A 288,358-nucleotide genomic window follows, 5' to 3' on the forward strand; every position below is an offset into this window, starting at 1 on the left:
AGCAAAGGAAAATGCACTGCTATTACCACAGAACCGCATGAACAGTTAGCACTGTAGTTGTGCTTGTTGACTGTTGCAGTTATGAAACAGCTTATGGTTTGCTAAATCTTGGGCAAAATGAACTTTATCTCCAAGCTCCAGGGTCTTGGCATGGATGTATTTTTGACAGGGTTCCCTTTGGTCTGAATGCATAGTATGCCCACGTTTGTGTGGGCATACTATCACCTAAACAGATGCTCTAGAGCGTATATCACAGTGATCGTTACATTCTGTTCTGGGCTATATTGAGACAAGAATTTTGGGACCAATGTTACTGCACATATGGGGGTCTCCTAAAACATGTATATGGTATTTTGGCAGAATTAGGAAGAGTTACGCTGCAAATCAGTGTTGCTTGACAGTAAGAGAAGGCGGGTGAGGGATTGAGAAGTATTTAGTACTTGCAAAAAGGCAATGTCTCTAAAAATGAAAACTATAAACTGTTCTGTCACAAAGTTGTGCTTGATTACAAAGTTTTCAGTAAAGGTGGGCAATAGTGTTGTAGTACTCAACCATTTTTTATGGTCTAGGTCTCCTCTTGGACTCACAGTTGGACTCGCTTCGTGTCGGTCTCGAGGTCTGACACTCGAGTGAGATCATTTTTCATTACGGTCACTGCCGTCCGTAATGGACTTGCACATGCACTCGCACACAAGGCTGCAGTGCATTCATATCCAAACTCAAGGTTCATTTATAGTCCAGCGATGCATAGTAACTTTTTAGCTGGGGTGCGTGTAAGCGACACTGCCAGCAAGCCGGGGAGCTGTTCGATGGTTGACTGTCATGTGGGTGGCACATCAGTGCTGGTTTAGAGCTAGAGTGTAATCCAGCCTTTCTCCTACAGCAGGGGTGTCAAACCCAAATTGTCAGAGGGTCAAAATTAAAAACTGATTAAGTCGCAGGATAAACTGAATATTTATTGAAAAATGTCAACAACATCTGCATGTTTTTTTAGAAGGGGTGGATTAAATTTGAGCGAGGCGACAGGTAGCAGATGCTAATGAGTGTCAACAGAAGTGCTGGAGGCCGGCGCTAACACATTTGCAAACATTCTAGGATTTGTAGTATTAGAGGTGCGTGTGCTATAATAGTGCGGTGTCCGGCTGACCAGCTCTAATACATATTTGATATGATCTTGCGAGCCAGATGTTTTTATATCCTTGATAAAAGTGCGCAAATCCATTCGGATTTGTCACATTCTGCATTTGGTAAATGTGGAGATTCAAACAACTTCATGGCTGCCAACAATGTTGAAGTCCTATTGCATAACAATTCGGAAAAAAGGAACTGAAAGAAAGCATCGATTACATGGTTGAAAGTAGTAATTACATGGATGTTTTTTCTTCCTTAAAAGCAGCGAAACCTTATGAAGATTTTTTGTCTGTCTATGCATGGCTTTTTAAGCAATATGAGGTATGTCCGCCACTACAGTAACAGTGTTTTTTTTACGAGATTAATCCCAATTACAATTACACAGTATGTGTATTGAACTAGGATTAAACCTGGAACTAAACCTGGAATAGACCATGACTAACCCAGGACTAAAACGGGACCAAACCAAGTCTAGATTAGGACTCAAATCGGGTCCTAATGCACGATGAGAAATTAAGGTTAAAGGTTCTATACCCTTTATCTCCTATCTTTTTAAACAATATATTATATATTAAACAATGCAGTATTTTCTGGAAGTCTAAAGTAGAGACTGAATTCAAAGTCATTTTTCTTACTTCTGACATTGGAGAAGTACACCATTAGTCAGGAGCCCATCCAGAACGATGCTCATGTTTTACGGTCTGTAGCACAGTACTCCATGTCACCTTCTTTCCCCAGACCTGACCTCTCACATTGATGTATGAGGTTTCAACTCAGCAGAAATGTTACAGTCATGTTATGGAGCATCGCGGAATCACTTTAACATGACTGATGGATTTTAGACTGTGCTCAACTTTATTATCAATAAGCAATTTGGCAGTTCCATAAGGTCATCTCACACTATGACATAGAGAACGTACAAAACAAAGCAGGTGGAGCAATGTATTAATGTGCAAGTAGCATCCGATGGCACTGTAACAATAACGACTAGTGCTTAAAAATGTGACCATAACTTTTTAATGGTCCAGGTCTCATCTCGGACTCAACTGCAGTTAGAGCTTGAGACCGATACAAGACAAGTCCGACATTTGATGTAACACATTTGCCAGACTAACTTTTTGGCTAAAGTGTGCGTACTCGACCCTGCAAGCTTTGTAACCGGATGTCAGGTTTGTCGGGGACCTGTCTGATTGGCCGTCACGTGGGTGGCACATCATCTTACAGTTTAAATCAGAATCATAGTTGCGAGCACGGACAGTATAAAAAAGTGGACTAAGGGAGTGTGACGTCACCCATAGCATTCAGCCCCGGTCAAATGAAGCTCATCGAGGCCAGAGCCGATAAATGGGCGAATTTGGAGCCGAGTTCCATATTTGGAATTTCAACCGCAAGAATCATAGCACCAAAGAGCCGATCTAGAGTCAGGCTGTTGAAGGTAACACCCTTCCTGCCTGCACCTCTGGTTTAGCAGGGAAGTGGATACTTAGCAATGCTGTCAAAACCTGATGCTAACACTAGCGGGAGTGACCTTGGGGAAAGAAGGCGCCTAATTTGTCATATACGAACATTTTAAGACCAAAATCACAAGGCCGATGGCAGCAGTTACGGAGAGCGGGCTAACGGGCTTTTCAATACAAGTGAATTGGACCCAGAGTTGATGGAGCTGAAAACATGCCCATACTCACTTCCTATTTGGAACGAAGCGGCTAGCAGGTTAGCTATGTCCATGTGTATATATACAGTCTATGGTTGCGCATCATGATTAATACATTCAATGTTTTCACAAATGGCTAGGCTGCAGTGGCCAATGCAATGTAAAGATGACATGTGAGTGACATGACGCTCATTAGAATGTGAAAATATGTCAATAACATTCAAACTAAAGGCGCGATTGGCACAAAGTTAATAAATTCAAAAGGTAGCAGCTTAGGTAGATTTTAATGAAAATAATTATTTGAGCTCCTTTAGCTTAAAACGGCTGAAAAGTTTACCGAGTAACGCTTTTCATTAATACAACTTTTTCAACAATAGATACGCTACTCTTGAGTAGGCTGTTCAATTGGTATAAGTATTTAGTTCACTCACCAATTAGTTTTAGCATTTTTGTTTGAGAATTGATAAAGTTGTGAGTGTTTTTGTTCATCTCTGCCAGACTTGAAGCACAGCCAGAGCAGGAAGTTGAGAGCCAGGCTATGGCTTGAGGCTCGGACATTTTTCTTACAGCACAGAGGTGCGAAAATAACACAGTGGAGGCGGTATCATTCAGTTGAGACTGGATTTGAGACTTGGGTTACAGAAGCACCTTGTGACCCATGTCTGTAAAAAGCACTATAAATAAACTTATACTTAGTTACTGTTGTGTTCAAGGGATGTTTTATGCAGTATTCAAACTCTTTTCGACACTCGGCCTGAGGGTTTCTTGACTTCATAGTGCCCTCGACACACCTGCACCTGCCTCTACCACAATGCAGAGAATGCCATTTGGGCATTTTAACAGCACCAGAAGTCCTGAGTCATTAGCCATCCCAACTACTTGAAAACTCTCCACGTTCTCCTACAAAGTGCTCGAACACCTGTCTAATGCTGGGCTTGCAAAGCAAAGTATCGATCCATGGGGCCCCAGTTGAAATTGTCTCATTTTTAATTTTGCCCACGCAGCCTCCTCCACAGAAGCCAGAACTAACACAAATGTGTAAACATAAAAAGCCTGACAGCTCGTTTCATCTCTGATGCATGTGCCTCTAAAAGCACAACGCAGTAAGTCCGCAGTGAACTCCCTAATGAGCACTACCACAGATGTCGGCGCGTACACAGGGAATTAATTGAGAATGATTGGGCAGGTAACTGATGGTATCAAGGGTGACTTTCTGCTGAGAGGGTGTATGCAGTACACACATATACTCTGAAGTGGCCTTAAATATTAAAGAGGCGGTATTATAATGTTTCCGCATACCTAAACAGGTCTTAGATGTCATCCATGTATGTTTCAGTAATTTAACGATCTCTCCTTAGCCATATTTGAACCCTTGTTGTGGTTAGCTGTCAGATTCTGTCCAATGTTCCGCTCACAAGTCTACATCACCTATGCTCCCACACGCCCATTCACCATAAATATACAAAAATGATTAAAAACTGTACACAACAACTTCACAAATCTGATGCGATATGCGCTAGTTTCATTAGCGGGATGCACACTGTTGTGATAGCGCTCTGAAGGGGGAGTTACTTAGTGCAGAGAGCAAAGAGAAGGGAGACTCAAAGCATCAAAAAAGAAAGTGTCATGATGCACGCATTTTCTGCCTCCTGTGTTGCCTCCCTGTGTGCTTTCCCCCTCCCTCACCTGCCTGAACCTGGAGCTGGGCGGAGCTCCTGGCTCCTCCCGCGCGCACCTGCATCCCATCAGCACAATCAACGCCACCTGCCGTGGATAAGAGGAGCCAGGACCAGACACTCAGTGCCAGATCGTCCGCGTGTCAAACGTGACTATTCCTGCTCGTCTTTTGTACTCTCATGTTACCTTTTTGATACTGATTTGATTTTTGCTGCCCTCAGATTCCTGCTCCCTGGACCGTCCCAGCTCCTCTGCATCTGGCTCTGCTCCTGACCCCGTGTTCCTGCTCCGGTATTGTCTGTCTTGTCTCCACCACCTTGTCTCGCCCTGCACCCCGGCTAGCACCTCGCCTCCCGCTCTGGTTCCCGCTCCCTGCCTCCGTTGCCCCTGGCTCCGTCCCTGTTCCTGTCTCCCGCTCCGGTACTGCTTACTCCCTGTTCCTGCTCTCCGCGACGCATTCCCGGACTCTGGCTCGCACCCGGCACCTCGCCCCTCGCCGGTCTAACCTGTACTTGTCTGACATTTCACATTCTGTAAATAAACATTGTAAACTTGCCCCGAGTTCTGCACTTTTTGGTCCCACCTGCACCAGCATTACGACAGAAAGTTAAACTTATAAAACATGGGGATCTATACATATGTGTTAGCTGTTAAAACCCCCTCTCTAAGGCTTGGAGCAAAGAACAAGAGGACAGAGAGAGGAGAGGACTTAAGGTGGACTAAGCACTCAGAGGTGGAGTGCTTTGAACTGATGTTTGGCTGGTCCAAATTACACTTTGAATAGGTGGCAGCACAGAATTTAAGAATGGAGAGTGCGCTTCTGTAGTGATGGTGGCAACTCGCAGCACATTACTGATCGTCTCACAAATAGAGAGAAATGGACAAGTAGTTATTGTGCTGGAAACAACACACACAGCTCCCTCCTTCAGGACTCTCCACACCTGAAACTACATGCATGCCAAGACACAGCAACTGGTGTAGTATACTGGTGCTGTGGTAGGACAAAGAAACGTTTTAAGGGTAAAGAAGCACTAAAAGAGAAATAAAGGGGCCAAGTTACTCAGTGTCGTGTTTTTATAATAATAATAATAATGGCTTACACTTGTAATGCGCTTTTTCAAAGCCTCTCAAAGCGCTACACTATACAGTAGTCATTATTCATTCATTTCCACACTTGGTGATGGTAAGCTACTACTGTAGCCACAGCTGCCCTGGGGCAGACTGACGGAAGCGAGGCTGCCAATCTGCGCCATCGGCCCCTCCGGCCACCACCTATCATTCGTATCATTCCTCCAACCTTCGGGTTGGGGGACCAACACTCTAACCACTGAGCCACTATCGCCCCATGTTTTATGTGCCTCATATTGGCTCTCAGGGTTTGTGTCCTACTTTAAAGCCCCACAATGTAACTTTTTGGCCCTAAAAGTGGATGAAAAATAAAAAAGCTATATTTTCAATATAGATGTCTGTGTAATCCCTCAGTCGTCCAGGTCTGATCCATAGTAAAAGTAAAATCATTATAGATGTTTTACTGTGAGCGGACTTGCATCATCACAAACCCGACCAACCGTGACCTGTTTGGCATAATGCTAGGCATTTGTTTCCCATAATGCTTAGTGAACAATGTTCCTGATGAAAGTGAGTGACCCTCTCAGTAGCTTCTATATTAGTATTAAAGGTTGCAGAGGAATGCCAAGGTTATGTGTGTCATTTGTCATTTACAATCCACCACATAATATAAAGGCTATTTACCTCAACCAGAAGAATTTAAAATGGACAAAAACATAATGTATTGGAACTGGTGTAATTATATTGTATTTTACTACTGATGTTAATGATGAGCTAAGTTAGTCTTGTATGTAACTGCAATGGGTATTTTTTTATTGTGTATTCACCTGCCCAGGGTCTGCAGATGGAGATGGAGAGTAGCAGTAGCTAAATCTGGTACAGTTCATCTTTTATTTTGTTAAGATTGTACAAATGAATTTGTACATGGTTCCTGACAAAAATAAGCTAAACTAAACTAAGCAGTGTAAATATGCACATGGTGTTTGTCACACTATATTACTGCTCCACAATACGTTTAACAATCAAATAGTACAGAAAGAGATTTTATAATATATTAATATTCACTTGGCACACTGTCCATACATACAATATGGTAATTATTGTATTTCTATTCACGAAAAACATGCAGATCATCTGAAAACATGGCATTTGCTAATGTTTCATTTGTATTCCACTGCCTGAATGGATGCTGTTGTGCAAAACACATGGCAGACGTGTCCTGCTCCACTCCACATGTGGAACTCTGTCTGGAATAATTACAAGGTAAGTGCACGTGTGCAGGAATCTTAAGACGAATGTGTTTATACTGCCAGGTTGAAGCAGAATTGATTCAATGCGACTGAAAGCATCAAAACTATGAATGAACACATGAACACAATGTAGTAAAAATAAATAAATAACATAATAAATACAAATAAAATAGATACTCAAATTGTTTTTGAGTTTACATTTTTAAAAATAGTCACCCCTTGGTCACAGCTTCTTTCTTGAAATGAAAACCATTTCAGGAGACTTCATTATGAAGCTGAGGGAAGGTCAAGGGTTTGCAGCTCTGTCAACAAGGCAAAGGGTGAATACTTTGAGGAATGAGAATATACAAAAGCTGTTTTATATGAACAGGCCGCGACAGTGATCAACCCCCGTCTTTCCCAACCCAGGGGTCACAACCTTATGGGACTGCAACGACCTCTCAACAAAGAGGCCAAAAACTAAATCTCAGTTTATGTTTTCTGTGTTAAGTGTTTCTATTTTATTGGGCATTGTAACTGGAAATGACATCTTTATGGTAATAAAGATGTAATAAAGGTAGGTATAAGTATAAGTATAGCATTTAAAAAAAAAAGACAATGTCCCAACAACAGGGACAAGAGGAGACAGGGTGGTCTCAAAGGGAAGAATGTATCACGACCAAATCAAGAGAATGTATCACGACCAAATCAAGATGGAGCGCATCTTTTGTGGCAAGAAACTGACAAATGAAAGTATGAAACCCAACAAGCTAACACGACACCAGGACAGTAAGCACCCAGAGACAGTGGAGAAACTAAGGACGTGTTTTCTTTGCATTGATGTCATCACACCCCCCAAGTAGATGTGACCAAAAGCCAATATTACTTCATTTGAGAACTCCCTCCTCATAGCAAAGACCAAAAAAGCACAATATTGGAGAAACTCTCATCAAACCAGCCTGTGTTAAAATGTCAGGACTAACGTGTGGAGCTCAGGGGTCTAATACGTTCAATATTCGCACTGAATAAAATTGAGCATATATTAATTTACTGTACTTTTTCTTTCATTAGTAAAAAGGAGTCCTTTAGAAAAAAAGATTGGAAACCACTGCTCTGACCTACTGGAGACAAACACATGGATAAGTCTCTCCAGGTCTGGTTTTGACAGTATACCTCTGACTTTTGCAGTGTTTTAGAGAGTAAAAGCTGCAAATGTTATTGATTTGATGTGGCTGTTAAAGTTCAAGTCTGAATCTATTATTGCACCCAGATTTCTAGCCTGATGTGAAGGTTTTAGAGAGCGAGACTGGAGGTGGCTGCTGACACTTTCTCTATGTTTCGTGTGTTCGTCTGTCATGAGAAGGTGTGTCCAGACGTTGGACTGGCAGTGGACATAATACCAAGTTTATAACATACACCAGATGTAGACTATTTAATTTTTCTCTGGGCCTGTGCTGAGCCCCCGTAATACGCTCAACACAATTAAGAATGTCCTTAGATAATGCCATATTGTGGAACATTCCATCTTCATAGAGGCAAGCATTTGACATCGCTTTTTCCAAGTAAATTTTTCAGCAATAAAAACACAATAAATGCAATATCGATGAGTTCAATGACATACTATGGAACATTACAGACAACAACTTTATGGAAACAAGCAGGTGGCCCACACTCCACCAGAGAAGTTACATTTTGCACCTAAAAAAATGTGTTAAACTTTTAAGATATGATCACATTCCCTTGTATCGATTTAGCATTTACTACTGTTGGAAATCATTCTGGTGAACTGCGTTGTGGGGAATGTACTTGACTGAAATCCACATTGCTCCACACTTGCTGGATATACAGAAACAAGTGCGTGTGGAGATGCGGATCAAAACGTTCTAAAGTAATGGGACGGTCTGTACTCGGGAGCTCGTTCTTGTTGTGAACGCACATCTGAAGTGCAACAGTGCAAGTGAACCTTTATACTTCTGTAACAGGAGACAATAACTAAAATAAAGGTAACTCACTCTGAACTTTGAGATAATCCTCCAGAATTAAAAATAAATGTCAACACATCCAATAACAACTCCAAGTAAGCCTTCATACGAGTTAGAACTGGCAGAACAATCAGTGGAAGTCTTCAACAAGGAGCTCAACATCTGAGTATGACTGGACGATGCTCTCTATGATCATAGGTCAAAGAATGGACCCTAAGGCCTGTATATTAGACATAAATAATCATACTCGAAAAAAATAAAAAACACTCAACATTATCCTCTATACTCCATGTATAGATCCAAGAACATCCTCCTTCACTCTCTGGCATGAAAAACTTAAAAAAGTAGCAGTTTTGAAGTATGATCCCTAAAACAAGTGGCACATGTTAATACAGAAGAAGTCACAAAATACTAGACAAAAAGCATATATTAAAGCTTCTAAAAAGTATCAATTTTACTATATTAAATTATGGAAAAGTTGTCGTTTACTGAATATTGTGTACATTCAGACAACACAGCAAAATGATATCCATTTTATTGGAGCCGTCTGAACCCGATGTCCAATACTAATCTGAATAATGCAACTTGAAATCCTGTGCCTATTGACATGCTAGCTGCCTGCGTATTCAAACTATTCAGGTCACTATAGTGGATTTAAAGGTCAAGGTGAACGGGGCTTTGCGTTTCTGAGAACAGATTAGAACACACGGAGTATTTACACAAAAAACTGGCAACATAATATTTCTAATGCATTAAGACACATTATGTGCGCTGTTGTTAGTTTTAGCAGAAAACCATCTGCTCTGTCTCTATTCTCTGCTAGTACCCACCGAGACACGTTCACCTAAAATCAACTGTTACATAATGTATTAGGTAACAGCACTCCCAGGGTTTACATTTCTGCCAATTTAACACTGACTTAAGGCATTCTAATTGTGTGTCACACACAGACACAACTAGCTTACAGTGGGCACTGGGCTCAAATGAACTGTCTGGGATGTTCTTCACTGTTGGCAAAATGAGACGGTGACCCAAGAGAGTGCATCGTAGGAGTTTTTATTAATGGATTTAAAATTCTGTCAAACGTCTAGAGAGCAAAACAGTCATCAGGCAGCCAATCTGAACAGATGGTAAATGAGAAAATTATGGTAAATGATAAATTAATATAAATACCAGTTATCCAAGTGTTATCCTAAAACCGCGTTCTTATAACTGACGGCAGCTTGTGTGGATAAAGTGTCCCAGCTCAAACAGTGGTTGCTTCCATTGTGTCATTTGGCAAGACATGTCACCCTATATGTGAATGTCGTGTGTGTATGTGGCTGGTGAAGGTCAGTGAGGACAGTGTTGCAGATTGGCTAGATTGGCTCGCTTCCATCAGTCTACCCCAGGGCAGGTGTAGCAACAGAAAAAGCATTCCATTATCCTACATGAAACAGTGAATAATGTCCTCATGGTTAGCAGGACAAGTCCATGCCACTCGGGCTCAGCCCATAGGCCTCTGGCACCAGGACGCTCTGCAGCATGGCTACTTTTCAGAGATGTACAAGAGCAGGATGCAAAACAATATAAAACTACAACAAACCTGATGCGATGTGCAGTAGTTTCATTAGTGGGATGCACGCTCATTGTGCTCTGAAGGGGGAGTGACTCAGCATCAAAAAACAAAACTTAAACTATCCAAACATTTTAATACATTGTTTTTCAAGAATATAGTATTTTCAAAAGAAGGCAACACAGTGATCTATGGGGTATTATGTAACACAACATATTTATAAGTGTAATATCCCCTCTTTAACTGTGAACTGCGGACCCACCAGTGCAAAAACAACTGAGCAGTTACTACATAGATATATCACTCTTTAGCTTTACAATACACTAAAAATCGATGGCAGCTCAAGGGCTAGTGCTCGGAGACACAGTTATGCATTCTTCTTTGCCTGCCTCTTTTAGTATTACATTCCACGACCAGGCTCTACACAAAGCTATGCTAGGCCCGCGCTTGAACTGCACTCTACCTCTCCTTATCATGACCAACTCCTTTATAGTGACATGTCAAATTACACACTACATATAAGAATTAATCCCGGTGCATTGGGTCCACATGGAGGATCAAAGCCCTGGGCGGCCACTCATTAGATCCATTACGGTGTTTTAGTGTCCGTGCGCACATAACCATGAGGTCAGAGGAGCCTGGCGAGCCCCGAGGCAGGCCGCTAATGCCTGACGGGTGAACTGCAGCTGTCCAAACATGAAGTCACATTCTCTGATAACCTGAGACATACGACAGGCTCTTTAACAAAGCGCTTTTGAGGTCATCTAACATGTTTGGAATGAGGAGCCTGAACTTGAGAGACCTTTTTACCCTTGAAGGCTGCATGAGCGGAGGCGTGTATTAAATTATGGACGTAATGGCAAGATTTGTGAGTGGTGTTGGTAGGGGAGCATACCTATGTTCCAACAGCTCTGTTTTCGCACTTTTAAACCCATTGTCTTCACCCTCACCCTGGTCCTAACCCTCACCAGAATCTCCAAACTGGGCCCTCACCGTAACCATAACCGTACAACCCAACAAATGAGGGAACATGGAGTCGCAGAAACATAAAGCAGACCCTTAGGTGAGTAGAGGTGAAGAACATGCAACAACAAAATGTCTATCAGGATAAACGGAGCTAGCGTAAACTCAGCTTCCTCAATTTAAACCCGGGTCGCAGATGCACGGCCACTACGTTTGCGCCGTGCCCCACCTCCTTTCCAGCTCCCCATCGGCTTCCCATCATCTCATCGTCGCCTTCGCTCGCCTCAGCCTCACCTCTACCACCTCCAGTGTCCAGACCCCGCGGGGAAGACGTCGCCTAAACATCATCTAACTGACCACGCCCTTCATCGCATCTGGCTGAGTCTTTCCATGTTGAATTGTTGTTGGGAAGGAAATTGTTCGAGCTGAAACAAGCAAAGCTGACAGTAAAGTAATAATATTTTTCTGTCAGTAAGCGACCAGAAATTTACCTCGTTTGCACTAAAGTTGCCAAACAGTAGGTAATGCTATTAAAACGGGAAGAAAAGGGACAAAAAAAAAAACCCATCAGCTTGTAAGTTTTCCTCAGGGTGGTCATGTGCTGTTGCTGTGACATGTCGTGTAATCAATCAAACTTTATTTCTATAGCTCCTTCCAACATCCAAAGCTGACCAAAGTGCTGTACAACATTAAGAAACAAGATTAAAAACAATAAAATAGGGAAACAAAAGAATAAACAGCAAACTCAACAGACGTAGACAGCGAACCATATACAGCGGCCCCATCTTTATCGTCCTGTCGTGCGGCTCATTTACGCAGGTTTTGATGCTGTTTTCCAACCAAGAGAAACAGCGCCACCTGCAGCTCGACTTCTTCATCAAACTAACCCTTGGTGTGTGTGTGTGAGTAAAAAGCCCCATTGTCCTGATTTATAGTTTAGTGAAAATGATCACCACATCAAATAAACCGTATTAAATCTTATCTATTTGGGCTCTGTGGACATGGTCATATTAGGTTCTTCCGGTCACAGCCTCACCCTGCAGTGTATTTAAAAATAATTTCATAATTTGCTAAATAAATGCCATTGTAATTGGTACCTACTGTGGATTTTTGAGTTTGAGCTCTGAAGCAGGTTATGACACAGACTTGGGATGTCCTGTCTAGAGTTGGCCGTCATACAGCTCCATTTTCTTGTTTTGCCAACATCCATGTACCTGGAGAAAACTACAGCTCATTTATAGTATTATCGTAGCGCAGTCACCACAGCGATGGACACACCAGCTTGGAGATTGCCTGAGGTGGTTCAAATAACTCCCCAGGAGTAACACGCCATTAAACAGGTCTAACCCAGGTAAATTCACTTACCAATACACGAGAGACAAGAAAATCAAGCAGGCAAAGAGTAATACTGTATCTAATAGTGTTACATATACAATAGTGAATGCAGAAGTAATTCAAATTCAACATGACAGTATCCTGAGGGGATATACTGTTTTTTTTCTTTTTATCCAGTACCATGTACGCTGTGATAAGAATGAAGTCAGGACAATATTTGATTACCCAGGAGAATGCTCTGTGCCGCCGTTTGCTACAAGGTTCATGTTTATTTTACAACCAATCATTTGTCCCTAGATCAGAGGTGCCCAAAGTTTTGTTTTTTTTTAAATCGAGGGCCACATCTCAAAACATATTCGAAGCGGAGGGCCACAGACCAGTGATCAGTGCAGTGCGGTACTTTAAAAACAGTTCTGACAGAGCAGCTGGGTATTAATTAGGCTAGAAACCCATTCATTTTAGGTCTGTATCACACTGCAATTTGATGTTTGAGGTTATAGTGGTAGAAATAGTTTAATTTGCTGTTAAAAGTACTGCTTAGGATCAATTGGGCCGGTTCACCAGGAGGCTTGAGGGCCAATTAAAACTGGTCTGAGGGCCGGATTTGTCCCCCGGGCCTTAGTTTGGACACCCCTGCCCTACATGAACCATTTTAAGTGTACTTTTTCTACCCAAGAGTCCAACTGATTATTATCATAATGTTAGAATATAATATGATTTTCCATGGCCGTACCAGCGTGTCACAGCCTGATCTCATTTTAAACAGGGCCAGGCCTGGTTAGTACTTGACTGTGTGGTTGTTGCAGCCTGTTTATGTCAGCCTGTCCCGGGGCAGTTGTGGCTATAATAGTATCTTGCCATTACCGAGTGTGGAGTGAATGAATGATGCACTGTAAACCGCTTTATGTATCGTAAAAGGCTCTATAAAAATCCAATACATGTCGTTATTTTCTGGACACTCATTTTAAAATCAGATATCTCCTATACCTGCCATCGCGCTGCTATAAAATGTAAAAAACAAAAAAATCAATGACTTGACTCAATCATAGAAAAACATCAACAAGCGTGTACATCCCCCCAAACCTCTAGGGTCATTATATTCACCTGTTAGTGTTGGGAACAGCAAATGGTGGCGACGCTAACAGAAAATGATGCAATGATGTTCAGTGTTGGGCAGAGAAACCAACAATTTACTCCACTAAGGGTAATGTTACTTCACAATAATACGTAGGAGTAAATGTACGCTATTAGAAAAGTACAGTTTCTTTAAAAAATGACTGAGTACTACCCACCTCCACAGATGCTGTCGACAGAAGGTAATTTTAACGTTCATTGAGAAAGGCAGGAGTAGTCTCATTAGTTTTGTCCATTTCATAATTAAGCTGGGGATTTATTATTAATGGCTTCGTTAGGCGTTGGAAGGCCGGACGTTGCGCCTTCTCGCGGGCTTGACTGACATTGGCACGTGCGCTGCTGTATGGAAATGAGACCTGCTGATTGACCTTGGTAGTGGAAGTGGAATACTGAGAGGATTTGGTGCCAAGAACAACCACTTCGAACTTATTTTAAGAGTTTATGTAAAAAGAGTGGTTTATGTAACTTATATATAACAGGTAGGAGTTGGTATTATCATCGTTTGTTATACTGTTACTTTGCCTGGAATTATTTTGTGTGTTTATGTATTTGGATCTCATTAGCTGAAAGTGGTGCAAACAGCTAGTCCACAAAAATATCATTTATAAGCATTACATAAACATTACAAATATACATTCATTACATTTGATTTTTCTTTACAATATAATCACATTTTCTTAATCCAGTTCATCTAAAATGCACATTCGCAGTCCATTTACAGTACGTTTAGTCTTCATTTAACAGATTTAGACCAATTTCAAATAATTGCTTGTTTTAAGATTGTGAATTTCAATAGAAACACTGCTCCATGTAGATATATCGCTCTATACACAACGGGTTACAACATAAAATTCATTCTGAGGTAAGTGGTAACTCTGTAGCCTTTAGTAACAGTTCTGGAGCTGAACTTGCATGCAATAAGTTACAATAAACAGTTAAATTAAATATAAAAGCATGTGTTATTAGGGTCAATGTACTGTTTAATAAGCTGCATCTGTACATCTGTTCTCTGCTTTTAATTGAGCAACTAAGTACAAGTCTTGCTGCTTTGTTTTGAGCAAGTTGTACTTTTGCCAGATCTTTTTGAGACGCGGAGGACCACACAATAGGGCAAATCACATAATATTCAAGATTCTGTTATTATACAAGTGTGACACATTCACCTGAAAAGATTATTTAGTTACATTTTCTTTGACTTCTTCTCTGCAGCATTTCAGGTTTTCCAAGGTGAATGGAAAATCTTTCAGAACAGACTCAACATTAACGTCTGCTCAGCTGTCATCCAAAGCAGTCTTTTCAAATTCCATGAATCATGGAATTTGAGTCTTACACTTTTTACCCAGAAGCCCATGGTGTATTGTTGGTTCACAGTACCTGATCCTCCCCAGCTGTGTGACCTCAAATCTTTACTCTTCACAGTGAAAATAGTCTTTCAAGTGGCGAGATGGAATAAATCTGTCATCTTTAGTTGTGACTGTAGGCGGGCAATGTCAGCCATTTTGTTTGTCCATCACTTCAATCCATGTTCACATTTTTCATCCTCAACTTTATCGTGCAAGAGTTGTGTATAATAACGGATTTGAACTTTAACAGCCACATCAAATCAATAACATCTGCAGCTTTTTACCATCTAAAAAACACTGGTTTTGACAGTATATCTTTGATTTTTGCAGACATAGAGAGACTTATCCATGCATTTGTCTCCAGTAGGTTAGACTACTGTAACAATCTGCTCACTGGTCTCTCCAAACGAGCGTTAAGACGGCTGCAGTATATCAAGAACGCTGCTGCTCGGATCCTGACTAGAACCAGGAAGTACTTCACACATGTGTCCTGAGCTCAGGTCTCTGCACTGGCTCTTGTGGCTCAGAGAATAGACTTTAAAGCAGCTCTGCTTGTGAACAAGTCTCTCCATGGACCAGCACCAAAGTACATCTCCCTCATGTTAGAGCCACATGAACCATCTCACACTCCTGCTGGTGCCGAGAGTCAGGATTAAACAAAGAGAATCAGCATTTCAGTTTTATGCAGGTAAAACCTGTAACAGTCTTCCTGAAGATGTGAGACAGGCCTCTACTTTGACAATGTTTAAATCCAGGCTCAAAACAGTTCTGTTTAGCTGAGCATATGACTGAAAGGTCTTTATTCTGCACTTTTCTCCTTGATTATTTAGGATTATTTATGTTTCTATTTGTTGTATTGTGATTTTAATGTCTTTCTTATTCTGTAAAGCACTTTGAATTACCTTGTGTACAAATTGTGCTATACAAATAAACTTGCCTTGCCTATATTTGTAAGGATGTTAGTTTGCATATGTCTTCTTTTAACAACTACAGTGCTTCATAATTCACCATATACTGACTCCAAGAAGCAGAGGGCGAAGGCTTTAGAGCTCTGGAGAGAGAGATTAAAAATGCTAAATTATTCAAAAGTAAATGAAATTAAACAAAAACTCCAGTCTTCGTAAAGCTCAAACAAGCCAAGAGAACTTCTAATATAGAGTCTTATAGAATAGAATAAAACACAGTAGGAGAACAGTGCATTTGAAATCATTCCAGTTCAGGCATTCTCTTTAAACATTCACTTTCATGGTGCAGCAATCAGCGTCTGAGAAAGCCTTTTGTGCCGAGGCCGCTGGCTCAGAAAGCCTTTGTTTATGAATGATTGAGTTTGGATGTGCGTAGCCACCTCGAGCAGCACGCCGCGCACAAATACTCATTTATGTCATTATCACACTGGAGTGTATCCCACGCCAGGCTCATAGCACCAAGTGTATTTAACAGAGTGTGTGCACCATAAACAAACTGTGCTCCAACACCTTCTCTTCAGAGTGGGTGTAGTGCAAAGCAAACCGGGAAACTATCATTTTCTAACTGACAAAGCACTGACTGGACTTGTTTTTTGTGTTGGGGATTGTATCCAGGCAGTGATGACAGGATCAAATCTTATTCGTGATGTTGTTTTATCCCCGGGTAAAACACTTTATCAGCCTCATTGCATGAAATAGTCTAAAGCTGTCTCTGTAATGGGAGGTTAAACCCATGGCACAGTTTCCTTTAGTTGATTAATAGGTCAATAAAGTCTTAGCCAACCAAGGAAAGGCAAGGCATGTTTATTGATAAGAAAATCACAATACAAGCAAATACAAACATAAATCATGAAACGAACAGCAGGAGGCCAGTCCCTGAGGTCCTCAGACTGTGGGATGATTCATACACGGGAGATGTATGTTGGTGCTAGGCTGTGGAGAGGCTTGCACACAAGTAAGTACACAGCTGACATATTCTTTTTGTGTCTGTGAGCCAAAGACTATGACTTTAGTCTTGTCTTTAGCTGAAAAAAGTTGTTTTGCATCCACACACTGATCTGTTGGAAGCAGTGGCAAAGTGAATCTAAAGGTCTTTGCCTGCATCAGTTCAGACGGAGGTCATTTGTCACCTTGATAAGAGCAGTCTCAGTGCTGTGGTGGGGTCTAAAGCCTGACTAGAAAACATCCGAGGAGTTGTTCATTTGGAGAAAGTTAATAAGCTGTTGGTAAATTATTTCAACGTCTTTACCTAAAAATGGCAGATTTGAGATTGGTCGGTACTGCTCTTTTTTAGGAGAGGCTTGATAACTGCAGTTTTCAAAGCTCTTGTAATGTTCCAGATTGAAGTGACATGTTAACTATGGTGATATCAAACTGGGAAACCAAATGTTCTATTAGTCAACTAAACATTTTAATTAGGAATATAAGGATTTATGCACAACAGCAGAAAGAAAAATGTAAACAGTGAGCTAGAGAATAAGGAGTAACTGGACTTAACCTGCCTTTTAATTTCTGAATAAGCGGCTTGGATGAACAGCGAGTCTTCACTCCTACAACGATTTGTCCAGTTGACAGATTTAAACTCTGTCTATTGCTGTGGATCAGACCTGGATGACTGAGGGATTACACAGACTTCTGAAGATGCTGTTAATTAATTATTTTAGTTCATGTGACACCTCATGCTCCATAGATGTTTGATTTTCCCAAATACTGATAAGAGCAAGCAATGACATAATGAAAGTCTAAACATAGTCACGTAATGAAAGCCTATAATATTGTTCATATTCCAGTTCATTAAAAAGGACACACATTGTTTCAAGCAATCACCTGTAAAAAGTCCTTTGACTCTGAGCTGTAATTTAATTTAGAAAAAGGCCTAAAGACAAAATTTAAATCTGTCAACTGGACAAATTGTTGTAGGAGTGAAGACGTTTCGCTGCTCATCCAAGCTGCTTCTTCAGTTCTGGTCAGATTGTTAGTGGGCACTGCCTTATGTCTATCTGAAGGGGCTAACTACACTGAAACTATAAACAGCCACTGTCTGCAGTTTCAGCTTTAACGACCCTATTCAACTCTTAATGGTCCCCTTATTGTTCAATCAGGGGACATTCTTGCTATGGATCAGACCTGGACGACTGAGGGATTACACAGATCAAAGGCCTACAGTAAAGACTAAAGGGTGTGTACTAGATTTGACTTAATAGATACAGTCTCAGAAATGTAATGTTATACTGAGGAATATCTTTGGACCACTGCAAATCAGGTCCTAACATTCAGCAATTTATTTACTCACTTGACTGAAGTGTACCTCAGTGCAATGGAGAGCCATCTGCAGTTAAACCCCCTCATCACTTGATGGAGGACACATTATCTGGGTTGACGTTGCATAGTCCTGCCCCTCCCACGCAGCATGCTCCTGAACGCAGCACGCGCCCCCACGCCTATGCCCCTCGCGACTATGAGCTGTCTGATGAGGATTAGCCATTCGCTGGGCCGAGGCGTGAGAACGCTTGCCGCTCCGTGGGCTGGTGTATTGAAATGAGGTCTCTTCAGGGAAATGACATCAGAGGGGTTCAAAGGGAGAGCCGTGCCGAGACAATGCGAGAGGAAACAAAGGGATTGAAGGCCGGTTCAGTCCTAAGCCGTCACGAGTTTGACGTGGAGATGATGGGCGCAGGGGAACTTCGCCGAGGTCATTTCAAAGTCGTGGTAAACGTGTGGGTGGTTTGGATGGCGGAAGGGTGATTAAAATAACACAAAGGTGATCTCACTAACCATTATCTCTACTTGAAGCTCTAAAGCACGTGTCAAACTCAAGGCCGTGGGCCAAATTCGGCCCACCACATCATTTTATGTGGCCCGCGACAAAGTAAATTAAAAGGTATGACTCTCTTTAACTGTGTATCTCCTGATAAATTGACATTTTTTAATGTCTATGGAAATCTGTATGAAATATTTGTAACTTGAATACGTAATAAATATCGAAACAAATAGATAGATTAAAACTTGACATTTATCTTACAGTTACATCTGGCCCTTTGAAAGCAACCATTTTGTTGATGTGGCCCTCAGTGAAAATGAGTTTGACACCCCTGCTCTAAAGGGATTGCAATAACAGGCTAGCTTTACCAACAAACATCTACTCTTTGTAATAATAACGTACTTGTATTACACATATTTCCAGATCAAAGTTGCTTTCCAATTTCATGCATTATTCATTGACTCATTGACTGGTGATAAGCAACTTCTAACTGCTGTTGCCCTCGAACCAACACCAGCACTCGTACATACATCATCTTCGTACACAACAAGGTGGGTGAAGTGTTTTGCCTAAGGACACAACAACAGTTTGCACGAGAGCCGCTGCTGTTCCACTGAGGCATCTGGAATCCTCAGCAGTCTTTCATCCAAGTACTAACTAGGCCAAACTAATGCTTAGCTACGGGGTATTCTGTGCGCTCGTCCACGTAAAGTTGTGGTTATAGGTCAGGTTATGGTGCTTCATTTTCTGATTGGTCTCTCTACCTGTTATTCTTCCACCCGTCAAATAAATATTCAGTTAATTATAGTTAGCATTGGTCTTTTACAAGTCTGTCCCCTCATTTTGGCTTTCCTACTGAGAAGTTGTACATTACATACTTTACAGATTTGTTATTTTGTACAAGTTGGATCCATTTTCAAATTCCAACATAGTCTATTGATCTTTAGTCTTTAAGTCTTCTAATCTACAATCTACAATATCCCGTCTACCTGGGATTTCATCATGGTTAGACCTAACGTTTACACTTGTTAGACATATTCTGAAATGTATAATTACAGTAGTTAAAAAGTACAGTATGTAACTTTCTGGAGGTAGAACATGATCTGCGTGATTCCACTGAAATCGAAAGTTAAAACCATACCTCTAATTAATTATGCCATACCATGGAATATTACAGACAGAAACAGGCAATCCTCCAGGCCAAGAAGGAGTCAGGTTTGTGGAGATGCAAGCCTGCACAGAGTAAGGTTTGTGGAGATGCAAGTCTGCAGAGAGTAATGTTTTTTCTATGTTTCTCAGTGCGATAAAGACAACCAAAATGAAAAGAAATAAACTAAAACATGCCTTTATTTTGGTCTTTATGTTTGGCTACAAAGTTACATACTGTGGATTTAATAATCTATACAACCAATGTCCTCTAAAATGTATAACCCTTGAACATTTACAGATTTTGAAAATGATTTAGTAATATATGTAAGAAAAATCACAATTACTTCAGATTAAGCCCCCAAAAAAATATCCAGTCCAAAAATCTGCGGTAGTAATTCCATCTGTATTAAATTGTGTATCATGTCTATCATAAATGCACAGGTTTTCTTCAGGCGTGTTTTCTCTCATAATCCCCTTCGGCCTCTTTTATTCCACGCGCATATCTTCTGTCTCCCAATACCCACATGACAATTGAATGCAGTCTGGCCTTGACTATCTGCTTTCACTCCATATGCATCAGGAGTGGTCATATCGCCTTGGTAAAAAGCTCACAACACCCATCACTACAATCTAAATTCTTGCTAGAAGCTATGGAGCGACTAAGCAACACGAAGCATGACAAACTGGAAAATGTTCGAGATTAAAAGGCGCTTTATCTGATTCATACCGTCTTAAAATGTGTTAACCCGTTTGCAGTGATCCAAAGTTATCCCTGACTTATCTTATGAATTCAGAGCAGCCTAATTAAACACCAAGATTAGTTTTTAAGTGCTTTTCACAACTTTCAGAAACCAGGGCGGAGTTCGGCTTTCCAAATGACGACTAACAACTAATGACAACTAGCATGCTAACTGTGCAACTGTCCTGATTATTAGACAACAAAAAAGCATCATAATTAGATGTAAATGGTTCACAGTATTTTGACGTTGAGCTGCGTCTACAAAAATGTGGCAGGAATATTCGAGAATACATGGGGAAAAAAATTGGATACAGACCCTTTAACAGGCCTAATTCATGGGCGTGAAACAGCAAGAGGCCCCAAGACAAAGTTTTTTAACACACGCATCAAATAAATTAAGAAACTCCCATCGTTTTTAAAATTAACTTTGCCAATGTGCCAAAGCAATCCTTGAAAAATATAAAGTAGGGGCTTCATTTGAACAAGAAATCTCTGTGTCGTTTTAGACAGTTCTTTTAAATTTGACCAACAGATCATTCAGGTAGTCAGATGTGGCTTTTACCAGCTGCGTTCCTCAGTAAGTTGAAGCCGTACCTGCCTCACATTGACCTGGAGCGCGTCATTCATGTGTTCATCACCTGCAGATTAGACGACTGTAACTCCCTGTACTGTGAGTTGGACCAGGGCTCCAGCCAGTTCAAAATGCTATGGTGCACATTTATTTATTTGATTTGGACAATGCACAATGAACAGACATGATACAACATGAACATGCTCCCAGACACCAGGAAATATGAGCACATTTCTCCTGTGTTGGCGTCTCTGCACTGGCTCCACGTCAACTTCAGGATTAACTTTAAAATTCTGTTGATGTTTTTTAAATGTCTCTATTGGTCGGCCCCTCGCTCTCTCTCTGAGCTTCTGTCTGTCCATGTTTCCGGTAGAACTTTGGGACCAGCAGACCAGATGATTTTGGATATTTCAAGGTCCCAGTTTAAAATTAGAGCGGACTGGGCTTTTGCTGTAGCTGGTCCCAGACTCTGGAACAATCTTCCTCTGTGTATTAGAGCAGCTCAATCTTTAAATATTTTTAAATCTTTGTTGACTCACTTATTTGCACTGGGTTTTAACATGAGCTGAGCAGGACATTTGTATAGTTTTATTGTGTTTTGCATGTTTTGTTTCATAAGATTGTACTTTAAATCACCTTTGTACAGCACTTCGGGTGTTTTTAACTGTGCTTTGGCTTGGGAGTGTTCTTTTGTTTTTTACATGTTTGGGCGAGCATCTGTCACCTTCCTCAGAAACCTTTTTATCTTTAGAAAACAACACATGAAGTTATCAAAAAGATGCAATGAATTTCATAATTGAACCTGTGTAATTGCTGTCTGTCATCCCTAAAAACAATTAATCACCTCTCTGCACACTTTGAGCTCCATAAGTGGCTCTGATTGGTCAAAGAACCATCTGCTTATCTTCTACAGGCCCAGACCAGGGTATACGTGCATGAGGATTTCAATATTTTCGAAGAGTACCCCAATAGATAGATTCCCAAAAAGTCAATGTCTTGATTTTTGCCAAGAGAATGTGCTTTGAATGTGTCTAAAATCTATTATTTCAGGTTTAAGTATGTAAGTATTAAGTAAATGTGACAGGACTTTGAAACAAGGTTATAGGATTTGTGCACTTTTGTTGCCATACAGATCTACCCTGACGAAAGAAAGTGATGCAGACATTTACCCTAATCTGGGTTTAACCTTGGACTTTCACCTGATTTATTCACAAGCCTAAATACCCACTCATAACGTATTTTGATGCTAGCAGCAAAACTTTTAGCCTCATTTAAACACCTAAAACTCCACCCACAACCACATTTCAAATTGACTTAATTCGGCCCCGCCCACTTTTACTCCTAAACTGAAACAAAACAAAGAAAGCAAAGCATAAAGTAGGTTTATATATGTAAAATGTTCAATGTTTATGTGCAACAACAAGTCAACACTGCACTGATTCTCTGGAGGCTTTAAAACAGCTCTGTGGTCCCTATAGAACTTATTTGCTGTCAAAATCAGCAGCCCCACACAAAATAATACAACCCCAATGACAACGGCGGTGCTCACAGCAACTTAACACAAGGTGAATAGAGCTGCTAAACTGGACAGTACCTGGAAAATAGTAAAAGCCACAGTTAAACCTGTCAACTGGACAAAAAGTTGAAGGAGTGAAGACGTTTCGCTGCTCATCCAAGCGTCGTCTTCAGTTTCTTCAGTGCTGGTGGACACTGCCTTATCATTCTGAAGGGAGGAGCTAACTACCTGCTGTTTGATTCACACCATCCACTGCAGCACAAACTCTGAGTTATCCGTGCACTACAACACAGAGCTCAAGTGGTGCCCACAAACACAGAGGGAAACGTGAAGGAGAAACACATGAAGAAAGCCCTCTTCGCTTGTGGTTATCCAAAATGGGCCAAAGAGAGAGGTTTAAGAGAGATCAAGATCTAAGAGAGCTAAAAAAACAGGACAACAGAGAATCTGAACCTAGAAGGAAAGGTGTAACTATTCCTTACATAGCTGTTGTAAAAAACTTAAGAGGATTTTCCGACAATTTGAAATTCTGGTCTATTTCAAACCAACACTTTATGACAGAAACTGGTTCCCCCAAAAGGAGAAAACCCAGAGCCATAAACAAAGTAATGTAGTCTACTCCATTCAGTGTAATGAAGAGTGCAGTGAGCGTTACACTGGAGAAACAGCCACACACTGCGAGAGCTCCTCTGGACCCCAGTCCACCGTACATCTCCATCTCAAAGCCACTAACCACTCCTTTTGAAGACAGTGAGGTTCAGATCTTAGCCAGAGAAAAGAAATGGTTTGAGAAGGGAGTTAAAGAAGCTATTTTTGTTAGGAAAGACAATCCTTCCTTGAACAAGAGTGGGAACCTTAGAGATCACCTTCCCCCCACATATAACTTCATCCTCAGACCCAAAGCAAACAAAGGAAATCAAGAACAATAGAGCTAGCCAGCAGGACCATTAAAGCAGAATGTAGGCCCATTAGACCGAAACTGGAGACAATAGCTATTTACAGTTTCAGTGTAGTTAGCTCCTCCAATCAGATAGATATAAGGCAGTGTCCACCAGCAATCTGACCAGAACTGAAGAAGACGCAGCAAAACGTCTTCACTCCTACAACTTTTTGTCCAGTTGACAGATTTAACTTTGGCTTTTACTATGGATCAGACCAGGACGACTGAGGGATTACACAGACAGACTATAATCAGGGTAGTCTTTTGTGATATCACCAACTACAACAAATTACAGAGGCTACTTAAGGCAACACACTTAGATTTAGGTGTTTTTGATAAGAATACTTCACAAAAAAGTGGATTTAGTGTTTAGTTCCACTTTAAACAGCTCCCTCAACAAAGCTTGTGATATCTATTTGATTCTCGTTTTTCTTTGGTCTATATTTTTCCATATATTTCCCACTAAGAATAAGTCATCCAAATGCTTAGGGAAACAGACTTGTAGACCTACTTTTTCTGTTACTTTCTATCCTTAAACTCACCCTTCTCAGCAAAGAACACATGAAAGTATAGTGTATGTTCTTTGTCACACACAGAAGTAATTGGCATGGATTTTTGTCAGTTTGAACAAATTTGCTTTCAACCACCAATTTTTTAACCCAGTGGGAGTTTTATACATGTGCATTAGTGGTCTGTACGATGGAGACCAAAGAGAGAAGCCATCTGGAGTTCATTTTATTCTCCAGGTTTTGACTTAAAGCCTGAATGTTTACGTTTCCTATACAGTACCACCTGCTCCGCTCTTTTATCTCTCTCAGGGGATTCTACGACCCACTTGGAGGCAGTTAGCTCCTCGACAAATCTCTATACAATCCTGTCTCCACATTGCATCAGCACATCAAACTGAGTGGATATAGGTTTGGAATGTATTACAGAAGTGGTTCCCAAACTTTTTTGTTAAAGCGTGCGACTCCCTGTCCCGCGACAAATTTCTCCCTTGGGAGGCAAAAAAGGATCATCTTATCTTTCAGTCACAAAACCTTTGATTTGATGGCTGCAGCTCATTTGTATTAGTAGTCGGTGCTCACGTCATGCAATATCTAACAGTTATAGTTTTTATTGTATTAAAAGGTGCTTTAGTGGTCTTGAAAATAACTTAAGTTTATGAAGAATAAAACAAATCAAAGGTTAAATTTGTAATATCACTTTTTCATTGTGTTCAAACTAATGATCGTATTTTCCAGACTAAGTTGCACTTTTTTTCATAGTTTGACCAGAGGTGCGACTTATACTCAGATATAAAATATGTTTCTTCTTCTTCATTACTATACATTTTTTGGCTGGTGCGATTTATACTCCAAAAAATACATTAATTCTAATCCTCAAATAATTTTTTTGGCAAGTTTTTTAATTTAATGATAAAATCTTCCTGGAGTTGTTAACATTTCTACTGAATATACTGCACAATGTCTCGATGACATATATTATACAAGAAAAAACATTTGATAAATTTCCCAGCATGCATTTTGCTTCTGCACTGCTCATAGAGAAGCTATGAAACATCTTCCCACATAATGTTAAGTAATACAGGCCCACAGTTCTTATGAAAATGTATTTTTGTGTCTCTTTCCTTCAAGACACATTCAACATGCCTGCTTAGCCTGCTGCTCCCACGAATTGTCTCAGATAAAGCAAAAAAAAAAAAAAAAAAGGATGGATGGCAATGTAGGGAAAACTGGTTTAGACAGCCCTACAGTGCTGAGGAGAAAGACAAAATTAGACATTTTGCTTAAGCATTGCCCAAATCGTTACAGGGGCAGGTAAAAAAAAAAAAACATAAAATAAAAGATAATAAAATAATGATGCAATATGTGTTTGCCCTTGTCATTTGAAGCTAATTTGTTGAAGAGTACGCAAAAATAAATTGGTATATTGCAGAGAGGATCAATACGTACCCACCTGCGCCGTCTCGAGCCCCTCGAATTCATCGATTGCCGCTTTTCCATCCTTCAATTACTCTCTTGTTTACTGTTGAAAAATGACTCCCTCCACAGAAGAAACAGAGCTTTGCGATGCTTGTGAACTCAATCTGGAGTTGTCATGTCAAAATGAATGGTGTGGGAGGGGAAGTAGGACAAAGATTGAGACGTGGCTAAATTGCTTGGTACAAATGCCAGAACACTCAGCAATGACCTCCATTCACAGATGCAGAACTCCCAGAACACTGCCTGGTTCTGTGGCATTTAGCTCTCAGACCTGCTATTTCAATAAATTGGGTATTTAAAGGGGCAATATGTGACTTTTCCATGGAGTTTGTTTTGTCTGAAATGTTTCACAGCATGTGTGGAGCTGGCTAACCAGCTGCATGGCTCTTTGTTGTGATGACGTTTAGAGCAACGGCAGCTCTCATTGGGCGCTGCGGTTTTGTAACACAAAGCTGACTTGTTTCTTTTATAAAGTTGTTTTAGATGAATATTGCGAATTAAAATGTCCAAATTATAATACAATGATTCACAGGTGTCAGATTATAGCTATATAGACAGACTCAAGCACAATGTCTTTAACTGAAACTTTCACGCCAACCTTTCAGTTCAGTTGATAAAGGATGTTACCACTAACACTGCACACTGTTGAACAGACTGGAAAAGACATATATGCAGAGACTGCGTAGCAGAACTTAACACTTAGCAGCGTACCACTATGGAATATGCCAAAGAAATCAATGAATAATGCACCAAAAGCAACTTTAAAAGGGCTGTGCCTGATTTTTCCCCATGTCTTTGAGCAAAAGTACTGTCTTGCTCCTGTAGATATATTTTATAAATCAGTTATTGAGGTCAAAATTAGTCAGCTATGTCTTGTGTGCAATGCGAAACTCTGCTCTGATCTTTGAAAGTTGTGAAAAGCGCTTACAAACTCATTGCTGTGAATTAGGATGCTCAGAAAGCATATGGTAATTGAGGAATAAACTATTATTTAAAAGTTCAGTTTTGTAAAAATCAGGTACCGCACCTTTAAATGAGCACGCTCTTAACAATCATGATTCCGTTTTTTCTTTTTTTGCCATTACAACTTTAGTGCTGGGGAAAGTCTTGTAATATATTCTGAGTGAGTAGGCTTGGTGTGGCCTGGTGCTCCCAGACGCCTTTAGGGAGTGCAGTTCCCCAGAGGGCCTGAACATGTGCTGCCAGCCTCATTAGACTTAATGACATGTACTGTACGGGCGCACCTCTGCTCATGCCACGTGACATGCATTATTCCTATTGCTCCATAATGAATGATGGCTATAGCTACCTGCCTTTTAATGCACACGGCCTATATGGATTTCTTTTGTACAGTAACTTACAAAGCCATTGGTTTGAAAATAATACTGTATTAATGTGGTGGAGCGATGACAGCTGAGTTAGATTCATATTACATATTTAATTTCATGTTAATACTTTGGATAAGTGAGTGTGACGTCACCCATAGCCTTCTGCTCCAGCCAAACGAAGCCAATCGAGGCTAACAGTTATAGGGGCAAGTTTGGAGCAGAGTTCCATATCTGGAAATTTGAGCTTTTATATCATAGCAAAGAGCCAATCTGGAGAGAGGCTTCTTCTGCTCCTTGGGCACCAATTCAACCCCCTAAACACGTTCAAAAACTCAAATTTTGCCCAAAATTTAGAAGTGTGTGAAATTGTTTTTTAATAATTTAAAAAATAATTTAAAAGTATTATTATCATGGCCACTGACAAACCAGAACTCTGCCATCTTTGGCTGAAAATTCTGAAATTTTCGCTGCTTTTGTGCCATCTCCTCTGAAAGTGTTTCACTGACAGGGCTGAAAATTACTGTACATCAAGTGGAGCATCAAAAGTGATCAAATTTATATTGATAACCATCACGGTTTACATGGCTCCATGTCAAAATTCACACATACAAAAGTCTGACTGGGCTCAAATTTGAATGAGTTGTAAAACTTTCTGGTACAATAGCATCTCCTACAGAATAAGAAATTAAATTGTATGAAGGCAATCAAAAAAGTCAATGAAAACCATGTGGTATTTTAAACTATGTTGCCATGGTGATGTGCGAAAGTGCCAATGTTCTCGGCCTCTGGTGCTGTTCACAAATGGTTACATCCTATATCAGATGGAACATTTATGATGAGTGTAGACATGTGCTCCTGCCAGGTCCATAAAATCACAGGTGGTATGCCCCAGGGTTCTATTTTAGGTCCTGTGCTTTTCAACATGTACATGGTCCATCCAGCTCGGTGGTGTCGTGATGTTGTGGAGTTGGACAGTTATTGGAGCAGGGTGATGGGGTGGAAGCACTTTCTAAATATAGTTTGATTTGGTGATGTTATTCTAATGGATCCCAAAATTTCCCATTAATGAAAAAAAAAAAAAAAAAAAAAATGGAATAATGTGAAATTTGGCACAATGACTCTTCTGATCATCCCAAGGTCCTGGGGTCAAAGCTGAATTTTGCACAATGTTGCCATGGTGATGAAGCATGTCAACTCCAATGTATGTGACGTCATCTGTTTAATGACAAGTACACCCCAAAGCCATAATAACCCAGAGACAAGTTCTACGTCAGCACCATCCTTAGGGAGTGGCGGCTCGGCCGAGTGCAACCCGTGGGGGCCATTTGATGGCTCTTGTGCCTTTAATAACATTGTCTTTTGATCACAGCTGATCACTTCTGCAGTGCCATATTGTTTAATCATGTTAGTACAAACTCACCACAAGGAAATTACATTCTTGCATTACACACTTGAGCGTACATTGATTTAATGACGCTGCGATTAAAAGCCCATTACAGCTTATTACTATGTTCAGCATTCAAAATTATAGCCCTCTCGTCGTATATTAGGTTTGCATTTTTTTTCTCCCAGGGTATACTTTCTTGAGAATCACAGTACAGCAGTGTGTAAGCTGAAAGTGTTTTCTGTTTGTCTTTTGTTTTGTTTATATATTTTACAAAGTTCTCACATTCTGTAACTTTCTAGCCAAAAAAATGTATTAAAATAAAAGCCTGTTTTTTCCATTTTGGTTGCGTTTATTGCACTGAAAAAGTGAGAAAAAGATTCAGCCTTACAGTGAGCTGGCTTGCATCTTCACAAAACTGACTCTTACATGGGCCTGGAGGAGGGACTCTTCCTGCTTGTGTACGTTTATTTGTACTTTAGCATTTGCATGTTACACGTTTTGTTACACAGTTTAAAATAATGTATCGATAATGTATGGACAACAAGTAGGTCAACAACTAGCCCAATCTTAAAGGCGCTTTGCTTGATTTTTACTGCCTTAAAAACATGAAAAACAGAACTAGTCCATTATAAACAGTTTATAGTGATCCGCTTATTCCTCACTTACCCTGTGCTTCCCAACATAATTAACACAAAGAGCTCATAAGCCCTTTTTGCAGCTCTCAGACATCAGAGTTTTACTATGACGGCAACCCCAACAACAAGTAGCATGCTAAAGTGCATTTCCTAATAATCGGACAATAAAATGCTTTCTATTTAGATTCAAAGAGCAGCAACTGACTTATTCTGACTCTCAAGAGCTGCTTGTACAATATGTCTGTACTGGGGCAAGGTATTTTGCTTAGACACATGGGACAACCTTGGGTACAGGACCTTTAAACTTGATTTAAACTTGATCTCAGTGCTAAACTTTTCATATTTAAAGTGAAATTTAGAAATCTTTACCTCAGCTAACCCCCAGTATTAGGTATTCTCCATTGCAGCGGCATCCAAGGCTACAAAAACATTATTTGTCTATTCCAGGAACTTGAAAGAAAAGTCTTGAGCATTATAATTAAAGTATTTCATTTATCCAAAGCACCTTTTGCATCCCTAGTCATAATTCTTCTCTTTCATGTAGGGAAAAATAGCTTTGATTTGAATATTTTGTGGAATGAGGACATTGTGTTGGCAGTCAGTGGTGATTAGTCAAATTACTCGCTGGTCCAAGTTAAAAGGAAAAGCTGCTGAGAGTTAAATAAATCTGTCCTTCTTGTCTTTCTGTGGAAACACGCATAGAAACACATACACAAATGTTCAAGCTGTAAGTATACGGTAGTGCAGAGGCCTCTGTACAGGACAAAGAGTTGGCTGAGTACAGTGAGGATTCACCTTAGAAGTTCTCATCCATGGAGGAAAAAGTGCTACATTTTGTGACCTCTGTGTAGACCCTCAGTCGTCCAGGTCTGATCCATAGGAAACAACGAAGTTAAATCTGTCAACTGGACAAATCTTGTAGGAGTGAAGACGTTTCACTGCTCTTCAGTTCTGAAGAAGCGGCTGAAACGTCTTCACTCCTACAAGATTTGTCCAGTTGACAGATTTAACTTCGTTGTTTGCTATACATTTTGTGACATAAGTTGAAGTATCACAAAAGAAAAGAACTGAAGTACCCCTTTAGAAATGTACTTTTAGAGTCCAAAAAAAAAAAAAAAAAATCACACTGATGAAAACTATTAAAGAGTCAAATGTAGTAGTCTTGATTCAAAAGCAAAGTCATCAGAAGTGATACTTTTTTGTTTGTTCAAAGAAGAACTCAAACCCTATAGGCAGTACGTCTCCACGAATGAGCCATGAACTACTAACCCATTTCTGCAGCTCTTAAACTATAAGAAAAACACTACTTTATTTTTCGATCTAGCTAAAAAATACAGAGTAGAAAGTGGTAAAAGTGTAAAATTCACTCCAGGAGTACAGATTTAGAAAAACATATTTGAAAAGAATATTGTGCAAAATATTTGTTGTTGTTGTTCCCTCATCAAAAACATGCATGAAGAGGTTTTACCATCCATGCATGTTTCAGTAATTCAGTGATCTCTCGCGGGCCCTATTTCAACCCTCATTATGGTTACCTGAAAGCTCCGCCCACAAGCCTAAGTCACCCACGCTCCCACACGACAATTCTCCATAAATATACAAAAACATGATATAAAACTGTACACAACAACTTCACAAGCCTGATGTGATGTGCAGTTGTTTCGTTAGCGAGATGCACACTGATAGTAATGTGACAGCGCTCTGAAGGGGGACTGACTTAGAGCGGAGAGCAAAAACATGTTAATACATTGTTTTTGGTGAATATAGCGTATTAAAAAGGTAAAATAAAAAAGGTAATCTAAACCTAAATAAAAAAAGGTGATCCAAATACGTTAAGTGTTAGCAGCTGATACCCCATAGAAGTAAAATGTCCCCTCTTTAAGGACTTTACTTTACTTGCGTTACTTTCCACCATTCGTAACTGCAGAGTACTTTCACCACGAAACATGTTTGAGATCTGTGGCTGTTCTTCAGATCTCAGGTTTTATGTGGCTACTTGAGTCGAATCAATACTGGCTGACTGAATAGGCGCATTTTTTTTATTGCTAACACACTGCTGATGACTGTATATCAGGATTTCCACATTTTGCTAAGCCTAGTATTAAATCTTTGTAATAAACATGAAATGAACATAGGGCGAGTTTTCATCACCTGACCTTGAGTTGCATGGTAAGCTGACTTATCACGTATGGATTTGTGCGACGCCCCGCTGACTTATTGGATTCTGAGATCCCGGGGCCAAAGAAAATAAAAAACGTAAAAATATCATGGACTTCATCATAACTTTAAGCTTGAGTTGCCATGCAGTAAATCAGATATGGGCTGGTGTGCTCAGGCTTAAAGTGATCAATAGAGATATGACATGATGGTTTTGATTCCAGCTCTTCCAACTTCCCAAACACTGTGTGGCGTGTATGGGTCTGTGTCTGTGTGATTAAACATGTTTCTGGATGTGTACAGCGTGGGATGTATGGAGAATTACATGCACTTTGGGGTGAACCGAAAGCAGGCACAATAACCATGAAAAAGAATACAGCGGCTGCCATAATCTCTACAATACTACGGCTAACTAGTTGCAAAGGGACCCGTATGATACACCTATGGTACTCTGGGGGTGACCAGCCCTTGTTTACGGAAGAGAAATGTCAGTCTGTCTTCGATATATCCTTACGTTCTACCAAGTGGGTTTGGAAACATATTTATTTGTGCAGACTACATCCTTCCAAGTGGGAACACATCTAAGGCTGCATCTTGAATAGTAGACCATGTCCATCAGCTGCTACAAAATAAACCAAATGCGCCTCTGTTTGTCTTGGGGGACTTTAATACGAGCGGTACATGGAACATTTTGGATAAATGCTATGGAAATACCCCAGATGGATATGCGGCTAAAATGATATTGCCTTTGTGAAATTCAGATCACAACACAGGTCTTTTGATTCCAAGGTATAAAGCTGCTTTGGAAAGGCACGAGCCCGTGACCAAAACATTGAATATATGGAAGCAGAGCAGCACGGAGGAGCTTAGGGGATGTTTCCTACTAACTGATTGGAAGGTTTTCTATCAGGGCAATGACCCAGACTCTATTGCAGAGACAATTACAGGTGATGTGCTATTCTGTGTGCAGTCCGTTATTCCACAGAAAACCATTACAATTTATCCCAACAATAAAGATTGTATTACCCCAGAGCAAAAAGACACCCTTAAGCATAAACAAGCTGCTTTTAGGCTCAAAAAACAACCCAGAAAGAATCTAAGCATAGAATGTGGCAGGCCAAAGAAGAACACAATCAACAAGTTGCGACCAAAAAACTCTAAAAAGTTGTGGGATGCAATCAAGGAAATTTGTAGTTTTAAACCCAGTCAGAGCTCTGCATGTCCTCAATGAGCGAGAGAATGCAAATAATCTCAATCATTTCTATTTGTGCTTTGATTCAGAGGATTCCTGAGATCATCTGGACGTGGCACTTGGAAAACCTGACTCAAACCATAGCCGGCCTTTCATCGGCCTAAATGCTGCAACCAAGGTCTTCAAGTGATTTGACCCAAAGAAAGCAAATGGGCCAGATGCATCTCAGCCAATCTTCCAAAGACATGAGCCGATAAACTGGCCCCAGAGTAGACTCCCTTTTTTCACTTCTCAGTTTCACAATTAAGCCCAACATTTTGACGCAGAAAACAAAGCAGATGGACATCAGCCTGTACATTATAAAATGGTATGGCTCATATTTATGCAAAGATAACAGCAAGTAGAAATTAACTCTACTCTCTCAGATCTTGTTATGAATACAGGGGCACCCCAGGGGTGTAAAGGTTTGCCTGTACTTTTCACCCTCTACAAGAACGACAGGAGTAGGAACTCTAACAATAATAATACAATTCTCTGACAGTACAGTCTTTCTTAGCCTACTCACAAAAGATATGGACGTGGAAACCTATAGATCATAGGTCAAACATGTAGTTGAACACAGGCTCTGGAACTGAACACAACGAATACAAACGAGATGGTTTCTGACCCTGCGGGCTTGGGGGATCACAGTGCTGTTACAATGAAGGGACAGAAGATTGAGCAGGTCACATCACTGACCCCTAGTTTCAGTGGGCCGTGCACATGGTCTATGTCTGTGTAAAACTCAGCCAGCACCTGCATTTTAAAGGTGACTGTGAGTCTATGGTGTGGATTCAAATAATCAGGTACGGGATAACAATGCGGTGTGGCAATTTATCTGTTAAATTAAGGTCACAAATTAATAACTTAACCAAGAGAGCTGGGAAAATTATGGGTATGCCCCTTTCACTCTCTCTACAAGACATGTTCGAAGAGGCTCTAATTAAACAGGGCCAAAGAAAAGCAAATGATCGTAGCCACATCCTGTCAGAACAATGAGTTGTCCTCGGGGAAATGGTACAGGATGCTCCAATGTAAACGTAACTGATTAAAGTACCCATTTATTCCTTTGTCCATTTCAATGATGAATCAGAAGAAACGGCTGTAACACAACTACAGGGGAACAGTAACCACATGGCCACATAGGGAGGAGTGCAATACCAACTGCACTTTCAGGCCATGAAGTGACTGTGTAATAGTTTTGTGTGTAATGTGAACGTGTAAAGTCTTTGTGATTGTGTAGCTCTTGGTCAGTTGAATGCAGTTGAGTTGAGTGCTGTGCCTTGTATGAAGTTTTGGATGTCCCCTGATGTCCAAGACACATTTTTCCATTTGGAGATTTAATGGCTTATCTTATCTTTGATTCAATAGCACAGAAGTAATAAAGAGGGGTTTAAGTGAGCCTGAACTTGAATCTTTTGGATGGGTGGTTCTCTGGAGTGCACTTTTGACTGTAATCAAAAGATTTAAAGAAGACCTACTGGGCTTTTGTATTGATCTAAAACAATGCAATAAAAGAAACAAATCCGTTGACTTCCACGTTGAACATTTGAGGTCCCCAATGGGATCGCAGCCATGAAGGTTATAATAAAGAGCAGTGCAGTCGTTTGCACTTGTGACCGATAGTTGGAGATCACGCCATCAAGTAAAGCAAACGTATGAATACAACTTCAAATGAGAAAATGAGAAGGAAATAACTTAATCATAAGATGGTTAAAAGCTTTAAAAAGTCATTTGCAGGGGGTTCACTCTAATACAACTGTTCAGGAAAGTAGGCTGTGTATATATTTCTATACACGGCTCAAATAATAGAGGTGTACAAAAATATCGAAATATCGTTACCCTAAATTTGGTGATACAGTATTGTGGGATACTGTATCGATATGTATATTTTTTTGGTATCTTTTAGTTATTATTTCTGACGGCACTACAATTTTGTTCCTTATTTAGTAGAAGGAAACTTGTTAATGCAGTTCATTTGGCATATTGAGTGTTTTACTTTTTAAATTGGAATAAAATTGGGTGTATTTCATATTAAGTTTGTGCAGTGGTTTAGTAAAGAAATCTTGTTAAAAATGTATTGTTTCTTAAACACAGTCGAATATCGCAAAATGTCATATGCAATATAACGATTATTGCACACATCACCAGTTTGATATTATCAAAATCATGAGGGACCCTGTGGTTCCCAGCCCTACTAAATGACACACTAAACCTAGAATGTCATCAGCTTTCCCATTGTGCAAATCAGTGTGGTACTGTCAATGAAGTGAACTAAATAACATATCGAAATTTGTGCTCTAAAAATATGTATTTAGAATACTAGTTTGAATACTAGTAATCAGATCAGAATACATTTTATTCATCCCCAGTACAGTTTTACAATGATAAGGTGTAAACAGATCATTGCAGAAGGACTGTACCGTGAGACAGAGCTCAGCAGTTTGATGGCGACAGGCAGGTGTCATTGTCTGTGTCCTGTGGAGCAGTGTGGCAGTAACAGTCTATGGCTGAACGAGCTCTTGTAGCTGACCAGCACACTGGATTAGGTGGGAGGGAAAGTGCAGAATAGTCCTGATTTTGGACAACATCCTCTTGTCTGCCACTACAGCCAGAGTCCAGCTCTTCCCCCACATTCATTCGGTGATATTCAGAAATCAGTTACTTTCCCAAAATCAAAATTATACATTGTGGTATTTCATCATGCAAGTTAGGCCTGAAAGTGCATGATATTGGTGATTTTTTTTAAATATAATCAATAAGTTCATGATGAAAAATAATGTATGGTGGAGTAATCTTTAATTTAAAAAGTTATTTATATTACAACATTAAAAGCTACAAATGATCCCTCTGTGAAATCCATAAATGAAAATTGAAGACTCATCAGAATGTGTCAAGAGAGTTGTAGACAATGAAGAGGATATGACGCAGACTTTATGAGACTGTAAAATATAGATCTTTATGAGATGCTGTAAACAGCGGTGCATGTGCTTTAGCTGAGGCAGACAGTTCTGTGCTTCTAAGAGGAAAGAGAGCCGGCGGAGGCTACTTTCTATTAAGTCAGACGTGAAATCTATTTTAGAGGTGCTCATTCAGAAAACCCCACCCTTAACTGCACGTGTCAGAAGGGGCCAAAGTGTTTGTGCGTATAAAGAAAATTACGCTACAACCAAGTGGATATTCTGTGCAGATTAAAGTGGGGCTATACAGGAGGGGCGGAGTCTGGAGGTATAAGGAACAGTGTGATTGGTCTAACAGGGATCCACACTTCAAACTCCGCCCCTGCAGCCAGGTGATTGCAATTTCATCACGAAAGACGTTTCTGATTACAGTGATCAAATTTACTTAGTTTGCATTTAAGTTGCCAAAAACGACTAGGAACAGTAAAACAGCACGACTAAAACTCCATGTGCACAATTTAGAGGTGAAAAGAAGTGAATTCAGTGTTTAGTTCTGCTTTAAATGAACGATTAGAGTAGTGGATATGACAGCCAAATCTTACACTGATTGTGTATGTGTCATTACAATGTGTGCGGAAAGTAGCCTCTGGTGGCAACTTTTTTAAACAGTGTTAATTCTGTTTAGTCAAATCAGCCTAATTTCTTTTGTAGCTTATCTCAAAGCTTTCAGAGATAAAGGTTATGTAACTTTTCTTGTGGGAGGTCTGCCGGTCAGCTAGTCTCCATGGAGATTACTGCTTTCCTGCAGTGTTCTCCAGTCTGGCAAAACTTGTCTGTGTTGCATTTATTAAATTACTGTTTTTGTTGCTAAAAAATCACCTTGACAAACATGTTTTCTTACTGTGTCGCACGTCCTCCGATTCACCTATAATTTAACCCAGTGCCGCCTTCTGCTTGTCTCCTTGATAGGCAAGTTTAATGCTATATTGTGCAATATTTCAGCCAATAACATAAAATAACAACGTCAGAGAGGACATTTTGTAATTAAATATCATCTTGTCTATAATCAAATGTCAACCTTGAGCTAACACCTCTTCTTTGATTTGGGAAAAACATATCTAACTGCAATATTTCCAACAAGCATTTTGACTTTGTGCAGAATCCTATTATTAAAAAATACATTGTAAATCTTATCAGAGTTCACATTTTTAAACGTGTCCAAGACTGAAATAATCTTATAGACTGACACTAATACACAGATCTGAAGTATTTGAGAATATGTCTGTACGGTCACAAACTACAATGTTCAGTTCTTAGAGGAGAATAAAACTAAATATGTTGTTAATACATTGTTGTGGAGGAAATGATAAATTTTGATTCAATTGGAGTTCATGTTTCATTCCTAGACAGTACAGTAATTATAACAGTATTTATGATTGCAAAGATCTGTGCTCCATCCACCTTGTTCCACAAATTGCAGTAGGCGCCGCGATTGTCACTAGGGTCGTATTATTTTACAAGGGGCTGCTGAGGATGACGGCAAATAGGTTCTACAGGGACCACAGAGCCATTTTAAAGCCCCCAGAGAATCACTGAAGATTAAACATTTTACACAAATCAACACTACTTTATATCAGATTTTAGCAGCAAAACCTTTCCCACTTTTCCATTGAAACGAACAGGATTCCTGCTCAACCAGAAGTGCCAGCAGAATATGGTCAATAAATATATATATATAGTGTTTAAGAGACTGTCCGGTGGAATTTGCAGTTTTAGTTAAATACCTCTCATTATAAAATTCGAGGTTCCTTCACTTTGGTGGGGGCAAGTCTGGAGTGTGCTGACAAATGACTCAGTGTTTGGAGAAGTAGATCTATTCACCCTGTACTTCCTGTGAGAGAGTGAGAAAGTCCGAGTTGTGAGCTACATTTAGGGCGTAATGAGAATTATTTGGACTCCATCTGTAGAATAGGACTCGACTGACGGATCGGTACGTGGCCCAGATTGTTACATTTACAACTGAGGTACAAAATGTTCTCAAAAAGTCTGTACATCTTTAGTGAATTGACAAAAACATGATATTTCTGTGTAATGTCATATTGGAGTTAAGGTTATGTATATGACCTGGTTCAAGGCGTTCAAAGGCATTGTAAAGTGTTAGTTTTAGAGTCTTATTGTTACTGGGGGTGTGAAGGTAACTAGAGGCACTGCTTTGTCTGAAGCTAGTAACTCAAGTTAGACTTTAATCTGAGCTTAGTTTCTTTCTGATCAGGCTGTGATAAAACAGACAGCCAGAACTACAACAGATGAGCTGATTTGTGCTGTGAAACAAGTCTCTCTTAAATAACATTACAGTCACAAGCTAACTAGCATTAGCCAACAGTTTTTCAGGTAGTTACTCTCACCTTTTTGTTGATAATCAAACATCTACACAGGACCATGAACGTTCATATTGATCACAGGCTCCTGAAAATGTGCGGTTTAAATCCATTTGGTATTTTTACTTGTTTTCAGACAATCTAAAGACTTTCCAGGTTGTGTTTGCTAATGTGTACGTTGTGCCACCATGGTTACCGCTGGACATTCTGCCGTAGACATACATACAGTACCCCTCAGCGTGATACATCAGTGTTGTACTACTATTAAATGAATCGCCTATCAAATCTCTAGGTTCTTCCCTGTGCAACTGAAACGTCACATATCAGAAACCTATGAATTTAGCCCGAAAACTTCACTTCCAAATGGTGAAGAATTACAGCAGTTACGAACGAAAGGCCGCCGTTTTACCGACAAACCCTTTGAATGTCACAAATACAATTTCAGCTATAAAAATATTCAAATATGCGTATCTGTGTGTATGTTAGCAACGCAGATACCAATCTTTGTGTCATCATTTTTCATCCATGGAGTATTTAACACCGCAATGTCGCCATGATCTCGTCATTATGGTGCATATTAATATTCACAGTTATAATCATACGTGAATGGCAAAGTTATTACCGTCTTTGTTGACTTTCCATCAAAACGCTGAAGCCGGGTAAATGACTACCTTTTATGTCCCCATGATTAGAGAAACTGACAATTGAAAGAAAACCAGAGCACGGGCTGAATATTAAAAAGCCGTATGAGTAATACATGAGAGTCGTGTTGGCCGTTTTCAATTTGACATGGTAAGTGGCGATGAGCGGGGGATTTACATACATATACAAAGTAAACATTAGCTTTCCTATCATGCCGAGTTAATATCTGGGCAAACATGGCTGCCAGGGTAAACATTGTGGAGAGTTGTAGTTGTGTTTGGTCAGCCTGTTTAAACCTGTCATTGTCGATCCCGCGCTCCTGTGCTGTGCCGTGAGCTCTTATTCGCCGTGGCTGAATAAATGAGCGTCATAAGGAATGCAAGGTTGAGGATCGAGGCATTGAATTAAGGCAAACGTGTTGTAATTTCGAAGAATGTGTTTCTAGGACATTATTTTGCAAAACTAATCAATCTGGTCTTCCAACGAAAGAAGAAACTACTTTCAATAAGATAAAATAAGCCGTAAGATCAGGCCTTGAAGAAACTACAGGATTACAGCAAATACATTTATAAATCATTTGTGGCTAGTACTCTCGACTCTGAGTGAGAAGGTTCGGGGTTTGACTCGTGGGCCTTTCTGTGCGGAGTTTGCATGATTTTAGAAATGCGTCCCGTCACTCACTGCTTCTGACAGGTTACCCAAGCAGCCCTGGACGATGGGTCAAATGTGAATGTGTATGAAAAGAAAGTATTTGTATATCTGAAACTGAGTGATTGTGTGTGTGAATAGATTGGTATGGTTGTATATGCGTGTGTGTGAACTGAATGTTTTTAGAAATGGCGTTTTTGAGGGGTGAGATGTGTTGTATTAGATGTATGTACTATATGTTTACACAGGTCTTTCATCCATCTACACCACATGTGTCAAACTCAAGGCCCGTGGGCCAAATGCGACCCGCCATGTCATTTTATGTGGCCCGCGACAAGGTAAATTTAAATGTATGACTGTCTTAAAATGTCAGTTTATCAGAAGTTAAGCAGTTACACAGACATATTTTTTATATCTTTTTGAAATTTGAGATGAACCATTTTGCTGATGTGGCCCTCGGTGAAATTGAGTTTGACACCCCTGATCTACACCAAACTTTAACATCAGCCTGTCCAGGGACTACAGGTGGAAATTAGTACTTTTGCTATAACCTGGCACCAAACATCTTTCCTGTTTTATTTTAAGGTCAATGTAATGTTGTGCACTGTCCCTGTTCAAATAAAAGCATACCATAATCATACCATACCATGCAAAGGACAAACTTCCTTATGGAGAGGCAATTAAGTGTAACATTTCTTCAATTGTTTCTAAAAGTAAACCAAAAACTGATTTTATTTGTATTTTTTTCTTACCTGAGGACACACACTGTATACAAACTTACAAAAGTGCGGCTGCAAACCTGGACCAATGGCTCCTACAGTCACTACAAACACTTTACAAAACACACTTTGAATCATTTCTTATATTTATTTTTATGTGACTTTGTCTCGGTTTACTCTGGTCTTTAATTTTGCAATAAAGATCGATGACAATGATAACTCTGATTTAGATTAAATGGGGCATTAATTTCAATCGCGTTTCATATTTCAATATTATTCTGTTTCTTTTGTGGAAATATAGACTTGAGATTTCCTGAACAATAGCAACAGTCCAAATAATCAGAGTTGGAGGACTGGCATGGGAGCCGTAACACCACACAAACCCAGTGATTAAAGAAAAACATAAAACTTGACAGATGAGTAATTCAAACAAGTCTGAAGCAGGGTTTTGAATGTCCATGTTTGGACAGGGAGCGGAGGAGATTCTTATTTGGTACTGAGAAATAAGTCTGACCTTGAGTCGATGCGTAAGATTTTATGAAGTAGGGTTGAGTGACATTTTGATCACATTTTTATATAGCGCTTACGTTAACGAACCGCTCACCCGTGCACACACATATTCATACACCAGTGTACGCAGACAATGGAGGCGAGATGGGTTAGGTGTCTTGCCCAAGGACACAAAGACGGCATTCATCTGTGCGAGCCGCTACCCTTTGGATCACTGGACAAACTATCTTGGTCCAACCACAGCCACTAATTTGTATCACGTACCTTTTCAAATGTGGAACACTTCTCTTAAATGTTGCATCTTTCTCGCACAAAATATATACCTTCTTTTACCCGGGACTGAGAAAGAATCAACAATCAAAGTATCTCTGTCTTGTGTTGTTTTTGTTTTTTTCATCCACCTGTCAATCTGAAATCGGGGAGACAGGATACGATTCCAGACCCACTCATCTTTCTAAAGTTTTGTCAAAGCGTGTGGTTCAGGCTATTTTTATAATGTTGTTTCCTCATCACAAACCGACCTCGAGTTGTATTTTGTTTCATTCACACATGTTTAACACACAAACCCTGCATAGTCTGGCCGAGTTCTTCTCTCAAACTGAAAACACTCTGTTCCACCTTGTGATGTCATCATGTGCTAATACAGGAAGTGCTCCACTGTGTTTTTAAACCCCATACAGCTTCACTAGAATCATTTGGATGATTTCAGCCCTAGAATTGCCGATCTGTACTGAACTAAAGGTAAAATGCAGCTTGAAAACTACAACTACACAATATCACAAAGTGGAAGAGAGCATTTTGAGCTTGGGAGATGTAGACAGACTAATAAAGGATTAATCAGACATGTGTGAATAAAACAAATACAACTGCGAGTATGTTTTTGATGAGGTATTATACCATTATAACATGACTTAAACTCCTTAGGACCTTTAACCATAATGCAAAGATTGTGGAAATAAAAAGATAAAAATTTACATTACAAGAAGTTTTTTTTTCTTCAAGTGACTCCTCCATTTGACTTTGTGTCTCTTGCATACATGTGGATCCTCATTATGCCACTTGGCCTCTCTTTAGCCGCTGCTCCTGCCCTTAAAATGGTAATGGGCATAATTTAAAATACAGTCTTTTTTTTTTTTGAGCGGGCCCAGTGGGAGCTGGTGCAGGGGCCGGTCATGGAGCAGGAGATAAGGGCCACGCTGTGAAGAGCAGCAAGAACCTCCCAGCTAGTACTTCAATTTACCCTGTAGGGGGCGCACACATATCACCTTCCCCCCCGATCTACCACTCAGCAGAAACAGTTTGAGCTTGTGCTACTTTGAACAAAGGTCTTGTGTAAGCTAGGGTTGTCAAAAGTATCGAAAAATCAGAATCTAATTGATACTAAAACTAATATCGAAACTAGATAGTTATTTGAACAAGTTATCAATACTAAAGGTCACATTAACAGGACAGAAATGAACCTTTCATGAATACCCGACTAGACTAAAAATATACACTTTAAAATTGTGTTTTTAGCACATAAATCTCTGCCTCACTTCAAAATGAGGCTGTAAGTCCAGTAGACTAAGTAAATTTATGACATCATTACTTAAAAAGGTGCTGTATTAGATTTCCACTCTTTTAAAAATGCAAAAAAAAAAATCAAACAAAAAACAGAACAATTTCCAGAGGCCAGAGCAGAGTTTTACCATCACTGTAACTCTAACAACAAATAGCATGCTAACAGTGTACTTCTTGGTTTGCAGATGATAAAATGTCTAATAATAAGATGCAGACGGCACACAGGAATCTAATTTTTCTATTGCAATATATGTATTCTGGGGCAAAACAAATTTTACTTTATTACATGAAAAAAAACACATGTACAGTCCCTTTATCTTGCAATGGAAAGCAATTCCTGCCATCTATGGGCAAGACACTTCACTCCTGATTTCTCTGTTTGCATTTGTGAATGAATGTGTGTGTTTTCAAGGCCTGTGCTCATATTTTTTGTCCATATATTTCAGCAAAATTCGTCATGCTTCAGTATAGATGTATTGCATAAGCAGCTCAGGAGGTCAAAGTAAGTTTGCTACGTGCTGTCTGTATCATTGTTCTAATTCTAATTCTTCTTAGACTTAACAGCAAAACTTTGCTCTGGCCTCTGAAGGTTGTAAAAAAAACAAAAACAAAACAAATATTAATTCAGTAAATAATTAGGATGCTCGTAACGCATAAGGTAAGTGAGGAATAACTTTGAACTACACTGCCTGGTCAAAAGAAAAGTCGCCACCAGAAAAAAAGGTCACACCAGAAATTCACTGTGGCATTGTTTCGATTTTGCTTCTGCAACGTCACAAGATTTATTCCATCCAGTGTCGCATTAATTTTTCACCAACATGTTGCATTGATGATGGTCGAGTCTGACGCTGCACAAAGCTTCTCCAGCACATCCCAAAGATTCTCAGTGGGGTTAAGGTCTGGACTCTGTGGTGGACAATCCATGTGTGAAAATAATGTCTCATGCTCCTGAACCACTCTTTTACAATCTGAGCCTGATGAATCCTGTCATTGTCATCTTGGAATTTGCCCGTGCCATCAGGGAAGAAAAAATCCATTGATGGAATAACTGGGTCAATCAGTATATTCAGGTGTCAGCTGACCTCATTCTCTGAGCACAGACTGTTGCTGAACCTAGACCTGACCAACTGCAGGAGGCTCAGACCTACTTGCTTAGTTACATCCAGGTGGCGACTTTTTTTTTGGCCAGGCAGTGTATTTCTGTTCACATTTTTTAAGACAGCAGAAGTGCCTCTAAATATGGTGGTGAATTATTCCTTGTTAATTCCGCTGCTAATCTCGCCTTGTTAATCTTACTTCACAATCATCAGTAGCAATTAGTACAACAATCTGTAAAGTAAATATCTTGGGAAGAGCCTATCCCAAGTACAGAGGTCTCCAGGAGTAGTTCTCAACAATCGGAGGTAATTGAAGGCAGTGAAGCTCCGTGCGCTCAGTTGCGGGTCAATAATAAATCTGACCCGTCTGTCAGTAATGCTAGTACGACAGATGCGTTTTAGCGTTCTAAGGAGAGTTACATCCACTGACAAATATCTCTTTTAAAAAAAATGACAATCTCTCCATGTACTCGTAAGCAGCGCTGACAAATTGCTCCAACCCCAATCTGACACCTTTGTTTACCCGCGGCTGTTTGTAATTGAAAGTTAACAAGAAAGCGTGGCCAGAAACTCTCGGACTAATGAGAAATGAATATAGATTTTTATTTATTTTTTTGCCGTGCTGATAACTGGCTATGTAGTCACATTGGAGGCATGACCCACATTTCGAACAATTTAGCGGCGTGATGAAAAATTGGTGAACTTCAAAAGGTACGCGTGGGTGGATTGCCTTGAGACATGCAGCAGGTTAGCCTCCAAAGTTCAGCGTGTGTTTCTACGGTAACACAGCGATGGCTACATGGGTGCGTGTGATTTGGATATCGCAGCTGCATAAGAAATTGGAGAAAAATTATCTAAGAATTTTTGTAAATCTTCATTATGTTTCACTGATTGGTTTGCCTTTTCTAGTTTTAAATATAAAACATGTAAAAAGTGAACTAGCTCACCGCGCCGCTGGTTCAACCTGTTGCTAACGACAGCGGGAGAAAGAAGGCACCTGTTTTGTCTGTTATTAATGTTTTTTGTAAGGAAAGACGATCCTTCCTTAATCAGGAATGGGGGCCTGGGACATAATCTCTCACAGATCTATGATACCATCCTCAGACCCAAAGCAAACAAAGGAGAACAATAGGAGGGCCATTAACAGTTGAATAGAGTTATTAAGGCTGAAACTGGAAAGAATAGCGGTTTCAGTGTAGTTAGCCTCTCCATTCAGATAGATATAAGGTAGTGTCCACCAGTAATCTGACCAGAACTGAAGAAGGGGCTTGGATGAGCAGTGAAACGTCTTCACTCCAACAACGTTTTGTCCAGTTGACAGATTTAAACTTCATCTTTTGCTGTGGATCAGACCTGGACGACTGAGGGATTACACAAACATCATTAAAGTTATCCATCTCCGTGACACTATGACACTGTCAGGGTAAGTCAACATACAGACAAAGCAATAACATTTCTTGGTGGGAAGCAGACAGACGATCCTTACCAGGAAAGTTACATACTGCATCTTTAAAACTTGCCTGCACTCAGACTTTTTGGGAATCTACGCCAGGATCCTGTTTGTGGACTTCAGCCCTGCATTAAACCTCATTCTCCCTCCTAGCAAATATCCTAGCCACTCAGCACAGTCTAACTGTTAAACCACATTGCATTTGCAAAACAAGCTCACTATTTGTGCCACTCCTCGGGGACAGGAGGCTACGGTCCATGGAGCTCAACAGTCCTGCCCACTTTGAAGTTGGCTCTGGTTCTGGTAAATTTTCTATACATTTTTCCCATGGACTTTTCGAAAAATTCAAATACCAAGAGTTCGAAGGCACGACGGAGGCTAACCATGTGGTAACTAATATCTATAACATGGTTGTTTTAAGTTAAAAAAGCACAACATTGTGCTAAATGTTTAATAACTTGCTGTTACAATGTTATGTTATATGCGTATATATAATGCATTTGATGCTACAAAGCTTAAAGATTTTAAATAAAACCACAGATCTTGTGGTCATGTGTTACTACAGAGCTGATTAGCCCTGAGCAAGTTTTCAAATTTTTAATATTCATTTTTTTAATAACTTTTACTTGTTGTCCATGTTGTATACTTTGTTTTTATATTATATCATATCTAACACCTTTATCATAGTTGATATATAGTATAATTATTCATTGTTTTATGTCACACCATATTGCCAAAGCAAATTCCTAGTTTGTGAATTTTGTTCATTTAATGGTAACATATTCTGATAAATATAAATATGGGTCCTTTCAGATTAGTGTGTGCTTCACTGGCCACTGTACATTAGCTGTATACTCCACAGACTGGAGCTCTTAGCGCCCCTAGCTCTTGCTCTATTGATCGGCAGGGGTCATTAAAAGGTTGGTTTTAAGCTGCGGCGTCAATAATCTGAAGGTTAGAGTCTCGCTTTCCACTTCAAACTACATGTTAATGGTCACACTGCACACTAAATACAGGTCTCTCAATCCATGGGTTTCAGAATGATCATAAATTAACTGCTGCCATAGTGACTGACCATTTAAAATAAAATATAATATAGTTTGAGTGGGAAAAATAATAGTAGTAATAATAATGCATTAGTCTTGGATAGTGTTTCTCTAGGTGCTCAAAGTCGCTTTACAATTTCATGCATTACTCGTTCACTCCACACTCACTGGTGGTAAAAAGTACTCAAAATGTCCCAGGAAACAGGAAGTTGAAACCCATGATGTAGTTCAAGGTCACTGCAGCATATGCTATGGGTCACCTGTGCTCTCTGGTTGTCTTCTGTCAGGTAAAAGGATGCACACTATCAGACAGCAGTAATGGAGATGGCACCTAATGATGAAAATACAACAGGGGCGAGTCAGTCGATTTACAAGCGGTAGCTTTAAAAGTGTGAAAAATTGAACTAATTATTTTTGCAGTGGTCCAGAGTTATTCCATAATTAACTTATACACTCAAAGCATCTTAATTATTCACCGCGATGATAATTTTGTCAAGCTTTGCTTATTTATTTGTAGCAAAGCAAGTGGACAGGAGGAGATTTTTTTTACTCACATTAAACAAACTTAATAGTTACAACAAAGCCACCCTATTTTTGAGGGACATGGAACCCAAAATTACCCCATTTAAGGTCAATCAGGTTTAATTGAACCTTGAAATCTTTGGACAGAGAAAGAAATGTCAACAAATCAGTCATAATGCATTTAAATATGATTTAAAGATGTTGGAGTTACTGTGCAATTGTGACAGTACAGTTTTCATTGTCCCAGTTTTTAACTATGTCCATACAGCACTGTGGATCTCAGCAAAGAGAAAGTGGAAAAGGAGAGACCCATCGCTGTAACCCTAAATCACGCTGGTTATTAAATGCACAATAACAGGTGGAGGTACCACCAACGACAGCTTCACTGAAGAGCACCAAACACTGATAAAAGTCATGTGCGACCACAAGTCAGCACAAGGAGAGTGTGGCTCTGCACGCAGCCATTGTGATGTCAGAGGTGAGAGATCAGACCACGTGTCAAACCCTCCTTTTATTAGGTGCCCTCTCGCCTCTGTAGTCACTAAAGACAGCAGTGAATGTTGATCTGCTACTTATACGGCATGTGTCATGTATGTCTAGACCTAAAAGGACTCTCTGATCTGAATCCTTTACCTAAACCCCAGCACCTGCAGATAATAATTAAACAGTGCTAGCGCGGCCTCTGCAGCTCAGTGAGTGTATTCTTAAAGGTCCCACAAGTGCAAGGCACAGAAAGATAGATTCTCACGATCTTTGTGAGTTCACAAACTCATGAGAATCCATCTTCAGAGACTCCCGATGTAAGGATAATCATGTGGGCGGAAAAGGCCAAGCGCCCAAATGAACCAAAACAAACATGGCAACGCCAACAGATGTACTTCACTAATTACTTGAACAACGAGCTGGTTGTTCAAGTAATTAGAGCAGTATTGGTGAAAAAGTAATCCATAATACGAAAAAACCTAAACATGTCAGAACGTTCACTTCCTACAGTAACATAATCATATTGAAACTGAAAATAATCCAATAACTGTGCGACACACAGACAGAACGATCTGATCTGTCAGAGGAGTCGACTCTAAATCTATGCAGACCTCCAGCTGAACCTGCGCTCCCTATTGTTTATGTCTTTAAATAGACTGGGATTACTTCTCTGTTGAAAAAAGAAAAGCGCACATTATTAGTCCTGTGAAAGTGAGGGCTCTCCCAGCACTGAACTCTGCATGTGACACATTTATGAGACGACAACACTCTATGCAAATCAACGAGTCACGGAGAGGTCCTTCATCTTTCTCTACCACTAACTCATGCACACACTCATGCACACACTCATGCACACACTCATGCACACACTCATGCACACACTCATGCACACACTCATGCACACACTCATGCACACACACGCAAACACACGCAAACACACGCAAACACACGCAAACACACACACGTGTCTTAAAAATGTCAAAAACAGAACTAGTTCATTAAATGGTTCACATTTAATATGAACCAACCAAACCAAACCATAATTCACAGTGTGCTATTCACCATGATGAGATCATAAGTGCTTTTCACAACTTCCAGAGGCAGTGCAGAGATTTGTTGTGACGGTAAAAGTAATGATATCTAGCATTCTAATTCAAAATAAATTAAGATTATAATTTATTGCAGATAGTACACAGCAGAACTATTTTGACCTCAAGAGCTGAAAATACAGAATATCTGGATATACAGAATATCTGCACCGGGCCAGACTGGGGCTCAAATATATTGGAAAAAATTGGGTACAGGACCTTAAATACAGTATTATGCAAACTTTTTAAGTAAAGGTTTTAAGTTTTGGGTGATTAAAGTGATTTTGATTCAATCTAATACCAAGTAATACAAGTGTAGCGATGACAGTCTGATATTGATACCAGTGTCATTTGTATTGAAATGCACTGGAACTCCTAATACAAAACCTTTTTTCACATTTTAAGTGCCAGTGTGAATATTTGGTACACTGTGTAACATTTCTAGTGGGGGAGTCGTTGCTTGATTCATGGATTCTTTATAGTTGTCTTTGTGTAGCAGTATGGGGTTGCACTCATCTTAGCCGACAGATGGCACATCCTCTACTATAAAAAAACTCGTACTAGGTGCTATTTCTCTCTTCCTCTCGTACTTCTGCTACATTGCTCTCCAGGTGTGGGGTCCAACGTCCCTGGTCCCTGAGCTGCTGTCTTGTGTTCATATATAAACTGCCTTTGTGTATGAATCATGTGAACTGTGTAACATTTTATTTTAACTTATTGTTATGGACTGAACAAGATTATTAACTGTGCCACAAAGAAGGTGAAGTCCAAACTGAACTTAACTGAAGACAGAAACGTAAAACAGAAAATTGAAAAGCTCTTTTTAAGTGAATAAATGTTAACTCTAAAAGTGGAACTGCCTCTTTGTCGATGAGCGAACCTGTGCCTATTATTATTGTTTAGTTATTCCTTATTTTTAGTTTTCTGGGTTAAACCTGGTGGCGGTGTTGGTTCTTTTCTTTAGTGTATTTAATTTGGCATTATGTATTTAGTATTTGGTTGGTCAGATCCACTCGATATCTCCACATCTGGAATATTTCACAGTATGGCATTAAACTTGTCCATCTTGAATTTATCTATCCATCCATTTTCTTCCGCTTATCCGGAGCCTTGAATTTAATACGTTAGTTTTATTTCTAAATCTAATCAGCTTGTCTCTCTGCAGATAGAAAACTTTTATTGACAAAAACTCAAGGAAAGTAATATTGTTCAGCGCTACTTTCTACTGCTGCCATGGGAACAAGAAAAGTTACACAGTGTCATTTTAAAACCATGGTAAACCTGACTGCTTGTTTTTTGTTTGTTTATTCTAAGAGATTTTATGTCCTAACAATGAAATCTTGCCAAGAGTTCACTACCGCAATTCAAACATTGTGGGACTGGTAAAGATATTTATACGATTCTTATTAGTTTATGTTCTAACTGCTGAGGGGACAGATATAGTATCACAAGTTCACATCTAGGTCTGTGATCATAACAAATTAGAATAAGCTAATAAAAGACACTGTAAAAACAAACATGACATCCTGTTTGTTTTCACAGTGATCTGATGGATTTACAATAGTGCACTTAATCTTACTCCGACAAGATTCCCTGGGATCCAACACACACTTCTTCAATACTTTACAAAGATGTGAGTCTGGTCATCGGTGAATCTCCTCGTTTTTAAATGGACGTGATCGACAGGTGGATTAGCCAATCAGAGGACACATGGACACAAGGACTGTCCATATCAAAATACATATGGCAGCTACGAGGAAAATACAAAGGAAATATCAATATCACAGGGAACTGATGATTTTGTTTTGTTTTGTTCCTGCAGAATCAATGGGTGAAGCAGTAAAATCTATTAATCTGAAGTGAGAGAAATGTGATTAATGAGAATGAAAAAAACTAATCTGATTGCGCGATAATATTTGGTTCTGGCTTGAGATGCTACGGAGAGAGTGGGGACAGGGATGAGGAAAGCGTGAATATTCACTGACAACATGAACAGATAGGCCTGTCACGATAAAACATGCAAAGTGCGATGTATTTCTGAATCAAATATAGACGATAAACGATAATATTAAAACCAAAACATAAAGCAGAATTATCCCCGAAGTACTCTTTTTCCTTTACTTTCTTGTTTTTGACAGAGAATACCTCAAAAGAACTCCAGGAACTGAGGAAGGAGTCTGCCTCGAAATTTTAGACATCATTAAAAGAGACATATTTTGTAGAATGTACGAGCTATAAATAAACGTCATTATGTTCCTCACTCATCTGTAGCTTATTCAGAATTGCATTTTCAGTGATTCATGCGTGTTTGTTCCTGGACCCATTTTTTGTTCCTTGTATTGAAGCAAAATGTGAGTTTATAATAAAGGTCTGATGCCCGCAACTAATTATAAAACATTTCATAGTTTGATAATCAGGAAGTGTACATAATCATGCTATTTGACGCTCGCTCTGGTCTAATTAATCCTCTATTGTTTTTCGTTTGAGGACTTAGAAAATGTTTGTTTTCACCTGCCTCCTATCCCTGCCCATCAGACTTAAAATTTGAGTCTGTGCTTAACACTGCGAAACTATTTTGCAAGAATAAACCCATGTAAATTATAATCTGCTGCACAATGAATCCTGCAGTTTCAGTAGTAGTAGTAGTAGTAGCAGTAGTTTATACATTGTCTATTCAGGCTGTCGTGCCTCAGAAGTAACGTGCATATGTTGTAAATCCAGTTAATCCTTACATTGACTCTCAAAGCAGACATTTTCAGAAATTACTTTGCAAACTACAGCCTTCTTCGTCACAATCGATGGTACCACGGGGGGCAGACTGATAGAAATGTAGCTCTCATTAAGTTCTTTATATACTTTATCTGCCAGTTTTTGTTATGCTCAGATTTTGTTTTGTCTGAGCGATGAACGTCTGACGAGCCAATTCTATTTTCACTCTAAAACAAATCAGCCTCTGGGTCCCGCCACAGCGACCTTGACCTTCCCACCTCCCCAGCCGTCATCAAACACATTACAGCGGTTGCACTCATCCATTCATCAGGCAAATGGAGTCGCATGTCTTGCCAAAGGACACAACAACAGTACTGTAAAATGTTAGCAAATCTAATTAAAGAAAGTTTTTGTTTACTTATTAAATATGGGGAAGCACACATGAATTAACATGTGCAGGTTAATTTTCAGTCATAGTCCCACTGGCAGGTTGATCGCAAGATAAGTTGAAATAATTAATGTTAAAAAAGCAACAACACCCACTCTGATATCACACTCCAAATACCTCACTGTAAACTCGACTTGACTCGCTGTGCTATGTCTCCCCTTAGTGGTCTCGTGTGTTCCTGCAGTTCGCCTCAAACGGGGCAGTGTTGAGAAGTCATGAGGGTCATTTGATCATTTTCTCTGACCTCTGTGCTCTTCCTTTCCCCAGGCTCACTCTTAACGGTGTAATTCCTCAATAAAAATTCCAATTTGGGAAGTGGCATGGGAAAATCTATCATCCTATAGCGCCTCAAAGTGCTTTCATTTAATTTCATCAGAGCACCCGAGGGCATGTGTGTAGGACATGGAGATGCACTGTTTTCATGTTTGGATTGTGCTTTGGGAATGTCATATACTGTAGAAATGTAGAGTTGCAGAGGAGGGAGGGTTCTCTGTGGACGTATATAGAGAGCTTGTTATAACCAATCGAAGTCTATATCTGATATTGGCCTTTTTGGAATCTTTGTTTTCCATTAAGATTTAAGCGTGATAAATTACTTTATACCAGAAGTTGCTGTGGGCGCCTCCATCGTCATTAGATATAGACCATATATTGATCTATATCGCAAATTGGCTTAAATCTCCAGCATAGGCAAAAAAAAAAGGCTGTGGGTGGGTGTTTTGTGAATTTAAATAGCATAATTTGGCGGAAATGATCAAAATTAGCCATACATATCGGCCCAAAATATTGACAGAGCTTATCGTCCATCAGTTGCTCTGGACTCTGGATTATTGATCGATCTCAAATCGTCATTAGGATTGTATTGCTGGGTTTCAGATGCCCTCAACACTCTATGGTCCAATATTATTCAATACAGGTGCATGCAGCTGAACTTACTATTGTTGAAATGCAGCTTTTTGTTGCAATATAGCAAGTTCTTTGAATGGGGCGGCCAATCATAAAAGCAAATAAGTTCTGAAATGAGTGATGAGATTCCCTTTTAACTGGATGTACTACTATAACGAACATGTCGTTTAGTAGTATTTAGAGGCAAAACTAAAGTACAATGATTGGAGTGGAAATTGGAGTGGAAATTTGTCAGACCCATCCATCCATTTTCTTCAACTTATCCAGGGCCAGATCGCAGGGGCAGCAGTCTAAGAAGGGACTCACAGACTTATCTCATGTCAGACGCTTTCTCCAGAGCTTCCGGTGCAACCCCAAATCATTCCCAGGCCAGCTGAGAGACATAGTCCCTCCGGCTTTTGGTAATTTTCTGTTCTAGTACTTTACCTTTGCAACATGTCATTTTTTAGTGGGCTAGTTGTAAAAATTTCAAGAGGCACTGTTCTGGAACACTGACTACTATCGAAGAAAATATTTGGCTTTCCAAGTATCACCAGATCTAAACCAGGTATAACAGGACTATTTTAGGACTATTCCATATCTAAACTAGGTCTAAAATAGCATGGCGCAATTGATACAGTAACTCTAACTCAAGACAAACCCAAAAGGTAAACATTTTGGGGGGGAATATGTCAAATTAGCATGTTGTTGTCTTAGTTTAACTTGAATATAGGATGTACTACTAATTATACATTTTACTCTCCAGGGTGTTGGAGTAGGGGGTTCACATCTGGAGGTGCACAACTACAAACATTTGGGAACTAAAATGTGTACATGTCTAAATGCTTGTTTTAATATAAACATCCAGGTAGGTTACGGTGTCTGTTAACAGATTGTAGTGTCAGGTCAAGACTGGGTGTGCTGTGCCTTTACATCCAATGTTCTTTCCAAAACTATAGGCTGAGTATTTCTTTTAAACCTCAAACTTTCTGCTATTTTTTCCCGTTTGTTTAGAATAGGTAAATCTCCTTTCATATATACTTGGTAAATACTCACATTTTTACATGGCACTTTTCCACCTTTCAGGCACTCAAAGCGCTTCACATCAAGGAGCCACTCACCCATTCACACACACACTCTTACACCAGTGTACATAGACACTGGTTGGTGATGGTGTGTTTCACAAACACACCATCTGCCTACTGTAACCCAGTAAATTCAACTTGATAAATATCTACCATCTGATTCAGAGTGTTTGGGGCTCTCCAAACTCACCATGCGAGCCAACCATGGACACGTTTCGCACATGCTGAGAAATGATCACTGCTTCATTGAGTCATTGATTTTTGAACATGCCAAATACAAAACACATATACACTGACTGACTCTCAAATTTGGCCAGTCTATATGATGTTATTGACTAGAGCATTGAGGACCTGATCATAAATCACCATAGACACAATCAGGACACAATCATTTCTACTATGAATCCAAGACAGTGTCCCGCCAAATGGAAAATGTATTCTGTTGACCCAAATCCAAATTGCTCCAGCAAACCAGCACAAACATTCAATTTGAGCATGTGTGTTTCTTATCTCAGTCGTCCAGGACTTGGATGAGCAGTGAAACACATACAATGTTTGTCCAGTTGACAAATTTAATATTCTTCTTTTGCTTTGTGTTTCTTGCATTATGTATTTTATTGTATGTTTTTGATGGTCACATTTTATATAGCACTTGTGTATCTACCTCAAAGTCGCTTTAGAGCAAGGAACCACTCATCCATCCACACACACATTCATACACCAGTGTACACAGGCACTGGGGGTGAGGTGGTTTAAGTGTCTCGCTCAAGAACACAACACCAGTATTCGCCTGTTGCAACTGGCATTTAACCAGCAACCTGTGGCTTAGTGGATCTGATCCTCTTCCAACTTCAAAAATGTTAGGGACAGGATTTGAACTGTCAACCTTCAGATCAGTGGACGAACAACAAAATAGTGCATTCTTTCTAAAACACATCTTCTGCTAACAGCCAACTTTGACGCAATCGGCTACTATCTTTAGCCTGGTTTAAATTTCTTCTCACTGAGTCTGCAGCCGGTGATGCCGTATGTCCACGCAACTGTATAATTTTTTCCATTTTTATAAGTTAAACAAGTTACGAAGAGTGGAATACAATACCAAAAACACACCATTTACACAGCATACCCTTGACAATAACACAATTATAAATGTATTTGTATTCCAAAGCACAACACATGTATCCAAGCTCATGTTGTCACGATATTAAAATTTCAAACTAAATTGCTATAATAAGGGATAGACTTGATATGCAATACCGATTCCAATACCACAATGACTTTATTTACCCAACAGAATGCAATTTTCAACATTAAATCAAAGTAGTTTCTTATTACCATGTGGCCTTTTATGTGTGTAATCCCTCAGTCGTCCACTAGGTTCCATAGTGGTTCATGGGCGTATACTAGTCTGTGTGTCTTATACTTGTTCTGATTCAGCTCAAGATCATTCTAAACCTGTTCAGGAAAGGTTCATTTCTATCGTGTGAATGTGACTCTTTAGTATGAATGCCTGCTTAAATGAGTATCTAGTTTCGATACTAGTTTTGGTATCGATTAGCATCTGATTTTCGATACTTTTGCCAACCCTCATCCAAGCCCTGTATTAGAACTCTGCAGATAAAAGTGTGTCTTCGGGCATCTCAGAGCTCTCTCACCATTGATTAGACCAGCTCAATAATAATAGCTTCTGAGAAAGGCCTTCATTTATCAGGCATCGGCGTGTCATTTGGAAGCTAGACGCTGACCCTCTGAGGCGCGGCGCCAACTCATCCCAAGACGTTATATGGATGGGCTCATTTGTAACGCTGCCACGGCAAAATGGCTACTTCATTACAACGGGACCTCAATGGGAATCGGGGCAGGAAAGCGTCATTTGAACGAATTAAGAAGTTTTGGTGATGACGCCAAAAGTCTGACGGAGATGACGCAAGAGACGGGGGTAGAAGATTCAGGTTTATCGACAGGAAATTGTAGTCAGGCATGTGTGATTATGAAGAATGAGGCTATTGGAATGAGGCGCTGAGATGTAAAAGATTAAAACCGGTGACTGGAAATGTGGTTCGTACCAAGTTGGAAAGTTGTCTATTAAATGCGCTGTGCCTGATGTTTACATGAAGAACAGAACTGGTTCATTTCAAACAATGTGCAGTGGTCCAAAGTTGTTCCTTTAAGAGTATTTTCATTATTCGCCGTGATGAGTTTCACAACTTTGAGACCAGAGCGGAGTTTTCCCAAAGCTAACAAAACTAGCATGTTAACTGAGCATTTCCTGGGCCAATCTGTACAAAAACAGCCTAACCTGTATACTAGGAGTACCAGACGCTGTAAAGATTCACAAACTTCCAAAAGGATAAAAGTACTACCAATACAAATCTCATGACTGAGGTTATGAGGCAGAAGCAGACAAGCAACAATAATAGGGCAATGGTGCTTTAAAAGGCCCTTATGTAACTTCTTATGTTGGAGGGTTGGCTCCGTGGAGATGTTTTTGCTTCACTTGGACTTAGGGTTTTCAGAAGTATCAAAAATGAGATACAAAAACTTACCTGGACGACTGAGAGATTACAGATATAAGGCCACATGGTAATATAAAAAAAAAAATACTACCATTTAATGTTGAAAATCACATTCTAAAGTGTTTTTATTATCAACATGGCATTGGAATCCGTATTAAGTATCAAGTCTATTCCTTAGTATCGAAAATCCTAAAATGTTTATTATCGTGACAACACTACTTGGAAAGTTGAACAGTATGGCATTACACATATCAATCACCATGAAGAAGATGAATCAGCTGACACTACTAGGTGAAATTACAGGTCAGATCTGTGGGGAGGCAAGCCTGCTCAATGTAAGAATGCATCACCAGTATCCTTAACCACTAGCCTGCTCTTCTTTAGATGCGTGGTGTGACTAAGATATTCTGAAAACTCAAGAAAAAATACGAAACAACATATTTTCAGGAGTTCGTGATCAATATGTGCGTTCATGGTCCTGTTTAAACTGAAAACTGTTGGCTAATGCTTGCTAGCTTGTGACTGTAATGTAATTTTAGACGGACTTGTTCAGTTCTTTCTGGTCAGATCAAGGTCTAACTTGAATAACGGATCTTCAAACAGACCAGTGCCTACAGTTAGCATCACACCCCCATGGGAATGCTGTAAAACATTCCCATGGGGGGGAACAGACCACGCCCCCTCTCCCCTGTCTACCCCCACCTGCTCCGGCCTGGTCCTTTTGTTTCCCACAGCCCCACACATTGTCTGCATTCTTGTGCCCAGGATCATTTTTGGGGCAGCAGTCCAAGCTGGGTCAATGTCTTTTGTGGTACATCAGACGGTGCTGGGGTGTTCTGGGGGGACGTGGACGGTGGGTGCTGTTGGACGGTGGGTGGAGGTTGTGGTGGGGTGCAGGGGTGTACTTGCAGCGGATGGACATGAATGAGAGGGCAGATTTCAGACCCATGGGGCACACTTTGGTCCAGACACTTAATGAGCTGGAGACGTGGCAAAGCAAAGCACTACTCCTCCTCGCTCTCCTCCTTTTGGCGCCATCAGTTTGATAGATGCAGGGCCAAGTCTAGTGCATGTTTTCAGTACTGGTAGAGCTGGGCAAAATATATGAGGATTATTGGAAGAGTGTAGTATCATCTAGTAACATGACACATGTTTCGGTCATGTCTTCAATTAAAACATTTCTGATTGACAATTAGTAAAGAGTTTACAGATGGTCTGGAAATTGGTTTGACGCCTTCTGTTGAACCAACTATGTTTGAAATACTAAATAATCAATACATGAGACGTGAAAGGGATGTTGTTTCCTCCTCAATACTGATAGCCAGGAGGCAAATCCAGCCATAGAAATGTTACACCTTGTGGGACTCCATAATTCAATAAAGAAAAGGTCTTAAAATCAATGTAGCTTTAGCCTTCTTTCAATTCAATTCAATTTATCTTTATTCCCGACTCATAATCATTTTTTAAAACAGACAAGGACAGTGACAATACAAACAGTAAACATTTACATTTTAAATAGACAACCACACCAGTCTCTCCACATCTTGGACCGATAGCGGATTGCACTGAATCTTTGTGAGTGACATAATTATTTCATTTTCTGACTTATTCAGCCTGCAAATAAAACTCTACATTAAAGTTCTTAGTACAGTTTGCAGTGTTCACTTGTGCAGTGACAAACTAGTCCATCCTCCTCAAGAGCACCCGTAAAACCTCATTATAAGCCACGTGCAGCCTTTGGAGACTCGCTTTTTTGTAATGAGTCCAGAGGTGGGCCTTGTACAGTGGTGTACAATATGATTTAAACAACTTTAACATCATCAGAACACGAACCAAACTTGAACATAAGAGTATCAGCTTGAGCGTACAACATCCTGAGGTGTTCTGGGGTGTTTATCTGTAAATATCGTCATCAATATCATCATCTGCCATGTCCGCAGTGATGATATGCCCAAAATATTTACTTTTTAAATTGTAACCCTCAACACAACATTAGACAGGCAAAAATCAGGATATCTCATGTGCTTGTCCTCTTTGGTCCTACAGATCCTGTTCATACTCTTAGTTGTGTTATACTTAATATCATGCTCCACACCATAAGATGAACAGAGGTTGAGTAGCTGCTGTAGACCAGCGGTGCTCGAACTAAACCAAGTCGTCTGCATACATTAAATGATTCAAGACAAAATTTCCAGCCCCACAGACAGTTTGACATGTTTTGAGCAAAGCCTTAAACCCAAACTGATTATCTGTGGATTTAATAAATTGTGAGACCTTGTGCAGCAGAATTAATTCAATAATTTTGGACACTATGCTGGCCAGAGCCAACAACTTTTCCAGACTTATTTTTAATGACAGGGACTAGCAATACAGTTATAAAAGAGTCAGGTAAAAATCCATGAACAAGGAAACCTGTGAGACAGATGTAACGCAGAAGTGCTAACGTCACACTTGCGAATTTTAAATGTTCTACTGAAACACTGAAAACCACTGTCTGCAGCAGAATACACCAGCGCCTCCATTTTCTGCGCAGGCTCAGATTATTTGGTGTCAGTAGTAATATCATGCTCATTTTCTACAGAGCTACCATTGAGTCGGTGCTAAGATATGGAATCACCAGCTGGTTTGGAAACTTGCTGGTCAAATCAAAAACCCAAATTTTAAATCTGGTAAGGACAGCAGGGAAAATTATGGGCTGTGCTGTCCCTCTGAGCCCTCAAGAACTTTACAAACAGGCCATGAGGAGACAGACCAGGAGCATTCTTTCACACCCGACACATGTGATGTACCCTGAGTATGAACTGTTGAGTTCGGGGAGGAGGTACAGGGTACCACGATGGAAATATAACAGATATAGACATTCATTTGTGCCTGTTTCGGTGGAACTGTTAAATGATAAATGATGTAGAAATGAGTGTGTGTGTTGAGAGAGATGTACTGCACCCTGGGTATGGTTTTGTTTGTTTTTTGTGGTGTGAGCAGCCCATTGGTCTAAGAAAAATTTCTCCTAAGGGAGACAAATAAAGAAATCTTGAATCTTGAATCTTGACCATCCTGTCCACTGGCCTCATTAGTTTGGTGACAGCTTTAAGGGCTTCATGTGACAGGATTATATCTGCATAGTCAACATTAGCCATAACACAAAGGAGAAGCCTCTTGTGCCTTAGCATAAAATTCAGCCACATGACCATTCCAGCCTGGCTTTATTTTTAGCTTTTGTTTTGTTTCACTTGATTTAAACAACACTCTGAACACAGAGCAGCTGTCAGTGCTATGTATGAGGATATTGTCAGAATGTCTGCAGTTGCCACCCCTGCATGCAACTGCTTCCTTGGGCAGGTAGATATTTCTTAGTAAATTATCAGTGTGCACAAAGTAGGACAGAATTTCTTCTGGGAAAGAGCTCCAGTCCAAAAAGAATGCATCACTTTAATTTCTGTAAACTTCAATCCAAGGTAAAAACTGATACTTTATTTGCATCCCAAACAGAATGTGATCAGTTGTTGAGAGCTCATAAAATATATTTCACATCAAAGTTGTATGTGCATCTGCTGTAGCTAAACAGAGGTCCAACCAAGAGGTGGTGTGCCAAGCCTCACGGATATAAGCAAAACTATGTGCAGGCAAGAGGGCCTTAGTTGACAGTATTAAACCATGATCCTCACAAAACAGGTTCAAGAGATTGCCAAACACTGATTTATCGTCCATAATGTCTGAAAATCTCCAATTACAAGCACATCTGAAAACTTCTTGTCATGTACAAATGAATTAATAAAAGCCAGTCTATTAAGACATTCTGTCTCATTAAGATGGCGCTCATAAGGAGTGCACACATTTAAATTAACACATTCCTTGCCTTTTAGTGTAAAGTAGATCACTAAACACCAATCAACTTCAAGTCTAATTACTTTAATAAAAGAGTCAAGCCTTTTATTCCAGAGGATTGCAACTCCACCAGGAATGCCACTCTTATTATCTTATCACCAATATCAACGCAGGACCCCAGCCCCCTGAAAATGATGGTTCAGTGAGTTTAATCTTTCCAGATCCTGCTTGTCAGGACTGTCTCTTGTTAAACACAGTACATGCATTGGGTCAACAGGTGGTCCACAACAACTCTGCACATTATATCTGCCTTCTGCCCCAAGCGATAACTTTGAGGTTCATATCTGAAAGTTTTTACGCCTCCGTGCCCATGGAGCCCCACTCACCTGCGCACCCACCCCGGCTCTGGGCCACACAAACACGCCGCACTAAGAGCCCACAGGCCAAACCTCCAGACTGTACATCTCCGCCGCATGTTTGCGCTCAGCTGTAACTTTAAACGAGGCAAATCTACCATTAACAGCGGCTACTTTTTTGGCACGTAACCTCACATGTAGTCCAGGCGAGAATATGGAAGTGAAAACACTTACCAGTTTAGTTGTCACCGTCTTTATGTGGCTCGCTGCTCCGGGGTCCACGATGCCAAACCGCCTGTCCAGGTCCTGCTCCAGGTGGGACAGAGCGCACAGGGGTTTGACCTTTTTACGACAGCACTTCATTCTACAGCTCCCTCGCCGCTCTCTGCTGGGCTCAGGCTGATTCTCGTTCCCTCGGAGAAGCAGCAACGCACCTGGCAGCCTCGGTCCCCTGCGCTGTCCCGGCGTCCACCTCAGAGCCACCACCTCCGTCGTGAGGGGCCTCCGTCAGGCTGTCCTCGTGGCGTCGGTGTCTCCTGTTTCTGCTCCATCCTCCTGAACAGGCCGCACACATCCGCGCTGTAGATGTCACAGGAGGAGGACTGTCCAAATAGTGAGACACATTCACCGAGGACTTTTAATCAGCTCTTTATGTTGTTAATAAACAGTATTTTCTTAGAGGCCTCTGTAACACACACAGTAAAACAACTTAATTCTGGCTTTAAGTTCTAGATGTCACAGCAACGAAGTTTAAAACTCCATCCTAAACTTTTATTTTACCATCCAGTGTCTCATTTATCCAAACGCACAGCTCGATCTGTGCGTCGAGGAGAATTGACGTCAGATCCGGCGCGACAAGGCCTGTCCCATTTTATGCACCAGACGAATAGGGCGGAAAGTGTGCCTTGCGTTGCCATGGAGATCGACCGTACCTGAAGCGTACATCCGGGCACACTGTACGCACTTCTATATCCCATAATGCACCGCGCCTACGCAAAAAAGAGACGAAAATTGAGTAGACGCAATACACGTTTAAATGTACGTACTGGTTTCACTCAGCAACTCTTTGTTAATTAGTTGGTAAGTTACACTGAATAAAGGGATGTGCAATTATTCCCAGATAATAATAATAATAATAATAATACTAATAATAATAATAATAATAATAATAATAATAATAATAATAATAATAATAATAATAATAATAATAATACAGTATTATCATTAGAAATTATTATTGCAATAAGAATAATACGGTGAAATAAACTGGCACACAGCATAGAAGGTAAACAGCGCCCTCTGCTGGTATTAAAGTAGTTTAGCCACAGATCAAATTAAACCTGAAACTGAACCGTGAAACTGCAATATCCCACTTTATGTACAAATAACTAAGTGTTCTCTGGTTTCTAGACTATGAATGTAAAAATGATATTGTTACCTTTGTCTCTTATAACGTTTTAACAAGGTATATTTTTTCAAACTTATGTAATACTAGCTACAACAGGGGAAAAAAATCACCTCGAAGCTTATATTTGTCTATTAATATTCAAAGCGAAAGATTAATTCCTGACTTCATTCAGTCTAAATAGAAATAAACGGCTGGGACGACGACACCTTGATTCTTCTTCTATTAAATAATAAAAAATTAAAACTAAAACTATTATTTCAGTGTCCATTTTACACCTTAGCTCATTAGTCAGCAGCCGTCCTGGTTGCTAGGCGACGTAACGTAAAGCGACGTAACGTAAGCGACGTAACGTAAGCGCACAGACAGCGGTTGAAGTACGCTGGTGTAGGCCTGTTCGGCTTGATGGAGGCCACGTGGAGGAGTACCCTTTGGCCGAGTACTTTGAACAGTACATGGTCGTAGACTCCATCCCCTGGTTATTTATATACACTGTAGAATAAGGTGTCCTCTAGAGGGCGCATTCTCATTGAAATCTATGGTAATATTTTCAGTTTATTTTAATTAAAGTGGGACTAAACACCGTAACTCCACCCAAAAATACATTTCCAATAGAGCTGCAAAACTGGGTAGTGCCTGGAGGATTAAAGTAGAGAGTGAGGGGAAACAGGGGTGGGGTCTGGAGGACTAAAGAGGAGTGTGAGGGGAAACAGGGGCGGGGTCTGGAGGACTAAAGAGGAGTGTGAGGGGAAACAGGGGCAGGGTCTGGAGGACTAAAGGGGAGAGTAACAGGGAGGAGAGGCAGGAGGACTAAAGGGGAGAATGAGAAGGAGGAGGGGCAGGGTCTGGAAGACTAAAGGGGAGTGTGAGGGGGAAGAGGGGCGGGTGCGGGAGGACTAAAGGTGAGTTTGAGGAGGAGGAGGGGGCGGGGTTTGGAGGACTAAAGGGGAGTGTGAGGGGCAGGAGGGGCGGGGTTTAGAAGTTTAAGGACCACTGTGATTGGTCTAACATTCACACTTCAAACTCCGCCCCTGCAGCCAGGTTATACTAGTTTTAGTATCGATTAATATCTGATTTTGAATATTATTTCCTTATAACCTGAATGTCGTTGTATAAAATATCAATCAAAGTGAATATTGTTGTGTCCTTGTGCAAGACACCACACATTTATATGGTTTTATACTGAGTTTTTAATACATTGTTTTTGGTCATATGCGAGAGTGGATAATTTCCCAAGAATGTGTCTCTCTGTCACGTAGCTTTTTAACTTAGCCGCTCAGACAGTCCCATCAGGAGGCAGCCCAATTTAAAATCTAACAAAAACATTCTAGAGATTTACACTCCAGTTCCACTCGCAAACTAATCTCCAGGAGTCAAATCACAGCGTTCACACCTCAAGTAAAAATGAATGTTAGAAATACTGCCAAGAACATTCCTGAAATAGGCTAATGTGTTCACTGAACCAGGAAGAACGTGGAACTGCTCATGATGGGAGTACTATGGTCATTTTGTTAACTACAAATTTCAGGATAGTTACACACAGGTGCATAGTATTCACTTAGATGTACTTGTGTGTCATTTTTCTTAGAGGAGTTTTCAGATTTTACTCCTACTTAAGTAATATGTTTTAAAGTGTAGCAGTACTTTTACTTGATTAACATTTTGATTATTCTTCCTAATTTTGCTTGGCAGGTCCAGAATGATATCTCTGTATTTTTTATACAGAGGGAGATCAGTCTGGTCCCCACATCCAATCAGATCGGTTTATTTCAGAGACGCATGTGAAACAAAGGAGCTCATTGGTCACCTTCATTTTGAGCAACATCAAATTTCTCTCCCCTCAGAGTTTAGTGCTTTGCTCATTGATTCTGTAGAAAGAGAGAGATTTATCAGTGACCAGATTCACATTTTCTGAAAGTATGGGATCCCGGAAGTGACAAACGCTTTATGTTGACGATACTCAACAACTTGAACATTTGTTTCTTGCCTTTCTCCTTCAGATATAATGATGATGATGATTTAAAATTTGTCACTTTTCCTAAATAATATGTCTTAAAAGTTGCATTTTCTCCCAGAAAGGCTGGAAACTGTGGCACATTTTGCAGTCAGACAAAAGTTGGGTCTAAATGAGGTTATTATCACTTGTAATTGTGTATTGACGCAGAGGAGCATGGAAACGTCCTGCTTCATGTTCTTCATAGAAAAATGGAAGAACACTTTTTCAAGGTATTTGATATTTTTGCATTCAAATTAATACTTTTTTAATACCTCAGTCAGTATTTTAGAATTTTTTTTTAAATCACAGTTAATCCTAAATACATATAAGATGGTATTTTTACAATAATATAACATTTTATTTTAATTTTTTTTATTTTTCAAGTAACTAATTAGCGCTACCTATACATAAACACTTTCACATAGACTTTTGTGTATATTTTTGCAGTCAAGAACTCTCTGTGCTGTGTGTAAAGAATATGTGTCTGCTGCCATCTAGTGGACATGTTATGGTTTTACACTCATCTTCAGGCAGCAGTGTTGAAGCTAATAAAGCCATCCTCTGAGGCAGAACATAAGGCTAGAGGAGCAGAGCTTATTCCACATATAACATTATGAATAATGCATTTATGGACCTGCAAAACCTCATTGAAATCATGGAAAAGTGCCTGATGTCATTCCGAGACCTAATGGGATCCACCAAGCATGAGATTAAACAGCACACGTTTCAGACTGCTTCAGCTCCTTCTGTCTATGTATGAGGAAAAGGCTACATTAAAATACATATGAAGTCAATCAAATATAATAGTACTGTTGGTTTAGAAAACTACAACAACTATATTTCATCATAAGTTTAGATTTGTGAAATAAAAAGTAGCATACGTTTATAGCACAGAAATAGATCTGTCCTTTGAAAACACCGCTATTCATAAAGAAAATACAAGTGATTTTTTTGGGAGGTCAGTAGACTCTGGAGCTGTGTGACGGTGCCAGGAGCAGAGAAGATACTCGCTGAAATCTGACTTTTATTTCTGCTGGAAAATGTCAAAAAAATGTCCCAGTGTCAGGCTTTAGCGACACAGCCACAGTCTCATGGGGACGACAGTGGCTCACTTGGCACAGCGTTCGTCCACTGACCCGTGGGTTGGCGGCGTGATTCCAGCTGAGTGGTTCCTTGATGTAAAGCATTTTTGCCTTGAAGGTAGGGAGGTAGTTTCTGAAGCCTCCTCTGATAGTTAAGTCTACAGGGAGAAAGAGAAAGACAGATCTGTATGCGTTTGACATTTATTTACGGACTTTTATTAGCTTCAAATCATAAAATGAAGTGGTAACATCATCATCTGTCTTGTTTCATTTGTGCACTTTGGTCTAATCCTACATATTTAGCTGGTATCGCTTCAGTTCAAGTCCACACACCTACACCAAATTCATTCAATCATATATGTGCATTATGTCATTATGCAGCGGATCAACTTAAGCACAACACTGTTTTCAGCTTAGTGCTAATTAATGTGTGTGTGTATTTATCCATCCATTCATCCATTTCCGCTTATCTGGGGCTGGGTCGTAGGAACAGCAGTCTAAGTAGGGACTCCCAGACTTCCCCCACCCCAGACATGTCCTCCAGCTCCTCCGGTTGGACCCCAAGGCGTTCCCAGACGTGCCCAAAACACCCGAAACACAACAACTATATATACATAAACATAATACATATATTCTTTTACTTTATAGCCATAGCGATGACAGAAACTCTCCATGTTATTCTAATGTTAAAATCACCAAATCTCACAGCTTCTCTGATTTTTTACCCCTGATATTTTGACGAACTCCTGATACTTTGAAGAACTGTTCCTTAGGCGTTTGTTGGAACAGTCTACGTGATCTAGAGAAGTGAGGCATCAAAAGTTTTCCAAGTGTTTTGTACATGTCTCACGGCCTTTGTGCGGAACAGCTGGAAAATTTGAGCAAAATGATGAAACTTCCAATTCTCAAAATTTGGTCCCATTTGCTCATACAAAGACACGTTTTCTTCAAATTTCTATCAGTTGTTTAACTCCATGCACTGATCATACTCAATGCGAAAGAATGGATTTGGATGTGTTAGCGCCCCCTACGGAGAGCAACTAAGTTTCACATGGGGAGAAAAAAATAATTCGTTTTTTGTGCAGAGGAGCCGCACACTTTGCCCAAAAATATGTAAAAAAAAAAAAAAAAAAAAGCAGCAAAGAGGCTCGATATCGTCTCACCTCGTAATGTAAAGAGGGAAAATGAGGGCACCACAGCAGAGCGGGAAAACAGAAGAACAAGAAGGCAGCGGTTTATTTTTTAATAATTTATTGCCAGTAGGAAAGCGTGAGCTCGTGGCAGTATTCCATAAAAACCTTAACAAGACCATAGCATTGCTCACACACACATAGACACCTGAAAAAGTCACGTGTCCATGGACGACTCGGCACTATAAATATATTGGGTCCCGTTTTTCTTGGTGGAAAAATAAAGAGGTTTCAAAGTCAAAATGTACAAACAAATAAAAAAATAACAAGACGAGAATATGCAGTCGTTCATTGTTCAAGACCCTTTTTGAAATGAACGGGGGACATAGACTTACGAGTACACCGCGTCAGAAAAGCATCGCTCTTCTGTATTTTTTATTACAATGATTTGTGAACACAGTAAGGCTGATCACGCCATTTAACTCTTCTTTTCAAAAAAATAAACGCATAGAATATCTACAAAACCTAGTCCACTTTGAAATCAAAACTGTACATTAACATTTACATTGAAACTGAGGACTCTATATCAAAACATTTGCATGGTTCAGTCATAGAAATTAAAAGATACTGCTAAGATTGATGATTTTTGTATTGTCTGGTGTGGTAGAACATGTAGTGATCCTTCAGACAGCTACGTGAAGCAATGGGAGGAGTCTTCAATTAGTCTTTACAACAGGGTCCTTCTTTACGCTATTTTTGTCCATGTTTTCTTGTAAGACCGGATTCGTCCTCGGGTACATTTTGGCACAACAATAAGTAAAGTCTTTTCCGCTGTCCACATATTTACGATCAAACCTGGCGCACAATCGTAGCAACCAGAAACAGCTGACATATTGCCAAACTAAATCCAAAGACGTTCTAGAGTCGTTTCTTCTCCGAATCGGTCAAAGTTCGCTCGTCTCTAGACTAGTCCATCCAGCATAGTGAGTTCACATAGAGTAATGCTGTGGCTGTGGTTCAGGCACTTGGTTGTTGGGATCCAGTGTCAGACTTGGGTGTGCTGCTGCTGCTGCTGGGAGTCAGGGATGACCAGGCGCTCCAGTGGGCCCTCGTCCTCCTCCTCCTCCCCGCTGTCGTAGTCGCTGAGCATGACCTCGGACTCCTCGCAGCAGGCCGACATGTCCGAGCAGGAGGCTGTGGATGCGTACAGGGACAGAGACATGTTGTCCAGGGCGACGGAGGAGTCCAGAGAGAAGCCCCCCCGCAGAGGAGCCATGGTGGGGGGAGGGGTGCTGCCCGCGGAGGTGGAGGTGCCTTGACCCTCCGCCTCCCCTCCGTCGCTCGGGTAGGAGTGCTGGGGCAGGTACTGGTTGAGGCTGTAGAGATGCGGCAGCGCTGGTCTCTGCCGTACGCCCGGAGACGCTGGGTCTCTGGGGGTAGGGTGCTCCAGGTTTCGGGGCCTCAGGGTGTCGTACTCGGGCAGAGGAGGGGGCGGTAAGTCCTCGCTCAGGGGGAAATCTTCAGGTGGCGGAGGGAAGTCGGTCTCGATGTCGAAACCTCCCGGGTAGTAGTCCGTGTCTATGGCGCTGGGGTCGGTGTACAGCGGGGCCGGGGACTCCACAACCTCGTACTGCGGGAATTCCTGGATTCCAGGAAGTTGAACGCTCGGCATCCAGTCAGACGTGTCCCAGTGGTATCCTAGGAGACAGACACACGTTCATTATCTGTGTCAAACTGCAGGTGTTTTAGATGTTAAGGTTTAAGTTCAAACTCACGCCATGCAAAAATAAAAGACAGGTCACAACACAACAGCAAATACAACGGCACAACAGACTGACAGTTAGTCCCGTTAACTGTTTTTAGTGAGGAAGAAAAGGTTTAAAGGTCATCTGGACAAGTCTTTTAGTCACATTTACATTTAGACAATAGTACATACAGCTCCATAAGCTTGGGTTTAACTTGGGGTTTTATCATTTTAGAGACTGCATCATGTAATTGTAAAAGTTTAGACAATGTTGATGAGTTGATCGACTGAACACCTCACAGCACATCACTGCAGATAGTGTATTGTGACTGAGCTATGGCCATGCAGCAGTGATCAAATAAGTTAGAAACATAAAAAAAAGAGGTCCCATAGCTTAATGCCAGTTTGGCCTAGTTCTGTATGAAACCTGATAATTCTCTTCTATATAACTATTAACTGTTAGTACTTTTTTAATTGATCAAGCCCTTGACGGCGATTCACAGTGGTGGAAACGTAACAAAGTAAAAGTCGTAAAGTACAATGTGAAGTGGATATTTTTTACTTTTACTTCACTACATTTGAGAGAAGTATCTGTACTTTCTACTCCACTATATTTTAGAATTGTAAAATACAGTTTTATTACTGTTTGAGACTTGCAGAAAAGGCTGTTCATAATTTGAGCAAACAAAAGCAGCTAGGAAAAAACGATAGATTTAATTATTTCTGTTAAAAAAAATTCAGCACAAATCTTTATCAGAATCATCTAAATCTGCGCAAAATACTTTTACTTTTTACTCTTTAAGTACATTTTTAAAGGGGTACTTCTTTAATACTTTTACTTAAGCTGATTTTTTCATGTGATACTTTTACTTTGTTTGTTTTTTTTTTACTCCGGTGTCTGTACTTCTACTTAAGTAAAAAAAATAAATAAAAAAAAGGAGTACTTCTTCCACCACTGGCGCTGAATCAATTAAACACTGCACCATGGACACCTTAAGCCTAAACTCCTGCAGTATTTCACAGCAGCACTGCCATGCACTCCGCCGCACACCGACAGATACTGTGCATGATCTAGTGTCACGGAAGCTTCTCCACACAAAAAAACGTAGATTAGATTAGTTGAGGGGAGACGGGATCAACACAACAATATGACAAAATCACCTGTTGGATTCTTGAGATTATGAGCCAAAATAGACTCTTTAGGAGGCCAGAGGAAAAGAAGAGAGAGAAACAACATGTCATATTTATCGTGTTTATAGCATCTACAAGAGAAAACGGTCACAATATGAAAGGGGAATGACTTCATAATGAAAAATGTAATATTGTTCATGCTGCCATTTTCTTAAACGCTAAAAAAAAGCTATTTCTACGCGTAAAAATATTTATCTTTGACAAATTTAAATTATTTTTTTTATTATAACTGATTCACATTTTTTTTTCTTAAACTAAACAAAATTTTCTGAAAAAGTAAAAAAAAAAACAACAACAACAAAAAAAACAAACCCCAAAACAAAACAAATAAAATAATAACAATAAAAAATAAAAAATAAAATAACCCATTAAACCATAACACAAATTATTCTAAAATCAAGTGTTTCCCAATTTTATATGAAAAGCCTATATTTTTTACTGTTTAGTCTAAGATAATGGCAGTTGTACAATTATCACGTCACATTGACACGATCACGACTTGCACTTATAAAGCCACGTCTCTGTGTAATACCTTCTTTGTCCACCGTGTCAACTCTGGAGCTGACAAGGTGGATCACAGTCACTATGGAGGCTTGTGAGAGAAGGAGAAGAAGATGGGAAGTATCCAGCATTAGTGACAATGCTTTCAGTGTAGACAAAAGTACTACAACAGAAGTGTATACGGTGGAAACAAGCAACACGTCCCACATACTTGACACTAATGGACTGATAACGTCTGTCACTGCAAAAATAAAAAGCCACTTGTGTTAAAATGTAGTGGTGTAGTTTGCAGCGTATTTTTCATAGCAGATTTAAATTATGTGACTGGTTAAAGTATATATTACCAGAACTGTCACGATTTCCCTGATTGGCTTGAATTTATAAATTTTTTAAATCCAATCCAACAGAATATATTTTTTTATCCACTTGTAAAAAATATCTTCAAAACTCTAAATGAAATTGAAATGAGAAAACACATTTTTAATTGCTCTGGGTTAATTAACTAATATAAATATGCACAAAACCACTGAAATTGAAAAAAAAAAAACACCATTAACTAGTTTTTGAAGGGGAAAAAACAAATTTTTAAAAATATCTTTTACACCAAAAAATAATTTCCAACCAAAGAATTAAATGTTTTTTTAATTGTAATAATTTTCTCAAAACTACCCTAAAAATGAACACTCTTGAGCCATTTTAACTTCTGTAACCATTCATTTTTGCAGTGTTGTCCCACAGTGAATGTTTTCTTTGTGGGCTGCACGAGGCGATGTTTTGGGGGGAAGGCGGTGGGAGAGGGGCACACAGCAGGAGGCAGATGGGTTTGTTTTGTGGAGGATCACACTTTACATGAACATACTGAGATGCTATGGGCTGCTGCCCACACTACAGATGGCACAATCACTCCACTTTCCCCCCAGAGATTATTCACTGAGGGAAGGCAGCAACAAGAGGAAATGGGAACTGTATACAAATGACCCAACGTGTGCTTCACTGTGTTTTGGGACGACTTTTGAGCAGCATGGGACTACCTAAGATCTCACATAAGACGAGGCTGGAGACAGAGGAGGAACACTGGACCTTGGGAAATGGACTTTGATGACTTTGTAACTGACAGTTCATGTGATCATCATGAGCTAAAATACTCTTAAAATAATATCTGTTGACTTTACGATACTTGTTAAACAAATTTGTTCTCTGTATTTGATATATGGTTTGAGCTAATGTCACTGGGAAACGTTTCAGAAGCTCTGGGTGACCTCAGATCTTTGAGTCCTCATCAGGCTGGGAATCTATGAACTTCTTGTTGTGAGGTTAAAGTGCAAACCTCGAGAGACTGATTGAAAATTTTTATGTTTTTATGTGTTTTTTCCCCCATGGCTGATGCTGATTGTTTAGAGACCAGAGCAAAATGGCCAATAAGTTCTTCTGATATTTTTGGACCCATATTTTGAGTTGATTTGGATCATTTTCTGTAAAACTATATGATTTGAAATGGCAACGAACGTATTCACAAACCTATTTTACAGCAAATGCATAAGAGATGATGAGTATGGGATGGGTTTATATACATTTTGTTTATTAATTTTTGATTTTCTGTATGATTATTCCCTTTGTCGTTTGTATAATTTGCTAGCAGGTGTTGCCATTTTGAATATTTGAGCTCGTGGTTGTTTTACGTTAATATTCTTAAAGCTAAGCTACACTGCACTATTTACTTCCTCGTCAACAACAAATCCCACGGTCCATTATTCACCCCCTGTCTTAGGTAGCGATGAAAAACGGAGATGACAATAAAATTATTTTAAAAATGTGGGGGGAAAAAAACCAAAACAAACATAAGCACATATACCCAAATGTATTCCATGTTTGCTTTTAAAATCCCTCTGATAGATCTGACACTATAATTCAAACAAAGACACAAAAAATAATAAAAATCATGCTTAAAAATACATTAAAACAACAAACCATGACATCATGCATAAAAAAAAAAGATGTCTGAGTAAACCACCAAACTAGTGCATCCAGAGCCACATTTTTTTTTTTTTTTTTTCCTGGCAGAACCACAGCACGTGTAGCGATTGCTTCCGTCTGTCGCCGGTAGTGACTGAAAACTTACAGGCCGGACCCTATTTAAAACCTGGTCCTGGATCTGTGGACTGATTTAATCCATATGGGAGCTGGTTTAGCCCCGCAGCGAAAACAAAAACAAAAAAAAGGGAAGAAAGAGAAAGAGAAGTGACCCACAGCCACCATTTTATCCATTCTGAGCATGCAAAGAAATACTGTTAGCGTTCAAAAGAGCAGACTGCAAATGCATCCTGGTGTGTTATAACTCAAACTTTTCTATATTTGTTAGTTGATTTTGAATTGTGAGAATATAAAAGCGGAGGAGGAGAGTTTTTACCGTTGTCATCGCAGGATTCAGACTGGAAGGAGCTGAGGGAGTGCACTTCGGACATGCTCCCGCGGGTGTTGTACGGGTGGCACGCGCTCTCCTCCACCGGCTTCTTGGTTAGACACGGGTCGAGGTCCACCACTTTTGCTGGATTACAAAATACAGTATTAATCAAAATACGATTACAAATCAGATGTCTGAGATTTCAAATGTTTAAGTTTAGACTTTTGGGTTTAATAAAATACAAGAAACATGTTCAAGCCCCACCCACTTAGTCTCTTCTCACACCTGGACCATGACAGAGAAAAGAACTGACTGGGATGGTCAAGGAAGTTGTTTCAACATGGTTCTCATCCAGCAGCATCTCTAATTGGATAAACTGTCCATCCTTGGCGGTTAATGCCATGTAATGCTACAGCAAGGATCACAATATCAATCCAATACAGATAAGAGTTTTGAGTTAAAACTTCTCAAATATAAATAATTTTACCTAGACATCGAGAGGCTATCGTTATCTTATCTTAAGTGGAAATAAATAAACAGGAATACATTTAAAGTAATTGTGAAGGAAGTGATTGCAGACCAGGCAGAGCACTGAAAGACGTTTTATCTGATATCCGAAGAGGAAGGTACAAGCAGCAGGTGTTACATTACAAAGGAGCCGTCCCTGTACTTTTACCTTGATAAAGGTACTATCTATAGAAGGCTGCTTCTATAAGGACTTACACTCATTTTACAAACTTCCAGTACAAGATCATAAATGGGTAGACTGTAAACTGCTGCTAGAAGGTAGAATACATCACTGAAAAAATGGATTGCAAAATCTCTTGTCACAGAAGTAACAGGTGGCAGGGAGGACATCTTAAAATAAGCATGTGAAGCATTCTTACTGAGAAACAAGTTCACCTCAATGTTTGAGACTCACAGTATTTAACACAAGGTTTAAGAGTAAAGAAATAAAACAAAAATCATGCTTTCAATCATTGTATTTCAAAAATTGATTCGAAATTGAGACAAAAACTAATTTTGTGATGGAACTAAGTCTATTAGTCTCTAATCTATTTTAACACACATCACTAGTTTTTACAATATGTTTTTTCGTTGAATATGAGCAATTTATAATTCTATTTATTTGTATTTTATTTTCACAAATATACACCTTTAGATTATACTGTCTGGAGTAAAGGTGGTTCCCTGATCGAGACGAATTAAAAGTCAGACACAGACCCTTAAATGTGCCAAAGATGTAAAATATGCGTTATAAATTCAGATACTTGTACTAACACAGCACAATATCACTGCACTCACCGTCATAGTCATAATCCCAGTTGGGTTTCTGTATGGAGTCACTGTCTGACACTGAGTTGGATGGAGGGGGCGGGGGCAGGTTGGGCGCCACGCTGCACACGGCTACGGTCTTCCGATGGCCGTGCACCGAGTCGGGGTTAAAGGTCGTGAACTCTGGGTGCTCTGGTATCGCTGACCCTTCGAAGGAATTCCTGTCCAGGTTGTTCCTCGAATCGCTGGGAATACTGGGCGTGTAGGAGATGGGCCTGACTGGAACTTGCGGCGGGATGTCCGAGTAGATGTTCTTGTTCAGCTTGGAATCAAAATACGGACGGTGGAGGAATGAATGCGGAATGCTGGAGCCCCCTGGTGGTTTGTCGTCCTCGGCTTTGGCCTTGCTGCGACAGGCCCTCTTCCGGATGAGGATGAAGAGGAGCACCAGGATGAAGATGCTGGTGACGAAGACCACGATGCCGATGACTTCCTCCAGGCCAATGTTCCAGGAGGTGGAGACGAAGTCGTTGCGGACCTCGGCGCGGAGCTCGCACATGAGGCCGGTGAAGCCAGAGGAGCAGTTGCACTTGTACGAGCCGTAGGTGTTGTGGCACTGACCGCCGTTGGAGCAGGGGTTCTTCACACACTCGTCTACATCAGTCAGGCACCTGAAATAAAACAAAAAAACTTCAAATTAAACTTAAAAATTCCAAAGATATATTTACTGACCTCTATTTAGCCCATTTTTCATGACTCTGAAAGCCATGGATACAAAAAAGGAATGTCTAGATGAGTAAAAATCACTTGAAATCAGAAGTTTGAGAAGATGTTTATGATTTAAGCTAAACATTTTACCTCATTTTCTTGTCCCTATATAAAAATGTGGAATAAAAACGCTCCGGATCACACGATGTTGTTTTGTTATTGAAATAATGAACCAGTTACGCATGCCTTTTGTTTATTTAACTTATATAAATTGACCAAATGCTGTGCTGATGCTATGGTTGGAATGGTCAGATCAAAATAATTCACACACAAACATACCTTTCTCCTTGGAAACCAGCTTCACATTCACAAACGGGACCATCTAAACTGTCAATGCACTTCCCACTGTTCTTACAAGGGTTGTCTCTGCAGTATGGACCCATCTGGCACCTACGTAAAGAACATTATTGTTGATACATTACACGACATCACAAGTTTGTTCTTAGTTAATGTTTCTTAGGAAGTAAACAAAAACAACTGTTAAAATAGTAGCTACTAGCTTTGAGATCAGAAGTCGAAAGATGAAGAGTGTCATGAAACGGTCCATAGTTAAATACCTCAAAAAGTCAAGGAAATCTGTATAGAGGGACATTTGAAGGACAAGTGTCTGTAACTCATTTAGTTGAGAATAATATGTTTTACACCAGATATATTATATAAGCAGCTTTTAAGGTAGAAACGAGACAACTGTGTGCTGTCCGCATCTAATTGTAAAGCATTTTATCCTCTAAGAATCAGAAAGAAGTGCTCTGTTAGTTGTTGTTAGCATTGTCCTCTAAATGTTGGGAAAAGTGCTTTTAAACTCATTATGGTGAAAAATTAGGTTGCTTAGGATTGATAAGGTAAGTGAGGAATAACGTTGGACCACTGCAAACTATTTAAAATGAACTTGTGCTGCTTTTCACATTTTGAAGACAGTAAAAATCATGTACAGTGCCTTTAAATATGAATAGTATTTTCAGTGTACCTCTGTCCCGAGTACTGCCCTCTACACTGGCAGTAGAAGTCGCCTCCACGGGGGACACAGGTGCCCCCATAAAGACAGGGGTTGGAGGCACAGGGGCTGATCCCGATCTCACAGTGAGCACCCATGAACGAGGCCGGACACTTACAAAAGTAACCTGTACAAAAGGAGAAAAGATCGGCATGAAAACCAAAAAATGTTCAGAATCAGAATTAGCCAAGTAGCTTTTGCGTGGGTTTAAATTGTTGTGGCAATGGTCTCAATTTTCCTCACTCTGAAACCTATGGATAGAAATAATTGAGAATATTAATCTTACTTCACGGTTGATGATATGTGCCAATGAGGTTAAGAATTAGCTCTCATCCTATAGGCACATGTGTTTTCTTGTTTTAGGGAAAAAATGATATTGAAAACAGTCAAAAATGCTATAAAACAAGTTAAAAAATGTATACATCATGACATCTAGCCACGCAAAAATACTCAAATTCAGATTAAGATTCATAATTTGGCCATTTTAACCATTCAAGATTTTTTTTAAATCTATTGCAGAAAGAACTTTGCTTGCAATCGCTGCCGCAGTTCCTTTACAAGTGTTTGGTGGTAATAGTCTGGAGCACTTCCTGCACATGTTACACTGAGAGCTTGAGGGGGACCTGGGGAGCGTGCACCTTGAACCACGAGCAGGTTTATAATGAGGAACAGGAGTGGAACACTGGGTTTTACTGCAGTGACTTATTAGCGAAACAGACTTCAAACAAACCTGCAGCTCATGGCATTTCACTATAAAAACAGGTGGAGTTGGATTGGAATTATGTTAAAACTTTAGGACTTATTTAAATTAGATCATATTTAAATTAGTATCTATAAATTAGGCAAGTAACAATACCAAAAACAAGAAAAATAGTTGTTGCAAATAAATGAATAATTCCCGTTGTCATATTTCAAAAACTGTAATTAACTTTAACATAACTGTAACTTTCATTTAATTTCATTGTTTTGACACAAAGGATTATGGTCTTTGTAGTTACCTCTGCTTTTTTACCGTACCACTACTTTAGACCCATGTGCTAACAATGCCATATATTGCAAACGTCCACACAAATATTTCACGACTTTTAATACTGCAATATTTCAATACAACACTATTAGTTACATCTTATGATAAATTATTACACTAAATGTTCTTGACTACTTTAATTATAAGAGTTAGTCAAGCGAAAGTTCTCACTTCCTAAATTTCTTTGCAAGTAATTCTTTTGTCTTTGCATCTCAATTGTGTTGCCTTCATAATCATGTTCAAATACATTCAATAATAAAACAAAAATGAAAAAATATACTGAAGTTCTAACTTTGTATGCAACTTTTTGTGCATCTTTAAAGGTCCTATGTTTGTTTCATTCACACATGTTGGAGTAACACTTTATTATTAGTCTGTCTACATCTCCAAAGCTCAAAATGATCTGTTCCACCTTGTGATGTCATGAAGTGGTAGTGTTACTATCTGCCTTTTATCTTTAGTTTAGTAAAGATGGGCAATTCCATGGCTGAAATCATTTAAATGATTAGAGTAAAGCTGTATAAAGTTTAAAAACACAACTCTGGATAAGTCTTTGATGAGAAAACAATATTATGACAGAAAATAGTGTAAAATGGGCCCTTTATAACTCTTGTAAAATGACATTTAATCTCACAAAAGACTGTTTCATACCTCCATTGGGCAGAGAGGTGCAGGTTCCCCCGTTGGTGCAGGGGTTACTGGAGCAGCTCTCCACGGGGGCCAGAGCGCAACCGGGGGCCACGTCCACCATATCCTCCAGAACCGCGTGAGCCCGGCGTGCTTTGGTGTTCAGAGGCAGATCCTGACCGTTCAGATTGATCGCCTCCATGCAACCCCGAAAACCGTTAGCTAGGGGCAGGCTACGTCCGTGTCTGGAGGAGGAGGGGGCGTGCTGGCGTACGTGACCTCCGAAGTAGACGCTGTTGTCCAGGTTGAGGGTGCGCAGGGCCCCCGGGGCGGTACCGGAGGCGGCGTGGACCCGGTCGAGGACGAGCTTGGCGTAGTTCCCGTCGACCTCCAGGGAGACGCTGTGCCATTCGCCGTCGTTCACCTGAGCGCTGTGCACGGACACCAGGCCGGAGCCACTGCCGCAGTCGAACTTGTACTGCAGGCGCCCGTTCACAATCTGGAAAGAGGACGACGAGATTTAGAGATATTTGAAGAGGATCATCATTTGCCTGACAAGCCGGTCCCTTGTAAAAGCCAAAAGTAAAATCTGTCAACTGGACAAAAAGTTGTAGGAATGAAGACGTTTTGCTGCTCATCCAAGCTGCTTCTCCAGTTTTAGTCAGATTACTGATCGACACTGCCATATATCTGAAGGGAGAAGCTACACTGACAGTGAACACAGCTATTGTTTAGAATCTCTGTTTGTAGGGTAGTCATACTTAGCATATTCATTCAGGTGCTTTCAAACCTATTAGCAACTTGTGGCTTTTACTATGGATCAGACCTGGACGACTGAGGGTTTACACAGACAAGCCAATCTCTTCTGCATTCTGTTCAAATCAGTCCATAGAGAAAAACCTCCGTCTTAAATGGGACAGTTCAACCGCAGCTGCTAATTTGTATCTCATTCTTGTATTTCATTCAGAACAACTTCATTTACTTGAGATAAATACAAGTTTGATCGCTGATTCCGTGCTGTTTCTCAGTCCTCTATGCCACATGTGACAAACTCAAGGCCCGTGGGCAAAATGTGGCCCGTTACGTCATTTTAAGTGGCCCGTGCCAAGGTAAATTAAAAGATATGACCCTTATGATATGATAAGATACGGCCCTTTGAGGAAAACCATTTTGCTGATGTGGCCCCTGGAGAAAATGCGTTTGACACCCCTGCTCTATGCTATTTTCCCTCCTTTTTTAATGTAAGCCGCCATGTTTGTTTTCATCCGAACAGATTGCAGCCATCTGATTGGTTAATCCACCTGTCAATCATGCCCTCTGGAATCGGGGAGTTTTTGTAGTTTTGTCAAAGCTGTTCTGGCTGGCTAGACGTGAAGCTTGTATTATGTTTATTTCATGAACTTGTTTGCTTGTTTCGCACATAAGCTCTGAAAATGCTAAAAACAACGCTATACATCAAGTCTAGTCTATATATAGTTCAACACAATTTTGAAAAACGCATTTTAATACATCTTTTCAGACTGTAAAATATTGAAAGAGGAAGTTTCATAAACATAAAAATACAGCATTGGGAAGCTATTTGTCTTATCTGTTCTTATGATTAACAACCGCAGGAATATTAATATACCCGACCAAGATAATTTTAGTTTTGCTATAAATCCATGTCAGGCGTGGTCATAACTCATCCCGTATCAGATCCTACTGCGTGCGGCCCTTTATTCTAAATGGCATCAAACACATTATAATTTTATCTTTGTAATACATATAAATTTCCATTGAAATTTACCACTCGGACTTAATCTGCTGCAGATTAATTTAAGTATGACGCGATTGTGTTTTATTAACAAACGATAACTTCTATTTATCTTCCCAATGGTATTATTATGTTTAATGTGTGCAATCAATACATTCAGTTTAAAGTAATTTGGGCGCCCGCTGCCTGCTGCCCACTTGTCTCCATGGAGATGTTATTGATTTGTTATTGTTTCAACGTACGGCATTAAATTTGATCTTGCTTTTATTCAATTTGAGGTCTTTCTTGCTAAAAAAACCAAGCATTCTCACTGGTAATGGGCTCAAATCTCCACAGATCTCACTTGTAAGTTGTCTGGCAGTGTCACCTGCTTCTCTCCATTGAGGTAGAGAAGTTTAATTACATACTGTTCGGAAAAAAAATAAGCACGTGGGGGACTTTCCACCAGAAAAGTTCCATAGTGCAACTTCATCATTAAAAACCTGCTTGAAATCATTTTAATAAGAGGAGCCATTTTGTTAATTTGACTTAAATTACCACTACATCAAGTACATCATCCAGTATCTGTGCTCACTATCTTTCCCACTCTCTATCCGGGTGCAAATCTCAACCATCCTTGCATTTATTTAAAAAAAAGAAAAGAAGTTCCATATTAAAATTAGCTTTGACAGCACCTCCTTTCATTATCATAACTTCTGCTCTCGCCTCTCCAATTTACAGCACATTAGAGAAGCTGCAGACACGAAAACTTTCCATGGCAGTTAGGGAAGAACAATAGCCTCCTTTTGGCCAGGTTTTCAAGTCTGGCACGCAGACGCTATACCAGACAAAGAATCTGTGGAAAACGGCACTGTGCCTCCCTCCCACTGTAAAAATAGTTCTTGTATGTGAGTCTTTTTTTTTTTTTCGTTCTTTCCCATTGCTGCTTTCTCATACAGTAGTCTTCATGTGAAAGGTTTATAAAAACGCTTGAAGTCAAATCTAGAAGGTCTCCAGAGAGGACACGTCAGTTGTGAGTTCATAAAGTCGGTTTTAAATGGAAATTTGGGCTGGAAATAAACTGGAGCAATGCAAATGGTGGTTCAGAATGGACTGGGCGCTTTCACAAAGTATAATGGTAAATATAGGTATATACTGTATGTATTTTTTACTCAGAAGACTTTTTAAAAATTGTATTTATGCTCAAATCAACATTCATCATACTGTTTGTTTTAATTAACTGTTCTGGATGAGCCTCACTGAGTAAATTCTGGAGGTACAAGTCATTTACATTTAATTTCATTTATTTATTTTAGTTCAAGCTGATTAATGAACACATATATCCAGTTCACTTAATGCACATTTCACCTGTTTTTCTTATTTAAGCTCAAAAAGGAGTGGGAAGAAGAAAACTTAATTAAAACCCACTCCTGTCTTAGATTAGAACATGAATTAAATACTTTGTCTAAGCTTTCAAACAACTTATATGTGCTTTCCATCTGTTACCTTTTTAAAATGTAATTGCACAGCCTACATACATTTAATTATTATTATTTTTTTACCCAGTCAGATTACTTATTGTTATTTCTATTCAACTAATACTTGATTGGCAGAATTAAACAATAACTACATGCATTTTTTAGTTTATTTGTTTACTTTTATGTGCGGAAAGAAAGAAAAATAGAGGTATAATAGAGCCAATAATAAATACATTAATATAAAAGTAAAAGCCCTACCTCCAGAATGCTGTAGTCCGTCCCTTTGGCGTACATGACAGTGGCGTGGCTCGAGAACGTCCTCAGTCTCAGAGACAACTTCATCAACTCCTTATTGTCATTTTCCATCAGATGGTATTTGATGTAACCGTTTCCATTGAACGTGAGAGAGTGGCCATCTGAATGACACAGAAAAAGGCAGAAAAAATGAAATATTGAATGAAATTTTGAAGATTCATGGAAAGTTTGGATGTGTTTGTGGATGTTGTTACCGGAGCATTTGCCCTTCTTTCCTTCAGGACACACACAGCTGTACTGGTTTTCTCTGGGATCAGACACACACTCCATTCCCTCTGGACAGGGGTTGTTGTCGCACAGGTTGTTCAACAGGGGACATGTACCTCCTAAAAATACAAACATATGGATCAGACTTGACACATTAGACACATTATTACTGCGGTTAATATGTAATTACAATCAAATGTTAGAAATGTTGTTCCTTTGGGTATAATATTTCACAGTATGGCATAAAATCTACCTCCAGGGAGAACATTCTGAAGTATGATAAACTTTTTATTTCCATAGAATTATACAGTAGGTGTGTTGCCTCCAGAAAGTTGCATATTGTATCTTTGACTAAAGTGCAACAAAATATGTTATCTAATATTCATGGATATTTGTGTTTCCTTGACGAGTACAGATGAACTCAAAAAAAGAACAAAACTAACATGATAATCACGTCACATGTTAAATGTAAATGTAAACTACAGGGTGGGGAACTTTTAAAGGAAAGGTGTTTCAAGTAGTTTACAAATCTTGCAGCCAGAGGTGAGTAGCACTAAAAAATTGTACTTTTCAGAGTACTTCTCTAGCAGCATACTTTTACTCTTACTCGAGTTATATTTTTATTGAAATAACAGTACTCTTTCTTGAGTTCTCCAAGTGACAAAAGCTTTATGTTGACAATATAAAATGACCATGTGTTTGTTGTCCTGCTCCTTTAACTGTAGGTTATAATTTAGTTTGTCTCATTTTTGTGTCTGTCTTTTGAAAATACCAGATTTTGTGCATTATTTAAAGTTTTGTCCTTCTTCTTTATCTTTATTTATACAGGGGAACCCAATGAGAGCACTTCAAATTATAAATCAGATGCTACGTTCCTCCAGTTACTCTTACTCGAGTAATTTCTTGGGCCACAACTTTGTACTTCTACAGCGCTACTCTTACTTGAGTAAACTTTTTGGCTACTCTACCCACCTCATAACTCTTTTTGACCTCTTATCTTGCGTTTACCTTGGCACTGGCAGGTTGCAGTCCGGACGTGTCTGGGGGAGACAAAGCTGAGGCGTGCTGTGCTGTAGGTGTTGATGGAGCTCTTGTCCAGAGAGATGACCTCATCACAGAAGAGCAGAGGACAGTTCAGTCCTGCACACAGCTTCTGCACCACACGAACGATACGCACCCCAGTCATCTCCTCGATCACAGCCGCCGACGAGTTCAGCTTACGGAACACCACCTGAGAAAAAGCAATCGGTAAAACAGTGTCAATGTGAAAGTAAAAAGTATCGAAAATAAGATAATAATCAATACTAAGGCTACTATTTGAGCAAGTATCGATACTAAAGAAGTCACAGGTCAAAAATGAACCTTTCCTGAACAGCATTAGAATGATCTTGAGCTGTATTATAAGTATAAAAACACAGACTAGTATAGATCCATGGACCACTATGGAACCTACTTGCACGATTTAAGGATTACACAGATATAACACCACATGGGAATATACATAAAAAATACACCCTTTGCGCTGAACCCTGGTTTGCACTTATGGCATTTCTTGACCTTGATAATCCAGAGCAGTCAAGCGAAAACCATTTCAGGACTTCATCAAGAAGCTCATTGGGAGAAGACCAAGGGTTTGAAGCGCTAGCAACAAAGCAAAGGGTGGCTACTTTGAGGATTTGAATAGAAAATATAAATATATACATAGATAATTCATATATTTAATGTCTTTTGTTTGTATCTAAAATGTAGGAAGCAGTAAACTTGAAGCGAAATAACACTGAATGCGAATGTGTGTCCAAACCTTTGATTGATAGTGTAAATTAATCTGTCAAATGTACTTTAAACTCCCCTCCTGCCCTCACCTCCTGCGACTGGTACGGACTCCCGGCTCTCTCCAGCGCCAGCAGCACATCCAGGTCACCCTGCTCTGACGGCTGCAGGCTCACCAACTGCACCTCGCTCCTCCTCACCCCGGCGATGTTCCTCAGCGCCCTCTGGAAGTTCCTCCAGTAGTCCCCTATGAACTCCTCTGGCGCTATGCTAGCAAACCGCACCGCTATCGAGTTATCCAGGGCTTGCTGCTGAGCTTGGCGAACGTGCACATTAACATCCGCTGCGGTGGTGAAGCGCCCGTCGGTCACCGTTACGTTTAAGGGGTAGTGTCCCACGTCCAGCGGTTTGAGGGCGATTATTTTGCCGTCAGAGGCCGCAACGGAAAACATGGCTCCGTTTTGATCAGAGGAGGAGGATGAGGAAGAGGAAGGGGCCAGGCTGTAGGTGAGGGTGTCGTAGATGTCTTGGTCGGTGGCGTGGATCTTGCCGAGGACGCCGCCCGGGTACTCGTCGGCCGCCGTGGAGATGAAGATGTCGAGGGGTAAGATGGCGGGAGGGTAGATGCTTTCCTCAATGATGCGAACGCTGATGAAAGTGACGGAGGACAGCTGGGGTTGGCCGCTGTCGGAGACCTGAGGGGACAGAAAGATATGTTTTTTTTATTGTTGGTAGGGCTGCGTGATATTGGAAAATGTTATAAAATATGGCTGTTAAAGGTGTTATATTACACAAAATCGATTCCTGTGAGCTATAACTCATGATACAATGCTGCTACCTCCTCAAAAACAGACCTGGAGTTGTGTTTTGTTTCATTCACACATGGTTTAATATTCTTGATTTATTAGTTTGTCTACATCTCCAAAGCTCGTGTGTGTATGTGTGTATGTGTGAATGAAACAAAACACAACTCCAGGTCTGTTTGTGATAAAGAAACAACATTATAACACAGATCAGAAAATACATAGGCCCTTCAAGAACTGCAATATCATTTACGTTATTTTACATTATTATTTTTCTTTTTTCTCAATAATCATCACATAAACTATACTACTGTACAAGTACTGTTTAAGTTTTTTTTTTTTTTTTGTCCAGCAGAGGGCACTGTAGCACTTTGGCTCAGCAGCAGCACAAGAGGACAGGTACTTCTTCCTCTCCTTCACAGACATTAAACATTAAAGCGGTCATCTGCTCAACTTAAAAGCCTCCGTGAAGGTCAGGGAGGGGTGCCTGCTTCTCCTCTCCCCAGGACTCTCTTTTAGCTATACCTTTGTCATCTTTACGTTACGTCTACATTTTCTATAGAGACAAGTTAGCGACATGGAAGAAATGCTTTACAATAAGAAAGACCATATATAAAGTGGTCGGTAAATCTACGCAATGTATCGCGATCAAATCAAAATCACAAATTGAGTCGGTGTAACTATCAAATCGCAAACTAGGCCTGTCAAGATAACATATTTTGAAGTTAGATATATATCGCTGAAGTAAATATAGATGATAAACGATAATATTGAATGAATAAACAGCAGAAAGAAACACTTCAGTATTTAGTTTGCATCTGTAATGAGTCATACAACTTATTAATTCAAACTTTTATGACTTAAATCTCATCATACAGCCAAAAAATAACCAAAAATTTCTCAGTAGTGCAACAAAAATGTGCACACGATAAATATTGATCCTAAAATAATATTGTTCCGACTTTCATATACTGAACGGTAAGTCAATATAGTGAAGACTGCAGTTATTTAGGCAGTAGATTGAACAAAATATCCTGCTTTTTGATAGAAAAACCTTGTTATACCTGTAGTTTCAATCTCTACAAACATGTTCTGAAATGCATGGGATTCTTATATTAGTTTATCAGTTCATATTTCAGTCTCTTTTCAAACGCGCTCCGAACAGAATACTACTTTTTAAATATATACCACAAATCCAGCTGCAATTACTTGTCAGACTTTTTGGATGCGTTTATTTATTTTTTTATATACAGCTATATGAAACGTACCTGGAGTTGTGTTTTGTTTCAATCAGTCGTATAATCCTGCATATATAGGACGTCAAATCACTATAAAGTTTGCAGCCTCTACTTTGGGTATATTCTGGCGGTACTTCAGGGTGCTCCTTTGTGTCTTTAAAGTTTTACACCTTTACCAATGCAATTTTGATCATTTTCAGAGCTCAAATAGTTTTTACTCTGCCACTAACCTGCTACTTTGCTCAGTCATTGCGCCCTCTGTTGGCATTTTTAGAGAAAGTACTTGTACAATGTAGCTTTCTGTTGAGGGGTCCACCACCTGCTTGTCTTCATGGAAATGTTGTTGCTTTGTCTAGAGCACATGTGTCAAATTCAAGGCCCGTGGGCCAAATGCGGCCCGCCAAGTCATTTTGTGTGGCCCGTGACAGTAAATTCAAAGGTATGACTGTTTTAAAATGTCAGTTTATCATTAGATACACAGTTAAACAGCCATTTTTTTCATATCTATGCAAATCCACATGCAATATTTGTAACTTGAATAAGTAATAAAGATATAAACGGTTAATTAACAAGATTAAAATGCAGTGACATTTATCTGACAGTTACATCTGGCCTTTTGAGAGCAAACATTTTGTTGATGTGGCCCTCGGTGAAAATGAGTTTGACACCTCTGGCCTAGAGTGTTGGCACTAAACAAGCCTGTAATACCACCAGGCTAAGTTGCAGGTCAGATCTGTGGAGAAGCGAGCTCACTCACTGTAGGGACGCATGTTTTTCAATGTATTTTTGAGCACTACCACACCTGTAGTTTTAATAAATGCAACATGGATGAGCTTAATGCCATACTGTGAAAGAAACAAGCTTGTGGCAGAACTACCAAAAAAGTTACACAGTGCACCTTTACGAAATGAAATACAAAGGTAAGTGAGTCCAAAATACTTTTAAAAATGCTGAAAAATTCATAATATCGGGCCTTTAAACCACTACAATGTTTTCTGTGTTCGATGTTAGTAAGTGCTTTGAACTCAACTCACAAAAGAAATCCCAAATATCTCCACTTTTCACTCTAACTTTGAGTCTATTAAATATTGATGTAAAAAAATCGCAGTATTTTAGGCTTAGATAAACCTTTAGTGGGCTGGGGAGTGCAGCACAAACAGGAGAGTCAGACCAGAAGAACTGAAGGGGGGGAAAGTCCGATTGAGTGGGCATGAAAGAGCGCCGGCCCAGGCAGTGACAAATAGCCCCAGTTGCTGTGGCCTGACGCTTTGATCAATAGAAACTCTCTCTCTCTTTCTTTCTCCCTCTCTCTCTTTCACCCTTTCTTTCTTTTACTTTCTCTTTCACTTTCCCTTTCTTCCTCTGTCCCTTTGTTTTCCTCTCTCTCCCTTCCTTTCTCTTTCGCTCCCCTTTGTATCCTTCCCTCTCTCTATTCCTCTCAGTCCCTTTCTTTCCCTTTCTTCTCTCTTTGTATCCTTCCATCTCTCTTTATCGTTACCACTTCTTCTATCTTTCTTTCTTTGTATCCCGCCCTCTCAGATTTTTTCTCTTTGTATGCTTCCCTCTCTCTTTGTATCCTTCCATCTCTTTCTCTTTAGCCCTCTCTCTTTATCTCTGTCTCTTTTTCTTCTCTCTTGGTATCCTTCCCTCTCTTGTTTTTTCTCTTTGTATCCTTCCCCCTCTCTTTCTCTCTCTATTCCTCTCAGTCCCTTTCTTTCCCTCTCTCTTTCTCTTTACCCCCTCTCTCTTTCTCTTTCTTCTCTCTGTATCATTCCATCTCTTTATATTTACCACATCTTCTCTCTATCTCCCTCTCAACTTCTTTCTCTTTGTATCCTTCCCTCTCTTTGTATCCCTTCCTCTGATTTGTTTCTCTTTGTATACTTCCCTCTCTTACTTTCTCTATTCCTCTCAGTCCCTTTATTTCCCTCAGTCTTTCCCTTTACCCCCTCTCTCTATCTCTTTGCCTTTCTTCTCTTTGTATCCTTTCATCTCTCTTTATCTTTACCACATCTCTCTATCTCCCTCTCAATTTCTTTTTCTTTGTATCCTTCTCTCTCTCGTTGTATCCCTCCCTCTCTGATTTTTTTCTCTTTGTATCCTTCCATCTCTTTCTCTTTACCCCTCTCTCTCTATCTGTCCTTTTCTTCTCTTTTTGTATTCTTCCATCTCTTTCTCTTGATCCCTCTTTGTCTTTTTCTTCTCTTTTTGTATTCTTCCATCTCTTTCTCTTTACCCCTCTCTGTCTTTTTCTTCTCTTTTTGTAACATTCCCTCTCGGTTTCTCTCTTTATATCCTTCCATCTCTCTATATCCTTACGACTTTTTCTCTTTATCTCCCTTTCTTTCTTTGTATCCTTCCCCCCTCTCTCTTTTCCTCTATGTTTCCCCCCACCCCCTCCACCCCTCTCTCTTCCTCTCCTTCCACCTCTCTTCCTCTCTCTTTCTCTCTGACTCACCTGAGCTTGTAGCAGGTAGTGTTCTTTAGTTTTCCTGCTCACTTCTCCTCGCGTCGCCAGAACTCCGGAGGGACTGATCTGGAAGGCATCTCCGTGGTTACCGTCCACGATGGCGAAGCTAAACGGCGGCCCGTTGTAGCCCGCGTCCCTGTCGCTAACAGAGAGCTGGAGGACGCTGGTGCCTACGGGACGGTTTTCCTGAAAAAGAGAAATACAGAAGGTGTTTGCTGGTTGTTGTGTGATTGTGGGGGAGGCTGACAGACCCACAAACAGGAGGAGGATCAGGTTTGGCTCCTGTCAAATGTTTTTATTGTATTTACGCCCAACGAGTCAAAGGTTTGAACACACCTTCTCATTCAACATGTTTTCCTTTATTTTCTTTATGTTCTACACTTTCTATACACGCAGAAAACATCAAACGTATGAAGCAAAATGTATGGAATTATGTAGGAAAGGAAAAAAAGTGACATAAATCTGCAAACAATTCAAATGTTTTCTCTTCACAGCGGAGCCTCGTCATGGGTTCAACGCAAAGGGTGGATGTGGAGTTTTGAGTAATTGTGCATATATATTTATTTATATTTATGGTTGTGTCCAGAGTCCATAGTTTTGACTGGTAGTGTAAATAAACTTATGGTATGACTCGCAGTAGAACATATGTCGTGTAGTGGAAGTGCTACTAAAAATAAAGCCAAAATAAGAAATAACGAAATGCTCCATTTAACGTTTTGCACGGTTTTGGCCCAATTGATCATAATCTTTTCTTTTTTTGGTAAATTTGAGTAATCCTATCAATATAATGTAAATAACATCACATTACATTGTCATACAGACTTAATAATAATATTTCAAGCCTTATTTAAAGTATGTTTAATGCTCCCATCTGAATTATTCACTGTCCAATATTTTTCAAGATATTTCCCTTGATGAACAGAGTTTGGGCACCTCTGAAATAAAGATTTATACATATTTCTACGCAGTCGATGAGCACAAACCAAATATCAGCCAATCTATATCTAAATGGGTTCCACTGCTCCTGAATGGTTTAACCCACATGTGTCAAACTCAAGGCCCAGGGGCGAAATCTGGCCCACTATGTCACTTTATGCGGCCGCGACAAGATAAATGAAAATGTACGACTGTCTTAAAATGCCAGTTTATCAGTAGATAGGCAGTTACACAGTCATGTTTTTTTTTTTTTTTTTACATCTATGCAAATTGTCCCTAAGTGAAATTGAGTTAGACACCCCTGGTTTAACCCATAGACCCTGAAGGACGGGTCAAATACAGAGAATGTCCCTCATGACGATAAATAAATATACCATACCCAAATACATTGTACATCAAATGATCACTTTGTGCAGAAATGATCAAAACAGCCCTTCAATTCCCTTTCATTTTCTCATTAGTCTTTCTTCTCTTTCTCTTCTCTTTCTCTTCTTTGCATCTGCCCCTCCTGCTTTTTACAGTACACTCTTCCCATCCCTATCTGCATTGCCGTACTTAACATGCAGCCTCTGTCTTTCAATTTACAATTCCCTCACCTCGCTCCCTTCTTGACATTCTCCTCTCGCGCTCCTCCATTATATCTCTGTGTTAATCCCTCTTTCTGCTCCACCCCTCTTTCAAGCGACGTTCTTTTATTTTCCGTGAACTCTCCCCTGGTCGGATAATGCGATCAGGGCGTACACAGCGGGCGCGCCCCTCCCCCTTTACCTGGATGATGAGGCTGTAATTGGCCTGAGAGAAGACGGGCGGGTTATCGTTGATGTCCAAAATGTCAATGTTGATAATGGTGGTGCTGGAAAGAGGCGGGAGTCCGTTGTCTGCGGCTACGACGGTGAGACTGTATCCGGAAATCTGAAAGAAATGAGGAAGGGTGCTTGGTTTAAAAGTTAGCGGAGGACAAGTTTGCTGAAAAGTTTTATGCTGAAAACATGCTGTGTGTTTTGTTTATGAGGAATTTCTTGTGCAAAATTCGCAAAAACTGGCACGAATTTGAAGGTCCTGTTGGCGGTTTTCGGATTCTGATGGTGACATACTCTCAGATGGGGGTAAGAGTCAGATTTCCGTACTGATTTTATCGTAGTTTGGCAAGAAATATCCAAAAAGTAAACACACAAATGCTAAATCTGAGCATTTCTATTGTGGCTAGACCCTAGAACTCAACATATTACAACAAAAATCCGCATTTTAACAATATTCTCTTTAGCTTCCTCCATCCGTTTTACTCGTATTATTTAAAAAACGCACATCTCACACTTAAAATAAAGTATAAATACGCATACGACGGGCTGCGTAGTGAACACTGACATGATCAAAGATGTATGAACTTTAAAAGCGTGGGGGAGCTTCATGGTTTTCCACAGCTTAAAAGGAAGAAAGGGAGGATTGAAAGTTTACTCTCATATATAAACAGACGAAACAAAACTCATGTGTTTTGTTTAAACCTTAAAAAGTCACTATTGCAACAGGAACTTTAACATCTTCATCAGTACAAAATAGCGTAGAATTTGTGGTGTTATTTAATCCTGAGAGAAAGGCTGATGTGAGTTGATGCAATCTTTAAATACAAAGCCAAACAAAAATAACTTTAATTTATTTTTTAGGTTATTTGTTTTATGTATTTATATCACTTTAAGACAGGGGCGTCAAACTCATTTTCACTGAGGGCCACCTGAGCAAAATGGCCGCCATCAAGGGCCAGATCTGATTGCGAGGCAGTAAAAATGTCACTAAATGTATGTGTCATGTAAAATAAATGTAGCTACTTTTTAACTTGTAAAATAACTCTCTATATTTATTATTTAGTCAAGTTGCAAATATTACCTGTCTGTAACTGCGTATCCCCTGATAAACTGACATTTTTAAAAGTGTATCGGGGCACATCTGCTCAGACCTTCAGCTCAGCTTCAAAAACAGCCTTTTAATTATTGGACAATTTGTTGTTTTTCTTGAAGACTAATGCGCGCATACTTAGCTCCGTGTTTGGTGTCAAAATGCCGATGTAGATAGTTCACTTTCACAACTGACTGCGCCTCATAACACAAAAAACATACAGGTTTTTCCTCCTTGAACACACTTGTATTCACCTTCACCTTTCTTGAAAACTGCCAACAATTTTCCTGAACATTTTGGGATCATTTGCAAATATTTCTCAATTCCTCTTGTTGGAAAAATCTCATTAGTTTATGGTCGGTGCACACATTAAAGCAGCACAGACTTATTTTAAAATGACAGTCACGCAGGCCACATAAAATGACGTGGCGGGTCGCATTTTGCCCCCGGGCCTTGAGTTTGACACATGTGCTTTAAGACATATTTCTTTTAAAACGCTTCTTAAACTATAGAGTTATATCACCCCTCTCCAGCTACGATTTCGTTTTTTTCCAAATTCTGGACATGAACCCAGCCAATTAGCATAAATAGCCCAAGCTGCCTTTGTGAGCAATAAAATAACTGCACATTGAGCTTCCTCATTAGCCATGTCATGACGGCAATTGGATTCTGCAATTAGTTACTCAGTGGATTAAAGGCTAAGTGTGGAGTCAGCGTTGTAGAAACTGTCGGCTGTTTGTGTCGTGTCCATACCCGTTCCCGGTCCAGCTGGCGAGCCACTTTGAGCTCTCCTCGCGTGGGGTCGATGGTGAACGGGCTGCCCTGGTTGCCCTCGGCGATGGAGTAGTGCACGTGGTTGTACGAAGGGCCGTCGGCGTCCTGGGCGACGACCTTTAAAGGGGAAATCAAAGAGCTGTCAAAACTGGTTGAGGTGTTTTTACATCGCTGTGTGTATTTTTATAAGAATATCCCAATAACAACACAAGGCCAGAGAAGATATATGCCATCAGGGTAACGCTAACAACAACTAGCATGCTAATGAACATGCACTTCCTGATTATTTGACGGTAAAATAATTAGATGCAGATAGCACACAGTTAACTTATTTTGACTTCAAGAGGTGTATTGGGGCAAATTTTGCTCAAATACTTGCGTACAGGCCATTTAATGATGATGAGCAAATGAAAATATCACAACTAGCATGCTAATGGTGCACTTCCTAATTATCTGACAGTAAAATGCTTATAATTAAATGCAGATGGTACAAAGTGAACTTATTTTAACCTCAAGGCTGCTCAAATGCATGGATACAAGCCATTTAATGATTATGAGCAAATGAAAATATCACAACTAGCATGCTAATGGTGCACTTGCTAATTATCTGACTGTAAAATGCATATAATTAAATCCAGACAGCACACAGTGAACTTATTTTGACCTCAAGGCAGCTCAAATGCATGGGTACAGATGATTAATGATTATGATTATGAGTGAATGAAAATATCACAACTAACATGCTAATGGAGCACTTCCTAATTATCTGACAGTAAAATGTGTATAATTAGATTCAGATGGCACACAGTGAACTTATTTTGACCTCAAGAGCTGCTCAAATACATGGATACAGGCCCTTTAATGATTACTACCAACTGAACATATTTGCTTCTTTGCCAATAAAATGTATTTTTATTTTAAAAGCATAGCGAGACATTTTATTGTATTGACAGTTACACAAAATATATAGTTCACTTCAACCTATGCGTAAAAAAAGCTTGTCTCACTTTATATCTCTTATATAAATATAAAAGGAATATAAAATAAAATGTTTTTTGAGCTTCAATATTTAGTAAAACCACAGTTTGTACCACTTGATACTTTATACCACTCTCATTCATATTACTTCGACCCCACTGCCAGTCTTCTCCGCGCGACACGGCCTTAAAAACCTCCCGAGCGCCGCGTACTGAAGGCATCCCCGGGGGAAATCATCAGACAGTGAACAAGTACCAGACAACAACGGCAGGTATTAAAATCTAATGCCGAGACAATGACAAATAGGCATAAGCTTGTCTCCATCATGGCACAAAGTGTAAAAATATGGGCAGCAGAAAACTCTATACACGTGAATGATGGCCGGGCGCTGTGAACAAACACATTTTGCTGGAGGTAACTTATTACACGCCTGACAAATGAGAAATTGTCCGTCATGTTAAAAGAATAATGGGTTATTTTTCCCCAGCAAAAAGCGGCAACATCACTGAATTATTGCGAATTTGTGTTTATGTATGTATTATTTTTATATATTATTTCATTCATAAAATATAAAACGACAATAACAGCGCTATAAAGTTAAAGATGCAAGAAACGAATGAAAAGGAGGAGAAAAAATGGTACTCTTATGTTATCCACAGTGTTTTCCAGGAAATACTTTAACACTGATCATTACTGAGGTCCATCATGTTGATATTTCTGTTTTTTACTGCAATTTTAATGCTGTTTTTGTCATTTTTCTTAACATACACAACCATGCAAAAATTTGGACACATCTATATTTAGTTATTTCATTTTTTTTTTTTTTTTTTTACACAACATAATTCCACACATGTTCAAAAAAAAAACAAAAAAAAAACAAAACATTGAATGAGAAGGTATGTCCAAACTTTTGCCTGGTAGTGTATTTCTGGTTTATATTTTGTTCATGTTAGTTCGTTTTCTTGAGATTTGGTTGAAATATGGCTCAAGTTTTAGTCCAGGTTTGTCCTATAGTCCTGGGTGAGTTCTGAAGTAGTCCTGATGATGCAGATAGTGGTTTGGTCCTGGTTCAGTCCCAGTTCACACCTTGGTCCTTGCTCCTCCTGGTTCTTTGGTCGAAGCTTAATCCTTAAAACAATTCTGATTCCCAAAGATCCAGTCCTGGTTTAAAGTTAATTCATATTTCATTTGGTCTGGGTTGAATCCTGGTTACTTTAGTTCTAGCTGGTCTTGATTTAGTCCTGTGGTTCCTGACCTTTAGGAGCAGGACATCCTAGGGGGGCGACCAGAGCTTTGTCTGGTTAGACTCTGACCTGACCCTCAAACCATTAGAGGGTCAGGTCAAAAATTCAATTTGAACTGATTAAATAGTAAAAATCCAACAGATAAGACTGGAAATGGGGTAGAAGAACAAAAAAATCTCCAACTGCTGTGCATTTGTGCAAGTCTCCAGTATAAGCAGGAGAAACTTGAAGGAAAAAGGTTTGGTATCACTGATTTAATCCTAGTTTACAGTTGTTTTAGTCCTGGTCTACTTCTGATACAAGGTGGTTCCTAATCCTAATTTTCATTTGGTTTAATCCTCCTCTACTTTTCTTTAAAGAGCCCATATTACGCAATTTTCTGGTTTGTTATAATGTTGTTTCCTCATCAAAAACACATCTGGAGTTGTGTTTTGTTTCATTCACACATGTTTAACACACAAACGCTGCAGATTTAGGCTGATTTCTTCTCTCACACGGAAAACACTCTGTTCCACCTTGTGATGTCATGTGGTGATACAGGAAGTGCTGCACTGTGTTTTTAAACTCCATACACCTTCACTAGAATCATTTGGATGATTTCAGCCCTGGAATTGCCCATTTCTACTGAACAAAAGATAAAAGGTGGCTGTTAAAAATTACCACCACATGACATCATAAGGTGGAACAGAGCATTTTGAGCTTTGGAGTTACAAACAGCCCAATAACTCAATTACTCAAACATGTGTGAATGAAACAACACACAACTCGGGGTACATTTTTGATGAGGTAGCAGCGTTCTGACATGGCTCAAACCTCAGAGGAGTACATTTTCACAATATAACCACTATAAAAAACATATAATAGGAAATGCTGTTGCTCTCACCGTCAGCACGGTCTTGCCCAGCTCGGCGTCCTCGCTCACCACCGCCGTGTACGTGCTCTGGCTGAACACCGGAGCGTTGTCGTTGGCGTCCGTCACGTTGATGTTGACGGTTGCCATGTCGCTGAGGGGGGGCGAGCCGCCATCTCTGGCTTCCACGGTGATGTAGTATTCATGGGACAGCTCGTAGTCCAGCGGCTCGATCACAAAGATGTCGCCTGAGGATGCAGAAAAGAATGTGATTACGGAAGGTCACGCAGGTGCTGGGATATGGCGGCAAAGAAAAGTATGGTTTTATGAGAGGAGATGTATGAAATAGAGTTAAACACCATGCAAATCATTATATTGGTACAATTTTCTGATGATTTTGATGTTGAGAAATGCTAGTTTTTCATTTAAAGGTGAACTGTGTAACTTTTCTGGTTACTGCTTCCTTAGAGGTGTTATTGGTTTGGCTGGAACGTTCCACAGTACCTAATGTATCTTGCATTTATTCGATTGTGATTCAATTCTTTGCATTGCCGGGAAATTTTAGGTTTTTTTTTTAGCTATACGATAAGATTTAAGCCGTAAAAAATGTAATTAATAACTTTTTAACTCATTACAGATGCAAACGAACAAATAAAGTGTTTCATTCTGCTGTTTATTTATTACCGATCTTAATTTTTTAACAATATTGTCAATCTAGAATAGTTTTTGTGGTTTAAATCTGCTCTTGGGTTTTGTCAGTGTCATACATTTGTGTCAGTTTTATAGTTTATCGTCTATATTTACTTAAGTAATTTATCGAACGTCAAAACTTGTTATCGTGACAAGCCTACTCGACTCTCCGCAGATCCGACTTCTAACTTAGCAAAGTGGCACCACATCCTTGCTTCATGGAAAAAAAGTACTATTTGCAGAAATTGTAGTAGAAGAAAGCAGCGGTAGTAATTAAACTATATTGGTACCTACTAGACATATCATAGTAGCTTTATATAAAGTTTTTTTTCCAGGTTTTTTAGCTCACGCCAACATTTATCCTGGAGCACCTTGACGTTACTACAAAATACTACCAGTGCCATAAATTTTGCAGTTCTTGAGCGTCTGAATACTCCGGCGAACCACAAGTAACATTGCACAAGACTCATTTAAAATAAATCAAACTGCGCTAAGCTAAACGTCTTGCACTCGCATGGCTTCACGTCAATAAAGAGTGTTTTTTGTTGAGCTGAAGCCGTGCGGCGAGCCAGTAACAGCTGACATAAAAGAGGGTGTTGTTTTAAAATCTGTTGAAACGATGGGAACACAGTTGGTGGTGAGTTACAAATGTCAGAAAAACAAAGCTGTTGTTTTTGATGTCTCCTGCAGCTAAAAATACAACTTATATTTCTTTTATTGCAAAGTTGTGGTTAGGTTTAACGACGCGCTAGGCAATTTACAATTACTCTCACTTATGAAAAAGATGAAATGAAAAGAGTTATAGCCTTTCTAGATTAATCTGGTATACAGTATGCTTGTTTTAATTTTAGAAGCTACTATAATTAAAATGGCTTGAAGATAATTCAGATCGATGTCATTTTAAGTAATTTGGGATTATTAAATAGCTGGAGGAAGCGTCTGGGGTGGGAGAAGTCTGTGGCTAACTGCTTAGACTTCTGCTCCCGTGATCCGACTCCAGATAAGCGGAAGAAAATGGATGGATTGTTAAATTAATAAATAAATATCTTAAAATAACATACATTTAACCTAAGAAAACATTGCAAAAATACTGAATTTAAAGTAATTTAAACTTTGAATCCCGCTTAAACTGGCATTTGCTGATATTCCTTTGGTTAAAACGGTAATGCAGCTTCCTTCAAAACATGCAAAACATAATCAACACAAAAATTTAAATCTATTAACTGTATTTTCATTTCATATATATAAAAAAAACTACTACACAATGTACTTTCAACACAAAATCCAATGACACACGACATACCTGTGTGCGAATCCACGCTGAACATCCCATGCTCATTCCCGCTGATAATGCTGTACGTGATTTCCTGGTTAGCTTCCGTATCCCGACTCGCCGCTAGCACCCTCAGGATCTGCGTTCCCACTGCGACGTCCTCTGCCACGGTGGCTGTGTATTCGCGGTGCTCGAACACCGGGGGGTTGTCGTTGATGTCCAGGACGGAGATCACCACTTGCGCCATGGTGGAGTGGTGAGGGGAGCCCTGGTCGGTAGCTTTAGCCGTTAGCTCGTACACGGACTGAACCTCGCGATCCAGGGGGCGCTGCAGGCTGATCACGCCGCTGTACTCGTCGATAGAGAAGAAACCGTCGGCGGAATCAACCAGGGAGTAGAGGACGTCGGCGTTGAGACCTGGAAAAAACAAAAGTAAATAAAAATGAAAACTGTTTTACGTCAGAGCAGCAACATTTCACACGGAGACAAGCCAAGCCAAATAAGAGTCAGGTCTGTGGAGATGCAAGCCCACTCAGAGTAAGAACGTACTTTTGCCTAACAATCTATTTTAGTCAATTGTTCATCGGTAATGTTCAATTTTACATAATAGAAGTTTAAATAAACAAGGAAACAAAATATACAGATTCTAGATTCAAGGTATTCTTTCAACAATATATAAAAAATAGAAAAATAATGAAAAAATCCACCAGATTATTATATTTTCAAGGTCAAATTTCCACATACAAGAGACAAGGTTCCCAACAATCCCTGTATCATATGGCTTTACTTCATTGTACTTCCACATTTTTGACCTTTGACCTTAACTTTATGGAAACACATTCTATATTTATTCATATTTTTATTTTGCTTCACAACGTGTCGCATTTTCGTCACTTGACAACATCATTAGAATTTCATAAGGCCTTGACTTTTAAAAGCTCGCTCCTCCCTTTAAACTGATGTATCGATTCTTAAATGATTAAAATCGCTGCCTCCCGTCGACACTCCGACCCATCAGTCTTTTCCTCAGTAGCCTCTGATAAACCGAAGCCGTAAACTGTCTCACCCGCGCCGTTGTCATAACTCACGTCCTCCCACTAGCAGAGACGCTACTAGCAACGAGACAGAGACGGATCACAATAATAATGCTAATGCCTTCCTGCAGGTGGCCCCCATTTGGAATCTGCCATTATATTCCCATTCATCAGGTACGTGGCCCTGTCCTCCGCGGATCTCGTTATCACTCCGAAGAGGGGGCCGCGGGGGAGCCCTGCCTACGCGCTTCCCAATCACTTACCGCCAGTTTGATCATCCTCCAGACATAATGGTGCTTAAGGAAATTGTTCTGACTTGGGAATAGCTCGACTTGTTTATCTGCGCTGTAGCTAATGACGGCGCATTACAGAAGGAGATAGGGCAAATCGAGCCAAAAAAAACGGTGTAATGTTTTGAGTTAAGTCTGGAAAGTCACGGTTCAATATTTATGAGTTATTGTGGGTACGGTAATGGTATTGTAGAAATGGTAGCTTTTTGGCAAACCTGATCTAACAAGCCTTTAGTGCCGTCATTACTGTCAAAGGATCGAGAGTTTTAAACCGTAATTTCTTCATGTTGCCTGCGCTGAAATAAAAGCTCATGGTCTATGAATGTTTGCCAAACACATTTAGCTTTGAGTCTGAAATCTGATGTACCGTATTATTACTTCAAATTGAAAAGACACAAACGATCATCATTGTTACACCAATAAAGCTGCAATATTGCTACACAAGGGCTGCAACTATCAATTATTTTATAGTTGACAAGTCAGAAATCAATTGTTTCTCTTGCGTTGTGAAGATTTTTTGAATTAAAAACGAGTCTTAAGAAGATTTTATACATTTTTTAGTCCGTTAGTCATCATAATTCCAATTGGCTACAGCCCTTGATGAATGCACAGATATTAAACAATCGTTACATAGCAATTTACGGCTTGCACCTTCTCAAAATTTGGGTCTTTTGATTTGTTAAAGCCAGAAGGAAAAACATTCTATAGTTTCCATATAGTGCAGCCATTGTTGTGTTGTTTGCGTCTACATAGTAAATGATTCCTCACCATCAAGACGGCACACTTTGTTCCTTTAGTATGACCTTATATTATTTGTGCGTGTCAGGATTTGGGTTTTTTTGTGTTTTCCCCCCTCCCTTCTGTGTTTGATCCTGGAGCTGGGCGGAGACTCTGGCACCACCTCCACACTCTCTTCACCTGTGAGTACTAAAGGACTGAGGATCCGACACTCTGGGCCAGATCGTCTCGTCACCTTCCAACATCTTCGTGTCATGCTCTGGTTTATTTGTCCGTGTATCCTCAGTGATCCCGCTCCCTGAACCCACTCTGCACCTCCGTCTCCGACCCAGCTCTCCACGACCGGTACGAACACCTCAGATCCAGCCCGTCTCGATCACTATGGACACCTCACCTTTACAACCGAACAGCTATTGCTTTATTTATTTCTTTACAGACATTTCAGTCTTAAGTCAAGGAAACAATCAAAATACACAAGTCTGAAAAAGGAATAGGCAATTCATTTACATTATATTCATTTACATAACAAAAACAAGGGGAAAACTTGGCTTTTGCTGAGTGTTGCCGTAACCGTAAAGCTATCAGCAACTAGCACACTAACCCGCACTTCCTGATTAGTGACTAAAACGCTTTGTAATTAGATGCAGCGATCAAACAGCAGACATATTTTGACCTTGAGAGATGCTTCTACGATATATCTACACATTTTGGTTAAATGCATGGGGAAAAATCAAGTACATGACCTTTACTCTAGTTGGCTTTTTCTCCCTTTTTACGGCGCTTTTCCAAAAAAAGTTTACAAAATCAATGTTACTTCTACAACTTCAAGACATACTGACTTTCACATAATCTTTTACTTCATTTGTTAATTTCTAATCTTATTATTTTTAGCGTGACCCTGACAAACTGCAATACATTCAACTAATGCAAATCGATGCTTGTCTTGCCTGCTCCACTAATGCTAACTTTACACTTAGCCTGAAGCTTTTCCTTGACTTTTTATAGACAGCTTATGTTGTAACCTGTCTTTTCGCTACAGAAAATCTATAAATCCTCCGCAACGTCGCTGAATACTGAATCAACCCGGCAACCGGCGGGTAAGAGTGGAGGTCACGAAGACGCGTTAGCCGAATGAAAAAAGGTTAAACAAAAAAATGATGAGATGCAATGCGTGCAACGTTGGTTTATCGCGAATCAAAGGTTGTAGGTTTTTTTTTTCTTTACTGTCTGACTTACAACGAGGAGAAAGTTGTGTCTGCCGGAGATAACATTTGAAAAAAATAAAAATCCATTCAAATATGTATTCAGACTGTAGGACCCGTGGGCCAAAACAGCTGTTGTCAAAACTGCGTCAAATATTGAGATAAACCAAGTCTCCAAGGGCAAGGTTACAATCGCATTTTGATGGCCGACGAGTAAACAGTTTGAGTGAAATTTGAGAGAACTGGGTCAATAACAATGTATGCGTCTGCCGGTTGGCTCGGCACGCGACACGGGACTTGTCAAAACTCCCGAATTTATTCCAAATGACGCCATTTTTGAGATACGGAAGTCAAATCAAATCCCCAGCTTCATCGACTCGGGGTATCTCTAAATAATTATTGCCCCTCGGTGAAATTGAACTGCGGGTTTTTATAGCGTTTGCTTCATGTGCCTTGGTATTCAAAGTGGGAAGCAATTTGGTGCCAGTAGAGCCTCAGGGAAGAGATGTCTCAATACTTGTCTTTCACAGTTTACCAATGTGTTCTGAGGGAGTAGGTTTGAGCATCCCTTTAATACTGTCAAGCTGTCAGATGAGGAAAAAGTAGGGGAAAAGGGAGTACGGTACAAGAGGCATGGAATTTTTGGCAGCAAATTAGTTGGAATTTTCTCATGGGCGAACAGTAGGCTGCAGAACCAGAAAACTCAGGGGGTAACTTTCGATTTTGTTTACAAGAAACACATTTTTTGAGGCATCATAAATATATTTAACATAACCTAGTGATGAACTGCACTAGTCTCTGAAGGTGTACAGTCTAAGTTTTCTAGTGGAGGATTCCATGCTTTGTCTGAAATGTTCCACAGTATGACATTAAACTGATTTTTTTCCATGAAGAGGAGTTCATCAGGTCAACTTATGGGTCACATCTGAGGAGAGGCGAGCCCAATCACAGTAACAATGTATATTTTCAAGTTATTTTTGAGCATTTAAAGCACTTGTAATGAAATAAATGCAGGATAGATATGTTTTTTTGCGATATGGTGGGAAATTCAATCATCCCCATGGAGATAAGCAGGTAGCAGATGTTCCACCATAAAAGTTACATAGTACATCTTTAACATTGACGTTTCTGGCCTTTCTGCTGCAGCACAGACGCATGCTGGAGGTTGCTTTAAATAACTGAAACGTGTGTCATTTATAGAGCAAACAAAGATCAAATATATCTAATTCTTGTCGCAAACTCGGGCAGGTGCAAAAAATGTCGTCTACTCCCTGTCAATAGTCTGCAATAACCTGAAAGGTAAAACAAACAAGAAGCATTGGCAGAGCTGTGGATGTGCATCGGGCGGGTGGAAAATTGCATTTAGGCCTTGTGAGAATTGCGGCTGAAGGGAAAAATTTCATTAGAGTGTAATGGGGCTTTTAATTTGAAGGGTTGATCACTCATGAAATTTCACATTTGTTATCCTCCCTTTTGCCTTTTTCTGTTATACAATTGGCTAATTGGGAGATAATAACCTGTATGTTGTGAGCAGAGTTTTAGCTCTATGTGGAGATGTATACTTCCACAGAGGAGTGTTCAGAACAAGATTAATTACACACAACATTGTCTTTATAAAACTCTAAGTAATTGTGGATGTGTGAGTAACATTTTTCCAAAACAAAAGTGAATGTATGTGTATTTATAACTGATTTATAACTAATTTGCAAAGAAAATGACAACCCCCCAGTTGTTTTTAAAAGTTACAAATCCAAGGTTTGTATCGCTTTCCAAAAAGAAAATTCCTGCGCTTTAATCACCCTTTCTACTTAAAATAAAAGGCTAAAAACAATACAATTAACATTTACGGCAAAAATGCACAAGAAACTTTTCTGATTAGTGACCACCTGCTTGCAAAGAAATAACATCTCCATGGAGACAGGCGTCAAGTGACAGACAAGCAGATGTCCCTCCACCAAAAAAGCTACATAACACCCCTTTAAATGCTAAAATAACAATCATAACTTTGCCAATAACCATCAAATACACATTATCCAGCAAATATGAGCAAAAACAATCATGCCTAAAATTCACTTTCCGCAGAGCACTTTCTCAAATGTACAAATATTTGTCTTACCAATGTCGACATCGGTTGCCATCAGTTTGGCCACATAAGTCCCGATCTCGGTGTTCTCAAAGACGGTGAAGGAGTAGGGGTCAGCGGTGAACTGTGGCGAGTGGTCATTCACGTCCTCAACGGTGATGAGAACGTCGGCCTCGCAGTACCGTCTGCCGCCGTCCATCGCCCGCACTTTGAACCTGTGCTCCTCTGCCTCCTCGCGGTCCAGAGGTTTAGAGGTCTTCAGCTCTCCTACGAGGTTTAAAAATGTAAAGAAAATGGGCACGGTTAAACAAATAAATCAATAATAGTACGTTTTCATCGCTCTGACACACATGGATACATTAACAAAACATTATGTAGATGGGTACAGTGTGTTCGCAAGAAAACTACGGAGTGAAATGGACTGTAACAATATCGTAACATATCTGAGAAACTATTATACCATTACATCCCTTTACAATATAATTCCAGTGGTCAGTATCTAACCAAGGGAAAGGCATAAAAAAGGCTGAAATGGCTGACTGGAGTGAAGACAACAAAATAAATAAGTAATTGAATGTTGAGAAGAGAGACAAAATGGAGAAGAAAACATGGGACTTGGCAGCTAAAAGCAGCTTAAAGTGCAGTGGGACATGAAGCAGCCAATGTTAGATTTTTGAGAATATTTCACACAATTTTGGTTCTTAAAGAAGTTTTTGTTCAATGGCAGATGTGGATTACGGCTTGGTCAAATATTGAGGCTTAGTTGGAATAGTGATTCTTTGTTTAAGAGGTTTTATTTGTTTAAAACCGGATGGAAGTGATTAAGCGGCATTGTTTTCTATTTTTTAGCGCCGCAGCCAATGGAGAGATTGGTTTACGGGATTAATCTGAAATATTTGCAAGAAAGAGCTTTTAGTTTTTATTAATGCAATGAATATATGGCATGTATTTGTGGGCTTTTAACTTCTAGCGATGGTACTTTCCTTAGGTATATTTCATTCATTCTTTAACAATAACCAATAAAACAAGATTGTACTACACAAAGTTTAATTAAAACCATGCAGTGCTCCACGGGGCTGAAGGATTTAGGGGGGAAATCTAATTGGATTCTGTCCAGAGTGCACATGGTAAACTACTCAAGACTGAAATATGAACTGATAAATACATTTCAGAGCAAGTTGGAAGAAATCTAAACTACAAGTACAGCAAGCGTCTATAAAAACACAGGATAGTTTGTTCTTTGCAGAAAACATTCAACTATGTAAATAATGGTGATTTAATCATTTTTGCCAACTCAAAGTGTGATTTTGGTTTGATTTGGATACGCTGTGTAGCCCCAGTGCCACATTAACACTATGTGGTTATTCCATATTACGACTTCTCATAAAAACATATTCTTTTATTGTGTAAAACATAAATAAACACACACTCTTCTGTCGTGTTTGGACGTATTCATAAGGCAATCATAAATTCTTCATGTTGTGTATGGGGATGTAACAATAGCCAAAATATCCTATCGTCAAACGTCTCAGAATAATATCGTCTGTCATAATATATTGAATTACAAGCCCCTTTAATTAAATGCACAGTTTTATTGTAGCAACAGCTAATAAACGTGGGGAACGACATAAACCATGATCCATCTCATTGCAAACAACATGAAGAATTATATATTTTTTTTATTTTAATTCCTGGGATTATGGGTCATAATTCTTGTCATGATATTTTAAAAGCAAAAAGTATTGTATCTAGAATTCTATTAGCCTCTATAGAATATCCCAATAAATATCATACTGTGAAATGTATATCATAATAATATAGTATCCATGAGATGGATAGTGTTACGTCCCTAGTTTCGAATCACATTATTTTCCGCACCCGGGAAACCCACCTGTGTCTGGATCAATTATGAAGAGTTGGGCTGCCTCTCCCTGGAGCAGGAAGGAGATCTGGCCGTTGGAGCGGATGTCTGCGTCTGAGGCGGAAACTTGGAGGATGAGTCTGCCAGCGGGGGAGTCCTCTGGGACGGTCTCACTGTACAGGGTCTGAGGGCACACGGCGCAGCGGGGGCGGAAAGAAAGATGCACAAGTGAATCAAACGGGATGAAAGGAAAAGAATGGGAAAGGGATGGGAGTTCGTTAGGAAGTGTTTTCCATGGTTAGAATCAAGTATGTGGTCGCCTGGTTCTTGGATTATCATTTTGATCATTGCAATGGGTCTAATTGAGTATAGTAGAGCTGAAATGAACTGTTATAATAGTGACATTCAACTTAAATAACAGTAATCATGTTTTGACATTCGTAACTATTGACTGGGCTGTATAGACATTATAGGCAGACTGTCAAGAGTAATACACTTTATTTAAAATCATAGTTTGACTAGTTAACTACTAAAATAATTGTTAGTTTCAGCCCAAGAGTATAGTACGCTACATTGAGCTGTTTCTGTTTCATTTCTGCCCCTGAGCTTTAAGTTTTCTTTGCAATTTCATACATTATGTAAAGTTTCTGGTGGATGGTTTGCCACCTGCTTGTCTCCTGGGAAATCTTATTACCTCAAAAGTTAAACAGTAAGGTATTAAATAAGAAAGTCAAATTGCAGGTCAGATCTATAAAGCGAAGAGTCCGCTCAGTGCAAGAATAAAACTCCATAGAAACAAGCAGGTGTCATACCCGTCACTGTAATAAATAACTAATATTATAATGTATAGACCTAACCCTATGAATCTAAATGTAAACAGCAATTTATAAGTCATTTAGGAATGGAAAACAACCTGATTTGTATTGATTTAAAGTATTCATAAACCAAATACGGCAAAATACTGCTAGAGACAGTCCGTACCTTTTCACAGACTGGGCTGTTGTCATTGGCATCCAGCACCTTGACCTCCACCACAGCCTTAGCGGTGAAGATGCCGTCGCTGGCAGTAATGTTCAGGAGATAATTGTCCTTCTCTTCACGGTCCAAAGATTTTCTCACTGAGACCTTCCATTCATTCTCAATGTGCTCGATTGCAAATTGCCCAAGAGGGTCCCCTCCTGTTCAGAGTTAAAGAGAAGCACTTTAGAGTGATCAACAACTCCGACCTCCCACTTAAAAGCAGGGTCATTAAGAAGACAACCATTACAAGCTAAATAGTGAGTTCTTTCCTGCTTAAAAATCTATTAATTATAAGTGATTCTTTAAGTATTCATTAAAAAGCAAGTTTGTTTTTTTTTCTCCCACACAAATGCTTGCTCCACATTTATTCTACCCACCAGGAAAACAAATCTGACAGCCTTTCACAATTCAAGTGTTTAATTACTTGATAGATACTTGACATAGTAAGTTATTCATACAAGCTAATTAGGACCACATAATTATACATTTTTGCATTATAATGTTCCAAATATTTGGCCTGAGCTTCCACAGATTAAGCCCAAATCTGTCTCCGATCAGATAATAGTAATGTGTAATTGTTGGAAAATGAGATATTGTTGTCATATAAAGTGCAATACAAGCGTAATCTCCAATGGTTTAGTATGAATTGTGTGTAGACAAAGGGAGTAAACACGTCAAGATTGCCCATTATCTGTTCCCCTTTTGCTTCTATTTTTGGTCAGATACATCCAAGATATCAAATGGTCCAATATTCACAGAACTTAGTCCCACATTGCAGTACAAATTAGCTGTACGAATGTAGATAACTCATATTATGATGTCTATGATGTAATTCTATTTCGATATAATAGTGTTATATTAAGGGAAATGTATGTAACTTTCTGGAGGTGGCACGTCACCTGCATAATTCCATGGAAAAAGAAAGTTAAAACCATACTTTTGGAACAATCTTCATGGAGACAGATAAGTATTTTACTGTACTGTGAAAGATTATGGCAAAAGTAAGTGTCAGGTCTGTCGAAACGCAAGCCTTCTCAAAGTAAGGACGAGTACGTTTTTCAGTGCAATAAAAAAACATCCATTATTCAAATTTTTGCTTTAAGGTTAGATACTGTGACTTTAAAAGAATTGAATAATGAATGGTGTATTTATCCTTTTCTTATTCAATAAATGTGCTCAGCTATACGTACATTTTAACACATTTGAGAAGAGAAATCACTCACCTGTAATGAAGTAGTTGACTTGTTTGTTGATCTCTTCAGAGTCGTCATCTGTAGTGCTGAGAATGGCAATCACTCCTCCAGGTGGGTCATCCTCGCTAACTGTTCCTTTATAGATCTCTGCAGTGAAGCGGGGAGGATTATCGTTCACATCCGCCACAGTGACATCCACCTGCGTGCTTGTAACGTGCTGTATTTTGTCTCCTTGATCCGTTGCCAGGACAACAATGGTATACTCGTCGACTTTCTCGCGATCAAGTTCTTTCAGAGTCGTGATCCACCCGGTTTCACTATTAACAGCAAAAAGTTCGGAGATTTCCTGAGACTTTTGTTTGGGGTCAAGGCTGTACACAACATGGCCATTTGTCCCGGAGTCTAGATCGTTGGCTTTGACCTGAATGACTTGGGTGCCACTTGGGAGGTTCTCAACAACGATTGCTTCGTACGGATCAGATTCGAACACAGGTTTGTTGTCGTTAAGATCTTTTACTTGGATGTTGACATTAACCGATGCAACAACGTCGTAGTCTTCGTGTTTGGTCTGGGCCATGAGAGTTAACTGATACCATTTGGTAGTTTCGTGGTCGAGGCTTTTTTGTAGCTTCAGCGTTCCGGCATCTCGGTCAACCACAAACACCTCATTCTCGTTGCTTTCCGGAGTGTTCCCCCTAACAAGAGTGTAAACAACCGGTAGCTCACTTTCAGCTTGAATTACGTCAATTTCTGTGCCAATGGGCATGTCTTCTGCAATGGTATAGCGATAATGTGGTTCGGAAAATTTAGGTATTGGTGTTTCTGGTGCCACAATTCTTATGTGAACTTTAACAACTGAATGTTTAGATGGATTTCCAGTGTCTTTTGCTCTGACAAAGAAAGCACACAGCTCATTTTCAAGTCCGATTAGGCTTTCTTTGGTTGTAATGATGCCTGTAGTGGGATGAATTTCAAAGTTTTCGCCAACGTTTTCAACTTCAGCTTCGATTGAATACTCTATGTCAGCGTTGGTGCCCTCGTCCATGTCCGACGCTGCAATTTTGACAACAGATGTTCCTCTTGGGGCATCTGAGGCAATGGTTGCTTTGTAATCTGCTGCCCTGAACTGTGGGGAATTGTCATTGACATCAGTGAGAATGACATTGACCGTGCTGAATCCTACTTTTCCACCAGCATCTTTGGCTTCCAGAAAAATTGGAATAACTTTCTCAATGGCATTCTCCCGATCAAGAACCTCCAAAGTGAAAATCTCGCCGTTGCTGTTAACGGAAAACTTGTCTTTTGCCAAATCGTTCACAATTCTGTAAGTTATTTGTCCGTAAATGCCTTCGTCATCATCCTCGGCCTTTGCCTCAGCTACCAAAGTACCAGCAGGTGAATTTTCAACAAGTTCTACCACATATTCAGATTGTGCAAAGGTTGGGTTGTGCAAGTTAGCTCCAACAACTGTTATTAAGACATTTCCTGATGTACGGAAAACGCCATCCGAAACCGATATGGTGATGTTGTAGAACGGTTGCATGTGTGGGCGACGGTGGTTAGACACAATAATAGCTCCAGTTTGTTTGTTTATTGCAAAATTTTGGTCATCATTGCCAGAAACAATGGAAAACTCCAACTGATTCATGTCAGAGCTATCCGCATCAGAAGCTTGGACTTGTGTGACAAAATAGCCTCTTGGGGCCAACTCGCTAATTGTGCAGTTGTAGACATTCTCTGTAAACACTGGTGCATTGTCATTGAGGTCTGTAACATCAACAGTCACAATAACTTCACTAGACAGAGAAGGAACTCCGAGATCAACAACCTGAACTTCTAACTTGTGTTGCTGGATTTGTTCATGATCAAGCTCTTTTGCAGTTGAGATCACCCCAGTGTCGCGATCGATCGTAAAATAGGGCGAGTTAAGCTGAAAGAATATCTCTTGATTATTACCGGTATCGGCGTCATTGGCATCCACTTGCAACACAGACGTTCCGATCACAGACGCTTCGGAAATGTTCGCGTAATAAACTTTGGAGAGAAACTCAGGAGCGTTATCGTTCACATCTTCAAGAATAATATCTACGAAAACGTCTGAATGTGCTCCTGTCAAAGAGTCAGTGGCTTTTACGTTCAGTTTATAAGCAGGATGGGTTTCAAAGTCAAGAGGTTGAACTACGTGAATGACTCCAGTGTTAAAATCGATTGAAAACTGCTTGAAGGGGTCACCCTCTGAGATCGTGTACACTATACGGGGACCTTCTGAATCGTTAGCCTGGACGTGGAGGACAGGAGAATGCAGCTGGATGTTTTCAGGGATTTCAATGCTATAGAAAGGCTTTTCAAACACTGGCATTGCTTTGTTCACTACAGTTATTGTCACTTCAACTTCGGCAGAGAGAGATGGCTCTCCATTATCCCTCGCTATTACCACGACAACAAAATCCCTATTTAGAGAGTCTTTGTCAAACTTCTCTCGGAGTAGGATCTCGCCGGACGGGGTAATTTCAAAGTGGTCGAGATGTTCTTTGAGTTGATACTGGATATGGGCATTGGCACCGGTGTCTCTGTCCACAGCTGAAACTTGGAGTATTACATGACCTTCTTCAGCATCCATTTGAACTAAGACGTGGTAGGGACGGTTCAAGAACATTGGCTTATTATCGTTTACATCATCGACAGTAACAGTTAACAGAACGTGAGCTGTTTCGTCTGGGTTTCCCTCTCTCGTGACCTCAACGACGATATCAACTTTATCCTGTGTCTCGCGATCAAATGGAATACCAGTAGTTGAGACGACCCCTGAAGTGTGGCTTATTTTGAATCTACTATCAGGGTTCAATATTTTGTAAAACAGCGGTTCGTTGACTTGGTTTCCGACAGCTGCAATAACCGCTAGAGTCTTTTTCTCTTTTGAGTTTTCTTCTACATGAGCTCGGTAGGATTGTTTTGTGAATTTCAATTTGCTCTCCTTGTTTTCTTTAACGTTTATTTTCACTGTTGCCACCGCTGCCGTTCTGCCATCCGAGACGCGAACTGCGAGCTCGTATCTGCTTCTCAACTGAGTGACATTCTGGATTGAAATCATGCCAGTAGTTGGATCAATTTTGAATTTATCACCGATGTTACCTTCAGTGATAGAATAGAGAAGTCTGGCATTGGGTTTGGAATCTGCGTCTGTAGCATTAACCCGAATGACTTCTACACCTTTGTACGTCGGCACAATTACAGTCGCCTCGTAACGCTCTTTGCTAAAAACAGGACCGCAATCGTTGACATCAATCACTTCGACTGTCACGTTGGCTGCCTTTTCCGCAAATAAACGCGGCATTCCCAAATCGTGGACTTGGACTGTGAAACGGAATAAGTGTCTGCGCTCATAATCCAATCCTGTGGTGATTCTGATAGCGCCGGTACTGGAGTCAATGGCAAAATAGTTATGCGCAAAGGGCTCAACTATTTGGTAGATTAGCATAGCGTTACGTTCGCTGTCAGCATCGGTGGCTCGGATTACAAAAGGAGTGTTTTCAGGGGTTAGGACTATGCTGTTGACTGGCGCAGATTCGCTGATAACACCTTTGAATTCGCTCTGGATAAATATTGGGGCATTGTCGTTTTCATCCTTCAAGTGGATTACAAGCGTTGCGTTATTGGATAGACCCGCCATGTTGGTTGCTTGTATCGTGAGCTTATATTGAGAGGTGGTTTCATAATCTAAAGACTTCTGAGTCACTACCACTCCAGAGTTGGGGTTTATATCAAAGGCGTTATTGATGTTGCCACCTTTAATCTGATAGAAAATCGATGACTGGCTGACAGCTGTGACCAAGCTGACAAAAGTACCTGGGTTTGCAGATTCACTGACTTCAGCAGAGTACTCCATTTCCGTGAATTTGGGCGCTGCATTGTCAGAAACGGTTACCGCGACATGTACAGTAGTTGTTGTTGACAGTGGAGTTAGCCCTCTATCCGAAGCTTTGACTGTGAGCTCAAATTGGGTCTTGCTGCCGCGATCGAGTTCCTTGGCGACGGTAATTGTTCCGAGGACAGGGTCAATGGAGAATGAGTTTGCCACATTCCCTAGAAAAAAGAACAAACAAACAAACACAAAAAGAATATAAGTTTTATGAAAAAGAATCTCTTATTTAATCCAGTAGACAATTTTATTTCATTCTAAAGGTACATTAGGTCATTTTGCAGGTTGAGGGTTGCAGTCTTTTTTTAAACTGCGTCGTACATAAAGTTAAAGTTGAAGAAGTGGAAGTTATCTATCTCCATTAAAACAAGCAGGCGACAATAACAGACCAAGTTACAGGGCAGTTCTCTGGAGAGGTGACCCCGCTCTCAGTAAGAATGTATGTTTTTTTTTTTTGTTTTTTTTGAGCAATGAAAACACTAAATTGAACTGAATAAATGCGAGATAAATATGTTTAACCTCCTAAGAACCGAGCTCTTGCATGACATGCTTTATTAGTTTTTCTTTGTTATTTGGGCTGATTGGGACCTGATGAGTGTAAAAACAAAGAATTATCTTTTTACATTATGTAGTTTCTGAGAAAGGTGATGTAAAACGAATGTCCTCATATGTGGACATTTTTAATCATTTTGATAAAACATTTGAATAATGATTTGCAAAAACTATTTATTTAATTGACTCAACACAGCAACATTTGTCCTGAATGTAAAAACAAAATGAGAAACAATTTGTCTCATGTGAAGTGCTGCTGACAGATGGAGAAAGACATATGCCGTCACAATAAAAAAAAAAAAATAAAAATATTATTATAACATTCTAAACTCTTAAAAATATTCTAAATAGATCATTTTTGCATTGTTGCTGTTCTTGTATGCTGTTCTTCTTCTAAAACAAGTGGCCGACCCTCTACCAGATAAATTACACAGTGCACCTTTAAGATCATGGGCAACAATTACAAATTAAATCCATAAAATGTATTTGTTCAATTTTCAATGTTAACCTAAACTGCAATCATGCCCAACAATCGTTAATTTTTTACGATTTACTTTGCCTGCCCACAATGTCTTAAATGATCATGGAAATATGTTTGTTCTTTTGTTTTTTTTTAGTTAAACAATGCATGTGTCATTTTCTCATATAACATGAGTCGTTGTTGCCAGCACCGTGGGAAAATCTGAGGGGGAATTCCTCTGACAAAGTCTCCAATATTCTGTGCTCAAAGTCAAGCCTTCCATTCATGATCGAGATGCAGTGGGCAGCGGCGCTCTGGATGACTCATATGCTACTGAATGCATTTACATATTTGAACAAGCCAACTCCATTTTTTTTTCTTTTTCACAATTTTCAAGTGTCAAAGTATAATGTACCTGATTCTATGCTGTAGAGGATCTCTGCGTTCTGGCCTTTGTCCTTGTCGAGGGCAGTGACCTGGAGTACAGCCGTGCCCACAGCTGCGGATTCAAAGACTCGGCCGGAGTACGGAGTGCCGATGAACCAGGGAGCGTTGTCGTTGGTGTCTTCCACATTTACAATCACGCGAACGAGGTTTCTCTTCACTGGGATGTCCTGGTCTCGCACCTGAAAGGAATTCAAAAATGATACAGAATATATTTGAGCTTTTAAAGGTGACATTACTCGGGTCATATCATGCTGATTGAGCGTATTAATATTCATTTTTTACAAAAGGTTTACTATAACAATCTTCAAGAGGTTTTCCTAAAAATGTCACAGCTATTTTCAAAGGAGATTAATCTTTATTTAAATGACGAGAAACCTTCTCTGATTGAGCACGTTGATATTATGGTGATTAAAGGTGACATTATGTAAAATCAGCTTCTGTGTTATACGTGTGTTCCCTCAGCATTAGCTCTCTCAGAGTTGTATTTTGATTACTTCATTCATATTTGAGTAATCCTACATTGTCCAGCATTTGAGGCTTGACTGCTCAGAAAATTTCTATTTTCACCTGCCCCCCATCTCTTCCCACAGCTTTGCACTTAAATTATTCAAGATATTAAGACTTTGGGGTCGTACATGTAGAGTTCAAAATTCTCTTGCAACCATTAGGTGGAGGTGGGTACTACTCTGTTAATCGTTTAAAGAAATTATACTTTTCAGAGTACTTTTCTAGCAGCATACTTTTACTCCCACTTGAGTAATATTTTTATTGAAGTAACAGTACTTTTACTTAAGTTAAGGTTTTGGTTCCTATTTTCACAATAAGTCTACAAGTAACAAAAGCTTTATGTTCACAATATAAAAGATTTGGACATTTGTGTTTCTTGCACCGCTTGGATATAATTAATTTTTCTATTTTCAGCATTATTTGTTTTTTGATTTTCTGCATTGTTTAATGTTTTGTCCTTCCAATTACATTCAAAGTTTAAATTATAAATCAGATGTTACGTCCTGACAGCTACTCTTTAAGTTAAGTCCCAAATACTTTTTTTTTTACGTATTTAATAGAAATTTAGTATTTTCTTGAATCACTACTTTGTTCTTCTATTTGAGTAATAATATTTTGAAGTAACGCTCTTACATTAGTACAGTTTGTGGCTACTCTACTGATCTCTGCCATTAGCCCACCATTTAGATTTTTTGCTTGTTGGTTTACAATGAACAAAACAAAAACAACAATCCGCATATGTTACAGGTACACGCTGTTTCTGGTGTAATTACTATGATTCTCAGAAAACAATGCGTGGCCCAGATGCGCACACCCTCTGTTCTTACCATAACAGTGAGGATATGTGTGTGCATGGTCTCGTGGTCCAGCGGTTCGGCCGTGTACAGCGTCCCAGTTCCCGGGTCCAGTCTGAACTTCTTCAGACTGAACGGGTCAGTGCTGCTCAGGAGTGTAAAGGTCAGTTTGTTCTTCTCATCCTGATCTGTGGCAGTTATGGTCAGGACCTCCGTTCCGGCCGGAGTGTCTTCAGGAACTGTCACTTCGTAGCGCGGCTGGGAGAACTGAGGACGGTGGTTGTTGGTGTCGATGACCCGGATCAGGACCTGCAGAGCACAAAAGCAGAAGGCAAATGTTAGGAGGGAAAATAACAATGGGAATATATGCGTTCTATGAAGTAACAACATACTTTTTTTTAATCATTTTTACCTCAACCTGTCCATTGTCCATTGCTGTTTTGCTGGTTGAACGTGTGCAGCAATTTGGGACAAATAAAATACACTTATGTGGTGTGAGAAAAAGTTTACTGCATATTGATCCACCACACAAAAATATATTCCCCAACCACATATCTGAGTGCATTGTAAATTATAAATGACAACTAGGCAGACCCGAAAGAAAATCAAAGCATTTGTTGTTTGGGATGATCGTAATATATTGTAACATAGTGCTACTAAGGCAAAAAAAAAAAAAAAGTTTGAAATACACTCCAGGCAGTGTCTCTAAGTACACTGTGGATCAATATGTATGGCAGCAAAAGCAATATTAAAACAGATCACAGTTGCACCTTGCAGTAAAAATGGACATCAATACCCCAAATTTGTACAAATGGCTAGAGGCACCAAACCCGATCTTACAATTAGGGCTGCGGTATTAATCAAAATTGAATCCAAAAAATAACTAAATATTTGGCGTACAAACTGCTAACCCTGTAGTTTAGACCTCTAGAATCCGGGCGACAGTAGCTCAGGTGGTAGAGCTTTTGTGCACAGATCTGAAGGTTGACGGTTCAAATCCCGCTCCCACAGATGATTACTGTTGTTGTGTCCTTGTGCGAGACACTTAACCCTCCACGCCCCCGGTGTCTGTGTACATTTGTGTATGAATTTGTGATTGGTTCCTTGATGTAAAGTGCTTTGAGAGACTTGAACACTGCAAAGCGTTGTATAAAAAAGTGACCATTTACCATCTTGTGTTCATATTTCAGTATTTTTGTTCATTTTTCTGGTCGTGTTTAATGATATTCTGAAAACGAACATCACAAATCTAATCGCAACTGCAAAATTCTTGATGATGTGATGTTTTTTCCCCAAATCGTTCAGCTCTATCTACAACACCAACATGCAAAGTTATCTAGTCCGTGCAGTCGACTCCATACTGTATGCCCTCTTTCTTTGGACCAGAGCCACACCAAAGCCTCTTGCAACCCCAAAACTGTACATTTCCACCGGGAGCCGCTTTTATCAACACCAGCCAGTCGTCTAGTGGACTTCCGACGGAGGATTATGGAGAGCTGCTGGAATGCCATCTCTGCTTCCCAGGCCAGTGAGGGAGCTTCGGGCCTTTGCCAAACACAGGGAACAAAGGGATCAGGCTAGATTAGACACCTGCATACCAGACAGCAGGGGGTAGTGTCCCACACAGAAACGAGCCATGTTGAGCTGTTTAAAGAGCCATATGACAGATTTTCATGTTTTTGTAATTATTACCTGGTTTGGTGGGACAGTGCCTGTGGTTTGTGGAAAAACTTCAATGAACAAAATGAAAGTGTTGCCAGTTATTTTTATTAGTCTAATCATATTGTGCTAATTTATTGCGCAATTCAGACAGGTTTGGCCCTAACATTATGGTCTCTAGGTAAGCGTTATGTACGTATGGCATATCTGCTACTGCGTCCAACAATGTAGTAAAAATATAAACTTCACTATAATTAAAATCTTAAAAAAACAAGAAATTTGAAAAATATATAAGTATGTTAGAGGCACTGTCTTGAAATGTGACAAACAGAACGTGTTGATTTTCATAATTTTGCAGAGGTCCAGTGTAGTTTTGCCACTTCGTCACTGCAATGCTACCAACAACTAGCATGCCAACCACACACTTCCTGATTATCTGACCAAAAAAGTGCTTTATAATTAGATGCAGACAGCACAGAGCGGACTCAATTACTGTACTAGGGCGAGACATGTTTTGCTCAAATGCATGGGGGAAAAAAATCAGGTACAAGGCCTTTACTTTGTCGAAATATGTGTCATATCATGGTTAGAAATGTTGTTTTGGTGCCGGTGTCGTTAGCGGAGCCCAGTGAGTATATATCATGGACAAATATAGAGCGTATCCGACAGGAGTGATAACATTTACAATCTGTTGTGTGCTGTGAAGTTGGCAGAGCTGCAGAGGCTCACAGATGTCGTCTTTGAGGGGGGCGGGAGGCGGCGTGCTGACTACAGGGGCTGTGCACTGGCAACGAGCCACCGCTGCTGCGTCACGGCCGACCGGAGTCAAGTGGCTAATGAGGAAGACCAATGGAGTTAGCTTCAAGTTAGATTAAACCGGTTGATTTTAACAAGGCTGCAAAGGGAAACAAAATACAACACCAATATGTGGTTTGCATGTTTTTTGGGCGAATGTGGTTTTTTACTAGTTCTGCTACAATATTAGATGTAATAAAAGAGCCATCCATCCATTTTCTTCTGTTTTATCTGTCTGAGCAGAGAGGCCCAGACTTTCTCTTTCCACACACACTTCATCCAGCTCTTCATCCAGGGCTGAATGATTTGGGGAAAATATCTAAAAGCATCGTGATTAGATTAGATCATGATGTATGTTTTATTAATAGGATCCAATTTAAAGTTCACATTTTAAAAGTAATACAAGAATTATGTTTCAGGTAATGTTTATGGAGGTTTAAACTACAGGGCTGGCAATTTTTATGTGGAATAAGACAGGAGATTTGGTTGTTTGTGGGGAAATTATTATACTTAAAAACCTTTGCCAATTGTGACCATTCAAACTGCATTTTCAGGTCGATAACAACTGATTGTGCAGCCCTATTTTAAAACTATTCAGGTAAGGTCAACGTTTGCTACTGCTGCTTTTACCCTATTATAAAACCTTAGAAAATATAAAACATATACATATTACGCAACACATATTACCCTTAATTATTTTTACAATATAATAATAAAGTAAGACCTTGCTATGTTGAGTTCTGGTTGCTCCCCCATTATGGTTTTCCCATCAGACTAAAACATGCGCAATATGCTAATCCTCCAACAACAACTGGGTGTGAATATGTTAGAAAAGTTCTCCAGTCGCTGTGCTCAAACGGGATTTCATAACAAGAGCGTAATAGTCAACTTTGACTATGAGAAACTGGCCAAAATGCATGGCCACTTTGCACACGTTATTCAAGGTTTACAGTCATTACATTTTTCTGTTTTTGGACACCATTTTAAGGTCTTATAATCAGTGAAAATATAGTTTATTATTGGCAATAGTGTTACTTTTTCAGTACTTTTTGCAGCTAAAACCTCATAGCTGAGCATATGACTGACTTCGTGATTATTTATGTTTTGATTTGTTGTATTGTGATTGTAATGTCTTTCTTATTCTGTAAAGCACTTTGAATTACTTTGTACAAATTATGCTATACGAATAAACTTGCCTTGCCTACATAAAAATAGACTTCTTGACTAATTCTGTCACATTTATAGAGATGTTTTTTTAATATACACTGCCCCGAAATTAATAAATAAAACCAATCAAATCAAATATACAGTAACTCAGTAACATATCTGCTGATTTATTTAACAAATTATCAACCAAAGTATTCAAATTCTAAAGTAATATACATAGCCAGATTCAATAACAAAAGTTCAACTTCATCTTTTCAATAAAATGTTAAAGATTTTTGTTAGTATATCCCTAATAATCCTGTCACGATAATACTATATCGATTTATCAGGTTTGAAAAGTGACTTCTGTGGCTAATTACAGCTAAATTATGCTATTTTTAAGTTGCAGCTCAGGCCTTTTACTGGAAAAATATATAGAAAAATCGATTTACTGGGATTATCCTGCTTTGTGACAGTGGTTTAAAGTCGTTTCAGTATTATCTCTTATCTAAATATATTTCCATTGCGATATATCGTGCTTCGTGACAGCCCTAATCCCACTAAATTATGCTATTTTTAAGTTGCAACTCAGGCCTTTTAATGACAAAATACATGGAAAATTGATTTATTGGGAATATTCTGCTTTGTGACAGTGACAAAGTTGTTTCAGTATTATCTCTTCTATAACTGTTTCTCTGTTGCGATATATCGTGCTTCGTGACAGCCCTAATCCCGCTAAATTAAGATATTTTTAAATTGCAACTCACGCCTTTTACTGACAAAATACATGGAAAATGGATTTATTGGGATTATTCTCCTTTGTGACAGTGTAATGAAGTCGTTTCAGTATTATCACTTATCTCAATATTTCTCCGTTACGATACATCCTGCTTCGTGACAGCCCTAATCCCTAATTCAAGTACGCGAGATCACCCGTTTATGAAGAATACCATATCCCAAATTCACCCCAACTTTTATGAGCGTACTGTAGTCAAGCCAAGCAGTTCTCAGACGTTATAACTACATATAGGTCCCGCAGCCAACTGTCACAAATTCCCTTCTGCCCACACATTCACATGCTAAGAGTGTCCGCTGTATCTCCGTCTGGCTAGCCTCAGATAACACGTACTCCGAGCAAGGACTGAAAGGTGACAAAAACCAGCGTGGCCACCAGGTTAGAGGCATTCACATGTGCTCACAATAGCCACAATAGCCTATTTGACATGGTTTAGAAAAGGCTCTACAAAAGGTGCTATTCAGTCCTACCACAGTCATTTGCTTTATTTCCTTGTTTTTTCCTTCACCACTTCAAAAGGAACTCTGGCCCCCGAACATTACAGTAGCGCTGTGATGTAGGCTGACCGCAGTAGAAGACGACCGGGTTGAAGAAAAGACGTTTTTGTTCTGGTGAATGTTATGCTCTAGGGGGCAGTGGTGAGCGCGAGACGGAGATGCGCATGTGACAGATGGAGATACTGAAGGACTAAAGGACTCGGTGCTGTGAGGGGACACGAGACGGAGGGAATATGATTTTGATACTAAGGAACGGGCTCAATACTCAGTAGTGATTCTGATACCAGGACGATAAGAAAAAACACTCTTTCTTTGGACAACAGAATGTGATTTTCAACATTACATCATAGTACTTTCTTTTATATTCCCATGTGGCCTTATATCTGTGTAATCCCTCAGTCGTCCTACGTGATTGGTTCATTTCTGTCCTGTGAATGTGACTTTTTAGTATCAATACCAGCGCAAATGAGTATCTAATTTCAATACTAATAATAGGAGGAGTAGAAAAACAAAAGTAGTGCATTTGTTAGGAGCGTAGTCGACTAAATAATACCGAATGTTCATATGTAAACTACATAAATCCCTGCCAAGCCAATTTACTCCGTGCCTTAAAAAATCGCTGCCTTTGCTAATTGCGTCCGTTCAAATTGCGTTTTCGATTCGATAACTGATTGTGCAGGACTATTTTAAAACTATTCTGGACAGGTCAATGTTCCCTACTGCTGCTTTTACCCTATTATGAAACCTCAGAAAATGTAAAACATATACATATTACACAACACATATTACCCATAATTATTTTCACAATGTAATAATAAAGTAAGACCTTGCCATGTTGAGTTTGCGTGCTCTTTTGGTGTCCGGGCGGTATGCTCTGCCTGCTCCCCCATTATGGTTTTCCCATCAGACTAAAACATGCGCTAATCCTGCAGCTACAACTGGGTGTGAATATGATAGGAAAAGTTCTCCAGTCGTTGTGCCCAAACGGGATTTCGCAACAAGAGCAAAATCGCCAACTTTGACCATGAGAAACTGACCAAAATGCATGGCCGCTTTGCACACATTATTCAAGGTTTATAGTACACCAAGCCAACTTAGTCCGTGCTTTCTCTTTTACATTTAACAGATTAAACAGCATCAACCGATTAATTAACTAAACAAAATAACAAGATTTATTCTATATTTTTCCAGGAATATTGTGAATTCTAAACATATGAAGTACAATTGAACCCAGAGACTTGTTGCTAAGCGGCAGAAGTGCAAATTATATATAAAAATAAATAAATACATTTAAAAACTCCATAGAAACTTGAGGTACATGAGTATAAATATTACGTAAAACCCATCTGTCTATCATAACACCTTACATTTACTGCGCTACATAGTTAAGCATTATAACGGAGCAATAATTGAAAATAAATCAGTTTGATTATCTTGAACTGGCACAGGGGTAAACGCTCACGACATATTTCTTGATAAATAAAACTCAAATTCAAGATTCCTGCTGAGTTGATTAACTTTTGCCTTATCTTACAATCCTGCAAAATTTTCAGTTTTTGCCAACACTGAAATATCAAAAGACAACCTTCACAACCTTCAAGTGGAGCCCACACAGTAACACTTCTAAATGCTTTTGCTTTTTGCTCATCAGAAGGGAGAGCTTTTTGGTTACTTTCATTACGGCTGTGATTCAATTCAGTGATAAGATCTTTGGGATTCAGCTAAGTCAGTGTGTTTATAAAAAAAAAAAAAAAAAAAAAAAAAGCATTTTCTGTAGACACTTTTTGTGCTATTTCCATATATATTTTGCAGATATTTCAGTTTCCGTACAAAAAAAACCCCTTACATTTCTGCGTACTCATCTTTCGTTCCTTATACACACTACGCACAGACCTCAGTATCGCTACATCAAAGTCTATGCGTCGCCATAGACGCAGAAACCCTGAATGAGGCTTTACAAACTTGGACGGAGATGAGATGGGAAGATGGGAACAGCTTGAGGTGGTTCATCGCAGAGCAGGGAGGAAGTGCTGAGGATGACTGTATGTGGAATGGAGGGAGGGAGAGGAGGAGAGATGGAGGGGAGAAGGGAGAGAGGGAGGAGAAGAGACAGAGGGAGAGGATAGAGGGAGGGAAGGAGAGAAGGTGAGGAGAAGAGCGGGAGAGAAGCAGGAAGGGAGTGGGGGAGGAGACGAGACGGGGAAGGAGGGGAGAGGGAGGTGAAAGAGAGGGAGGGAAGGAGGGGAAGAGGGGTAGAGGGAGGGAAAGAGCTGTAGATGGAGAGAGAGGGAAGGAGGGAGTAGAGGGAGGGAGGTGAAACAGGGAATGGGTGAGAGGGAGAAGGGAGGAGTGAAAGAGGGAGTGAAGTAGGGAGAAAGGGAGGAGTGAGAGGAGTGAGAGAGAGAGAGGAGTGATGTAGGGAGAGAGGGAGAAGAGGGAGGGAGACAGGGAAGGAGTGACAGAAAGAGTGAAGTAGGTAGAGAAGGTGAAGAGGGAGGAGTGAAAGAGGGAGTGAAGTAGGTAGAGAAGGAGAGGTGAGAGAGGGTGTGAAATAGGGAGAGAAGGTCCCTGCTTCCCTACTTCAGGGAGGAGTGAGAGAGGGAGAGAACGTGGAGAGGGAGGGGAGACAGGGAAGAAATGAGAGAGGGTGTGAAGTAGAGAGAGAAGGTGAAGAGTGAGAGGGGAAATAGAGAAGAAGTGACAGCGGGAGTGAAGGCGGGAGAGACGGTGAAAGGGGGTGAGCGTTGGCCCAGTTCCTGACCATGAGGTGCCCGGCCTGGAATGCACAGACCCTCCACTCTGCGCTCCATCAGCTGATACTTCTCAGACGCACCGATGGAAAACATGACACAGAATGAACGACTGTTTACCACAGGCCTCCCACAGACTGCTGCTGATGTAAGAGAAAACTGGATTCTACGGCTTTAATGTCGATAATGTGTCTCTACATTTTAGATATTTTTCACTCAAGTCATTTTGTAAACTATAGAAAACCTTTACTAAACCCACAGTATGAAACTATACAGTGGATCTGAGCTGAACTCCACTGTCACACAAACATAACATTATACTGTCCGTGTTTTTGTTTGTTTTTCCAGAACAAATCCCATCAGTAAAAATGTGTTTTGTCCAATGACCTGACTATCTATTACAAAATATCAAAATTCCACAGAGGTCACAGTGGTTCACTTCTTTATAATCCAGTTATGTGCTGACATGGTTAATGGGACAAATTATGGCATTCCAAGGAAATTAACTTCAAAGAGTAAGCTGTCTCTGACCCACTACTAATACTACAACTACTATTACTATTACTACAACTACTATTACAACTACATTTACTATGAATACAAGCACTATTACTACTACAACAACTACTTTTACTATGACAGCTACTTCTACTACAACTACAAGCACTATTACTACTACTACACCTACTTTTACTACGACTACAACTATTACTAATACTACAACTACTATTACTATTACTACAACTACTATTACAACTACATTTACTATGAATACAAGCACTATTACTACTACTACTATTACTCATAATACAACTACTATTACTACGACTACAACTACTATTACTACTACTATTACTCATAATTCAACTACTATTACTACTATTATAACTACTTTTACTATGACTACAACCACTAATGCTACAGCTACAACTACTATTACTACTACAGCTACTTTTGCTACAACTACAACCACTATTACTACTACTACAACTACTTTTACTACAACTACAACTACTATTACTACAAATACATCTACTATTACTAAAACTACAACTACAATTACCACTATTATAACTACTTTTACTATGACTACAACAATTATTACTATGACTACAACTGCTATTACTACTACAACTACTTTTACTACAACTACAACTACTATTATTACCACACCTACATTTACTACTACTGCAACTACTATTACTACAGCTACAACTACTATTATTACTACAAAAACTACTTTTATAACTAATACAACTACTTTTCCTGTTATAACTGTACAACATTCGAACATTTTCAAAGTTCAGTTCTTCTTAACCTTCTCTGATTGAGTGACAGCTCAGTTTAACCAATCACAGTAAAGTGTGAAGCAGATAGTTAAATTACCTCAATGGTGGATAAAAAGATAGTAGTTGCAGAAAGAGTGAAATATATATACATTTTAGTTTGGTTTTGCATATCATAGTACTCTCCTTTAGGGTTGTATCTGCCTATAAAACAGAACAAAAGGCACAGTGGATCACAGTAGGAGTGATTTAGTGCACTCCAGAAAAACACACGTGGGAGCTGGTCGGATTGTACCACGCGTAGGAGAGGAAGCCCCCCTACCAGGTGGCAGCTCCTGGGCATGGGCAGAGACGAAGGCCGGCCATTGGCACCGGGCGCAAGTCGTGTTCCCAAAACAGGATTAACACAGCCCACTGCCCACAGAGGTCCAGTGTTCTCATCCGCTTTGTGTTCAAACAGGATAATCAGCATCGTTCCCCGGTATGCCTGGGCCAATGAGTGCGGATGTGAGCGGGGAAGACAAAGAAGGAATAGAGGAAGAGGAGGAATAAAAAAAAAAAAAAAAAACATTCCAAGGAGAGAGAAAATAGGGCAGGCTGTCAGGCAGTGCGCATCCACATGACTTTGATTTGAGGAGCAGATAAAGTCGATTTGAAGCTTTCACGAGGTCTACAGCGCGGGTGTGATTTGCCGTGAAATTATGTAGAGCTTCTTTCAAAGTATAAATCTACAAATTATAATAAATCAAGTACTTTTGATTTCCATATTTCTTTCATAGTTTTGATTAGCTTGAAGTGGTTAGAAAGATATTACTTGTTTGAACTGAGATCTGTATCTAATGGCAACACCAGTGCAATCCAACAGGGACAAAAAGCAGTGAAAATGTATGAAGCATGAAGTTTAAGAGTCTGTACTTGGTTCTGTCCATGTATTTGAGCAAAATGTGTCTTGCCCCAGTACAGATATATTATATAAGCTGATCTTGAGGTTAAAATAAGCCCCCTTTGTACTTTTGGCATCTAATTATAAGATGTTTTATTGTCCGAGAATCAGGAAGTAAGCGGTTAGCATGATAGATGTTGTCTGTGTTACAGGTAAAATACTTTTCTGACCTCGGAAAGTTGTGAAAAGTGCTTATAAACTCGTAATACATAAGATAAATGAGGAAAAATCGCTGTAAACTGTTTAAAATGAACTAGTTTTGTTTTTCACGTTTTAAAATTAGGTCCAATAATGTAAAAAATTGACACCTGGGTGACTGAGGACACCAGATTCAGCGCCTTTTATTTCAACAAACCTAAGCTAATGACATATATTTGGATTTTTTGTGGGCATTTTTGCGTCAGAGCACACAAGTGAGGACATTCAATAAAAGTTCATTGTATGCTAAGCGGCTGCAAGTACAGCCGGACCTGCTGGGAATCACCCCCACTGTGTATTAGACACTCCGAATAGTTTAACCTTTGCATGTGATTAATTTGACTTAAAATGTCACCACTTGCAGGTTGGGAGAGGGGTTTTCAGATTAAGAGCCTTTTAGGGATATTTTAGAACACTGCCAGCAAGGGTCACTCTGATTTAATGGACGGAGGGGGTTTCAAAGGTCACATGGTTGCGGGGCTAATGCTAATGCTCAAATGTATACAACCAGCAGTAAACTATAATTTTGTTGCAATATTTACTGTTTCAATTTTGTGGGAAATGTTTTGTAGCATATCTGTTTTTAAATAAGCCCCAAAAAACTAAAGAAAACACAATTAACGTTCATCTATGCACGTATGTAGGTGAACGACTCAAATTTGGGGGTAATCTAGGGTCAAAGTCCTTTATATATTGTCCAAATATTTTAGTATTTGTCAACTAATTACTTTATTAGGCCCTTAGCAGAAATGAGAATGCATGGAGTGATAAAGAGTTTTTTCCACGTACAAAGATGCCGTGTTTACTAGTACTGTACCTTTCTCTATATACACTGCTAAAAAAAAAGTCGCCACCAAAAAATAAAAAAGGTCACACACTCTAATATTTGGTTGTTCCGCCTTTAGATTTGATTAAATCACACATTCGCTGTGGCGTTGTTTCGATTTCGCTTCTGTAACATCACAAGATTTATTTCCATCCAGTGTTGCATTAATTTTCCACCAAGATGTTGCATTGATGATGGTCGAGTCTGACGCTGCACAAAGCTTCTCCAGCTCATCCCAAAGATTCTCAGTGGGGTTAAGGTCTGGACTCTGTGGTGGACAATCCATGTGTGAAAATAACGTCTCATGCTCCTGAACCACTCTGTCACAATTTGAGCCTGATGAATCCTGGCATTGTCATCTTGGAATATGCCCGTGTCATCAGGGAAGAAAAAATCCATTGATGGAATAACCAGTATATTTAGGTGTCAGCTGACCTCATTCTTTGAGCACAGACTGTTGCTGAACCTAGACCAGACCAACTGCAGCAACCCCAACTTGTTTGCTTAGTTAAATCCAGGTGGCGACTTTTTGTGGCCAGGCAGTGTATGATGGTTTTGTGCTACAGATGATATCTCGCTGTACTTTTCATACAGAGTGATATCTGTCTGGTCCCCACTCCCTCAAACCAAACACAACCGTGCAATCAGATTATTTTGTTGTTTTTTTCCATTGATGCACATGAAACAAAGCTCAGTGATCATCTCATCACTTACAAAATGACAATTCTAGTCCTGCTTTAGTCTTGGTCTAGTTCAGGCCTATCTCCGGGACATTAGCATGCACCAAACGTTTAAATATGAACACTACCAGGCATGGATGAGCGCAGCAGATAAACTACTAAACTCCAAACTATAGAGACACTGTCGCTCATTTTTGGGATGCAGCAGAGCCTATAGGTCCGTGCGGATGGGCCTCACAGAGCCGGTGAAGGCGGCGCTCTGATCCAGGCGCAGTGGAGCACAGCAGCCAGATGATGAAAGACTTCATTCATGCACAGTGACAACAAATAGATTCTTTTCCAGCTACAGCTCTGTGATGCTAGCCCATAGAGGACAATAGCCGATACATTTTGAATGCAACTGTCCCGTACTAGCCAAAATGCAATGCAGCGTATCCCGAAGACCAAATTTTATTGACAAGGTATGACCAGAAAGGACAAAAACACAGACATCTTGCGAGTTTCGAGTCTTTTATCATTGTTAGGGCATCAGCTGGGACGTGAGTTATGCACACGAGATTAAATTAGCATGCTAATATATTTAAATGCATTGTTGAAGTGCTTTAGAAGTATGTAAAATATTCCGCATCGACTCCTAGCGGTTTACAGTGACAAAAGTTTTCTCATATTATGCCGACGATTGAAGACATTTTTCATTGTTGACAGTTTGAGGGTGTCACAGGACAAAGACAGACGCGCTTTTATTTTGGGGAGAGAAAAGATGAAGAGGCTCTCATCACAGGGTTAAGAAGTAACAAAGCAGACATATTGCGCTTGTGTCTGCTCTGTAGTTCTAATCTATGACGCCGGCGGATCATTATGTTACAGTTTGGACATTTTAAACTGCAATATTGATGTAAAACGACTTAAAATTCTGCTGATTTCCGGGTTGGAAAATTGTGGTGCCCAGTGAGGTATTAGGAGCTGATTCCCACCTGCCCCTTTACGGTGCGTCGTCGTAAATCTTATTACAGCCAAAGGTGCCGCTCTGCTGGACCGTGCTGTCGGCCTCTACTATGGATAGCAGCTGATCACACTAGCGGGCGTTTTTTAAAATTTGTGTCAAAATGGCTACGCGACACTGGCCGTTGTGCGATCGGAACAATGACATCTTGAATACTCTAACATACATGAATCAGTCTAAATACAGCGTCGAGAGGGTAAATGACAACGGGAAACGATTAAAACATGGTTAAAAGCTCTAAAAAGGCAATTTTGCATAATAGATTTGCTTTAAAGGTTGTACAGAGGTAAATATACTATAGTAAAAGAGTATTCTAACATTTTAACCACAGCCTATTAGCCTAGTAAATGTTCCAGCATAAAAAATTTGCAATGGAAATCTCACGTCCGTGTTTTCCTTCAGTCAAAATCCAAATCACATGCAATGCACAGCTGTTAATAACCAAATCCATAAGATAAATAAGGGAAAAATTTACGCAATACTTGACCTTAAATGTCCCCCAGTAGAGCAATAAAGTTATTATCTCCATAGAGACAAAGATGAATTAAAATTGGATCAGTGTAACAGGGACTATAACAGTGCAAGATTTTCAAGGTATTTTAATATATTCAATAAAAAACACTAACAAGGAACATTCAAGGTAAAGCAGTAACATCTCCACGGAGACGAGCAGGCGGCAGATCCCCAATCAGTAAAGTTACATCATGCACTTTTAAACAATATTTGATCCTTGAAGTATTATGGAGCGCTGACCTTGGTGTATTTCAGTATTTTTATATGCTGAGCTATTTTATTATTAAGTAGATATTCTTTTTTTAAGCTACGTCTGAAACTAAATGAGCGATGTAAACACGTACTGAGCTTGTGTCTGCTCTATAGTTATACACTGTGACAAATGTGGATCATTACGTTACAATTTGCACATTTTAAATCGCAATATTAATCTAAAACGACTTAAAAAAAGAATCAAATCAGCTGACTTCCGCGTTAGAAAACTTCGGCACCTCCAATTGATTGCTGCAGATTACGTTTTTTCCTGCTAAATCATACGTGTATCACTGATTAATAAAATAAAATTGGAGAACGAAGTAGGTACGTCACAGTGAGCGTGTCCCTGGATGATAAACACGGGAGTTGATGGACAATATGGCGTCTTGAAAATAAGCGATTAAAGACTGTGCAAACATGGACGAATCACTCTAAAACCAACTCCGAGTGAGTAAATGTTGAGGGGAAACGACTATAACATGGTTGAAAGCTCTGAAAAGTAGTCTATTTTGAATAATACGCCTGCTTTAATGGAAAATGTGACTTTCATTTAGTATTCAGCCTTCAGACTCAGTACAACTTATTTATTAACCAAGAATAGAACTTACTATAGACATTTTTTCTGCTTTTTTTCCGTAATTATGACTACGCTGAGTGCACCGACAAACCGGACAAAGCAGCCATGGAATCAATCATTACTCAAGTACGCCCGCCGCTAGATCTTATGAATGAAAAAAAGATATATGACGAGCAGCTCATCAACATCCCAGGCGTTTCATTAGACTTTCAATTACCTGGGTGCTGACAGTCCTGGTCCCGTCCGAAGCTTCCACTGTCAGGTTGTAATTTGATTTCTGCTCTGCGTCCAGGGGCCTCGCGACGATCAGGGTTCCGCTCGCCTTGCCCACGTCGAAGCGGCTGTCGTAGTTACCACCTGTGGAGCAAATGGTTTTTTTTTTCAGAAGCAATAAAGACAAAAGATTAGGTCGGTGGATTGTGTTGCAAGGTTATTCAAACATGGAAATGGAAGGAGTGATGAGGATGAGTAAACAGGGATATTGAAGTGTGCTGAAGGCTGCGGACATATAGAGCGAGGTTTGTTTGTTCAAAGCTGGCTGCGTTCGATTAGCGGCAGAACGTATAGTTAGTTCAGCGTCGGTTTAAATGAAGCGTTAAAATGTTATATGAATGAGCAAGGACAGACATTGTTATAAAAGTCCAGATAAAGCTGAAAATTTAAATATAATTGGCGAAAATAAGAAGAGAACAGTATCAACAAAGTCTTTTTTTTCGATATGACACAATGGACACAGAGGAATTATATAAGCAATAATGCAAATATTAAATAAAATAGCATTATATTATATTACATTACTAAAAACTCAAATGCATTATGTTAAAAAAAGGGGGGAAAAAGACAGAGAATGGCTGGAAGCAAGAGAATTTTACCAAACAAGAACACGAAAAGAAAAGAAAAATCCAAATTATTATCAAACTGAATCAAACAGCGAAACCCGACCAAAATAATCCCGGTTGCACTCAAATGCCAATGAACAAGCATGCCATTGTTCGCCTAACCTTTCATTGCGTAACAGCCATCACATGCAATTAGCAACAAGCGCTAACGTACGGAGATCAAATATTCGAATTACACAAAGGACGGGACTAAAAAAAGATAAGGAATGCTTCGGGATGAGCCTGTCCGGTTCGAATAGCGTACAGTGTTTGTCTGTTTTTGCCTAAGCGTTTGAATCGGGTAATGGGTGCGACTAGGCCTGTCACGATAACAAATCTGGAAGTATTGGTGAAGAAAATATAGACGATAATATTCAATTTACTGACATAATCATCATGACGTAGGATTATCCCTCCAAAAACTATTTTAGATATACAAAATCGTTTAAAAAATAGCAGAATGAAACACTTAAAGGAGCTGAACTGGAAAAAACTAGTTGATTTATTCCTCACTTATCTTGCAGTAATTACTCACTACAATGAGTTTATAAGCACTTTTCACAACAACAACTATCATGCTAACTGTGCACTTCTTAATTATCGGACAATAAAATGCTGTATAATTAGATGCAGACAGTACACAGCTGACGTATTTTGACTTCAAGAAAATGTTATACAATATATCGTTACTAGGGCAATACAATTTTTGCGTAAATACATGGAAGAAAATCAGGTACAAGACCTTTAAGTGGATTGTTGGCAGCTTTTATGACTTATTTATTCAACCCTCTACAGCGCAAATCTGGTTATAATACAAAACAATTTAAGAAGTTCCCCTCTAGAAGACCCCTGATAAATATTGACCCCCAAAAATGAATGTTTCCGGTATCATTTATTGAGCGTTAAGTCGATATAGTAATTATTGCGACAGGCCTAGATGTAGGGTATGAAATCAACTGTTACGACACAGGGAGCACGGCACTGGATACATGACATTATGGGATGGTCTGGGGACACAAGCACTGCGTATAGGAGGAGGTCCCAATAGCCTTCTCTCTACCTTCTGCGGTACAGTTGTGGTCGCAAGCCATCTGCAGGATGTAAAAAAGCTCAGAGTCCTCAGTGGCGTCTAGCGCAAACAGCATTCGAAAAGAGAAGAGATAGGAGAGAGAAGCGACAGCACACACAAGAAGATATGTGTCAGTGAGAGATTGGTTAGAGGAAGGAGAGATAAAGAGGTGAGGAGAAAAGAGTTCATTTTAAGGGTTAGTGTTGCCTGCAGTAGGGCTGGGCGATATGGGGAAAGATGTATCATGTTGATCGATGTCTGTGTTCAATTCCATTTTGTATTGGCTTTTCAAAAACAAAACAAAATTGGCTTTTAGTTTTGAGTTCGTGAACATTCCGGCTACACTACAGGCTTTTAATTTATGCAATTTAACACAAAAATAATAAAATTGTAGTGGTCTTTGTAGTCTGAACTCTGCTCCAAACCACATGTTTTACTGACAGAACTGGCTGGCTCTCGATTCAAAAACCTCAACCATATCACTGACGATTACACATGACTGATTCAGGATCTCTTTGAGTCTTTTGATTAATTGCCCAGCCCTAGTCTACAGTAAGTGTATTAAAACCACATTTGGAAGAGCTATGATATAACCATTAGAAAATTGCATCATCAGGACTTCACTTTAATTTAATGCTGTAATTTCTTTTGAACCAAAAACGTTGATGCACCAATATCCATAAACATTGCATTTAGGTAACATTAGTTATTTGTGAGAACAACAAAGCCCACACGATACACAAACATGTTAACGCCGTATCATACATACCTGTGATTTCAAACCACACGGGGACCTCCGAGGACTCTGTTGCTACAACTCCGACCATGTGAGCCACGGGGTCACTCTCCATGACGGAGAAGGTGAAAGGTGACTCCTCAAACTGCAGAGGGGCTGCGTCTGCCGGGATCTCGGGCCTGGGGATCCACTCAATGTGCAGGCGACAGGTGGATGACTTCTGAGGACGCCCGTTGTCCACTGCTTTAATCTGTGTGACAAATAGTAATGGTGATGAAGTGATTAGTTGACCTGTTGCATGAAATATATACAAAGATATCATTTAAAGCTTAGGTTATGATGTACATATTTTCACCAATCGTCGGGATCAACAAAGTATCTACCTATCCATCTACCTATCCATCTATCTATCTACCTATCTACCTATCTATCTATCTATCTATCTATCTACCTATTTATCTATCTATAGTGGTGATACAGCGACTAATTAACATATCATAATTTGCTTTATGGTTGTCAAAAGTATTAATACCCAGATATTAATAAACACTAAAACTAGGAGAGAAACTATGTGCGTATGAATACTGAAAAAACATAATTGTAATAACTAAAAAATAACGATAATGACTATTTTAGAAGCAAAAATAGGTACATATATATAGATCTACATATTAAATATTCCACCTGTGCTCCAAAAAACATCAAAAATAAAATAAGTAAATTGTTTTTATCTGGGTGTCGATTCCCTGTTAACCTTTGTTTATTATTCAGAAATTAAATAAAATGCAGCTTGTTCTTGGTGTCTATAACTGTGAATAACTGTAATACGATACTGATATTTCTTCTCACAATAATCATGACATTATGACAACCCTAATCCCGATACAACTCTCTCCAGACAGGAAAATCACTAAGGGTCGGATAACGATTTGATGCAGTATTATTATTATTACATTGCAGACCACTATACTGTATATCTCCTTTCACTTACTCCAAACCCAACCTGCAAACTTTACCTCTCAGCGAATCACCTCTCAAGCCACTCAACAATACAAATGGACCATAACAAGTCCTGTTAAGCACCTTTTGTGATTCTGTCATTTATAAGGTCTCTGTAGGGAAACGATCCCTTTCCAAAAAACTGATAAATATCCCGTTTCATTAATGGAGTATCACAGCACATAGCATTCTGACAGCCAATTTAGTATTGAACTGGAGGTAAATACACAGGTGCCGTGGTGACAGATCTGATTCATTTTCACACATAGCACATTATTTTGTAATAACCCTCCAACAGTTCTGTGAATACAAAGTGCTGCTCAGTTTGACACTTTCTTAATGGCGCTGCGGTGACAAATGACAGAGCTGCGTACAGTAAATCCTGACAGAACAACAATAAGTGTCTAATTAAATACTATATACCAGTGCATAAAACACCCATTGAGTATTTTTCTTTAGGTGTTAAGCGGGTGTAATGCAAGCAGCCACATCCGCATAATAGCACTGAGTGGGAATTAATGGAAGTACTGAAAGAAGAAAAAAGTTGAATCCTGAATCACTCACTTTTTTTAATTTAAAGCCATAAGATTTAACGTTTTGGTCAAAAAATAGACTAATATAAAGCATGTTTTTTTCATTATTGGTGTGGTTATTGCACTGAAAAACGTGTGTCCGTACTGTGAGCGGGCTTGCATCTCCACAAACCTGACTCTTATCTGTCCTGGAGGAGAGTCTCTTCCAGTTTGTTTCCATGGAAAGTTCCTTCGGATGTAATCTTCCACAAAATGGCATAAAACGTGTCTATCTCCATCAACAATGTTCCAAAGTACTGCGTAACTTTTCTAGTGGAGGATACGCCACCTGCTTGTCTTCTTACCATGACGATTAAATGTTCCACCGTATGCAGTTAAACTAATTTATCTCCAAGGAAACAAGTAGGTAGCATGACCAGACCAGGTTACATGTCAGATCTGTGGATTTTCAAGGTATTTTTGAACAATAAAAATAGCCATGATGAAATAAATGCTAGAAAGAAATGTCTTACTGTGGAACATAACAGGCCAGATCTCCATGGAGACAAGCACGTAGCATATATCCACCAGAAATGTCATGCAGTGCACCTTTAAATTACCGTAGTTTAGCAGGCTACTTGATAAAATTGAGTTGGGGAACAGCAGAAATATTATACACTATAGAAAATAACATTATTAATCATTTCTATGTATTTCTACGTACAAATATATATATATAAATACTTAATACTACGTACTGTTAGGATGTCATATTCTCCAGCTGAGGAAAACTTCTTGGACGACACCAGACCAGTCTTGGGTTCGATGAAGAACTTCCCGTGCTCGTCTCCCTCCTCGATGCTGTAGGAGATTTCCGCATTTGACCCGTCGTCCCGGTCGGACGCGATGACTCTGTAAACCGGGTCCCTCTTCATCGCGCGCTCCTTCTCTGGACGTTCCCGCTCTGGAAGTTTTATCTTGTAAATCTTCTCCAGAAACAGAGGTCTATTGTCGTTCTCATCCAGGACTTTGACAATGATGCGGACGGTGGTGGATTTGGGCGGGTTGCCGTTGTCGGTGACGGTGACCTGGAGATAAAATGATATTGTGCAAGTTAGGATAAAGAAAAAAAATTAAAGCATTTGCACTAAAATTTGTTAAATTAATCTATCCATACTATACAAGTAATTAAAGTAAAAAAAAAAGAGAAAAAAGAAAAGAATAGATTAAAATAAAATAAAATAAAATAAAATAAAATAAAATAAAATAAAATAAAATAAAATAAAATAAAATAAAATAAAATAAAATAAAATAAAATAAAATAAAATAAAATAATAAAAAATCTATAATTAAAGATACAAAAGATTTTAAGGAGGATGATCTGCCTCCTTCAGATTTGTGGAGGAGACTCTCACTCACACATAGTAAGAATCCATGTTTTTCAAGGTGTTTTTGACCAGCATAAACATCTATAATGAAGATATGTAGAAAGCCATACTGCGGAATTTTCCAGGCAAAGCTATACTATCCCCATGGAAATTAAAAATGCTGCGCTCTCCATTCGAAAGGCTGTGCCACGTAGTATTAGTATTAAATCTTAATACATCAATGTGTTTATTTGTGCAGGAATGATCAGAAATAACCACAAGGACAAAAATGTAACTTGGGTTCTCTGAGTGAAAATACTGTTTTGCTTTTTTTTTGTCCAAGGTTCAACTATTTTCAAATTTCAGCTCAAAGCACCAAAGTAAAAGTACATTTCAGATCATATTATTACATTTTTCCCATATGTATCTAATAAAACACAAAACAGTCACGGTGACCAAAACATGAACCAACCTTATTACATTTGTGCACACAGTTGCCTGCTGTGATCATGAAAACAGCAGCTTGTATATCTGTTAGCCAAGCAACACTCGGGCGCTAATTATTTTTAATTAGCAGCACTTTTTCCATTGTGTTGATGCCAGCTGCAAACACTGCCGCTCTGTGTCAAAGTGCTGAACAAAGGTCTACTGCTAAACATGAAATATGAGGTTTACTTGCTATTAATTTCTGTAACAAAAATCTCACATTAGCATATTAGCTTTCTGTTTAGATTGTGAAATTAAAATGTGCAATGCTAGTGTTTTTTTTATTGTAATTTCATTCAAAAAAAAACAAAACTCCAATTACTTACATTTAGCTTTTTTTTTTTAAATAAATACAAATAAGAGGCTAGAGGCTATAAAGATCTACGCCTAAACCTGTCGGAATAATCACTATATTGAGTTATCTTTGAGTATATTTAAGCTGGAACAATATATTTTGAGGCTTAATATTTATCGTTGGTGCTTTTTATTTGCAAAATTGGGGAGATTTCTGTTATTTTGGTTGTAATATGCTAAGATTGGAGCTGAATACGTCACTTCTATGGCTAATTATTGCTTCATTCAGCTGTTTATTTATTGCAGCTTATGCCATTTAGTGATGTTGTCTATTTAAAAATGTTTGACTGGGATTATCTTGCTGTGTTTTAATTGTATCAGTGGCATAAATAGGTTTAATATTATCGTTTATTGCAATATATGTCTATAGCAATATGTCACGCTTCAAAACGTGTTATCGTGACAGGCCATTTAAAGCCACGTTTGCTTCGAGTTGAAGATTTGATTTACAAAATTGCTATGCTACTTAAGTAAGCTTTTAATGTGTTTGTTAATTATAATATTGCTCAGCCAACCATGTCTAATTTCCTATGTTTATGAATTTAAAAACTTTAATTTTAAAAGGCTTGCTATGCTAATTTTGCTTTTAGCGTGTGCAACTGATCCTTTATTTCCATCTAATATATTTTATTTTCAAATGCAAGTGGATGTCCGTCATTCATAACCATATTTTCCTGTTTTAATCTTCAAACTTGCTATGCTAATATTGCTTTTAAAGTGTGCAAATGATGCTATCGCTCACTCAACCTTCACCAAACTTTATTTCCGTCTAAAAACACTTTAGAGGACACCGTTTTTATTTTTTTTCTTATTTTTTTTTTTTTATTTCTAACAAGTAAAGAGCTACATAAGTGGTACAGTCATTTCAAACCATCTGCTAAGTGCTTCTCTACAACAGTCAGGAGTCCGGGACGTGGCACACACCATTTGGTCGCATCGTTTCAATCACTAAAGTAATGGGTTTTTGTTTTCCACACTGAGTTTGCAGCTGTCCAGGCTATGCAAAACTGCAGAATTAATTAAACGGGATGACACGGAGCTTGGCGTGAATATCCCTCAATGAGACGACATATTGGTGCCCGTCCCGCGCTCTGTAATGAAGGCTGTGCTAGTTTTGGTCTTGCATATAATAGCCGAGGTCCCATATCATTTAACACGCCTCATAGGCAGTAAGCTAATAACTGCAGATAATTAAAAATGCAATTCCTGGGAGTATCTGTTGCCGTTAAACCACTCGTTTTAGCTCCCAAATCTATCCATCATCACATTTGGAACTCTGCCTTTGTTTTTATAATTACAACTCCACAAAAGACGAGCTTGCCCAGAGGGATAAGTGACAATGTATTGGGGCAGCGTGAGAGGTTGTTGACAAAATGAGACAATCTGTTGCTTTACAATCATTCATCATTCCATCTGTCTTAGCGGCCATATTAGTTTGATTATATGCTAATGCGATGTTAATAGGAATATTATTTGTAATGTAGTAGCTTCTTGGGGAATATACGGCATAATAACTACAAGTACAATGTAATTTTAATAAATAATTCACTCATTAATTAATGGCTGTTTCTGATTCTTTTTCGTAAAATTGAGCTGGGATTGCTGCAGACCCCACCAGATTTCAAAGTAGAATTTATTTATGATATGCCTGTTATGACTTATCGTTCAATATACAAAGGCTGGAACAATATATTTTGGGCCTCAATATTTATAGAGAGTCCTTTTTCTTAGTGAAAGTGGGGAAGTTTAGGGTATTTTTGTTGTAATATGCTATCATTTGAGCTGTGGAGGGGTCAATAAGTCCCTTTTATAGCTAATTATCGGTACATTCCGCTGTTTATTTGTTGCAGCTCGTGTCTTTTAACGAAACAGCCTTTTTAAAAATGGTTTACTCGGATTATCTCGCATTAGCTAAATCTTAATTAGTGACATAAGCGGTTTAAATATTATCGTATATATGATTAACTGTACTACTGATACTAGTGCCCAGCCTTTTTTCCTCACAATGACGCATTTTGAGCTTTTGTGATCTGTTTTCTAATGGCAAATGGGCTACAGCTGCCCTAAATCAAGGTCTCTGTTGAAAAAAAAAGACCGAAAAATGTATGACGCATTTGAACTCGATTCCCAAGGAAAAAAAACAGTCAAAATGTTACCAATATGAAGCATCTAAAGCAACCCAAAGTGATGCCAACATGCTGTTTGATACTCTGCACTTACTCTATCATCAAACACAGTGTCTTCCAATCCATCCTGCCTCCGGGGTATCTAATGAAAGGGCCACATCTGCCACTTGCTAGTACATACTTTAAGAGCTAGACAGACTACGAAGTGAGTGTACATTTTGTTTGCTTCAAGTATTTCAAAGAGTTTCTCGAAGCTCAGGTTCCGTGATGGCTGTTTACATGCTGCTAAGTCTAAACATAGCAGCTAACACTTGGCCCAATGTGCTACGCAGATGGATCATATGCATGCGGTAATCACTCTTTAATTACAAAGGCGTGATTACAGTGCATATAGGACTTATTTTTCTATTGATGTTTATTGCACACACAACACTTTTTAAGTAAGTAAAACACGTCCAGATGCCTGCTTCGGGGTACAGTTCGTGCATCTATAAAATTCTATATACAGTAAATGCTATGAAGAAAGGTGGCGCCGACTGAGGCTTGGATCACTCGTGAAAAAAGTGCTATTAAGCCTTTAACTAAATGTCATCAAGTGGTGCGTTTAAAGTAAATATAGACTGCAGTAGCACGCCCTAAACGCTTGTAATGTATTTCAACACCGTCGTTTGATATCTGATTGAAGTAATAATTAGCCGCATTCAAGTAGCCAAATAGTCAAAGATTGGATATGTTTAAACGACTGCGCGAGGCCAAACTAATCGCCGCCGTGCCAAGAGCTGGGAGACGTGCCAACCAGCAGATGTGATGGTTCTATTGACTTCTCCTTTACTGTGGTAATGATCTCTTTACAGTCCCAGAGCAGGCTCCTGAGCATGTCCCGGCATGTCCCTGCGCTGCTATGTCCCCACCCCCTTCTTCCTGCGCTCCGGCTCTCACGATGCCGCCAGGGCCCACAGTCCCGCTACCGCCAGAGCAGCTCGGGTTCTTCTTGCATTCCCCCCGCTTGTCTGTCTTTCACACGGCCACACGACTCGCCCCTCCCCCCACGCTCTCCTGATCATAAAAGCCGCCGGCCTCCTGCGCTCGCACCCTCCGCCTTCTTTTTGGCATTTGGTGTAAACAATGCTGACACAGCCCCCCACCCGAATTGATCCGCATGTTCCGAATGGCCCACCATGTTTCAGTTCCTTCCTCTTTTTCCTTTATTCTACAAAACGCTTGCACGAAATGGTAAGAAGTGCAAACAAGAGGCAAGGGTTGATCCTAATGAATCAATACGCCTATACCAGGATTGTGTTAAGCCCAAAAGGCACCAATCCTCCGTCCAAAATGCTGCCGCCTTGCATCTTCGGAACCAAAATCCAAACACGGCAGAGCGGGATCAGACGTGCGGATCAGGGTAACCAAGGAAAGCTCCGTGAGGGGAAAAAAAAGTTATTTTTATTATAGAAGTGCTGCTCTATTCCCCATTGTTCAACGACTACGAGATCAAATGCGTTCTTTAGGAGTGTTGTACCAAATATGGAGGAACGGACTTAAAAATACACAAAATTTTGAATCTCAAAAGAGTTGGAACATTGCATTTCCCATTGAATTGTGTTTTCCTTGGACAGAAACTTCACGACCAAGCGCAGAACTCGAAAAAAATCAACACATTCACAATAGTTGTCGCCATAGTTTGCCAAAGTAACCGATTCGCCAATCCATTCCTTGCGTACTGACATTCTTAAAACCAGCCAGCGTAGGGGCGACTAAAGAGGCTAAACTGTGGGCTTTTATGGTTTCGGACAGACCCGTAAATGTGACGACCCACAAAAAAGGCTTCCTGCTCGTTTCCTAATAACCACCGAGCAGCACTCGCCAACTTCTCAGGTTTCCATGGAGACCGTTCTTTGTAGAGTGCACACACTTTTCTCCCTATTTGGGTCAAAAGCGTCTTAATTTGACCTTCCCTTCCGGCTGGACAGAATGACCTAAAACAATATTGTGATTAATTGAACATTTAATCTTGTTAGCGGCTAATAAAGCAAAGCGGAGTTCCCATTTTCCGTTCATGTTCTTTTTTTTTGTGTGGTAATTTATCAAACTATTGGGTTAATTTTGTTTGTTTTTATAATCTGTTCAAATGTACTTCTAATAGTTGATCTCCCAGCATTGATTCGACTGTTTTTACGTAGACGTAGCGGACTTATTTTGACCTTAAGAGTTGTTTACACAGTATAGGTTCTGTATTGGCCCAGTATTGTATCTGTATCATTATTTTGCAGACTACCGTAAATTTCGGACTACAGAGCGCACCTTGATATAAGCCGCACCAGCTAAATTTGAAGAGAAAATCAATTTTGTACATATATAAGCCGCACCTGAATAAAAGCCGCAGGTTTTCATATTGTAACATGAGACATTTACACAGAAAGACGGTGCACCGACACGCTTTTTTTTAAACTGTGCCTGAAAATTGGCACCAACACGACAACAACACGGGATGAACGCACCTGCAGGTTTAGAAAATAAAGCTGCACCAACACGGAAAATCTGCTTTTATTTCCTCTGAAAACTTTTGTCGTCTTTTTACATTGACCAAGTTGGATTCATTGATGTCGAGCTTACGTGCAGTGGCTCTATTTCAGGGGTCGGCAACTCGCGGCTCCAGAGCCGTATGCGCCTCTTTCAGCCTCATACTGCGGCTCTGCGTGGCTTGGGAACTAACACAGACACAGCTCACAGTCCTGCGTAAAGAGCCCTGATTTTCAGACGCTGTGCGCACAGGGGTCAGGAGCAACTTTGGCCCGTCCCTAATGACACACTAATAAGCTCGTCCGTAGATGCATCATGAAAATCCTGCTGGAAATCGCCACAGAAATCTATTTGATGTAGTAGCAAGTTTATTATCTGCTCTTGTCTCCGCGGTGACGTATCACGTATAACACATCAGACACGACGCACAAAAGTAGAGCCACAAGCGAGTGAAAATGAGCCAAAACAAAAGTCTTTGGAGAGCTTTTAACAAAGGGGAAAAGGACAACTGAGGAGCCAGAAGAGGAGACTACGACCTCCAAGAAAAAGAAAGATAAATTTAACAGACAATGCCTACTTAAAATCTGGGTTTGTCGCTACAGGTGACTCACGCACAGAGTCCGCTCTGCGTAACATACGGGAAAAGCAAATAAGGCAATGAAACCTTCAAAACTGCTTTGGCACATGGAGAATAAGCACCTGGGATTAAACGATACGCTACGAGTTTTTTGTTGTTGTTTTTTTTAAAGAAACTGCGGAGTAGAGTAGACATAATCACATAATCAGCGCGATGCATGATGCAGCGGTTTGGTGAGTTGTATTTTTTTAATGCACTTAAGTTGTTTTTGCCATATTTATCTGCCACGTGTAGAAGGCTTGTCCGTGAAAGTAAAACCTACATTATTCCGTTACATTATTGTTATTATACAGTGTTATCTTCATTTTAGATGTCAAAAAGTATTTGCGGCTCCCAGTGTTTTATTTTATGTGGAAAGTGGGTCCAAATGGCTCTTTGCGTGTTAAAGGCCGACCCCTGCTCTGTTTCCTTTCTGTTTCTTTATCTTAAAAACTGCATCATATCCATTTCATGATGCGCAAAATGATCGTTCAAAATCAAAACTAGTGAATTCTTCAGAGCAGAATCTTTCCCCACGTCTGTCTCACTTTTACGTTTACAGCTAGAGAGCGCCCCCCAGGGTCCGTTATCCAGTAAAATTCCATATATAAGCCGCACTGCTGTAAAAGCCGCAGGGTTCAAAGCGTGGAAAAAAAGTAGCGGCTTATAATCCGAAATTTACGGTATGTTATCTACGTAGTTTTAAGAAAGTCATTTTTTTGCTCATGGACTATTATTGAAGTCCACATAGCAAAACTGTCTGAAATTATTAAAACGGGACTGTGGAATTCAGATTAGCATTAATGGCACCGCATTTACTCATCCTTCGTTTTTAAATGTATTTATTTAATTATAAAATGTCTGGAGGCTGCACCGAATACACCAAATACACCATATTCACGAGCTTTGTCTAGGCTTTCAGACACTACGGCTTTGAATTAGACTCCCACCTTGCAATTGCACAGCTTTTAACCACATGTTCAAAGTAGCAATTGAGCATCTACAGCCAGCAGCTAAAGAGGGCTGTCTGGGAACCTTCACTTCTCATCAGTGGATTCTTGGTGGGATCCGCTCTCTTTTGGGGAGTCCATTTCCCGAGACTTAACTGGGCATTATTGGCAGTGGTCCACGCGCTTTGAAATGTCAAAAGGACTACCATTGAACACAGTAAGGATGAAAGGGAACGGTGAAGGTAACAAAAGTAGAGCGGTGTTAGAAATAGGATGGATTTTGAAATAGGTTAAAGGAATAAAAGAAAGTGAGCATAAAAGTATTGTTTTCATGATTAAAGATGCTGTAACTGTGGGTCTGTCACGGTAACCACTATATCGACTTATTTTCTTTGTTATAATGGGGAAATTTTTGTTATTTTTGTTATGATATGTTATGAGGGTTGATTAAGTCACTTTTATGGCTGATTATTTGTTCATTCTACTATTTATCTGCTGCAGCTCAGGCCTTTTAATGATACTGTCTATTTAAAAATTGGTTTACTGGGATTATCTTGCTTTATTTTAACTGCCAGTTGCATAAAGTAGTCTCAATATTATCGTTTATCGTGATATTTCTGTCGTGATATACCGTGCTTCAAAATGTGTTATCGTGACAGGTCGATGTAAATGTATTAAAAATGTAGCAGCCTAATTATTCACATTCATTTATAAGAGCTTTTCACAACTTTCCAGAAAATCCAGAGCGGAGTTTTGCTGTCACACTAATGCAACAACAACTAGCATGATAACAGAACACTTCCAGGCTCAGGCAATAAAAAGTTTTTTAATAATTTGATGCAAAAAAGAGTTATTTTGGCCTCAAGAGCTGCTTTTATAATATATATATGTACTGGGAAAAGACATTTTTTGCTCAAATGCATGGGAAAAAAAATCTGGTACAGCCACTTTAATTATTGTTATAGTTAATTTTAAACTGCCCACGTTGAGCGCCACATTGATAATATTCATTGCTCAGATGTTCTCATTTTATCCACTGAAATACAGCACAATACACAATCCCCCGTATGAAATATGAGACCTATCTGGCACCATATGTAACAACAGTCGCCGCCTCCTCACCATGATCACTCAATTGCGCAAACGTTCACAATAATTAAAAGGCATCCAATCTGCTCCCTGTCAGCACCGGAAGCACAATTAAAAGAGCCATTATCAGCCCTGGCCTTGTGGTAGAACGCCAGGGGAAGGGAGGGAGGCGAGAGGGAGGGAGGAGAGAGAGAGAGGGAAGCACGGAATCGTCAGGAGACCGGGGCTCAATTAAAAGCCACAAGTTTAGACATTGGCCCGATGCTTGACAGCCGCTTCCTGTCCCGGCTTGCTCCTTCTAAGAGCTGGAACAGTGGGAAAGAACAAAGACGCAAGTCACCGGGATCTCCTACGCACACCTCCTACCCGTGCCCCCCTCCCCCCCTTCAGGAAATCAATACAAGCAGAAAACTGTCCTCTCCTGCGCACACGGCCACGCTTGTTTTCGTTGGCAACCCCAATAACGGTTGAAAGATCAGAGAGAAAAAAACAGAAGTTTTTTTCTTTTTTTTTTCAGCTCAGGAAGTGCTCGGGTGGCTGACCTTGGGTTGGAACAGGTTTGAACTGCTTAGTTTTTGGCACATAGTAAAGGCGCTCACGTTGAGCCATGCAGTTTCTCTGAGGTCAGATCCTTGAGAAAAGAAAAAAGGTTTACCTCAAGAATGTGCTCGTCCTGTTGCTCCCGGTCCAATCTTCTGGAAGTAGTAGTGACCAGACCTGTAAGATAAAAAACAGGTCAAAAATGGCATCAAATCCCACATTTTAAGGATAACTTTTATTACTGAAACAAAATGAAATGTGGTCATTACTTAACCCTTTTTGGTTTTGTTTGCAATTGTGATTTGTCTTGAAAAAGGACTATTCAATTTAAAATAAGGTATCAGGAGAAGGTAGAACGCTTTTTTTAGAGTGATGCGAGCATGCAAAGCTACTTGGATGAGTACTGCACTGGGAGTATGAGTTATTACTTTCAGGGAGAAGGTTCAGGCCCCCACACTGTCGCATGAACAGACTTAAGAACTCCTTTGTACCAGTGTCTATTAGTCTACTGAATATGAATAACTGTTGATCCAACATACTGCATTTTATGATTTATAATGTCTTGTGTTTTTAATGTATTCTGTACTTATGGATTATATTTTATGTATTGAACAGCACTGATGACAGAAAAGTTAATCTTGATCTTGATGTATGTATCTTGATCACATGCATTACAGATGTTTATAGAGGCTTAGATACAGGATTAGCAGGTTTATACATGTAAAGACCTAGACAGGCAAGTTATTTTCTTGTCTACAGGGGACATTTCATGCAATAATCGCAGCGTTTGTGATTTTCTTACAGTCGAAATTCCCATATATTTGATTGATATTAATTTTACTAATACGCGTTTAAAAATATTGCTATAGTCCACTGCATCATCTTTTCACAATCAGAAAAAACAGCAGATTTTCACATAACTATACATGGAAATCATATACTTATTTATGTTAAAAATCCTCTATAACTGTGTGTGCAGTCTAGAACAATTATATAGTCAATGTTCAAATGTCTGTATATGGAAAATTGCTCGTGTTCAAACAAAAGAACCTTTGAAAACATCAAAAACATAGGCAATAATCTACAGTAGTTATTGGCGCATCATTATTAACCTTTTATTACATTAATACATTGCGTTATTACACGAGCCTATTACATTTAAACTTTGCCAAATTGATTACATTATTAGCCGTTATTGCAGTCTAGAATAATTTAATCTAAAGTTCAAATGCTGCATATGGAAAACCGTTCGTGCTCAAACAAAAGAACCCACGGAAACATATGTGACCAATGGGACCGACACTCCTTCCTCATTGCCCCATGACCTCATCTGAATTCCCCCCGCTTATCTCATCAGTTACCTATGAGCGAGCGCGAGCACCTGGAAAACTACTCTTTCTGCTTTTGGACTTCGCAGACAGACAACAGAGGGCTTAATGCATGTGGAATGTGACAGGGCAGTGCAAATGAAGTCCTGGACTCAAGAGCTCAAGAACTTTCACTTGTGACAGAGGCTCAAGAAAAACAACCCCTAGACGTGAGCAGATTTAGAGAATATATATATACGTCCATTGTTCGGGGAGGACGGGCTGCGAAATTCAATCGAATCGGAATTTTAAAATGGATGTGATTATTATAAGTGTCATAATTTCCCGCACAAGCGATAAAATATCCCGACTACATAAAACTGCTCCGTGTAATTAAGCTCTGTACAAACGTGTTCTGAAATGTGATCCTTGTGTTGGTTTTTAGTGTAGTTAGTTTGAGGTTTTTTTTGTCAATTCCTGTGGTGTGTTTAAAATGTGAACTTTAAAATCCGCTTTACATCAAGGAACCACTCGCCCAGTCACACACACATTCATACACCACAGTACGCAGACACTGTGGGCGAGGTGGGTAAAGTGTCTTGCCCAAGGACACGACAGCATTCATCTGTGAGACCTGGAATCGCACCTCCAACCTGTGGGTCAGTGGATCTTACTGCGCAACCAATGATGTTTACGTCGAGAGCCGGATTTGAACCGCCAACCTTCGGATCAGTGGACAAACACTCAACAAACTGAGCAACTTCTCTCCCATTTACGTTCTCTATATCGTCTTTCCTCACTTACGAATTACTAGTACTAGCATTTTCCTCTGTCGTTTCCAACTTACCCCCTCGAAAATCATGGAAATATCACACAAACACACACACAAACACACACACAACACTGACTTGTCACATACAATTGTAAATAGCTATTACGTCTACAAACCACATCATGTCTTGGTGTGTCTTTGTACGTCTTATCACCACTTGTCACTCTGTCTGGTCACGATGTTTGTCCCTTTTGCATTAAATAAATAGAAAAAAAAAATCTGAATCAAAACCAGCAATACTATACAATTACTTTTTTATTGTGCAACCTTAATTCAATCTCATGAAATGGTGCTATCATGGTATTTACTTGATGGTATAATATTCCAAGGAGGTGCCTCGGTGCCTCAAGTGCAATAATTACTGTCTTATTTCAAATGATTAAGAGTCCTCAAGAAGTATATAATGACAGTAATTCTTCAGATTGACTGCACTGGAACAAAGCAACGGATAAAGAAGTTTCTTCAAGTTTCTGTTTATTCTGCAACAACAGCCGACGATAATGTGTAAATGTGTTGTCTGCCATATAGGAGATTCACTGGTCGATGGCGTCTTTTATTGTATTTTATTCAGATTATAAGGATTTATATGAAAGAACATCAAAAAGGAGAAGTTAGTGAGTGGCTGGGTTAGCTGAAGATTTGGTATTTTTTGATATTTATATGTAAAAGGACAGATCAAAGTCATGATTCACGGTCTTACTAAAAAAAATATTGCTTCCTAGTACTAAAAAAATAACTTACTATACAAAATATATACTTTTTGCATGAATCTCCTTGCACGTGTAGTCTTGTGAGTTCAGTTTGGGTCAGATACATTGCCAATATAATGTCGTTATTGCCAAGATGTGATTACATAATTGGCTCACCATAGTTATTACATTATCGGCTGTTGTTACGTCGCTACGAGCCCTACAGCCTTATTACCAATCCTTGACGGTATAGCTCAAGTTTCAACACAACTCCTGCGATTCTAAAATCTATTCACTTGTGTTTCCTTTCCTCTAATGGTGTTGTAGCCTAAAGGATCGGAAAGAATGATGATGAGGAGGGTTATAGAGCTACACCTTCCAAACTTGCAGCCTGCGCATAAGTCAGAAAAGGTTCCATGTCATTTAGCCATTTCTGGTGGCTTTGCTGAACGTAACAGTGCTTTATCTGTAGAACAACTCGACAAAACAAAACAAAAAAAACTAATTAAAAACACATTTGACAGTTACAATTATAATTACAAGTATATTGGCTCTCCTGGGTAAGTTTGTTATTAAATTTACGGGCTAAGAGAAAATGAGCTACTTGCTTTATGGCCAAAGGCAGTTATTACCAGGGACACCTACATGAGTCACACACTTCTCTATTAAAGTCAACGTATTTGTCTTATTTCCTAATGATTCTAAAGCCTAATAGCGTGTTGTTGCTATCAAGCGTAATCCAATAGCCAGAAGCAATGCAACCATTTTTCAATTAAGTGTCCAGCCTCTATCGATTTGGGAGAAACTGCTTATCTAGTTTTTCTTCTGAAGCGGCCAAGACACACTGCTGACTACTGACTCTTTTTGAGCTCTATCATTAGCTTTAAGTAGAATCACTAATGCCTTTTATGACATAATTCACAAAGGGACTTCATAAAATCAGATTAGGGCTGGGAAAAAATATGTAGTTGTTGTTTTTCTGACAAGCATTGCGATCATATTTGCGTTTTAAGTTCAAAGTTGCATATTTTGATTGTGCCCAGAAGAATTGACAAAAAGACTGAAATCCGAACTGGCAAACTTATGCAAGAACCACATTTCAGAACATATTTGTGACATTCTAAACTACAGGGTTAGCAGCTTTTATGCAGACCAAGACACGCTATTTGGTTGTTTATAGAGTTAATTACGCGTAAAAAATTGCAGCCTTTGCGATATGCTATTTACGTCCACTCAAAATGCAATTATGATCGTGATTAATCTTGCTGCCCTAACCCACACTTCAACACTGGTTAAAAAAAAATACAACAAAGCTCCTATCTTGAGTTACTGCCTGGTCCAATATTCCATCAGCTGCACAAACAAGACAAGACAAGCGGGGGGACGGCGGCTAGCGTTTTGCTGTATGTACGTGCTATATGCGACTTTGCCTTCTCACTCCCACTGTAATTGCTACTTAGCTGAGACGCTGAGTGTAGTGTAGACATGCCAAGTCCGACCGCACCAGAGCTGTCTGCCTGCCACACTGTGTCTGATTAACATAAAGCTAAGGATTTCCGAAACCCCAAAGCCATCACTGGCACATACACATGGCTGCAGCCCGGGAATAGCAGGCCACAACTTAGGCTCCTGAAATAGTCGGCCCTCAGCACTGCAATTGAGGCGAGGCAGCGAGTGGGAGATTTTGCAGCCGGCCCTTAAAACCCCCTTTATATGTGCTACTTCTTAAGGCTTTATTTAATCTTCACAGCGAGCGGCCTGAGATATGGATACTGATGCTCTGAAGGATACCGCCAAAGAACAATCGCCTCATATCTGGGCCCTGACATTTTCAAACGTACAGGGGAAGCTGTTCAATTTTGCGCAGAGGTATAAAAAAAAGAAAAAAAGAACCTAGCTGCTGGGTTTAAAGCTTTTCCCGAGATGATTTCCAAGCACCTTTCCAATATATTCATATTCATCACTCTCTTGAGATACTAAAACCTGCAGAATGAAATGAAAGCCATCGAAACCGCTGTAGAGGCAAGATGCAAACACGAAATTATAAGGTGTCAAATCATCCTCATTACAAAAGAAATTATGTCAAATTAACGATTGTTTAAATATTTAACTGCATTATATAATGATTTCCAATGAGGTATTCAGTTTCTAGGCATACGCAGGTCTTAAAACTCGTAAGGAAGTAAATGCAGGAAGTACACAACTGCACGTCTTAAAACTGTGCGTAAGGAAGTCAAACCAGAAAGTACACAATTGGACTCAAACTGTGTCTATCTATCTCGATCTATCCCATCTACCATCATGTTGATAAAGGCAATGCTTTTAATCTGTCATTTCTAATTGCTTCACTCTCATTTTCCAGCAGGGGGCATCAAACTTCCAATTTAAATGCTCTCTACAACTGCGGTGCAACAAAATTGGTTCCTGTAATGTGTCACTATTTAATACACTTGTCTTCATGAAAACAGTGTACCTAAGTTGTAGACTACTGGACGTGTCAGAATTCCAATTTTCAGCGTAATAAATATCCGTTTTAACATTATGATCCAATCAAAAAGACTATGGATAATTCCGCGTGGTATATCATGCTCTGGTTCGTGTTGAGAGGAAGTAGCTACCTATCATTGGCCACAAGGGAGTTTAGACCCATTATCATCCATCAACTTCATCCCAGATAACACACTTGAAAAATTAGCTTGCACGCTCGATTATAATGAGTCACCATAGAATTATTAACCGGGATGATAATAACTCGGGCATCCAGCTGCGTCATACTTCCATCGCTGACAGGCAAGTAGACGCTCTCGTAAAAGGTGTTTGATTACGAGTGTGCTGGTATTCGCAACTGCACTAAAATCGCAGGAAAAACGAGAACCAAAATAGTCAGATATTTCTTCTTCGACTACAATCAGGCAGCCAGAACTCAGTGTCATTTAATCAGCTCCATCCAAACAAGGCACAGCATGAGAGCTAGCATTTGCATGAGCTGGCCTTTCGCACAGGCCCACACTGGGAATTTAAATTTAGGACTGGTAATGCCATGCACACAGTGAAAGAGAAATTGACTCCGTGCCAGAAACAAAAGAGAAGCGAGAAGCTATTTGTTTCGCTGTAAAAAAAAAAAAAAATAGGCAGTTTTTTTTACTCTAATCTGCCTAAATATGGCAAAAGAACTTGAAGGTGCTGTATAGTGATGCTGAAGCTTTGATACGTAAACATTAGAACGTAATACACAAAGTAATAGTAGTTTCTCTCCATGTGATCTTACTTCTAGCTCTGGTATATATCTTAAAACTTTGATAAAGCATATACCGAATTTATAATTACCAACAGACTCAAGCTCCATTATTTTTCATAGAGATATTGGCAGAGTAACTCCAAGTTGTTTTGCCAAAGAAAATTGTATTCCGTCAATTGGACAAAAGCTCCTAAGAGTGAATATGTTTCAAGAGTTAAGCTGCTAATAGGAGTGACAACAATGATTATGCAAACTATGACTCATGTGTACTTGAACTACCCTAAGGTGTGACAGTTCACACCCTAGGAGAGTTCAATGAGCAGATACGCATTCATTAGTTTTTTTTTTCTATTCATTCAAACTCACACTACATTTAAAAAGCATTTAAACCCCAGTCCCCCTAACAATTCACTGGTAAAATGTGCTTAAATATAATTACTTGAGGCCATCACTGTCTGTCCGCACAAAACAATCAAGAAACCTCCCATTAGCAAAATTGTAATTGATGCTGGAACCCCCAATGTGCTCTATTTATGCTTTATACTATTTACACTCACTTAACAAGCCAAAACATTGCGCAACAAGTCGGAATATCCAGACTGGCTTGCGGTGCAGGCAATGCTTGAACCACCAACCTTTTCACAGCAGGGTGCCCACGTCTCCTGCCAAACTACGCTACATGAAACGCAGCGCAAATACAGAACACTTCAATTATAAGGCACATTCTTCACAACATCATCCGCACACTCGTACAGCAAGTGGGTGTACTGACGGATTTGGCATATCTTGGCTGTCTTGACTAAACTTTCAATTTTTTTTTTTAAACCACAAAATCAGCTTTTCTCTCTCAAACTTTTAAAAGATTCTTCGGCTAAAAAAAAACCCTCGGAGATGCATAGATGTGCGCTAGCGGTTATCTGAGGGTTAGCAACGCGAGCCTGATGTGCAGTTTGGTGGACTGAAAAAGATGCGATTTGCCTGCGTTCCCTTTTTGTCAGAGGCGATGCCAGGTTGCTGCCAGATCTCTGACCATGGGACGAGCCTCCTACGCTAATATCGAGTGGTGATATCTGTGTGAGAAAAATAACTCTCAAAACACCCTCTGCAAGGAATATCCAAATGTAGCCAAAACTCCAAAAGCAAAGTAGTGATATGTAACGCTGTCTTCGCTATAGTTTCACTTTGGTATACGTTCTATAGCAGGCTTCCTTTTAAATACAAATCTGTAAAATAAAGGTAAAGGTAAAGGTAGAAGGCTAATGGGCTTGAAAATTAGCATCTTATCAAATATACTTTTTAACTAGTTTGATTTTGTTTTCTGTTTTGCATGAACTTTCTGACAGTATTCAGAAAGTTGTCTATAATGTCACCACAGTATAATCATTCTTGCTGTAATTACGGCTTCTGTTTTGCCATAAAAGTACCTGAAAATGCTGAAAAGCACTTATAAACTCATTGTGGTGAGTAATTAGGACAGGGGTGTCAAACTCATTTTCACAAAGGGCCACATCAACAAAATGGTTGATTTCAAAGAGCCAGATGTAACTGTAAGACCATATAAATGTAACAAAATGCAACCAAATGTAATGTAAAATAAATGAAACTACTTTTTAATCTAGTTAATTACCCGTTTCTATATTTATTACTTATTCAAGTTATAAATATTGCATATGGATTTGCATAGATTTAAGGAAATGGCTGTGTAACTGTGTATCTCCTGATGAACTGATATTTTAGGACCATTATACCTTTTAATTTACCTTGTCACAGGCCACATAAAATGACGTGGCGGCCCGCATTTGGCCCATGGGCCTTGAGTTTGACACATGTGAATTAGGATATTCAGAATACATAAGGTAAGTGAGGAATGACTTTAAACGCTCCATACGTTATTTGTACTTTTTTTAAAACGAGGAAAAACACAACAACTTTGACATTTGCAGTGCTCCTAAATGTCAAAGTTACAGGTAAAACTAAGAACAACAAGCATGCTAACGCGCACTTCCTGCTTTAATAACATGCAATGGACTTATTTTGACCTCAACAGCTGCTTATACAATATATCTGCACTGGGGGAAAACAAATTTTCCGCAAATGCATGGGAAAAAATTGGGCAGCGGACCTTTAATTGTGCCACCCCACTAATTACTCCAAACCACGTGTCCAACAAAATCATTCTCAAACCAAGTCAATTTTTCAGCAACTCTTTATGTTCTGCGTGTTTCGCTCTCACACGCACACACAGAAGCCATCCCCAGGCGTGGGCTGAGCTGGGCCCATAGTAATTATAGCCAAGCGTTTTGAGAGGCTGAGAAAAACAACAGCAACAAAAAAATATATAGTGGCACTCTCAAATCACGTCCCTGAGTGGCCAAACATAAAATTGTCGCGTTTAGAAATGCAGAGACCTGATGGGAGCTGTTGACCCGCGTTGCCTTGGTTTTGTTCTACGCTGTGCTGTGATTAGTTTTGTATCGCGACTGACACACATACTGTATTTACGTGATGCGCATTTAGCCGTGACTCCAGACAATGTGGAATGCAGTGGGAGTCGGCGTCAGCGAAAGCACTACGGCGAGTCCTTGGGGTTCTTACGACTGAAAGAACATGAGTGGCGCTCTTGTTTGGAGAGTTATTTGGAGATTGAAGATTGGTGGATGGGTGAGGAGTAGGTGTTTGGTGGTGGGGAGTCTTGTGAATAATCTACCATCTCATTTTCCATGTACTTGAGCCAAATTGGTCTTCCTCTACGACAGATACAACGTGAAAGCAGCTGTAAGAATCAAAATTAGACTGTTGTGTGCTGCATGCATCTGATAATTAAGTGTTTTTTACTGTCTGAGAATCAGGATATTCGCTGTTAGCATGTTAGCATTACTGTGATAGCAAAAGTCTGGCCGTTGAAAGCTGTGAAAAGCGGTTATGAACACATCTATATTGAGTACATGAGTTTGTATGAATACTACGGGTACTTCTCAACTGGTACCGACAATAATTTCAAATAGATTTCTTGTAATCCAGATATACGGTTCAAGAGTTCATTTGTGTTTTGCGAAAACCTGAAACTGATTAAAGCAATAACAGCTAAGACTTAACATATTTGGTAGGATTCGTTTTTCATTAAAGACGGACTAAACACCCACAAACACATTTCAAATAGAGCTGTTAAACTGGGCAGTGCCTGGAAGACTAAAAAAAGGAGTGAAGGGAAAGGAAGGGCGGGGTCTTGAGGTATAAGGAACACTGTGATTGGTCTAACAGGTGTCCGCGCTTCAAACTCCGCCCCCTACCCTGCTGTATTCTGGGCAATCCTGTGTGATGTCACTAGATCTGTTACGATAATTACTATATCGAGTTGTTCCATATATGAAACCTGGAACAATATATTTTGGGCCTCGGTATTTATTGTGAGTACTTTTTCTCTGTAAAAGTAGGAAGATTTGGGGTGATTTTGTTGTAGTAGGATAAGATTTGAGCTGTGGAGGGCTGAATATGTCCCTTTAATGGCTAATTACCGCTTATTTATTTGTTGCAGCTCATGTCTTTTAACCCTATAGCGTCGGATGCTGTCGTCGCCAATAGACTTGTGGTTGCGGACTTTCCATAACTGTAACTCCGCAACCAATTGTGCTCTCGTGTAAATTCAAACGGCATCTCAAAAGCGAGGCATGGGGCTCTTTAAATATTTTACTGTCTTTACGGGAATCTACCTCTGTTGTCCCTCGAAGTTGACGAATGAGAGCGCAGGTGCCGCGGGGATTTTCCCAGTCACTTATTCAATGTGTCAAAGAAAAAATAGGGATGTCTGTGTAAAGGTGGTAGTTACATGGAAAAATACTGTAAATTCTGATACTTCCTTTAACATGATTTTTACGGCTAAAAAAAGAATAAAAGTCTAGGTCTAGAGCACATGTGTCAAACTCAAGGCCCGTGGGCCAAATGCGGCCCGCCACGTCATTTTATGTGGCCCGTGACAAGCTCAATTAAAAGGTATAAATGTCTTAAAATATCAGTTTATAAGGAGATACACAGTTACTCATTTTTTCATATCAATATTTGTAACTTGAATAAGTATACAAAAAGGATTAATTAACAAGATTAAAAAGTAGTTGCATTTATTTTACGTTATATTGGTTAAATTATATCTGGCCCTTTGAGAGCAGCCATTTTATTGACGTGGCCCTCAGTGAAAATGAGTTTGACGGTCTACAGTGTGCTCAGTTCTTAAAGGATTAATGCAACAGTCTATTTAAACACACTGGGAGTATCTTGCATTATTCAAGTAGTTTCAACATTATCACCCATCACTATATTTCTCTGTAGCGTTAAATCATTCATCAAAATGTATTATTGTGACAGACCTAGATGTCCCCAACTGCTTTAAATTGCTGTGTCCACTGGAGGAAGCCACCCAAATCTGAAATTTCCCCAAGCGAGACAAATAAAGCAACTTTCCCTTTGATTTCACTTTCAATATAGACATGGCGCTAACTGATACTCCCAAGACAACTTTCATGACATATCAGGCAGCTCAAAATGCAATCCTGCGGGACATTTCAAAAACGCCAGTGAAATACGACTCGACCAACACGGGATTTGTTTGTCCCTCCCTTTGTAGCGCCGGAGTTTAAAAGGACAGCCCGGCTAACCCAATTCGCTTTGTTGTGAATAAATTGCACAATGAAAGGTTTAGAAGCCAACCCCATGCATTTCTATTTGCCGGCGTTTGACTCTCATTTTGAACTCTTTGTGGTTGCCAGTCCAAAAGGCATTTCGCTGCATTGTTTATGTTGGGATTGAGCTATCTCCACACCTCGCAGCTGCAGGCCTTATTGCTCAGTGCACCAGGGGAAGCCGACGATTGCTATTTCTATTGCCTTAGAACTGGTTTGTTTGTGTGTCAGGCATAACTCACCAACAAGTACATCCGAGAACTGTGGCCCTTATTGTAGAACGGATTTATGTCCGCAAGCGAAACGGCGTGAGAGGAAGCGATGTGCACGGGAGGGTAAGTTATATTATTCTTTGATTAGTTTACTTTTGGATGAGCTGTTAGCAAATCTAATCTGACTAACAGCGATCAGCAATTCCATTTAATTTTCTCCAAATCGCTGCGTATGTGGGGTCGCTAGGTGCTCATGTTCAGAATTTTAAAAACACGCAATTTGCTAAACGACTTTCTAAATATCACAGCAATTAAGACTGTAAATGGATCCTTCAAAAAGTAATAATTGGCTGCTGAATATTGCATGTTTTTAATCAGGTGTCAAGAATATCATATTTTCAGGACAAAAAATACATTTGGTTGGTGTTTATGAGGTCGCTGTTAACGGTGACATCGGTGAGGACCTTTCATTAGGTCTGTATGATTTTTTTTTTTTTTTAATAAAAAGATAAAAAGTTAAATTTAGGTTTCAAAAGTAAGATTCTGGATTTGAGAGAAAAGACTGGAACATGAACAGCTAAACTAATTCAACAATTCCATGCATTTCAGAACAGTTTTACACTTTTTTTTCCCTTTATAAGCACGTTTCACAACTTTCCAGGCCGTGATGGTAAAGCCAACAACAACTAGCATGCTAAGTACGCACTCCCTGATAACCGGACACTAAAACGCTTTATAATTAGATGCAGGCGACAGTAGCTCAGTTGGCGGAGTGTTCTCCTGCTTTCAACATAAAACATCACAGATTGGCGGTGCGATTTCAGCTCCCACGGATGAACGCTGTCGTTGTGTCCTTGGGCAAGACACTTAACCCTCCTCGCCGTCACTGGTGTATGAATGTGTGTGTGAAAATGTGCGAGTGGTTCCTCGATGTAAAGCGCTCTGAGTGACTTGAAGGTGGAAAAGCGCTGTATAAAAATGTGACTCTTTACCAGGCAATACACCGCAGACTTTAAGAGCTACTTATACAATATATCTGTACTATATCTGTACTGGGGCAAGACACTTTTTGCTCAAATACATGGAAATAATCAGATACAGATTCTTAAAATAAAATCCAAAGCGATACAGGTAAGCAGCAGACATTAGAGTAGATCATTTTGACATATATTCGGCTGTTTCACAAAATCTTCTTTTGCTGATATTAAGATAAAGAAGCTATAACACATAAGCTTTAATGTGTGTCACAACAAGTGGAGAATGTGCCAGAGCATTAAATTTACATGAACAATAGTGTCATTTGGAAGTGTCTAATACGAGGTTCCATTGAGAAGAGGCTGCTCCGAGGGTTCACTCGAGGAGGTGAGCCGGGCCTAATCACATTTTGATGTGCACCAACAGGAGCGACCTGGTCCATTAAACAGAGCTGTCTGCAGTGCCGCCACATTAACCTCAGGCCAGGAACACTTTAAGTGATAAAAAGTCATTAAATATAAAACAATGTGCACCCTAGGCTGGGTGCTCACATCACAAAGTCATACGGAGTTTTCACTGAGTTTGCAATGGGTTTAAAAGAGGACAGTGATAGAGTTAACCAGGGCACTAGTAGGAATGATGGCTGTAGGAAAGTACCACTGTATTGTTACAATGTATGGAATAATAATGATAATGTATTGATTTTCTACCGCTGTGCAGGAGAGAACACTTGAGCTAGTGCCGGGCCTGTCTTCGAGTAAAGGGCAATCTCAGTTAGGTTAAGTCCCACATGGATTTAATTGAATAATTCATAATTTTGGAGAGTCTTGAGCAACTTCTGAAACAGTTGAGGAAGAAAGACAATCATTTCAAAAAAGCAAACACAGAGGGAAGGAAAATATCAGGACCCTTTTTGAAAATTGTGTAACTTGGTAATATTTTAGTGGGTGCTGTGGAATCTTTTCAACTAAAAAAGTACACCGTTACTCCAAAATAGTTGAAAAACACTGTAATAATGTATGTAAAAAGAAAAACCTTAATATATGTTCTAATGTTAATATTTACAAGATACTCTAAATGCCATGGGCTAAAAAAAGACAAAGGATAAACTGAATAAAGGACTAAATAAATACATTTTTGTGTCTTAATATAATGTTATATTATTTTGATATATCATAGTTTAATTGAAATTGACATTTTTTGTGTAAAATATGATAAATAACGGTTACGATTGTTGAAGGTGCATTGTTTAACTTTGAGTCTACCATATGCTTATTCTTTGTTTGGAATGACATAAAACCTTTCTCTCTTGCATTCAGTCAATTACAAGTGTTTTTATTCCTCAAAAATACCTTGAAAAACATGCATTGTTCCAGCGAGAAGACACGCCTCTCCACAGATCTGACTTGTAACTCAGCCTTGTGGCCTCACCTGTTTGTCTCTATGGAATTGGATAGGTTTTACGCCAAAGTGTGGAAAATTTCAGTAGTTTCAAAGTAATAATAACACATCCATGAAAACAAGCAGGTGACAACCTCTCCACCAGAAAAGTTACACAATGCACCTTTAACAACAGGTAACTGACAGATATTTCCTTTTTCTTCAGGCAATATTAACCCATTGTGTTATTCAGTGTTTGAAAATACATAATTGTAAGGTAAGCTATATTTTTTTTGTCTTTTTAAGGAAACGTTTCTTCAGCTTTTGACCCATCCTTTAGCGATTCACATGACAACAGTGGCAGTAAATCTGATCTTAAATACACAAATCAAGGAAGAACTCGGGAGCGATCTGTTTCCTGATATTTCCCTGGAGTGCTGCTACCATTGTTTCCCCTCCCAACACGGCAGAAACTGGAGGAAGTTGTTGAAAGTAAAGCTCTTCCTATCTCACTTCCTCTGATAATTGTCGGACCCTTAGTGAAGCACCGATAAGCCCGGCACCTGCGAGTTTGTTTTCTCTGCCAAACAAAGGAGGCGTCGCCGAAAGTTGTCAAGGCCTGTAGATCATTCACGGCACCAATGGCAGCTTTCGTTTGGTTTGCTTTCAAGTTGGGAGAAAGAAGAGAATGCAAATAAAAAAAACAGACGGAGGCTTCCAAACATACAAAAGCATTACCCAAGGCTAAAGAGGCATGTGTGAACGAAAGAGCTGGATAAGGGCCAAGTTTTAACGCAACACAATATGAGCTTGTAGCAGCACGCTTTTGTTATGTTTAACCACCTGGAGATGGCGTTAGCGGGAATTAGGGTCGTCACGAGTATTGAAGATCAGATACTAAAACGAGTATTGAAACGAGATACTCATTTGGGCAGGTATTGATTCTAAAAGAGTCACATTCACAGGAGAGAAATGAATAGCGTTAAAATATTTTGCGCCGTAGCAGAACAAGTATAAGTCATGTTTGTACTGTTGTTGTATTTATCTACCTCTAGGCCAGAGGTGTCAAACTCATTTTCACAAAGGGCCACATCAACAAAATGGTTGATCTCAAAGGGCCAGATGTAACTGTAAGACCATATAAATGTAACAAAATGCAACCAAATGTAAAATAAATGCAACTACTTTTTAATCTTGTTAATTAACCATTTCTATATTTATTACTTGTTCAGTGGCTGTGTAACTATGTATCTCCTGATAAACTGATATTTTAAGACCGTCATACCGTTTAATTTACCTTGTCACGGGCCACATAAAATGACGTGGCGGGCTGCATTTGGCCCACGGGCCTTGAGTTCAACACGTGTGCTCTAGACTATTTTTTTTTTATAGTATTATTATTCAGTATTTTATGTTGCACGTATCACCGAAAAAAGTTCCTAGTTTGTGAGTTGTGTTCACTGACAATGGCAATAAAAGTCTTCTGATTCTGATAAGACAACAAAGACTAGTATACGCCCAAGAAACACTATGGAACCTACCTGGACGACTGAGAGATTACACAGATTTAAGGCCACGTGGTAATATATAAGAACGTACTATTTTTATGTTAAAATGACATAATATTGTCTAAATAAACCGTGTTCTTTCAGTATCATTGTGTTATGGGAATTAGTATTGAGTCTTCCTTCGCATTGGAATTAAGTTTGAAATTCGCAATATATAAATGTAATGTTTTGAGTTTAAAGATACAAAATGAACGCTATTAATCAGTGTATCAGAATAGCTGTTAAGGATGCATCTTTAAAGCAACACTGAGAAGTTTTCTGGAGGTGGCATGTCACATAAAACAGAGAATTTACCATACTCTGGGACATTCTCCTTGGAGTAAGACTTGGGTTTGTGGAGATAAAAGCATGTTTTTCCATGCAATAAAAACATCATATCGCATAAAATTACACAGTGGGGCTTTAATAACTCTTCCCTAATAATAATAGCAGAAATGATTACTCTATGTGGGTATGTGGCCTATGTTGCAAAGTATGCCCTTACAAATTGGCAACACTTTACAGCACATTTACTTCTACAGTGGTGGACTGGCTGAGTTTTAATTGAACATAAAACTTGGTGCCATTTAATTAAGCAAGGACTTTAATCCACTAAGTCCAGCAGAATGAGAATGAGTGTGGAGCCCATTACTTTTACTTCAGGCTGAAAAGACAATAAACAACTGGAATTGTTAAACTTAAAATACAACTACAGTGAGTTTATCTGTTCGGTGAGCAATCCAATTGTGCTGAGCAGACTACGTGATAGATCCTGAAAAGATTATGTTACTTTATGTTAGGGCTGGCAAAAGTATCAAAAATCAGAAGCTTACTGATACTAAAGCGTGTATCGAAACTAGATACTCATTTGAGCAGGTATCGATACTAAGGAAGTCACATTCACAGGACAGAAATTAACTTTGATGTTGAATTGCAGCCAAATATAGACTAGTATACGCCCATGGACCACTATGAAATCTACCTGGACGACTGAGGGATTACGCAGATAAAAGGCCACACGGTGATATTAAAGAAAGTACTATTACTTAATGTTGAAAATAACATTCTATTTTTTGCATAGATGGAAAAAAATGACCGTGTAACTGTCTATCTCTAAACTGACATTTTAAGACAGTAATACATTTTAATTTACCTTCACGCGGGCCACATAAAATGACATCGCGGACCACATTTGGCCCCGGGGCCTTGAGTTTGACACATGTGGTCTAAAGAAAGAGTGTTTTTAAGTGTTTTAAAATAAGTGTAGTATCAAAATCGAATATTAGTATCATGAAAACACTACTACATTCTAAAACTGAGGTGGAGGACAGGTCAGGATTGCGACGCAAACTATTAAATTGGGGCTAAACACCTAAACTTCTCCCGCAATTAAATTTCAAATAGAGCTGTTATACCTGAAGGACTCAAGAAGAAAGTGAGGGGAATGGAGGAGCGGAGTTTGAGGAACTGTGTGATCGGTTAAAACAGTATCCACAGTTTAAACTCCACTCCTGCAGCCAGCTGTAATCAAGACAGTCTTTTGTGATGTCACCAACTACTGGAAATTGAAAAGGGCAGTAAAGGCAGCAGGAAGTTAGATTTAGGCGTTTTTTGTCCAGAACGCTTCAAATTTACCTAGTTTGCCCTTAAGTTGCTACAAAAATGACTTGACAGTGCATTTAAAACACCATATACAACACCAGTCTAAACGCTGAAACGGTGTTGCCCATTCTGCGTCTGTTTGCCCGTATGACACATGCCAGCTGATAAGAAAGTTGTCCGTCGTGTTCAAAGTCTAATAAGATATCACATATTCGAAACTGGTCAAAAAAATGAATCACTGAGTTATAAAAAGTAGTCCCGCAGAAAAAGGTGGGCAACTCCAGTCAGTAACCTCACATGAACCAGCACAGCGCCCTGTCAGCTCTTTTAACTAAAAGAAAAATACGACTTGACAGCCAGTGGGCAGAGCGTCTCCTGAGCAGGAGAAGTACTTGTATTGGTTTCATTGTCTTTTCACACTTCAGAGATTATCACTACCACAGTCCTCCAACATAAATTCCATAATAATGACTAGTGAAATTACTGAAAGTGAAATGATTATAGATAATTAGTGGGAAGAAAGGATGACAAATACTTTGGGGAAGTTGGTGGTTCAATCGCTGCTGTTAACTTTGCACAACATGTGTCCTTGGGCAAGACATTTAACTGGTGTGTTGATGTTTGTCCTATGGCGTTGTTGCTATAGACGTGTTACAGCTAGAATAAACGAATAATTGGTTCTTAAGTCTTCCAGTAATATACTAAACTTATCTAATTATTATTTTAAAATGGGAGTCAAAGCTGGCGACGAAGTAAATTCTGTTATAAGGAAACACTATGAAACACTATGAAACGCATCAATCGATTTTAATTATTAACCAAGATGCCAATAAAAAGACAAACTAAGGCAATGCTGGCAAACAAGTCAGACATTTCCTGTGCCCATATACGGTCATCTCTTCTGGTGCCATAAACTACAATCAAACATATCGCTGTCATCAGTTAAGTGCCCCAATCTTCCTCCCATCTCAGGGGAAAAAAAAGAAGGGCTGCACGGTATCTCGCAATCAAATTCGAATTGCAATTTGAGCTGAACAAAATATCCTGTCTTTTTTTATAGAGGAATCTTGTTGTAGCTGTGGTTTAGGCTTCTACAGACCTGTTCTGAAATGCATGAGATTCTTGTATTAGTTCATCAGATCAGATTTGAGTCTTCTCTAAAATTCTGAAATGTTACTTCTCCTGTAGCTGTTTACAATGTGCAATCTGAGCCGAATACTACTTTTAAAGGGGACATATCACAGTATTTTCTGATCTATGTTATAATATCGTTTCCTCGTCACAAACATACCTGGAGTTGTGTTTTGTTTCATTCGCACATGTTTAATACAGAAACTCTGCATATTTAGGGTGAGTTCTCAAACAGAAAACACTCTGTTCCACTTTGTGATGTCACGTGATAATACAGGAAGTGCTCCGTTGTGCTTTTAAACTCCACGTACTTTCACTAGAATCATTTGCGTCATTGGAATTGCCGATCTCTACAGAACTAAAGGTTAAATAGTTGTTTATTTGAAGACTACAAGGTGGAACAGAGCATTTTGAGCTTTGGAGATGTAGACTGATTCCTCAAACATGTGCAAATGAAACAAAACAGAACTCCACGTATGTTTTTGAGGCATTATGACATGACTTAACAATCACAGGAGTCAGTTTTGTGTAATATATTGACCTTTAAATCACAAATCTAATCACAATCCCAAAACTTGTCCAACTTTTTCCCCCCAAAAATTGTGCAACCCTAAAAAAAAAAAGAAAAAAAAGCTGAATCTTTAAACAATCCGCATCTGATCACAATGCTATATGGGATTATCTTCAAAAGCATTATTCAAATGTGCCCCTCATATGGTTATAGTAAACATAATTCAAATCCAGCTGACGAGCACAATATGCGGCCAATATAGCACCGCCTCATCTTTCTCTTTCTTCTCCAATCCCCTTCAAAAAAAAGCATGTCTGCACCAAGCCGCTAAGTTCTAAGCTAGCAGATGTCGGGGGTTGCTATAGTGTCGGCAGGAGAGAAGAGCTGGCCTTGCACTTTAATGACAAACTCAAGTCAGAGCGCCAGGCCCAAACAGCGGGACTTGTTTACTTGGCAGAAATAAAATAGGGCTTAGACTTTCATCCCAAGCTTTACCGACCCGGAGAAGAAATAGGGGGCGACCGAGAGCAACCCAAGGTTTCAAGCATCGTTTTTTGCGTTTGAAGCTCGACTATAGACTGTACATAGAAGAGGTCGGTTGCGTCACCCATAGCGGTCGGTTGCAAACAAATCAAGTCAATCGAGGCTAGCAGTTATAGCAGCTAATCTGCAACCAAGACCCATACTTGGAAATCTGGGTGCGCAGTCAAAGAGCCAATGAGGAGCGAGGTTGTTGAAGGTAACGCCCATTCCTGCCTGCACCGCTGATTCTAGCGGGAACAACATTGGGGAAAGAAAACACCTGTTTTTTCTGTTATTAATGTTCATATCTTGATTTACGGATACAATAGCAAAAAAATATCAGATAGAGTGGGTCAATACAAACATTTTAAGACAAAAATGACGAGCCTGACAGCAGCAGTTACATAGCGTTAGGTTGGAACCAAATCAAGCGAGTCGAGGATAGCTGTTATAGCGGCTAATCGGGCAAAACCCATACTTGGAAATCTGGGTGCACGATCAAAGAGCCAATCAGGAGCGAGGTTGTTGAAGGTACTCGCCCTTTCCTGCCCAATGCTAGCGGGAGCAACCTCAGAGATAGAAGGCACCTGATCGGTCTGCTGTCAATGTTCATATCTTAATTTAACATAAAATAGCTTAATGAAAACACAAGGATCATGTAGAGTGGGTTAAAATGAATAAATTAAAACTGAAATGAGAAGTCTGACGGACAGAGTTACAGAGACAGGGGCGATGATTTTTCAATAGAAGTCAATTGGAGCCAGACCACTTCTTGCCCATGGTCACTTTCTATTTGGAATATGGCAGCTAGAGGGTTAGCATTGTCCATTTATACATATAGTCTATGAGTTTGGTTAGCTTTGAATCGCTACACAACGGGTGGCTGATCGTGCCCAATCGTAGAAGGGTATAAGGTAGTTAGCATTTTCAAACTACAGAGTTCCAAAGCCGCACACAAAACATAGCCTTAGCGTCGGCCTTTTTCTTTTTTTTTTCCCCTCCCGCCCCTTCATAAAGCTTTGTAGGGATGCCAAGACGAGGCCCTGCGCTTCCAATGTAATTTTGAAATGTGTAATTACAGAGGCTAGCTTGCTGTAAATTTAAACATTTGCGAAAACCTGTAATATGCAGCAAGAAGGACATATTGAGTTGATAAAGTGGAGAGTTATTAAATATATTCGAAATGCCAATGTTGTTTTTGCCTCCAACTCAGTTCAATTGAGCGGATATTATGGGATGCGTGCGTGTTGGAGGATCTTGAAGTAACCGCTTGGATGAGAAGATAACAGGACGAGTGAAGCTATTTGGAATTATCGCTCTCTTTTAAGTGGTTGTATTTTCAGCCAGTCTGCTTGAATCACGTTGAGTCACGTCGATAAGGGCGTAAATGCTAATGCTAAAATGTTTAAAAATCTATAATGCACAGGACAAGAAATTCTATTAACTTAGCATTATGTAACTATTAGATGGACCAACAATGTATTGATAACCCCGTGTCTGAACTGTAAACAAAAACAAACATGGCCGCCAGTGTTTAGAAGTTAAACCATGTGTTTCCTGATTGACGGTGCATAAAAAGTATTCTGAGTTTTGTGTTTTAGTTTGTTGGAACAGCGAACTGTAATGTTTCACTAAGTCCAAGATCAAAACGTAAACCTTAATATTCTCCGCCTTCAGTCGCCATCGTTCAACCTTTCTTTGGTTCAAATGTATTACAGAAATCATTTGACTACCAACTACAGCCCTGAACTTATTACTAATGTTAATAACAAACATAACAAACTGCAGAAAACGTTTTAATACAACATTTTCGCTTTTCTTTTGCACTCAACAACAAAACCGCCTGATAACGCTCCTTAAAGTGTGGATGTAAAGGGAATCAAAGATTAGTTTGAATTCTGCATACACTCTTTTAATAACTAACCTTCTTGTCTCGTACTTCTTTGAGTTCAAAGTAACACCATTTATTCACAGCGGATGAAGTGATCTTGTCTCGTTTTATACCCATTGCAAGTTAATAAAGTTAGAGGTTAAATTACTACTGGTGTTGTATCAGTTATGGGGGCATTAGGCGACTTCCTACAACATATGAAAAACGAGTGCATTTTGTATGTAATTAAATTCAATAAGTTAAAATGCCTATGGATTGAAATCATAGACTGTGTATATAAATGGACATAGCCAGCTCGCCAAATTAGAAGTGAGCATGGGCACGCTTCAGACTCCATCGTCTCTGGCTCCGGCTTTGCATTGAAAAACGTCGTCCCTCTTTCTGTAACTGCTGCTGTCAGCCTCAAAAAGTTCGTATTGACCCGCTCTATATCATCTATTTAAAAAAAAATTTGCTATTATGTCTGTAAAAATCAAGATGAACATTAATAACAGACAAATCAGGTGTCTTCTTTCCCCAAGGTTGTTGCCGCTAGCGTTAGCAACAGGTTTGATTGACAGCACTGCTAAGCGCCCGCTCCAGGATATACCAGCGGTGCGGGCGGGAAGGGGCGTTACCTTCAACAGCCTCGCTCCGGATTGGCTCTTTCGTTGCTGTGACACTCTCAGTCAGAATTCCTCAAATGCAACCTGACTCCAAATTGGCCCCTATAACCGCTAGCCTCGATGAGCTTCATTTGACTGAAGCCAGACGCTACGGGCGCCATCACACTTCCTTTGTCTACGGTACTTCTTTATGCCGCCTATGGTTGAAATGTATAGTTCTCGAAATGTGACACAAAAGGAGTGATAATTAATGATCGGGTTTAGCTCTATAAAAAATAAAATACAGTTTCCAGCTCTCGCCCTTTTCATAAATCACAGTCCTTACTCATAACCACTTCATTTATTTATATTTCCCACCCGTCCATAGAAACAAAGATAAAAAATACATGTACCAAAAAATAAGTGTTTTAATGATTTACTAACATCGTCCTTGTCCATAGCATCTTTTGTTAAACCGGCCGCTTGAGTCTCTAGCGTCCGGTGATGAAACTTTTAACATGATTTGATATGCATGAACGCTTTTAATGCTTATGCCTCAGCGTCCTATGGCTCTAGAACTAGTTTTCTACCCCCCTCTGCTCCTCAAACGTACATTCAGATACTGCATGTAGATTTGACTATGACAGCTCCATTTGCATTGACTTAAAAAGCTTAACAAACATGCTAAATATTTATTACGAGTATGTAGGGTAAGAAGAAGTGTGTTACGTGCTGTTAGCTTAGCGCCGATATGAACAGGAGTTGATGCCACTTAGTTCAAGATCACCTCTTTAGTGTAAACATTCCATCTTAAGTTATTACAGGGTATTCATACGCCACAAAACACTAAAATATATATTTATATCCAGGCAGAATATTGAGGATTGTTTTCCGTGCCACTCAAAGTCTGTCTGGGTTGGAGAAAATTATGCATGCTTTTGGGGAAGATAACAAAATAGGACCTTGCGAATAGACAAAACACGCTGCCAAAGTATGGTCCTGCATACCTTAAAGTCCTTGTTGTTTTAAAGGCTTCCCATGTATTTGAGCAGTGTTTGTCTTTCCCTATTACAGATGTATTGTTTAAGCAGCTCTTGAAGTCAAAATATGTCTGCGGTATAAGTATAAAGCATCCTATCGCTATGTCTGATAATCAGGAAGTGCATGTTGGCATGGTAGTAATTGTTGTTAACTTTCCCGTGATGGCAAAACTCCGCTCTGTTCTTGGAAAGTTGTGGAAAGTGCTTATAAACTGAATAATTAGGATGTAAGTGAGGAATGACTTCGGACCACTGCGAACCGTTTAAAATTAACTAGTTCACATTTTCAGGCAGTAAAAATCAAGTACAGAGCGTTTAAGCTGCTCTTCTCTTTACAGTTTATTTGTTCTATCTTTTCCTGACAGCTGGGAAGGGCCTGGCATGGGTCTAAGCCTTGTCTGGGGGCCTAAAACATGGGGGGATTCCTTATTTGGGCATGAAAATTCCCATTGCCAGTTCTAACTAAAATAACTCGCAGTTTGTTGATAGGGCTACCTTGGGAAATGGGACCACACACGTCACTGTCGACAAATTGGAACAACTGCCTTGGCTGCAGCATTCCACATTTGGGTTAAATGAGCGTTAAAAGGGCCGTCTGTAAGCTAGATAAGCAACGGTAAGACAGTAAATAGTCCATTCAAAATCAGTAGGTACCTAAAACATGGAGCTCACAATGAATGCAGTCATTTAGCTAAACAAAAGCATGGAAATCCTTTAAAGAGATCTATTAAAAAACTATTTGCTGACTAGATCATAAATGTGGACCAGCGTATTTACAAAACAGTATTTTACCGTAAGTCCTTTAATGTTTGTGTTGTGCAAGCAGATTATGTTGTGTTCATACTGGCCATTTACTGTAAATAGCAGATCAGGGTCAGGGAATCCGAAAGGTTTAAGATGAAATGTTAATGTTTTCGCAGGTATTACTAAGTGGATTAAACTAATTAGGGCTGCCATGATTAATGGGAATAAGCGTTACTAGTCGATTACTAAAATAATCCAGATTTTTGGTATTTTTGGTCATTGTAATCACAGTCTGTGCTATAAATCTTAATCCACAATACGCTTTTTTATAAATATTCTCCATCTTGAAACCGTCTCATCATATTTCAACCTTTTTTTTGTTAAAATGTATAAATAGTCATTAGTTGGAGCCCTAAACCTAATACAAATGTTAGCATAAACTGCAGAAAACATTTTAAAACTATATCTTTTTTGCTTTTCTTTTCACTTCTACAACAAAGCCAACTTATAATTCTGCCTAAAGTGTAACTGTAAAGGGAATAAAAGTTTAGTTTGAATTCTTTTAATAGCTAACCTTCTTGTCTCGTACTTCTTTGGGTTCAAAGTAACACCATTTATTCGCAGCGGGTGGAGTGATCTCGTCTCATTTTGTACCCGTCGCAAAACTTCACTGAGCAAATTTACAGGCGATATCAAACAAAGCGCCGAGTGCCATACAAAATCTGGAACATCACTTTGCACCTATTAAAAGTATTTCTCTGCTGTTCAACTGAACAGGATCTGTACTGGCAACTTTAAAGGAGCCCAATGAAATATTTATCATTATGCCATTTTACAGAGTACACGATGAGGATTCACTGTGGAGTGTTAGAGTGGAAGAAGCCCCAGTAGGCCGTTGCCCACACATGCCCTGGATTAAAACACCGTGTTCTTAAAGCTTTAGTACATGAAATGGGAATGCTGACCAGTGCTATCAAAAAGTGCCCTTGGAGTTTTCAGACACAAAACCGTTACAGAATGCAAAGGCTTAATCCAATCGAGATGTGTGGCGTTTTGTAGTAAATTCCCTGACTGGAGCAATAGAACTGCTCTATACAAAGTGGAAGATGGAATTTTCTGCAGTAGAAAAGCCATGCATAGAAAAAAATGCTGCTTTTGAATCTGAAAATAGCTCTGAAAAGAATTTCGAATGCTAAAGGGCTGCTCTACTCTTACCAAAAATGGCTGTTTTGGGATACATTGCATGAAAGGCATATCTATTTCAGTTAAAATGGTTTGAATGGTAGAATTGATTGCGAACCATGCTAACTGTGGATGCCAAATATTGACCAATATAGGGATTACACAGACACCGACCAATATACTTTACAGTCTACTATGGATTATAACTTAACTGACAGCCACTGATACAAACATACGAGATGCAGCTAATAGTTTCAGTGTTAAATGCCCTGTATCTGATTTGATTTTTCTCCCATGTATTTGAGCAAAATGTTAATTCCCTGAGTACAAATTTATTATATAAGCAGCTCGAGATCAAAATAAGTCTGCTGTGTTCCTGACAGTATCTAATTAACTAATGTTTTATTGTCAGATAATCAGGAAGTGTGCGTTTAGCAAGCTAGTTGTGTTATCATTTTTGCTCACGCCTCTAAAAGTTGTGAAAAGTGCGCATAAACTCATCACAGTGAATAATTAGAATGCATAAAGTACGAGAGGAATAACTTTGGATCACTGCAAACTGTTTAAAATTAACTAGTTCAGTTTTTTCATGTTTTAAGACAGTAAAAATCAGATGCCTTTAATGTATCTTTAATGTATCTGAATCGTCGTCTTACCTGTCTTGGAGTTTATGGCGAAGAAACCTTGCGGGTTCCCACTGGTGATCCTATAGGTCAATTTGTCGCTGGATTGGGTGTCGGGGTCCACGGCTTCGATCTGGATGATGGACACGTCTTTGGGGGAGTTCTCCATGACGGAGGGGTAGTAGACGGGTTCGGAGGTCTGGGGAGCGTTGTCGTTGACGTCTTGTACCTCGATGTAGACCTCCACAAAGGCGGACTGAGGAACCATGCCCCTGTCCATGGCGTAAACAGTGAGCCAGTAGTGAGGGGTGGTCTCATGGTCGAGGAGCTCCTGAGTGCGGATCACGCCTGGAAGGAAAAAGACAAGAACATAGGGTTGTAAAAGGTATCACAAATCAAATCAATCAGTGCTAGAATTTGTATTGAAACTCGATCTTCATTTGAGCAAGTATCAGTACGAACAAAGCCACATTCGCAGGACCTGAACCTTTCCTAAATAGCTTTATAATGATCTTAATCTGTATCAGAACAAGTATAAGACACATAGACTCGTACATGTCCATGGACCACTGTGGAACATACATGGACGAGGGTATTGGAATTGGTATCGAGTGTCAAGTCTATTCCTTAGTATCAAAATGGGAGGATATATTTCTCATAGTCTCTACATTTCCTGTGGTGTTTTGCTACTATTTATTTTCCAAAGGTTTCAAATACACGTCAACAATGGTCCAGATTGAACAATGGCTCACTGTGGAAACTATAAATATCTGGCAACCACTGTATTGTATGAATTCTCTGTTTGCTTGATAAGCTGATGCTGATTCTAACGTTTTGCTAGGTTAGGAATACTGCCAATAACAACACAACTAAAATCACTTATAAACACAAAAAGACCCAAATATATGACAGTATGGACAATGTCTCTGTATCGACTCCAATCATCAGCTCAGCGTCTGGAAAGTGCTGATTGATTAGGCATAGAGCTTGGCAAAGTAAAAGGCTTTCAAAATTATTTACTAAACACCAACAGTACAGACTTTTAATAATAGCAATTTAAACTCCTGTATTACACAAAACTGACCCAAGAGCTTTAAGCCATTTTAAAATGCAGTTACCTTATCAAAAACATACTTTGGGGTGTGTTTTGTTTCATCCACACATTTGAATAACCCTTTATTATTAGTCTGTCTACATCTCCAAAGCTCAAAATAGTCTGTTCAGCCTTGTGATGTTATATAGTGGTAGTTTTCAAGTGGTAGTTTTCAAGTGAACAGCTCCTTTTACCTTTAGTTCAGGAGAGATTGACAATGCCAGGGGTCAAATCATCCAAATGATTCTAGTGAAGATGCATGGAGTTTAAACACACAGTGGAGCACTTCCTGTATGGCCACATGACATCACAACGTGGAAAAGGGCTTCAATTTGAGCGACGAACTCAGCCTAAATATACAGGGTTTTGCGTTATACAAATGTGCATGAAACAAAACACAACTCCAGGTATGATTGTGATGAGGAAACATTAAAACATGGATCAGAAAACAGAGTAATATGGACCGTTTACACAAAATAACAGTCATATCTCTTCCTCTAAAATTTGATCTCCGCTACAAACCACATGCTTTTACTGACACATGATTGGCTGTAGACCTCTCCATTAAAAATACTCAAGCTGATCATAGACAATTAAAGACGACTCAATCTCGATCTTGATTGAAACTCGATTCATTGCGCAGTCCTAATGGGGCTTATGTACCAATAAAATTTTCATTGACCAACATCATCTCCTAGCAATGGGCTATTAGCGAGTTTACGGCGGCAGAATGGTACTTTACTGCTTTACTGGACTTCCCTGCGCACTGACAACAGAAGTTCCGAATGGATTATACAGTAGCTAACCCCGGAGTACTCCCATTCCTCTTCCTGGCGAGTAAATAATGCATACCACGTCATGCCAAGTGTTCAAGTATACTTTATAGATGGAAGAACACACCCACGGCAACATCCTGTCAGTTTATCAGTTTGTGTGCTTGCTAGACTTTTACTTTTTTATCAAGCTTCATATGACGTCTAGAAATAGGCCTGTCATGATAATACGGTATCAACTTATCGTCCAATATGCAATAAATGGAACAATACTTTTTTTGAGGGCAATATTTCTTGTGCGTACTATTGTTTGCACTAGTAGTAAACGTTTTGTTGTTTTTCTTTTGGCAATACGATAATTTTTGAGAACTTCTATGGCTAAATATAGATACAAACTAATTTATGTTGCATGCTGTATTCTAATGTTTATTTATTGCAGCATTTAAACCATATAGAACATTAAGAATTGACCAGAATTTGAGGATAATTCCTTCCTTCTTTCTATATCGTACTTCAAAATTTGGAGTTGTGACAGGCCAATCTAGAAATCGATTTGCGGTGGTAAAGAGCGAACTGTTGAACCCCCACGTGTGAGGCTATAGAGGGAACTTTGACACACAAATGTCAAGGTGGTACGTTCACAACAACCGGCCGATACGCTGGTGTTTACACTTACTAGTGGAGAGGTTTTTTTACTGCCTTGTGGGGGTTGTAGCCCTCAGCTGAGCAAACAGAAAGCTTTCAGAAGAGTTGTGAGTTGTAGAAGTTGACAATGGCTAAATGGACGAGTGGAGGATGGGTGGCAGAGGTAGATGCAGGATTTAAAAGGCTGGCTGCAAAGTAAGTTTAGTGAATGGTTTAGTTAAATGTTGTCAAGTGCAAGCCTGTTTTTCATCAAGGTAATACAGAAATTAACAGTACCACGATAGTATCAACGTCGATTTCTTGCATTCTGCAGCAAGAAATGTCATACACCTTGTTTTTATACCCTTGAAAAACCTTAAAATGACTTTGATTTATGCCCCTTCTATGTGCGAATAACTACAAGTACTAGTAACATTGTGGGGCTTAAGAAGTGGTTACCAGACGAGCCAGTCCCTCCTACTTTCTGTTCGAATACAGAGGGTCTGGAATCGGATCATAAAGTCAGTCTAACAACTGTTCTCACTTGGGACATGCCTGTCTTGGTTCCAGATCCAGACGTCTTTGCCTTGTAAACAGAAAACACTCTGTTCCAACTTGTGGTGTCATGTGGTAATACAGGAAGTGCTCCACTGTGTTTTTAAACTCCACGCACCTTCACTAGAATTATTTGGATAATTTCAGCCCTGGAATTTCCAATTTCTACTAAATAAAAGGTAAAAGGTAGCTGTTAACCTGAGAACTATCCCTTTACTTGAGCTTTGGGGATGCAGATAGCCCAATAACACAGGACTACTCAAATGTGGGGTACGTGTTGAGGAAGTAACGACATTCTAACATGGCTTAAAGCTTATAAGAGTCAATTTTGCATAATATAGGACCTTCAAACTAATAGCCCTTTCGGTGTGTATGTTATTGGAATATCGGTGTAACCTTGAATGCAGCTGTGGACATTTACTGGCATATTAGGGCTCGTCATCGTATCTACAGCTAATAAAAGTGAACGATGGTCTAGACCCACTTGTGTGTTCTCTGTAGCATGCATGTTGTGAGCAGGAGGCCTAGATACAGGTCTCTACTGCACCACTTTAAAAAAAAAAAAAAAATCACAAGGACATTTCCAGAGCCTTTTACATGGACTCCCTTCCTCTCTTTTACTGCTTGGCTTTGTTCGCCCACTGTAACTTGATGAACTGTAACCGAGCAGAGCCAAACCTCTTGCCCGGGGTAATGAAAGATTTCACAGTGACTTCAAATGACTTGTCGCAAAATTCCTCAGATTAAACTTGAGAAGGGGGTTTGGGGAGGGGGGGGTACCTCATTTGTTCGCAACTTTTGGCGTTTTTTTTTTTTTTTTTTTTTTTTTTTTCTTGCAGTTGCTCCGACCTGGGACCCTCTCTCGTCATTAGTCATCATTATGGCTCTCCCCTAACTGCAGGCGTGTAATAAGAAGGGTAGCCAGGCACAGGAAATAGGTAGTCCCCCCCTAAAGCTAAGAGTCTTCTGTAAATAAATACCCAGGCCAAAGTATTTTCAATGCAAATGAGATGAAACCAGTGGTGTATAAATAGTGACTGCACAATCGTATTACGCTATTTTCTGATTTGTGTTGTGTTGTTTCCTGATCACAAACAGACCTGGAGTTGTGTTTTGTTTAATTCACACACGTTTAACACCAAAACCATGCATATTTAGGCTGGGTTTAGGCTTCTCTCAAACAGACAACACTCTGTTTCACTTGGCGATGTCATGTGGTAATACAGGAAGTGCTCCATACACCTTCACTCACGTCACATTTGGATGATTTCAGCCCTAGAAAAGCCAATCTTCTACTGAACTAAAGGTAAAAGGTCCCTGTTAACTTGAAAACTGCTGCTGCGTGACATCACAAGGTGGAACAGAGCATGATAGACTACAGACCAATAATTAAGTATTACTCAAACATGTGCCAATGAAACAAAACACAGCTCCAGGTATTTTTTTGAGAACATAACAACATTATAACATGGCTTAAAGCTCACAAGAATCCACTTTATGTAATGTAGAACCTTTGAGCCTGGGCAACAACTGTAACTTCATTTCTTAAACATTTTTGTCTAATTATTTTTATTGTAAATTAATTCTGCCTTTCTACCTACGAACATGGAATTTAAAAGTGCGTTTCTTATCTGTTTAGTGAACTTTGGGTCAAATATGTATATGGTAGGATCATAGAGACAGTCAGACCTTTTGCTAATGCTTACGCCCCCTTTTTCCATATTAATCAATGCACGAGTCTTTAGGCAACCAAGAACTTGTTCAGTCGGCTATAACCCTTTTGCATACAGCGTGGTATGCTCTACATATATTCATTAGGGATTTACTAATTGGTGCAGAATAAACAAGCTAACCACAGTCAGTCCTGCACATCTGAAATCGAGCTAGATGTTCTACTTTATGATGCGGAGGTTAAACGGGCTTTGCTGCTTATTCACTATGTTAGCTAATCCAGATGGGTAGATTATTTAAATAGCCATAATCTTTTGTGATTATGTTGTATATTGTTTGCTGCAAAAATAGTTGAGTAAACATGAAAACACTTGGAAAAAAAGGTTTTGCAGATTTGCTAGCCAGATTGTGACATGTTTACTGATATATGTTGTAGCAATTCACCTAGTATGACGACTTCTTTTACAGTTTTGAACCAGTCTCAACCAGTTTCAATCGTGCAAGTGTTGGACATGGCTCTGCCCTTGAGCCAAGTCTCCGAAGGGCCACAGAAAATAGGGTGAAGGAGATGTATTAGCTCTAAAATGGACATGAATTAGACCGAGAGAGTGGACGTGAAATTGGTTGGAGTCGATGGGGTGAGGAGACCGGGGGCAGAGGGGCTCATGTGCGCTCATGTACCCCTCGTTAATAAGATAAGAGAGGGAAGGATCGGAAGACAATGGGGGAAACGATGAGACATCTTTTGTGCTGGTGCCAAGAAGGGGCCCATGCCTGAGTGCTTGACTGGCAGACGCCGACCTTGCCGAACAATAGCACTCCTCGGCACAGTCATGCATCCTGCTCGCACTTCGGAGCCCGGCGGCTATCAGTAAGACGGGAGGCAATATGTTTTAACAGGCTCTTGTGATGCTGGTGTTCTTATCTGAGTGCCAAGCGAACGTTGGTGAGTTTGGTATGTGGTAGGGTTGCAGTCGAATAAGGAAATTCCTTATCGAGTAAAGACGTGCATTGCCGATCGATTGGTGGACTAAAAGGGGGCGTGGCAAAAGCTCTCAAAACTATTAAATATGTCTGATATGTATCTGATCCAAACTCCACTCACAAGAGTACACCTGCACAGGAGTTCATACAAAAACAACTTTTTATTTTTTTTTCTGCTAATAAAAGTGGATGTTCAGACACGACCTAGCAAAGGATGTCATTTGAAGAAACTATAAAGCGACTATTTGAGTATATATCGCTGCAAAAAACAGACAACAACCTTGAAGCAGGAGAATCCCGATGAAACTTTTCAAAATGTAACATGTAAAAAAAAAAAAAAACATAATCTGCAATAAATAAATGGAAGGCTGAAACTTGTAAGTAACTTTCATAGAAGTTACTTATTCAATCCCTACTCGTGCTGCAAAAAAATCCTCCAAAATCCCCCACTAGAACAAAGAGAACACACACCCACAACAAATTTTGACCCTCAAAACTATTAATGAACAATATAGTAACCATTGTGACAGGCCTAATGATACAAATGTCTAGATTTCTGCAGAGCATGCCGAGATCTGCTCTAAAAATGATCCGTTGACATTTAAAATACTAGATCCTGTGTACGTAGGGTAGTTCTGGGCCTGATTTTTACTGTGAAACTGTTGGTACATGAGTTTTCTGAAGTTTAGGCTAAATGCCCTGGCCCGTAAAGAGTAGAAAAACCTATCTTCCATAGCCTGTGGGTGAGTGGTTCGACCCAGAGCAACAAAGAGAAAGATGAATCTGAGGAATTCCATCACCACACCCATCCTATATACTACCTCGACTACCCAGTAAGACAGGAGCAAAAACCTGCCCCGGGGCCATGAGAAAAAAACACACAGAGCAACAGCATGTGCCAGATCTGCTTTCCGCTTTTCTTCCCTTTACTCCTGTCTTTCCCCCTTGGCTCCGTTCTTCAAAGACATTCGGAATGCCAACGGATTTCGGGATAATAATGGAAGGTATTATGCGCGTCCTTCAATCAAATTAAGGATACACAATGCCTTTCTGGAATGTTTTGTGCTGCGGTTAAGGCTGGGCGATATGACAAAAGATCATTCACGTTTTATTTCCTCATACTGGTCAATTATGATTTTGAACATAAACAATATAAGCTTTTAATACTTGGCAGTAACACAAAAAAGTCAAATTTCTTCCTCCAAAGTCTGAAATCTGCTCCAGACCACATGTTTTTACTGTTAGAGGATTGGCTGTAGACTTCCACTAAAAAGACACAAGCTGATCACTGACCTTTATAAATGACTCTCTATTTAAATTTGTAGGGCTGTAGGCTTTTAATCGTTAAGTCCGTTAGTAAGATCAGTCAATGGTGTCTTCGTGATTTGTATTAGTTGACTAGAAGAAGGTAGGGAGTGCGTGAGTTGGCTTAAAAGTGGACATTTTTTGGTATTTCTATGTAAAAAAGTAGATTACACTCATGATTCAAATGTTTAATCTTCGTCTTGCAATGTTTCGAATGTTTTCTGCATAAATAGTTGTTTTTGCATGAACTCCCCCTGCAGATCTAGTCTTGTGAGTGAAGTTGGGAGTCAGATGCATAGAGATAACGAATAGTTTTGAGAGCCTTTGTCACGGCCCCTTTTTAGTCGACCAATCGATTGACAAGTCCAACAAGAATGTCTTTTGTCAACTACAGATCAACTGCACAGGCCTAACCTTCGTGCAAGCTGATTCCACAGTAATGTAGAGTTTATATTTGTCCATAAAAGGACTGATACCAACATAATCTCAAGTGAATGTGATTACGTTTCAGAGCACAATGAAAATGGCGGCCCTGCTCCTCTCAAATCTCAAAGTTAGGGTTTACTTTGAACTTCACGGTTGATTTCTGTCATCCCTACCCCACATTCCAGAGCCTTCCCAGGCCCCCAGCTCACGTGCTTACATAAACTTTAGCAGAGTCTTTCCACAGCCTTGGCAAAATGCTTCAAATTCCTCTACCACATTGTCGGGGCTAGTGTAATCAAATGACTCCTAAACTCAGCTTTGTGTTACCTGGCAACATTGAACCACACCATCCCCACAGACAGACATATGTAGGCAAGATTTCCCTCCAAGAACAAGAAGCTTTCTTTTAATAATGTCGAAATCCCTTGGACAACTCTTCTATGGAGCTTTTAAGTTGGAGTGGATGAAAAGAATGCCCTTAAGCAACCATTCTTTCATTTCTGCATAGAAAAATGCCCTTAACTGTGAACTAGTACTTTTTGTCAAGAGGGAACTTGTCAAGCATGTGTCATATGGTCTGACAATGTGCAGCCAATAAAGGAAAACTGGATTCTAACAGTATTGCAGTATTGAGTCCAAACCATAGACTGTATAAAGAAATGGACTAAGTGAGTCTGATGTTATACATAGTGTTCGGCTCCAGTCAAATGAAGCTCATCGGGGCAAATTTGGAGACGAGTGCCATAATTGGGAATGCCGATCGCGAGAATCATAGCAACCAAAGAACCAATCTGGAGCGAGGCTGTTGAAGGTAATGCCCCATCCCGCCTGCACCGCTGGTTTAGCAGGGGGCGGGCACTTAGCAAAGCTGTCAATCAAACTTGTTGCTAACGCTAGCGGGAGCAACCTTGGGGAAAGAAGGAGTCTGATATGTCTGTTATTAATGTTCATATCTTGATTTACGGACAAAATAGCGAAATGAAAACACCAGGATCATGTAGAGTGGGTTAATACAAACATTTTAAAACCAAAATGATGAGGCTCGCTGCAGCAGTTACAGAGAGAGGGGCGACAGTATTTCAATGTTAAGTAAATTGGAGCCGATGAGAGTTGGAGTGACTGGGACTTGATGGAGCCGGAAGCACGCCCATGAGCACTTCCTATTTGGAAAGCAGCGGCTGGCAAGTTAGCCATGTCCATTTATATATAGAGTCTATGCTCCATATATAACAAGAAAGACACAGGCAATAACAAACTCACAGAATGTTTAGAGTTTTTATGTTTTTAAAGGAACACTATGAAACTTTTCTGATGGAGGTTGTTCCCCACCTTGTCTCAATGGAGATGCTATTGCTTTGCATGGATTAGAATATTCCACAGTATGGCATTAAACTTCTGTCATGATGAATTCCATGTGTTAAGAATCCATATTTTTCCAGCTATATTAGAGAAACAAAAGCAATAAATTAAATCCGATTACTGTGGAATATTTCAGGCAAAGTAATACCCTCTTCATTGAAACAGGCAGGTAGTCGAGCCTCAGCCTGAAAAGTGACTTTAATATAGATACTATGAAAACCTACATCTCCCTTATCACGTTTCGAAGTTTACAAAATGGCATTATTCCCCTCAGATAACCTTAATGATGATGTAGCACAGTACATAAACTACATCTGCCTTATCTGCTTCTATATCCGCCTTTAACAATCGCTGTTTAGTGAGCCACACCACCGTTTCCACTTCACGCATCGCTGTACACACTGTATTGGCAATCCACAAAGAAAAATCACTGTCTGCAGCTGTCTTAAGGGAAAAGGCCACTTAAAAGTAGAGCTATCACTTCATCACCCAGACAATGGAGTCGACAACACAGCCGTAAAGCTCCATTTTTAGTTTACAATAACAGCAAAACTCACAATGATGACTGGAATAAAAACATATCTTTGTTCAGTGACTGTGAATAAAATAACAAAGAATATTTTTTCATGTATCTGAGCAAACTTTTGTGTTGCTCCAGTACTGATTATATTGTATCAGCAGCTCTTGAGGTCAAAATAAATGTATTATTTAAGAAAAGGGGGAGCAGTAAATCTTAAACTTGAACATTTACAAATATAGCTATGCCACATTATAGCCTTATAGTTTCCATCTGCAGGCCCACTGGCAGGTTGGTGCTGCAAAAATCTACCGTGTACAGTCTGCTTCTTATCATACAGCGTTTTCTTGTCCGGGAATCAGCGCATTAAGCTAGTATGTTAGTTGTTATTAGCATTAATGTGACAGGAAAACTCGGCCCTGGTCTCTAAAAGTTGTGAAAAGTGCTTATATGGTCATGAATAATGAGGATGCTCTGAATGCATAAGGTAAGTGAAGAATAAATTTGGATCACTGCGGACCAATTAAAATGAACTAGTTCTGTTTTCCATGTTTCTTAAGACAGCTAAATCAGCTACAGTGTCTTTAACTTTGCCCATTATTTCCAGGTGAGGTAGCTTTCAGGACACAAAGCGCTCATTGTTCCATAGAGTGGCGTGGTTTCCGAGGTCTTTGAACTGAGCTGCACCCTTTGATAGGATATTACTGTGATTTAGCAGACCTATATTTTGTATAAAGGCAATGCATGCACTGCTCTGTGGTTCAATGGTGTAAAAATATAATAGGGATAGCATAAAGAAATTATGGTTTTAATTTAAAGTTGACTCTTGTGAGCTTTAGGCCATGTTTGAATCTTGTTTCCTCATGAAAAACAGACCTGGAGTTGTGTTTTGTTTCATTCACACGTTTGAGTAACCCTTTATTATTAGTCTGTACATCTCCAAACCTCAAGATGCTCTGTTCCACCTCATGATGTCATATAATGGTAGTTTTCAACACCTTTTACCTTTAGTTCAGTACAGATTGGTATAATTGATATGATTGATAATTCCAGGGCTGAAAAGAGCCACATGACTCTAGTGAAGGCGTATGGAGTTTAAAAACACAGTGGAGCACTTCCTGTATTACCACATGACATCACAAAGTGGAACAGCGTGTTTTCTGTTTGAGAGAAGAAATCAGCCTAAATATGCAGAGTTTGCGTGTTAAACAGGTATGAATGAAACAAAACACAATCCTGGGTATGTTTTTGAAGCGGAAACATTATAAAACAGATCAGAAAACAGCCTAATGTGAGCCAACTTCTTATAATTAACTATGATAAATCTTCATTTTTCACTGTGTTTCATTTACCTTCACTGCACAAAGTAAACGCTCCACAGGTCTTTCCTTTCTGCTGCTGTCAGACTGTACAATGAACAGTGCTAGCCCTGTACACGCTCCATCTGTAGTAATCATGTGCAGTACTGAAGCATAATGTGAATCATCACTAGGACTGCTCATTTTGGGGGAAAAAAATCCTTAGAAGTACTGCAATTGCCAAACACTGTGCACAATGTAAACTAGAGATCAACAGATGTGGGTTTTTTCATGACCAATGCCGATACCGCTTGTTTAGAATACAGAGCGACCAATAGCCAATAAGCTCTGACGATATTTTTGGGGCGATATATAGGGTCAATTTTGATTATTTTCCTTAAATTATGTCATTTAAATGTACTACAAACTCACCCACAGCCTTTTTTTTTTTTTACCGCAAACCATTAAGAGAGCAGTGTATCACATTTAGTGCAAACTTATCTCATTTTGTAAACTTCAAACTTGAAAAGGGAAATGTTGGTTTTCATATTATTTATATTAAAGTCACTTTCCAGGTGGAGGCTCCGTTTCCTGCTTGGAAAAATCATTACTTTACCTAAAATGTCCTGCAGGATGACACTTAATTTATCTGTTATGTTTCTTTAATATAGCTTGAAAAAAATATGGATTCTTATAACACGAAAACCTAAATCATCATCACAGAAGTTTAAAGCCATACTTTGGAACATTCTAATCAAAGCAACTCCATAAAGACAAGATAAGCAGAGTTGTCTCTTTGTATTTAAATGTTAAAATAAAGATTTGCGTGTATGTTCTAGGCAGCAAATCGACCAAAACAAAATATCCGCCTATACTGGAGATGTAAAGACGACAGACGATACGCTAAATCGATATATCGGTCTGTCTCTATTGTAAACAACTCCAGGAACTTTCAGTAATCTTTGCCTGATGTCACAATCACTCCTTTTAAGGTTCAGTTGTTTTCTTAGTTAATACTGAAGTGTTCTTGTTTGGCATTTTAGAGACAAGCACTGAATTCTAGCCCTGAAACAATGTTAACAACTCTAGATGTAGCGCACTAAACAGAGGCAGTCTGTGTGCGCACGCTGTAAAAGTATTATTATTACCATGACAAGTACAAGCACACGACAGAGCATGTCTCCTGCATGGGGCGGCTTCACTGTTTCCCTAAGAAGATTTAATGGACTGAAAGAACAACACACTTTTAACTGGAGAAAGTGTGCTTTTCATTTAGCAACCTACAATCAACAGAGTCCCGCTGCACATTCCTGGTCCCATCGCCAAGGAAACAGCACTCAAGTAAAGACTATGCAGAATCTGACAGTTCCCTTTTATCTTTTTACATACACTGGACGGAGAATGAGCAACAAGGCGACAATTCTTAGTTTTAGACAAATATAGTGGCAGCAAATGGCCATACTTTAAGAGACCCTGTGAAACGCCTTTTGTAACACAGCACTAGTTTACCTCAAAAGAAGGAGTACTATTGAATGAAGCTGAGTTAATGGAAAACTCTAAGAGACTTTTTTTGTCATTATGCATCAAACGCGTTCATTAGGCTCAACAATGAACGCTTTCACCGCACATGCTGCACATAGTTTCAAGTAAAAGGGCAATGCATATATTAGCAGAAAAGAAAGGGCATTGCATACATTATAGCAGCAGAATCTTTGTCTAATTGAGAAGCTCCTCAGTCCTGTCTGGTCACCTTGCACACTGGGTAATTCCACCTTAAGCAGATACAACTTGCTTTCAACATGTGTTCAAAGTAAGTTATGCTTCGGCTGCATTGCTGGGACGTACAGGCGATATACTGCGTTCTTCCAAGTATGGACTGGGGTAACACGGCAGTATACATACCACTGCACTTAGTTCATTCTAAATGAAGATGAGTACTATATATTTCTTTATGTCTCTGGGCAGCTGTGTAACTTTCAGACCATATTCACTGCTTCCTCCGAGTTTATGCCTCCCATTAAATTCTTCAACAAATTTCCAAGCACCTTTAATGACAATTCTAAAGGTTCAAAAGCTTAGAACATGAGTCAGAAATCCTTAATCCCAAATCCGGATACATCCTGCAAACTTAAAGGAGCTTGCCTACATAAAACTGCTTCAAAATGCCTTGAGTAAAGCTGGCTCTTTCTTCATTCCCTTTGACGTTGGCACATTATCTTCCGGGTGCTGAATGCAGTCTGCCACGTGAATGGATAGGGTCCAATTTATACAAAGATGCAAAGTTCCAATCCAGTATTATCCCTGAGTCATTCCAGACATAGGAAGCGAGAAAGACGCTTACTCACAGGCAATTAAAGACACACCAATGCCTCACATTGTTGTAGCAACTTGATTAGACTTAAGGTGTGCTGAGGAAAATACAAATCTGTGTTTTTAATGAGAAATTCGATTTCTTCCTTTCTTCTTTGTCCACAAACATCTAAAGTACAGTATAATAATGGCTAGATTCATAAATACAGAAATAACGACTTTCCAATTATTGTGTTTGAACAACTACTACAGAAAAAGGAAATGACATTAACTGTTAATAACAATTGAAAACAAACGTTATCAGAGATCCAACTCATGACATAAAGCCTCAAATGTAATAAAAATAAACTGCAAGGATATTGCAAAACATATCTACAGTAAAATCTCATCAGACAAAGTTTGGTCCAAAAACAATGATCCTCCATGTGTCCTTCTCCCTAATAATAGTACTAGTAGTAATAAAAGAGCCTGTGATCTCAGAAATCTACTCCCAGAACTTTAAACAAACTAAATTCAGATTTAGCCTAAACATATCTCATTTATATGTCCTTTAGTCAGTCCTTGTCAGTCAAACTAGAGAAGAGGTCGAAGTCTGCACTGTCCTTGGAAAGAGTCCAGATAAGAGAATGTTTAAATTACGATGACACAGAGCCAAAGACCTCTGAGCTTTTAATAACAAGGAGAATGTCTGGGCAAACAGTTGCTATGGACTCCCACAGCAAACCTGGTGAAAATGAACCGTGTCAGGACAACAAGAAGCGGCCTGCATTTCTGAGCCTTGGAACCGACATCAATGAGAAGGTGTTTAATAAGCAGCAGTACAGAACACGGCTGTTAAACTGAAAGGTATCTCAAAGAAAAATCATCTTTGCGAGAAAAACCGGGCCAGCTGTCCAACTCCGTCACATATCTTTAAAGAAATGTTTTTCCAGTTGGAATTTTTCCCAAAGACAGTTCAGAAAATGGTGTGCTAAAATAATGCATTAATATCTTTAAAACTTGAGAAACAGAACTTAATTTATGACAGTTTGCAGTGGCCCAAAGTTATTTTCTTAATGTATTCCAAGCATCCTAATTTTCACAACTTTCAGAGACCAGACTGATGTTTCGCTAACTTATTATTCTAATTTTCAAAAAGTCAAGTGCTTCATGATTAGATACGGATAGCAAACAGCTGACTTATTTTGACCTCAAGAGCTGCTTATACAGTCTGTATTTTGGGAAGATACATTTTGCTCAAATATATGGGAGAAAAAATAGAGTACAGGCCCTTAAAAACTTACAGATTTACTTTACATCCAGCCTCAACTTGGCTTCAAAATCTTCTATATCAGGGGTGTCAATCACATTTTCACCGAGGGCCACATCAGGAAAATGGCTGTCCTCAAAGGGCCAGATGTAAAATAAATGTAACTACTTTTTTAACTTTTAATTAACTGTTTCTCCATTTATTACTTATTCAAGTTACAAATATTGCATATTCAATTGCATAGATGTAAAAATATGGCTATCTCTTGAAAAAATGACATGTTAAGACCATCACACCTTTTAATTTAACCTGTTGAGGACCACAAAAAATGATGTGGAGGGCCACATTTAGCCCGCGGGCCTTGAGTTTGACACATGTGTTCTATATGATTCTCCATATATACATATTTTTGTTCTTTACATTTATTCTGCTAGTCACTCATTCACTTCATGCATTTACAATCCTACAACACAATGCTACTCAAACCACAATGCATCGCCTACAGAGTTGTAAAGTTGTTTTTTGTTTTGTAAGATCCCTTCTGAAAAAAAAATCCATGCGAGAAAACAAAAACGCGCAGTTTGAACTACATTTTCTGTTACAAAGCCCTATAGCAGGCTTTGTAACAGGCTATCTTAAACTGTTGAGGAAAATGGGAAAAGCTCTCTTCCAACTTTGGACAACAAAATCCATACTTGGAAGTGTGTGTGGCTGCCGTGCTGGCCGTATTCCTGTTCCTTCCAACATGTTTTCTAATTCTGAAGCTCTTAAACTCTTTGGTTGGGGTTCACAACATGCAGCTGCAGCTATATCGCGAAAAATAAGGGGCCCCATACTTATATTTTCCTCCTAAAACATCGTATTGGTGAAGTGCTGGCCAACCGCACCCTCCATCTAGTGAAACCCTAGGAGTGCCAGTACCACCTTAGCTGTATTTAGTTGTCTGCTGACCTCAGATGTAATCCATAATAACAGGACCCAGCCCGGGACAATCCTATCATTGCACCTCCTGATAATCTCTTAATATAGGTCTCTGGGATTAAGTGCAAGATTAGGCCCAGCTCTCATGGAATTTGTATCCTATCCTATACTGACTTTTTGAGCTAGGCATGTTAGCAAGCCAACAACATACGACTCAGGGACAGATCCATCACAGAAAATCCTCTCATGTCGACTGTCTAGGTAGGATAAAGCTGGCTTAGGCATTTTCTATGGAGCGGTTCGGGTTGACAAAAGTATGAAAAAATCAGATACAAAAACTAGTGTTGAAACTAGATACTCATTTGAACAAGTATCGATACTAAAAAAGTCACATCAGCAGGTGAGAAATTAACCTTTTGAATAGATTTAGAATGAAGTATAAGATCACAGACTAGACCAGGCCTGTCACGATACTTACTATATATCAGAGGTACTTTATCTTTGTACTTTTAAAAATTTTTTCTGTACATTGATAAGATTTAAGGTATAGAGCACATGTGTCAAACTCAAGGCCCATGGGCCAAATGTGGTCTGCCACGTCATTTTATGTGGCCCACGATAAAGTAAATTAAAATATCAGTTTATCAGGAGATACACAGTTACACAGCCATGTTTTCATATCTATGCAAATCCATATGCAATATTTGTAACTTGAATAAGTAATAAATATAGAAACGGTTAATTAACAAGATTAAAAAGTAGTTACATTTATCTGACAGTTACATCTGGCCCATTGAGAGCAAACATTTTGTTGATGTGGCCCTCTGTCAAAATGAGTTTGCCACCCCTGGTATAGAGGGTTGAATAAATTACTTCTACTACTCACTATGTTAATGTAAACTAACTACAAAAGTGTTTCAGTCTGCTATTAACTTAATGGTTTTTCGGAGGGATCTCGCTCTAGGCTTATCGTGTCAGTGGCATAATTTAGTTTCAGTATTATCGCTTATCGTCTATATTTTCACCAGCAATATATGTCACTTCAGAATTTGTTATCGTGACAGGCCTATGTGAACCATTATACCTGAATGACTGAGGGATTACACGGATATGAGACCACATCATACTATGAAAAGAAAAGAAAATGCTATGATTAATGCTGAAAAATACATTCTATTGTCTAAATATAGTGTTTTTTAACATTGTGGTATCGGAGTATCAAGTCTGCTGCTTAGTATCAAAATTGAGCTTGAAATGTTAGTATCGTGACAAAACTAGTAACAGTGCAAATGAAATGTATATGCAATGAATCATAAAAGTAAAATTAAAAGCCATTCGAGAACTAAAACGGCTGCAACCAATGATTACTTCATTAGTCGACTAGTCAGCTCTTATTTTTTAGTTACTCTATTGCACATCGATGCATTAATTACATTTTTACCCAGATAAAGATAAAACTGGGATGACTCAAGGCTCAATAACAAATATACAATACAAAAAATATATATATTATTAATTAACATCTGAAATTATTCATTCTTTTTTGCCTTTTTGCCATGTGTTTTAGAGTCTGTACAGTCCACTTAATTATCAAGCCTTGGTTATGATTTTAAAAGTGGACCAGTCACTATTATTCTGATTAACCGTTGCAGCTAAATTAAACATCAACGTCCCTGCATTTTTCATGGACCTAAAACATTAAAGGGATGGTGCTTGTGAAATACAAATAGTCTTACAAAAATGTAGAGCTCTAAATTGTGAATGAATTAAAGTGTGATGAAGTCGTACAGTCTGCCTTAAGCACTAGATTACAGAGCATACAGACATGTCCCCAGTAAAGTCAAACACACAGCTCTCCTGCACCATAACTGTTTGAACACAGCCTACATTATATTTGCTGAGGCTTCTTGTCTGATCAAACTAAATGAGTCGGGGAGACAGGAGAATGCATTTCTGTTTGTCATACAATCAGCGCCATTATTCTAAACTGATCAGATCTAGGGCACATTTTTACAACAACATTTAGCAAAACTCTTCCAACTTTGCCTATTGTGAAGTGACAAGCTGAAAACTGTAAAATTAATTAATTAAGTATATTAATAAGTTACTCTCAAATCCATCAGAAAAAAGCACCAAGGCTACTGCTTGAATACATCTGAGCATGGTTACTACTATGAACTGTTAATGCATCTGGATTAGTAGGAAAAAAAAGCATCAAGCTAAAGACAAAATGTACTGTTTTAGTGGCAAAAGTCAGTACTCCTCTAAAAATAAATCTAATTTTCACTTTTATAAGTAGATCTGAAGCTCTGAGGTTACATATGCCAGGAGAAATCACTGCATTATGCATTCTTCCAGTGCCTCATTTAGACATTAAATATGCATACAACGCATGGGAATTTAATTCCTAACTGGGAAAAAGTCACATTAAGCTGGCCGGGAATGTGATTACCAAGTTTAAAAGGAAAGGGAGTGAGGTCTGAAGCAGCCAAATCAGGTGATTGCAAGGTTTGGGTTGGAACTCCTGGAATTCCAGACTGCCTGTTTGGAGTTAATTTGAGTCAGCTGTTAAAATCATTCAGGGCAGCTGAAAAAGTATTAAGGTTTTTTTTCTGCAGCATAAAAAGTACAAGCCACTAGTAAAGCCATCAGCACATTATTTTGCTAACAGTTAAAAATGACTTACTATTACTATTGCTACATTTTAGATGGGGGTGAAGTGCAAGTGCAAAAATTGAAACATTTTGAGTCTTTGAGCCAGGGCAGGAATAGGTGAAATCAGTCTGTGTCCTATTTCCTCAGCAACTGCTTAGGAATGTCTACAAAGAGCTAGGAGACAGCTGTTCAGTCTGTTCTTACTGCCAATTTTGCCGTGCAAGAAAAATGACTGGAATCAAGCATTCTAGACGTCTCCTGAAGCATCATGTTACCTCATTGTTTTTCACACAGTGACAAATATAAATCACCCTGGCTGCACAAAACTCCCATTTATGCAAATTTGCTCAAAACAGAAAGATGATATTCACACAGCTCTGCATTGGAACGGGAAAAAACACTCACCTGTTTCTTCATCAATGCTGAATATCCCCAAGCCTGATCCATCACGAATGGAGTATCGTATTTCCCCGTCCCTTCCGCTGTCCTCATCTTCAGCCTTTACGCTCATGACGGATGTACCCACAATTGCGTCCTCTTTTATAAATCCTCTATCCACAAAAGATCGGAAATACGGCCTGTACAGGTTCTCGTTTACATCCACAACGTCAATCTCGATGAAACAATTAGACGACAAGGACATCGGCTTTCCCTTGTCCTTAGCTTTTGCCGTCAGGTTGTATACTTGCTTTGTTTCATAATCAAGACTTTGCACAATCCGTACCGCGCCGCTAATTTTGTCTACTTCAAAATTCCCATCTCCGTTATCGATCAAGCTGTAGCGTATTTGGCTAGAAGCGCCGAGGTCAGGATCGTGAGCTTCTAGCCACATGATTACCGTACCTACTGGAAGGTCCTCCCTAACTTTGACGCGATAATTCGGAGGGACAAATTTTGGAGGGTTGTCGTTGACGTCTTCCAGAGTAATCTTAAGCGGCACCGTGGAGACCAGCTGGGGTTCGTACACTGCCTGATCACGTGCTGCGATTTTTAAAACGTAAACCGGTTGCAGCTCGCGATCTAACGGCTTCGTTACCGTAACTACTCCAGTATCCTCGTCGATGGCGAAATGATCCGTGCCGCCCAAAATGGAATATTTCACTGCTCCATTAGGTCCTTTGTCCTTGTCAGTAGAGTCCACCTGAATAATCTGCGTGCCAACAGGTGTGCTCTCGCTAATGTCAACCGAATATGAGTCTTGCAAAAACTGCGGGCTATTATCGTTCGTGTCCAGGATTTTGACATCCAAGAGACGGGATGACGATTTCTGTGGTATTCCCAGATCGTAAACAGTAATATTGAGAGTATAATGGTCTGTGATTTCCCTGTCGAGAGGGGAATACACCAGCAGCCAGCCGGTTTCCATTTCCACTATAAACCTGCTTTCTGGGTCTCCCCCTGAAATAACATACACAAGTTTGCCATTGAAGCCACTGTCTGAGTCTGTAGCGCTCAGATGTACAATCCGAGCTCCTACAGGGAGGTCCTCTGTGATTTCAACAGCACTAGGAAAGGAATCTCCAAACTGTGGCGTGTACCGATTGATTGAGTGTATGTCCACGAAATCGTCTGGCTCATTCTGCGTGTGAACTTTGCTGCCTTGGAGGAGCTTCTCTGCCAGCATGGTAGCAACGCCAGTTTCGACACATTTTAACTGGACTGGCTTGCGTGCGGTGATGACAGTTATATTCATGTACATTGGCTGAGTCTCACGCTCTCCGTCACTAGCTATGATTTGTAAACTATGAAAGGACACTTTAGCTGCCTCTCCTTCGCTCAGTGGGTGTTTCAAAGAGAGCACCCCGGAGTTTGGGTTGAGTTCAAATAAATCCAGGTCATTTCCTGCTTTGATATAGTACCGCACCAGCTGTAATTCATCAGCATCTATAGCAGAAACTGTGGTAACCTGCTCGCCCACACCGTGATCTCTCGGTACTGTAACTTCACAATCGACATTTTCAAACAAAGGGTTATTATCATTGAGGTTCGTAAGCGTGATGGTGACAGGAACCTCCACTTCTCTGCGGAAAGGGGATCCCCAGTCTGACGCTCTGACTTTCAGATGGTAAATTCTGGGCATTAACTCATAATCTAGCACCTCGGAGGTACTGATGACACCTGTGAAGTAGTCGATGACAAATGGCTGGGGAGTCAGATTGGTGATGCTGTAGGTCACATAACCGTTCTCGCCTTTGTCAAGGTCTATGGCTCTGACCGACAACACGCTGGTTCCCGCTGCTACGTTCTCATCAACGCTGGCCTTGTACGACGTCTGCTGGAACTCGGGAGCATTGTTATTCACATCAATCACGTCGACAATGACTGTTGTGGCTGCCTTTTTGTCACTGGTGATCACGTCCAGCTCAAACTGCGGAGTAGAATCGGCATTGATTGGTCCCGCCACACTGATTAAACCCGTATCAGGGTTGATGGTAAATCTGCCCCTGTCAGATTTATGTCTGAATGCATATTTAAGATGCGCATAGTTTGGCACAGCTGTTACCATAGTGACAGGTGTTTGGAGGGGGGCAAATTCACTTAAATTCACTCTGTAAATAGACTGTTCAAAAATAGGAGGGCTAAATTTAAACTGCGCGGTTGTGACATGCACTAATTTAGCAGAGGAGAACTGTGGAGGGTTTCCTTTGTCCTTGGCCTGTAAAGTAAGGTTGTATCCGTACGGCTGACTATCCCAATCTACATCTTTGACTGCTTTGATTTTATACTCCTTGCTTCCAGGGCTGGTTCTAACAGCCTTGAACTGCTGCAGGGGGTCGCCGGCAACAATGCTAAGTGATGCAATCTCTCCATTTGGTCCCAAGTCATTATCCTCCACTGTCACTATGGCGTATGTGGGGTCATGGTCTGCATCCGAGGGGGCCAAAGTCACCGCGGTAACCACAGGCGCGTGCTCATTGGCTTGCTCCACTCTCACAGTAAGTTTGGCCATGCTGCTGAAGCCACTACTGCCGTATAATTTCATCCCTCTGTCCACTGCCAGAATCTCCAGCTCATACACTTTGGTCTCGGAATAGTCCAGTTTCCCTGTCAGTGTCACCACTCCGCTTGTGGGGTGAACCGCAAACATGTCCGTCCACTCTCTGAAGCTGTAATAGTACTCCCCGTTGGTACCGATGTCGGCGTCTGTGGCCGTGACCTTTGCCACACTTGTGCGTATAGCCGTGTTTTCAGGTAGGGAGATGCTATAGGAGGTCGGGGAGAACAGGGGTCTCAAATCGTTAGTGTCCAAAACCTGTACCATGACTCTAGTGCGGCTTTCCAAGTTAGTGTTCCTCTCTGACGCCTTCACAGTCAGCGTATAGTGGTCTTTAACCTCCCGATTCAGAATAGCAGTGCTACCTCCTTTGGTCCTTATTCGCAAAAAACTGAAATCTCCCAACATGTAGTCCTCAGCTTTGAATAAGTTCTCATTGTCCCCAGCGATGATTTTGTACCGAATCTCCCAAGTCGGGTCAGTGATGTAGATTCCCATTTTGTTGTGGCTCTCTAAGTAAGTCTTAGCAGCAGAGTTCTCGTATATGGTGGCATTGTAAACAGAGTGGGTGAAGTGCAGGGAGGCAGCCCTCGCCGTCCGCTGGGCTCCCGTGCAACCACAGACGAGCTGAAGGAGCAACACGAGCTGCCAGACCAAGTGCTTCCCCATTATCGTACCGCAGTCTTCACACAACCACCTGAAAAAAAAGTTGACAGTTTTAGTCTCCAGTAAAAAAATAAAAATAAAAAATGCAGAAAAAAACATAAATTCTCTGGTCTATATTACTTTTATAATTTCGAAAGCATAGTCAAACAGATGATAAAACGTACAGTTATTGCATATGCTAATTTTATAACACAATACTTTTATGATTTAGTATATAATCTGATATGGTTGCTCTCAAAATAGTAAATCAAATTGATCCAGGTGCATATAAGTTATAATGCCATTACCCCTACTGCCTTGGTTTGTAATAGCCACATAAAAGCCAGGCAGTGACATTACCGAGCCAGATAACATAACCCTAATTTAATTTATGGCAACGTGCAAATCCATTGGACTATAAATGACAATGCGGATAGGATGCAAGCTTCAATTCCACTCTCATTGTACGCCTTTCCAGTCTCCTTTAAATGCTATGTCAAGATGCGCAGGTTGATAAATTGCTAAATGGGCTCCGTTTGGGTATAGGATGAAGCACAGTGGCAACTCAGGTGTCGTACAGCAGCTGCATTACTATGAAGTCTGCTTTTTGTAACAGAAAAGCAATTTAAACAGTGAACTGATGGATGAAAATATGCAGATGCTCATATTTCTATTAATTACATGGAATTAGACTGCAGGGTTCACATGCAGGGTTAAAGCAACACTTACTCAATGTATGTTTAGGTAATTACTCTAGTGATTAAAGATTTTTCCCTTCAGCAGTTGCAACAAAAAGTGCAAAATAAACCCATGCAAAATCTGTACCTTAATTGCTTTTGAAATGGTTTGAAATGGCACACTCATTCGTTTACAAGCATTTTACAACGCCTTGGTTATTGCATGTGGGTGTCCCTACAAAGGCAAACAAACCCAAGCGTTGCCGTGTCTCTCTAGAAGTCCTCTTTTATTATACCGCTATGATATTTACTTTGGCGTGTCCAAAAAAAGCCCACTGGTGTGTACGTTTAGTTATTCAACGCGTTGTGGGCTGTTAATAAATGACTTGAGTGTGCGCGGATCACCTTGAGTCGAAAAGTATCGCCTGCAGGTACAAAAGAGCCATCTGCTTGCACGGGTGCCACCATTGGACAATTCCGTAACAAACTAGTAGTTACTTCTTAGCGTTCAAACAGCTCCACGAAGCAGCGTCGTGGATTTAAGCGTTCGTACGACAGAAACAAGTTTTCTCAAAGATTTACTTGTGAAATGTCTAAAGAAATAAACTTTTAACGTACATTTTCTTGGCAAACCCCATCCCCCAACTGAAACCATTCACTCCACGAAGGGAAAGCTACTGCACAGATTCGTTCAAACGCATTACGCACACAAACGCAACATTACGCACAGTATTTCTCTTCTATTTAGAGCGTGGTTAACTTTTTCTTGCCGCTTTGCAACTCCAAAAATGTACCAGAAGCCAAGCAGAACTAGCGACTGGTGTCTTCCCAAGCAGTTTACAATGGGAAACCTATCTCAACTTTTCCCAGATGTCCGTGCGTAACCATTAAATCCGCCAAAACGCGCGCAGTTTAGCCAAAACGTACCTCTCCTGTCTGGAATTTCATAAGTTTGGAGGTTTGGCATGGAGTTGAAGTAGTCCAAATCTCGGCATGGTAGTTACGTGGACGTGGTCATGTCCTCTCCGCTACTCCATCTCCTCTCCCTCGCCTGCTTCATTCCCTTTCTCTCCCACTCGCTCACTCGCTCGCCTCGCGCTCGCTCACTCACTGGAGCAGGCGCAAGAGTCCTGTATCCCTCCGCGGCACTGGATCTAGTTCTCACACAGCGGCAGGGTTCTTTGATTTCTGGCAACTCTTTTTGACATTATTTCCACGTGAATAAATTTAAAAGATTTGTCTTTAGAATCTCGCCTTTTAACATGTATAATTTGAAAAAACAAAAAAAACAAAAAACAGATGTCATTGGGTTAGATTTGCCAAGTAGGCTTTTTAACAGTGAAGCGTAGTTTACATGTGTGGAGCATTATATTGTGCTTCGTAATTAAATTGCAAAGAGCTGTAGTATTTGTTACTTCATGCTGCAAATGCACAGATTATCTGGTTTTAGCGGGTATGTGTGGCACGGCGGCAGACTGACTGATAGCGGACGTTCATTCATTCGATCCGATCTCTCGTGCCCCCACACAGCCAAGCGTTCCCCAACTCGTCTCCTCTCTCTCTCCCTCTCCCTCTCTCTCCCTCTCTCTCCCTCTCTCTCTCTTTCTCCTTTTCTCCCTTACTCTACATCTCCTCCTCTCTTTCCCTTTCCATCTCCCCTCTCTCTTTCTCTTTCCTTCTCTCCCTCTTTCTTTCTCTCTCCTTATCTCCCTCTCTCTTTCTCTCTACTTCTTCCCCCTTCTCTATTTCTCTCTCTCCAACCAGAACGCTGCACTTCTTTCCTTCTCCAGGCGCACGGTGCAGGAGTGCGGCTCTAAAGCGAGTGGTGGCGCTGTCTCCCTTCCTCTAGTTTTTCCAAATTCCCACGGACTGCAGTGTTGCTCCAGCAGCGATCCAAGTGGAGCGTCTGCACGGGGCGAATCACCCTGTCCACCCGGCACTGTAGCTTCAACTATAACCGGATTGTGCGTAATTGCGCATTTGGTGACGATTACGCAAACTATGTCTTTCTTCATTTAAATATGTGTTCCAAGTTCAACAATAAACTTTGGACTGTTTAATTTGTATTTTTAAATGTAGTGTTGACTTGAAAAGACTTACCAGACTAGCGGGATGTCCACCGGCTTCTCTCATCGGAGCATGTCCACTCATAAATCCACTCGTTTGGGTTTAGCGAGCATGTCCCTCTCCACTCTCTCTCTCTCCGCTTGGCTTCCCTCCTCAGCGCTCCTCTCCGCGCACAGCCGGGCACATGCTCCTTCTGCGCGCTACTGGAGGCTACAGAAACCCCTCGTACCTGCCCCGCAAAGCAACGCACTGTCCCGGTAGCTCCCAATGACTCGTTTTCCCAGGTAAAGGGAAAAGCGCAAAAATCTCTCAAGGCACGAGAGGGAAAGTTGGGATGTTGCCGTCTGTGCGCTCTCGTTTGTGGAAAATAGCAATGTGTTGAGGGGGCGGAGTGAAAGGAAGTCACAGCAACAACTCAAGCGCTCTGTTGTCTTCCACTATTAGCTTCTATGCGATGATCATACCTCTGTGGGTGCACAAAACAGGAATAAGAGTAATAAGAGTACTTCATGCAGTATTTCATTGTACATGCATTACATTGTTTTAAGCTGGTGGAACAAACAGGACTGGAAAACAACACTTTGTTTTCTTGTAATAACATGGTCCTAAGGGATGGATCAGTTCCCTGTGGAGGTATTGTTAGAACTCAATGGAAACCCAAGATGGCCACCGCTTCAGGCCAGTGACTAAGAAAACACCATGAATGTCATCACTCTGAAAACACATGTTAACACACTTTAATACTGGTTTAATATTATTCATCAAATAGGCAGTAGTTAAAAGTACAATGTATAACTTTTCTGATGGACGTCCGCCAGCTGCTTGTTTCCGTAAAGATGTTATTGCTCGGCCTGGAATGTCCCACAGTATGGCATTAAACGTATTTATCCCAATGGAGATTAGCAGGTGACAGAACAGTTACAGGCAGTGATGGGGAAAATACTTTAAATATGTATGTAGTAATGTGTCCGATTAGAGTGCTATATACTGAATACTTACGAATACTTTTACATCACGTCACATTTAAATTATAGTGTAAAAACGCGACGTAAGATTAAAGCAGCGTCTCGTTTCTTTTGACAGTTTTTTTTATCCATTCATGTATCACTAATTGGAGAGGGAAAGATTGCACATGTTCTCGCCACAATGTCAGCGTTTTCTATTTTTCACTCTAATATCGTTGCGGTTTGACGCCTTAATTGTGTGATCACCTACCACCACATGTATTTCTTCGGATTTAGTAAAGTAAATGTATCCCGATTACCATCAAATGAAAACTAAACATACTGGGATGCAGTTAAAAATAATATTCTGAATGCGTATTCTCAGTACATGTATTCAGTAACCTCGCAACATTGGTTACGGGTGAGATCTGTGGAGTAATGACATCGCTCACAAAAACCATGCATGTTTTCAATGTGTTTCTAAGCAATGAAAAACACGCTTGTAATGTAAATATGTTTAATGCTGTGCTGTGAGGTATTCCAGGTCATGCAATATTATCTCCATGGAGACAAGCAGGTGGAATTATAATAAAAGCTACAGTTTTGTTCCAAATAAGTCCGGCTGAGCGAGTCTTTATTTGTGCACATTGAGGTGTATTTCAATTTTGAGCGTATAATTTGCATGCTGTTTTCAACATTCTTTACTCATCAGGTTATTGTCAACTCAGTGCTTCAAGTTTCTATATACTTTAGGTTATAAATAGTTAAATACTAAATACTTCCTTGGGTTGGTACCATGGAATACAGTACAAATAGCAGTACAAACAGTAGTAAGTACCATGGAACATACCAGTACAAACAGCAGTAAGTACCACAGAAAGTACCAGTAATTACCAGCAAACTACCACAATGTCTTGCTTTAAAATACAGTCTGGTCTCACTGGTAACTACTACAGCAATTACCGGTACAAACATTAGTATTTACTACAGAAAGTACCAGTAATTACCAGTACAAACAGCAGTAAGTACTACAGAAGGAACCAGTAATTACCAGTACAAACAGCAGTAAGTACCACGCAAAGTACCAGTAATTACCAGTACAAACAGCGGTAAGTACTACAGAAAGTACCAGTAATTACCAGTACAAACAGCAGTAAGTACCACAAAAAGTACCAGTAATTACCAGTAAACCACCATAATGTCTCGCTTTAAAATACAGTCCGGTCTCACTGGTAACTACTACAGTAATTACCGGTACAGACAGTTGGTCAATAGCAAACGGCCACATTTTTATATAACACTTTTCCACCTTCAAGGCCCAAAGCCCTTTAGATCAAGGAACCACTCACCTATTCACACACACACTCATACACCAGTGTACACATTCATCTGTGGGAGCGGGAATCACACTTCCAACCTGTGGGTCAATGGATCTGACCACTCAAACACAGAGGTTTATGTCCAGAGCGGGATTTGAACAACCAACCACGTTAGTTTTTGTTTTTTGTTGTTTTTTTAAGCACAATCTAGACATTATTTAAAGTTTTCTCTCTCTAATTACATCAAATAATAACACAAATTGATATGTTGCTTTCAACCAATTACTCAGTGCCCAAGGAGCCTAATAGTTTCCTCAAATGTATATCTTTTATTCTACTTGTGTCATTATTTGCATAATCAATTCTTATTCTATTTATTTTATTCAGCTTCTACGCATTGGTGGAAGAAGTATTCAATTTTGTTACTTATGTAAAAGTACAGATACCAGCGGAAAAAAAAAAGTCAAGTAAAAATAAAAGTATCACATGAAAATATCTACTTAAATAGAAGTATTAAAAAAGTAAAAGGTAAAAGGATTTTGCACAGATTTTGAGATATAATAGCTTCAAAGCTTCAAATGTAGTGATTTGTGCTGAACAGAACCAACTGAATCAATACTTTTTTTTTTCTAGCTGCTTTTATTTGTAGATTTTTGTTTGCTCAAAATATGAAAGTGTTAAAAATAAACCGTCAGTCTTTTCAGCAGGTCTCAGACAAAAATAAAAAAAACACTTTTACTTTTCAGCCTCGTTCAAAAATGTAGTGGTGTAGAAAGTACAGATACCTGCTCTCAAATTTAGTGAATTAAAGGCACAGTACTTTACTATTTTTACTTACTTCGTACCTTACATCTCTGCTTCTACTACTCTGTTTTTAAAGTAACATTACTCTTACCTAAGTGCAAATTTTGACTACTTTTCCCAACACGGACAAGTAAAAAGTAACCTATTTCCCTCGGAATATGATCCAGGAGGGACGCATGCTCCAGATGTATTGTTAGCTCTGACCTGAAATCCAAGATCCTCCCAACTCTAAACAAGCCAGCTATTAAGACAGGCATATTCTCCGACTGCTGTCAGCCGCTCCTGCAGTTTGACAGCTGGTTTTATGAGCGCGGACATGGTTTTCAAGCTGCAGGGGATTCCTTTTATTGCTCTAAGTGGCCACCCAGTTCTCTTAATGCGCCCAAGCCTTTATATACCCAAGCTCTGAGGCCTGGGAGAACGCTGCAGCTCACTTTGAATGGAAAATTGCTCGTTGGCGCATACATGAGTTTTGGATAGACACAAGCTTCATGTTTGTGGAAAATGACACAATAGCCAAGCATTGGGGAGTTAGTTGCAAGTGCACCGTCAGCATTTTGGAGAGGGTTCATATTATCGTCTGGTCTATGGGAGAAAATACACAGCTCTTGTTATGTGTCAATGTTTGCTCAATAAGGTTAGTGTATCGTGTAACTGAATGGAAGTGGGAATACATCCAGAAGTATCAGTTTATAATAGAGTATGTAGATATCAAATGTGTCAGATTGACCTATTTATTTTACTGTGTAGGGAGGTTTATTTTTTATATTTCAGGAAATATTTAGAGGTTAGAATTTCACTTCTAGGTGTGGCTATTACAGTATTATGTTTCAAAAGTAAAAAAGGAAAAACCGATTTGTTTGCAGTTGACAGTCGCTACCAAATTCGACCAATCGGGCATCAGTCTTGTGCTCGAGCCCATGTCACTGCAAACCTATAACTGTCACTTTAAACAGCTGTAATGAACCGACTTGCTCTGAGCGCCCGCACTATTGTTCTGCTCATACAGCACATTTTGTATTTGTATGTCATAGTCTGTTTTTACCTTATTTGAATGTATGCACAGTTTTTATTGTTTAAAGAAGCTATAGGGTCATTAGCCTGCTATTTAGCTAAAATCTGTGACATCCGTGGATCATTGTGTCATAATTTGCACATTTTAAATCACTATATTCATCTATAACGACTTAATAAAATAAACAAGTTCGCTCACTTCTGCGTTAGAAAATTGTGGAGTCCCATGGGAGCTGACGTCGCCGTAAAAGTCGTCACAACAAAGCGCCGTGCAGCTGTCGTCCTCTCCTATGGATAACTGCACATCACAGTAGAGAGCAATGCTGCCGAATCCTACGAGAATCACAGATTAAAGACATAAAATTGGAGAACGAATGAAGTGGGAGTGTACTGGTGGAGGTGAAAACAGGAGTTGATCTTCAATGTGGCGTCTTGAAAATAAGCGATTTAAGATTGCTCAAACATGCACAAATCACTCCAAATACAACTTAAGATGAGTAAATGTTGAGGTGAAACAACTATGACATGGTTAAATGCTCTGAAAAGTTAATTTTGCATTATAGATCTGCTTTAATGTTGCACCGTGATGTCAAAGCAAGTTCTTAGTTTGTTTTTGTTTGTTTGCTCACTGACTATGGCAGTGATGAGACAGCTGTGTAGTCATATTTTGAACAGTGTCCTCTTCGCACTAAAGTGTTCACGTAAAGCTAAATGTCTTTCCTTTCATCAGGTGGTCAGTCAAAACAACATACCGGCCGATGATAGATATGCTAAAAGTCACACAGACATTAGCCTGGCTGTCCATGGTTTTACAACAAAATGAGTTTTGTAATAAACAAAACAAAAATATTACAGAATACAGAGAAAAATGTAATGCTCACTGTAACCTTCTGCCTGTTCATGCACCATCTGGTTTGTTTTCAGTTAAAACGTTAATAAACATATGTCAAACTCAGGCCGAGGGGCCAGATCTGGCCCACAGTGTAATTATATTTGGCCCATGAGATAATGTCAAATGTGCATTAGAGCTGGCCCGCCCGTATATAGCACACGCACCAATAATACTACACATTCTCGAATGCTTTGCTAATTACACTGGTGCTCAGTGGAGACCCTCAAGTGCCCCTCCTTTTCTGTTGACGCTCATTATTAACCAAGCTACTAGTCACCTCAGCCAAATGAATTACTACAGAGAGAGACCATTTGTTTTTGTTTATTTAAATAAGAAATTTATACTACTGATGTGTCTTTTATTTCAAATTAAATTTCCCTGTGCTTGTGATATCAAGCTTGAGTTGTTCCAGATTTTCTGTTAAAGCAAAACTAAAGTTTGTTTCCATATGAAAAGGTTAAACATTACATATCAGGTACAGTCAATTTTTCAATAAATATTGAGTTTGGTCTATGAATTTGTTTCAGTTTATAATTTTGGCCCACTTTGAATTTGAGTTTGTCGTTCCTGCCTGACAACATGATCCTATGTCCTCTGCCTTTAACGCAGCCTCATTACTAAAATGGTCACTTTTTTTTTTTATATAGAGCTTTTCCACCTTCAAGGCACTGAAAGCTCTTTACACCAAGGAACCACTCACCCATTCACACCCACACACACACGCACACCCACACACATACACACACGCACACACATTCATACACCAGTGAACGCAGACATTGGGGGTGAGGTGGGTTGAGGACACAACAGCGTTCATCTGTGGGAGCTGGAATCATCTCTGTTTCGACAAATAACGTTTACATCAAGAGCGGGATTTGAATCACTAACAAGTGTCTGCGTACCCTGGCGTGTGAATGTGTGTGTGAATGAGTGTGTGAATGGGTGAGTGGTTAACTGACACATGTCACCAGGTGTTTTTGATGATCAGATTTCATTCATGTATGCAAACACAGTCAAAATCTGATCTAATTTTCGGTTGTCTGATTACTCTGGTTATCTCATTTCTACCGGCCATGTAAAATAATGCAGCGAGTCTAAACAATAAGTCGATTGTTGTACAAATCCAAACACACATGGAAACTGTTATTTAATTGGCTGCCTAATTGCACCGTGGAGCATTCGTTTTCCAGTGCGATTATTTTCATTCTTATTTTGGACGCATACAGGATGTAACACCTCGCATTTAGAAGCTTTCCCGACAGCTTCAGATTCCACTCTCATTCCAGGCATGCCCCCCCCCGCTCTATGTTTACTCCATACAAAATACAAGCAACCAACGTATTTGTTTGGCTTTTTTACAGCCTCGGCAAGCCTAATTTTCACCGTCTCCAACATCTACAACTCCTCAACGTCCATTTGCGGTTTCTCCCGAGCGCCAGACGACCCACGGCGAAAGTAAATGTCTTAGCTCCTGCGGTTAACAAGTAAATCTGACACTGTGCTCTGAAGTTGTGGCCAAAGGGGGGAAAAAAACAGTGCGGAGTTGTTCAGCCATGAGAACGTCTGCCTAATGTATATTCAGGACTGTGGGGTTGGAGTACATGGCAGTGAGAGGTGCGTGGGTGGAGAGAAGGGTAAAGTATACAATCACATGGAGCTACGGAGATAGAATGGCTTGGCAACTGGACTTAGTTACCAAAAGTTGCAAAAATCCGATCCCGATTGATAGTAAAACAAGTATCAAAACTAGATACTCATTTGAGCATTTACAGGACAGAAATGAACCTTTCCTGTACAGCTTTAGAATGATTTTGAGCTGTATCAGAACAAGTATAAGACACATAGACACGTATACTCCAATGGACGACGATGGAACCTACTGGACGACTGAGGGATTACACACATATAAGGAAGTAACAAAGTACTATTATTTAATGCTGAAAATCACACTCTACTGTCTAAATAAAGAGTGTTTTGAAATATCACTGTGGTATCGGAATCAGTATTGAGTATTGAGTTTGAAATTTTAATATCATGACAAGATTAACTTTACTATTATACTATTGTACTACTATAAATAACATTCCATACTTGTATGTTTTGGATACCATAAAATTTAAAGTGCAATGTCTGATTTTTACATTATTTCTGTTCATTCCCAGCTAGAATAAACTATTTATTTAAAAAAAAAAATCTTACTCTACTTGGGCCTGTAGTATTCCAAGAAGTAGTTGTGGTAGTAGAATTAGTTGCAGTGGTAGCTGTGGTAGTTGTAGTAGTAGCAGTGGTAGTAGTTGTAGTTGTAGAATTGGTAGCAGTGGTAGCTGTGGTGGTTGCAGTAATAGTTGTAGTAGTTGTAGTAGTAGCAGTGGTAGTTGCAGTAGTAGCAGTAGTTGCAGTGGTAGTTGTAGTAGTTGATTTAGTAAAAGTGGTAGCTGTGGTGGTTGCAGTGATAGTTGTAGTAGTTTTAGTAGTACTAGTGTTAGTTGTAGTAGTAGTTGTAGTAGCTGCAGTGGTAGTTGTAGTAGTTGCAGTGGTAGTTATAGTAGAATTAATAACAGTGGTAGTTGTAGTAGTAGCTGTAGTAGTAGAATTAGTGGCAGTGGTAGCTGTGGTGGTTGCAGTGATAGTAGTAGTAGTTTTAGTCGTAGCAGTGGTAGTTGTAGTAGTAGATTCAGTAGCAGTAGTAGCTGTAGTAGTGGTGACACACAAAGCTGCTAGTTGAGTCCTCTTAATCCCTCACAGTGGTATTATGCTAACAGTAAAAATGTCTTTTGTTATGCTAACAGTATATTGTCATTCACATGCACACCTGCTGTGATTCTTCATTAGCATTTAAGCAGATGCTACAGGCCAACGCTTTCTCAACAATGCTAACCAGAAAATCACTTCCACCTCATTATGAACACACATGCTAATGGTAGCGGCGCTCTGACTCACTTTTATCCACCCCATGTCGACTTTGTGTGGGGGTTGTACCTGATTTTTACTGATTTGAAAAGGTAAAAAAAACAGAACTTGTGCATTTTAAACGGTCGTCCAAAGTTATTCCTCACTTACCTTAATCGCTCGTTATTCACCATGATGAGTTTATAAGCACTTTTCATAACCCTCAGAGTGGTGTCTTGCCGTCATGGTAAAGCTAACAACTAACATGCTAACAGTGCGCTTCCTGATTATTGGACGATCAAACGCTTTATAATTAGACGCAGGCAGTACACAGTGGACTTATTTTGACCTCCGGAGCTGCTTATATAATATATATATATACATGTACTGGGGCTCAAATACATGGGAAAAAAATCTCGTACAAGCGCTTTAATACTTAAGCTCTGTGTGACTAATAGTAAAGCTGTAGGTGTGCCTGCAAACCCACAGCACCGCGATGGGAAAGATAGAGATGATTTGTAGTGGCCCTGGAGCTACAGAGGGATCTGTTTCTTCTACTGCTGCATCTGTGTAGAATCGGAGTCCTCCTGTGGGGCTTTGCACATTAGAATAATTCCATAAAATCTTGTCCTACCTCGGGACACGCTAGCTTAGTGATTCAAACTTGTGTAAAAAGAAGGTAGGCTATGTTTTGAAGCCGTTTCTGAATCTCATAATGCAAACGATATCCCTATGGTTATGTTGTATTTAATGTTTACTTCTAGATTGTTACGCACCTGGTAACATTCTTACAGTGTTCTTAAAGGTGTAACGTCTGGTAGAGGCAGGGCCGGTTCTGCCTATTAGCAGACTATGCAGCTGCTTAGGGCCCCGAGGCCAGCAGAGGGCTCCCAAGAGCCCATACATTTATATTGAAAATAATACAATATATGAACTTTTATTGGAAACAGGGCTTGTGTTTTGCAGCAGCCTAAATATGCCACTAAAACAATTACATTTGTTTTATATCTATAGCAGCAAAATCTCTGCTGCTGCTACATTTGTTTTTGAGTTGGGCAGAGGTGAGGGCAGCTCTGTATTTACACCAGCGCAATGACCCTTTATAATAATGTAAATGTTAGCCTAATGTCGCCAACGGGAACACATTAAAATCTGCCAAAAACTTGCCTAGAATTTCAAAAATCTTGACCCTCCTCTTATACGTTTGTGTTCTGTTCTTGTGACTGTGGTAGTTGTGACATTTTGGATGTTTTCAGGCTGATGTTGGTCGTATAAATACAAATACAAGTGATCAAGGTGATGAGAGCAGAGTCATAATGTGCTCAAATGTGCTGAGCCAGGATACATTCGCTGTCAGGGGCCCCAGAGACAAACTCAGCTTAGGGCCCCCTGAAAGCTGGGACCGGCCCTGTTTAGAGGGTCCTCCACTTAGACGCATTTATCTCTGTGGAGAAAAGCAGGCCAAGTTAAAAATCAAATCCGTGTAGGACTTTTTTGTAGATGTTTTTACAATAAAACACCTGAATTTACACACATAATGCCATGACATCAACAGAGACAAGCAGGTGACAAATTCCCCATCAGAAAATAAGTTAAATGGGGCACTTCATACACAAACCTTAATAAAACTGGACTGAGCGCAGAAAATATTTTTGGAAATAGAGTTAAAAAAAAAAAAAAAAAAGAAGCAGCTGAAGAAACGGAAACGGTGTCATCTATAACAAAACAAGGGTGTTACGATGTTGACAGCCCTTGCTCAGAGTTGCAGAATTGTGAAAACCTACCTACTGTACGTCAACCCACAGAGCAAGAGGAGTGACTCAGTACAAGTGACTGAAAAGGATCCACAATTCTCCTGCAAGCACATAAATATCTTTACCATGGCTCCATAAAAACTGCGAGATGTCCCCTTCCACATACATCATAATGACTGCTTCCCCTTTACAGTCTGTACACAGTAATCTAGAGCAGAGGGGTGCCTCAGCGTGGGGCCCTGCAAATGAGTATGTCCCCTAATACATGTTTATATGATATTTTTAGCGCTGACGGAAGAATCTTTGTTAATTACAGTAAATAAGAAACTGTTGACATCTTGCTTACATCTACAACAAAAATAAAATAAAGCAAATATTTGGGCAAGGCTCCAATTTTACTTGATGACATGATGATTTTTATTCTGTACCTGATGTTTTTACCGTAAGTGGACATCAGAACTAGTTGGTAAATGGTAAACAATCACATTTTTTACAGCAGTTTACATCAACGAACCACTCATGGATTCATACACCAATGTACGCAGACAGTTCAACTAACGAAGTTTACGTCAAGAGTGGGATTCGAACCGCCAACCTTCGCATCAGTGGACAAAGTTCGTTTTAAACAGTTTGCAACGGTCCAAAGTTATTCCTCACTTCCTTTATGCATTCCGAGCATCCTAACTATCCACCGCGATGAGTTTATCAGCACTTTCCACAACTCTCAGAGGCCAGACCGAAGTTTTGCCGTCAAGGTAATGTCAAAAACAACAACAACTAGCATGCTAACTGCACTTCCTGATTATTGATTAAATAATTATAATAATAATAACTGGTTAAATAATTAGATGCAAACAGCACACAGCTGACTTATTTTGACCTCAAGAGCTGCTTGAAGTTTACGTCGAGAGCGGGATTCGAACCGGCAACCTTTGCATCAGTGGACAAAGTTCATTTTAAACAGTTTGCAACGGTCCAAAGTTATTCCTCACTTACTTTATGCATTCCGAGCATCCTAACTATCCACCGCGATGAGTTTATAAGCGCTTTTTCCAACTCTCAGAGCCCAGACCAAAGTCGTTGCCGTTAAGGTAATAGCAAAAACAACAACAACTAGCATGCTAACCGTGCATTTTCTGGTTATCGATTATATAAAACGCTTCGTAATTAGATGCAAACAGTACACAGCTGACTTATTTTGACCTCGAGAGCTGCTTAAACAATATATCTGCGCTGAGGCAAGACAGATTTTTGTTAAATACATGGGGAAAATAAACAGGTACAGGGCCTTTCGCACGACAACCTTTTCGGTGAATGTTTCTTGCAGGATAATGAAAAATGCATGGCTGTTGTTGCTTAAAAGGGCATGCAAATGAAAAAATAAAATGTGTCAAATAGATTCTAGACGTGCGTTTCTTTAGCAGATCAGCGCGCCATCCTCTGGGAAATTACTAACCCTCCATTTTGTGGCTAAACTGAGCAGTATTTGATCCCAGATGGCGTTTTTTTTTTTTTTGCAATTCGCCGTACCACATTTAAAACGACACTCCGCTAAGCCTGCTGCTGGTGAGAGTGGAAATAAAATGGCAATCGCAGCTGGAGATAAAAGATAGGCCCAAACAATCACAAATGCATCAATGGGTTTTGTATGAGTCATTTATAACAATGGGCGAGTCTTGATTCAGTGCATCTCAAGTGGGACAGCGGAATATTAGAGTTAGTCCTAACAGTATAAACAGTGCCAGTTCAAGTGAATACGCTCTCGTCCCCGCATGGAAATTTGGCCTCTGCATTTGACTGATTTCATTGCTGCTGGGACAAGTTGTCAGGAGCATCGGGCGACTGCGGAGTCTTTTTCGGAGCTTGAGATTGGTTCACGGTCAGGATATAGCTGGAGGTTTTGACCATCTGACGTGTTGTTGACGGGATAAACTCGACTGGAGTTGAAAAAGTTCAGCTGAATATTTCAAACTTATCGTTCCAGGCGTTACACATTGGCTGAATCTAGTTTGGAGAAAAGGACAGATATTTTTTTCAATGCACGAAGGCACAAAGCTTTTCCCTTGCCGTCATTCACATGCACACGTCGCGATCCTGCATTAGCATTAGCATTAGCATTCACGCAGACGCTTTTCTTCTGAAACAAAGTAGTCCGTGTTTCTACTGATGGAGTCAAACGTAACTACATGTGTCAGTCTGCGTAGCCATGTCTGGAGAAGCTGGTGAAGTACTTGGACGCCTGCTGCATCTAAAAGTCAATTTATATTAGGCGTGTGATGCCTGATAGAATGTTCCACGGAAATATCTTGTTTACGGGAATGTGTTGGGAAGGACCAGGAGAGGCATTCAACTGCACGGGGTAACAAACAGCCAGGAAAATATTAAACGTGCTTGGTGTACCGATTCATTTTAGCTGAGCAGTGATTACAAGTCCTCCACCGAGCACTCACCCAGCACATGTTTGAGTTTGCCACGTTAAAGTGAAAACTACAGGGGTTTCATTGTGCTTATTTGCACCGCAGAGAGCTAATATTCTCTGCGCGTGTAAATGTAGTGAGTGTTGCTACGTTATTGGACTTACCTGTAGCCCAAATGCAGCAGCGGAGATTGAGTTTGTCAAAAATGTCACCACATAGGTGTCTTTTGTCCTGAGGGGTGTTACTCACCTCAATCTGTCCTGACACAGCATCTGCAGACCCGACCTTTAAATCACAAATGCGACTGGGAAAGGCAGGGAAAATGTTTCTGCAGCTAAACTGGAATTTTAGTCAGGATCAATTAAGTATCCGTTTGAATTCATCAGGTAAATATATTTGTACACACATTTAATTTTGTTCATATTACCGTATCTTGCGCACTTCTTGAGGAACTGTGAAAAGATTTTGCTTTATATAACAAAGCGCATCATTCCCGCCAAATTATATCTAAATACGCATAATAAAAATGTTAAATGTAGCAAGAAGTCTCTCCACTTTGTCTCACAGTAAGATGTATAATTGCCATCATGATTTTAAAAGCAGTTTTTCCATTTACTGTTTTACTGTTATTACACACTATCTGCCTGCTGCTGTGTTATCAGTGACTCGGAACAGTATGAACTGGATATCATCTCTGTTCTATTATACGAAATACAAAGAAAGACCCACAAAAAGAATTAGATTTATACAATAATGAAGCTGAAGGGAAAATGTAACTATAACAGTCAGTACATTTACACAAAGAACTCCGAGAGCACTAAACAACCACATTCAAATCGTCTTTATCGTCTGACAACTTTTTGTCAGTCTACAGCAGCTCGAAAAACTGAATAAATGTGAATGGAAGGGTATGAGATGTTCAGGTACATCTAGTAATTTAGCCTTAGCAATAATTGTAAGTTATTTTGTCCCAGCAGCATAAATAAATACGTTTAATCTTATGAAACAACACGATAGTCCAAGGTGGAGGGTTCATAGTTTGTCTAAAAGTACTCAGTTTAGTTACTTAAGTTAAAAGTACAGAGGTAAAAAGTATCACATGAAAAAAATCTATTTATGTAAAAGTATTTAAGTACCTGTTTAAAAATTTACTTTTAGAAATATAAAAGTCTAAGTGTTCTTAATTTGTTAGTATTAGTTGTAGTGATACTGATAAAAATTATTAATATTTTCGTCAAAAGTAACAATATGAATCGATTTCTGAAATTTTCTTGTGAATTTTGTGTATTTATTTTGTTTTGCCGAAGATTGAACTCGAAAGGTTTAGTCAGAATGTTACCACGAACATGTAAAAATAACCCTTCAAATCATATGAAAAGTACTTTTTACTTTTCAGGTCTGTTTAAAAATGTAATAGAGTAGAAAGTACAGATATTGCTCTCAAATGCAGTGAAGTAAAAGTAAAAAGTATCCACTCTAAAATGTGCCTAACTACAGTATAGATACCTAAAAATTCTACTTAAGGACAGTACTTTAATACTTTTAATACTTTGTTGCCTTCCACCACTGCTAATAATTCCCTTGTGCACTTGAACGCCTCTCCTACCCTGCTCCCAGCATCAATGGACTATGCAGTTACTTGCAGCAGGGATCCAATACCAATACTTTCCAGCTACTTTAGATGTGTTATCGGGATTTGAGAGAATCAAACAACGCCTCAATCGTGGTTCTTGGGTTTACATGCATTTTAATAAATCAGTTTAAGTTGCACTAGGCCAGTTACATGGTTTTCCTGGATTTTTTAGACATGCAATAGTGTCCAAAATGCTAATGATATATGTATGACAGACAGCTCCACAGAAATAGTTTGTTTATGGGAATGTGGGGTTTTTTGGGGGTTTTTTCTGTGTAAAATTGACTTTTCAGAGCTTTTAACCATGTTATAGTTGTTCAGCTATCTTTAATCACTTTAATCACTCACTGCCACCGACGTATGCCCACTGCTCTGTACTTACTTCATTCTTCAATATTATTTTCTTAATCGATGATACTCATAGGATTCGGCAACTTCGCGTAGTCATTTTGGTATAAATGAAAAATAAGTCTGCTTCTTGCTAGCGCGATCTGCAGCTATTCATAGGAGGGACCAACAGCATGTGGCGCTTTGTTGTGACGACGTTTACAGCGATGCCAGCTCCATTTTCTAACACGGAAATGAGCGGACATGTTTCTTTTATTAAGTTGTTTTAATTTTAAATGATTGGAAATGTGCAAATTATAACGCGATGATGCACAGGAGTCACAGATTATAACTATATGGCAGACACAAGCACAATAGGTCTTTAAAATAAAATACTGCGTACAATATGTTCACGCTTCAGTATCAGCAGAAACAACCTTGAAGTTAACGCCATCCTACTTTCCCATCCAATCTCTTCTTCCTTATCCCCCTATCACGCTTGCTAACATATTGCAACCCAGCTCTTGCAACAAAGCAAGATAGACGGCCTATAAATTGTTATGATATAGGATCAAGCTATTTTAATCTCCCCTTGCCTCCAGTGTGTGCGACGGCAAGCTGCATTCTGTCACAAATAACCGCTAAATCTACAAAGGGCTTTCCCAGTGTTCACGCAGGGCCAGCGCTTTGATGTGATGTAACGTGGAAGCATTGAACACTGCTATTTCTACTAGTCATAACCCTCCTCTTTTCTAAATCCTAATCCAGCAGAAATTGTGTCGGGATTATACACAAAAGGCGCATTTTGGACACGGATTAGCATGCATGGATTAGCAAAGCCTTGTAATGGGAGCTCGTTTATAGAAGGAAATAAATCAACATTACTCACAGTGTGCCCTGGGAACACTGATAAGTTCCCATTGGAGAAGTTAGCGGTTGCCACAAACAGAGCGGAGGGATATTATGATGTATTACACGGGTGGGTTTCCGTGGTGACGGGGCGATGCCAGTGAGGGGTTTAGTTACAGATGAGTGAGAACAGACAGTGATACAGGGATCTGGGAGCCAGCTGTACCTAAGGATGGTAAAATGAGCCTTGTTTTGAGGTAAAATGGACACGGTATTGTATAGTCAGAGATGGCGAGTTTCGGATGACATCACGACGGGTAACAGCAGGCGGAAAATATGTTATTAAAGGGGAGGTATGACGCACACTCGACTTTTATGAGCTTTGAAGCGTGTAATGAAGGAGTTCCCTCATCATTAACTTACTAATAGTTCTAGTTTAAGTAGTAGTTTGAGTAATCCTGTATTGTCCTGCTTTTGAGAGTTAAGTGCTCAGATAATTTGTGTTTGCACCTACCCCCTATCCTGTATTCCTGTAGCTACTTGCCATTATTTGAAAAAAACTGACAATCTGCTTGAAAAAACAGTGAAATACCGCTATGTAGGGGGCGGGGCTTATCTGTTTTACAATGTGAAACAGGAAGTCGATGGACCTGTTTTAATAAAAAGGTGTTTTAGATCAATAATGTGGTTTATAATGAACAAAATGTCAAATAATTATCTAAAGTCGCATTGAAAGGGCCTGTACTATGCTATTTTCTGATCTGTCATAATGTTGTTACCTCATCACAAACATGCAGTACCTGGAGTTGTGTTTTGTTTCATTCAACACAGAGATCCTGCATATTTAGGCTGAGTTCTTCCCTGCAACAGAAAACACTCTGTTCCACCTTGTGATGTCATTCGGTAATACAGGAAGTGCTCCACTGTGTTTTAAACTCCATAAACCTTCACTAGAATCACCTGGATGATTTTAGTCCTGGAACTGCACATCTCTACTGAACTAAAGGTAAAAAAAAAATTAGCTGTTAACTTGAAAACTACCACTTCATGACATCACAAGGTGGAACAGAGCATTTTGAGCTGTGGAAATCTTGACAGACTAATAAACCAGGATTACGCAAACATGTGTCAGTGAAACAAAACACAACTGGAGGTATGTTTCAGATGAGGTAACAGCTTTATAACACGGCTCAAAGCTCACAAGAGTCAATTTTGTGTAATATAGGACCTTTTAATTGTACTTTGAGAAGATTGTTAAGCAGTTTTTATGGCTGGTTTAATATCGCCTCATCCCCAATCCCAAATTTCTCTCTGGATAGCAGTTGTAAAATGATATTGTATCATTATAATCTGCAGTTTGAAAACAACCAACAAAAGGCTGACACCATTGGACTTTTTGTCAACCAAAGATTTTAGTCCAACTTTCATAGAACATTCGAACTTGACTAAAAACGTGGTTCAAAATGAGACTCCAATAAGACAAAAATACGCTTTTAGAATCACTACAGGGCACTACCTACATTTAAATTAGTTTGAAACAGTAAAGTAAACATGGTATTTGGGGTAGGTGGTGCGCTCTATTGTTAAAAGTCTCTAAATGAACATGGCGACTTGAGCAACCCCATTAGCGCCACCAACCAACAATGTCTGGATCCGCCCCTGCTGACAGTTTGCCAAATATCTGTCCAGTATTCACAAGAAATCTGAACATAGTTTTAGTCATTTCCTGTATTTATTTATTTGAATTAGGACAACGCGTATTAATAAGTGTGTGAGCGAACAGTTTGAACATAAATACGGCAGATATCGCGCTCATATGCATCATCAAGCCAAGACACAGGATAACCTCACTGCTCAAATTTCACTTTCATGTCTGTGGCTCATTGAACAAACTCCTCAAAGGAATGACAAGCAGGCTCTGCATAAGTACTGAGGAAATCTGCTTAAAAACAGCACTAAGAAGAAAAAAAAAGACCAAAAAAACCCTTTTCTGTAACCTGCATCGCTCACTGTTCTACCCATACAGCGCCAATTAAATGCTTCTAAGACACCGGAATATTTGGAAATCAGACCCAAAATCTTGTCCATCTTCAAACATTATCCAGTCTTTGTAAACAAACAAGAAAAAAAACATAAGAAACTAAGATTATTTGGTACGGGCCAGTTCTACAAGCAAATCAAAATTGTCGCACACCAACATCTGTGGACCTTTAAAATGACTTAAATGACATGTAAACCAGAAAATATGATGTGAATGACCATTACCAGAAAGAAATTAGATGATTTTTCTGTTTAATGTCATTTTAATAATGTCCAAAAATCATACAAACACGCATACGAACTAAGGCAGCCATATTGGATCCATATTCTCCAAACTTTCTTATAAGAACGATGTATTTATGATATGATGTTAGCCTAAATACTCAAACTGTTACAAACTGCAGTGTCATGTGACTGCCCATGGTCACATAACTCCACCCATCTTCTCACCTGACTCCACCCACCTCCTCACCTGACTCCACCCTCCTCCAGGTGCCAGTCATCAGCCCAATCAGTAGCACCTGCCCAGACTATTTAAACAGCGGTGTTTGTTTCATTCACTGCTTTGCTCCCTGCTTGCTTACCCGAGTGCATAATGAGCGTAATCATCTTTAGTTGTTTAGAATTTAGATTACACCATTAATTTATGTTTGTCATATTTGTTTTCCAGACAATATAAGCTCTCACCTGACCAATAACTTTAAGAGGTTCACTTGCTGTCCGTCTGTCTGTGCATTGTCCGCTCCACTGTTATTCTGTGATTTCCAGTTAAAACAGTGAAATGTTAAACGAGTGCAGCAAAGCCCTGCCTGTTCAGAAACATTAACTCTTTTAATGTGAACAAAACAACTCTCAACCTTTATTGTTTTACTGAACGTCTGCTTTCTTCTTCTTTCATCTGTCGGTTTCAAACACTGTCCTTGATGAACAAAAACTGCAGAGCCTTGTTAAAACCTGCTCAAATCACAGGTGTCAAACAGAGAGAGCTGCTTTCTCTGTGTGAGGAGCAGGTGCTGCAAAGCGTCTCCTGGCTCAGCTCCTCCATCCTCTGGCTCCTGACTTTGTCATGATGGTTTTGGGTGTTGGTTTTATTCTGCACTAGTACGAAAAACCAATAAATTTTCAAATTCCTCTGTGCCTTCTATTACACTGTAAAATTCTGATGGTGGAGTGTTTGAACTTATTTGCATTGTAATATATTGTTGTATTGTCAGATCAACTTGATGAATTCCACTTGTAAAGTGTAACAGACCGACACACTGTGTTTATGTGCATGTGAGGACTGCTCTGACACACTGTGTTTATGTGCATGTGAGGACTGCTCTGACACACTGTGTTTATGTGCATGTGAGGACTGCTCTGACACACTGTGTTTATGTGCATGTGCATGTGAGAGCTGCTCTGAGAATGCTGCAAATGAATCACCCTCTGGGACCAATGAAATTTTCTGAATCTATTGTATATTGTGATGGGCTGATGATGTGTATACTGTATAGAGATGTGTATATATCACCTCGGGTGCTTGTCACACCCTATTTAAGACGGTTACCTCTTCCTCTATTTGTCGTTAATGCTCTAATAAAATTCACATTTTGTGAGTAAGAGTGCAGTCTGAGGACACTGCACTCACACCAAGAGCAACAGAAGCACTTTCCTGCCCTCCCTTTGCTCGTGTGTTTACGAGGAGTTGACCACAGGTGGCGTGATCAGCAGCAAGTTTAACTCTTTGACTGATCAAGTGTCTGTCACGTGTCTGTCAAAAGCTGTACTGAGTGGCTGTTGCTATGGCGATATTGCTCCACATTTGCAGAAAGTTGCCTTCAGTCCTGCCCCCCACAGCTTTCAGAGACCAGTGTATTTGGAGATGATAAATAGCATGCTAAATGTGCACTTCCTGATTATCAGACAATAAAACCCTTTATAACTGTATGCAGACAGTGCACAGTGGACATATTTTGACCTCAAGAGCTGCATATACAATAAAATACATAAAGAATCAGGTCTTTAATTCCACACAAAAAATTTAAATGGAAAAAGGTGACACAATATATTTAAACAGGGTCAATATTTTTGAAAGATCTTTTTGTGCTAAATCTTGATTTTAATGCTGATGGTTTGACTAAGTCTTCATTAGGGCAAGGTCAATTTGTGTATATGTAGACCCTTTTAAGATGGTATATAGACTCTGAAAGTTTGATAACAGAATTCAAATGTACTTCTACACTGAATTTCACCCAGACTCCTTCCATGCATGCCTGGCTCACACTTATTCCCTGGAGCCAGTCTGTCCCAGGGGGCTTCTCCCAGTGGGACGTGGCCCAAACTCTTCTCTAGAGAACCAGAGACATCCAGAAGACCTCCCATCTCAGCTGACTCTGACTCTAAAGCAACAGCTATAGTTTCTCTTAGGTGCTAAGAGCCTGACCTCTACAAAGGACTTTGAGAGGTGGAGGAAACTTACACTGCTTAATACCAACCAGGGCTGAACAATTAGTTGAAAATATGTAATTGCTGTGTTTCAGATGACATCACTACATTTTATAGGCCAACGATATTTCATACAGATGGGGACAGCTAAAATGAATATTGTTAAGATGCTAATTTTTGTTATAATACAGTGCATTCTTGGGGATAGGGGAATGTGGATCTCTCCTTCATCTGGGATTAGGACATCAGCGCATAGAATCTGAAAAGTACAATTGCGATTTTTCTGACAAGCGTTGATTAGATTAGACAGATTGATGTTTTAATAAGATCTGTTCAAAGTGCATGTTTTAAATGTGTCCAGAAGAACTGACACACTGAGAACTTACTGAAAAGGCTGAGGGTTTATTTTTAACACATATGTAATCTGAGGAAACAAAAATATACATATTAAATTCATTTTGACCGCTCATGAATCGTGACCACCTCTGTAAGCGACTGCCCAGCATGCCATTCTCTCCTCCTGACAGCCATCCAGGCCACTATCTGCGTTTCACCCCATTTCCATAGTGACATTTGCCAATTGACCTATACAGGTGTGGTCCAGGGCATTGAACCACCAGCCTTGGGCATAATACACAATGTTCCTATGGTGTAATTGACTTTCATGACAGGTGTGGGTCCCAACCAAGCCGAACTCAAGATCTGGAGGTGGGTCCCTGTGCGCTGTGCTGCAGTCACTCAATGCTTCTGACAGGCCGTCCCAGTGGCAGTGGTTGAAGTTGAAGGATGGGTCAAATGCAGAGAATGAATTTCCCTCACGAAGGATCAATAAAGTAAAGAAAAGTTAGGTTATACTTTATTCTTATCTCATAAGAATACAGTTTGAAGCATATTTCTAAAGTTTAGTAGAAATATGCTTCAAACAGTGTTTCATTCTTATTTCCTCTGAGATTAGACCTGCACAGGCAGTTCTTGTTCAAATCAAATGGTTGAATAAATATTTGAGTAAATATGTCACTGTCACTTTAATGCGTTCTTTTTGAACAATATCATTAACTGTCTAACATGTCTACTGTCTGCAGACCAGTCCAGTGGATTACAGAGAGGATCATTGTATAGACAACCAAACAAATCCTTACTGTAGTGTGGAATTCTCTTGATTTCGGAAAGGCTGAACTCACCTGTGCTACACCAATACATACTTGGTGTGGGTAAGTGAACAGTTGTAGCCACAGCTGCCCTGGGCGAGACTGACGGACACAATGCTGCCAATCTGTGCCATTGGATGAAGGTGTCATAATAAGTGGTGGATCAAAAGCTGCAGACAAAAACACAGAAGAGCAAAAGAAAAATATAAAATCTGTCAATTGGACAAAACGTTGTAGGAGCTAGATATAAGACACCACCAGGAAGATGAGTAGCAAAAACGTCTTCACTCCTACGTTTTCCAGAATGGTGGTGATATGACAGGACAAATCTGCATGTATTGGAAACTCTGGTCTTAGGACATGTCATTTCGTGCCAAACACTGTAGAGGACAGACGCACTTTACGTCTGAGAGACTGAACTCCACAAACAAGGCTCTAAAGCAGCTCTTTTTCATCTACAGTTAAAAAGATACAGTGCTCCTACAGGACTCTGCATTTTGACTAAAACAATGATGTCTGTGGTAGTTTAAGTGTTTGTGAAACAGGCACAGTTTGAATGTTAATACAGAGTTTTGATGTCGTGGAAAGTTACTTGCTAAGTTTCAAACATCAGTTCACTGCAGTACATTTCCATAAACACACTTTCACTTCTGTGGAGGCATTTCTGAGGGAAAAACTAATTTACCTGAGTCAACAACTGCTATCATTGCCAATTAAGATTAACTCCAAATCTGGACATGGGCTCCTGACAGGTTGCCCCAGTGGCACTGATTGAAGAATGGGTCAAATGCAGAGAATGAAATTCCCTCATGAGGGATCAGTAAAGTATTACCCAAACCATATCTCGTGTTAACCAACAGTTTAGTAGAAATGTGCTTCACTCAGGGTTCCACCAAGACTAGACCTGCACAGGCAAATCTTGTTTGACTCAAATTATTACATAAATATTTGAGCTCTATGGAGCGACCCCAGTGCACACTAGATGTAGTTCTGTTTAGTACTTTACTTTTGGGTTGGTCTTGTTCACATACACTGCTCATCATTCACCCCAAAGATGCACCATGAGCTACATAAGAATCCATCAGCTGAGCCGAACTTCAAGCAGACAAAGCCTCGTAAATATGTGTGCACACATTTGCTTCACCTAATCACAGTGGTCTTTTCTGGCAGAGGAGAAAAAGCTTTTGGGACGACACACAGACAGACGCAGGAGGAGATGGTCAAACAGCACCTCTGCAGCACCCATTCAAAAAACGTGATCTGAGCACTTTTTTGCTCAATTCCAAACACTTTTACTGTCACAGTGATCTGCATAAGTTGATTCGAGATCAGCCACATTCACACTGCACTCTCCCTGCTCCAGAGTGAGGGTGGAGCTGCTCCAAGAGAACTTGAAACAGGAGGTCTGGGAGCGGCAGTCCAGAGTGCGACTGTTGTGTTCACACTGGCCCAAACACTGCTCCTGGAGTGAATGCTCTTTTATATCAACCTGACTAGTGGCAGTGTGAAAATGGCCTTACTGTCACTGTTTTAAAGTTTTCTTTTGGAACAATATTGCTACTTCAACATGTCTATGATTCTATTTGTCATTTGCCAAGTTTCATCTATAGACTTGACGGGCACAATCATTGTTTAATATTTGATGGATTTGGAGTATCATGGAGGTGGAATACTTAGTATTTCAAGTCGCCTAAATAAATAGTGCAAATATGCATTTTATCAGCTCTGAAGTGTCACACATGAATGCTCCACAAAAATGAACAGTTTCTTTAAATGCAACACTTTTTCTTCACCGCTGCTATCTCACTTTTATGTGAGTTCATAAGGCATTTAAGGCCAGTGGTTCTCACTGGTGAACCAGGTCTAATATAAGACTAAACCATTACCACAGATGAAACCAGGGACAAGCCCAAAGCCAACAATCAGATAACTCCAGAAATTAGATAATGAGATTTGTGGTGTGCATGTAAACAGCACCACTGACAGCATGATGGGTTTGCTCATATGTTTTTGTTTTAGGTCCCACTGCCTCACCAAAGAAAAAGAGCGGTTTCCAAAGGACATTTTCCTGGTTGAAACGGTTCAACTGTTTCTGCTGTGACACCGAGGAATAAGATAAGTATTTGTTCAATTTTTTTTCTTTAAATTGCTCTAAAAATATAATTGCCTGTAGAAATCATTTAATAGGCTCTAAAATTCTTTGTGAAAAATAAACAATTAAAGCTGAAAGCAGAGATGATGGCCCCTTACCACTGTGCACACGTCCCTCCCATGCGTCCACCGTGGGCTGCGAACACTTCTTAATTATGACCACCCCTGAATCGCGACCACCCCTGAATCGCAACCTCCCCTGAATTGTTACCGCCTCTGTATACGATTGCCTAGCATGCCATTCTCCCTTCCTCACAGCCGCCCAGGCCTCTATCTGCTCTTCACCCTATTTCAGTAGTGAAGTTTGTTAATTGATTTATACTGGTGTGGTCCAGGAAAACTGAACCAGAAAACTTGTGCATAATACGTGAGGTTGTCATGGTGCAATTGACTTTTTTGACTGGAGTGATCTAAATAATGTTTGTGTTAAATTTCAGTCACTTTGCACTTAGGTTCTATGGATCACAGACGCATAGTTTTATACGTAACTCTCATCATGCTGTTGGGGTCCATGGCTTTGAACCAGCAACCTCGTGCATAAAAAATGAGCCAGCAACCTTGTAACCTAAAAAATTATGTTTGTGTAAATTTTAAGTAACTTCACACAATTTTTGAAGTCCAACATGAAATAGTGGGTGTTTATGTTCCCAGAGTCCAAACGCCATCACCAGCATTTTTGTGCTCATTAGTCTCCTCTGTTCAGGCTTTGAGTTTGCACAGGCTGATGCATGTGGCCCTGAGCAGGTACGGGAAGAAACAGGAAATAAAGACATTTTTTGATGGCGTGCTACACAAAAATTATAATGAATGTCCAAGAAAAAAAATATAACTATTGATTATCAACATTTGTAGATATGGTATGTGGAGTGTGAGCACACTTGAATCAAAAACCTAGGACTAGATGAGTTTCTTATAAAAGTATGTCAAAGTGGCATCAGAAATGTCATCCAATATGGCCAACTTCCTGTCTGATATAACGCCTCTCCAAACGAGCGTTAAGACAGCCGCAGTACATCCCGAATGCTGCTGCTTAGGTCCTGACTAGAACCAGGAAGTACTTCACACATGTGTCCTGTGCTCAGGTCTCTGCACTGGCTCCTGTGGCTCAGAGAATAGTCTTTAAAGCAGCTCTGCTTGTGAACAAGTCTCTCCATGGCCTAGTACATCACCACTTCACCAAAGTACATCTCCGCCATGTTAATGCTCTGAGGGCTTCAGGGACCGGCCTCCTGCTGGTGCCCAGAGTCAGGACTAAACATGAGGAATCAGTGTTTCAGTTTTATGCAGCTAAAACCTGGAGCAATCTTTCTGAAGATGTGAGACAGGCCTCTACGTTGACAATGTATAAATCTATGCTCAAACCGGTTCTGTTTAGTTGTGCCTATGACTGAAAGGTTTTTATTCTGCACTAAATGAATAACCTTTGAAAATCTATGTCTCTACATCTGTCATGCCAAATCTGAACTTATTCGGACTCAAAAACCAAGGCCTAGATAGGTTTCATACAAAAGCAGTAAAAATGACAAGAAAATTTCAATCCAATATGGCCGATTTCCTGTTCTTCATAGGGCAGTGCTCCAATTCAACTTTAGGCTTGTCTCATGGAGCTCTATCACTGCTCTGAATTTCATGAGCCTGCTCCGGGACGTGCCTGTTCCCACTTCCAATGGGGTCCAATTAGTGGTCACGGTGTTGAATTTGTATGCGTTGGACATTGTGGTGATGCCCATTTTCAATTTTTTTTTTGCATTTTTTGCTCAATGTTCAGGGAATCAAAAATGCTATTATTTTGGGGGGAAAATAATAATGAGAAACCCAATCAGGAACAATGCCCCTCACCAGTGACTTTGTTACTGACTCGGGCCAATAAAAACTGCAAAAAATTAAATTGATTCGATTCAGTTTCTGTTGATCAAAATTCAGTACAAATCAATTATCATAATCACTGCACTGAAGTTTTATTACTTCTACTATAAACTTTTACTTTTTACTCTTTAAGTACATTTTTAAACGGGTACTGTAATACTTTTATTAGATTTTTTTCATATGGTATTTTTATTCTTACTTGAATTTTTTTTTGCTCCAGTATCTGTACTTTTACTTAAGTAACAACATTTTATACAGCGGTCTCTCGTTTATTGCGGGGGTTAAGTTCTAAAAATAACCCGCAATAGGCGAAATCCGTGATGTATCAGCTTTATTTTTTACAATTATTCTATATGTTTTTTGCTGTAAAACCCATCACCACACACTTAATACACTTTTCTCACACAGACATTAACATTTTCTCACATTTCTCTCTTGTTTAAACATTCTCAAAGTTCAAACCTTCGTCTGCGCCTTTGTCGGTGCAGAACGTTTCATCGACATTGTGGGTTTTGTCGGGGAGAAAACTTGCAAACACACAGCACTTCAGAGTTACACTGCGATCTGACATTTATGTAAATTTGTCTGAACACATTCTGTACTGTACATGCAACATTGCACAACAAAAAAATTTGCAAAACAGTGAGACTGCGTTATAGTGAGGGACCACTGTACTAGCTAGTATGTAATTCAAACCTTAATGGGCAAAACTCACTGTGCTGCCATTACCTCATTACCCACACGCAAATACAGTTTTTCAACATTTCAACAGTACATTCAAACTGCATCTACCAGCGCACTCCTGCTACATCGACGCCAAACACAAGAAACCACAAGTCCACCTCTTAGTCACCCCGCTGTTTAGCACACAAGGCAGACACTGAAAAAAACCTGACTCTGTGAATGTTGAAATCAAGTCCCTGGAGTGATTGTGCGGGTATTCCTTTAGCTTACCAAATCTAACACCCAATACAATCCCTATTAGATAAACCATTGTGTCTGCTTGCTTATACATAAAACATGAGCGCTTGTTTTCGCACACAAAGGGAGAATGTTGATGTCTCGTGGAGCCCCAATGAATTCGCTGTAATACGCGCTGTTATTTGCAATTGAGTGTCATGTGTGCGCTCGCGTTTGTTCAAGGGGGACGTGCGGGCCGGGTGGGAGTGAAAGTGAGACGCCTTCATTCCTTGTGGGTTGGAAGATCCACTCCCCTCTAGCACGTGGAGGGCAGGGCAGTATTTCTGGTATAAAAATGCAAACAGGGTGATAACATTGTCACTTTAGCATAATGACATAAGAACTGCAGCCAAGAAAAACATATTGTGTCAATTCACTGACAGCAGCTAGGACATGTCCCAGGGCCTTCTGTCTGCGCACTCAGCACTTTGGCTACAGGGGAAGGGTGAAGAAGAGGAGAAAAGAGGGGGAGAGAGGTGAGGAGAGGAGAGAAAAGGGGAGTGGAGAGGAAGGGAGAGGTGAGGAGGTGAGGAGGGGGAAGGAGACAAGGGGATAGGAGATGAAAGGAAAGAGAGGAAGGAAGATAGAAGAGAGGAGGTGAAGAAAGGAGAGAAGTGAGGAGTGAGAAGGGGAGAGGAGGTAAGGAGTGGTGGGGTGGGGAAAGGAGAAGAGAGGGAGATATGAGGAGATGAGAAAAGAGGAGGGAAGAGGAGGGGAGGAGTGAGGAGCCGTAATGTCCAAATCTAGAATGCCTCAGAGCACCACAGGCTGTTGTCTATTGTCAGCTGTTTTATAGTTTATATTAGGCAGTTTATATTAGTTTAAACATGGATACAAATACTATGCAACATTATGTTATTGCTAAATATGTTCGAACAGTCCATGATATAAACCTTTGGCACAAAGAGCAAGCTACTGTGAGCTGCAGTCTGCACAGGGCTTCACCAAAGGTCCCTCTGTTCATTCAGATACAACTTTACACAACAGTGGAGGCAAAGCCGGAGGCCCAAGGGCACCACAGAGATCAGACTGGCAACCCTCAGGATACTGGACAACCTTTGATTATAATCCAATCCAAAAGAAATGTAAAAGGCTAAATGTATTTGGCAGCAGAGACTGTCTTCCACATTTGTCCTGGACTTCCTCTCTTTAGTTCCTTTTCTCCGGCCTCTTGAGCTGAATCAGTGCAGCCGCACAGATTCAAAGCAGCAAAGCGACAGAATCATCAAACTTTGATGTTCTGCTCGGCTCTGCCCTGAGCATGACACCACACACACATACACAGCACGTACACACACATACACATACACACACCAGGGCACACCGCTCACGCTCGTTACCATGCCCCTGTTTTCTCAATCAATAATACATGTGTCAACATTTAAACTGCACAAAGGCCATCTGAGTGAGCAACATGCAGTCTCCTGTCTGACGTCTGTAAGCACTCAGTCGCTTACAATAACATGGAAGAAGAGTTTATTCAACCAACAGCAGGGTGCAAACAAGAGCCTACCTGGTTCAACCAAGAGCAAGGTGCAAACAAGAGCCTGTCTGGTTCAAAGGGGGTTTATTCAATGAAGACCAGGGGGCAAACAAGGGCCTACCTGGTTCAAACAAGAGCAAGGTGCAAACAGCTTCAAAAGAGGTTGCGGCACTTGCAGGAATATTTGGATATCACTGTCACTGGCAAGTTAAATGTTAAATGTTTTGACTCAAAATGTGATATACAATAATAGCAAAAACATATTTTATAGAATGAACCATGTTTATTTATTTATTTATTTTGTATTTATTTTATTTTATTTATTGTATTTATTTTATACCATTACTGGGCATCTGAATCACTAGAGCTTATACCACATAACCAAGCAGACTTTCTAATGCTAACCTTGGAAACAGCAGCATTTCCTTTAGATTACAATGACTTTTTTTTTTTTTAACACCAAACGACTTATCAGCTTCAGTGACTAAACAGTTCCCAAATCAATCAATATTAGATACTTAAAGATATAGGTCCACATGTGAATGTAAAGGCCATGCTCTGCTATAATCAGCTCTATTGTCTTGTATCTTAAACATCAGATCCATTCGGTTTACTTGTAGCTAGATCGGGGAGTATGTACCTCGTTTATTGGTTTTGAAAGGACTGATAGTGGCCATTAGGTAATTAGTGGTCATTAGATTAGCCTGTGCTTGGCCAGAGCTTTGCCACTAATCCATTGGTGATCCCGCGAAAGATACATTGCTTTTCTAAATACCTTTTAAAGAGCTTGTTTTGTCCTGATTTGGCCTTAGTTTCACCTGATTTACTCTTTTTTTTTAAGATAGATATGTACAGTTGGCCAATCCTCTAGCTAGGTACTCCTAATCTAAAGACAAATTTAAGATTTGGAAAAGGGTCACTATGGTTTTAGACTGTGGTCATACTGCTCCAAACAGGACGGGAGAAACACAGTCAAGAACAGTACAAAACAGTAACATCACCTGGTTTGGACCTGGTTAGGCACTAGTCTAGTCCTGTGTTTTTTAGACCTGGTTCATTCCTGGAGTAGTCCTGGTTTATACATGTTACTGTGAATTTTTGAAACCACTTTTAATCTCAATTTCAAACATAGAAATATGATGAATGTAGTATGACATGGATTTCAGTTTATTTATTATTATTTATACTAATACACACATAGCATTTATTATTATTACATTTATTATCATTATATATATATATATATATATATATATATATATATATATATTCCACCTTCAGGGCTCTCAAATCCCTTTTACTCCAAGGAACCACTCACCCATTCCCACACACATTCATACACCAGTGTACGCAGACATTGGGGGCGAGGTAGGTTATGAGTCTTGCCCAAAGACACAAAAACAGCATTCATCTGTAGGAGCTGGATCTGAACCCTCTGCCAACGATGTTTATGTCGACTTATTGAGCTACTGTTGCCCTGAAAACCAGACACCAAAAAGGTCTGGATATTTTGTAAACTCAGGAAAGGTTTATTCTGTCCTGCTCAAATGAGTTTTTGAGCAGGTATCGATATTTAGTGGAGTTTTTGTATCGATTACTATCTGATTTTTGATACTTTTGGCAACCGTACTCCCAAGCCCCCATCTTACACACATACTTAGACTTACTTCTGAAAACTAAAAATGCCCCTAAATCATCATCATAATGAAATGTTACTTTACGCTGGGAAGTCGTGCGTTTTTGCTTATCTAATAACCTCTCGAGTGCGCGACCTTTTCCTGGCACTGGCAGATCAATGCCGAATGCCATGATTCGCAAACAAACGCCTGCTTAGGTTTACCTCGCCGTATCTTTTCACTCATTTAAAAAGGTCAACAGACTCGCTGCCCTTTTACTTTTCTAGATTGATCTAAGCTTCGTCGCAGAACGGACTGTACTGGCTAACCGAGCTAACAATTTTGAGTGTAAATACAGTGGTGGAAAATAGGGTTGTCGGAAATATCAAAAATCAGGTACTTATGAATCGTAAAACTAGTATGAAAACTAGATACTCATTTGAGCAGGTATCAATACTGAAAAAGTCCCATTGAGAGGACAGAAATGAACCTTTCCTGAACAGCTTTAGCATGTTCTTGAGTTGTATCAGAAATGGTATAGGCCACACTGAATAATATACACCCATGGACCACTATGGAACCTACCTGGACTACTGAGGAATTACAAAATATTATAATATAAAAGAAAGTACCACCATTTAATGCTGAAAGTCACATTCTATTGTTTAAAGAAATAGTGTTTTTAATGTTACTGTGGTATTGGAATCGGTATGGAGTATCGACTCTATTCCTTACTGACTTTGTAATTTTACTTTCAAGACAACACTAGTATAAGTAACGAAGTACAAAAGTAAAAGTATTGTGCTTAAAAGAACTGTATGTAAAAGTAACATTTTAAATTTCACAACCTTCCCTTATGTGTGTCGCCAGGTACGATGTAAAAATGTCCAAATCAAATATAGCTTTTACTAATGACAATTCGAACACTGATTTATCCTTCATTACAAAAATATTAGACATGAGGGTCCATTTATTTATGTTTTTGGTTCAAGACAATTATCCAATCAGAAAGCAGAATGAGCCTCTCATTTGTGTTGCCAGGTTCAGTGCTAAAATCCAGTTGGTTTAAACCTAAAAGAGCCCTTTCTGATCTGAATGGTCACTACCCAAACACCAGCACCTGCAGACAATCACTTAGTGCAGAGGTGTCCAAACTTTTTTCACCGAGGGCCGCATACTGAAACATATTTGAAGCGGAGGGCCAAAAAACAGTGGCGACACAGGGAGTCAAACGGTGCATTTAACACAGGTTTGACAGAGCCATTGTACCGTTAAGACTTGGAAGATTATTTTCAGGTCTGTGTCACAATGCAAGGTGATGTTATTCAAGTTATAAAGGTAGAATCTCTTCAGTTTGGAGTAAAAATACTTCCTGATCAATTGGGCCAGTTTAGGAAGAGGCAGGGGGGCCAACAAAAATTGGTCTGAGGGCCATATTTGGTCCCTGGGCCGTAGTTTGGACCTACCTGCCTTAGTGCTAGTGCAGCGTCTGGAGCTCAGGGAGTAAATTCTGTAGGTTCTGAGCTTTCACGTGAGGCCTGTCCATATACTGAGAAAAACTTATGTGCTCTCTATCTGCAGTTTTAGGCTCTAGCAACCTCAGTTTCAATGATGATTATAGTACTTTTGTTATACTTTTTATAATACTTTTTTTAAATTATCCTTTTTTTTAACAATAAGAGCTTTGGCTTTAAATAATGATTCTTAAAAGTTTATTTTTCAACTCCATGGTAGTCCAAAACAAACTTCTAAACCACTACATTCACAGTTTGACATTTTGTACTTTTTTTTTCTCCCCCTTTTTGACGACACTTACCAGGTGCACTCACATCTTGTCTTACACCGTACAGCTAACATTTAAGCACTGCTAATCTTCTGGCCTTCACTCTTCTTAGACTTCAATCGCCACCGCTGCTGCCACTGCCCCCACTCACTCCGCGTCCCTTATGTTTTGCACACAAGTCTGAGTCGTCCATCCAACCTTCAAAAAAGAAACCCAATGGTCAAATAATACAAGGTTTTTGACCCCCAGCTTTGTAGAAATGCCCGGTACAAACTCACATTTATACGGTGGTGAAAGCACTACTCAAATTTGCAACTTAAAAGGTCCTGTACCTGCTTTTTCCCCATGTACTTTATCCCAGAACAGATATATTGCAGCCGCTCTTAGTCAAAATAAGTTAGCTGTGTGCTGTCTGCATCTAATTAGAAAGCATTTTATTGTCTGATAATTAGGAAGTGTGCGTTACTTGTTGTTGTTAGCTTTATTACAATAGAAAAACTCTGCACTCTGGTGTCTGACAGTAGTAAAAAGTACTTTTCAGATCAGAGACAGTCCTTTTAGGATCAACCCAACTGGATTTCAGCATTGAAGCTAGTAACCTGAATGAGAAACACATCAGTATCATCCTGCTTTCTGATTGGATAATGATATTGAGAACCAAAATACCCAATTGTAACAAACAACTTGAGCATCATGTCCAATGTTTTTGTAATTAAGAATACATCCGCATTAGAATTGTTATCAGTAAGAGTTGTATTTGATTTGAACACATCATATCTGTTCACACTGAGAGGTCAAGTTTATGAAATTTTAAATCAAAGTCTTGCTTACAGTTCCTTTAAATGAAATTGAAGGAGAGACATGTTAATCACAAGTGCTACTGAAAACTGCACCAGAAATGATCCATTCAATAAACTATGAACTGTCCCTCACTATTTTTTGTCTTGATATTTATTTACTGTGCACCAAACAATACAGAACTAGACTTACAAAATGTTCAGTTATGACAATTTACTTTTGTATTCAAATCTAAGAAATGTATTCAAAATGATTAATAATGCAGCTCCATCTACATTGAAAAAACGTATTAAACTATCTTCCGAACAAACTACGAGATCCAAATTGCATAGTTCCAAAAAGATCCTCGGCCTTTGCTCAGTCGCTTTTTAATTTTAAACCATCAGACAGAGAATCAGCTCCAGACAGTCTGAAATTGTCTGTACATTTGAATAATTATACTAGAAATTTGAAAAAGTACATATTAGATAAGCAATTATGTCCACATCAGTCTAGTTAATTTGTAATGTTCTGTTTTTACTGTAAAAACCTGCACATAATTGATTTTTTTTTAAATTGGTATGGACTGTAGGAAACATACTGTACTGGACATGGGGACATTTATTGTATTCTGCTGCTAATGTCAATGATGAACTGTTAGTTTTATAATGTTATTGTAATGAAATGTGAATTTTAAATGTGTGTTCACCTGCCCAAGGAGTGCACATGGTAAGTAGCAGTAGCTAAATCTTGTTCAAATCATTTTCTTTTGTAAGATTAATGAATTTGCACATCGTCCCTGATAAATAATGAATAAAGAAAGGTTTATAATATTTTTGGCCTCTAATATCTGATTCTGTTCCATGGTGCAGTAGTTATGAGAAATTATCAAGCTGTTTACATATATCCTGTGAAATTTTGTCAGAGAAATAATTAATTTGGACAAAAAACCTCCCAACATCCAACTCTTGCTTGTAACAGGCGAAAGTAAACAGGTCCTATAACTGTCCCCTGCGGTACCCCACTGTCAAATAATTGCTGTGAAACCATCTGCATTAACAACGTTGTCAACCTGACAGTTTCGTAACCTTTTTTTTAAGAACTCCATGCGCGCAGACATTTGTACTAGTTACCTCAGTCTCCCAAACTTCGCTTTTTCCACAGCTTCAAGGTTTCCAAAACTCTGGAGATTTTAGTCAAACTTGGGTAACAGTCACGATTTTCAAATTCTTTAAAAATCACACCCCAGGAGAGAGGAGCATTCAGAACATGCCACCGTGTCTTAGAGCTATTTAAATGAAAAGTTCCCTCATGTTTTTCACTGGGGATGGAGTATTCACATAAAGGGATACAGCTGAATTCCACCAGAAGAGGAAATGATAAGGTAACATAAGTACAATTGACAGACCGCTGTGACTAATCCCTGGCACCGCTTTCATCTGCTATTTTAAGCTCTGGGCATATTAAGGTGGAGAATTGGGAGCTGAAGTTTTAAGAGTCAGATTTTTTTGAATATGGTAAAGTGGTGCTGAAGCGCGAGTTATTTAGGTGCAATATTTGTCAAGGGGCAGTATATATTTACACAGGGGCAGTATAATGGATTCATGCATGTTGAAGTAATCGTTATTCTCCTGCTTTCGAGACGTCATTGCTCCCGTCACGGTACACGGCCATTTCTGCGGGATTTGTTTCTTTTATGAAGTTGTTTTAAATCAATACAGCAATTCAAAATGTCCAATATATAACATAACTATCCACGGATGTCAAATACCAGAAAAAAGCACAATGTATCTACTTTAATAATCTAATTCACGATTCCTCCCACCTCACTTGACTCACATGTCTGGTTGTAAACACTAGTCAGTCCCTCAAGTTTGTATTCTGTATTCTCCTCACACAGAAAAGCCCTTTGGTTTTCTGTCAATGCAACAAAATACTCGTCATCCTGTTTCTTGCGAGCTTGAAATAATGAGGCGAATATTCCCTGATGTCTCATTGTGAGCGGTTCCCCCGTGCTCCTGGCAGACAGGGAAATGCCAATAGCAGAAGACGGCAGCAGATAACAGAGTATGACAGTGTAGCTTTAGCGGGCTGGCACTGACATTAGCGAGGGAAGTGGAAAATCCAATCAGACGATGCAATGGCTCCGGAGGCTCAGCCGCGACTCAACAATGATTCATTCACGGGCTCTGATCGGACCTGCTCCCGACTGGAATCCTGTGGGTGAGAAGACGAGCTACGGGGAAACGCGAGGAGGGTTAACGTGCGAATTGTGGCACAGGTTGGGAATTAGTAATGGGAGGATTGATAGCAAAATATCAATATAGCACTACTGAAGTATTAAAAAGTATCGATTCTCAGGCAAAAAATACTGATACGTTACAGATCTCAAAAAAAGGTATAGTATGTAATTTTCTAGAAGTGGCTCGTCACTTGCATGATACCATGGAAATAGAAGGTTAAAACCAAACTTAGGAACATTCACCATGAAGATAGATGAGTGTCATGCCATACTGTGGAATATTATAGCCAAAGCGACAACATTTCCATGGAAACAAGCAGGAGGAAGTCAAATAAGAGTCATGTTTGTGGAAAGGCAAGGCTGCTCGGAGTAAGGATGCATGTTTTTAGTGCAATAAGCCCAACAATCTCTAAAAAACTTACATACTGAGGCTTTAATCAAATGTTTACTCATACACTGTTTATATTTAAGTAGCACTGCCTCTTCCCAGTTACATTTTTCCCAAGCAAGCGGTGGTTTTTCATTTGTTTTTGAAAAATGGTGTTATGACCCAGCTCGTACAGGGTCAGGGAAATAACAAAAGTTCTTTTCATAGTTTGTATTTGTCTATTATGTTTCGTGTGTGTCCCTGAATTCGTCTCTGAATCCGCCCCCTTTTACCCTGCGCTTGCTTATCATTGGAGGACGATTTCCCAGTCTGGACAATCCTGGGGCTCACCTGCAGCTGACTCCTCCCCCATTTAAGAAGATTCACCTGTTTGGGGCTACTTGCCTAGGTGGCCAGTTTGTCAAGATTTTGTTAAGTTATTATACAATTTGTGTCTTAGTTAACTTTACCTTTGTTGCGCTTTTGTTTAAAACCTTGCACGCACCTTCTGTTTAAGCATTTTAGATTCCTTTTGTTTAGTTTACCTTCTACAACCCTGCTCATTAAATTACTTACTTTACCATTTTTATTTCCAGTTTTGTTTTTGTTACTTCCCTGACCCTACACGAGCTGGGTCGTAGCAAATTAACAATGGTTCAAAACGGCTATGCAACATTTTCTAACCGTATGTATAGGATTAGCATATTGAAGTGGGCGGGGACAGGAGGTAGGTGAACACAGACATTTTCAGAACACTCTTGTCTCAATGCAAAACCATGCAGTATTACTCAAACATGCACGATCATCTGAAATATAAACTCTGAATAAAGCTAACAGTGCAACACGGTTAAAAGCTCATATAAGTAGATGTTCCCTAATATGTACGCTGTAGAATATTTTGCATGTTAGAATGTTATGTTGTCATGTAATGAGACGGCCTTGATCCGAGATAGGAAGCCTTTTCATCTCGGTTAGCATCATTCATTAGCATTCAAGCTAAAATATTGATACGGCATAATATAACTATTTGATCAGAAGAAGTATAAAATCATGAAAATTGCATGGCCTTAGGAAAAGTTAGCGAAATTGAAGTTAATATTTCATCCTCGCACTCCATCACCCCATCATGAAAAGTGGGGACCGGCGAGCAGGGAGCCATTGGACACGGCAGAATCAAAAATACATTAGATGAGTAGAAATATTTCACCAAACCGCGGGGGCCACTGTAGGATGTTATTATGGTCATCATTCACTTAGTCCCGCTAGGAGATTGCCCCGTGGTCAGTGAGACGTGCACTCCCATCTCCACGCATTTACAGATGACCGCTGTGGTTGTGCCCTTAGAACTCCGGGGGCGTGGCTTAGGGATATGACCGGGAACTGGGGTCACATTAAAACAATAAGAGAACATTTTTAGATATCAAGACTAACCATGCATATACCAGGTGCAGTATAACCACTCTCGCTCACTTCCTTTCACTTTTTTTACTCGGAAAACGCCATTACCACCATTAACGCCATTGGTTAATCTGCCCGTCAATCACGCCCTCTGCAATCAGTAAGACAGGAAACAGTTCCAGACCCACTCATCTTTTGTAAATCTTTGTCTACACATGTGGTATTATCTGGCCCTGTGTAAACGTACGCCAATAACATACAAAAACAGCAGTCCCATTTCACACTTTTACAGATATCCGCCATGTTTGCGACCTCTGAACTCAAGGGGAGTGGCTTAGGGATATGACCTGGCACTGGGGTCACATTCAAACAGTAAGAGAAAATTTTAGATATCAAGGTTAACCATGCATATACCAGGTGTAGTACACTGTATCATACTGTATAACCACTCCCACTTCCTTTTTTTGCTCGGAAACAACCATTATCGCCATTATCGCCATTAGTTAATCTGCCCGTCAATCCCACCCTCTGCAATCAGTAAGACAGGAAACAGTTCCAGACCCACTCATCTTTTGTAAAACTTTGTCTAAGCATGTGGTATTGCCTGGCCCTGTTCAAACGTACGCCAATAACATACAAAAACAGCGGCCCCATTTCAACCTTCACAGATATCCGCCATGTTTGTGCCCTCAGAGCTCAGGGGGTGGGGCTTAAGGATAGAGACACGACCGTAGTGCCGTAGGAGCTTATCTGACAGGCTCTGGGGTCACACAGAAGGAGTAGGCAACTGCGTATACATTTATTCATATGGCAGATGTGCCGACCGACAAGTCAGGAGGAGGGCATCGCAGCTATTGTGACATCTGGGCATTATGCAGCTCCATATGTTATCACGCGTTTGTGTATTCAGGTTACACTGCATATACTTCCAGATAAGAGTCCTGATATGGAGGAGCATATGATTAAAGTAGTAAACATATGGAATATTTGTGTCTCTGTTCAGCATTATTTTGCATATCTGCTATGCTGGGAATACACAAAAAGTAGCACATCAGATCATGTCAAAATGTTAAGGACCTATATTACGTAAAACTGACTCTTGTGAGTTTTTAGCCATGTTACAATGATGCTACCTCGTCAGAAACATACCTGGAGTGGTGTTTTGTTTCATTCACACAGGTTTGAGTAATCCTACATTATAAAAACTGTAATCCCAAAAGCTCAAAATGCTCTTTTTCACCTTATGATGTCACTTAGTGGTAGTTTAAAGTTTAACGGACATTTTTTCATCTTAATACTCTAGAACAGGGGTCTCCAATCTGTATCTTGGGAACCATCAGCTCTCCAGCCCCTTCCAAGTAGCTCGCCAAAGGATTTCTGGATTATATGTACTGTACTGAATAACAAAGTACAGTAAATGCCTATAAAACATAAACCATTATCCATTTAAGGCTTGCCCTGGCACTAATATTTACTCAATTTCTTGCAGCGGCTAAAATTAGTAGCTTTCTCTGGCACTGTGGTTTTGTAAAAGTAGCTCACCAGAGGAAAATGGCTCAAGGCCACTGCTCTAGAATAAGTTGTTGCTTTTATTTTTGAATATTTAGTTTTACCCTTACAGTTAAGATCATCAATGAAAGTATCAAGTGACGTTTCAATGAGGCTAAAAACAATAGCTGTAACTTCAAAATTAGGCAAATCCAGGACTGGAACTATCTAAACGAATCTAGTGAAGGTGCATGGAGTTTAAAAACACAGTCGAGCGTTTCCTGTATTACCACTTAATGACATCACAAGGAGGAAAACAGAGCATTTTCTGTTTGAGAAAAGAACTCAATGTAAAATATGCAGGGTTTGTAAAACGTGTGGATGAAACAAAACTCTATGGATGTTTTTGAAGAGGAAACATTGTAACATAGATATTATAAACAGCTCATAGATTTGAGGAAGTGCAAAAGGGGTAATATAAAGGCCTTTTAACCAAATGACATGTCTCTAAGTCTTATGTTTAGTTGTAAGTTCTTTCGGTCTAAAAACTAAAAATGACAAAATTGCGTATTCCGGTCTTGCCCAACAACCTCCTGTACAACCTGTATCCATCCATCTCCATTATTCTGAATTTAGAGAAGCCACTGTGGCGTTATCAGCCCTATTGTCACCCAGCGCTGATGCATGAATCCACTTTACACCTCAAATGCGCCTCAAAACAAACAGCGTCGCTCTAAACCGCCAGATATTATCGTTGTAATCGTGTCTGCTGAGCTACAGAATAAACTCAAGCTATTACAGTGGTGTACGGGACCTCCGATCGAAATCTGAAATTACACAAATCTATAGGACGTTATATGTTAGCAATGATACGCCATAGTGTAATATCCCCCTTTTAACAGTACAAAACCTGTTGTACTTCCAGCTAAGTGAGTTCTTTAGGGTGTCATTGTGTTAAAATGGTAAATGGTCATATTTTTATACAGCGCTTTTCCACTCAAAGGTCTTTACATCAAAAAAACACTCACCCATTCACACTCACACTCATACAGATACAGTTTGTTCCAGTTTTGGCAGCACAGGGTGATATGGGCTGAGTCCCTGGTTTAATCCAAAGAAAGTGTGATTATGGTCAGATTGTGGATTCGGATTATTAATCTACTTGATAATAGAGTATCTAAAAGGGTCTTTAAGTGGAGTAAACCCAAATCACCCTGGGCAGGAGAGCTACAGGCTGTTTTTGCTGAAGCACAACTTCAGTATGTATTCCATAACTATTTGACATGCAGCGTCAACAGGATAAGAGCAAAACTGGTGTCCAATTATGAAGAGCTGTGGCTGAATGGGATCTTCGCTAAACCCAAGTTGCGAACATATTCAAATAAAAGATATGTTTAAGACTGAGTTTTATGTCAAATTTGAGCAGGAATCAAAGATTGCTGAGGCACAGCTGCGACAGGGATCCTTAATCTGGCTTTAGAAACTGGGAGGTGTTCTCAAGCTCCTAAAGAAGAAAGAAGAAAGACTTTGTGGTTCATGTGAGTTGGGAGACGTGGAAAGTGAAGCTCATTTTTTGTTGTATTGTCCATTTTATGATGAATTTAGAAATCCTTTGTTTGATGAAATGTTCACTTGATGCCCTGATATGTTCTGGTGAAATGATGACAAGATGAAATGGTTGTTTCATTATAATGTTTGTAAGTTGGCATCATTTCTCTGTAAAACCTGGAAGAAGTGGCATATGAGTTTATTTAAATGAGTCCATTGGTGTTTGTAACACACGTCTGGCAAATGGCCTGTTGTAATTTATTGTATTTTGTTAATGGTGTCTTATAAGCCCATTAAAGGACTCGGCATTTTTTGTATGCAAGACACAATAATAAAATACAATCAATCAATCATACATCGATGTACATAGACACTGGATGAGGTGAGTCTTGCCCAATGACAGCGCTCATCTGTAGGAACTGGAGTTGCACCGACAACCTGTGGGTTAGTAGATCTAGTTGTTTTACCAGTGATGTTTTATGAGGATTCAAAACTGCCAACCTTTGGAACAGTGGACAAACACCAACGGAGCAGCAAAGCTCAAAAGTTTAGCTTGGGTTACAGAGCTTCAGACAGAGCAGTGCCTCCGGTTAGCTTCACCCCTCCTCCCACCCCCCCTCTAGGGAATTTTGGTAACATCAGCTGCAAAGTATCAACTGTTGCCCAGCGCTGATGCATGAATCCACTTTACACCTCAAATGGTCCAGGGTATGGGTCTAAACCTGCAGATAAAATCATTGCAATAGTGTCTGCGGAGCTACGGAATAAACTCCCAACTATTACCTGTGATAAGAATCTGAAATTACACCTTTCTATTGCCACATGAAAAACTGGAACTGTGTTTACCTTCGGGGAAAAATGGCCACGGTACAATTAGGCCTATACGGTCACCAGCAACATCTATATATACCCCATGTATTGAACTTACGCCGTTCCTTTTCAACTCATTTATTTGGACAACGCCGCTTTCACCATTAATCATTGTCAGCCTTTTATTTCCTATCGATTGGCTAAGTTGCTAAGTAGCGTACGCACTGTTGGTGGGGGCCGTGCCATGGAGAGAGATAAATAAAGCCAATTGATTTTGTTGTGACTCACAATTAGGCATTCATCTCTCAAGGAAATATTTGCGAAAGTAGCATGGCCCAGTGTATGCTAATAGCGGGTTTATCGGATTTAACCTGTCTCATTTAAATGCCATAATGCACTGGCTCTAAGTAAATGTTACATACAATCCTCCACTGTCTACCTCATAACCCCAGAGTCAATATGTGATTAAAGCTATTTCATGTATTTACAATTCACAGTTATTGACAGTATAACAACATTAGCTACATGATTACAGTGATTTCATGTTTTAAAAATGTACATTTATCCGGTTATGTTTTTTTTTTTTGTGGCACTTTTAACACCATGGCCCCCCACAGTAAAATAATACATGTGTGGTTGTGTGAATTTTTTCATTGTAGTACCAGTGAATGGCCACTAATTCAACTTAAGGCAGCTCTAAGCAGCAGCGCCCAGTCGTTATTCTAATAGATCCATGCAGTCAATCCATAAAGGCGCTCCCCACTCACTCTTGTTGTGTACCATCTGTCATACCGGCTAGCGGGCGGCCTGGCTGTCTGGCGTCTGTCCGTCACAGCCTTCGCCGCACTCATCCAACAACCCTCAAACAATCACTTAGTTGTGCAATTAGGATTAATGTACATTTAACTTTATAGATCTTAAGCCCATGGAGTTAGAGTGCACTGTCGCCGCATGGCCTTACCCTGCCCCTTATGTACCGAGATCTGATCAACTTTGTCAAAGAGTGAATTATTGTTTAGCTCCCTATCCTAAGAACCCAACTCTCAAACTGAACAAACTTATGAAAAAATATATAAATAAACGGCACACTTTTGCTATATTTAAGCCACGCCTCTGTTCATCAACAACGAACCTATGTGCCTTTTACATTGGCTGGTCCTGGTTTGTTTTATTATTACGTTTATGTTAATTTAATTATTGGTTTAGCCATTAACCAGTACATTACGCTAAACTAAAAACCCTCAGGATACTACACACGATTATATTAGTGTCAATGGTGCAGGGGTGTAGCAACAAATTCTGGGTCCTAGGTAAAAATCATCTTAGGGGGCTAACATTACATACGGTCTCATGAGAAATCCATATATTACAGTTTGTGAGGGGCCCCTCCCTGCACTGGGCCTGAACAGTACCCTTTACCCACCGTGTCTGACGCCCCTGCAACTGTGAACAAGGTTAAGAAAACTAGCTGCTAACTGAGCAAATGACTAAAAGGGGATGTATTGCATAAATCAGTTTAAGCTTTTAATTCTGTTCCTTCATCATCAGTTTACTCAAAGTTTAATTTACAAATGCATGTTGGACTAACCCTATTGTCCTGCATTTGAGGCTTGAATGCTCAGAAAATTCCAGTTTTCACCTATCCCTTACCCCCCACTTTTACATGTAAAGTTAAAAAAGTCACATAAATATACAAAAACACAATACAAAACTGTACACGACAACTTGACAAACCTGTTTCGATGTTTCATTAGCAGGATGCATGCTGGTCTTGTTGCGTTGAAGGCAGGGGGGACTCAAGTGTCAAAAATGAAAGTGAAACTTAGAAAATTATTATTATGTGAATACGTGTCTCTTGCCAAAATAGCTCGTTCAAAATAATAAAAGGTGACATGTTGATCTAAATGTTAAAAAACCTCCTTGTTAAACTGTTTTAGATCAATCTTGCTGTTTACAGTGAACATTGTGATAATTAGACGTTCATTCCTGACGGATACGTAGCCTCCTAACCCGTCACTGCACATGATTACAGCTATTTCTGTATTTGCAGTTTCTAGTTATAAATAATATTCGCGACATGATGACAGTGAATTCCTGTTTTTGAAATAAGCAGTAATTTAGTTCTTTACTTACAGACTCTGAGTTTACATGTAGTGTTCAAAATGTCTTTTATAGCCATTTTCAACAATACAAAAACAAATACAAATCTTCTACATGTCACAGCGAAATGCCACTATAAAGAGCAGTTTTGAGCACAAACTCCATGGGCGACAGCAGCTCGGTAAAGTTTTTTGTCTGATCCGAAGGTTGACAGTCCAAATCCCGCTCTCGACATAAACATCATTGTTAAAACAGTTACATCCTCAATTGACTCTTTTGAGCTTTAAGCCATGTTCTAATGTTGTTACTGTCACAAAAACATACCTGGAGTTGTGTTTTGTTTCATTCAGGCATGTCTGAGTAACACTTTATTATTAGTCTATCTACATCTCGAGAACTCAAAACGCTCTGTTCCACCTTGTGATGTCATCAAGCGGTAGTTTTCAAGTTAACAGCTTCCTATTACCTTTAGTTTAGTAGAGATTGGCAATTCCAGGGCTGTAATTATCCAAATGATTCTAGTCAAGATGTTCGGAGTTTAAAAACACAGTGGAGCACCTCTTGGATTTCAACATGAGTGTTTTCAGTCTGAGAGAAGAACTGAAAGCCTAAATATGCAGGGTTTGTGTATTAAACATGTGTGAATGAAACAAAACACAACTCCGGATATGTTTGTGATGAGGAAACAACATCATAACAGATCAGAAAACAGCGTGACATGAGCCCTTTAACACCATGTTCCCACAGTAAAATAATACAAATGTGCCCAATCCATAAATCAGTCTATAAAACTGCCTCCTTTCTTTCCCTTCTTCCTCTGACTTTCTGCTCTTACTTCCGGTCTTGCGTTGACACCGCTCATTCACCACTCTAAAAGGTAAATTTAGCGGTTTACAATGAACAAATCGTGAAATATTCATCTATGTATTTTAGTTTAATACCTGTTGAAAAGTATGTCTTTATATACATAGGAATGACATGAACATTTGGCAATAATACACAAATGCACTTAAGGAGACTCTAAACCACAGAGTGATATTTAACTGTGATTCACTGCAGAGAGCAAGCCCTTTCAGTGCTGCTTTAAAAGGCGTTCTGTGACTTTCAGTCTGAACAACAATAAAAGCACAGGGTCTTATTCTCAGAGCCTCGAGTCTGTCTTCAGGGCTGTGTTCATTTTAAGTTTTTATAAATTTTACATTGACTTTTCTCCAGATGCCCTTCTTGATACAGCCCTTGAATCCAACCCACATTCTTCTAATAACTAACTAATAAATGCATATTAGCTTTTTGCAGTGATGTAATGTTATGCATGAAAATCCAAATTTAGCAATCTGGTAATTTACTTCATTACAAAATCAAAAAAATATATAAAATAAATGTGTTTTTTTTTTTTCATCTTGCAAGAAATATTATGCAAAATAGACTTTAATAGCTTTTAATCCTGTTATCATATGCTGCCATCATTACCTCACAGTTGTATTTTGACTCATTCGTGCACGCTTGAGTAGATTTTATTGTCCTACATTTGAAAATTCCCGTTTTCACATACCCCCTATACCTGCCCACTGCTCTTTACTACTTTTTTTTACATTTATTTTCCACTGAAAACCACTGATCCAGGGTTTAACAGAGTACTGTAGCCCTGTGGTGTCATCACGGTCCTGAACGCCGCACTTTGTTTTGACGACATTTACGCTGACAAACTGTAGCTTCAGGGTCCGGATTTAAAAGAAACAAAATGAAAAACAATAATCTAGGTTTTTCAAAGATGTTAAAGACGACATATTGTGCTCTTGTCTGCTATACAGTTACAATAATCTATGTCCAGTGGTGGAAGAAGTACTCAATTTTGTTATTTACGTAAAAGAACAGATACAAGAGTAAAAGTTGAAGTATCACGTGGAAAAATCTACTTAAGTAATTCCTTGTTTTGAAAATGTTTGTAAAAAAGTACTTTTTTTTTTTTTTTTTTTTTAGAAAGATTTGAGTTGAATTTAGTTTGAGAGAAACAATTAAAGTGATAATTTTTTCTAACCTGTTTTTATTTGTATATTTTTGTTTGCTCGAATTATGAACATAAAAATAAGCCCTCAGTCTTTTCAGCAGGTCTAAAACAGTAACAAAAAATACTTTTACTTTTCAGTCTTGTTCAAAAATGAGTATAAAGTACAGATATCTGCTTTCAAATATAGTAAAAAATATCCACTTTAAAATTTACTCAAGTGCAGATACCTAATATTTATACTTAAATACAGAACTACTTTTACTTTGTTATGTTCCACCGTGGTCTATGACACACCTGGATCATTATGTTATACTTTGAACACTTTAAATCACAATATTGATCCAGAACAACTTAAAAAAAAGAAAGACATTAGCAAGTTTGTCATTTTAATATATTTTTTTTTCAAAACTGCATCGACCAACACTAATGTGAATAACTATAAACTAGAAGAAAGCATCATATATCATTAAATACAACCGCTGAATCTATTATTGTGTATTTTCTCATTTAATTTGGATAAACCAGGAAGTTTGGGGGTTTTTTCACCTTTTTTCCAAAGATGAATGGACCAAAGCTAAAGTGAATATACTTTCTCCTTGAACGTACACACAAAGTTTTGACAGCCAGGACTCAGACGTTCTCAGATGACATCTTAACTCCTGTCGCCGTTGAACACACTGCCGGCCTTTACTTAATCAAATCCCCCATAAAAACAAACATGTGGAAACGCCTTTGATCTGAGCCTGCGGACCACCCAAACCGCCCACTTCCTGCACCCAAACACAAGCACCCCGGGGTGACAGGCACGTCGTCATTATTTACCCTCCTACTACCGGCAACTGGTGCAAAGTTCACCCCTGAGAGCGTCTGGCTAAGGCACCTTGTTTTTGAACCCCCCCATCCCCCCTCAGCTAGCTAGCACGTCCCCGTCGGTCTCTGGTAACGCGATCCTTTCTACAGCAGCAGCCAGGGCGCTAGCAAAGCAGTGGCAGTGACAAATAGACTTCATTAATTAGGCATTTATTTGGCGGTGATCCCGTGCTCCGCTATGGATCGGCTGATCAGCTGTGTTAATCTGGCCCGCCGAGAATACACATCTCTGTCGGCATTTAGCTAACGCGGAGAATTGAAGCGTTTGCAAGAAGGCAAATGTCACACAGGAGAAAAGAAGATTGTGTTGTATTGGTGGAACATTCATAGTAAAATAATGCCTTTTACTCTGAAGCAAAAGAAAAATGTATTCTGTCAACTGGACAAAAGTTTTGGAGAACAAAATCATAACAGTGTTGCTCTGTCAAGCCAAGACAAACCACAGGGAAAACCTGAAACTAGCCTTTAACTGTAGTGCAGCTAATAACAGATCTACAACTAGAACAGGATTAAACCAAGACCAGAACCAAAGCAGGTCTAAAATAGGACTAAAGCAGATTTAGGACTATCAGGTCTATGCTAAGAGTAGGTCTACTCTACTAAAGCAAAAGAAAATTTAAAATCTGTCAGCTGGACAGATGTTTGGCTGCTCATCCAAGCTGCTTCTTCACTTCTGGTCAGATCACTGGTGGAGACTCCCTTATATCCATCTAAAGGGAGGAGCTAACTACACTGAAACTCAAAACACCTTCATTTATAGTTTCTGTTTGTAGGCTTGGTCTATTGTGCTGCTCTAAGTGTGCACTGTGCCTGAGTCCTACTTAGCATAGTCATTCAAGCCCCTAATGAGTGATTTCACACCTATTAGCATCCTGGCTAGTCCTATTGTTTTCTTTGTTTTGCTTTGGGTTTGAGGATGGACTTAAAGATGGGAGATAGATGTTTGATGGCCATTAAGGGCTTGAATGACTCAGGCACAGTGCACACTTAGGGTAGCACAATAGACCTAGCCAACAAACAGAAACTGTAAACAATAGGTGTTTTGAGTTTCAGAGTAGTTAGCTCCTCCCTTCAGATAGATATAAGGCAGTGTCCACCAGTTTTTTGTTTTGTTTTTTTTCCAAGCTGACAGATTTTATATTTTTCTTTTGCTATCGATCAGACCTGGACAACTGAGGGATTATTATGATTCCATCAGGACTTAACCACATCTTAAATAAGCCTAAATAGGATCTGAACACGCACTGAAGCAGGACTAAACCAGGACTACCCAGATCTTAAACGTAAATGACATTGTAACATCTGGTTCAATGTTAAAAGCACATGGTGTCCGTCCTGCCGCAGTCACAGGTTATTCAAACAGTGAAACCTGGTAAACGCACTATCCTCTGGTTCCGCTTCTGGTTAACGAGTGGACTTCAAAGTACATGGGGAGCACACAGCCCTCGTGCACACTACATTTACACCGACTCATCACTTACGCTTTTATTCTCTGTGTTTGCATTACACAGGTGGACTTAATGTTTTCAGACACAACGGCTCTCTGGCCTACTGCAAACAGCTGCAGAGATGTTGCAAAACTCTGTGGCGGTGATGCGTACAGGACACATAGCGTTGCAGAAGCATTGGGGAAAAAAAACAACATGGGAAAATGGGCCACGGGCTGGACTATACAGCTCGGTCGCCTGGATTTGGCCTACGGACCACCAATTGAAATGATGACCCATGGTGTATATGAACATTGAACATTTTACACAAATCAACCTGTTTCTTGTCATATTTTAGCTACAAGATTTTCTCTAATTCTCCATTGAACGACTTTGCTGAAAATAGGTTCAGTGCACAGTATGCTCGCCATTTATACATTGTTTATAAATCCTAACTGCTTTTAAGCTTTATCGTCTACTTCTGCCCGTCGCTGCTTGTTCCACCTCAAACCTAGCTTTAGCCGTGTGACAGATGGCCGCACAGTTGCCTCCTCAGGTCTGTAGAAGAATTCAGAGCTGACTCAATGACTTTGTGTTGCCAGTGTCCTGTTGCTCCAAAACAAGCCAAGATCCTCCAAGTGCCACCGCTGTGCTCAGGCAATCAGTGAGCACCAATCTGGTCTCCTGCTTTGCTCCAGACAAAGGATGTACACTACCAGCCAAAAGTTTGGACACAATTACACCCCCAGAGAATGTCGATTACATCCGCTGCAAAGTATTAATAACATTAGTAGATCTGAAACTATAAATGTAAAGCAAAAATTGACTTTAGTTTCCTGTTTGAACCTTTATTGAAACATGGACCTGCAAAACCTACTAGGTGTTGTTCTAACCTGGGTTGGACCTAATGCTCATGGAAATATAGTCACCGTCCTGCCCATAACAACCCCCCTCACTATATTATACAGTCAAGCCCATCCCCCTGCCCTCTCACACATTTATTCATCTTCAGACCGTCTCCTTCCATAACACTCCAAAACGCCAGCGCAATGGAAGCAGCCATGACGACTCCGTTTGCGTAGAGTGATTTTCGAAACTACAGACTGGGATTATGTTGAGATGGTGACGGTGACAGACCCAATGATTGATATAAACAAAACTGAAAAGATGGCGTAACGTTGTCCATTCTCGACGCATTTGTGGGTCAGTTTATAATCTGAGGAACTTCTGTCGACTTCAAGCACGATTTTCAGTATTCTAGCTAAACAAACGATGATGTACTCCCTTCTTTACTGTTGGCAGGGATCAAATTGTTCGAAAATACGGAAACCTGGGACATTTCTTGAATAAAACTTGGACAAATCTATGGTTTTGGATCAATTTGCTGGGACAGAGGGACACAGGGTTCAAAACTGAGACTGTCCCGGCTCTGTAGGGACATCTGGTCGCCGTATGCTTGTCGCACTGCCCGAACTTGTAAACCCATCTTCAGCCGCGCAACAGGCAGTCCATCATTCCTCAAAAATCCAGATCCATCTCCTCCATTCCCTGCTCTCTGCACGCTCCTCACCTTCCCGTAAACCAAGAAGCAACATTTTGACGTCAGCCGGTCAAGTGACGCAAACAAAATGAAAAGTAAGTAACACTGCCGACCCACCACGGCGTCTTCTTCAGGACTTATGTGGATTTAGATCTGCATATTCCATAGTCACTTTTTGGCATTGGAATAGTCGTTTTCACACATCCTACTTCATAATTGATTGAAACCATTTTAAAGATTCAAGAGTCTTTGCAGCTCTTTCCTAGTGATGGGTCATAACAGTGATATGGTGACACGTGTTGAATGTTGATCCAATAAAAATGTGTTTTGTATTAAAATTCATTGAAACTGCTTCACTATAAAGACCTATACCTGCGTGTCAATCTCTTTGCTCCAAAAATGTATTAAAATTATAGATGAAATGTTAAATATCCTTTTTTTGCAACAGAAATCAATAACTCCACCAATCACTACTTTTCCAAATATTGATAACCTTTAAGCTTTACGTAGTAGACAAATGTGGCGGCTTACTCGTTGTCAAGTTTATTTTATAGTGCAGATCTCAAGCTTGTAAGAGGTTATAGCAGGGATTAGAATACTACAAATGCATGTTGGCATGATCTAAACATCCAGGGTTTTTAACTCATATTACCTTTAAATGATATGAATACAATATATTTTAGCTTTACTTTAAACTTATACATTCATGATAGAAGCATTTGTATCAATATTTTAGCAAAGAATTTGTAACTAAAGTTTTAGCAATTGCAAACTCAATGATGACTTATGAATTCAATTAACTTCTGCTTTTACATTATTCTTGAAGTTACCTTTGTGTATTTTTACCATATTTATATTTAATATATTACACCATGCATCAACAAACTACTCGCTGTAGACACTGACTTTAATCACATGCAGCTGTCAAATAGAGTTTACCAGAAATCTTTTGTAGCCTCAGCAAAACCAGAACCAGCATACTTGCATCATACATTTGTTACATTAGCAGATAAGGCAGTTTATTAATTGACTTAATAATAGTCCATATTTACAGAGTGTGCCTGAAAGCAGCACACAACCCAAGTTAAGCCCAAACAATAGCACAAGCAGAGCTTACCGGCTGTCAATCAGGTTTTGTAGAAAGGCAGTTTCTGCACTTTGCTATTTTAAGTATGTGTTCCTCACAATGCCTGCACTGAGATGCTTTGCAAGTTATCATGGGATGAATGAGAGTCCTTCAGTTTTAACCTTCCTGGTTGGGAACAAATTGGTTCCACCTGGACTACCTAGCTTCTCTCACTGGAAGGAGGAGCAACAACAGGGAGCTCAGCAGCACGCACATAAAAAGGGGGAAAAAAGTGGAGTGAGGTCATTTTCACACTGCCACTAGTTAAGTTGTTGTAAAAGAGCATTCGCTCCGAGAGTTGTGCTTGGGCCGGTGTGAACACAACAGTCACACTCTGGACCACAGTAAATGACCACTCCGAGAGTGGAAACAGGAGCCCTCAGAGCTGCTCCATTCACACTCTGGAGCGGGCCAACTGTGACGTGAACACGGCCAACCTGCAGTCCTCAGAGCAAGTAAAGGTGCTTGGAATTGGAATACATATATTTGTATGAATGGGCGTTCTGTCCACTTTAAGCATGTTCAGGTGCATGTTTTGTTTGTTTGTTTTGAGTGATTGATGTTCTGTGTATGTGAACAATAAGTGAAGTAAACAGAACTAACTCGAGGGAGCACTGGGGTCACTCTGGGACACTGGGACACAGCAGATTTCTGCAGAATCAACAATCAAAGAACCAAGCTGTTACTTATCTCAGGAAATGTCTTCTCCATCTAAGAGAAAAAGCGGCTGTTGTTGAACTGTACCAGGTTAGGACAGAGGTTTGTCATGCTCTGTGGTCTGATTCCAGACCCTTCTGGATTCTAACAGAAGGTAGACGTACTGTCTGATCTGGCAACACGACTGGTGGACTATAAAGCTACTGTGCATGGTTGGGAATATCTGACTATTCCACAAACTTGAGGCTGTGTGAACAACCACTCTCAGGTGAATATTCACCTTGTATTACCTTCCGCTGTGCTCTCCAAACATGTATTTAACACTTTTATCTTACAAAGTACTGGATCAGTGCAGAGTGAGGACTTTACTTAATCCCTCTTTGGGATGAGACGGCAGAGGGTTCAGAACAGCTCTAACAGATAAAAGAACACGACTGCGAGAGGTGACAGGACGATCGCTTATTATTCATCAAAGACAGAAATAGAAGATGTGTAAGGTTAAGCTTGAAGTTGTGTTTGTAGTATTTTTAACATTTAATGAGAGAGAGAGCTGTACACAAAGTTTAAAGCTTGTGAATGTCTGTTAGTCAGTAGTCCATGTAAGCTTTACTGAACAAAGCACAAGTAGCCTCTATAACAACAATAATCCACTGTACTTAAAGGTACAGCATGTAACTTTGTGGAGGTCACCTGCATGAATCCATGGAAACAAAGTTAAAACCATGCTTCGGAACATTTCAGAATATGGTTTTGGTGATAGATATGTTTTATGCGATACTGTGGAAGATTATAGTCAAAGGAACAACATTGACAACATTTGTAAACATGCAACAGGCCCTAATCCAGAACTAATAAGAGTCAGGTTTGTGGAGATGCAAGCTCGCTCAGAGGAAGAATGTGTGTTTTTATAAATCCGTATTTTATAAAGACATTTTGTTTGGGTTTATCACCTGCTTAAAGGGCCTATATTATGCTCATTTAAAAAAAAAAAATCTATGTTAGAATATCGTATCCCGGTCAAAAACATACCTGGAGTTGTGTTTTGTTTCATTCACACATGTATGTGTATATGTACCTGCATACTTTAAGACAGTGTTCCACCTTGTGATGTCATGTCGTAATACAGAAAATACTCTACTGTGTTACAGTGATTACTGTGATACACCTTTACTAGAATAATTTTAATAATTTGCAGTCCTGAGAATTGCCAAACTTTGAAGCTACAGCTATCGGTTTAGCCTCATTGAAACTTCTTCGCTTCTCCGCACACCAAAAGATATTACAGACTTTCTGTGACAATCTCAACCAAACAAAAGGTCAAATAAAATCATATTTTAAATTTTATGGTTATTCTAGTGTATTGGAGAGTGAATCAGTTCAACTGAGGCTAAAAATAGTTGTTAACTACCATTAAATGACATCACATTGTGGAACAGAATATTTTGAGCTTTTAGGATGCACACAATGTAATAATGTTGGATCACTCACTCACATGTGTGAATGAAACAAAACACAACTCCAGGTATGGTTTAGAAGAGGCAACATAACATTTCGCATAATATAGGACATTTTAAAAGAAAGACTAAAAGCTTTTTTTGAACTTCGTGCCAGAAATATAGAACGAGCTTATCGGCTGCACTTGGTTTTAAAATACTGGTATCGGTATCAGACATAGACAAACCCATATTGATCCATCTCTATAATCTACCCACATCTACTTCATACGTTCACAATACTCAGAACTAAAAATACATGCTTTTCTCTATAATCATTTTATGTCAGCAATAATATAAGTGAAACTATGAAAACAATCTCAGCCACACTCCGCACAAAATGATCATTTCCAGGCTGTATATGAGAAGCAGCATTGGCCAGTGAGCCCCCCACATAAAAACTCCATTACTGACACCATGGTAACGCGTAATGTCACAGGCCATTGCACTTGATTAGGGGCTGCTGGACGCCTGTATCTGCGATCACTGTAATCTGCTCTGTTCCACACTTGGGCCATTAGAACAGCATGTCTATTTCCAGGCAGGGAGCCACTTTCACCTCAGTGCTGGGTGTTGGGAGGGCACACTGTTAAGAGTTACCTGTCCAGCCAGAACCGCACGCTTTGATAAAACTTTACAAATATGACAGGGTCTGGAGCCATATCCTGACTCCCTGTCAATTCCACAGGGCAGGTGGATTAACCAAGATGCATGACCCATTCACGTCAAAAACAAACATGGCTGTGTACAAAAAAAAAAAAAAAAACATAAAGGACTAGGGAACAGCATGGTGTTTTGCAGACCCAACAACTGCAGCACCAAACTGTTACCAGCGTAATCCCTCAGTGGTCCAGGTGTGATCCATAGCAAAAGAAAAATACAAAGCTCCCAACTGGATGAAACATTGTAAGAGTGAAGACATTTCACTGCTCATCCTAGCTGCTTCTTCAAACGTCTTCACTCCTACAACATTTTGTCCAGATGACAGACTTTATATTTTTCTTTTGTCATCAAACTGTTATTTATCTAAAAGATGTTACACGAGAATTTTCAAAAGGAGATGTGTTCCGCATTTAAATCTGAATCAGATTTATAGCCATTGTTTGTGAACAAAATTCACAAACTAGGCACTTGCTTTTGGCGTTATCCCATAAGTACACACTATATTTAGTAGTTTAACGTCATATGAGCTGGACTCAGGTTCAAAATTCTAAACTCTGACGTCTGCTTTGTGACTTGTGTGTTGTATTCTTGTGGAATGCAGCTCACATACAGAAAGACCACGAGTTCACATGAGAACTAACTCTTTATACAGGAAAAAAGCCTGCGGAGGCCTGCACCGTCCAGGCAAAACTGAATTCATATGTCTGAGCTGTTCTCATTACATCTAATGCTTGGACTTCAAGTTAAATTAGTAACATAATTTCCTGTTTAAAACTGATATTCTGCTATTGGCCCCATCATCTTATAGTGGCCGTAGTAATAAACAATAGATTTTCAGTTATGACATTTAAAAAAAATAAATAAAATGCTGCACAGAATAAATTCTTCCAGTTGCAGTACAGGTACAGGTCATGTTTTGCACACTCTAAATAAACCTTTCAAATCTTTGAATGTATTATACAGTGGGGCAAAAAGTATTTAGTCAGAAACCACTTGTGCAAGTTCACCCACTTAAAAAGATGAGAGAAACCTGGGTTTTCATCATAGGTTCACTTCAACTATGAAAGGCAGAATGGGAGGAAAGAATCCTGGAAATCACAATGTAGGTGATTTTTAATGGTCAAAATGATCACAAGAACGGTGAGCAAAAATCCCAGAACCACACAGGGGGACCTAGTGAATGATCTGCAGAGAGCTGGGACCAAAGTAACAAAGGCTACCAGCTTTTGGAGCTTTGGAGATTTTTAGGTAAAAACTCAACTTGTCGTGTTTGGAGGAGAAAGAATGCTGAGTTGCAGCCAAAGAACACCATACCTACTGTGAAGCATGGGGGTGGAAACATCATGCTTTGGGACTGTTTTTCTGCAAAGGTACCAGGACGATTGATTCGTGTAAAGGAAAGAATGAATGGGGCCATGTATTGTGAGATTTGTGAAAACCTCCTACTATCAGCAAGGGGATTGAAGATGAAACATGGGTGGGTTTTTCAGCATGACAATGATCCTAAACAGACGAAGGAGTGGCTTCGTAAGAAGCATTTCAAGGTCCTGGAGTGGCCTAACCAGTCTCTAGATCTCAACTCCATAGAAAATCCTTGGAGGGAGTCCGTGTTGCCCAACGACAGCCCCAAAACATCACTGCTCTAGAGGAGGTCTGCAGGAGGAATGGGCCAAACTACCAGCAACACTGTGTGGAAACCTGGTGGAGACTTACAGAAAATGTCTGAGATGAACTTTTGTTATTTACCAAATACTTATTTTCCACCATAATGTGCAAATAAATTCTTCAGACAGTGTGATTTTCTGGATTTTTTTTCTCATTTTGTCTCTCATAGTTGAAGTGTACCTATGATGACATCTCTCATCTTTTTAAGTGCAAGGATTTTCACAATTGGTGGCTGACTAAATACTTTTTTGTCCCACTGTATTTGTTACGTAATATTCATGTTACCCTCTCTGTACAGAGCTGTAAAAATAGCCCTCTTGTTAACGGCACAGATACATCTCCCCTTAAGCTCTCTCTCTTTCTCTGCCTGTCTCTCTCTCTCTCGCTCTCTCTCTCTGTCTCCCTGTCTTGAGTTCTCTCTCTCCCTCTCTCTCTGGATAACCACAAGCAGAACACAGCCAGCGTACGGCCAGGGCAGAGAGCAGCTGTCTCCAACTCAAGTGTGTGAAAAACAAAAGGGAGGGCATCTGGGTGGCCACTGGAGCATGGAGCACTAGTTAGTCTGAAGCACTGCGTAAACATGGCCAGGCAATATGGCAGATTAATGTCCCCAGAGTAAATATGCGAACCATGATATTCAATGCGACGGAGTTAGCAAGCAGTCCGCACGTGCAATCCTCCGAAGCTAAAGTGAGCTAAAAATGTTGCATATGTTTTCTTGTGAGGATGCTAATGCAATCCAGGCTTGTTTTGAACGCATTTAGCTGTAAGATATGTTGATTTAATCAGATGGAAAAATGTGCAATTGTAAAGATTTAGTGTAGGAAAAAAATATATTATGCAAAAGATGTTGAGAATTAAGACAAACCTCTGCGCAAGTTCTGCCTTAACAAGCGCGCATCTTTCATAATGTTTTAAAGACGCACTGTGTAACTTTCTTTTTTCTTGCTTTCTGTCTTTATGAAGAAGATATTGCTTTGCCTGGAATGTTCCAAAGTTTGTCATTAAACATATCTATCTCACTGAATTACATACTTATCCAATGCTTTACAAATAGTCTGTGAGTCTGGTCACTGTTGAATCTCCCCGAGGTAAGATGGGAGTGATTGACAGACAGATTAGCCAATCAGGGACACGCATGGTCTGTCCGTATTCAAACAAATAACGCTGCTTATGAGGAAGGAAAACATATCACAGGGGACTGAAAAACACGGATTTCTGCAGAATCAGTGAGCGAAGCCCTAAACCTTTCACTCAGCCCATCATTTCATAACAGGTGATGAATTTAAAACCCATCACTGTGCACTCTGTGAAAAAGTAGGTCGCCATCGCTATTTGTCAGAAGAAAACAACACTGTAAATGTATTTATAAGGGACTACAATGATAGGCTGACTGAATATGTCACTTGTTTGTTAAACTTTGATAACGGAACTTTTAATACAATGATTGCCTACGTCTAAAAACTGGTCGCACTAGAACTGAAAAGTGAAAAAGCTTTGGGTTATTTCACTTCCCAAAAATGGAATACATTTCAAGGACATGTGTTGTGACCCGGGTGGACCAAACATACGGTATTAGAGAGGAAACGAGAGTCAAACGGGTTACGAAAGTTGAATAGTTTTTATTTTTATTTTATTATTCCCGTGCCCAAAAACAAAGTATCAACAGAGAGGTGGACTTGATGAGCCAGCCAAACAGAACAAAAGGATGCGGCACCAAGTCAAGAAGCCAGTGCCAGTTTCAATAGCCTAAAAGCAAAAAACGTCTAAACTAACCTTATCAAACAAAAGGCGAAAACAGGACAGCTGGTCTCACCAGGTCAAACACAAGAGGCTAACTGGAGCTAACAGGCACGGTGCAGCCTACGGCGAGCAGCAGCCAGAGCCGTGGAGCGCGCAAGACAATGAGAGTGCGCTCCAAGTGTGTGGAGGGCGAGAGCAGACAAGAGTGAAGAAGGACCAGCCACGCCACAAACCAAGCATAAATATAAAAAAATACATGAAAAATAATGGGGCTAAAGGGTGTCAGTACATAACAAGATGCAAAACTGGATACTTTGGTGCCACAAATGCACTTTAATAATCTGGTGATAAACATTTATACTCACACCTGCTCCTGTTTTTTATATCTTAAATGGACTTATGTACTTATTTTTTTTCTGCACTTGAACAGGACGCCCATGAAAAGGAGAGTCTGAGTGCGCTCATTGTATAAATAAAGATATATACTGTGTAATCAAATTTTTCATATTTAAGGTGAGATAAATTTTGTAAGGAAGGAGCTCATGGGCCACCTACCATTTACAAATGCGCACTGAAAAAAAAACAAAAAACACATTTGATTGTACCTGTGCTAAGGGCCTATTCTCCATACTAAAACTGTATATATGGAAAGAGCATTACCAGAGGTGCTGTAGACATTGGTGAATTACATCTCCAGTCTCGTGTCCCGTTGTTATGGTGTGTTTAGCTCTGTGATGATCCTCTTCCTCTTGAGACGCCTTCTCATCCTGCAGCCCGTAAGCCCCGTTAGCTGCATAATCGTCTGGGTTCCTCAAAGAAAAAACAAGAGCTTTGTTGAAGAGGATATACAATGCTAAACTAGCTTTTTTTTATGTTTTAAACCATGTAATCGTATTGTTTCTTCATCAAAAACAAACCTGGAGGCAGTACTTCCTTTTATTTAAGAACGTTGAGTAATCACATATTTAGGGCCAATCTAAAACCAATCCATACGCTCTCCACGGTTTGTAAAGTCCATAAACAAAAGTAATAAAAAGCTCAAATGGCCTTGGTAAATGGTCACTTTTTTATACAGCGCTCCTCCCATTCACATACACATTCATACACCAGTGTACGCAGATGCTGGGGGGTGAGGTGGTTTGCGCAAGGACACAACGACAGCATTCATCTGTGGGAGCTGGAATTGCACCGCCAACCTGTGGGTCAGTGGATCTGGCTGCTCAACTCATGATGTTTGTGTCGAGAGCGGGTTTCGAACCACCAACCTTCGGATCATTGCCCAACTCATGAATACCTTTTTTAACACAGTAAGACCACAGGCTACACACCTTTGATAAATATTCAGTGTAAATCTCACGGTGTCACTGCTCTGTCATAACCGCTTCTGTTGCCCGTCGCCTCCATCAGAAGTGGCGTTTGTCTCTATACGTCAGTGTAAGTGGTGACCATCTCTCATGCAGAGGATTAGGGCTGTGTGCACACTGCTCTACATTCATCATACAGTGGTACAGGCGCCGCACTCGCATCCATCTGTCCCCCAGCCTCACCCTCCTCGTATCCATCACCAGAGCAGAAAAGAGGAGCTAACATGGGGGAGGGGCCTATTACGGGACAGTGGGGGACGACAGTACACTGCTGGTGGGGAAATGGAAAAACGATGTGGAAAATTGACAATATAAAGTAATACTATACAGAGTTATAAATTGAGTTTATGTAATTGAATTCTAAAGGGACTGCATCTGAGATGAGTGGACAAGGATTCAGTGGGTGATTTGCTACAGGCCCTTTTCACTCTGCAGCCTGGCTAGTTTCAATTCTCTCAAAAGTGCGGATCCTCAATTATTTTGTATTTGTTTTATTTGCACAGGAACAGCACACATTAATCAGCATTTAAATGTTGGTCGGCTGTAAAACAGTTTACAGGACAGGGACAATCACACAAAAACACGCTCACTATACACACAACACAGTCACTATACACATACAACACGCTCACTATAACACACAACACACTCACTATACACACACAACACACTCACTATACACACACAACACACTCACTATACACAACACCAGAGCCGGCCCTAAGCTGAGTTTGTCTCTTCAGTTCCACATATTTATATTTGACAACATTAAGACATCATCACAACCACGTATAAAAAGACTGCAAATTCTAGAGGCTCACAACAGCAATAACCACAAATATAACAGTATAAACATGTAAGGAAAAGGGTCTGCCAAAGAAATGTAAAATTCTGGCCATTTTTTTCTTGGTTTCTGGTGCATTTTAATGTGTTCCAGTTGACCAAAGTGACTTACATTTATGAATTCTTTATGTCATCAAATGCAGAATTGGATAGAGTAGCCAAACAATGTATTTAAGCAAAGGGTACAATTACTTCAGAATCATATCACTCAAGAAATACAAAGTAGTGATCCAAGTTAAGAGTTGCATAAGAGAAACAGCCTGGACATAACATCAGATTTATAATCATCAGATCATTTGGACTGAACATTAAATTAAAGAGAGGATTTTAGGATCACATCATTTTTATGTTTATTGTGGGGCTGTAGATGATGTGATTTCGGTAAATGTGCATATCTGTGAGTAGGATGAACAGATACCAGTATCGGGTGCCAGTACTCGTACTCGTTAATTAGCTGCTGATACCAAGAGCCGATACCAGTGTAGCTGTGCTGTCTCATGTTTGACGCTGCACAGAGGTGAACATAAAGCTGCACATTCACTGTTCTGCACTTTAAACACAGCTGTAATCACATGTGACTGTCACATGAAATGTACAAATATTTAAGACTTTAAAGGTTTTTATAGAATCACAGAGGACACCAGTGCAGTGCTTGTGTTTAAAATAGTATCATGCTAATGTTGCTAAGTGGCGCTTTTGATTATTTGCTTGTGCTACGTTGTATCTTATTATAATTGACAATCAATTTAGCGACTGAATAGAGCTTTTAAATGATGTACAGAATGTCTATATTGGACAAAGTGTGGCTCTTGTAAGAGTAACAAAAGAGTCACTGTTATGCTAACAGTGGCTCGTTAGCAGTTAGCATGTTAGCAGTTAGCGTGTTAGCAGTTAGCGTGTTAGCAGTTAGTATGTTAGCAGTTAGCTCGGAGCACAGACTGCACAGAGGAAGTGGGAAATATTAAAACCAGATGCTTAACTAAATAAATAACCACAAAAAGACAAGCCACAACCACAAACAGCCAGTGTAATACACGGACTCACCTGCTGTCCTCTGTCCCTCTGAGGTGTGTCCTGTCTGTCCTCTGTCCCTCTGAGGTGTGTCCTGTCTGTCCTCTGTCCCTCTGAGGTGTGTCCTGTCTGTCCTCTTTCCCTCTGAGGTGTGTCCTGTCTGTCCTCTTTCCCTCTGAGGTGTGTCCTGTCTGTCCTCTGTCCCTCTGAGGTGTGTCCTGTCTGTCCTCTTTCCCTCTGAGGTGTGTCCTGTCTGTCCTCTTTCCCTCTGAGGTGTGTCCTGTCTGTCCTCTGTCCCTCTGAGGTGTGTCCTGTCCACAGTTATACACGTCCAGCTTCACTGTTTTATCTGCAGATCCACTGGTGTAAAATAGTGACATATTTCGAGTCTTCTCTGAAAAGTTCCTCTTTCCCCAAAACGATCTTCCTCTGGACTCTTCATGCATTGTCCCAATCTTTAGATAAACTGAACGTCACTAACTTTTAGTCTTTTAGTCTGTAAAACACCCATTCAAATGTCCCTCTGCTGTCTCAGTGCTCCCAGAATGCACCTGGAGGGGAGGGGCCCTTCACACCAATGTAAACAGTAGCTGTCCACACCACTGTCTGACTCAAGAACAAATGTAGGCAGCACATATCTAGATACTGGAAATAAAACACATCTAATCATTTAAGAGGGATATTATTAACACCTGAGTGACATTTAGTCTTCAGAAACAAAACATTTCCAATCATTATTTTCAATATAAATATATGGGCTCTTGGGGGCCCTCTGGTGGCCTCGGGGCCGTAAGCAGCTGCTTAGTCCTCTTATAAGACCGGCCCTACACAACTCACTCATTATACACAACACACTCACTACACACACAACACACACACTATACACACAACACACTCACTATACACACAACACAATCACTATACACACAACACACATTATACACACAACACACTCACTATACACACAACACACTCACTATACACACAACACACTCACTATACACACAACACACTCATTATACACACAACACAATCACTATACACACAACACACACATTATACACACAACACACTCATTATACACAACACACTCACTATACACAACACACTCACTATACACACAACTCACTCATTATACACAACTCACTCATTATACACACAACACACTCTACACATACAACACACACACTATACACACAACACACTCATTATACACAACACACTCACTATACACACAACACACTCATTATACACAACACACTCACTATACACACAACACACACACTATACACACATCTCACTCATTATACACACAACACAATCACTATACACACAACACACTCACTATACACACAACACACTCACTATACACACAACACACTCACTATACACACAACACACTGCATGTCTGACTTGCTCCACAAACAAAAGAGTCGTCCAAAAGTATTTTTATATCCACTTATAGAAAGTAGAAGTCTCCTCCGGTGAAGTACACTGTAGTAAAGGTCTTGACCTGCTGTCTGTGATCATCCATCCATAACTTGCTGTCTGCAGCCTCATATCTAAATATTGATTTATTTTAGCGCGATTTGGCTAAGTCCTCATAGAGATGAACGGTGTGGGAAGTGAGGATCCACAGTTTTGAGAGAACCAGGCCCGTCTACAAAAATATGGGGGCCCTCGGCAAGAAATCTCACATGGGCCCCGCTGATATAAAACAATAGGAAGAGATACAAAAAAGTTCCATTCACCGGACAGAAATGAACCTTTCCTGAATAACTTTAGACTGATCTTGAGCTGTATCGGAACAAGTATAAGACACAGAGACTAGTGTAGGCCCATGGACGACTCTGAAACCTACCAGGACGACTGAGGGATCACACAGATACGAGGCCACATGGGAATATAAAACGAAGTACTATGATTTAAAGTTGAAAATCACATTCTAAGGACTAACTAAAGAGCGTTTTTTATCATCATCGTGGTATCAGAATCAGTATTGAGCCTATTCCTTCGTATCATGACAGCATTACACTTGACTCACAAAAACCCCTTCAGTTATCTCTCCATTTCCGTATATCACTTACTCACAATTAGCCAAATAAACTCTACAGAAATGCCAATGCAAATTTCAAGTAGTAGGCGTTATTCAAATCCACTCGGCTGGCGAACTACACTGAGAAAATTGCTTTCCTAAGTACACCTGCACGTTAGCCACCTGTGCCATATAAATGTAAATTCGGTGTTGTCCGCTGCAGCAGTGCCGTAAAAATCCATATGGCGGCATTAAAATAAGGTGCACTGTTGTCGGGGGCGCGTTTGCATCCGTCAGTACACCCCGGGGTGATCACATCGGGATCACTATGCTTTATTGTTTCGCGCTTAAGGGGGTAGCATTGTGGGTTATGTTCGTGCCAGCGTGCAAGGGGATTGGGCGGTCGTATACTGCAGTTCCACGGAGACGCTGAAGATAATACGAGTAGTAGTAGTAGTGCAGTAGTGGAAATCCAGGAGATACGTGTTTTTAGTCCATCGATCGCCTTTCACCAGACGCAAAGAAGCTAGCAGTGATTGATTTTAGCCGTCTTTACGCTGCTTCACTCCTTAGCGCGCTGGAATAATTCATAATGGTTGGAGTTAGCATTAAAGGTTAATCAGGACTACCTTAGCTTAGAGAATCTTACCTATTATACGTGTTGTGGGTTGATGGCTGGAAACGTGAGTGCCTGGATGCTTCCAACGCCCTGAAAATACATATTGAACCATAACAGGGACTTACGAAGACATTTAAGAAGGTGAAAATGTGACTTAGTTCTCGTGTTTTCGTGAAACTAAACTCTCGAACTGGATTTCGATGCTAAGGGATAGACTCAATACTGATTCAGATACGACAATGATAATTAAAACTCTTTCTTTAGTCTAATCGTAGTACTTTTTTATATTCCCATGTGGTCTTATATCTGTGTAATCCTTCAGTCGTCCAGGTAGGTTCCATAGTGATCCATGGGCGTGTACTAGTCTTTGTGGCTTATACTTCTACTGATACAGCTCCAGATCATTCTAAAAGGTTCATTCATCTGTCAATGGGACTTTTTTAGTATCAACACCTTCTTCCGGGCATGTTCCATCGGGAAGAGGCCCCAGAGAAGACCCAGGACATGCTGGAAGGACTATGGTCTCTCTACTGGTCTTGGGGTCACACAGGAGGAGCTGGAGGAAGTGTCTGGGGTGGCGGAAGTCAGGGAGTACCTGCATAGACTGCTGCCCCCGTGACCCGCCCAGAATAAGTGGAAGAAAATGGATGGATGGATCTGCTTCTAATGAGTATTTCAGAATCAGAATCAGAATCAAAAGACTTGTATTGCTATTGCCAGTGAACGCAGCTCACAAACTACGAACTTACTTTGGTGATAAAGTGCAACATAAACACACAATGAATAAATACAAATAAGGGCATGCACAAAGTTACAAAAGATATGCTTAAAAATAAAATTAAATACTAGAAAATATACACAACAGCAGCATCAGAACAACAGTGAAAACATGGCTCATTAAAGTGACCGGTGTTATGAAGTGTCCAGTTTAGTGCAGATATTTTAAAGCAGGGGAGTCAAACTCAATTTCACCGAGGGCCACATCAGAAAACTGGTTGCACTCAAATTTGCATAGATGTAAAAAATATGACTGTGTAACTGCGTATCTCCTGATAAACTGACATTTTAAGACAGTCATACGTTTTAATTTACCTTATCGCGGGCCACGTAAAATGACATGGCGGGCCGGATTTGGCCCCCGGGCCTTCAGTTTGACACGTGTTATAAAGTGTTCGTAAAATGTATAAAGTGTTCTAGTTTTAGCATCTGATTTTTGATACTTTTGACAACTTATTTCGACTTAGTTCTGATTTAAAAGTACATTTTAACACCTGTTCTACAAATGGTTGTTACATATTGTCCGTTAATATCTGGTCACTCAACACGCAGCCCGTCACACTCTCTCCACCTGAAACTACACTCCCATACACGCACGCTCTTCTCGTAACATCTACAGGATCTATTTTATTTGATAAATAAACCGCACCAGCCGGGACGCGTACCTCACTGTTGGGCGGAAAGGAAAAAACAAAGGTGTAAAATGATAATGGAGTGACTGCGGTCGGGCCTAAGCTCCAGCGTGCAGTCACCTAGCTCCACGGCACAAACACACGTCTAATTTACTGCGAGAAAATGGAGCCTCGGTACTTTCACTGCGACTGAAATTGGCTTGTGTTCCAAACAAAGCCGAGTTTTTCTAGCGAACTAATGAAGTCGGCATCTGCTAGTAAAAGCGCGTGTGCCCATTTGTACGTAAAGCGCGTGTATAATTGAGCACGCTGGGTGGACGAGCCAGCTGCCACGTTACGTAACAGGGGTTTTCTACGGACTCCAAATGTGTCAATCCGTTGTTCTTCTGTTGCCTTACCTTCACAGTCTGTTTCGTTCGTGCGCGGAATCGATCGGCAGTCAGGCAGGAAGGGATATCTTTGGACCACTGCAAACCCATGAAAAACAGAACAGGAGGTTTAAAGTAAAAAACTAGCTACAGCGCGTTTAATTTTTCTTTCTCAGAACATTATTTATGTGATGTGCTGTCTTTAGGAAGAAGGTGCGAGTTTTTCATTTACATATACTATACTTCAAGTGTTTTTGAACCTTGTAATTAGTTTTAACGACATTTATATATTATGATTAAGTACCGTAATGCTTCTATTGAATTTCTAAAATAGTAGTAATTGCACACCAAAAGCACGATTCAATGTGACAACCTTATTTAAGAGCAATTTACCGATATATCTATGTTAAAAAGTGCTGTAAGTGCTTTTCACAACTTTTAGAGGTTTTGAGCAACACGTTTTTTTTCTACAGGCTTTTCTATAGACTCGAAATGTGTCAGTCTGATGTTCTTTTGTTGCCTTTCCTTCACAGTTGGTTTGGTCCGTGCTCAGAATCAAATGGCAGTCAGGCAGTCGGGCAGAAGGAAAGTGCTGCGGTTTGAGTGAGTGATAAGGATCGACCTCTGCTCCGGTGTGCAGAAGGTGAGGATGTGTTCAGATGTGGGAACACAGCGCATTTAAAAGTGTGAACATTTGGGGTTCACCTTTTTCCAGCAGGTGAAGTAGACAAGTGTAGTAGTGTAGATTTGACCCCTATGAGTCGTTTCATATTAAGTTTCACGCCATTTGTCTTAAAATTGAAAGTCATGAAGGATTTTCCTAATTTAACTCTCAGTGTCTGACTTTGAATAAAAAAACTGGAACTTTTAACTCTGTTGAGGACTCCAGAGGGCCTAATAACCCTCACTGCGTTACTATGGTAACCACTCCCCTTCGAGAGAGTGCACACGCACGCACATGGCCGTGGACACGCATAATTCTGTGACTGCTGTGGTGTCGGGACTCTTAAATCTTAAATCAGAAGGTTCATGTCAGTTTATGTCTTTTATTTATTTTACGAAAAGAACAGAAAGCAAATTACATTATATTAGTGTTAGCCTGACAACTTCAGAATCACAAACTAAACACATTTTCACCACATTACTCACTCCTGCACGTTGATGTTGTCACGATACTAACATTTCACACTCATTTTCGATACTAAGGATAGACTCAATACTTGATACTGTTTACAATACCACAGTGAAGCTAAAACATGCTCCTTTTAATAAATAGAATAGAAGAGAATATCATTTTCAAACACAAAATCAGGCCCGTTGACAGGAATTTGGATGCTTGGAGCAAGAAAACTCCTTTAATATAGATATATATATAATATTTAATAGGAAGAGGGTCCAATTCTGAGACCTTAAGACCCTGGGATCCGGGGCAACAGACCCCCCCGTCGACCCTCCTGCACAAAATACTAACTAGTACCTTCTTTACGTGACCACGAGATCTTATACTTGTTCTGTTAAAGCTCGAAATGACACTAAAACTGGTCAGAGCCGCTCAAGTTTTGTCCTGTTAATGTGATTTTTTTTTACAGTATCCAGTTTCGACGGTAGTTTTTGTATCGATTAGTATGAGATTTTTACTTTTAACAGCCCTACTGCAAATACACAGTTACTCGGAGCGTATGCAATGCTTTATGTAGACCCATATTATACAGTGACAAATACCGTTTTCATATTTAACTACAGCCGAAAAAGCAAAAGTGTCGGTGATGTATGGAAGCAGTGGGAGAATTGTTCTGATTAATGGCCTGGGAGCAGAAGTGTGTTTTGTTTGCACTGCAGTGACCACAGCTGCGTACACAGTGCAGGAGCTGGAACCGTGTGGAGTGGAGGAGGTGTGGAGGTGTGAGAGAAGTAGTTAGGTTTAAACTACTTTTACTGTGGGCAACTGTGAAAATCTACTTAACTTTTTACTGGCTTCCCATTATGGACTCCACCACAGTTAGGCCTGTCACGATAAAAGGATTGAAAGTTCGATATAGTTAGAAAATACAGGCGATAAATGATGATATTGAAGTTAATTTATTCCAGAGACAAAACCATGAGATGGAGTAAATAAACAGCTCAACCAATTATGTTTATGTCGAGGGCGGGATTCGAACCTGCAACCTTTGGATCAGTGGACGAACGCTCTACGAAATACTGTAGTTACTGTTACTTAGATTATATAACGAGTCGTAGATGTTATTTATTCAACCCTCCACAGCTCAGATTTCATCGTACAGTAAAATCACTAAGAGTTCCCACGAGAATAAAGAAAAACTATCCTCAAAAATGATTGTTCCAACTGTGATTCATGGAAGTCGATATAGTAATTATCACGACAGGCCTAATCTCAGCCACTGTTTATGAGCCGTGACAGGGACAACGTGTTTAAGTGTTTAAATAAAAATGTCAAAAAAAGTCATTTAATGTGGTTGTATCTGATTTGTGTCTATGTATTCGAGCAAAATCTGTCTTACGCTAGTACAGATGTGTTGTATATGCAGCTTTTTGGGTCTAAAAGAGATTACTGTGTGCTGTTTGAGTCTAATTATAAAGTCTTTTATTGTCCGAGAACCAAGAAGTACACTGTTAGTATTACCATGAGAGCAAAATATCTTTTAATATGGCACGTAATATGGCTCTGCGTTGTGTTCTGAGTGTTTTGGTACAAACAACAGAGGTTCAGTCCAGGTTCAGAAGTTTAATGTTTCTCAAAAAGACACATCACAAACTGTGGCATGAGGCGATCCAACCAGTTTTCCTCTTCTTAAAGTGCACAGTTTGCAGATTCTAAATATATTTTAATACAATTCAAATCATAAAAATATTAGTAGTTTTGGGATTTTTTAACGTGATGATGTCATACTCCAAAATGGGGGCAAGAGACAGTTTTTCGTACTGATTACATTGTATTTTATCATGAAATATCCAAAATGTAAATGCACAAATGTTGAACCTAATCATTTCAATTTGTGACCACACGTAAGAACTCACTGAACAACAACAAAGTCTGCATTTTAATGATATCAGTTTTAGCTTCCCCCCATCTGTCTTTGATATCATTGACCTACAGACTATTGTGATGCCATCTGAAACCCAACACTAGTGTGACTTGGCAAAAACCTCATAGACATTATTTATATTACCCTGGAAATGTTTGGGCCGACTGTCCCCTTGATTGGAACTCGCCGGCTACCGTAGTGCACAGAGCCAAATTTGGTTTTTATGGGTAAACAAACACATCCCATTAGGCAGTTGATTTGCAAGTAACTGTGCATCTGTGTAATAATATAGTAATAGTTCAAAAGTATATTATTATATTTACAATTGATAAAATGGTTGTACCTGCTTCATAGAAAGACAAATCACACGGCTGTGAGTGTGAGGTGGTCCACAGTGGACTCATTATTCACTGCGATGAGTTATGTTAGTCCAGTGTGTTTTAAGTAAGGAATAAAAGGAATTATTATATTAGGAAACTGTGGCAATAATTCCCAAACACTGTTGATGCACAAAGTAAACTACCTGGACCAAATCCAATCCAAGCAAATGTGTTTAAAATAGAAAATGTTCATATTTAAATGTGATGTTCTTTAATACAAAGACCATATATGTGACTACTTAAATATTTTAATAATCCATCCATTTTCTTCCACTTATCCAGGGCCGGGTCACGGGGGCATCAGTCAAAGCAGGGACTCCTAGACTTCCCTCACCCCAGACACGTCCTCCAGCTCCCCCGGTGGGACCCTGAGGTGTGACCCTTTTGGTGTTGTGTTACTAAGACCGGCCTAAACCAATAAACAGTTCACACCGTGGTTCTTGGTCTTGCCTGAACTCACCAACATGAGAAGAACCAAAGGCCAGCTGCTGTGTCCTTCAAACCGCTCTCACACTTGACAATTTGGTTAAAGTAAACGACAACGTCCTGGACAAACAGTGAAGATGAAGATTGAGTTGAATCCTGGGCAAGGTTTCCACTTGAAAACCTTGAAAATATTTGAACTGTTTTCCAGATGTGGAAAAAGCAATGAAAATTTGAAAAAGGGCCAAATGTACGGAAGCCCTGAGCAGCAAGCAAAAAAAAAAAAAAAGAAAAAAAGATGCATCATTTGGGCTCCATTTTTTCCCCTCTGGTTTGAGCTTGCAGGTTTAAAAAAAAAAAAACAAAACAAAAAAAAAAACCTGCAGATGAGATTTTTTTTTTTTTTTTTTTTTGTGCCAACAGCCCATTTGTTTTTTTTTGTGGACCAGAGTTTTTATTTTTTCATTTTATTTTCTTTCTGCACCAACAGCACAATTTTAAATTTTTATTTTTTTTGCACTGTTGGTATGATGATGAATGAGAGAAGAAATTAAAAAAAATTAAGTGGTGATACTTGAATCTAGGTTTAGCCGATTCAGTAAAGCAGATTTTAACATGCAAAACCGGGGTTCAAGACCTTTTTGAAGTGTATGTATTCACTCTGATAAAAAAAAAAAGCCAAAAAAGCCACAAGCTTGTCTTTATTTTCTTTATTTTCTGTGTGAATAGTAAGGGTGCAGTGGGAATCAACAATTAAACAATCACACACTGTATAGGTCGGGTGTATGGAGTCAAATTATATATTTGTCTTTGAAAAGTTCGACCCTTTTGCTTTTCTATATTACTGGATAAGTAATAAACACCATTATTGTCATCACAGTAGCTGAAACCTGAAAACCTCCACTTAATCCCACTAAAATACAAGTAATTGCACATCTTTTGGATAACATTTCTTTGGGGAGAACTTCCTTTTTTTAATTAACTTGCTATAGGTGCAATCTTTTCATTACCTCTATGCGTCTCCAATTTGCTGTTTTATAACCACAGGGGCGCAGTACCATTCACATGAGAAAAACGCAGAGTCAACACTAAATACTTTTATTTCATTAACATATTTGGGTTCATATGTTCTTTGTCTAATTCGACACAAAAACCTTTCTTGGAGATCTATGTCTAAATATTACTTTCATTGTGGTCTTCAGGCACAGTTAGACTACAGATTTAATAGAAAACAGAGGGTAATAATTTGTAGATGCTATGATTACATTATTAAAAACATCCTGGAAAAGTCTTACCACTTTAAGCTAAGTGTGGGAACCCTGCTGACGATGTAACAATGACTTGACACTGAACACTGAAAAATGAATAAATGCCGACCCAGTTAGGCCAGAGCAAAGCCTTAAATACAGTGGCAGTAGCAGTGGAGTTTGCCCCGAAACAATTCCGCACGATGCCACTTTTGCCCTGCTCCTCTTTGCCCAAAGAAACAGATAATGGTCCTGTTTATGGCACTTTCCTGTTTTGGGGTTGATCTCTTTGTTCTCCTCATGCACCCCTCATCCATCCAGGAGAGATCCATCATTAATCAAAATGTCTTCCGGTCAAAACATCTTGTTGTCTGCACATCTTGATTGTCCAGATAACTCCCTCTGAAACCCTTTCTCTCATACTTGTGGTTTGTTTGTAGATGACGTTATATTACCTCAATAAGTCCAGCTTTTATCATTTGCTAATTATATCAGTTTTCAGCCTTAAGTAGCAATAACAGTAAAAACATGCACAAGGACAAGGAGGCTGCTGCTATTAACTGCAGTAGTCATTGACATTTAATTTTTTTTTTCCTTCTTTATAAAAAATAAAATCATGAAATAGCTTTTAAAATCATTCTATTAAATCTAAAGATCGATCGATACAGTTTTTTTCATGGCCGATGCCGATTGTTTAGAATCCAGAGCAACTGAGGGCCGATATTTATTTATTGATTTATTTGATTGTGACAATGCATTTCGCTCATTGCACTGTTTCCATAATTGCACATTGCACTCATTGCACATTCCACTCATTGCACATTCTGCTCATTGCTCACTCCACTCTGTGCACATTGCATTCATTGCGCAGTTCCCATAATTGCACATTCTATTCATTGCACAGTTCCCATTATTGCACCATCCAAAATATTGCACAATCCATATTTTCGGGCAATACATAGAGCCAGTTTTAATTATTTTCTCCAACATCCTCTTATTTAAATTCACTACACGCTCACCCACAGTCCCTTTACCACAGCCCTATAACAGAGCTGTGTAGTCACGTTTTGTGCAGGCATCTCTTCATATTAAAGTGTTAAAATAAACCTTTTTTGTGTATTTCTTATGCAGCAGATCGACCAAAACAAAATATCGGCATATGCTTGAGATTTAAGTTAAATAAAAATATCATCCCGATATATCGCCCAACAGATACATCAGTCTATCTCTAATTAAATCATTGAATGAATCCAATTCCGCTCGCTGTCTTCTTCCACATTTTGAATTTGAATGCTCGTAATACATTTCTGTCTCTAAATGCAAATCAATATTTCACTGCAGAGCGGATGCTACTTAGTTGACGTGACATTTCGCAGCTTTCATACGCCGTTGGTAATTACCCGCTCCTCCTTAAGCACCGTACCATCTCTCCATGGACATCACACAACTGGAGCGCTCTCCTTCCTCTCTTTGATTTAGATCTGACAAATAAATAGCCCGGAGTAATGATGCCACGGTCTCGGGAATGACTTGTAGCCCTCCGACTTCACTCGTCAGACGCCAATTGGCCCATCCGTCACTCAATTGGCCGTAGGAGTTTGGCCGTGCCGGAAATTACGTACCGTTTGTCATCCTGGCTCTGCAGCTGTCTATCATTTAACATAATCATTGCCGCTTGCCCATCCCTCAAGCAAATTTGCCTCACTATTTCTCCAGTCCATCTCCCGCCTGGGTTGTTTTTAACTGTCGGAAGTGAAAAGTGAAAAAGTGGGAATTCTGTCGTCTTGTGGCTAAAACGTATCAGAGCTAACGCTGTTTTTTTTCCATTGACAATCAGCAAAAATAGCTGGAATGTTTTGTCAAAATCAGCACCAGTGATGAAAGATGAAATTATCTCAATATTTATGATCAATTTACAATTTTTATTATGGTCTTTGGGTGACTGCAAGTGCAAGAAGGTAAGTTTGAACAGAGAATATGTGTGGACTTTTAAAAACACAGAGGAGCACTTGTGGATTATCACATAATGGCATCACTTGGTGGAATTTGGCATTTTAAAGGACACGTTTAACTATTTACAACATTCATTCAGCTTCATTCACGCTTGTAATAATAGCAGTAATAATTTGCAGTAGGTCTGATCCCCCTGAGCAGTCACAGAACAGCAGTTTGAATTTTCCCAGTATTGTGCCGCCGCAGGTAGGAACCAAGTCCATAAATCATCACCAGACTCACGTGTTTACACCTACTGCCGTGCGGGCTAGGTACATACTTTGTGCGGGTTACTTCCCTGTTGCACCAACTACGACAGCTGCGGTGCGTATTTGACCAAAGCAACATGGTTTCACGCGATAACACGTCTAAAAAAAACCAGACTACTGCGGTGTCTGGGAAAAATAGACCAGTGCCCCACCTCAGCATCATGTCTTTACTACTGCATGCTCATACTAACATGTCAGGGTATATAGGTATAAGTAGTGGAGCAGTAACTTCAGATCCAGGGCTGGACTGGGAGAAGAAATCAGTCCTGGAGTTGTTGGTCTTGACCGGCCCCCTGATCGTACATTTTTAGATTGTCTTAATAATATTATAGTATTGTTGCTGGTCTGTTTTTATTGGCCTGTATTTGTTACACAGACCCTAAAATATATGGCTATTTTTAATAAGCCTGTGTAATTAAATTTCGTTGTTGTGTATTTAATTCAGGGACGTCAAACACATTTTCACCAAGGGCCACATCAGAAAATGGTCACTCTCAAAGGGCCACATGTGAAATAAATGCAACAGCTTTTTTAACTTGTTCATTAACTGTCTGTATTTATTTCTTATTTCAGTTACAAATACTGCATATACATTTCAATAGATGTAAAAATATGGCTTTATAACTGTAACTTGTGATAAACTGACATTTTAAGACTGTCAAACCTTTTAATTTATCTTGTTGCGGGCCACAAAAAAAGACGTGGGGGGCCATATTTAGCCCGAGGGCCTTGAGTTTGACATGTGATTTAATTGTTATGATTGGCAGAAGTAGCTAAAAATAACCACAACAACGCACTATAAGCCACACTACCAGCAGTGCCGGGACAGAGGCTGGCGCTGTTGCACTGGCCTCGCCCTGTCTGCTCCGGGTCGGCCCGGGTGATAAAGGACCGGGCCAGGACCACATCTGCGTGGGGCCACATGTGCATGAGGCCGCGGTGAACTCACGATAGAGTGGATATACAGCCAGGGAAAAGATGAACAGGTCGGACAGTCAGCAGCCCAAAAAGCGGCGCGGCCCACCGGGAAAACTCCGGGTGCTCCAGATGGCCAGTCCAGCCCTGCCCAGATCCCAGTATGGGGAGCGCTGCTTTTAGAAAACAAAATTAGCTCAAGAGCATCTTTAAAGGCCAAAAACAATACACATATTCCATAACATGTGTCCTTTAACGTATGTTTCTGCTCACCTACAATTGTTCACCTGCAATGCATTATTTATTAGTGCCGTACTTTACTTTTTATTTATTTTATCAAACATTCATCCAGATTTGCAGCCGTGTGGTATCGTCTCAATCGATGAAACCCCAAGCCTCATCTTTACAAAACATTCCACTCTTGTACAACCATTATAAACATGTCATTTAAGCTAGTAAAACTCGCTAGTGCAAAGTTATTTGTTTGCACCGCTTGGGTGAGTTTCCCATTTCATCCCACACATTCATATCAATCCCGTCTTTGGTGGCTTTACTCTCGGCGACAACCTTGCCCGTGACCCGCGTCAAACCCAAGGCTTCTTATAATGAAAACGCATTGCCCTCTGCGCTCCAACCCACCCGTATCCCACCCTAAGGTCACTCCTGATATACGTGAGGGTAAGGTGCGCCTTTGTGGATATCTACAATGTCATTTGGGCGACAACACTGGTTATCACGAGGTTGGCATCTCTATCATATGTGGTCTTAAGCGTTTATCGTGGCTGAACCTAAAGTCGACTGCGGAACGATGGAAAACACGAAGGAATTGGCTGTGATCTCGGTAAAAAAGATGATTTCCTCTCAGCACTTTTTGAAATGGACTCAGTCAGGCTAAAGGACAAACCGATATGGAGCGAGACAAATCCGGTGGGAGGAATGGGGATAGGATCTGATGTTTTGTAAAATTAAATCTTTAAGTGTGTGTGACAGGTTTTTGATGTTTCTCCTAATTATGACCTTGCTTGATGGAATAGAACCTGGGGTAATTTCATCATTTATCATAACCATATCCTAGTTTTACGTCAGTGAAGTGGCAGAAAAATAGAAAAATGGGAGCAGTAGCTGTTGGTTGATTGTTTGTCCACTAATTCGTAGGTTGGCGGTTCAAGTCCAGCTCACGATGTAAACATTATTCGTTGGTCACCCTGGTATGATTCACTGTCCCACAGGTTAGCGGTGTGATTCCAGCTCCCACAGATGAATGCTGTTGTTGTGTCCTTGGGCAAGACACTTAATCCACCTCGCCCCAGTGTCTGTGTACACTGGTATATGAATATGTGTGTGAGTGGGTGAGTGGTTCCTTGATGTAAAGCACTTTTGAGTGCGTTGAAGGTGGAACAGTGTTGTATAACCATTTGCTAGAGTTCTCAAAAGGTCTTCATCTGTGTCATCAATACACAAAATCTGCCCAAAATACACTGCCTGGCCAAAAAAAAAAAAAGTCGCCACCTGGATTTAACTGAGCAAATATGTTGGGGTTGCTGCAGTTGGTCTGGTCTAGGTTCAGCAACAGTCTGTGCTCAAGGAATGAGGTCAGCTGACACCTGAATATACTGAAGGACCCGGTTATTCCATCAATGGATTTTTTCTTCACTAATGGCGCAGGCAAATTCCAAGATGACAATGCTAGGATTCATCGAGCTGAAATTGTGACAGAGTGGTTCAGGAGCATGAGACATCATTTTCACACATGGATTGTCCACCACAGAGTCCAGACCTTAACCCCATTGAGAATCTTTGGGATGTGCTGGAGAAGCTTTGTGCAGCGTCAGACTCGACCATCATCAATGCAACATCTTGGTGGAAAATTAATGCAACACTGGATGGAAATAAATCTTGTGGCACTGCAGAAGCGAAATCAAAACAACGCCACAGCGAATGCGTGACGTAATCAAAGCTAAAGACGGAACAACCAAATATTAGAGTGTGTGACGTTTTTTTTTTAGGCCAGGCAGTGTATAAGGACAATATATGCACAAGGAACACTTTAAATACCAATCAAGAAAATAAAGGTATTTCATAACATGGTTGCCAGGTAGTTATAGAATTACCTCTGTGTACATCTGCTGCCCAAGTCCAACTGGGAAAAATAAAAAAAATTACAAACTTCACAGAAAAAGTTGGATTTTAGTTACTACTGGTTTAGTTTACTATGTTTTGGTGAAATACTGTAAGTAGTGAAACCTGTCACACTAAACTATTCTGAGCTATAGTGTAATATAGAAGCTGCCTGACCCAAAGGCTTTCAGTTCAAATCTCCCTCAGTGTTAAGACTAAAGAACGTTAAAATAAATAAATAAATGTGTCTTGCCCACATGCCCACAGCAGGAATTGAACCTCCAACTTTCTGATCACGATTGGCTTCACCATTGGAGTTGCTGCTGACACCTTCTGTTGTCACATCCTGTAACTTTTATTCATATTCGCTCAATAACACTGAATAGGCAAGATAAAAGGCTGTGAGCATCTTCATTTCCTCATTTTGTCAAAGCTATTTTTTTTTTGTAGTGTAAAAGGTTCCAAAAAGATTATAAAAAGTTCAAGAGTGGGCGAAAAACATTACATAAAAATAAAAGTTGTGTAACTTGAGTGATGCGTTCATGACTCATGGTTATAGTTTTAGTTTGGAGCTGTAGTACTACGCACATGAGCTTTTATCTGAATATGCCCACGCACCTCACGGACATGACCTCATGATTTAAGAGATTTTAACCTCATGAGTCAAATCTATTTAAAGGGACCGTATACATATATTTGTTTTACATTTTAAATTTGCATTCTGTAACTTTTTCGGTTGAGTGCACGCCTCCAGCTCATCTCTATGGAATTGTTGTTGCTTTGCGTATTTATGTTGCATTTATTTCATTAAAGTGGACCTATTGTACAAAATTGACTTCTCAGAGCTTTGAACCATGTTATAGTTGTTATAGTCGCTCTCTCATTTCTCATTTACCCTCTCAAAGTTTCATTTAGCAGGATTCATGCATGTTTGAGTCATATTTATACTCCTGGATTCAAGGCGTTATTGCTCCGTTAAAACAGCTGCAGTACATCCAGAACACTGCTGCTCAGGTCCTGACTAGAACCAGGAAGTGCGAGCACATAAATCCTGTGCTCAGGTCTCTGCTCTGGCTGACTTCAGGGACCGGCCTCCTGCTGGAGAATCAGTGTTTCAGTTTTATGCAGCTAAAACCTGGAACAGTCTTCCTGAAGATGTGAGACAGGCCTCTACTTTGACAATGTTTAAATCCAGGCTCAAAACAGTTCTGTTTATCTGCATATGACTGAAAGAGTTTTATTCTGCACTTTTCTCCTTTAAGGTTAATTTTATGATGATTATTTGTGATTATTTATGTTTCGATTTGTTGTATTGTGATCTTAATGTGTTTTTATTCTGTAAAACACTTTGAATTACTTTGTGTATGAATTGTGCTTTACAAATAAACTTGCCTTGCCTGTGGTCAACCCTCATTTTCACAGCCACCTATTTCTCTATACTTATTTCATTCTCAAATTTTATTTTCTTTATCTGTGATGTGTGCAGCATTAGACAGGATTGCATAGTCATTTTGATACAAATGAAAAAAATGTGGTGATACAGGAAGTGTTCCATTGTATTTTTAAACTCCATAAACCTTCACTAGAATCATTTGGATGATTTCAGCCCTGGAATTTCCAATCTCTATTGAACTAAAGGTAAACGACGGCTGTTAACTTCCACTTCATGACATCACAAGGTGCAATAGAGCATTTTAAGCTTTGGAGATGTGGACAAACTAATAATAAAGGGGTGTGAATGTGTGTGGTTTGAGGCAAATGCACCTCCATAGCTCCCTCAAAGATTTTTGCCACACTTGCACATCCAAAATTTGAGACTATAATAATTAAAAAAAATCCACTCTAACTTGTATAAACTATTACAGAGGCTAACCACATTTGAACTTGTTTAAAACAGCAAGGAAAACATGGCCGGGGGTGAGGGCTCTAAATGAACTCTTTAAATGAACACCCACATCGAAGACCTCAGCATCCCCTCAGGTCCTCCAACTAAAAATGTCTGGCACCGCTCCTGCATATGGCTGAAACTCTTCCCACAAACCCACCTCAGCCTCAACATGGCCTCTGTACTCCTGATCATCCAGCTCGAGGAAAAGCACACATATGGTTAACTGCATTTCATTTGATTAAGAATAATTATTATGACGTTAAAAGACATAAGCTACATTTACCAGCTCCACGTGCTTTTCTGAAGGACACTTGGAGGGGAATTATAATTAAAAGTAATGAGTTGTACAAGTGGATTCTACAGCGACTGGAATCAAAACGTCAAAGCAAATCAGTTGGTCGTTCTATTTCCACCGATGTCATTGTGTTTGGCAAGACACGACTGGTATGAAGAGCAGCCACACCGCTCACAGTCTGCCCCAGGTCAGCTGCGGCTTCAAAAAGTGGCTTACTATTATTGAGTGTAACGTGAGCAAGGCAGTAAATAGAGCCATGATATTTGGCGAGAAGGATTTTTAAATTTCAAATGTCTAAATGATTCATGTGCACTTTATAGAACACAATCCTGTCCTTTATTTCTATGCCAGAGTTACAGCCGACCCTCAAATGAATGTTCCTTTGTTCATGTTCTAAGATTTGATGTGATGATGTGAGGTGGAGGGCGGGGGCCTGTGTAAGTCTACGGGACAGTCTCAGTGTGTGAAAGAAATAAGCAAAGTTACAATCCACAAATACTGAACGTTATCATTATTTATCAGGATTTGGCTCCACAAACCTGTCAGATAAATCTTATGGCTGAACTGAATAATGCACCACTTTCTGAAGCCATTGTGAAAAAAGAGGAATGTTATTTTTGTTAATTTAAACCCACAGACGACATTGAGCTTTGGGCCAGTTTGTGTTACATGTCCTGTTCTTCTGTGTTATCTATGTATCTATGTGTCTATGTTCTGTGTTGAGTCAATGTCTGTGTTGAGTCATTGTCTGCATTGTGTTTTCGTCATCTTTTTGCTCAGGGTCTCAGAGCTGCCAGTCCATCTCACATTTGAGGCAGGTCTCTCAATGCCCACTCCACCCGTGAGCTCTCACAGTCTCACAGTCTCACAGCTCAGAGCTCAGAGCTGGTGAGAGTCCAGAGTCACAAGTCAAAGATGCGGTCTGTGTCTGTAATGTCTTTCAGGAGTCATGTGAAGTCAGTCCTTTGGTCAGATTTGAGCCGTCTCAGTCTGTAGAGAATTTCTCCTGTAGTAGAAACACAGAGAATATTAAGTACAAAAGTACAGTACCACACTGCTCCTTTGCTTTGAGCTGTCAGTGTGATTTCAGTCTGTGGGAAACAGCAGGTATGGTCTTGGTCCATAGCACTTTTGGCAAGCTGAAAAATAGCACTTTTATGTCTATTAACAAAAATAAGCATAAATACAGTAATAAGTATCAGATGTCCTACTTGTACAAACAAATCACATCCAAAGTCAGGCTTAAAAATATAACATAACAAACAAACACTCTCTGCTCTGCTCTGTAACATGTCCTACAGAGCAGCTGACACTGAGGACACTGCGGTGTATACGACACTGAAGATGCACAACACCTGCTACATTTACATTAGCAATGTTACATTTGTTGAAATCAAACAGAAGTAGAGCCATGAGTCAGTAATGAGTCGACCTTTTACAAATTCTATATTTAAATTGTTAACCTGTGTGTAGGACTCTCAGAAATACAGAATTTGAGCACTGTGAGCATTTTAGGAAGTGTAAACTTTTAGTAAAAGAAAAAAACAAACAGAGGTTATCATTGTGTTTTAGTGTGTACAGACACAGATGTGCCACAGACAGGACTCGATGTGTTTTGGTTTGTCTCACTTAAAGTTTGTGTTTCTATGTGACGTCTTTTCAGTTTCCTATGTGCTTCAGTGAATGGCACTACTCCACCTGTGTAGAAAAAAGACTTATTCATTTAGATCTCATCTTCTTCTCATTTCATTCCTTTCTTTTATTTTCCTTTTTCAAACTGGTATTTAATATAGTTTTGTAGACAAACAAGGACAAAGAACATAAAACATGTATAATCATTTGCTATAGTGTTTTTTTTTTTACTTCCAGAAGGTCAGTAAAATCCAGTTATACTGATACATTTCTACTCACGTTTGACTTTTTTATTGTTTATGTTCAGTTTCATTCTTTAGTTTCTATTTTTATGATTTCTTATTTTTCAATTTTTACTGTTGCAGCATTTGTCTTTTGTTGGTCCTCTTTTCTGTTCTTTTTCTCAAAATTTCAGACCCAAACAAAAGATTAATTGTGCACATTTTTCATTTTTAGGACCTGCATTTTTCATTTCCAATTTTCCTCTGACCAAACACTATAATTCACATTTAAGACCTTTTATTTTTCTTCTCTTTGAACATTATTGATTGCTTTAATACCTAATCTCAACATTTCTCCGTAATTGATTTTGTTTCAATTCCAATAACTCCTCAAACCCACCCGACTTTCTCAAAGCCTCTAGAGATTCTTGCATGAAGCAACGTCTCAAAGACGCACACAGAACCACCACACGACTTGTGATTCAGTCCCAGAGTAAATGTGAGAGTGTTTCCCTGTGGTCCGCTTTAGCACAAGCTGCAATCCATTTCTCTGTCATTCATTCTTAAACCCGTGTTTTCTCTGAGTATCTTCAAAACTTCACCAAAAGTTAACTTGTTCCAATTCCCTGAACCGGCTCCCCTTCCACAAAACAATCAGAACAGCAAGTGACTCTGTTTGAAGCTGAGTGATGTGAGAGCCAGTCTTCACTACGGCTTCCCTGTGGTCCAGTTTATGCCTCTCACCAATGGGCTGAATTTAACCTCAATTTCATACTCGTACTTCTTTGAAGTACATCCAGAATGCTGCTGTTTGGGTCCTGACTAGAACCAGGAGGTACGAGCACATGTGTCCTGTGCTCAGGTCTGTGGCTCCTGTGGCTCAGAGAATAGATTTTAAAGCAGCTCTGTGTGAACAAGTCTCTCCACGGACCAGCACCAAAGAACATCTCCCACATGTTAGAGCCATTTGAACCATCTCACTCCTGCTGGTGCCCAGAGTCAGAGCTAAACCAGGACTAAACCAGGACTAAACCAGGACTAAACCAGGACTAAACCAGGACTAAACCAGGACTAAACCAGGACTAAACCAGGACTAAACATGTGGAATCAGAATTTCAGTTTTACGCAGCTAAAACTTGGAGCATTCTTTCTGAAAATGTGAGAAAGGCCTCTGCTTAGAATTTTTAAATCTCACGTTTTTTTTTTAGGCACAGAGTCTAAGATTTAAGTGATACATGGTAAACTTGATCAGCTCAAAATTTACATAGCAATGATCATAGCTATTTCTTATGCGTAAGGCTTCAAAAACGTTTTACAATTGATAAGGACAGTGTGTAATGGTCTAAATACAAGCTTTTCAGATCTTTTTATGGTGGGAAACAAAACAAAAAATGGACTTATTTACAAATTAAAAGATGTGAAATGCAGCCTTAAGTTCATGATAAATGGAGACAATTGAATAGATTAAAAAAATGACAAATTGTTCAATAAGATTCTTCAAAATATCAAACTGTAATGACACAAAGTTTACAGATAATCACAGCATAGTGTTTTAATCTTAAAATAGACAAAATAATCTGTTTTTCATGAACAATGTATCCTTTATTTTAGCTGAGCACAGGGGGTGAGTGTGGCAGGGCACAGGGGAAATGGAACTTGTAAAAATGTAAAAAAAAAAATAAAAAAAAATAAAATAAAATAATAATAATAATAATAATAATAATAATAAATGTAATAATAATAATAATAATAATATTTGACAGATCAGGTCTGATGTTTACTTTGGCGCTGGCTTGATTCAAAACCCTTTAATAAGTTTTGTGTAAAGAATAAGTTTTGTTTCTGAAAAGATATACAAAAACCTCATTTTTGTATTATTTTCAACCTCATTTTCACTTATTAAAGAGCCGACTCACAGCAAACTTACTCAAAGGTTCAGCTGGCATTGACGTCTTTAGCACTACTTTTCCCATTCCGCTAACAACTCTTAGCTACAATATTAAAGTTTTCAAAAGGATCCCTTACCTTTTGTTCAATTTCCTGAAGTCTTTTCTTCGGTTTTGGTAACAGAATGTCCTCTGAAGTCCAGCCATCCGGGTCACTGCACCATATTGTTGAAGAAAAACTCCAAAATCATATTGGGTTTGCTGTAGTGGAGTCTTTCTTGGTTGAAAGTTCCATGTTGTAAGTCGACAGACGGTGAGCTTCCGACATGCAGGAAAAGCACGCATTTTTACACAAAGAGTTGGAGGGAGTATGCAGTGTAACATTTGGTTTAATTTCACTGTAATAACAAATCGCTCTCATAATCGCCCTGTTGAGATGTCATTGTTTCAAAGGATGATCGTATGAGGTGCAGTTAAGATTATGGGGGGCACCAGGTGAAGACCTCAGGGGCCTTTGATGGGATCTGAATGCAGGTGAGGATCATTTCATGCAATAGTTAAGAATACAGTGGTCCCTCTCTGTTCTAAAATAACCCGCAACAGGCAAAATCTGCGAAGTAATCAGCTTTATTTTTTACAATTATTCTATATGTTTTTTGCTGTAAAATCCCTCACCACACACTTTATACACTTTTCTCACACAGGTATTAACATTTTCTCACATTTCTCTCTTGTTTAAACTCTCTCAAAGTTCAAACCTTCGTAGATTATATCCCCCTTCCTCGATGATCGCTTCAAATGTGTTGTTTACGTTGTTCAGAGGTGCCTCTCTGTGCAGGAAAACACTTTTAAGTCCAAAGCGTTTCTGAAATTTGTCGGTGCAGAACGTTTCATCGACATTGTGGGTTTTGTCGGGGAGAAAACTTGCAAACATACAGCACTTCAGAGTCGCACTGCGATCCAACATTTATGTAAATTTGGCTGAACGCATTCTGTATTGTATAGAAGACACCGCACTGAGGAAAGTGATGGACAATGGTCTACAGTCCCTTAGCCAATCAGAACACAATGCACGTTCATACACTGTAAAATTGCATAAAAAACAAAATCCATGAAACATCGAGACTGCGAAAGGTGAACCGCGATATAACGAGGAACCACTGTAATTTCTTTTCTTCCTCAATGTGGATAGTCCCAGTGATTACAAAGATATTAACCATAAATCTGACAGTCAAACAGCAAACTCCACCATAGAATTCTGACCTGTCTCCAGCTAAATTTTAGGGTTAGGGGTTAAGTATTACGCAAAATTTGACTTTTGGGAGCTTTGTAGCAAGTTAGGACATTGTTCCCTCAAAAACATATCTGAAGACGCTTTAGATGTCATTCATGCATGTTAAAATAATCTTACACTCTCTCCTGGGTCCTGTTCTCAAACCCTCTTTACGGTTCGTTATAAGATTCCGTTCAACGCTCCGCCCACAAACCAACATCACGCACGCTCCTACACGGCCTTTTTTCCAATAAATATCCAAAAACAATACATTACGACTTCACAAACCTGACGTGATGTGCAGTAGTTTCATTAGCGGGATGCACACTGATTGGAATGTGATAGCGTTCTGAAGGGGGAGTGACTTAGCGCAGAGAGCAAAAGGAAAAAAAACGAAAGGGAAACGCATTAAACATGTTCATACGTTGTTTTGGGTGAATATAGTATTATTTTCGAGACAATGAAAGGTAACATGTTGAGTTAAATATGTTATGTGGTAGCATAGAAGTAAGAAGAAGTAAATATAGACATTGTAGCGTTGTGATTTCACGTGAACCCCACCTATCGCTACGTCGTATCTCAACCTCGGCGTTCACAGTTGAGACGTACATCAGGCTGTTTTGTACGAGTCAAAGTGGAATCCAGCCCTCCGTAGCCTCGTGTCAGAGCGAATTTGCAGCTACAGAGAGTCTGGCTGAGGGGCATGAGAATCTCTCCGTGTGATCTCCCCTTCTCATCAGTGGGTGCGGAGAGGAGCGTGTGTGTGGGCATGTGTGTGTGTGTGGGCACGTGTGTGTGTGTGTGTGTGTGTGGGAGGGAGCCATGCAAATGACTGGGGCATGAAGCATCTGATTGATTTGATCCACAGGAGCTGAAAAGACACGAGCAGGCGCATGAAATAATTAATGCACTTATAACGGGGCTCGCTTTCCGCAGAGGGTACAGTATGGCGAAGGGTTGTCAAAAGTATCGAAAAACGGGTACTAATCGAGACTATTGGAGCTCGATACTTGTTTGAGGAAGTGTCGAGACTAAAAAAGTGTCTGAGGGATTACACAGATATAAGGCAACGTGGGAATATAAAAGAAAGTACCACCATTTAATGTTGAAAATCACATATTAATGTCTAATTATTAAGGTGGTATTGTATCGGTATCGACTCTATTCCTTAGTATCGAAATTGAGTTTGAAATTTTAGTATTGTTTGATTCAAAATATTGTACTGATCTGATATTTTGTGTTTAGTTCAGGGTTGACACCTTTTGTCGCTCTTGTAACTGTCTTTGTGTTACAGTTGTCCCTCACTATATCGCGGTTCTCCTGTTTCGCTGATTTTTTTGGTGCTATTTTACATGCTTTTTTTTTTTTTACAGTGTATGAACGTGCAATGTGTTCTGCGTCCTGATTGGCTAAGGGACTGTAGACCATTGTCCATCAGTCTCCTCCGTGCCGTGTCTCCTGTACAGTACAGAATGTGTTCAGACAAATTTACATAAATGTTGGATCGCAGTGTGACTCTGAAGTGCTGTGTGTTTGCAAGTTTTCTCCCCGACAAAACCCATAATGTCGATGAAATGTTCTGCACCGACAAAGGCCCCAACGAAGGTTTGAACTTTGAGAGAGTTTAAACGAGAGAGAAATGTGAGAAAATGTTAATGCCTCTGTGAGAAAAGTGTATAAAGTGTGTGGTGAGGGGTTTTACAGCTGCAAAATATATATAATAATTGTAAAAAATAAAGCTGACTACTTGGATTTTGCCTATTGCGGGTTATTTTTAGAACATAACCCCTGCGATAAACGAGGGACCACTGTATTGGAAATGTAACTGCTTTTGTACGCGACACTTGGTTGTTATGCCGACAAGTTAACGTGAAGGTTCTGTTCGTCAGTTACTGGTTTGTTTTGTGAGACTGGACCTAGGAGTTGAGACCGCTGTTGTTTTGCTCTTGTTTTGGCGTGGGTTACGGCCTCCAGTCGCCCTTTTTGTTCAAAAAAATAAACAACCAGAAGAAATTTGGCATGTTTCTTTACAAAACTAAACTAAAATGTAATAAACTCAAAAATGGTTTTGTCCCATTACATAGATATTGTAAAAGCAACTCTTAGGGTTAAAATCAGACCGCTGTGTGCCACCTGCATCTAACTATAAATCGTAAGGATTGTCCGAGAAGCAAGAAGTGCATGATTTGCATGCTAGTTGTTGTTAGCTTAACTCCAATTTGGTCTAGCTGTGTGTCCAAATGTTAGCAGGTTCTTTAAAGGTCTTGGAGTTGCGTTTTGTTTCATTCACACATGTTTGAGTAATTCTTTATTATTAGTCTGTCCATATCTCCAAAGCTCAAAATGCTCTGTTCCACCTTGTGATGTCATGAGGTGATAGATTTCAAGTTAACAGCTCCTTTTACCTTGAGTTCAGTAGAAATTGTCAATTCCAGGACTGAAATCATCCAAATGATTCTAGTGAAGGTGTGTGGAGTTTAAAAAACACAGTGGAGCACTTCCTGTATTACCTCATGACATCACAAGGTGGAACAAAGTGTTTTCAGTCTGAGAGAAGAACTCAGCCTAAATATACAGGGTTTGTGTGCTAAACATGTGTGAAACAAAACACAACTCCAGGTCTGTTTGCGATGGGAAAACAACATTATAACATAAATCAGAAAATAGAGTAATATGGGCCCTTTAAACTGCACCAAGCTCCAGTCTTTGCCAAACTACTGCACTGATGTTGAAAAAGAACGATCGTCCCGTAACTTGTCCAACAACCATAAACTTTCCCTGAGTTTTTGAAGATCAGACAGCACGTATTTGTCTCTAGGCAAATTATTAGTGAGCTAACATCTGTTTTTAGCTCGGAGCGTTGTGCTAGTGCTGCACAGAGACGTTTGTTTAGCCGTGCTCTTCTGGGGGATTTTGAGCAAACAAGAAGCAGCATGATGGGATTATTTTGGCTTTGTTCATCACCTGTGTCCACTCCGGTCCAGTGCAGGTATGTTGTCCGATGGTCATGTGGAGATGACATGCGCTACATGAGCTTTAAGTGTTTTGCGCTTATGTCAAAATCCACTTAAAGCCACCGTAAAATCTTTTATTTTAGGGTTCTAAATGAGATATTTGGCATTCGCACTTCCCGTTACTTAAGCAAATCTTCAAAATACACGTTAAAAATAAGGTGAATAACAGGCTCTGTGCACGGAAACATGCTAGCTAGCTCACTGTGTCCTAAAGCTAACAGTCACTTTTGTTAAAATCAGAAAACATAAAATAAACAACCTACTAAAAATTCAAATTAAAATAAATGCTACCCAATTATTTTTATATGTAGAATACTTCAGTTTGTGGTGTTGTTTTGATATTTTTATAGGTCAAATGTAGTATTAGCATTAGCACTGAACACAAACATGTCTCTTTCTAAACACAGAAGTGTCCTCTGGCAAAGTATTAATTTTTGTGTAGTGTTTAACGTGTTGTCAGCTCCATGTCCACTGCCTGATCTTAAAGTTAATTTTAGCCTGACCCTGGAAAAACCTCACACGGCTAAAATTAGGCAGGAAGTAATGACGCTAACAGTGAGGTTGCCGGGCGCCGTTGTGCACGGAGCTGATTAGGATCCTTGTAATGTATAACAGTTGAGAAAACCATGCCACCAACTTGTAATGTCAGACCAATTTAAAAGCAAATTCTCAAGAGTAACATGAATATCTAAAGAAGAAAATGGCGTCCTCACAACAGTCTTCACACTCATGTTTTACTTTAACACAGTACTGCAAATAATGACTTTCTTTTTCAGGTTTAAGGTTGTCAAAGAAAATAATAATACAGATCAAACTGTGACTCCGAAATGTGTCAAAAGTTTAATTTGGAGAAAATTGAGCAACAAATAAGTGGGATCTGGACAAAATGTTCTGCAAATAACCATTAACAGATTTTTAAACAAATGTGTCACTTCCAGACTGCACAAATTAATAGAGACGCAAAGTTCTGGGGAATTTTTTTTATGCTTTTAGCCTTGGGTCGCCAGGTTTTCAAAATTAAAAACAGGGACACACCCGGGTTGGTAGGTTGGTAATGAATAAAATTGTGAAAAAAATCAATTTTAGCTAAAACAATGCCAATATATTGCTCCGTTTACTGTTAGCAGGGATCAGATTGGTCAAAAATTTGGGATAACTGGTAGATTTCTTGAATAAAACTGAGACAAGTCAATGGTTTTTATGTAAATCTGCTGGGACAGGAGACACAGGACGCAAAACTCGGACTGTCCCGGGTAAATAAGGTGGACCAGTCAACCTAATTTACTCCATATTGACAAAACTTCACATCTGAGCACTGGATTTTTTGTAAAACATGTCGTTGACCACATACTTTGCTCAAATCCCGCATTAATTACCCACTCAGTAAGTATGGGTATCTTCTTCTTAGAGAAACCAGAGGATCGTTTCCTTAAAAGTGATATTTGCAGAGCTCTGGCACTTCAGTAGAACAAAAGTGTGATGTAATTTTGTTTTGATTGCTCAGTTGATTTGGGCCTCAGCCAAAAGTCCTCAAATCAGAACATTTAAAAGGAAGCATCTCTTGAACCTGAAGCACAACCGATGGAACAAATCCTCTCAACACATTTAAACCTCAACAAAAGGACAATATTCAGACATATTTCTAATTTCAGATTTCAGTCATTCTCAGCCTTTTTCAGTCACAACCCCCCAACTACTGGAATTTGCAAACCCTAAACACAAAGTACTCTGCTATTAAAGGCCTCAGTTATTCTTCCATGCTCTAAAGTCCAAGTATAAACTGAAAAATAACTTGTGTACTTTAGACTGTGGACGTGTTGTGTGTGATTTACTATTGGGAAGTGTGCATATTATTTCTGCCACAAATCTATAAATGAGAGCGTTCACCAAGTGCAAAAGTTTACGTGCCTCTGCTCCTATGGGCTGTTGAATTGTTGTTGCAAATGAATACTTGCCCGACATCAGGACTTTCTCACATATCATTTGGATGGAGAAGTGTCTGATGGGGACACTTATAACAACAGGTTAACCAACGTTATCCTTTTTGTTTTGGACTTAAACACAAGGTGACGGGCCCCGGTAATACACTTTTAACATCGTTGGTTGTTCAGCACATGAGCAAAGGTTGAATGTTGAATGTTCTGCTGCTGAATGTTCCACAGTGATCCAAACTTTTTTGTGCTCAGTTCAAAGGACAGAAGTTAGTGACTTGAATTGTGAGAAAAGCACAGTGTGTTTTTCCTGTATCCATGGAGACTGTGCAAGAAGTTAGCTAAAGTGCTAGCTATGGACCTCTGAGATGCTACAGATTTTTTTTTATACTAAATGTTCAGAGGAAAAACACAGAGGAAACAGCCTGTCTCGTCACCAACCAAAACAACCAAGCAGAGTAAGAGTGTCAACCACAATGTCGGCGTTTGCTGCGGCCTTTACGACACCGTTTTATCAGTGCAGCACTTTGATTCTTTGTCCTGCCCACGGCTAAAGTTGGTCTACAGTCTGGTGTAGATTAAAAAATCCAAAGAGCGCAGTGACCAGCCAATTGACCTGTCTGTAATAGATCAGCTGGACAGAGTCGGATTGCTACGTCGGAGCTGCTCGGAGGAATTACCGAAATCTGCCGGATCTGACCAGAACTACTCAACTGCTCAACAGCCTCTGCCCACATCAGTTAAGCTGTTAAATCAGACTCTGACTGGACTTCATATTACTTTTACTACAGCTACTGTTGCTCTGAACTGTGGTGTTGTTTATATGTAACAGGTAAAGTAATATCAGGGTATAACCATAGACTGTATAAAGAAGTGGACTAAGTGAACGTGACGTCACCCACAGCGTTCAAATGAAGGCGAGCTGTTATAGGGGCGAATTTGGAGCAAAGTTTCATATTTGGAATTCCAACCAAGAGTATCATAGCAACCAAACAGCCAATCCAAGCGAGGCTGATGAAGGTACCGCCCCTTCCTGCCCACACCGCGCACTTAGCACGGAGCGGGAGCTTAGCAACACTGTTAATCAAACCTGTTGTTAACGCTAGCGGGCGTGACCTCGGGGAAAGAAAGGGACCTGATTTGTCTGTTATCGATGTTCATATACTGATTTACGGACACAATAGCAAAATAATGTTAATAAGGGCTCACTGTAGCAGATACAGAGAGAGGGGTGACAATTTTCCAATGTAAAGTGAACTGGAGCCAGAGTCAATGGAGCTGTAAGCGAGCCCATGATCACTTCTTATTTGCAATGTGGCACCTAGCAGGTTAGCTACTTCCATTTATATATACGATCTATGGGAATAACACAATAACTAATGACAGAATAACAGAATCAAACTGAACACTGGTCAGAATGTACAGTGCCAATATAGCATCTAGATGACTCATGTCTTCTGATATATGCACATTCCTTCTATATGTCCTTCCAAATGACGCATTATAGACGTTATTTAAGCTCCTCATGTGGAACTTCTTCTGCGTAAGGCATCCAGACCATCACCTGCCTTGTCATCTATATATCAAAAGAAAAATATTAAATCTGTCAACTGGACCAAAAGTTGTAGGAGTGAAGACGTTTTGCTGCTCATCCAAGCTGCTTCTTCAGTTCTGGTCAGATTACCGGTGGATACTGCCTTAAATCGATCAGAAGGGAGGAGCTAACTACACAGGAACTATAAACATCTATTGCTAAGTTTCTGTTTGTTTGCTACGTCTGTTGTGCTACCCTAAGCGTTCTTGTAAAAGTTCTACAACTAATCTCATTTAATCTAATAGAGGGACTTGCTACAGTGAGGTAAACTGCAAACGACTCTGCCACCGCTGCCACATTGTTTACTCTTTCGATGCATTCATTCCAGTCGGCCTCGATTCATCCCTGACCCACCTCCTGCCCCCAAACGACCGATACTAATCTCATATACATTTATAATATGACCAGAAGCTGTAAATGTATCCGCTGAAATGGCAAACTTTAATTATTGGACTACTCATCCTCCTCAGCAAATCCATAATGTGATCATTACCATCCAAAAGTTACGCTGCTTAGATCATAACTGGAGCTTTGGAGCAGCACTCGGAAAGTCGGATGCATATGGAGCGTCGGTCAATAAAATCCATTTCAATTTCATGATATGGGGATCTACAAAAGTGCAAGGTCAGGTGTAAGAATGTCTATGCAAATAAAAGGAAAGGCATTCAAGGGAGACACACTGTGCTTTAGTCTAGCGTTTTTATATATAATGCTTTACTACACTGTGCAAGCATTCTATGTCCATTCATAACGTTAAGTGCATATCACAGATTTGACTTGGCTTGGTGGGATAGTACCTGTGGTCAATATTTACCATAGTTTTAAATTAGTTCTGTGGCAGTTTCAGAGGAAGTAAAATCTGTCAACTGGACTAAAAGTTGTAGGAGTGAAGACATTTCGCTGCTTGTTCTGGTCACATTACTGGTGGACGCTGCCTTATGCACTGTCTGGCCAAAGAAAAAGTCGCAACCAGGATTTAACTAAGCTGAGAACTGGGGTTGATGCAGTTGGTCAGGTCTAGGTTCAGCAACAGTCGGACATATTCCAAGTTGACAATGCCAGGATTCATCAGGCTCAGATTGTGACAGAGTGGTTCAGGAGCATGAGACATTATTTTCACACATGGATTGTCCACCACAGAGTCCAGACCTTAACCCCATTGAGAATCTTTGGGATGTGCTGGAGAAGCTTTGTGCAGCGTCAGACTCGACCATCATCAATGCAAGATCTTAGTGGAAAATTAATGCAACACTGGATGGAAATAAATCTTGTTCCATTGCAGAAGCGAAATCGAAACAATGCCACAGCGAATGTGTGCTGTAATCAAAACTAAAGGCGGAACAATGAAATATTACAGTGTGTGAGTGGGAGACTTTTTTTTTGGTCAAGCAGTGTATCTATCTGAAGGGAGGAGCTAACTGCACTAACACTGCCAATGAAGACCAGGCCATATCTGCAGCCATATTTTATAACAACACCATTAAATTTATGAAAAAAATCAACAGGAAGTCACATTATTTTGTTTGATGTAATCCAATGAAACTTGGTATACACATTCAACATGGGACCCTGAGCAAAAAAGTCTATACGTACCTCACCTAATCTCTGACATGAAGGTGGCCATTTTGAATTTACGTGATGGCACATGTTTAATGACCTGAAAACCGATCCAGACGCTGCGGTGTCTGGGAAAAATAGACTCTGTGGATTTTTCCTAAGACCCAGACCAGGACCCGGTCAGTGTGGCAGGGCACAGAGGTCAGAGGTCAATGTGGCGGTCTTGTGGGATCCGTGTGAGCCCTGCCCCACACCGCACTTGCAGTCAGTAATGAAGGCAGTCAGTGTCAGTAATGAAGGCAGTTTAAAGGTTCTTAAAAACTAGTCTCATTATTTGCACAGCGAGATGTATTATTGTGATAGTTTTCATGTTCGTGAGAATCCATCTTCAGCCTTTTCTGCTGCAGCGTTTGAAGCGCCAAAATAAATAAATAATGGAGAAACAGAAAGAAAAACATGCAGAGAGGAGCACTTTGTTCATCTGTGGATGGTGAAGATGTGCTTTTCTGTCAACTAGATTTAGCAAAAGTTACATTTCTCTGTTTTGTCTCAGCCCAATCAGCTTCAAGTTCTCAGCTGAACGTCTCGCCCAATGTGATATAAATGGGTAACTAGAGAGATGGTAACCTATAGTTGAGAATATCCAGTTCAAGCAGACGTGTGTGTGTTGTGTGTAGAGTGTAGAAAACTCAAGAACTAACAGGGAGATGGAAGTTTTCCCTTTAAACCTTTGATCACTGGGCTTTTTTGCAAATATACTGTATCTAATAGCGATGTTCCACTAAACTAATAACATTTTTTTTTTCTGTAAATGGCATGAAGTTGTCAAGATCCCAGTCTGTCCCTGTGTTTCTGTGCTGTCTTTTCCCCTCCCTTCTGTGCCCTTGAGCGGAGACTCTGGCACCACCCACTACACACCTGTAGCCCACGAGCAATCGCGCCTGCACCTCGGGAGTACAAAGGGACCAAGGATCCTACACGATGTATCCTCTATGGTACAGTTCAGCTTGGCTCAGTCTGTTTTTGTGATTACGGTTATAGTACTCAGTTGTTTTTTCTCGTCTTTTTCGCCAGATCCCGTTTCTTGGACCCACCTTGCACCTCCGCCTCCGACCCAGCAATCCACGACCAGTCCGAACACCTCAGCCTCCGACCCAGCTTCCTACAACTGGTTCGAAACACGTCCGACCCAGTTACCCACGACTCGTCCGAATACTTCCGCCTTCGACTCAGCTACAACCTACTATCTGCTCCTTCAACCAGCGTTCACATTCCCTTGTTTGTAATAAACTCTGTTAATCCTTTACCCCGAGTCTGTATGTTTGATCCCCCAGATGTTACAACAGAAGTAAATCAAATAATTAGCAATGATTTTGTCCATATGGTGTATTAACACACAAACATACAGTAGTTCTGCATAAAATATAGACCAGTGCGGTGTTTTTAGGCTGAAAAAATGTCCTGAAATAAACAGATTCCCTGCATTATTCGGACCACAAACACACTTTATATCCATTTAAACCCTTTTGACTAATCAATTTTCTGGCCCTGCTTTTGTATTATTTCCAATCAGAATTTTACTCCCCTCACAAGATGGCTGCCGCATTTAGATGGGCGTCGCATTTAGATGGGCGTCGCATTTAGATGGGCGTCGCATTTAGATGGGCGTCGCATTTAGATGGGCGTCGCATTTGCCACAGCGACAGAACCCGCATTCTATTTAGACCTTATAATATATCATCGGTCACGCCCTTCCCCAGACTCTTTCAGCAAGAGCAATCCCTGATGGATAATGTGTAGAACTCAAACAGAGCGCCACACACCTCACTCTGGCTCCTGTTACGTTACCTATAAATGTTTGAGTGATTCATTGTATTCTGGTTTCGTCTTCCAGAGTCCATTACTGTCATCCATTCTAGATGTCAGCAAATGGTAATCCAGAGCGTTCTTAGAAATCAGGTCACAATTAAGCGCCTAGAGACGATTTTTTGTGCATGTATTTGCGAATTTTGTCTTTCCCCTGCACAGATGTATTGTATAAGCAGCTCTTGGCCAATAATACTTAAAGCAAATGGGGAGCAGCTAAAATTGGTAGCGTTTTTCTTGTAATACAGCAAGTTCTAGAGACTAAAAGAAATGATCAGGTTCAGCATTTGCGGATTTACCTTTTGGATATTTCATAGGGAAGTACATTCTTATTAATATGGCAATCTGGGAGCATGACGTCATCACATTGTAGAAACGGAAAACCACCAATTGTTTGATAATTAAGGAGTGTTGTGCAGCCACGCTAACTGTTGCTAACTTTATTGCCACAGTAAACTCCGCTCTGGTCTTTAAAAGTTGTGAAAAATGCTTATAAACTCATCACTGTGAATTTTTAGGATGCTCAGAATGAATAATGTAAGTAGGAATAACTGTAAAGTACTTCTGTTTTTCACGTTTTTAAGAAAAGCAAGAATGCAAAGTAGAACTACAGTGAAATGATCAGAATGATATGAGAAAACCGGTTTGTGGACGATATTCGTAACGGCTCTCAAACGTCAATACTGCTTAAAATATTGTAAATAAAAAAATGCATTGAAGGGTAATAAGACAATTTCATGCTTAAAAAGGTTAAACTCGTCTTGGGCAGCGGTGTAACCTTGACCACCTAAAGATAAGGCATTATCAGGCTCTTGTTCAGCGTTCCACCTCTTTTTTCCCCAGATCCAATTTATTTCTCTCCAGCGCCAGTGCCTCTGAAGCCCCCTCCTCCTCTCCATTTTTCACTCCCTCGTCTCTCTCATAAAAAAGTCAGCTCTCAGCCCACAGGCGCTCTCACACTGTCTCTTTCAGATGTGTTCAACTTTTACTATCAGGGAGCCTCGGAAACGATTAAGTTTTCAGGTAAAAAGCCCTGCAGAGGTACAGTGAGTCCAATGTAATTCAAATGGTTATTCAAGCCGTTTTGTCCAGTCAGTCATCTTATGATTTCAGTTGTAAAGGAAGGTTAGATTGAGTCAAAGTTAAAACCATAGACTGTATATATAAATGGACATAGCTAACCTGCTAACCGCCGTGCTCCAACAGGAAGTGATCATGGTTGCGCTTCCTGTTCCATCAACTCTGGCTCCAATTCACTTTGCATTAAAATATTGTCACCCTTATTTCAGTTACTGCTGTAGTGAACTTTGTCATTTCAGTTTTAAAATGTTTCGTATTGACCTGCTCTACATGATCCTGTTGTTTTTATTTCTCTATTACACATGTGTCAAACTCAAGTCCCGTGGGCCAAATGTGGCCCGCCACATGATATTATGTGGCCCGTGACAAGATAAATTAAAAGGTATTACTGCCTTAAAATTTCTGTTTATCAGGAGATACACAGTTACACAGCCATTTTTTCATATCTATGCAAATCCACATGCAATATTTGTAACTTTAATAAGTAATAAACACAGAACCAGATAATTAACAAGATTAAAAAGTAGTTGCATTTATTTATTTATCTGGCCCTTTGAGAGCGACCATTTTGTTGATGTGGCCCTCTGTGAAAATAGGTTTAACACCCCTGCTCTATTGTGTCAAGAAATTAACATTAATAACAGACGAATCAGGCATCGTCTTCCCTGACATCACTCCAGGTAGTGTTAGCAACAGGTCAGACTGACAGCATTGCTAAACATCTGCTCTGTGTTTCACCAACAGTGACAGGGAGGAAGGGACCTTCATCGGCCTCGCTTTGGTTGCTATGACACTCACAGTCAGAATTCCAAATCTGAACCTTAGCTCCAAATTTGCCATTTGCCCATATAACCGCTCGCCTCGATGAGCTTCATTTGACTGGAGCTGAAAGCTATGAATGACGTCACACTTCCTTAGTCCGTTTCTTTACACAGTCTATTGTTAAAATGTTTTCCTTGGGATCCAGAATACACACTTCTTCAATACTTCACGAAGATGTGAGTCTGGTCACCGGTGAATCTCCCCGTTTTCAGACAGGTGTGATTGACGGGTGCATTCCGTCCGCATCAAAACAAATATGGCTGCTTACGATGGAAAAAGATTGGAAGGAATATCACATGGGACTGAAAAACATGACGGGTTTCTGCAGAATCAATGAGCGAAGCAATAAACTGTTTATCTGAGGTGAGTGAGATGTAATTTTGTTTGTAAATCATAGGTGGCCGATGATTGCCAGGGAAGTTTGAAATACATCTCTAAAGGGAACTGTTAAAGCTGCACTGTATGTATGTTTTCAGGTGGAGGGTTTGCCATTGGGACGACGGCAGCTCAGTTTGTTTGTCCAGTTGCCTGAAGGTTGGTGGTTCGAATGCTGTTGCGGTGTCTGTCCTTGGGCAAGACACTTAACCCACCTCACCCCCAGCGTCTGCGTACGCTGGTGTGTGAATGGGTGAGTGGTTCCTTGGTGTAAAGCGTTTTGAGTGCCTTGAAGGTGGAAAAGCGCTATATATAAAAACGACCGTGACCATTTGTCTCTATGGAGATATTATTACTTTACCTAGATTATTTCACAGAGATGGAGACAAACTGGTGATGCCACTTGGTCAATTTACAGGTCAGATCTATACAGAGATGACAGCGTGTTTGTCAATATGTTCTTTAGCAATAAAAACTTTATTTAAAGCTTTAACAATGGAAGATGTAGGTTTAATGCTGTATTGGGAAATATTACAGGCAAAACAGTTACATCACCATGGAGACAAGTACAAAAACTCCACACTTGTTTACAATAAGAAGTATTGTCTGTGTGATCCCTCAGTCGTCCAGGTATGATCCATAGTAAAAGAAAGATTCAATTCTCTTTTAGATTGAAGACGTTTTGCTGTTTATCAAAACTTTGGTCCAGTGACAGATTTGAACTTTTCTTTTGCAGTAAGAAGTATTATTTTTGTCAAGTCCATTCAAAAGAGTGTCCTGCCCCAGAAGTGTGAGTTTTAAAAGCGCACTCTTTGATCATTGCAGTGAGGAGTGTCCCCCACATTAGAGAATCTACCAACCAGCAGAACTAAGTAGATTTTTACCTCATTAAATGTCTTTGTAAGTCCCTGTATTTTCGGGTTGTTTAAATCGTCCTAATCTCCCCCTGCCGTCTCTGTGCGGAAAACCAACCTTGCAATATGGCCGACACGACCCGAACATATAAGTTTGACAATGTTATATGTTTTTGTATGTGATTATGTTGCCTTATTTCAATAAAAACATAAAAAAGAAAAGAGAAAAATAGCTTTTGAGTCTGTTCCCTGACAGTGTATTCTCATGAGGGAAAGTTGCTTAGTTCTCCTTTAAGAGACTATATTTGTCAAGAAAGGCAATATCTATGAATATGAATGGAGGCCTAAAATACAGCAAGTCATCATTTACATCTCCACTCAAAAAACAAAACAAATCAATTATGCTAGCCAGGGTATGCTAATAGACTGAAATCCTGACTGTTTATTTTGTGTTTAGTGTTTTTGTGGCACAGTTGGATATATGGTCAATAAACTTTATGTGTATACTACAATTCGTACACAAAGTAATCTAAAGTTCTTTACAGAATAAGAAAGAAATTAAAATCACAGCACAAACAAATCAAAACATAAATGATCATCATAAAATGCACATTAAAAGAAAAGAGTGCACAATAAAACTCTTTCAGTCGTATGCACGGCGAAACAGAACTGTTTTGAGTCTGGACTTAAACATTGTCTAAACTTTGACTAAAGCAGAGATACATTTTGGTGCGAGGTCATGGAGAGACCTGTGCATAACCAGAGTTGCTGTAAAAGTCTATATTCTCTGAGCCATATGGTACGGTCATGGAGCTTAACACTATTAAATAATGATCGGTTCAGCATTTCTGGATTTAAACTATTGCCTTTATTTTTATGCCATTTTATAGTGATGTCCCAGTGAGTATAAAACGCTCTAAAAATGCCCCACTATCCTCAAAACAGTGGACAGGGTTTTAACTAAACTGGTCAAAATGGACGACAATTACCTCAGATTAACCAGTTTGATCTGCCTGATAATGAATAAACCTTAAATAAACAATACAAGACACCAGCATTAGCTACTTGTTCGATGTAAAAATGTTATTTGATAGCTCCTGGTTCTGCATGAATATGTATGTGTCAAACTCAGATAGTACATGGTAAATAGTTACATTTTTATACAGCGCTTTTCCACCTTCAAGGCACTTAAAGCACTTTACATCAAGAAACCCACTCACACATTCACACATATATTCATACAAGTGGGTTAAGTGTCTTACCCAAGGACACAACGGCAGTAATCATCTGTGGGAGCTAGAATCTCGCCGCCAACGTGTGAGTCAATGTACAAATGCTCATTAATCCAGGTAATCAAACACAGCGTAAACCTGCAGAACCAGAACACAGAATGCGTCCTTACAGTTTGGAAGTCTTCAACCTGTGATAAAACTGACGCTCTGAGACGTGTTGAAGTGAATAATCTCCTGGGAAAGGTCACCTGCCCTCATGCCTGCATACTGGCACATTCCAGCGCGGTCCGGTACGTGGTGCAGATGAAATACCGGCACAAGCACAAGACCAGAGCCAAATGTCAGCCGCTCGTTAGCACGGTCCCCTTGACGATCCTGTACGCACGTGAGATAGATCAAATAGGTCATAACAAAACCATTAGCATAGTGGCTGTCAAACTTTTCAACTAAAGTGCTATGACTATGTAAGAAATGCTATTGGGACGACCAGGACTGGGGTTGTCAAAAGAACCAAAAATCACATCATAATCCACACTAAAACTAGTATCGTATGACAGTTTTGATGATTCTGTAATTTTGACTTAATTAGTTTGACTTAGTCTGTTGTGAATATAAATTATAGTTTTACACCAATCAAGCAGTTTTTGAAGAAAAGTAAAAAAATATATTGAAAATTACAGGTTTTATTTAGAGAGTTCTCTATTAATCACGTCACACTGAGAAGGATTCTGTCCAAAAGTTTGGGACAATTTACACACAAGAAACTCAATATTTTAGACATGATTTAAACTAAATAAATGTGTTTTCTTATAATAGTCTCTATGCACTGCAGCAACAGCGGACAACATAAAATAAACAACCTATTAAAATTCCAGTTAAGAATCCCCAATTATTTTTATATGTAGAATACTTCAGTTTGTGGTGTTGTTTTAATATTCATTATGCCTCAAAATTTATGTTAGCGTTAGTATTGAGCCGCAAAAATAGCTCTTTCTAAACACAGAAGTATCTCTGTTGAAGTATTAATTTCATTTGTGTAGTGTTTAACATGTTGTCAGTGACATCCATCCACAGCTCCATGTCCACTGCAGAGCTTTAAATATTTATTCATTTTAGCACAACTTGCCAAAAACCTTATAAAGATACAATTGAACAGGAAATGGTGATGCTAACAGTGAGGTTGGGGAGCGATGTTGTGCACAGAGCCTATTTGTCAAATAATAATGTATGTGTACATTAGAGTTTTTTGGCCTGCTTAGAGCGTCTTTGCTGGGTGACAGTTATGGAGGGCCCAAACGTGATGTCATGATTTACAACCAGGAAGTAAAACAGGGGGCCAAAAAGTTTTTGGAAAATCTTACATATAATAATCTTTATAGTGCTCTAGTCAAATGAGCAGTTCAACCTGTCATAGGCACGTTAATGAATTGATACTGAAAAGAACCGCATGATTGGATAAAATTTGACCTTTCCTTAAAAGTTCTTGAAAATCTTGAGTTTTATAAAAAGACCATATATTATAATTAAAAAATACCATTTTTTGTGATTGCGTAATCCCTCATTTGTCCAGGAGGGGCTCAGTATCGAGACAGTTTCCACGGTGGTCATCTGGACACTGTTTTTGAGATCAAGATGTTTCAGCTCCCATCCAGAAGCCATTTTACATTTGATGGAACTGGTTTGAAACACTGAACTGATCAAATCAGGTTAGGATTAATTGTCAGTGTTTGACGCCAGTACCATCAAAGAGAAAATGCCAAAATGTCTTGATCCGGATGACCACCATTGAAACTGTCTCTGTACTATTATTTTGTGTATAAAAAGAACTTTTAAATTCTCATTTGAGTCAAATGCATCAAAATTGCCATTGAGTATCAAGTCTCAGTGACGCTAACCAGAACTAAACCAGGTCTAACCTCAGATAAACAGGCCTTGATGAATTACATCCAACCGGAGCATTCACAAACACTGAACTTTACTATAAAGGCCCCATATTAGACCAAAACACTTAAAAGAAAGTTATTCCCGTACAAAAACATGTCTAGAGCCGCATTTTATCATTTCCCTGTATCATGTTTGAATATTCCTAAATATTCAGTTTGTTCAAATCGCCCAGCTCATGTCAAAAGATTCTGCTCCTTCAGAGGAGTCAGTTTTGATCTGTTCAGAGCTACGATGCTTCCACTATGTAAAGTATGTCTTCCTTACAGCTAGAAACTGTTGGGTTTTTTTTTAGCCTTTTTTAACTGCCTCCTTGTTCTCTGGGGGCTTAGTATTTTTGTATCTGCTTGTGAACTTAGCAGGTGAAGTGAAGCAGGCACCTGATGGTAGATGGTGCGGAAAGGAGGAGAGAGAGTGCATTTAAAGAAGACTTATTGTCCTTGTGTTTGCTATAGTGAGAATCTATGACCCATGTTATAATTTGGACATTTGAAATTGCAGTAAATCAACTTCTGTTTTTATTTGAACCAAAATGACGATGCAACACTGCCGAATCCTACGTATATCATCGATTAAGAAAATAAATTGGAGAATAAAGTAAGTACAGAGCAGTGGGCGTGTACCGTGGTGGTGAAAACAGGGGTTGATCGGAGCAATGACGTCTTGAATACAGGAGAATAGAGATGGTACATAATTGTGTTTTTATATAGCGGTTTTCCACTTTCAAGGCACATCATTCATTTGTGGGAACTAGCATTGCACCGTCAACCTGTGGGTAAGTGGATCTGACCAGTCTACCAATGATTTTTACGTCGAGAGCCTTCAAATCAGTGGACAAACGCTCTACCAACTGAGCTACCGTCACCTGAAATGACTCAAACGTGCATGAATCACGCTTTGACAGAGCAAATGAGAAAGGGAAACAACAAAAACAACATGGTTAATAGCTCTAAAAAGTCGATTTTTCATAGGTCTGCTTTAAATAAAGTAGCCGGCAGTGATTGGCCGACAATGACAGACAGATGACAGAACGTAGGAGGCGCGGTTTTGTTTTTAAGTTCATTGGTTCTATTATTCAAACTAGTCGTTCCTTCTGCAGGCAGCTGATAAAGCCTATTGCTGAACACCCTTTTTTTTTTTTTAAGTTTGTGCTTTTAGAAGTTCAGCCGTGTGATCACAAGCTCTCTGCGCGGCCTCATAAAACAAACCGAGAGTTTAAGACAACAGTAGTAGAACGCCGATAACGCGACGCTTAATTAAACTCTACATAGTTTCAAAACTTCGGCACGGTTTTTCAAAAGATGCAACCGGGCGACGCGTTTTGCAAATAAAATAAAAAGTATGACTGACAGATTGCACACAAAAGTATCGCAAACACAAGTTAAAATGCCTCAAATTCCTAAATCCAATTGCGTATTCTATTGTTATTCAAATACAAAGCGGAGATAGTATTCTTCCGGCTCTATCGGTTATCACTGGCGTTCATTCAACATCTTGAATATAAGACGTACTGAATAAACGGCTTAGTTTTCTTTGTATGCCGGATTGGTTCTGCAGGATTTTGGTATTGTGTTTTTAAGAATAGAGAATTTAATTATGTTTCCAGCAATACAGTGAACCTCAAATACTGTCAGTAGTGTTGATAAGGAGAAAAGTGTTACGCTGTTATTGTTCAGCAAATAAAGGAAATAATTCTGCGAGCGTGAGTAAGAGCACGGGGAGGGTGCACAGCTGACTAAATATTGAAAAAGTAGTAATAATAATAATTGATTGTACTTGTTGTAATCCAAGTGCTGGGAAAGTGGAGGGATTGTTTTTTCGAAGGGTTTGTCATTAGAGTATAACATCGGGGTACGGGTGATCTTATGATGTAATCGTTTGTACGGTAATTCGAAGCTAAAATGTTGGTCGTAAAGTCAGTGGAGATGTGTTTTTACAGTGGAAAATTGTGGTGAATGGTCAGATTTTTATATAGCGCTTTTCTTCCTTCAAGGCACGTCAAGGAACCGCTCACACACACACACACACACACACACTGACACACACATTCAAACGCCAGTGAACACGGACGCTGGGGGTGAGGTGGGTAAAGTGTTAAATCTATGTTATTATTCTATGTAGTGCTAATTGGTGAAAAATCACACTTGCAAGTATGAAACCCAGTGCCATGATGAACTTTATGCATATTATAACTTTTATCTTGGCAAACCAGTGAATATGGACCAGTGGATTCACTCTGCCTCTGCGTCCAACAGATCAGTGTGTGGATGTAAAACAACTTTCTCCAGATAAACTCAGACAAGACTGAAGTCATCGTCTTTGTCCCACAGAAACATAGAGAAAGTGTCAGCAGTCACCTCCAGACTCTCTCTAAAACCTTCAAATTAGGCTGGAAATCCAGGGGTAATAATGGACTCAGACTTGAACTTTAACAGCCACATCAAATCAATAACATCTGCAGCTTTTTACCACCTAAAAACATTGCAAAAATCAAAGGTAAACTGTCAAAACCAGACTTAGACTTATCCATGCATTTATCTCCAGTAGATTAGTCTGCTTAAAACAGCTGCAGTACATCCAGAAAGCTGCTGCTCGGGTCCAGACTAGAACCAGCTCATGCGTCCTGTGCTCAGGTCAGGACTAAACATGGGGAATCAGCGTTTCAGTTTTATGCAGCTAAAACCTAGAACAGTCTTCCTGAAGATGTGAGACAGACCTCTACTTTGACAATGTTTAAATCCAGGTTCAAAACGGTTCTGTTTAGCTGCGCAAGGTTTATATTATGCACTTTTCTGTTTTAATGTTAATTTTATGATGATTATTTGTGATTATTTATGTTTAAATTTGTGGGATTTTAATGTCTTTCTTATTCTGTGAAGCACTTTGAATTACTTTTGTTCGAATTCTGCTATACAAATAAACTTTCCTTGCCAAACGAACCAAGATGTACTATATAAACCACAGGACAGCGCTTGGGGCCAATCTCCAGATCTTATGATGGGTTTGGTCATTTTTTTCGATTTACTATAAAGATAAAGGGATTTTAATTTGACAAAATACAACTATTTATTTTGAATGGAAGCTTGGCAGGATTATCCATTATGTTGCACAGGTGAAAGACAAATGTACAGTCTGACAGCAGCAGAAAAGACCTGTGGAACCCCTCCTTCATACTGTGAGTTGGCCTGTGGTAGAAGGTCCCGTCTCTTCAGGAGGTAAAGCTGCTCTGGTGCGTCTATGTTCTGAGCCCACATTGTTAAACTCATTCTGCTGGACAGTGTTCAATGATAAATCTAACAGTACTTTGTCAGAGTGCCATGCAGCGCAGTCGTCTTTCACTGGCAGCACTATGAACCTGGCTTTAGCACCGCAGTAATGATCCCATCACCATTGTCCCAGCTGTGGATCTAGTGGGCGATAAGATCAACCGAGTGCTCTTCTGTCCTCTGTCCTATTCCAGTGATGGCTGACCACTTAAAAAAGACTGTTCTCCGAGCCAAGTATCTGTGCCATGACCTAAAACACATCCATATACAGTGCCTTTAAAAACAGTGGGATTCTTCAAGTAGGAAAGTTTATGTTGTAGTTTAAGACTCTGACCACAAGACCAAACTATCCTCTGATGTTTGCTATTGTTTCTTTTGTTTATTAATTTGTATTTTTGCATTCACTTTTTTCAAAAAGACAAATACATCTCAAATTTGAAGTACTTTTATTGTTGTTAATACAGGATGTTGGAGCGGTCAAGTTTGCTATTGCCGCAGTGTTTTTTTTGTTTTTTATTGTATATAAGTATCAAAGTAAAAGTATTAAAGTAGTTGTTTAAAACTGTACTTAAAGAGTAAAAAGTAAAAGTATTTCGCACAGAATTTGAGATCAAGTAAAGCTTCAAATGTGATTTTGATAAAGATTTGTGCTGAATTTTGTTCAACAGAAACAACTGAATTGATTTTTCCTTCTTGCAATTTTTCTTCATAGTTTGAGCAAATAAAAACTAACGTGTTAAAAATAAACCCCAGCCTTTTCAGCAGCTCTCAGACAATAATAACAACACTTAAAACCATTGAACACCGTTATAAAAGAGGCCTAAAAATACTTGCTAAAAATCCCATTTCCCACCACCACTGTCTGAAAAAGCATTAGACTATTGGACTTTAACAACACGGTCAACCTTAAAAGAGTTTGCCCAGTTTATAAGGTCTTAAACTCCCTCACACCACCACAATTAAACATTAAATATAAAGACAATTTGACAAGGACCACACGAGACACTACCAGAGATGACCTATGACCCCCACAGACGGACCACCTATCTGTCCAAGGCTCAATTAAGGGAACTGTGCAATTATGGGAACTATAATCCATTGTCTTTACATTAATTTTGTAAATATCTATTAATTAGTGTGTATTGTCCCAATCAAAGAAATAAATACATGAATAACAAATTTATTTATTTTTTGAGTCATGTTCAAAAATGTTGTGGAAAGATACCTGCTCTCAAATATAGTGAAGTAAAAGTAAGTACAGACGTCTAAAATTTTGACTTAAGTACAGTACTTTATAGCAAAAGACGAAGTTTAAATGTGTCAACTGGACAAATCGTTGTAGGAGTGAAGACGTTTCGCTGCTCATCCAAGCTGTTTCTTCAGTTCTGGTCAGATTGCTAGTGGACACTGCCTTATATCGATCTGAAGGGAGGAACAGTACTATACTACACAGTTACAGCACTTTACTACTTTTACTTTGTTACATGCCACCACTGCTCCCTACAAACATTTAACAGACTACAGCACTAAACCTGCCCCATAGTATGCGACGCAAAAACACTGCAGAAACACCCATTTGGTCCGTCACAGAATGAGATATTCTTTCGCCAGTGTAAAAGTAGTGCCTTAATAAGTGACTGTGGTGGTATAAATGTCCACTCATACAGTCCCAGGTCTACAGTAAAGCCCAGATTCCTCTATAATTAGACTAACATATCTATAAATCTGAATATACCACCTTTGCAACCCATGTTCGTCTCTCGGTGTCCAACTTCCCTTTAACCGCACTTTTTACTGTATACATGCTCAGTAAATAAGAAGATAACAAGCATGACCAATGGTTTGAAGCAGAAGCCTGGCTGCTCCGTGCCGATCCCTGGGGCGCTGATTACCGGATCTATATGGCTTTGTAGCGGCCTGGACTCTGGAGGCCTGTTCGGGAGAGGAAGAATTTATGAGGATGAGGGAGGTTGGCTAATGCGCAAGGTAGGAAAAAACACAGCAGAGAGAGCTTTGGTGCAAACGAGACCACATCATAGCAAATCGATTTTCCCCAAACGTTTCACAGCCACTGTTTTTCTCAGGGTGTCATGGATAATTTTTTTGCAAAAACGTAAACCCTAAAACCAGTGCAATGTGTATCTTCGTCTTGTATTTTATGATAAGACATATTTACCAATGTACGCTGCAAG

The 288,358-nt window shown here is 39.7% G+C and overlaps 1 protein-coding gene across 4 annotated transcripts; it reads right to left on the reverse strand.

Moving 5' to 3' along the window:
• Positions 1-65,021: 65,021 nt before the first annotated feature.
• On the reverse strand, positions 65,022-187,252 carry fat1a (FAT atypical cadherin 1a). 4 transcript variants are annotated; one of them, XM_055227495.1, is made up of 30 exons: positions 186,025-186,183; positions 181,186-184,472; positions 163,074-163,388; positions 138,473-138,534; positions 129,068-129,397; positions 126,832-127,048; positions 124,333-124,472; positions 110,225-110,500; positions 108,859-109,069; positions 103,543-107,595; positions 102,281-102,477; positions 101,330-101,483; positions 99,472-99,705; positions 94,122-94,508; positions 92,162-92,376; positions 89,036-89,173; positions 87,161-87,304; positions 85,445-85,642; positions 81,038-81,640; positions 80,184-80,406; positions 79,163-79,294; positions 78,912-79,069; positions 75,468-75,942; positions 73,763-73,916; positions 73,075-73,185; positions 72,058-72,698; positions 70,759-70,896; positions 68,383-68,442; positions 67,821-67,856; positions 65,022-66,613 (listed from the first exon to the last, which is right to left on the reverse strand). In XM_055227495.1, the coding sequence occupies exons 2-30, from the start codon at positions 184,442-184,444 to the stop codon at positions 65,961-65,963; spliced, it is 13,914 nt and encodes a 4,637-aa protein (XP_055083470.1). In that variant the 5' UTR covers positions 184,445-184,472; positions 186,025-186,183; the 3' UTR covers positions 65,022-65,960. The 4 variants fall into 4 exon arrangements, with proteins under 4 accessions (XP_055083470.1, XP_055083419.1, XP_033823988.1 ...); XM_055227444.1 differs by lacking the exons at positions 68,383-68,442; positions 186,025-186,183 and adding an exon at positions 187,198-187,252; XM_033968097.2 differs by lacking the exon at positions 68,383-68,442.
• Positions 187,253-288,358: the final 101,106 nt, after the last annotated feature.

Source organism: Periophthalmus magnuspinnatus, chromosome 1, assembly GCF_009829125.3.
Source record: "Periophthalmus magnuspinnatus isolate fPerMag1 chromosome 1, fPerMag1.2.pri, whole genome shotgun sequence".
Classification (NCBI taxonomy): Eukaryota; Metazoa; Chordata; class Actinopteri; order Gobiiformes; family Gobiidae; genus Periophthalmus; species Periophthalmus magnuspinnatus.

Excerpts from the sequence above, each read along its gene's own strand:
- fat1a (XM_055227495.1), bottom strand. The coding sequence starts at position 184,444 with ATGGGGAAGCACTTGGTCTGGCAGCTCGTGTTGCTCCTTCAGCTCGTC. Across the intron at positions 79,295-80,183 it reads TGCAACCTGCCAGTGCCAAG|GAGGTACATGTCCCCTGTTG; the intron begins GTAAACGCAAGA and ends TTGTATTTTTAG. Across the intron at positions 79,070-79,162 it reads AAAGAAGGGCAAATGCTCCG|ATGGCCACTCTCTCACGTTC; the intron begins GTAACAACATCC and ends TGTGTCATTCAG.